The sequence below is a fragment of the Corythoichthys intestinalis genome, chromosome 4 (genome assembly GCF_030265065.1).
Source record: "Corythoichthys intestinalis isolate RoL2023-P3 chromosome 4, ASM3026506v1, whole genome shotgun sequence".
Lineage (NCBI taxonomy): Eukaryota > Metazoa > Chordata > Actinopteri > Syngnathiformes > Syngnathidae > Corythoichthys > Corythoichthys intestinalis.
Window position 1 is genome coordinate 52,494,893 of NC_080398.1, and position 288,358 is coordinate 52,783,250.

Here is a 288,358-nt window from a genome sequence, read left to right on the forward strand (position 1 = left end):
ACTTCCTGAATAAATGTCTGGTTTTTATTAGCAAACATAAACATAGTGAAAATAATTCACTTAATAATGGTAGGGTCAATTCTATCCTTACAACATATGGAACTATTGAAAGATCTAAATTCTCTATATAACTGAACATTATATCATGCAAAAAAGGTAAGGTTGCTTAAATGTTGGTGGGGACAATTTTAGCATGCTGAAAAGTTGGTAGTGTTATGTCCCTACCGTCCCTATGCAAACCTACGCCCTTTTAGTAAAAGTCCTCCTTATTTTCCTTTACTTTAAAAAAAAAAATCTCTCCGCCTCAATGGAGAGGACTGCTTCAATTAGATCGTTCTGTGTTCTATTTGACAAGCCAGAAAACACAGTGGATGTGTCCAAATGTCTAGCTAAACTTTCATCTTTCTCAGCAAAACCATGTAATCGTTCTACATATATGCCACTTTTAGAAGAGCTACACGCTCATCGTTACCACGAAATGTTAATTCCTGTTTAGCTAGGATGCAGGTTGCATTAATGAGGTCTTTCAAACTCTTTTCTTTACCTTAGCTTTTGAGGATGCTACCGTTGAGCTTCCGCTGTTCGTCATAGCCAAATCGATCCTTGAGCTTCCAAAAGTTTTTAAAGCAAACAGGCTTTGAATGTGAGTGGTCGAGCTCTCATGTTTGCTGAGGCTTCGTGGTTGTTTTTTAATGTCACAATATCTCGTGTTAGTCCAGACATTGGCACAAGTTGAGAAGAAAAGGCAGGGAAAGCAGCAAAGGCGATTTTTCGAAGGACAGCCACATAGACAGTCTTTTCGGGTGTACCAGTCCGTTTGAAAAGCGCGAGTTATCCTCTGTTCGGTAGTTTGAAGCAAACCTTTTAGCTCCGGACAACACCAGCGTTGTGTTAACCGCGTCCACTTTTAACGGAAAGTCCAGTTTCACGTACGCCCCCTTGCAGTGCGGCAGAGTACTATCTGCCGCAGCCTGTGTCTTTTCACTGCGGTTTTATTTCCCATCAGCAAAACTAAATATGTCGCTAACAAACATTAAACTTTAAGGGTTAAAGACATTAGCCAGATTGTGGAAAATCAGGTCAAATAAACGTATCTGGAAACATTATAATGGCGACATGCAGATGTACGGCAACCAGCACGCTCCAATTCCATGTATCAACCCAGTTTGTTAAGGATTGCGCAATCAGAGGTGAGGCTTTACTCGTTGCTGCCGCACCTCTCGTTTCATTTCTTTATTTGAACAGGAAATAGGCAAATTCAGCGATTTTGACTATAAAAAATGTTTGAAATGAGTCATAAATAAAGAGCAATGGACAAATATTAATATAAATTTGATGCTATAATTATTTTTTTGTCATGATGACAGGTGAGGCTCTGCCTCACCTGCCTCCCCTGACCGCACGTCACTGCTAGTTAAAGTCCCTTGTGTTCAGTGTGAATCTATTGGAAATAAGTTAAATTAACTGCCAGCACTTCAAGTATATTTCACTCAGATTTCTTGAAGAAAAATGGCCAGCTGAAAATAAGATTAACAGCCTTATTTTAAGCAATAAATTATTATACATAATACTAAAAAAAAAAAAAAAAAAAAAACTTGGTTGAAAACATTATTTGAAAGCAATTTTTTCTTGATTTAGGTGAAAATGACCTTATTTTTTTTTTTTTAGATGTTTGGGCTTAATAAGAACAAATTGCAATATTTAGTTCAAGTAAGTGGAATAATCTGGCGCATTCAACTAGTCTTCAACACTCAAACAAGATGGAGAAAATTATTTGACTAGATTTAAGAAGAATGATCTGATTAAGACGTCATAAATTTAAAGCGTACTGAATGCATTACTGACTGGATGACTTCTTTGTGTCGTTTGGTGCATGTTACAATTATCAACTAACCACTGTGCCGTCATGATAAACATGGTTTGTTGGCATCACCTGTGTAAATGTCCGTGGTAAAACTGATGTGATCGGCATGTCTTTCACGAAGAATCGTGGTCGTATAAACTGCATTATTTTTTCATCCAGGGATTTGGTTATCGGGTCATTTCGGGAATTTCCTCCCGCCTGTGCCCTTCAGTCCGCCCGGCTGCCAAATTAGCACCCGCGCCAGGCCTCTGTCTTGAACCGGAGTGGCGGCGGCAGCTAAGTTCGTACCGGATATCCGCCCGCCCCGGCCGGCTCGCTGTGGCGCATTCGGTGCATGGCTCTGCTCTCATCCTCTACCCGCCTAGGGCGAGGCGGCGGCGGCCTGCCAGACCGGCGGGCTCCGTCGGAAGACAGCTACTTGTCAACTATCGATCTCGTGAGGTGTTTAGCCATAGATGGGAGTTTACCACTCGCTTTGGGCTGCATTCCCAAACCCCCCGACTCCGGGAGGACCGCAGCGTCTCTGTATCGTCACAAGCCCCGTAGCTTCCTTTATAGTTTATTTGTTAACAATAGCTTTAGCATTCATGCTAGCAGCAGCCTCATATTCGTTCCAAAAATCATTGTGATGCAGTTTTAAATGGCTGCTGGGTTAGTGCTAGTGGTGTTCAATGAGGACGCTTTCTTTAGGCCTTGAGGAACTGTTTTGTAGATGGCGAGAGCATCGTTTATTTCATTTCACACACGGGAAAAGCAACGCACGCTAGTGAGAGCGCCTCAACAGTGTCAACACTGATGTGTAACACCGCCTCCTCTATGACGCCGTACTCCTAAACCCCTCCTCCCACAGGGGCTTCAGAGAGGGGAGGGGTTGAGCAGGCGGCAGTGAAGAAGTGGAGAAAACTGCTTGGCTGCGCACATTTGGAGGCTAAATCAAGTATATAATTATCGGATTGCATTATCGGTTGATTTTTTTATTATCTGTATTATCTGTGTGACGTCATAATTGCCATTATCGGCCGATAATTATCGGTAGCCGATATTATCGTGTATCTTTAGTTGTGAGGAGTATGCTTGGGTTCGATGTTAACTTTTTTGTTTTCTCACTAAATACTAAAAAGTGTCCTCCTATTTGGTCTTGTGGAAATAACCACCCAATAATGTCTCCTTTAAGTCATTTTAAATATATTACTTGATGTATTGTTTTTTTTTTTTCTTTTTAATGTATGTATTGTGTGTGCTATTTTGACCAATAGAATTACGGTAGATGATTTTCTTAACTTGTAGAAATGTCTTCCCCTGCACCTGTCGTCTCTATGGGACAATAGGAGCCTTTGTTCTAAAAATCCAAATGCTGAACAAAGCCCCTGTCTCCCACAATGAGCTGCCTATGAGACCTTGGTGCACAGAGAGCTATAATTTAGGAGCAGTTCTGGAAAATGAGACTCTCCTACCTTAAAGCATTAATGCCTCAGGGACTCATAATGTGCAGAGTCCTGGAACCATTCGGGGAGCTGTTCCCTCCCACCTGATTATGACAAATCCCTTGGAAGATAGAAAATTTTGGAAATAACAAAAGACCTTCCTTTGGCAAGAAATAACGTGTAACTCACCTAATGGCACAAATGCAGACAGGAGTTTTGCTTGGCCTGTAGAGAGCACGTCTTTGCCTGTTCCATATTACATTTTTGGTGCACACTTTTTCCGCTTTTGCAAGAAATCTGTTGCCATAGGGTCAGGTAGACACAGAACAAAAAGGTTGAGTGAACACTCCAAAATCTCCAAAGATGTGAGTGTGAAAGAATACTTGTCTCTATGTTCCATGCAATTGACTCGTAACCAATTCAGGGCGTACCCCACCTCCTGTCCCTAGTCTGTTGGGATAGGCTCTTGAACCCTGATAAGTCTCATGAGGATAATCAGTACAATGATTTAAATAATTTTAGCTAAAGAAGTGGTACAAACTATTCACGCAGTATTATATTCAGTATAGTGTGGTAGCTGTGCAGGTTACAAAACCATTGGCCGGCAGCGGCCCCCGGCGCACCGGGGCGTGGCCTTCAAGGAGTCCGGTTGTTTGGGAATGCAGCCCAAAGCTGGTGGTAAACACCATCTAAAGCTAAATACCGGCACGAGACCGATAGTCGACAGTAGCGTAAGGGAAAGTTGATACTGTGCTATTACAGTAACTTAATTAAAACATACGGAATCGGACTAGTTGAAATCTGACTTCTTGAAATGTGAACTGGCGTTCACAACCGCTTCCCAAAGTGAAAGCAACGCTTGCAACTAACAGAAAATAGCATCAACAAGTGTTGAGTGCTCCAAGCGAGTGCAACAAAGAAAAACAGACCTTTCGAAATCACGTAAATAGGGTACGTCGTAACCCAGGGTCTACCTCTATCAAGGGAAGAGGCTACTTTTTCAGCTACATTTTCCATGTAGAAGTTTTTTCTTAAATGTTCACCAATCGATTTATGTTCAGTCATGGCTTAACTTAAGTGCAGTGAAAATCATCAAGGTGGATGCAGTAGAGACATGAATCTGTGTAGATTGGACCATTTGTCTTCGCTGTTGAATGGTGACAGATTGGCTTGCCTTTGCCACCCTCTTTCCATCACTTCCTGAGTGTTCCTGATTGTATCTATCGCTTATTCAGATATTTCCTCAAGTTCAGCAGTCTGCATAGCTCCCATTTCAGTTGTCTGATATAAGTATATGGCAAATACAGTAACTGAAAAGCTTGTTACAGCCTTGCTAAACCTCAGTTTATATTTTCCCTAATACATGAGAAGTGTAATCGCTTCGCCCTCGTAACACTGATGGAAATTCTTCAGGTTCCGAGGCAGCAGCCGATTCATCTCAGCAAACTGGAAAGCAGCTATCCAGTAGCATTTGTAGAAACATCAGCTTTCCTTCATATTTCCAACAGCTCTTCATTCTTGTCTTTCAACTGTCAGCTCAAAATGCCTTCAGTCTGTCAGTCGAAAGCTTTCCACTCAGCCTATTTCTTACCGAGACATAACCATCACATTTTCTTTCTACAGTTGTGTTGTAACTCCAAAAAGTCCAAAAATTTGAACGTTTATCACTTGAGCAGTATACCACTGAATAAAGAATTTGTGCTCATCCTGATCTCACTTTGGTTACAACAGATTGAAAATTGGTGTTCACTTTTTTCAAGCTAAAAAGACTACATTTGTATACACCGGCATAAACTGTGCTGGGTTTTGATGATATTCTTCTGTGATCTGTTACAGCTCACTGACTGTACGTACACATGTGTTTGCAGGGTGTAAGCAGCTAGGATAAGCTCTAGTCGGGAATTGAACATATATGACAATACAACTTCAAAAAAGATACTGTACACGATATATTGTATGCATTTATGTCGCTCATGGACAACTTCACCGAGCAATTAATTCCGTACCATTTCTGAGAGGGGATCTCTGTTAGCCAACTCTCTGTGCATCCACCAAAAGTCAGCACAGGTCTGCTTATCTTTTGGCTCTGATGTAATAGCAATGGAGTCAGTTAGAGAAGTTTGGAGTTTGAAGTTTGGAGCTTTAGACAAGTTTCCGAGGTACTTCCACATTATTGCTTGCGACTTCGGTTTTACACTTTCTCCATCCAAAACAACAGTGGAGCTGGAGTAGCATTACACATCAAAATCCCCCAAAAAAGACAATTTGGAAATATTGCATCCATCTGCCATTATCACGACATGGGAGGACAACATGTTCATGAAAGCAGATGTGGAACAAGGCCGTGCCACCACAAAAACCGGGTGTTTATGTAGCCATGTTGCCACTGGTGTTATGGAAGGTATGTTCTTCCTATCCCTGCATTTTCATGTGTCCGGTGCTCCAAAAATACTAAAGCTAAAATTTAGTGCATGAAATGACTTGTTGTCTTTGATAGTTATTACGATGATGATTGTAATTATGTTTAATGTTTAATATTATTTACTAGGGCTGTCAAAATTATCGCGTTAAAGGCGGTAATTTATTTTTTAAATTAATCACGTTAAAATATTTAACGCAATTAACGCATGCACGGGACGACTTACTCATGCATTGCCGCAAACAGACTAAAATGACGCCGTATTATTTATATTGAGAGCTAAGAGGCAGAGACAAGTGCGTGGAGTGAACACCGGTACAAAGAGCCGGCTCTTTGAAGTGAACGATGAGTGCCGGCTCTGCCATTTTCCCTCTCTCTCGCGCTCTCTCTTTTTCATGTGTCTGAAGCGAGGTTTGGCAGTGGCTCAGAGAAAGGGGAGGGGCAAGGGGCTTGGTACTAGGTACTGCACGCTGAGCACTTGCTCCGTTGCGTCTGCGCAGCCACAGACAGACACAGGAGGAGGAAAGGACGACACACGAACGAGGTTTGTATGCCTTCAAGACGAGGTACTCATTGGGGCCGCGCTACTTATTGGCATATGCTTTGGCATCTCTTCCACAACAATTATAACTATTGTGGTGAGCGACGTGGGGAACAATGACAGGAGATAAACATTTTTCCTAACACCCTGTATTGAACATAACGCAGAGAAGATATACCATTTGCAGCCACCACTGAGTCATGTTGCCCAAAATTTTACAAATTTTATTAAAACGAAAACATACAGAGGGGTTTTACTTTTAATATAAAATTACTATAACTTGTACTCACATGTATCTTTTAAGAATTACAAGTCTTTCTATCTGTGGATCCCTTTCACAGAAAGAACGTTAATGTTAATGCCGTCTTGTGGATTTATTGTTATAATAAACAAATACAGTACTTATTTACAGTATGTTGAATGTATATATCCGTCTTATCTTTCCATTCCAACAATAATTTACAGAAAAATATGGCATATTTTAGAGATAGTTGGAATTGCGATTAACTGCGATTAATTACGATTAATTAATTTTTAAGCTGTGATTAACTCGATTAAACATTTTAATCGTTTGACAGCCCTATTATTTACTACAACTACTGTACTGCTGTGGCTGCAACACATGCTATCTGCTGCTAGCATGTTGCTAATCAGTACGTGTGGGATCGCACAATTATGTAAACACATAAATGTGAGTGTTTCAAGTTTTTTGTTTATTTGTTTACAGGTGGAAAACGCTGTTAGGCAAGGGAAGACAAATTGATGCACCTCACGAAAACATTTTTAAAATAATTTTATAACTGTGATTTATTGACCTGTTTTGTACATGTACCAAACATTTTAAATAAAACAAGAAATGGAATCATGTTGTCCAAATGTTTTATTGCGATCAATATTTGCAATAAAAAAGAATGGCGTACTATTTTTGTTTAGATGTACATACCTTGTAGTATTTCCTCGTAACGACAAAATCTGTTTCAGCCCTTCTGCATTTGTCAAATGTAATATTATTTGTAATTTCACCTCATTTTGGTCACTCAAATGGCTGGCATATCAATCTACACCTCACGTCAACACAGGTTGACAGGTTGTTAAAATTTTGTCCACGGATGATCAACGAAAGTGATAAGAACAAACATACCATCTTTTAGGTAAATCTTTAGGTTTAAAGCACATTCTTAACTTATTGTCTGCAGCTGGTTTCAGTTTAAGGCGTATGGCGAGGTAGATCCACACTAGCGCTTTGAAGCTGGATGCTGTTCAAAACATTCCACAAATATATAGGTGCTTCCACACACAGGACAGAAAGTCTAGGAGTCTCATCTACCGTACGTCGTGCTGAATCCATTTTTGGAGATTCCGTGGGTTCCTCTGGTTTTATTTTCAGTTTTAACTTTGCCAACACACTACTTACCTCAACAGCACTTCATGTTGGTCTGTCTAAACCAGAAGTTTGGAGCAGAAATTGCGTCGCCCATGTTTCACTCAGGAAACTTGTCTGTTAGAGAAGTTACAACTGATACCTTATTTATTACAAATTTATTAATAAATTACATTTACATTAAATTACATTTATTACAATGCAATACAGTTTGTGAGGCAATTGGAGGAAGTAAAGTGGCATATTATCGAACAAAGAACTAATGATAATAGTGTACAGCAAAATACAGAAGGAGTGGCGTGACAGCCGTAGAGTAACAAACATGGGCAAGCACAGATTAAAGGTGCCAATACACAGCGTCAAACAGAACATTTGGGCAAGACAGAGCATAAATGTAACATATGTTGACGAGTGCACCTAAAAGAGGACAAACTCAACACAGACTTTATGAAATGTCACAAATGTAGAAAGGGAGAGCATTTTGCTGTAGTGTGATGGTTTTGTGTTTTCCGTCAATGACGTTAATACAACATGAAGGAAAAGATGTTTACCAAGCATAGTTTTGTTCTCTGTGAAATTATAGTTGTTAGTGGTTCAAACAACACAACGACAACTATACCAGAGGAAAATATAGACTTTAAAATTTACACTGACATATACTGTATTACATTAACAGCAACTTTTAAATGATGGCAAATCCATCAGAATAAAGTAACAGAAAATGCTTTAAAATGAAAGCAGAGCCTCTCAAGTCTTCACAATTGTTCCTTTGTCAGCTAACTTTGCCACAGCCTTTAAAAAGATCTCAAAATCGGAGTTGATGTCACAACCAGAATGAGCTGCAGATATGCCACGCACAGGTTTTCTGTGAAGTGGTTGCCATGTAAACGCTCCGTCATTTGTCAAGTAGTATAAACCACAAATAAACATCGACAGCCCCGGGGGGGGGGTGTAAGTGAATTGTATGGGGAACTTAACGGCTACCACTACATGAAAAGGAAAATAATTCCAATTCAAGGTGAATGTGATAAAATCGTCATATGCAAGTTCACTTGAAAATGCCTCATCACTTTAATATATTTAAAGTGTGGCTCCTCCGTCTGGATAGAAAATTCAGTTTGATTACAAAATAATAGCTATTTAACCAGACACAAATTCAAATTATCAGAGGTTACCCTACAGGCTTTATTATACCTAAAGTAATAGAATGAAAATAACGTTTTGAAAAAAAAAAAGTAATGAAATAAATATATAAACAAAAAATATATGTCTTTTCGATTCTTACTGTACTAATAAATAACCAATCTGGAAATAATGTTCTAAATAAATTTAAATTTAATTTAAATTTAAATTCTAAATTTCCACTTTCCAGTGAAATAATGTAAATCAAAACGCAGCCATTCAACATTACAAATTTAACAAAATAAAAAAAAACATCACTTTTGTATTTTTTGTGTTTTAGCACTTTGGGGGATGATGGAACACTGCTCCAACGTCTGTTTTCTCTGTTACTTAGCACAGCAGAACCAACCACTGGCCAGGCTCTCCGCGAAGACGTCACAGGCAACACAGTAGCATAGTATTCTGTGCAAAGCGTCAGTCAATTTCATTCATTCATTCATTCATTTTCCATGCCGCTTTTCCTCACGAGGGTCGCGGAGGTGCTGGAGCCTATCCCAGCTAACTACGGGCAGTAGGCAGGGGACACCCTGAACTGGTTGTGCCAATCGCAGGGCACAAGGAGACATACAACCATTCACGCACACACTCATACCTACGGACAATACGGTGAATAGTGAAACTGATTCTAAGGGCCCGTGCCCTGAAGGGGGCCCACAAAGAAAATTAGAACATTAGGTAATCGTTTGCAAATTTAAATATTAATCACTATAATTTTAATAGGAATAAAACGAAGGGTTTCGTTTTCTTGTTTTGTTTTTGGCAAAAAGTAAACACCCAGAGAGCATATGTGCAGTGGGGCAAATAAGTATTTAGTCAACCACTAATTGTGCAAGTTCTCCCACTTGAAAATATTAGAGAGGCCTGTAATTGTCAAAATGGGTAGACCTCAACCATGAGAGACAGAATGTGGAAAAACCCCCAGAAAATCCCATTGTTTGATTTTTAAAGAATTTATTTGCTAATCATGGGGGAAAATAAGTATTTGGTCAATACCAAAAGTTCATCTCAATACTTTGTTATGTACCCTTTGTTGGCAATAACGGAGGCCAAATGTTTTCTGTAAGTCTTCACAAGCTTTTCACACACTGTTGCTGGTATTTTGGCCCATTCTTCCATGCAGATATTCTCTAGAGCAGTGATGTTTTGGGGCTGTCGTTGGGCAACACGGACTTTCAACCCCCTCCACAGATTTTCTATGGGGTTGAGATCTGGAGATTGGTCTAGGCGACTCCAGGACCTTGAAATGCTTCTTACGAAGCCACTCCTTTGTTGCCCTGGCTGTGTGTTTGGGACCATTGTCATGCTGAAAGACCCAGCCATGTCTCACCTTCAATGCCCTTGCTGATGGAAGGAGATTTTCACTCAAAATCATTCATCCTGGTCCCTTTGCAGAAAAACAGCCCTAAAGCATGATGTTTCCACCCCCATGCTTCACATTGGGTATGGTGTTCTTCAGAAGCAATTGAGTATTCTTTCTCCTCCAAATACGAGAACCTGTGTTTCTGCCAAAAAGTTCTATTTTGGTTTCATCTGACAATAAGACATTCTCCCAGTCCTCTTGTGGATCATCCAAATGTTCTCTAGCGAACCGCAGACGGGCCTGGACGTGTACTTTCTTCAGCAGGGGGACACGTCTGGCAGTGCAGGATTTGAGTCCCTGGCTGCGCATTGTGTTACTGATAGTAGCCTTTTTTACTGTGGTCCCAGCTCTCTGTAGGTCATTCACTAGGTCCCTCCGTGTGGTTCTGCGATTTTTGCTGACCGTTCTTGTTATCATTTTGGCGCCACGGAGCGAGATCTTGCATGGTGCCCCAGATCAAGGGAGATTATCAGTGGTCTTGTACGTCTTCCATTTTCTAATAATTGCTCCCACAGTTGATTTCTTTACACCAAGCGTTTTACCTATTGCAGATTCAGTCTTCCCAGCCTGGTGCAGGTCTACAATTTTGTCTCTGGTGTCCTTCGACAGCTCCTTGGTCTTGGCCATAGTGGAGTTTGGAGTGTGACTGACTGAGATTGTGCACAGGTGTCTTTTATACCGATAATGAGTTAAAACAGGTGCCATTAATACAGGTAACGAGTGGAGCCTCGTTAGACCTCATTAGAAGAAGTTAGACCTGTTTGAACGCCAGATATCTTGCTTGTTGGTAGGTGATCAAATACTTATTTTCCACTCTAATTTGGAAATAAATTCTTTAAAAATCAAACAATGTGATTTTCTGTGTTTTCCCCACATTCTGTCTCTCATGGTTGAGGTTTACCCATGTTGATAATTATAGGCCTCTCTAATCTTTTCAAGTAGGAGAACTTGCACAATTGGTGGTTGACAAAATACTTATTTGCCCCACTGTATTGGCTGCCACCCTCCCCAAAGCCCTGTATTTTCATTAAATCCTTTGGTCAGCCCTTCCTTCGTTCAGAACGGGAGGAGCAGTGCACACTTACACCAGTCAATTACTCGAAGCGTGCAGAGCGCGGTAGTGCAGAAATGTTTTCAAAACAAGAATCGGGTTTTCAAAAGAGGAAACAAAAGAAAGCAAAACTGGAGATGGGTAGAAAAGGCCAACAGGATGTGACAAAGTACTTCACAAAGGAAGGTTGGTGTCTTGTGTCAGTGTAGTGCTTATCTTAGCTCCGAGGCGAGATCCCTGCTTATTCCGTTAGAAATACGGGATTTTCCCGGCCTCAATGGGCGACATGCACCTATTCAAAAATATGAATTCCAAATAATGACGGCATTTTTTGCTATCCGATAGATGTTGAACGTTTGTGTGGAAATTTTCTTTTTTTAAAATCGGCTTGAATCCAATTTGTCAAGAATTTATTGAATTTAGTTTGTCATCAATTGAATTTAGTTTGTTAACAAGGGACCTCGCTTTGGAGCTGTAGTCTATAGTGGAGATCGCAAGTTTCCAGATGAGGCTAAGACTACTCCATAATGAAATACTGTAATTGTTTGCTAGCTAGTGTTTGCTCCACTTTTAGCTTACTTTTAATCAGTACTGAGGCAAATCCTTAGCAATCTCTTCATACTAAAACAGTTGTATACTGTATACCACAGGTGTCAAACCGATTCCAGAAAGGGCCAAGTGGGTGCTGGATTTTGTTCCAACCAATACAACGCAGAGAGTTTAACCAATGAACTTCCTGCTGAAACAAGCAGCACCTGACAAAGTTTAACTGATTTCACATGTAAAAGATCTAATTGGTGAAAAGATGTCCTCTTCATTGGTTGGAAAGCAAACCTCCACCCACTTGGCCCTTTCTGGAATAGGTTTGACACCTGTGCTGTATACTGTAGTGTAATGTATTCTGTAATCAAGGGCGTAGGTTTGGTTTCAACATTGGTAGGGATGATATTACTGCATAACCTGCATGTACACTTTTTGCTTAGGATGGGACATTAATAATACCGAACAGATTGGGTGAACGGGGTCAGGGCTACATTTCTCACGAATATTCTTGATATACTAAATCAGGGGTGCTCATGACGTTGATCACGATCGACCAGTCAATCACAAAGCTAGTGCGGGTAGCTCGCGGCACCCCCCCCCCCCCAAAATACTTAAAAGAATGTACATTATTAATAATATTGTTGTGTGTCTGTTGTGTTGTGTGAGATAGGTACGAGGGAATGCAGCACCCCTCTGTCTCTAAGCAGCTTCTTGCTAACGTTTTTCTAGTTCCATAGTTGCCAGCAGAGGTTACTACACTTCTCACAGTTTATTTAATATTAACAGTAGAAAACACAAACAGAAGGACACTCCTTTTGCAAGTTAGCAAGTTCACATAGTTTAATGTTATGCTAACACTGATGCAGGTTGGACCTACAGTAGCAAAATTAATGGTGTGTTCCCCACTTCCAAAACAATGATGTCTTTTTACATTTCTAACAGTGGCTGCTGCTGGCTAAAAAAAAAAACTTCTCATATCTCTAATATCTAATGTGGGCGTGTGTGAGGGTTAAATCATCAGCCAATCAAATGTGCGTTTAGGAGGAAAAAATGGACTGGCACATTCAGCAAGTGAAAAGACGTACATGTAAATCTAAACATAATAAAAAGAATTCACATAATAATGGTGGGGTCAATTACAACAATTAAAACATGGGAAGACAATATAAATAACCTATATAACCGAAGTCATTACATAACGCAAATAAGGTTGCTTAAAAGTTGGTGGGGACAATTTAAGCATCCTGAAAAGTTGGTAGTATTTTGCCCAACCATCCCTATGCAAACCTACGCCCCTGACTGTAGTATAGTTAAGTTCAAACAAAACATTTATTCTAAGTCATTCATTATGGTATTTGCTTTAAGAATATTTCTAATAAAAATATATTTAGATTGTAATAGATGGACTTTAGTACATTTCTTATAGATGATATCAGTCTATTCATTATTGCTCTATACGCTGTATGTTTACAGAAATATATTTTCATCTTAAATGAATGCAGAAAATGCACAAATTAGTGTGTAAAGATTCACCAGAATGCAGGAAATTACGTAGTTGATACTCTAAATGTGTGTGTGTGTCCCGGCACTGGTGGTGGGGCCCAAAGTGATATCTTTTCATGGGGCCCAAAATCCCTGGCAGCGCCGTCCCTGGCCTACCATGCCAAAATGAACTCAAGTACCTAAAATACCGCATCAATGAACGTGGCTTCTGCTCGGATGAAGCCGAAGTCATGGCTGTCACTGAGCTAGGACCACCGAACGATATCACTCCGGCACCGCTCTACTGTATATCTAGGCTCACTCTTTATGGGTACTTGGCTATATTGACACTGCAGGGCACGATTCCAGATTTATTTGTTAAATCTGATTTTTTGTGTGATGCCGTTCATATCACATAAACATAAGTGACAAAGTCTGAACAGAATGCAGCCAACTAGTCACATGCATGTGCACTGCAAACTGTGTGAAATGTCGTGTTAACGAAAGGAAATATGGTCCCTTCAAGAGGTCTCTGCTGTTATTTTTTTCTGGGCAACTTTGAGGATTTTGAGCTACCAGAGCCAAAACGTTTTTGAACTTGATGACAACATACAGTACCAAGAAGAAAAAGGTATTTTGTGCGCATTCATCAGCCATCGCTCATTCGTGTCTGTTCTTCATGTTATCGACCAGGGGAGATGTCTTTTACTTGATGATGTATGGTTCGCATTGATACGGATATGTGCTCATATTGTCCATATGGTCCAATTCTAATATTTATATTAAAAAAATAATCAAAAAACAAAGCCTTTACCTGTGTGAGCATATCCTTAGTGTCGTAGTGTCTTTAAGAATGACCAATATGACATCACTGGGAGAATTTTCCATGGAAATGGTAAGATTTCTGTGTTTTACTTGATCAGGCAACTGCTCTCGTATTTGCTGCGTACTGCACTGAGCTGAATGTGTTGCGAGTCGTGCAAAAATGAGATTTGATTTGGCTGTCATGTCTGTCATTCAAACTTTAGAAGCCAGGGAGGTTGAGTCAGGCTATAGAAGCTCCGAGGTTAGTTCCGCCAATAAAGCTTGACTGGGTCCCTGGTATGTCAATTAAAAAAAAAATCCATCAAATCTTTTTTTTTCTTCTTTTTTGCAGGTAAACTGCTATCAGTTGGTCTCTTTATTCTACAGCTTACAAATAGTATTTAGTTATTATGTACTACAATTTCCCAACTATAAGTCAACTTTTTCCCCAAATAGTATGAATTGGCCTGCCATTTTTCTAGATGTGCTTTTTTTGTCACATTGACGGCTGCAAGAAGGGAACTCGAAACATGCCTTCTACTTTCAAAGTCAAACGTGATACTGAAGATTAAGATGGAGAGTTTGGTAAACAAGTTGTTATGCTGTATTGTTTAAGCTATAGTTGAATTGAATTGAATTGAATTTATTGTCATTGTCATCATCATCATCATCATCAACATTAAAATCAAAAATCACAAGAAAGAAAGAAAAGAAAAGAGGGAAATCATCGCGTATGTTTGTTTATCCAAAGAAGATGAGAACAGACATGACAAGGGAGACGGAAAAAGCAGAAGCTTATCGGGACCCGTCCCCCTGCCACCAAGGTCGCACAGGCAGCATGTTCTGGATCAGTCCTGTAATAGTCTAACACATTTCGTTCGAAAGTCATTGATTGCCATGGAGATTTCACATATAGTAATTTAAGTTTATTGGATCAGTTCATGTCCAAGTAGGTGAAGGGTGGGAAGGCCTGGGGTGCTTCGGAGGCTCGCATGTGTTGTATCCTCCGTAGAAGATTTCTAGTCAGCATCCCTTGCCCGGTTTAGGAGATTAGTCATCATCATCTCTGGCCCGGTTGGCCCGAGCGAGTCTCTCATGATCACGCAGCTCCGCGTCAATTTTTGTGGCCAGTCGTGCGGCGGCGTCACTTAGCATTGCCTGCTCCTTCATTAACAGTGCCAATTCGTCGCCGTTGCGACGAACAACCTCCAGTATGTCATGGAGTTGGTTCTTCATCCTGATCGAGAAGCGACGAACCCAGAGGGCACCAAGTAGCAGTAGGAAGGCAAGAGCCAGCAGCGTGCCGAAGATGTACAGGTCCTCAGCGTCCTCTATCTGGAGGGACGTTAGGCATAGCGGCCTCCATTTACCCCAGGCGTCCTCCACATAACCAGACGTAAAGGTGGTAGCTGGGCAAGGACGTTGTGCCGATGTAGGTTATCTGAATAACTGTTCAGATGTTACAATAGTAGTATGGCCTGGCGTTGCTCGGGTTTGTGTAACGTGAACGCAATATAACCGAATCGCAGATTAAACATACTTAACTTAGAGATGCAGCTATAATGTAGTAATAGGACACCATAAAGGGGTTAATGCACAATCGCTGTTCCATCACTGTATACAGTATGAATATCCAACCGAAATGAATCCCGTAGTAATAGTCCGGAAAACTGAACTTTTTTATTTTTTTTTTGGTAATTCAGCTTCATGTAAGCAATACTGACATATTATGCTCTGCTCATTTGGCGCTTGGAAAGAAAATTGAGGACTCTTAGGCGCGTTGTCCTTTTATTGTTTTTTTTTTTATTTTTTATTAATGACTGTGGTCAAGCCCGCCTCCAGCCTAAAAGCTGAGTTCATGCTAGGCCCTAACCGTAATGCACAGTTCTGACTGCCGTTCTTCCTCCCTCTCTCTCACTGTTTGTTGACGTAACTGCTGAATTCTGATTTGGGACACTTCAACATTCTCCGCTCACGCTAATTATTTGATGCTTTAACAACATCACGTCTGCCCGTCGCTGATTGGGCCACTCCGCTGTCTGTTTGCTGTGGCTTGCTCCGCCCTCGGAATTTGATCCGCCGGACGGTCGCCAGGCTCAATCGCTGGAACAGCGGTGAGTCTGGTATACCAGGCAATGAAAAATGGGCCTAAATTGGATTTAAAACCACAATGAAAGTGACCTAGATCGGATCTGAAATATGCTGCTTCCATGCGGATTGGCCTGCTCCGACCGTCGTGAAAAGTGTTTCACTCAGGTCAGATAAACGCGAAAAAATCAGAATTGGGTCACTTCAGCCTATGCTGTGAACCTAGCCTAATTGTTCCTCCTCTTTACTATAAGGTGCATTTACCTACTTAGGCCCAGTGGGTCCAAACTGAATGTATACCAGTATTAAATACTGCATCAAAGCAAGTATATTGTTGAAATGTCTGTAGTAGCATTCAGAGTACAGCTAAGATATTTTATGGATGTTTCTCAGGCTTAATTACAATATCTCATGCTTTATTCTTTGCAATAGCCTTAAAGTGAACAGCTATTCCTAGCCCAACGCTCTTAAGTTCCTCTCAGCCCCCCCCCCCCCCCAACCCCCAACACACACACAAACACTTCATCTGTGGTTTTGAAAACAAAACCACAGAGCACATCATTGGAACATTGTGGAGCTCATTAATTTGTGCAAAAAACAAAACAAAAAAAAAACTCCAGTCAAACGCGTCAAGCCTTCAGTAGGCCCTGGCCGACGAGTCAACTTGCTCTTGGGGAAGACTCTAATGTAGAGGCTTCAGCAAAATGATGCAATGACAACTGAGAACAGATCTAGAAAGCACTTCTGCAATATATAACGATGTTGACAGCGTAATGACACAGAGAAAATGGGTTCCAGTTGTTAGTAGCTGGTCAAGTAGACTGTAGAGTGTCAAATACATTTTTATACACTATGTTTAGATCGCAGGTAGCAATGTAATTACGGGTCTGTTATGTACAGTAAAATGACAGATGACATTTAATGGAATATTTTTTTTCCATATACCGTACCTCTAGCTACCCCAGTGCAGAGGCTACATTTGAAGGTAAATTGTATCGTAATGTGAAGGCTCTGCCATCAGGTGTGAAAATAAACAACCATGTAAATCTGACTATTTCTCAACTTCAGTGCATAGGTGTGTGCGTACTTGTACGGTAGAGCCGTGTGCGAGCGTGTGTGTGTGTGTTCGTCCCCTATGAACTCGGAAACGTCTGATTTGACAAAATTTTACACAGTTGTACTTTATCTTTCTGGTACCCCTTTCCCACTGGCCAAAAAAAACATGTCAGCCCACTAACAATCGGCTTTTGGTGGCAGTGGGAAAGGTGCAGCGACCCGCCTCGACCCGTGTCAATCAACCCGCCAAGCGATCCGCGTTAAAACCACCTCGGCTCTGATCGTCATGCAGTGTGAAAGCAAAACCCCGGGTCAACAGTCAACACCCTAATCTACGTGGTGACGTAGGCTCTTACGTGATGCGTCATAACAACGTGCCAGTCGCCTCCCATTTAACACGCCCCACAACCGTAGTTACGTTGATGCTCACAACAAAGCTAGTAGAAGAAGAAGGAGCCAGTAGCGCACCACATTGAACAATGGTCAAGCTGAGCGCCTTATAAGCAGAAACATGTCCCAGCATTGGAAAGATGATGAGACTTGCCTTTCCATCCGTGGAGAAGAGGAGATTCATGTTGCTCTGCATTGTTTACTTCCTTGAACTGAATGAATTCGGTCGCACTTGTCGACGCGCATCTTAGCGTGGTGACGTCACGTAACCTTACGCACGGCTGAGGAGGGGTGGGGGTTAGACGGGTGAAAAAAAAAAAAAGACACGGCTTTTTTTGTCAATGGGAAATGTGCCAAATGCCAATTGCTAGTGGGTTGCATCGGCTGGGAAAAAATGCGAGTTGACCCACTAGTTTCAGTGGGAAAGGGGCATGGGAGTGTTCTTAGATGTGTTTGATCTCTGTTGGCCTCCATTTAGTGCGGAAAATTATTTCAAAACTCCAAAAATTAGCATAGCATAGCATAGCATAGCATAGTGGAGGCAACAGCACCGTTTTTTGGGCAAAAGACTCATCTCTTGCAATGCCTGCAGTTGGCTGACATTGCAGCTGGCTTTCAAACTTTCATGTAAAAATTTAAATGTGCTGTTATGATATGTTGTGGCTTTGAGTACTTTTAAATCAAATTTGGTCCCATTTTTCAAAATGTTGCGGCAGTCTGAACTCTCAAGTACAGTTACGTCAGCAAAGAGTGAGAGAGGGAGGAAAAAACTGCAAAATTGGAACTGTGCGTTACTGTTAGCACCTAGCATGAACTCGGCTTTTAGGCTAGAGGCGGCCTTGACAAGTCATTAAAAAAAATAAATAAAATAAAATAAAGAAAATAAAGAAAGAAAAAACAAGCCTGACAATGCTCAGTCTTCTTTCCATGTGCCAAATGAGCATAGCATAATATATCAATCTTGCTTACATGGGTCAGAGTCTGGTCAAATTCACCATATGGGCGTGCGCGCTAGCCATACATATGAACTCTGAATGCAAGAGTAAACTGGGATTATTTATGTCTGTTATCTGTGTCTTTTTTGGAAATCAAAACATAGTCACCCCAGAATAATGTAGAGCCAGCATGTTTGGTTATTTGTTCTGATGCTTCTGCGCATGCGGGTCAGTTTGATCGGCGCCTGTTGGACTGCGGGCAAATGCGTATGAGTGATACTTGAACGGGCTTCATGAAAAAAAGCAGTCTGAACAGGCACACAAGAACGAACCTAGCCTTGTTGACTGATAAAAGAAATTCCAATTCCAAAATATATATAAATAATGATGATTAATTATTTGTATGATTCAGCCGATAAAGACCACTGGGACCAGAATGCCATCATCAAACAACAAAGATGTTGTTTCTCCTCGTTAAGAGCTGCAAGCTTCCCTATGTTGCAGTAAAATGGATTCTCTGCTTCTGTTATGGCATAACTGGGTATCTGGGGGGTCTTAAAGAAGTCTTAAATTCAATCATTTCAATTCTAGGCCTTAAAATGTCTAAAATTCTCCTTAAACATCACAAAGGGTATTGAATACGATTTTGAAAGTTCTTAAAAAAAGTTAATAAAAGAATAAAAAATTGAATTTCGTTACTTTTATTCAGAACATGCATAAACTTCAGTCTCGCTTGTAAATGTTTCAATTTTTGAGGACGCTACAATGTAACTACAAAGCAGAATTACTCGTGCTGCTCTGATATTTTCCTTCAAGTCGTTTGTATTTTTTTGCTCAGTATCGATATGAAATGGGTCTTAAATTGTATTCATTATGATCTTAAAAAAGGCTTTAAATAAAAAGTCTTAAATGTATCTTGTTGAAAACTGCAGAGACCCTGTATGAAGTTGCTCGTATGTCGTAGACTCACTTTTCCCTGAAAAAGGCATGCCGGATGAACTCTGTGCGTCTAGTTTCTCCGCGGAATGTTCAATGCATCAGGTATGAACCAGCCTTAAGTGCGAAGAAGACAAAAGAAACAAAAATGTATCTGTGTGACTTACATGTTGAAAACCAGATGTAGAGCAAGACTTTGAGTCTCCCCCATAGCCTTCAGAACGCCTTTAATCCTTTGTGCTGTAGATTCAACAAGGTACTGGAAACATTCCTCAGAGGGTTTAGTCCATATTTACATAATAGCATCACAGTTGCTGCAGATTTGTCGGCTGCACATCCATGATGTAAATCTCCCGTTACACCACATCACAGAGGTGCTGTATTGTATTGCGATCTGGTGACTGTATAGGCAATGACATAGTGCGTTATCCTCCTGAAAGTTGCAGTCAGGAGATTGGTACATTGTGGTCATAGAGGGATGGACATGGTCAACAACAATACTTAAGTAGGATATGGCATTGCAACAGTGTTCAATTGGTACTAAGGGGATCAAAGTGTGCCAATAGAATATCCTACACACAAGGACACTAGAGCCCCTTTCACATATACCTGAACACAGTTAAAATCCCAGGATTTAAATGGGTAGCCCTTGTGTGTGAAAGCAATTTCCCGGGTTGACTGACCCGGAGATTACGCGGACATTTAACGGGTCACATCTTAATATTATGTCTGGGACTTTCCCGGGACGAGGCGTGTGTTTGATCACAGCACGTGGCTGATGGCTGATGACATAAATATCATGGCTGGCCCACCGTCATTTCCTCTTTCTTCGCAGTAAGACGAAAAGCGGTAAACAAACATCACAATTATCAACATGGCAAACTGGAAATGGCAAAATTAAACTGAAAATATAACTAAATTAAATTGCTACTGGATCGTAGAGCCGAGGAAGAGGGTCCATTGTCCATCTTTGGAAATGTTTGGTTTATTTTGTTGCCAATGTTAGGGTCCGCAACTGCGGAAAAAAGGTTGTGCCTCAAAGCAGAAACCAATGGAGGGATGCGTTCAAGGGTTATTAAATACAAACAAAAATACACACGATCGCAGAAAAGGCAGAATAACACAATGGGCCCGTTACAGTAGGTCGATGAGGATCAATAATACTAACCTATGCAGTAGGCAGAGAGCCGATAAGACAACAAAACAAATACACTCAAATACCAGCACAACGTAGGGGATTTCAAAACAAGGGCGGCAGACGAACAAGCTAGCAAATGCATGAAATTGTCGAATGGCGCCCAGCAAGTTAATATCCCACCACCCTTCTCTTGGATCGCCTGGGCTTAAATACAGTCTTGATGAGCTTGAATTGGCTGCAGGTACGACGTCGGGAGCACTCCCACAACCAGCTCTGTAACAAAACACGATCTGACCAACAGAATGTGACAGCCGATACTGACCAAAAAAGACGTAATGTCTGGTTATAAAATCCAACAGCAGCCCTCCCCGTACAGAGAGCGCGAGTCAGCAACACGGGTCAAGTCTGTGAAAGTGTCCAACCCGCGTCATTCCCGGGATATCTCTCCATGTGTTAAATTAATGACGCAAGTAAATCCTGCGTCACCTTACACGGGAATTAACTGGGATATGTGTGTGAAAGTGGCTTAGCAGTCAAACAGTTGTGGTCCTTGCCCACACTCCCCTCTACTTTGGCTTGTATTGTTGTATTGCTGTTTTGACTTGTGGCGTTAGTTCCAACTTGGCAGACTGGGTGTGGCAGACCTGGGAGTACTGCAGTTTATCCTCAATCACCACTGCTTTTAAGGAGCGGCCTGGGCATCAAGCAGGTGCCAGATGATAGCCTGTCAACATTGGTATAACGGTCAACTAAGCCTGTAGTTTTGACTCCTGTTGTTGAATTCTTGACTAATTCTGTCTTTGCCTTCAGGACACCCACCTAGACAGGAATCCTGTCTGAACAAAGCTACCTGCAACAGCCATTCACTGCCTCATTACCCCCGCCAGCCACCCAATACCTTGCCTGTGTTCAATGAATATCACTTCACACTTATCTGCTTCCGGGTCGCATTTTTGTCCGCACTGGCTTCGCCTATCCTGCCTTAACACAGAACTGTTGATACAAAGAAGGATGGATCCTTGCATTCATGTTCTCAATGCCAAATTCTGACCCGACTATCTGAATGTTGCAGCAAAAATCAAGACTCATTAGACCAGCCAGACTTTTTCCGATCTTCTATTGTCCAAAGCCTGTGCGGACTCTAGCTCAATTTCCTACTCTTATCTTACAGGAGCGGCTCCCGATGTGGTCTCCTTCTGCTGTGGAACATCTGCCTCAATTTTTTGATGTGTTGTGGGTTCAGAGATGCTCTTTGGCATACCTCGGTTGGTTATATGGTGGTTATATGAGTCACTGTTGCCTTTCTATCAACTCAAGCCAGTCTGGTCATTCTTCTGTCATAACTGGCATTAACAAGTCATTTTCTCCCCAGAACTGCCACTGACTAGATGTTTTTTCCTATTCGGACAATTCTCTGTAAACCCTAGAGATTGAAGTTGTGTGTACCTCAGCAGTTTCTGAAATACCCAGATCAGCTTTTCTCCATGTCGATAGTCACTTAAATTAACTGCCCTATTCTGAGTTTGACCAGCCGCAGATTGTGGACTCTTGACCATTTCTACACGCATAATGCATTGAGCTGCTGCCACTTGATTGGCTTACAAATTTGTTTCAACGAGCAATTTGACAAGTGTACCCGATAAAGTGGTCGGCGTGTGTATACCTGCGATTGGCTGAAAAGCAAATGAGAGTACGCCTCCTGCTGATAGTCACCTATACCCCCACAACCCTTGTGTGGATAAGGATCATAAATAGAAATACTTACCTATGCAAGCAGCAGTATATGATAATGTAAAATGAATAAATCAAAACGGAACACAGCTGAGCTAGTGCAGGCCTGGATGACCGTTTCATTTCTCATGTGGCTCTTTTGGAACATTAATATGATCCCACACCTGCCCTTAGACCTTTTGGATATTGGAAGTAAATAATAAAAGCTGATGAGACAGGAAGAGTAATAATAGATTTCGATTTTCTTTGGATCCTTACTGCAGTACAACCGCCTAAATCTGTCATTTTCAATGTTCAAAATGGATACTCAACAATGCAGTCAAAGTTCAATGATAGAAGATGCAATAACCTGTGCAAACTCAGGTAGTGACATAAATAACTTAATGAGAGTGTCATCATTCAACGCCAGAGTGGCTCTGGGGAAGTACAACAATTCTGTGATCCTTCTTTCATTGAATGACCAAGGACACTTTGGAGAGATGACCCATTAGGATTGGGTGACTAAAAGAGGAACTCAATCTAATGCCTCATTTCCTCTCAGAGATGAAACAAGCTTTATGGCTTGACCTCTCTCAAACAGATCCTATTGTACAGTGGACAAATCTCACAGATCATTGTCTCTAAAAAGGTAATGAATAAATAAAAACAACCAAACTACATTAGCAGATGCAAAGGCCCAGAAAATCCAATTTTAAATTCATACTTTGGCTGTGATTGACTTCATCACTCCACATTTTTGGTGTCACGTGTGGTTTAAATGGACATTTTTGTACTTATGCACAGTAGATAAAGTCATAGAGGCTGCAGAGGGTTATGAGTAAAAATCTGCATCAAGCTGTACTGAACTGGTAATATAGAAAAGATCAATACCATATTCAGGGTCCCCCCAGGATTGATAAATCTAAATTCAAGACTTTTAAGACCTTTTTTTAATGCAATTTCAACTGAAAATTAATACTTTTTCAGTTACTACTGATCACATTGAATCATATTAAATAAATAAAGCACTGAACATCAAATTTAACCTCAATTACTAAGTGTGTTTGACAAAAGAATGCATATATATTGAAGATACAATTAAAACACATTTAAAGTAACATTATAAAGTCTGTCAGAATTTTTTTTAAACACACACACGCACACAATAATGATGGACAAAACGAGGAGGAGGACAGGACTCAGACCAGCCATCTTCTGTAACAGGCTAGCCGCTAGTGCACCTGCCAAGACCCCAGTGAACATGGCTTTAACTCTTGAGTTAAAACGACGAAATTCACATTCATTCGAAAGGCAAACCGAAATGTTTAAGCAGGTCCACTGCCTTCGCATGACCCATAAACTGCAACCTAAAGTATCTGGATGTAACTTGAGCCCCTATCACATACTCCAAAACAACGGGAATATCGCGGGACTTAACCGTGCAGCAGTTGTGTGTGAAAACAATTTCCCGTGTCGACTGACATGGGACGCAGTGTGCGTGAAACCAGGCGTTAAATTCCCGGGTCACGGCAGATGGCTGACGACTTAAATATCATAGCGTCGGCCGATGTAACTTCCTCCCTCTTCGCAGTAAGAGGAAAAGCGGTAAACAAACATCGTTAATATAAACATAGCAAGCTGGAAACAGCTAAATTAAACTGAAAACATGACCAAAATTGAAAAGTCAATTATTACGTCGGGCCGGGCCAGGGTTCTTTCTCGCTAACTTTTTGAAATAACTATATATTAACGATGTATGAATGGTAAACTAAGGAATACTTGTTATAAAATAATTTGGATGAAAAAAAAGAAGGCACTGTATGGTCATTGCAGAGCCAGAGCGTGCCTATACGCCCTTTTTAATCTTCCCCTCTGCGAGTCCGCAAAACCGAATCTGTTTATTTATATTTAACAAACTTTTCCAGCATTATTTCGCTGTGTAAATAAATTTATAATGATCATAAAAATATGTAGTCTATTTAAACATTATGAAAATGTGCGTTTTTTTTCTGCCTACTGAGAATTCGTTATAAAAGACAGGCTTTTATGCAGACATCGTCACAAATGTTATCACACAAAACGCGGGTCGGGCATTAATACCGCGGACCAGTTCGGGTCGGGCTGGACTTTTTAGACCCTATTTTACCTCTATCTTAAAGTCTTGATGAGCTTAAATTGGCTGCAGTTACGAAGTCGGGAATGCTCCCTCTGGAAAAAAAAAACACGATTTGAGCAACATTATGTTTAACAAACTTTTCCAGCGTTATTTAATTGTCTAAATGCATTTACAATGGTCATAAAAATATGTAAACTATTTAAACATTAAGAAAATGTGCGTTTTTTTTCTGCCGACTGAAAATTCGTTACAAAAGACAGTTAAGACATCGGGAACGCTCCCTCTGAAACAAAACGCAATATGACCCAAATTGTGACAGCCGATGCCGACCAAAAATGACGTAATATCCAAAACAGATCACCAATGGACTCATTTGATATGAATGGTGGTCTGTTTTGGTGTTCAGAATCCACAATACTTCTGCCTGCAGGGTTTTTGTTCCACCGACAAACGGACGCATTCCCGATGCAGAGGTGGATGGATTCTCCGTTTTGCCGGTTGTGGTGGTTTGGCACTGTTACGGATGGGGAGTAATTTTTCCTTTTTGTTCAGGTATGTATGTTTTTCCTTTCACTTTGTACTGGTTTATGTTGGTTTTCACCTGTATTTTTCATTTGCAGTAGTTTCCACCTGTGTGATCTCAGAAGGCCTCCACAGCTGGAACCACTTCCTCATTAGTCAATCATCCAATCATCTGTTCGTCCTGCCACTATATAAGTTGAATTGTTTGCTCTGTTCAAGAGAGGCGGTGGCAGCTCTCACTTTGGTTGTATTGGTTTGTTGAAGCCTGTTATGTTTTGACTTTGGTTCCGTTTGTGAAGTTTGCTTTCTGCCACTTGTTTATTAATGATCTCTTTTGTCTTTTTTTTTTAGGTTGGCGCAGAGCACAGAGGTAGGGACTTTAGTTAGACACCTGCAGGTCTACATCGTGTCTCCCACCTCACGTAGGTACCAACTCTCTGTATTAGTCCATTAGATAGAGCGGCAACACCACCCATGTATTTTGGGGCACAATAGGTGCCTGTCACTGTAGTGTTTTAGTTTGGGGGTTGTTTTGGGTTCTAGGTTTAGTTGGGGTTTTTGAACTGTTTATTTGGTGTTTGCTGCATAGTGCAGGGGGTTGGGTAAATGTTTGTGTGCTCTGTGTCCATTGTTTCTTTTCTGTTAAATAAACTTTTTATTTGCAATTTTGACTTGTCACTGCCTCCTCCTTGCACACCTGCCGTTTTATGTTACGCCGCGGCCCCTGACCACCAGGGGTACTCGTAACAGGCACGCACGAGTTGCATTTCGATTTGCAGTGCAGTGCATCGTAAAAATTCTATGCGTCATCTTCGTTATGGATTAAAAAAAAAAAAAAAACTTCGTCATGGATATAATTTAGGTTGCACTGAGATGTTCTTGAAAATTAAGACCACGGTGAAAAAATTCCAGACTTACAACAGCTAATTTAATACTTTTAATACCTTTAATAATGGAAAACTAAATTCAATGCTTTTTTAATACTTTTCATAACCCGCGGGTACCCTGCATATTGTAATTAGGTTTGTGCTTGTATTGTTTGTCACTTTACACCAGGGGTCCCCAACCTGTTTTGCCCCACGGACCGGTGTGATTTGGGTCTTTTTTTTAACGGACCGGTGTTCTGTCAAATTTTGCACCCTTATAAAATTTTGCTCCCACAGCTTTTGTAGTGGTGAAAAAAGCCCTCTTTTATATTCAGTTGGACTTTCAATGTTATCCAACGGTGCTAAAAAACTATTTACATCATAAACATACATGTGCAACACGAAAATGGTGTAAATTAATGCTAAACGACACAGCGAAGTCATTAAGCGAGCTACGAGCAGTTGTTGTGTGCAGCTAACATGGCAAACGTAAGTTAATATTCCTTTCTTTAAAGAAAGTTTGTAGTGTGTACTTAGGAATCGCTGCATTCGCAGTCATTTTTAACGTTACGCGCATGCCAAATTTGTCAGAACACTGCAATGTGCGGCAGAAAAATACAGCAAACATAAAATAACATTTGTTTTTAGCCCCGTCGTGTTAAGTGCATGGAAAATACAACTCACCCGCTGAATCAGTCGGAAGCCTGAACTTGTTTCGTTGAGACGAGATGGTCCCGAGATGGGAGAGGGAGAGAAGCCCGCTTCACAAAGTTACGATGTTGGAAATTGTAGCACAGTATTTAGTGCTCTCCTAGCGATGTCAGGATATTCCGAAATGACTTTCATCCAGAACCTCGGTAGAGTTGTTGTCTCAAATGTACGTTTAAGGTGCCGTGATTTGCGATCTCTACGAGCTGATATTCCAGTTGCACAGACATGCTCAAACCACTCGGTTTATTCACATACAGGTCACGAATCCACTCCTACGCAGTTCGTGGGTCTTTAGTGATTGGGAAGTGGCATAGATTTTGTTTTCTTCGAGGTTGTAGGCTCATCTTCTGGCTCGTCAGGTTCCCTTTTCCCCGTAAAAAATCTGTCCAAAGACGTTTGTTTTTCAGTCATTCTAGTGTGGGGGCTAATTATTTCTGGTAACAAATGTGATGGGCGACGACTTACATCATACGTTATTATCGAGGCCAAGCGCACATAGATATACAAAACAAGATGTACTGCTAACAGTCCACTCTATGTATCCTGTAGTTGTATATCTAGAGTAGACAGGGATATTGGTGTGTTAAGCGGCACAGGCCAAAGTCAATCGGCCAGAATGCAGTCGTTAATAAATTATTTATCATTTCTGCGCGGCCCGGTAACAAGTGCGGTACCGGTCCGCGGCCCAGTCGTTGGAGACCCCTGCTTTTCACAAACCAATAAATATACCCTTGACAACACAACCATATCATTGTGCTTAGTGCAAATATCGTGCACGTTTACATATTAAATATTTGTACATTAAACTGCAGACAGTTTAAAGTCCTGTCATGTTAGAGCTGCAGCCTCATATTATGTTTATTCCATTAATTTTATTTTTATTGAACTACTGTATTAACTTGGGTTTTTGAATGACTTATTTTCCATCAGTCACAGTTAATAGGTTAGATAACTAAAAAAACAACAAAGAAAACGCAGAATCTAGAAATACGGTAATATATTCAATATCTTTAACCTTTTCTTATAAATAATTAGGGAAATTGCTATAGTTCCATTCATCTGTTCATGTTCAAAGCTTTGTGAACCGTTTCCTAAATCTGGTTATTTCAGCCACTAATCTTACACTTCAACATTCAAATGCTTTCCAGTAAGTAATAGAATCACTGTTCATAAGGACTGACAGTCAGTGCTATCTTTGGTACAGTAGTACAGTCATTCTGTGGAATGTCCAAGCTGTCACTTTCACTTTACACAGTACTGACCTATAAATGCGCAGCAGATAATGGCTCAGCAGTCTATTGTGTATGACAGACTTTCACTTGTCAGATCAGGGTTGTTTCTTTGTTTGTCAGGCTCTTTTACAAAGTAATCCAGTGTGAATCTTGGTTATGGCGACTTGCAATGATATCGTAGCTACCTGAGTGGAGAGCTCCACTCGATCAGGAATAGACTGTTGCGAAAGCAACCTGGGGACATTTCCAAAAGTCCTAAATATGGCATACTATCAAACAAAATCAGGTAGACAATGACACAATATAATTTAGTATTATTTAAGTAGTACACAAAATTGGCCAGCCTGTAACCAGTGTAAATGTGATATAAACAATAAAACGAAAGTATACTATAGTAGTGTACAAAAAATGAGTTAAAGAATATAAAAAATATTTTGTAATACACTGAACTTATATCAATATTGTTATTTATCCTTTATTGTGTGTGTGTCGATAGGTAAATTCCAGCTCATTTTCCAGACACATGCACATTTGAATGCGATCACAGCATGTTGCTACAGGCAGATATAATGGAAATTACTCGCTTTTGCTAAATTTACACCGCTTATCATTTGTACCACACACTTAGTTTTATCATGATGATTGTAGTTCACAAAAATGTAGTACTGTAATGCATCACTTTGAGAACTGTAATATATATTTTTCATTCAACTACAAAATGACAGCATTTGAGACATTGATACGTCCATTGACATTGTCAATCAAAACTGAAGCGCATAATACTGTGATTAGTTTTTACATGAGCTCTTTAGGCTGTAGCCAGTTGTCAAATTTTCAGATTCAATGCGCTCATCAGGTAGGCCCCAAGGTGTAGCCCTTGAGTCTGATTCAAAATTACATTATTATCAGCAGAGCTGTAAATCATGACAATACAATATCGATTCTTTGGACAACAATACAATATTTTTCAATACTATACTATATATTATATTATGATAATATACATCAGTGAAACAAGATTGGCACAAGCAAACAGTAATGGAATGTAGTAGTCGGTACACTTCTCTTGCTACTAGAAGCACTATGTCTGTTGAATGGGGTGTGTTGGCTCGGCGTAGCTATTTGCACTTACTGTGGAACGGCATGTATTAGATGCTCTCGCAAGAGAGTCTTGGCTGCATTTGGTACTATGGAGATGACCAGCTCCCTGTGACATTCACTTCCTATCAGTAAATATCATCTCATCTCATCTCATCTCATCTCGGAGCAGCTAACTAAAGAGATAAGAACTCGTTACTCATCTTCCAGTCAAATACGTTAAGAGAACATGAAGTGAAAACTACAAAAATGAAAATATTGGAGTTTGTCAGCATATTCAAGGGCGTAGGTTTGGTCTCAATATTGGTAGAGACGATATAACAGCATAAAATGCATGTACACTTTTTGCTGGGGATGGGACATTAATAAGACCAAAAAGATTGGGTGAATGGGGGTTAGGGCTACATTTCTCCCCAATAAATACCTAATTAATTGATAGGCTAAATGATTAATGCGAAATAAATCTTTACTGACTCATAATAACTTTCACACTGCAAACTTATAACATCTTAATCTGATATATATTTTTTTAAACGTAGTCGAATAATTTTCTCCATTTTGTTTTGAGTGTTAAAGGCTAGTTAACAGATTAATAGAAATCGCACAGGTTAATGTTTGCTAACTGATGCAGGTCTGACTTTCAGTGGCAAAATTAGTGGTGTGTTCCCCACCTACACAACATTGACGTTTTTACATTAACCTACAGTGGCTGCTATTGGCGTAAAAAAAAAAAAAAAAAAACTTTTAATATCCTTCGTCTTCGAATGGGGCGGCATGTTGTATTTCTGTCGGGGGGGCAGGCGGATGACTGCTTTTGTGTGAGGGGGTCAAGTCATCAGCCAATCAAACGTGAGTTTGAGAGAAAAAAATGGTCTGGCACATTCAGCGAGTGAAAAGGGGTCAATGTAATGTAAACCTGTCCAACTGCTCGTTAACACTTAATTTCTTATCAGCCAATCACATGGTGGCAATTCAGTGCATTTAGGCATGTAGACATGGTTTAAGACAATCTCCTGCAGTTCAAACCGAGCATCAGTATGGGGAAGAAAGCTGATTTGAGTGACTTTGAATGTGGCATGGTTGTTGGTGCCAGAAGGGCCGGTCTGAGTATTTCAGAAACTGCTGATCTACTGGGATTTTCACACACAACCATCTCTAGGGTTTACAGAGAATGGTCCGAAAAAGAAAAAATATCCAGTGAGTGGCAGTTCTTTGGGCGGAAATGCCTTGTTGATGCCAGAGGTCAAAGGGGAATGGCCAGACTGGTTCGAGCTGATAGAAAGGCAAAAGTGACTCAAATAACCACCTGTTATAACCAAGGTAGGCAGAAGAGCATCTCTGAACGCACAGTACGTCGAACTTTGAGGCAGATGGGCTACAGCAGCAGAAGACCACGCCGGGTGCCACTCCTTTCAGCTAAGAACAGGAAACTGAGGCTACAATTTGCACAAGCTCATCGAAATTGGACAATAGAAGATTGGAAAAACGTTGCCTGGTCTGATGAGTCTCGATTTCTGCTGCGACATTCCGATGGTAGGGTCAGAATTTGGCGTCAACAACATGAAAGCATGGATCCATCCTGCCTTGTGTCAACGGTTCAGGCTGGTGGTGTAATGGTGTGGGGAATATTTTCTTGGCACTCTTTGGGCCCCTTGGTACCCTTGAGCATCGTTGGAACGCCACAGCCTACCTGAGTATTGTTGCTGACCATGTTCACCCCTTTATGACCACAATGTACCCAACTTCTGATGGCTACTTTTAGCAGGATAATGCGCCATGTCATAAAGCTGGAATCATCTCAGACTGGTTTCTTGAACATGACAATGAGTTCACTGTACTCAAATGGCCTCCACAGTCACCAGATCTCAATCCAATAGAGCATCTTTGGGATGTGGTGGAACGGGAGATTCGCATCATGTATGTGCACCTGACAAATCTGCACCAACTGTGTGATGCCATCATGTCAATATGGACCAAACTCTCTGAGGAATGCTTCCAGCCCCTTGTTGAATCTATGCCACGAAGAATTGAGGCAGTTCTGAAGGCAAAAGGGGGTCCAACCCGTTACTAGCATGGTGTACCTAATAAAGTGGCCGGTGAGTGTAAGTACTGTAATTCAATTAATAATGGTAGAGTCAATTCTATCCTTACAACATATGGGAAGACGATCTAAATTGCCAACATAACTGAAGTCATTGTATAATGCAAGTAAGGTTGCTTAAAAGTTGGTGGGGACAGTTTGAGCATCCTGAAAAGTTGGTAGTGTTAGTGTTATGTCCCTACCGTCCCTATGCAAACCTTGGTTTCACTGAGGTCTCATAAGGAGACACTCGGATGTGGGGGGACACCTTACTAGTTTGAGACTGTTCAGTTCTGCAGCTCATGTTCTCAATGAGTGGAGGAACAGATGGAGATTTATATGAAAACAAACAAACAAACACAAAAACTGCCACTTTAGAAGAGGTACAATTGGCTTTTAAGCAAGCCAAATACATGTACAGTAAAGCATTATTTAATGTATAGTTGATCAAACATTTGTATTTATTTTTATATTATGTTGTGCATTACTGAAATGTCATACGACAATATAAACTGTATGAAACCGAAACTCGGGACAGATCGACCTGGGGGCACCTAAGTGGGGCTCCCGGGGACGCTTGTTCTGGCTGGCCAGCTTTTTGTTACTCTTTCCTTACTAAATGTATTTATCTTAGGTGACTTTGCTTTCTTTTTGTTACTGAATTGTGTGTCATGTCCTGTTCATTAAGAGAATAAAAGAACCTGTAAAAAGAAGAAATCGACTTTTTTTCTTCTTCAATAGATATAGATTTTATTAACAGACTCAAGGTCCAAATCAAAGCACAGCACAAGCAAAAGATTAAAAACTAATAATAATAAAAAGAGAACTACAGTGAACCACACAGGGTCTCCCAGCGACCCACTTTTAAAATTACTAATACCAGTGCTTCCAGAACCGCGACAAGCAGCATGTAAAACAGTGCAAAATGTTAATCAGGCCCAACAAAATCACATTTTTAGCAACATTCAGACGACTATTAAAATTAAACATCAGCATCCTTAAAACAGACTGGAGCGTATTCACCTGAGCTGCTACAAACACTTCTGAAGCACTGCTCCATCTGGGCCTTTTTAACAAGATGATCACAGAGCCATTATATGCCACTTCTGGTCTCTGAAAGCTTGCTTTATTATAATTTGACCACACGTGCGCAGTGTAGAGGGGTGTACAATAGGCCTTAAACAAGGCCGCTTTGACCTCATCAGAGCACTGACCAAATTTACGAGGAAAAACATTGGCATGGACATACAGTGAACTGTCGAAATATGTTTTCATAGTCTGTCAGCATGTCTGTGATCATATGACAGATATTTCACCTGACTACAGGACTTTAAAACTTGACCTGACAATTTAATGTCAGGGAAAACTAACTGTTTGTTCTCATTTGTTCTCACAATCATAACAACACTCTTAGCATCATTCTGTTTTATATCGTATAACTAACTCCCCTTACCTGGAACACACTGTGAGCAACTGCTGCAGACCAGCTGACCATGGGCTAAGTAACACACAATCGTCTGGATACATTAGTTCTCAACACCCAACCCAACCCTAACCCTATCCCTCAAACTTTTTTTCTATGCTGTATTTTTTTTCCTGATTGAAGTGATTTTTTTTCAGATATTTTTGTTTGCTTGAATCAACTAATTTTTTGATTTAATTATAGACACAAATGTCCTACTCAAAATGTGGCCCAAACACAAAACATCACGTCAATCAAAAAGTATTTAAATAAATACAGAGATAAAAAAAAATAACCAAAAAAAAAACAAAACAAAAAAAACAACAACCTAAAACTTAAACTTGCATTCACTTTTTTTCTTTATTTTTATTCAAGTGACTTTTTTTTAATTGAAATATACAACTTTTTTGGATTGAATAATAGACATAAATGTACCTCAATATACACCTACTTAACTGTTATGACAGATCATTTATATAAAAATTGAATGAAATTGGAGATGGGATGCTCACCTGTACTCACCTTTTGCTGACTTAGAAGGGGGCAGATAAACAATCATCCCACTTCACCTGCATAGTTTGATGTGCATAGCAGGATGAAATAATTTTTAAAATTTTATTGGTAACACCTGCTTGGCTTAATTTCTTAACTTCCCATGGTTCACGCAGTCAAAACCCTTGGAAGCGTCTAGAAAACACATAAGCACAGAGGAGATTTTACTTATATAGGTATTCACCATTTTTTTTTTCAAACATTAATAAACATGTCCGTGCTATGCTTGGGTTTAAAACCGGACTATCTGTTGAGCATATTAATGTATTAACTCTTTCTTGTAGGATGAGTTCAAAAACCTTAGAACAGTAGCAAGGACGATGGGTCTATAAGACTAGGTTCATACCGCAGGTCATAATGGACACATCCGATTTTTCGTGTTTTTCCAACTCGAATGAGGCATTAATTTGATGGTCTCAACGGGAAAAGTTGCATAAAAGTGGACCATTTCAAATCCGTTCTAGGTCACTTTCATATGTGGTTAAAATTTGATCTGGGTCGCATTTTTCCACAATGTGGCAGTGGTACGAACTGTCAAGTACCCCAAATTGGAATTCATGCAGCAATTATGTCAGCAAAGAGCGAGTGAGACAGGGTGCTACGGTAGTGATGCAGGTGTTAGGGCCTAGCTTGAACGCGCCTTTTAGGGAAGAAGCAGGCTTGACAACAGGCATAAAAAATAAAATGGGAGGATATGCCTGAGAATGCTTGGTTTTCATATAACAAGATTGCTTACACGGCCGAGAGTCAGGGCAAACTGTCTGTATGTGAATAGGTCATATCCATATAAACTCTGAATATAAGACTAAACGGTGATTATCTTTGTTATTTGTGTCCTCTTGTTGGAAATCCAAATATGATCACCCGAGGATGACGTTGAGCCAGCATTTGTTTTGATGCTCGTGAGCATTCGGGTCAGTTTGCGCAGCATATCTCGGACTGCGAATTAGTGCGCATGTGTGATACTTGACCGCGCTCAATGGACAAAGGCAGTCTGAACTGGCATGCAAAAAAAAAAAAAAAAAAAAAACCATATGACAACAAATCAGAATTGTGCATTAAGACCTGCAGTATAACCCTAGCCTAATTGTCAGAGCTGCTCACTTTCCCTGCTTTGTCCTTAATGACAGGGACCGGCAACACTGACATCATAGAGTCAGGAAGACAGCCATGAACCATAAAAGAAGAACAGGTAAAGAGAGTGTCGCAAGCTTCGGACTAACACGCATTAGATGTTAGGTAATTTTATTTATTAGAAACATATGTATTATTAACAATGATTTGAGCAACTGTTTAATTTCATTAACGTGTTTCATACTGGTACTGAACACTACTCAATAAGTAGCACTCAGTAAAAAAAAAAAAAAGTTGGTAAACCCTGCAGAATGTACCGTTTGTTTCGGACTATTAGACACACCTTCACTGAGCTTGTTAATTTTCATATATAAGATGCACCTCATTATAAAGTGCATTAGTGTTTCAATGTACTGCATTTGTCAGTTGTTCTCTATATTTGAAAATTGTAATAATTGTAGTATTTATTATTTACGTTTTAGCAATGCGTTTAATGAATGTGTCTTGAGCACTTCACCTAGAACAGTATGATTCTCCAACAAAATAGGTTTGAGGTCATTAATCACAACCAGAATTAATTCACAAGGTGAACTGGATTAGAAGGTGCACTGTCAATTTTTGAGGAAAAATGAAGGATTTTGAGTGCACTTAATAGTCCGAAAAATACATTAATTCCAACCCTCTTATCACAACAACTTTTCCCTAACCATTGTGGCTCAAATACTGGAAACAAAAAAATGCATGCACCAGTTATTAGTGTTAAGTATTTTCACAAAATAACAGTCTGAAACGTCTAATGAGATACATGTCAGCAGTCAGTGTGCCGCCCCACTTGACACTTGCCTTTCGATCATCGAATGGACAAACACAAGGCAATACCTGGAACCTCGGCAAAGCATCTGATTGCGTTTAATAGTTTCCTCTGCTTATCATGTTGAAACAACTGTTATTCAAAACCTACTTCATTTGCACTCATGGGGAAAGCACAGAAAGGAAATAGGAAGCCCTTGACAGTTTGGAAAATGTATTTAATTAGCCTATTCATGCTCTGCTTTGCTATCTCAGCAGGCCCAATACTGTAGTTCTTTGTGCTTTTAAGAGTAATTGTCACCTGCCGCATCAGCATTCAGCTAATCTCTGCATGCAAGCGGAGGCAGGAAAATACCCCCTTCTCCCTACTAAGGGGAGTTAAAAATAGATATGCAAGAAAATGTGCTTTCTGGTCAGAGGTAACGTATGTCGAGGAAATGTTATTTTCACACATTGAGTAGAATCGTGGGCCAATAAGCTCCAGTACTTACTTTTAATACGTCTACTGTACTCAAATATTTTGTTTTTCACCAAGTCCCTGACAAAAATCCATGTGCTCAGAATGTGCCTGACAAGTCCTTCCTCAACAAAGAACAACCTGTCTAAATAACCATGTCCAAATATCTTTGGCTGCAATAAAATTTTAAATACCCCACGAATAACAGAGTGGCAATTTAAGTTATTGTGCTCCCCAAGAAGAAGAAAAAGGACAAAGTGAGTAAAACTTGAGACCTCCCTCCAGACGGTCTGAAAAACAGAACTGAATATGTTGAGGCCAAAATAAGATGCGAGTAAAATCAGATAAGCACTCGGTCTGCAATGTAACTGGCAACTGAATCATAAACAGATTGGGAATTGCCACATTTATGTGCTTCAACTCCAATCATAGAACAGACCACTAAATATTAGGGCAGTCAAAATTATCGCGTTAATGCGCGGTAATTAATTTTTTTAATGAATCACGTTAAAATATTTGACTTAATTAACGCACATGTCCTGCTCAGACAGTATTCTGCCTTTTGATAAGTTTTAAAGCAAGGTTTTTTGTGCTGTCTAACAGCGAACTCTTGTGGTCGCTTTGCGACATGGTTTATTGCTTTCTTGCCAGTTCAATATGGCTGCACGACGTCTCGGGCTGACGCCTACGTTGTAATGTTGTGCTCATATGATCCTTGGACAAGATTTGTCCGTAAGTATGGTCGTTGTAAAGAATGTACATATTATGTTAGTAAGCGAAATGTTATATTTTTTGTATGAGACGCTTTTTGTTTATGTTTAGTGAACCTGTATAGCTTGCTAAGCTAACGTTGTCGCTAATGCAATGCTTGTGTACTTATTTTTTTGTAGTTTCACTACGGTCTAAAGAGGACAGTGGTTTGAGGCCGTTTTATTAATAAATCCGATGAAAAAGGAAGAAGTCTGATTATTAAGGCGTCGTTCACTAGCTGTCTAGCCTTGGAAAAAGTAGACGCTTCGGAGTGAGGACAGCATAGACAGATTTAATTGACAGTAGAGTGAAATGCCCACTACAGTCCTTATGTACCGTATGTTGAATGTATATATCCATCTTGTGTCTTATCTTTCCATTCCAACAAATTATTTTACAGAATATATATATAATTTACAGAAAAATATGGCATATTTTATAGATGGTTTGAATTGCGATTAATTGCGATTAATTAATTTTTAAGCTGTAATTAACTCGATTAAAAATTTTAGTCATTTGACAGCCCTACTAAATATAATCCACATGTACAGTGGGGCAAATAAGTAGTTAGTCAACTACCAATTGTGAAAGTTCTCCTACTTGAAAAGATTAGAGAGGCCTGTAATTGTCAACATGGGCAAACCTCAGCCATGAGAGACAAAATGTGGAAAAAAAAACAGAAAATCACATTGTTTCATTTTTAAATAATTTATTTCAGAATAAGAGTGGAAAATAAGTATTTGGTCACCTATAAACAAGTAAGATTTCTGGCTGTCAAAGAGGTCTAACATCTTCTAACGAGGCTCCCCTCGTTACCTGTATTAAGGGCACCTGTTTTAACTCATTATCGGTATAAAAGACACCTGTCCACAAGCTCAGTCACTCACACTCCAAACTCCACTATGGCCAAGACCAAAGAGCTGTCGAAGGACACCAGAGACAAAATTGTAGACCTGCACCAGGCTGGGAAGACTGAATCTGCAATAGGTAAAACGCTTGGTGTAAAGAAATCAAAAGTGGGAGCAATTATTAGAAAATGGAAGACATACAAGACCACTGATAATCTCCCTCGATCTGGGGCTCCATGCAAGATCTCACCCCGTGGCGTCAAAATGATAACAAGAACGGTGAGCAAAAATCCCAGAACCACACGGGGGGACCCAGTGAATGACCTACAGAGAGCTGGGACCACAGTAACAAAGGCTACTATCAGTAGCACAATGCGCCGCCAGGGACTCAAATCCTGCACTGCCAGACGTGTCCCCCTGCTGAAGAAAGTTCACGTCCAGGCGGTTCGCTAGAAGAGGACTGGGAGAATGTGTTATGGTCAGATGAAACCAAAATAGAACTTTTTGGTAGAAACACAGGTTCTCGTGTTTGGAGGAGAAAGAATACTGAATTGCATCCGAAGAACACCATACCCACTGTGAAGTATGGAGGTGGAAACATCATGCTTTGTGGCTGTTTTTCAGCAAAGGGACCAGGACCACTGATCTTTGTAAAGGAAAGAATGAATGGGGCCATGTATCGAGAGATTTTGAGTGAAAATTTCCTTCCATCAGCAAGGGCATTGAAGGTGAGACGTCGCTGGGTCTTTCAGCATGACAATGATCCCAAACACACAGCCAGGGCAACAAAGGAGTGGCTTTGTTAGAAGCATTTCAAGGTCCTGGGGTGGCCTAGCCAGTCTCCAGATCTCATCTCCATAGAAAATCTGTGGAGGGAGTTGAAAGTCCGTGTTGCCCAACGACAGCCCCAAAACATCACTGCTCTAGAGGAGATCTGCATGGAGGAATAGGCCAAAATACCAGCAACAGTGTGTGAAGAGTTACAGAAAACGTTTGGCCACCGTTATTGCCAACAAAGGGTACATAAAGTATTGAGATGAACTTTTGGTATTGACCAAATACTTCTTTTCCAGCCATGATTTGCAAATAAATTCTTTAAAAATCAAACAATGTGATTTTCTGTTTTCCCCCCCCACATTCTGTCTCTCATGGTTGAGGTTTACCCATGTTGACAATTACAGGCCTCGCTAATACAGTATTTTCAAGTGGGAGAACTTGCACAATTAGTGGTTGACTAAATACTTATTTGCCCCACTGTATTATAGGTGCATAGACTGTTAAATGGGGAACGCTTACGTTTAGACTTTAGAGTGACAATGAAATTATGGTCCCAATATTTCGTACCCACCTTAACCCCAAGTCAGCCCAGGTCAACAACTTGGTATGCAACATTTCTTAATTTCTGTTACATACTGTAGTTTACATCGTTACTTTGTATTTTTTTTTGCTAATTTAGTCAGCATTTTGCCAGTTTGAACACTTCACGCAAAGTTTCGAAGTTAAATTTAATTTAGGTCTACTCATCAAGACCCAAGATTTGCAAAAGATTTGGCGGAATTAAAAATTGTGTTATGGGATTGAGGGATCATTAAGCTATTCTCCAAACCAAACCCATCCTACCATGTCTTTATGTACCTTGCTTTGCATATTGATAGAAGAAAAACAGAATTTGTATGATTATAATATCAAGACAATATGAAAAAATCTAAAAGCACATTCATTGCGCATTATAAACACTTTATTTTCCTCCCTTAAATACAAGCTTAATTTTTATAAAAGGGCTAAATATCGACAGAACTCAACATTTATCCTACAAGATGCAATTACTCTCAAGCAGAGGATTGGTTGCCGAGCACTGTAGATAAAGTGTCTCTAAAATAAGCTTCATCAAGCTAGCATAGGAACATTCTATTTGATGAGCAGAAAGAAAGAATTGACTTTTTGAATGAAAAACTCAAAACATTTTATTTTGGTGAAAAAATTCAAAAAACAAAGACAGATTCCCAACAACAGAAATACACAAAGACTTGAAATATGATTCAAACACAAATCATTGCACATCATCATCTATCTGAAATGTTACTATTACACTGTAAACTGTCTCACCACATTAGGCAAAAATATACACCAAAAATCATCAAATTCTGACTAGAAATACAGTGGTACCTCGACATACGATCGCTGTGACACACGATCTTTTTGACATCCGATGCAAAATTTGAACCGCCATTTTTCTCTACATTCAACGACATGCTTGAAATACGATTTATGACAGCGTCGCAATTTGTTTTCCCGCAAGACGGACGCACAGTGGGTTTTTTTGTGAGAGAAATCAAAATGGGTTCCAAGAATGTTAGTGCACGTGGTGAAAAAAGGAAAAAGGTGAGGCTTACCATTGAACTGAAGATGGAAATGACAGAAAAATATAAACCCGTAGAATATCTACGGTCTCGATGGTCCTCCTCTGACCTCCATTCACGAGCCTTTATAAGTTAAGGTAACAATTATTTTTGTGGTAACATCACCAGCTTCGTCAGGTTTTTAATATTTTTTTTTTCCCCAGAACTTGTGCAACACAACATTCTTACTGTCCGCCGCAGCGGAACATGAAAAGTGAAAGTAAAAAGTTCTGTCAAGTCAGCCACGTGGTGCGTTCAGGTACACCACGCAAAACACATCCGTCACATTAGAACCTGATTCGTTACATTATTACAGGTAATATTACTATTATTATTACGATTTTTCTTCATAATTTATTTGTCTTGCTCTGTGTAATTGTTATTTGCAATAATACTTGCAGCATTTATTAAGGATTTAGTGTAGGTTTTCAGGCTGTGGAACGAATTATGGAATTATAATGTATTCTGATGGGAAAATCCTGCTAGACATATGACCATTTCTACTTACAAACAAGGTCCTAGAACGAATTTACTTCGTATGTTGAGGTACCACTGTATACTGAAATGAAGTATCAGCTGTCCCATCCGAAGAGCATGAGTGCCCTCGAGGATAAACATATTTTCTATCATCAAACTAAAACGATCATATGTCTAGTTTTCTGTGGTCTCTTGGTGCCAAATAAAAACTGGGAGAAAGTTTGAAATCTTTAAACCAACACTAGGGAACTTTTCAACCTTTATAAAATATTTTCATAACATTTGTGATATGTTGACTGACAACTAGTTGAATGACACCTCTGTTATGGCATGAGAGGGTCTGTATTGCTTTCACCGGCACTAATTAACTTTGAGGAGGGTGGCAGGAACCCTGCCACACATAAAACTACAAATGTGCTGACTGCTTTAAAGCATGTGTCATTCCACCTTTCCCCATTCGTTATGCATGACCATCCTCCTCACCCAGATTCATCAGCGACAGAGGGCCGGTGGGGGGAATACGGTACAAAATTGTTTCTTATTTTCAATATCGTCATATGTTATTGTTTAGCCACAACTGGATTCATTACCTAATCACTATTCATCCTTCACACAGCTGCTGGAAACAGAAATGCCATTCAATCCAACTGCAGGCGACCAGGAGATCAGAATTTTACAAAACAGTGCGCTAGCCACAAGGGAAATGTTTTCTTTCTTAAGGCAAAACAGTAACACTTTTGTCCATCTGCCCCGCTAAAATGACCAAAACTGAAAGTTCCCCAGTGTTACTTTAAAGACGCCGCATGATTGATCACGCAGGTGTGATCTTAGGACTCAGAGGTTAAAGTAGTTTTCTAGGAAAAAAGGTTAAGATGGGGACATGCCTCCCAAATACACAGAAATCTCTTCTTGAAAGAAGAGAGTGACAGTAATCTGCTTCATTTGCCATTTCATGACCTTTGAGGAACAAAATATGGCCTCAAACCTCCGGCAGCTCTTCTGGGCATTCACAGTCGTAGGTAAGCCACCTGAGGACAAAAAAAAAAAAAAAAAAAACGAAACAAAAAATGAGCAGGTAGTTATAAACAAACATTGTTTATTTTTAGCATTTCAGAGAACTCTTTGAAATTGTTTTCCCAAAAGCACAGATGCACAGCTATGCTGAAGACTGCTAATCAGCATAGCAATACTTTATCAGCAATTATTGTCTTCAAATAAAACCCCCACAGGTGGCAGGGATTTCACAAGTTAAAAAACAAATTTAGCCAAACAAAGCACTTAAAGCAAATCAACTAAACCTGATCCTGCCTCACTTCCCCCATCTGCTATTCCTGGGTGTTTGCCTGCTGCAGACAATCATCGTGTTTTACCAAGGGCTCCACACTGCGATGATGGATGAGGGCATTTGCCTCACTCAAGGCCGTGTCTTCTCTGTCCCCATGCCAATGCTTGCTCGCCACTCAGGCGCATCAATGGTAATTCATACAAATGATAAACAGTAAATGGAGGTGAGTTGCTTCTAATGCAATGAGGAGGTTCAGAGGATAGAACAAACTGAAAAAGGAAACTGTAGTGAGTAAACAGGGAGAAGCAGACTTATAATAGCACTTTGTTAAGCTGAGGCAGGAAAGAGATGCTGACAAGCCGCTATGGACCATGACATAAAACCCACAGAGCCCGAGGGACTCCTCCAGTGTAATTGCACTGTACTCGACAGCCACCCATTTAGGAAAGGTTGAAACATAAAAAACCATATGAAACAAACCTGATTAAGGAATGGCATTCCCTTTTATTACATGTATGCACACATGTACACACATTATGGAAACAAATACAAACCAGATTTTAAAAAAAGTTGAAATGAAAACTAGTGCTATCAAGCAATTAAAAATTTTAATCGCAGTTTGTATAGTTAACTTGTTGTTAACGCACACTTAAAAAGAATGCCTTCATTTTTTTCTGTTCAATAATTCTATGAAATTTTAATACATACTACAGCAGTGCTGTCAAGCGATTAAAAGATTAATCCCATGTAGTCCATAGTTATCTTGTGATTAATCGCATTTTGTTTATATTTTTTTAAAATGCAAAAATGATTACAGTGATCCTTTGTTTTTCCAGTTAATAGGGACGCCCCCCGCGAAAATTGAAAATCCGCGAAGTAGAGGCAGAGTTTATTTACATTAAAAAAAAAAAAAAAAATATATATATATATATATATATATATATACAGTCCCAGAAAAAAGTCTTGTCGCTTATCCATTTTGTAGAAACAATTGCTAATAACCTGACTTTTAATGATTCAATGGGTTTCAGAAATGGCTCATATGAAAGCTAAGACCCTCCCAAATGATGTTGAATGTACAAAAATATATTTGTTTCAATGAAAAAAAGATTGATCATTTAACGAAGACATAAAGGTCAAATTTTGGCAAGACAAAAGTTTTGTCGCCTTCAGAAAGTAGTGTGAAAATTGAACAAAAAAATGTACTTCAAATACAAAAATATGTTACATAACATATGCGAATTAAGTAGTGGTGCTGTGAGATCCACATTTAAATATTTTGTATGACTTCCATGGGCTTGAAGGACTGCATCCATGCGGTTCGGCAAGGATTCATACAATTTATTGATGAAGTCATCAGGAACATCAAAGAAAGCAGTCTTGCATGCCTCCCAGAGTTCATCAACATTCTTGGGTTTTGTCTTCCATGCTTCCTCTTTAATCCTACCCCAGACATGCTCAATGATGTTCATGTCTGGTGAATGGGCTGGCAAGTCCTGGAGGATCTTGATCTTCTTGCCTTGAGGAACTTTGAGGTAGAGATTGACGTATGCGATGGAGCCCCATCCTGCTGCAGAATTTGTCCCTTTTTATGGTTAGGAATGTAAGAGGAAGCTAAGATTTGTTCATATTTCAGACTACTTATGTTGCCTTCCACCCTGCAGATCTCTCGGGGTGCAGACAATTAAAAAAAAACTTGTGGCATTTGCCAAGGCCCACAGCCTGTCAAAAGGATGGACGCTGGAAAAGTGGCAAAAGGTGGATTTTTCAGATGAATCTTCCATTGAATTACACCACAGTCACCTACTGGACCTACTGGTGCCCACTTGGATCAGAGATTCACTCAGAAAACAGTGAGGTTCGGTGGGGGCAAAACCATGGTCTGGGGTTACATCCAGTATGGGGGTGTGCGAGAGATCTGCAAATGCTTTGGTAGTAATATCTTGATTTATTTTGCTTGCAATGAAAAAACACAAAAGAGAATGAAAAAAAAAAAAAATCATTATCATTTTACACAAAACTCCAAAAATGGTCTGGACAAATGTATTGGCACCCTCAGCCTAATACTTGGTAGCGCAACCTAAAGAGAAAATAACTGCGAACAACCGCTTCCGGTATCCATCAAGGAGTTTCTTACAATGCTCTCCCGTGCATCCAGTCTAGTGGCAAGCAACCAGTTCAGAGTTGACCCCACCTATAGTTATCTAGGATAGGCTCCAGAACCCAGGCTACCCTCATGAGGATGAGAGGCAAAAAATGAATGAAGAATAAATAGTAAATTATAATATTAACATTTTACATACTGGGAAAATTAACTAATAAATGCAAAAATTCTTAAATTACAATTTCCCATTAATGGGGAACTATTTTGAAAACAGACATGGGTTTCTTTTGTGGTCGCTGGGAGCTACCTAATGCCTGTGGCAACCATGACAGGCAGTAAATGATCATGTGTTAATAGCAGTCAATTAGTTAAAATGTGTAAAATGATAATAATAAATGTGACTAAGCTTTTTTTTTTTTTTTTTTGAATCTCTGCTTTGACTTCGGTTTGGCAACATCAAATGGTCTAATTTAGTATTACCAATGTTGCTGAAAATAATGTCTTGTTTTATCCTTCAATTTTTTTTTTTATCTCCACTACCCAAGTGGCTATTATGACACAATACATGACAAAAACCATATACTTTCAACATATGAGTCTATTCTATCGGTCTAAAATGGAAGAATGACAAAAGTGTCATTGTTAAAATACTTGTAGACCAAACTACGCATCTGCTTAACAATTTATTGTGCAATGTATCCATTTTTCATGCCAATTCTGAATAACGTAGACGCCAATGCTGTGGGTGTGTGAAGTAGAAGATTTATGAGCCAGGGGCAAAGTGACACCAAGCCAAAGTACTTTACACCCCATTACACTGGAGGGTCCAGGAATGGAGGGTGCGGAGCACAGAAAACAATAGACGTTCATGGAATGCAGTCTCATAAGGCAGGTTATAGTACCATCTTTGATCTTTTCACAGAAAGTAATTGGGTCAAACATGTGTCAAACTTTGACACTTTAGTTCCGGGGTCCTAAATTAGCGGACCGCGGTCCACGACCGGACCACGGCACACCTCTCTGCGGACACAGAGCAAACTGCACTTTAAAAAAAATATATACTTTTTTAAACATTTATTATTTGTATGAATCGCAGATCTATCGCTATGCGCTAATATTCTATCGGTAAATTCTGTTTCATTTTTAGTCAAATATCTTCCATGTTCCCACTTCTGTTGTCATCTCTAAGACAACGATGCGCTTATTGGCTGAGAGAGCCTGCATGGATGCGCTGAATGGCTGAGAGAGCGTGCATGAATGCGGTGACTGGCTGAGAGAGCCTGCATGCTGCTAGCTAGCTAGCTAGCTAGAGTGGACGGACCGCAGCAGTGTGAAACACGAGTCTGCACTCTATGTGTTTACATGCCACCAGTAGAAGACCGAATCTAACAAAATGGCATGCTCAAAGTTGACCAAAAGAGAAGTGGACAACGAAAATCGCCCTTTCAATGAAGAATGGACTGACAAATATGCGTCCATTTTACCAACTGCAAGTACCAAACCTATGTGCTTAATATGCTTCAAGACAGTTGCTCTGATAAAAAGTGAAAATGTGAAACGCCATTATGTTCCCTAAATCAGAATTGAGAAGGCAAGAAATTAACAGGATGAAGCTGTCATATCAAGAGTCAAGGAAGGTTATTGTTAAATCTATGTCACAACAACAAATTGCAACAGAATGCTCACTCAGTGTCATGGGTGTTGGCCAAATATAAGAAGCCATTCTCGGATGGAGAAATAATAAAAGAGTGTACTAGTATGACTGAAGTGATGGCAGCAATGTTCGAAGGAAAAGAAAAGGAGGAAATGACAATAAAAATCAAACAAATCTCACTCTCAGATTCATCAACCACAAGACGCACTGAAGTACTGGCTGATGATGTGAGTAAACAGCTTTGTGACCCCCAAATGCCATTCCTCTCATTGAGAGGTTTTATAGTTACTGTCAATAATTATTAAGTTTACACCTTAATGACAGCGCTTGTCATTTATGTTCTGTACATGTGAACATGTACTGTACTACTTGCATGTTTTCTTTTTTGTCCGGCAGTGTTTTACAGTTACAAAATGTACTGTCAATAGTTATTGTTTGCACCTTAATGACAGATCTAGTCAATTATTTAGTGTACATGCGCAAACATTGTACTTCCATTTTTGTTGTTGTTTTTTTTTTAAATGTATTTTAAGTCAAGAAAATGTTTTATTTTCATTTAATCAGAATGTGCACTGTATTTTTTGTTTGGTCAAAAGAAAACCACCTTTATCACCGTCGACCTGCCTTGTACTTGACTGACATTAATAAATGGACCCATGCTTGTATGAAAAAAATAATTGTGGACCTTCAAGATGTGTATTTGAGGAGCCGGTAGTAGTAGTACCGGTACTATTATTTTATGGTATCTACAGTTTCTTACTTTTCACTTATAGATGCAGAAAAATAATAACAGCATAAAGCCCTGTATCTTAATTTGTTGTATCATAATATATTTAAGAATTTCTATGCCTCCCAAAAAAGCTTCCGGTTGCATCCTTACTGTTTCAAACAAGATCTCAGGTAGTTTTAAACCAATTCTAGTCTTAAACCAATTCTAGTAACTGTAGATGGCTGTGTGATCACATTACCTTCCTGTCCTCAGCCAACAACTTCCCAACAGACCACCACAATCAGGAAGTATTCGAGTGTATCATTTCATCACACTTCTGAGTACCACTGTAACCATTTCCAGGAACCAGACAGATACTATGTCCCGTGTCTGCCTTGTGTTTGCAGCCTTCTCAGTTTCACTGCAGTCTCACCTATCTCTGTTAACATGCAACCGCAGACATCATTAATGTAGCTGAGAAGCATTAAGGATATCATACCACAATATGTGACAGGAAAATGTACCTGTGCTAAACAATCTTCTGTTATCTTCATCATTTTTGCTTTTAGAGAGAAACATGACCATTTTGTTGCTGGGGAACAGCTCCCTCAATAAGTAGGCGATCATATTTTTTTGCAGATTGAAAAGCAAAGTGACAGCTTCAATTTTCTGAGCAGGAGCTAGAATATAATGATAATTAACACTGTCATTATGCTAAAAATGAGCAAAGGGTATGGTTGTCAACGAAGTTAAAACCCATTCATTTTCTCCTCCCCAAGACAACAGACGCTAAATATAGGTATTTTCATGGTTACTCATGAAAAGTAGCTTGACATAAAGCTAACAGAAAAATGGGAAATGGTCAAGTATTGTGTTAGCAGGGAAATACTGTAATTTTCGGAACATAAGCCATAACTTTTTCCTCCATTTGAACCATGCGCCTTTTATAACAAAGCATCTTATTTATGGATTTCTTTGGACAAACAAGCTTCACGTTTTCGTTAAAAATTTAACTTGGCTTCGCAACCTTGTGTCCTGATGATTTAGCCATTTGGGGTGCGTTTATAGCCTCTAATTTAAATTGTTCAGTTATTGAGCTTTTTCAATGTAAAGATACCTTTTGTGTCACCACAGAGGAACCATTAAAGTTGAACAATGGCTTGTTAGACATCTCGGCTGATACTAGCGCCGACAAACCCTTTCAGGCGTTTCATTACACTTCATCAGAAACTCTGGGGATTTTCTAGATGAATAGGGCCCCATCCGATGCTACGCGCTGGTCAAGGAACAATTTTAAAACGATGGATATCCACTATTTGCTACGAGAGGATGCTATGTAAGTACCGATTTGCCATTGTCAACCAGCACTAGGAGGACTTGATTGCCGACGAAGGCTTTGCCCGATGCTAGCCTTGATAGCCTGTATTCCTGAGTTAATCACAGAGCTTACCATGGGGATTTTTGAGAGGACTTTCTCCGCTGCAACTTTTAAAGTTTAATGTTACACGCATGTTCAGACCGCCTGAGGGAATATAAATGGGATTGTGGTGTATGACTCCCTCTACAACTGCATGCGTAGGATGCACTTAGCGTGTTGATGTTATTTTGGTTAATAAATATTAGGGCTGTCCCAAACGACTAATTTTCTCCCGATTAGTCAGCAGACTATTTTTACGATTAGTCAACTAATCAAAAACATAAAAAAAAAAAAAATTTTTAAACTAATTTAACGGTAAAATTTTGGTTGACACTTATTAATTCCCAAAGACATTTTTGGAACACTTACATTCTTTATTAAAGTACAAATAAACACGTAAATAACAATAATAAATCACAAATAAACAATGAGGTAAAAATGCTGATAACATTAACTAGTGCAAAAGAATGGAATGTAAACCGATTCAGAACACAGACTTCGCCTCTCTAACATGATTCAAAACAATTCTTAAAAAAATATCTAGCATTAATATTATTGTATGGCGCTACCGTATTTTTCGGCCAATATGTCGCAGTTTTTTTTCATAGTTTGGCTGGGAGTGCGACATACTCTGGAGTGACTTATGTGTGAAATTATTAATACATTATTATATCATTTCACATGTTATTTTGGTGTTTTGAAATGACACTGATGGTTTGGTAAACTCGTTAGTAAGTTCTTTATGCTATAGTTATCTGAACAGTGTTGGGCACGTTACTTTAAAAAAGTAATTAGTTACATTACTCACTACTTCTTCCAAAAAGTAACTGCGTTAGTAACTGAATTACTCTATAGTAAAAGTAACTAGTTACCAGGGAAAGTAACTATTTACGTTACTTTAAAAGAACTTGTTGTATGTCAAAGAATTTGAAATTTTCTAAGCAGTATTCGAGTCAGTGGAATAGAGAAGAACAGACAGGTAGTTAACTTGTTAGGTGCTTCAGCAGATTTTAATTGCTTACCACAGATGTCGACAAAAGCTTTGCCCTGGGACATAAATTACACATTACATGCAGGTTCTTTCCTTTAATTTCGACAAACTTGAAATAATGTCTATATCTCCACCTCTTAAAGGACAATTTTTCTTCTGAATGCTCTGCCATCCCGACCCTAGGTATCTGTTTTGCGTGTGTGTGTTTGCCGCACGAGCTGTTCTGGTTTGCTTGTGAAATCACCATCTCTGATTGGCTTACCATGACACATGACTCTAACCCTCAGCCAATCACAATCACTTCCATCGCATCTCTCGAGGGGCTGCATTCAGGTAGGCTCGTTTCCCGACAATTCACGCCACCTTCAAAGCGTCTGCCGTCCTCAAGATGGAAGCAGAATTATTGCTGGCTGACAGTGGGAGATGGGAACGAGGCTAGCATCAGGTGTAGCAAACACAGAAACGTTACCAAAGATTGGAAAGCATTGTCTAATTGAATGAGCAGGGACAAACAGCTTGGAGTCAGAAGTACGTGCGCTATTCTCGAATCTGAACGCACCCCAAGTCTTGGATGTCATAACAAATCAACAGAGCAGAGAGTCGACTCGACACGGCTGGTAGTTTCTTCAATTTATTCAGAGTAAGTAACGCACCGCTTTTGACCGTCAGTAACGGTAACGGCGTTGTAACGGTGGAAAAAGTAATTAGATTACCCCGTTACCTAAAAAAAATAACGCCGTTACGTAACGGCGTTACTCCCAACACTGTATCTGAATAACTCTTAACTCATTCACTCCCAGCCATTTTCACCAGAGCAAGGCCCTTCGCTCCCGGCCGTTTTTCTGGATTTTGACTGATTTTGCAAGGCCCACAGAAAATTCTGCTCTATTGCTATATAAACATGGAACCCACCAAAAGAAAGATTAGATTCTCTTCTTTCAGCAGAAAAAAGTAAGTTAATATCTTTTTCCATTCTTTAGAAATCAGCATTAGAAAATAGCTTAGTTTGAGCAATTTTCCAATTTCTGATGAAAAAACGGAGAAAATCAGCTTTTTGTAAACGCAAACATTTCAAACATAACTTTGACTTTATCCAAGCTATTTTTTGCATTAGTTACATCCCAAACATCTGAATAATGTTTTCGTTTTACAAAATACACTGAAGAACCAGACAAATAGAGCTTTGATAGCAAAGTAACAATTTATTCACACATGACTACTGAGAGATGACGGTTTGTCGACGAGATGACGCCGTTGTCGCCACGTCAGCCGTGTAAACTTTTCCCACATCGTTGTCTGTCTCACAAAGATGGATTATTTTTGCGTTTCTGCGGGGTCTGCTCGGCGAGCCGCAGCACTGGGGGTCTCACTCGTTTTGCTCGGTCGTCCAGCGCCTGGCCTCCCAAGCGTCCTCTCGGTTGTTTTGTTCGGTCGGAGCGCCGCCTGGCATCATGCCGCCAGCGCTCCGACCATGCGGCCCGGCCGTTCACTGCTGTTGAATCGGGTTGCCTTGTCTTAGAAAATGCGCTACTGCCCTCCAGTGGCCAGTTTTATTGCTTTAAAATGGGTTTGGAGCGTTGTTCTTTGTTTCTCAGCTAGAGCGGAAGCTATATATGCTTCTTATTAAAAAAAAAAAAAAAATTGCAAAAGATGTATAAATACGTTTTTGGGACAGTGAAGCATTTAAAAATAGAAAGTATTTATAAGTTTCTGGGAGCAAATGAGTTAATAGCTATGTTAATGTAACATACCGGCCACGTTCGCAATTCGTTGTTCATGCATCATGTAACATTATCATACTGTACACTTATTCAGCATGTTGTTCTCTATTGTATTTTTATTTTAAATTGCCTCTCAAGATGACATATCTGTTCTATGTGTTGGACTTTATCAAGTAAATTTCCCACCAAAGTGCGACTTCTACTACTCTAGTGCAACTTAGGTTTTTTTCCCTATTCATTGCGCATTTTTGGGCTGGTGCGACTTATACTCAGGTGTGACTTATAGTCCAAAAAATACGGTATAAATAATATTATTATAATAATTATAACAATTATTCATTGCCAATCAGATTTTTCATTAAGGTGTCTTTTTAAAACTATTTTTAGTGTAGAATCTGAATTCTGATGTCTGTGGTATGAACATGATGTGCTTTTATTTTGAAATGTTCACCGAAAGTACGTTCGCTAAACTGCTAACCGTAAGCTCGACACTCTGCAAAAAAGCATTTTTTCCCCTTTCTTTTTTTCGTTTGCAAATGCTGTTAACCAGTGATTTTTCATGTTTGAAGTGTCATCTTTTAATTGCGAGTTCGCGTTTTGGAGAAGACTGCCAATGTGTTTTAGCAGGCTAAGGTAGGTTGTCTTTTTTTCCCACAATAGCCTCAATGTGGCAATGCAAACGTTTACAGTGTTTAATATAGATGTGCTTCCTTATTTTGTATGTCTGAACTTTCTACGGTGTGTTGATGACCAATAAACATCTGTGAAAGGAACTGGAGTCTGATATGCAATCAACACGCACGTGTACACACATGCACAAATGTATGCACACACGTGGCGATAAAACACAGCCGTGAAAATTACCGCCCTCATTTTTATTTACCGTGCAATAAATGGACTTACTGCATATCGCGACATGTTTAGCAACTGCAATAAAAAATGTTGTTAGTTAGTTCAACTGGGTGATGGCGCTTTAGGTGTTCATTCACGGCTGACGTGCAGCCGAGACAAAACACAACAGTGTACCTTCCTTTGTTTCGTTGAAATAAGTCAATGTTTTGGCCACTCTGGTGCGCTTTATTTATTTATTTTTTTGGGCTCTGTGCCGCTTTCCCCTCCTTGCATCGTCCGACATTTTCAACTTTCCACGCATAGATTTTTTTAACCCTTCATTAGCAGTCGACAGAATGTTGTGCTCGTCGACGCATTTACGTCATCGATGATGTCGACTAGTCGGGACAGCTCTAATAAATATATTTTTGATCAATGAAGTGTTTCTGTGTAATCTCTCTATGCATATGCTCCATATTAAGACATGGACACATGCGGCCCACAGTGGTGCAGCCGTATAAATGGATTAATTTTTTTCTAATTTGGGCTGTGAGACTTAGTCAGGTGCGCGCTATAGGGCAGACGTTACGGTAGTTGGTTTCACTTAAAAGTTATTGCTGTAAGAGGGGAAGATACTCTCCACATCTGCTACTTACCCAGTCTCAGTGATATGACCATTTTTGATATACGAAGAATATATTGTTGTGATGAAGAGGAGCAGCAAGTCTTAACTGTAATGTCTCACCTTATAGGCTTTCATGTGACGCATTGAATAAGGAAGTGTAGCACTGCTGTCTTCTATGACTTGTAACAGCTCCTCACACACCTTCAGTGGAAACACCACAGCGTGTCCTGTGGCATTGACCTCCCAGCTGGTGGCGACTCTGAAAATGTAGAAAGAGAAAGTGATTTATTGTGACTGCCAGAGCCATCTTCAGCACAAGCAGAGATCCAAAATAGCTGCAATAAAGCTCATGAAGAATGATTTTCACTGCTGTTTTCATAGTCAATTTTAATTATCAACTGTGCAGTATTACAAGGAAAAGATGAAAATAGATAGATGATCAGCTTGCATGTCGTATCGGTCGAACACTGTGCCTGATGTATGAAGTGACTGAACCAGGAAAGACTGATGTTCTGTCAATACGCTTCTGCAGATCCACTTTGGAATTCTATGTTAGCCATCTGTGCTTTTTGTACAAGATATGTCTTATCTAAATGTACTTTCACTTAACAGTGGTTCTACACAAAGGCGAAAATGGCATTTACTAAGAGAATGACTTACATTTTACAACAACAAAAAAATCTATTAACACGAAGTCATTTTAGTTGTTCCACATACACAATGTTTAGTTCTCTTTGCTCTGTTTATTCATTCCATTCATACTGTATGTGGATATAAATTGGATATCTATCTAAAACTTCTGCAGTTGGAAAACAATTCGTATGTATCTGTCCTATACATCAACAAGTGAAAAATATCCCTTTACGACAAAATAACATGAACAAACGATGTGAACGAAGGTACAGAAAATAGCTTTCCTTTCTTGATACTAAATGAGAAGTTACCAGCTTAAGAAAATATTGGATCTGTTATCATGAAACCTTCGAAATTACCACAAAAGCATGACGGCGGAGACCTCCCAAAGGGACACTTATTCACATCAATAAATACTGCAACATGTGACGATGCGTTATAGTGTCCATGGGTGTTTATACCTTCCAGTTGTATTTGTTTTTGCAATGTGAATGACTACACATAAAAATCATAATTAACAAATAATCCAAATGGGGCATCACGCCCTGCGGTATGAATATCGCTTATGATAAAAAGTAGTGTTTCCTGATCCGTGACTCCGTATTGGTATCAGCACCCGATATGGCTATTGTTGGAGTACTGGACAGTATTGGGCGAGAGAGCTTATGCTGTTGAGAACCCCGGTTTTTTGTTAGCAGATCTTCAAGGTGAGTTATTGCGTGATCAAACTTATTCCAATATAATTATGTAGATTGTTAGCATCCAGAGCTGTCCTGTGCTTTACATACAGTACAGGCCAAGAGTTTTGAACACAACTTGTCATTCATTTCTATTTTCATGACGATTGACATTATAAACTCTCACTTAAGGTAATAAAACTATGAATGCACACATGTGATAGTCAGGATCGGAGTCGTGTCGTGGCTGACTGTCCTCATTAAATTCGTCATCTGGATCGAGTGTCCTCTATGTCTTGTACATCCAACTCACGTTTAGCTATGTAAGGGTGGTCTATATTAGGTGCTTGGCGTGCATCAAGGCCACCGTATCGCACCATCGGACGTGTCTGGATCAGTTTGAGTGGCAGCATCCCTCATATTAGGTGAATACTGAACAGACACATTTACTGCCTGATGAACTGACAGTAGAGGTGAATTATTAGCTTCCTCTGTGACTACCGGTACGCCCGAAGGTCCGCTTACACCTGTAGCGACAGGAGCAGCTGTTCTGCTTAAGAGAGCGGCCAGCATTTTCTTGTCTTTGGCGCTTTATTGTGCGCATTTCACTCGCTATCCGAGCGCGTTAAGGGTTCTTGTGAGGGAAAATAGTTGGAACAGTATTTGATTTTAGTCTCTGCTTATATCCAGCCACTCCGGTGAGCTCTTTCATATTTTGTCGTCGACTAAAAGCCTCGAACAAGGTAGGAGGAAAATGGCGACAACAAAGCCTTGGGTCTTTGGGAAGTTTTGTCAGTCGACAGGCATTTTCCCAAACCTTTCTCCTCTTTTTGTCAATAGGAAATTTGTGGAGACTCACATAACTCCCCTTGTTTCCATTTGACTGGAAATTGCATCCAAAAGCAGCACATCGTGGCATTTTACTTAGCGAGTTTAGGCAGCAATACACAATTGTTGTACACAATTGACAATGTCCCAATTACGTCATCACTCCGAGCCAGCAAAACATGGCGCCAACTATCGGTCAAAATGTGTACTATATATTATAAAATATTGCCATTGATTTAACATTTTATGCGTTTCTAACAACATATTTTAGTACAAGAGAACAATTGTAGTTTATTAGAGCCTATATAAGTATAACACCATTTACCATTTACATGTCTTTAAGATCGAGGATCCCTTTAAAGCCCTCAAAGCGCTTCACACAATATCCTCATCCACCTAGTGGTGACGCAGTACCAGGAGCAACGTGGGGTTTAGTATTTGCTCAAGGATACTTAGATGAGGTCAACAGGGCGAAGAATTGAACCCATAACTTCTGGGTTGGGGAAAGACTACTCTACCACTGAACCACGCCACCCCCTATTATTAGCTATTGTTTTCTATTTGTGTGATTCGATAAACATGCTTTGGCATTTAAATGAAGTTCAGTGTTTGCATTATTACGTTTTTTACGTCAATTTCTACACTTTTACTGCAAATGAATATAAAAAATCGGTTATCGCCCCTCTAACTACTAATAATCGGTATCGGTCCTGAAAAACCCATATCGGTCGATCTCTAATTTTATCACAGACTTCACCAACAGTTGACTAGACAGTTCCTATTGACATTGCGCCACCCCTTCCCGTATGGGGCCGGGTCAGGTAGAGCGTCGTGAAGTTTTCACTGCTATGAACTCAAAACACATGCTCTGTTCAAACGCCGGATTTATGTGGAAAAGGACATAAGTTTTACTGCATACAAGCAGGCAGGAGTGTCTCAAGAGTGATTTGGTCGTGGATTCAAGGTAATTATTATATATAATAGAATAATAGAATAAATGCATGCACTTTGAAACGTTACGAAAAAAATTTGAGAAAAAATTATCGTAACTTTAGCTTGAAATATTACGTAATAGACGTAATATTTCAAGCTAAAGTTACGTAATTATACGTAAAATGAATGATAATTGCCAGTTTTTTTGCTTTTAACCAAGAATCTAGACTGTTTTACATTCATATCTATAAAAATGCTGGGATTTACGCATTTATTTACAAGAACTTTCAATTTAAAAAGCTCTTTATTTTGTGACGGCCGCCACATTGGATTACATAATAGCATAACTTTAGCTTGAAATATTTACGTAAAATGAATGATAACTGCCCTTTTTTTGCTTTTAACCAAGAATCTAAACTGTTTTATGTTCATATCTATAGAAATTCTGGGATGTATACAATTATTTGTAAGAATTTTCAACTTAAAAAGCTCTTTGTTTCGTGATGTCTGCCATGTTGTAACCATATGTAACCATACAGGATAGCATAATTTCACATTCAAATAATCAGGTAATTTTTGGCCAACTGCCCGATGTTTTTTTTTTTTTTTTTTGTAATTTAGACATTTCTGCATTCATACAAAAAAAATTCGCATTTCACGTGTTTTATTTTATGTAACATCTTATTCTAAAAACGACGAGGGCCAGATAGCCTGCAAGACGAGCTGAGGCAAGAGTAACATCAGAAATAAACCCAAATAAATTATGATTGTATATAGAAAAATGCTAATTCTGCTTTTGTTGAGTAAAATTAAGATGATTCTGCATTCTTTCCTCAAGTATTAACTACGTTTCTGATGGGAAAATTGAGTGATTTATTACCTGCAAAAGTACCAAGCAAAAACCTATATATGGTAAATATTGCTATTCGTCCTGAAAATATAGGTGACTATCTCAGCATTTGATGAATTTTGTGCATCTAGCAAAAAAATCTGAAAATTTTATAGCCATTTTAAGTTTTGTTATTTATATTAAAATATAATTATTCAGGATTTTATTAGGGCGACTGAATATTTTTATGTCGCTGCTCATGGAGACTCATATATACCTAAGGGTGGCGCCTGTTTTGGTTTTATGTCGCCAGTAGCTTTGGTTTTGAAAATATTTGACTTTTAAGTTTTTGAAAATAGGCCTCCTACAGATCAAAGTCTATGTTTATACCAGTATATAAAATAAATACATTTAAAATATTTTAAGATGCATTTATATAAATATATTCTGCCCCCGCTAGATGAGACACTGTACACGAGTGCACACACACGTGCATGCACACACATACACCCTGATTTAGCAGATTTTGCATGTCACAATTTTGGTGTTTGAACTAGCACCCAAAAAACAGAAATAGGTCAGTGATTTTTCTTGTTTTTTAACTTTTGAACTTGAAGTTTTCTCATGTTTGTCTGGTATTGATATACAGTACTTCCTCAGGGAAAAAAAGAAAGAAAAAAAAAGTGCTCTGCATAAAAACAATAATAATTGTCTTTAAAATCTCTTAAGTATTAGAAGAAAAAAAAAATGTCATAGCTTTTCTGCAGAGACAGCCTTGAGTTAGAATACTTTTTGACAGCTTAGACCTGACTGCATTCAGCTGCCGGGAGAGCAGAGTAGATAAAAAAATGCCAAATGCTGAGTCAGTTGAAAATAATAAGGGTTGAAGACTTCTCCATTGGGGTGCTGATATACAGAACACGAAAAACCACATGCAGAGAATCCACCTACACTCTTGTAATGCATCACGGCAAGGTACACAAATCCAGCATGTGCAGCCTTAGGGACAAGTCAAGATAAGACATTTGATGGCAATCTCATTTAGAAAATAATGGAACATTATGTCTGGGCATGCAACCACAGCACAAAGTAACATATTAACTCATTTATGCACTCTTTAAAGAAAGATGTGCCACTCTGTGTGAGGCAAATAATGACAGACACGGGCCACTTTTCTGCCACGCATAATTTAAGTTGTGTGTTTTGTGTTAGTTTCCTCCTAAATTCTAAAATAATACTTAGCACATGTTGATGACTGAATTGAAAACAATGTAGGTGTCAATGGTTTTCTCTTTCCTGTCTAAATATGCACCATCTTGTATCATCGGATATTCTAGTACCCCAGAGTTCCTCAAGAATGGTCATAGAGGTAGAACATTGCAAGATACTGTACTGTACACTGTCACCATGCCATCGCACATCTGAACAATAATTATGTATAATGACAGACTAGACCGATACAGTCTGTAATAAAGTAATATAGGACAAATGAATACTAAAGTGCTTCTGATACATTTAAGAATTGGAATTTAAAACAAATCTGTCATTTGTTCGCACATAGGCTGCATCAAGCATATTTTTACCTTTATGTAGCAAAAACCTATTTTTATTTTGCTGAGCATCAACTCTGTAAACAAAATCCATCAAAGAAGCCTTTCATCCTTTACTTTGGAGTTATGGAAGTGTTGATTAAGCGGATGCATAAAAAAGATGAAAGATTTAGGCAAAAAGGGGCGAAAACTGATGGAAAAATGAGCCAGTTTTTACTTACGCTTGCTGCTGGACCCCCATATGAGAACAGTCTATGTAGAGAAGTTTGATGGCTTTTGCCGCCCTCACTGATGGACTGTGATGAGTGACGGTGCAATCAGACCATCCTGGGACTGAAGCCATGATGGAATCGCTGTTTAGCAGCCAGAGCTTCAAAAGAAGAAGACCTGACAGGTGAGTTAACATTTTGGAAATGTAACTCAAGTACAAATGATGAATCACATTTTACCTAGTCTTTGTCAAAAAGTAAGATGGAGAGATTTTAAGTTAAAAAAAAAAAAAAAATTAGTTGAAATGTTAAACAAAATACAGCGGTACCTCGACACACGATTGCATCGACATACGATCCTTTCGACAGCTGACGTAAAATTTGACTCATCATTTGTCTCCACATATAACAACATGCTCGAAATACAACGATTTATGACAGCGTCGCAATTTCATAGTTTTCCCGAAAGACGGTCGCACGGCGGATTTTCTTGTGAGAGAAATCAGCATGGGTCCCAAGAAGGTTAGTGGAGAAAAAGAAAGGAAATGAGAGAAAAATATTAGCGTGGTGCATGCGTCAGTGAACTGGCTCGACATTAAGGCCAAAATATGTCTACGATCTTGACGGTCCTCCTCCGACCTCCATTCGCCAGTCTTTATAAGTTAAGGTGACAATAATTATTATTGTGACATCGGCAACGAAGTCACCAGCTTCGTCAGGTTTTTATTTTTTTTTCCAGAACTTGTGCAACACAACACGGCTACTGTCCGCCATAGCCAACGCAAACAAAAACATGATAAAAAGTAAAAACTTCCCACTCTACCACATCTCTCTATACACTTTACGTTCAGGAACAGCATGCAAAACACAACCGCCATATTAGAAACCAATTTGTTACATTATTATTATTCTGATTTGTATTTAGAATTTATTTGTTTTGCTATGTGTAATTGCTATTTGTTATTGTACCAGCAGTATTTACTAAGGATTTAGCGTAGGTTTTTGGGCTGTGGAATGAATTAATCAAATTATAATGTATTCCTATGGGAAAATCCCGCTCGACATACGATCATTTTGATTTACAAAGCAGGTCCTGGAATGAATTCAATTCATACGAAGAGGCACCACTTTGATTACCAGCTTGCCCCAAGAGGATAAAGCACACAATTACCGTACATACCTACAGTATGCACACTCAAGAACTTGTTATGTAAACTTCATGCCAGATACACACTGTAGGCGGAGCAACATTAAATTATGGGTGGTCTGGCCCCTTCTTTGGTCAGTCAACTCCTTACCCGGTTCATTAAAGAATTAGAAACATATGAATATAAAAAATAAAAAAAAGAGTTGAGTGCAGAAATGAAAAAGTTTGGGGTTCCATTACAGTATGTTTTCACACAGAAGCGGCTTCCAGAAATCAAACAGAACTGGATGGCCTGAAAAAAAAACCCTCATTCAGGGCTCACTTGGCGAGCGTATGAACCCCGTTTTTTTAAAATGATGGGCTTTCAAACGTGCATTGTTTTGAGCGAAGTATTCTGATGAAATTATTATACTTTCATTGTATTAATTTCATACAATATTGAAAACAAATGCTTTCCTTCAAAATGTTACTGTAGCTCAGTACTTCCCTTATAGTGGTGCGGCCCACCCAGCGTGGCGCAAAGCGATGTTGGGGGGGCTGCATGTAACATCGGGGAACATAGTTTTTTGCCGTACTAGAGTAAAGTGTAATTTCACATCCACTCAGTGGGTGACAGTGGCGCTCTCATTTTTAGAGTGTGTGCAGTATTTTTGAACCAAACAAGAGCACACAGCAACGAGCACGGAGATATGAAGAGCTAAGACGAGGAAATACGACGGAGAGTATGTAGCATTTGGCTTGACTTTTAATACAGTGGGGATGACGAAAGACGTGTATGTTTACTGTGTCTAAAAATGTTGGCAGCGGACAGAATGAAGCCAAATCAATTAGGATGTCACCTTAAGATATTAGACCCTAAACACATTAATAAGCCGCTTGTTTTTTTTCAATGAAAACGTGCCGAATATTGCCAACAATCGTCCCGCCTTGTGAGTGCTACATGAGTAAACCAGCAAGCACTGTTAGCATCATATTAATTGGAATACCAAGTTGCTCAGTACAAAATAACCCCACAATGTAGCAAAGCAGCAAAAATAAAAACTGTCCCTCTGTCCAACGACACTGTCATTTATGTTCCATTTTTTTTTTCCCGGTCAAATTGTTTAGCATATTGTACTCTGAGTTAATGTAGCTAATGAACTTGAATTATTTATTATTTATTGAGTTTATTCAATTTTATTTTTCAGTGTCCAATGGTCAAAAATGTACCTTGGGTGTGTGTCTACAGTTTGGTTGTGACTTTTTTTTAATTTTTAATTTTAATTAAGTCAAATTGATGCGCATGGCCTTTCTCTTATAAACAAAAACAATGGTTTTTCTTTAATGTTATCAAAGACACAATGTTATGCAAAGGTGTAGATCTAATAATTTAATAGACAAGTGATACTATTTAAAGTGGTAGCGGAGAGTTGGGGGGCGCGAAACATTTCGTAATAGAAAATAATTGAGAAGCACTGCAAAGGGTACGCAAGTCCCGAATGTCTGATAACACATTTGCTAGACAAGAGCTTTTTATATTTAAACTGCTAAACCTTGCTGATGGATTCGAAAAATATTTGCAATTCTTTAGAAAAAGTTGAGACAGTGTCAAAATTCAATTATTCATATTTGGTGTTTGCTCACTCATGTGAAGTTTACGTGCCATGGATGTGTCAGAAATTTGGATCAGAGGACACATGTAGATAAAACGTGCACAAACCATGGTTTATTAAACAATGTACACAAACAGGAGACGTAAGCAGCATACAGTATAGCCCTTAATCATTAACTCTTGTTTGTATGATAGTCTTTTAGAATATGTTAACATGAGTTAGCGACAACAAAAACAGTGTGTCTATACTGGAAAAACATTGGGGATGACTGATTTTAGCAGTCCTGTTTATATTTGTTGATGAACCTACTAACATGAATTAGGTAATTAGCACAGAACTGTGAGTAAATTCCTTCCATGTGCTTTATTTCATACTGAATTATAATAATAATAAAAATCATCACCGCTAAACTAAAAGTGTAGATACTGCATGTAAGGCATGTCAGTGTGCCTTATCTTGTTATGGATTTCAGTGACACTCACAAGTCTCAGGGAAAATCCATGCTTTCATGATTTGAAGCCAGCCTCAGCTGTCAGCGAATCACACCTCTTTGGTGTTTCTGCATTCATTCCTGTCTTATGCGTTGTGGGTGTGTTAGAAGTCTTGACAGGAAAATGTGCAGATGAAAACTGCCCAAGTCCAGGCATGTAAAAAAAGTCATTAATGTGAATAGCAGAAATTAGCCACTAATGTGCAAATCCAGTGTGGTTTTAACGGAAGATTGAGGGGAACAAAAAATGACTGTAAACCAAATGAAGTTAGGAAACAAAGTCTCCTCAGATAAAATAGGCAACAGTCGGGATTTGCCATCACCTTATCTCCTCTTATGTAATCCAGATTCTTGTATTGTACGATATAAGGGTGAATTTACAAAAACAATTTGAGTACGATATTATAAAGCATGCTGAAATTGTTACACTGAATTCAGGATTGGCTAATTTTTGGTTGGGATATTGAGAACTTAGTAACATAACCTGCTCTGCTATGTTGACGTGAGTGTGTCGCTAAAAGTGGTAACCAAATTAGATGTCTCAGTATGAGGCAGGCTAGACTCAGCAAAACCTTGCAATAGGCCTGCCCCCAAGATGAACACTGCCATCTACAGTTTAAATAAATAATTTGCAATTACATAAAACCAGTGAGATAAAAAAAACAAAACAAAAAAAACAAACAAAAAACACTTCAAGTCATATTTTTAAAGTATGTTGTAGTCAAGCAACAGTATTTTACTTGGGTACATTATTTCAGTTCCCTGCCCTGCCTCTTCTTACCAGTAAAAAAGGCTTTCCACTTGGTGTTTGGACAGAAAAGTGGAAGGAACTCATGGAGTTGGAAAGAGCTGCAAGCCTTGCAGCTATAGTACTCTCCAAGAAGAAGGATCTGTCCAAAAGAAACATATGATATTGCAATGACCATAATTTTGGGACTAAAAGCTGTTACTTTTGACCCCCCCCCCCCCCCCTTGTATCCTGTGGCTCATAGTCCAGTGTGGTTTATATATGAACAAATGCTATTAAATGCTATTAAATTTGATGGGTGCAGGTTATAGTCAGGTGCGTCTTATAGTCCAGAAACTACAGAAATACACATTTCTAGATTTATTATCACAGCCTCTGAAACTTAATGGTCACTTCACTGAGTAAAGTATATTGGTCACATTGTTCAATCATTTTTATTTTTAGATGCAACAAAATTCAGGGATGTGAGAAACATTTTAAAGCTCAATAACCAAAACTGACCTTGACTTATTTGTGGACGTGAATTAAGATTTAATGGGGGGAGGGGGGGGGGGCTCATTGAAATCTCATTTTGACCGGTTGTATCTGGGATCTTGTTCTTTCGGTTATGATCCAAAGCTTATGACCATTGGTGAGGCTAGGAACGTAGATCAATATGCAAATAGAGAGCTTCGCCTTTCGGCTCAGTTCCTTCTTTACCATGATAAACTGACACAGAGATCGCATCAATGCAGACGCTGCACCAGTTCCCTTTTCGATCTCACACTATATCATCCCCCTCATTCATATACATTGCCCAAAACTACTTGAATTTTAGATAAATTAAAAAAAAAAAAAACATTCCAATTTACCATGGACTAAGTGAATGAATGTTATTTATTTCTAGGTCGTCTGTCTGTCCGTGAAGCATATTGGGATCTTTTGGTGATTTATTGCTACACTGCTGGCCAAAAGTATTTATTGGCTCCCCTGCAATTCTGTCAAAGAATGCTCAATTTCTCCCAGGAAATGATTGCGATTACAAATGCTTTGGTAGTAATATTTTCATTTATTTTGCTTGCAATGAAAAAAAACACACACACACAAAAAATCATTATCATTTTGCACAAAACTCCAAAAATGGGCCAGACAAAAGTATTGGCACCCTCAGCCTCATACTTGGTAGCACAACCTTTAGACAAAATACAGTGCCTTGCAAAAGTATTCGGCCCCCTTGAATCTTGCAACCTTTCGCCACATTTCAGGCTTCAAACATAAAGATATGAAATTTTTTTTTTTTTGTCAAGAATCAACAAGTGGGACACAATCGTGAAGTGGAACAACATTTATTGGATAATTTAAACTTTTTTTAACAAATAAAAAACTGAAAAGTGGGGCGTGCAATATTATTCGGCCCCTTTACTTTCAGTGCAGCAAACTCACTACAGAAGTTCAGTGAAGATCTCTGAATGATCCAATGTTGTCCTAAATGACCGATGATGATAAATAGAATCCACCTGTGTGTAATCAAGTCTCCGTATAAATGCACCTGCTCTGTGATAGTCTCAGGGTTCTGTTTAAAGTGCAGAGAGCATTATGAAAACCAAGGAACACACCAGGCAGGTCCGAGATACTGTTGTGGAGAAGTTTAAAGCCGGATTTGGATACAAAAAGATTTCCCAAGCTTTAAACATCTGAAGGAGCACTGTGCAAGCCATCATATTGAAATGGAAGGAGCATCAGACCACTGCAAATCTACCAAGACCCGGCCGTCCTTCCAAACTTTCTTCTCAAACAAGGAGAAAACTGATCAGAGATGCAGCCAAGAGGCCCATGATCACTCTGGATGAACTGCAGACATCTACAGCTGAGGTGGGAGAGTCTGTCCATAGGACAACAATCAGTCGTACACTGCACAAATCTGGCCTTTATGGAAGAGTGGCAAGAAGAAAGCCATTTCTCAAAGATATCCATAAAAAGTCTCGTTTAAAGTTTGCCACAAGCCACCTGGGAGACACACCAAACATGTGGAAGAAGGTGCTCTGGTCAGATGAAACCAAAATTGAACTTTTTGGCCACAATGCAAAACGATATGTTTGGCGTAAAAGCAACACAGCTCATCACGCTGAACACACCATCCCCACTGTCAAACATGGTGGTGGCAGCATCATGGTTTGGGCCTGCTTTTCTTCAGCAGGGACAGGGAAGATGGTTAAAATTGACGGGAAGATGGATGCAGCCAAATACAGGAACATTCTGGAAGAAAACCTGTTGGTATCTGCACAAGACCTGAGACTGGGACGGAGATTTATCTTCCAACAGGGCAATGCTCCAAAACATAAAGGCAAATCTACAAAGGAATGGTTCAAAAATAAACGTATCCAGGTGTTAGAATGGCCAAGTCAAAGTCCAGACCTGAATCCAATTGAGAATCTGTGGAAAGAGCTGAAGACTGCTGTTCACAAACACTCTCCATCCAACCTCACTGAGTTCGAGCTGTTTTGCAAGGAAGAATGGGAAAGAATGTCAGTCTCTCGATGTGCAAAACTGATAGAAACATACCCCAAGCGACTTGCAGCTGTAATTGGAGCAAAAGGTGGCGCTACAAAGTATTAACGCAAGGGGGCCGAATAATATTGCACGCCCCACTTTTCAGTTTTTTATTTGTTAAAAAAGTTTAAATTATCCAATAAATTTTGTTCCACTTCACGATTGTGTCTCACTTGTTGTTGATTCTTGACAAAAAATTAAAATTTTATATCTTTATGTTTGAAGCCTGAAATGTGGCGAAAGGTTGCAAGGTTCAAGGGGGCCGAATACTTTTGCAAGGCACTGTAACTGCGAATAACCGCATCCGGTATTCATCAATGAGTTTCTTAAAATGCTCTGCTGGAATTTTAGACCATTCTTCTTTGGCCAACTGCTCCAGGTCTCTGAGATTTGAAGGGTGCCTTCTCCAAACTGCCATTTTCAGATCCCTCCACAGGTGTTCTATGAAATTCAGGTCTGGACTCATTGCTGGCCACTTTAGAAGTCTCCAGTGTTTTCTCTCAAACCATTTTCTAGTGGTTTTGAAGTGTGTTTTGGATCATTGTCCTGCTGGAAGACCCATGACCTCTGAGGGAGACCCAGCTTTCTCACATTGGGCCCTACATTATGCTGCAAAATTTGTTGGTAATCTTCAGACTTCATGATGTCATGCACACGGTCAAGCAGTCCAGTGCCAGAGGCAACAAAGCAACCCCAAAACATCAGGGAACCTCTGCCATTTTTGTGGAGGGTCTGTTCTTTCTTTGAATGCCTCGTTTTTTTGCCCTGTAAACTCTATGTTGATGCCTTTTCCCAAAAAGCTGTACTTTTGTCTCATCTGACCAGAGATCATTCTTCCATAATGTTTTTGGATTTCTCAAGTATGTTTTGGCAAACTCCAGCTTGGCTTTTTTATGTCTCTGGGTCAGAAGTGGGGTCTTCCTGGGTATCTTACCATCGAGTCCCTTTTCATTCAGATGCCAATGGATAGTACGGGTTGACACTGTTGTACCCTCGGACTGCAGGACAGCTTAAACTTGTTAGTCTCGTCAATCTTTCTTTTCTGTCCACATCTAGGGAGGTTAGCCACAGTGCCATGGACTTTACACTTATTGATGACACTTCGCATGGTAGACACACGAACATTCAGGTCTTCTACAGACAGTTCTTTGGTCTTCTTTCTTTTCTCCATGCTCAATGTGGTACGCACAAGGACACAGGACAGAGGTTGAGTCAGCTTTAATCCATTTTAACTGGCTGCAAGTGTGATTTAGTTATTGCCACTACCTGTTATGTGCCACAGGTAAGTAACAAGTGCTGTGTAATTACACAAATTAGACAAGCATCACATGATTTTTCAAAGGGTGCCAAATATTTTTGTCTGGCCCATTCTTGAAGTTTTGTGTAAAATGAAGATGATCCCCCCAATTCCCTTTTATGTTTTTTCATTGCAAGCAAAATAAATGAAGATATTACTATCAAAGCATTTGTAATTGCCATCATTTTCTGGGAGAAATTGAGTATTATCTGGCATAATTGCAGGGGTGCCAATACTTTTGGCCAGCAGTGTATGTACAGCAGTGTTGTTAATCTTACTGAAAAAAAGTAATTAATTATAGTTACAAATTACTTCTCCCAAAAAGTAATTGCGTTAGTAACTCAATTACCTGAATGTAAGAGTAATTAGTTACTTGGCAAAGTAATTGGTGATAATTATTTTTTTTTTTCCCTCAAAAAAAAAAAAAAAAAAAAAACCATTGGCCACATTATGTGAAGTTTTTTGTGAAGGTATTTGGTAAAATTGGCCCGAGCCCAGTTCTTTACCCTAATTTACCCTTTACCCTGAATCAACTGTTAAAAGTTGTTAAAATTGCTCCCATTATTGCATTAGTTCCCTTCTCTCTACTTTCGACATATGACAGTTTTAAAACTGTTTCATTATTTAAAGATAGATTCAAGTCAAGATTTTGCCGATTTAGAAGTATTTTAGATAAAAAGTTACTTGGGTTCGCTAGGAAGGTTCTCTACAACAGAGCGGTCCTAAAAAGTACTGCTTTAAGATGGCGCTGTCTACTAACGCATTTAGTGCCATGTCTGTCATTTTGCATCTAGTTATATCTATATACAGTACATGTGATATCTACCATGTCTACCATTATCTACCATAACATGCGGGCGTAGTTTGTAGGCTATCGGTTACAACATGTATTATTGGAGCTACCTAGCATCGCGTTTGCTCGGCGTCACAACTTTCTAGCCTCCTCCCCACTCCTGCTCCGCTCTGTCGTCTCGGTGAGTCCGTCTCCCTCAGATTTTTCGACCAATATAGTAACGCATAGTAACGCATGCCTTTCCGTCCTCAGTAACGGTAACGGCGTTGCCAAGATGAGAAAAGTAATTAATTAGATTACCCACTACTGAAAAAAATAACGCCGTTAGTAACGCCGTTATATTGTAACGCCGTTATTAACAACACTGATGTACAGCAATTTTTGCTGTACATTTTTTCTCTCTCTCATTCAGCAGTAGGTGCTCGCTTGTCATTGCAGTTTAGTAACAACTTAACCCCGCGCTCACCACCTGCTGGGTGGCTAAACATTGGTAGAAAATGTGCTTGATTGAGTGTGCAACATAGCCAACATTGAAAGTGCAAAAATTGCAAACGATCTGGTTCATTTAATTGTGGTAGTCCAACATTGTGACCATGATTAAAATTTGATTTATTGTACGGACCATTAACTGAGCATTTCTTGGTCAAAATAAATAAAACTCTTACCTGCTCACTGAAGACTCTGGCATTCTGTCCCCCACACTAGGCTCCACCACCACCTGTGTGACATATAGTCTCAGGGTCTCTGCAAAGACACAGCAAAGACAGCTCATAAAAACCAGGGGCTTGTGGTTTATCAATGACAAATTAGTTAGAGGAAGCATACCCGGTGTCAATGCCTCCCCGAGAACAGACGAACAGCTCATGCAAGACACTAGTTCCAGTCGGCGGCAAGTTTTCTGGACATGGAAGCATATATAATAAACATAAACCGCTGCATTCTTGTCAGTATAAATCACACTTTTTACATAGATTGGCTAAGCCTGTGACTTATACTGTCAAAATATAAAATTTTACATCGCCTGAAATGTTCATTTAACACTGGCCAACCATGTAAAAAACACTACCCGCGATCAGCCACGACAGGGCTCACTTGGTTTGTGACTAAGAAACGCCAAGAAATAGCGAGCCTTAGAACACATACTTATGTATATATAAACATTATGTATTTAAGATATTAATCTAACCAATAAAATAAATGAGAAGGGATTGTCGATATGGAGTTGTTGTTTTATTTATTAAGTTGTACGTGCATTTTCATAAACATTTAGTCTTCTTGAAGGCCTGGGCTTGTTTTTTTGACCCTTCAGATGTAGTTTTCTAAGCTACACAAGCAGCTATAGTCTTAAAGGGAATCATGGTTAGAAAGACTTGTAGTTCTTAAAAGATATAATTTATTATGAGTTAAAATAATTTGATATCAAAACCCCTAATTTGTAAAATTAGTTTAACTAGTAGGTCGCCATTGTTGTTAATGTCGCAGGGCGGTGACGTCACTGGGTTACACTGCCCGACTTCCAGAGTATGACTCTTGAAACATAAACATGTCATCTGTTCAGCCCTTTCAATTTGAACCCTTAAAGGAATATTAATGAGCTGTCGATATTTCACAAAAAGAGCAGCAAAGGAAAAATGAACAGGAAAGACCGGATGAGACGAGAATATGACAAAACCGGTGTTCTGCCTAAATGTGCTGCACCGGCGAAACGTCCTACAAGAGGTGAATTTGACACCCAGAGTAAACTACTACTGTGCGCTTTCAGCTTGTTTTGTTTAGATGGATGTAGACAAAACATGCTAAAGAAGCCTTAGGAAAATATTTAAGCCTAGTAATATCAAACAAGGGTGGTTTAAAGACGCTACGTGACTAATGTGGTCAACAGATCATCAATCTGCTTTAAAGCTACCACAAGAAAACACAATGCTTAAAGGTATGAGAGGGAAACACATGCAAAAAGTATTTTGAGGCAATGAAAAGGTAATATAAGACTCAATAAAAACACATAGTAAGTACTTGCCGCTTTTAACAGATGCGGGCATGTGTTGGACATCTCGTCGCGTACGAATTGCAGAACACCGGTAGCGTTCGTCTAGTGACACTGCCAAACTACGCCATTACCCCGAGCGACCGTTGCGCGCATAAAACATGGCACCCTCTGTAGGTCAAAACATGTACCGAATATTATAGAATTTTAAATCGATGGGAATATTTTATGTGTTTCGTTTTACATATTTCAGTAAAAGAGAACAATTGTGGAGAAGAAGGGAGCTAATAGGAGAATGTGAAGCTAGTTCAAGCTACTTCATCCAAGTTGAACTGAATTAACTAAAATGTGTATGACAAGGAGAAATATCCCCGCGAGCTTGTGAAGATCCCCTTGAGGGCCTCAGAAGGCCATACGTTTGACTGTTGGCTGTTCATGGTTGATGGAAGTGAAAAACCACGAATGCGTTACATTATCATTCCGTACACCTATTCAACCCGTTTTTTATTCTGTTCATATTGTTATTACAATTTATATTTCAAGATGAAATGTCCATTTTTATTCTTGGTTTTTGATTGTACGTAACCCCCATTAACGCAACAATCAGTGCAGTTTCAGCTCATCTTTTTGTCCTTTCATCTCACTTTTACAGTGCAGGAAAGAGATGCACTAATAAATAGTGTTTTTGAAAGTATGTGCTATGTCAATTTCATTATCACTGCTACTTTAAAAAAAAAAAATTCCTGTGCTTTTTTCTTAAAAATCTACTCACACAGACACACATGCACCCACACACACACAGACAGAATGGAGGTAAACATTGTGCAATTCATACTCAATGATACGGCTCTTGAGAAGAAATTAAATCCAAAGTCAATGCTGACAGAATTTCACATTTATTTTCTAATCAGACCTTAAATTTGTTAGTGGTGATTGAGAGAGGTTCTATTTTTTTCCCAATCAGGCCTTACACTTTAACATTGTTTTAATTATTTTTGTTTTTTATGTTTTTTGCTTATTTATAGAATTTACATCTAAGAAAAGGATACTTTATTCACTCATGGCAAAGTAAACCAAGTTGAGTGATGGTAGTTCATATTTACAGCCAGCCAGATGCCACTAATACCGTTTTAGAATCTAGCGACACAAAAAATGTTTTCAATTAACTTGAACAACATTACCACCTCTAACCATCTAAATTCAGGTATTTTGTTACAAAAACTGAGCGGAGCATTATGTTTCACATACGGTTAAATTCTGATACTGCAGCCAATAATTCTGGTGATATAACACTTTGCATCCTTGCTACATTAGCAATCTTTTTAGGCTGCCCATCACTTACCTTTGGATCTTTACTATCTTGTGAGTCAGTCGTGCTCACTTCCTGAAGAAGAGTCTGCTTACAGCTATCATCCCTAGTAAGGAGAAAGAACGTGTCGCCCAGTAAACAATCAGCAGCTCGGGGCAACATCTTCTTGTTGGCGAAAGGATCTGGATGGCAGCACCAATCATCCACAATGGTATTCCAGTTGCCATTTGGGAGGGGAAGCACTCGTGTGAACAATCTGAGCATGAAGAACAGTAAATTATAATTCATCCCAAGGTAAATTCTGGAAGACTTGAGAGTTTATCAAGCATGCTGGTTCATGCTTTAGATCAAGGGGTGTCAAACTCATTTTTGTCCGTACGCCACATTCACTCGAATGTAACCTTAAGCAGTCTGGGACCAGTACACAATATTTGTGGCATGATTAGTTACGAATAATGACAATTCAAAATGTTCCCTTTTTTGGCAGGCTAAATAATTACAAGACAAATGGCACCCCTGCTACTTTGGAAATAGTATACTAACTGTTTGCAAAGAACAACTCTTCAGTGATTACATTATTATAAATTTTACTTTCACTAACAAAGGGTACAAATATTTTTCTGCATACATCCCTGTCGGATACATTCATGGTTCTGAGTAATGGCCTGAACACCTGGTCATCTTGAAGGACATTATTGAGGACATTTCAAGAATTATGTCATCCGTTTTGTAGGTAGTGGACCTCACTTCCTAGGTGGCCCTTGCCTTGCTTTTGGTGCCTTATTTTAACTATCCTGACATGGATGAGGGTAGCGTGTTCCAAGAAGGCAGAGCCTTAGAATCTACTTGCAGTAGCATAGCAGCTGAGACTCAAACCCTTAAATACTGCTATTTTCACAAAGTAGAACACAAAATCATCATAATTATACAGTGCAAAGTTGAGGTGCAGTGCCTTAATGTTAATTAATCAATGTAGACTCAGTGCATTAAGTTATGTACCTCTTACATACAGTATGTTGTTATAACTTACTAGGATTTCTACACAATCAATGTACTCAAAATCTACTGGCTCTTGTTGAGAGTGAAAAATATGAGTGTTAGACAACTTTTAGTAGGTCACTGCTAAGAAACATACCCAGAGGCTGAAGGTCTCCATAATGCAGGCACTGCAATTCTGAGTAAATCAAACTGCTGACCAAAGAACGCTACAGGCTGAAGGCAATAATAGCAATACCACTGAACCACCTCAGGACTGGAAGCACAAATGTAGTGGAGACCTTTATACCACTGTGGCTTTACAACAACTGACAACTTATGCTCCATTCTCCACCCATCTCCTTTTTCTATAGCCAGCAATCACAGCCTCAGCTGGGTCACACCATCAATAAAACCTAACCCTCCTTCCTCAGGAGAAGCAGTAGATAAAAAAAAGAATTTCTCGTCCATCTTCTTTTCATCTGTCTTCCCCTTACCTGTCCTCCAGCAGCCTGGTCATACAGCTCTGACAGTAGAAGCAATAAGTCTCTTGAGCCCGTAGTGCCCTTACTATGTCTGAGGACTCTAGGGGGAAATAAATAAATATAATAGAATGGTAGCCTTCTGAAAAGAGAACAGTAAAATACTGTATAACACAGGAACAACAGCACAAAATCAATCTAATTTTGACAAGTCATTGACTAAAGTCAGCTGTGAGCACGTATTGAGACAAATAGAAGATCCAAAGAGGTCCTGAGAGGAGCCTTGTGGATGACAATTTGGCAAGATATATGGAGGTGTAGACTGAGTAATGACTGTGCAGTAGACCATTTTCTCGTAAGATTAAACTAAACTTTAATACCTTCATAGTGGGTTAGTTTTCTTAGTAATAGAAAATTCAGTTTTCTTACTCAAATAAACTAATAAACATTGGTATGCAATAAAATGTAGCTCGGTGGTCCCCAAACTATGACCAGCGATTGACACGGGCCCACCATGCCCCTTTGACCGTCCATACCAGCCCCCTCTGCCTTTCAGCCCTTGAACTGGCCCAATGAAGCAATCGACATAGGTTTTTACTAGGGGTGTAACGGTACACAAAAATCTCGGTTTGGTATGTACCACGGTTTTGAGGTCACGGTTCGGTTCATTTTCGGTACAGTAAGAAAACAAAATGCAAAATATAAATGTGCTAGTTGTTTATTACACACTTTTGTGCTTTCAACAATAGGAACATTAGCCTATACAAAGCTAGAATTCTGCTCAAAAAGTAGCTGGTATTTAAAGATAATAATCAAACAACAATTTGCCATTCAGAACCCGCGTATCGGTCAGCTTTCTTTCTGAAAGAAAGAAGAAAAAAGAAGTCCTGTGCTAAAGAGAAAAGCAATCACAATGACAAAGATTTTAACATATATTTTACAAATGAAATTCCTCAATGAATCATTTTTTCTTCTTATGAACGGTTTTCAAAAGCTTTATTATTGGATTTTCTCAAGTTAAAGCGCCACACAGAAATTAATAAATAAGGATCTGTGTATTATTCTTATTATTTAATTACAGGTGTTTTAGCTCATTTCAATTTATTTTATTTAAAAGTGCTATTATTTATTTTATTATGTGTTTATATTTTACAAATGTGATGTAGTATTCATTTAAATAGTATATTTTATGTTGTATAACCAGGGGTGCACATATTTTTTTTTTGCCCAGGTTCTCAGAAGAGGACCTGGAGATGTGACTTGGTCCTCATTGAGCTTGAGAGCTGACCCACCTGATGCGATAAAATTATGACAAGCTTTACTTAGAGCCAATTACCTTTAATTAATTATATTAACAATTAACGCTTGATTAACATCAACTGGCACAACAATATTGCCATTACTTTGAAGTGAAATGTAAAGAAATAAACAGAAAAGCACTAATTCAAAATGAAGGGCATTCATATGCGGCTCCCACATTAACTCCAAGCCTTTGTAAAAGTGGGATGTCCTCCTCATAAGAGCTCATTGTACGTGCATGTTTAGCTTTGTAAAATGCGAGCAAAAACATGTTTGTCAGTGCATGGCGCTGTTCTTCATTAACTTTATTCCGCCACTTGTCCGTAGGGCGAGTGGGGTCCTGTCTGACATCGATAGTTTGCTTCATTACCACATGCTGTTTTTTTCGTGCTTTTCAAAGTTTGGATGGCTGAAATTCTTTGACCCTACATAAAATGCGCTGCTCTTATCAGCGACATTGGGATTCTCACGGCAAATTTTGCACCACATTTCCGTGCGAGCATCATTCGCTTCTAGCCATGGTACCTCCTGCAGCCACTTTTCAGCAAAAGTCCTTTTTTTCGGTAGCGCCGGTGACGTCTCTGTCGTCTGTCTGTCTTTTGACGGTGGTGGGGGAACACGGAAATAATTACTCAGTGGAGCCTGACTCTTTGACATTTTGAGAAGTGATTTTCTCATGTCCGCCGCAAATACAGTGGTCAGCCATCGGTACGCAAAAGCGTATGGAAGCCATTGAGGGCCAGCGCGTTTGTCTACGTCCAGTACGCATGCGCACACGCGGACCACTTATGCGCACCCCTATGTATAACTTTAGTTCCTATGTGAATATTAGTTCATATTTATTTTGATGTGGTAGGAGGGTTTTGTATTGAACACGGGGCAGTGTTGGTTATTATTATAGCAGAGAAGACAGCAATAAATCAACAAAGACAAGTCAACTGTGCCCCGATCTACCACTCAAGAGATCTGATGGACTCAAAAAGTGGGTTACGATTGAATATTAGTTTGAAAATCGACCGGATCCACCGTATTTTTACACGAATGTCTTTCGGTCTGCCCGATCCTAGCTAGTAGTATTGACGCAGGAGGGCCGCATGTATAACTTTAGTTCCTATGTGAATATTAGTTCCTACTTATTTTGATGTGGCAGGAGGGTTTTGTATTGAACACGGGGCCGTGTTGGTTATTATTATAGCAGAGAAGACAGCAGTAAATCAACAAAGACAAGTCAACTGTGCCCCGATCTACCACTCAAGAGATCTGATGGACACAAAAAGTGGGTTACGATTGCATATTAGTTTGAAAACCGACCGGATCCACCGTATTTTTACACGAGTGACTTCCGGTCTGCCCGATCCTAGCTACTAGTATTGACACAGGAGGGCCGCGTCTCGCGTCAAATAATAAACTCTGCCGTTCTTTTCGCGTGCGTCGCGTTGAGCCACTTCTGGGACGCGTCTAACACGCGGCCGCACTGCGACTGGTGTGCATTGGCTGATTGACTTTTAACGCCTGCGTTTCACTGCGTTCTCGCGGCGGCCACGTTGTCGCGCCGTTGACGTTTCTGGGTTATACTGTCCTACCGTGTTGGTCCTCATTATAGTAGAGAAGACAGAGTAAATATAATCTACACAAAGAAACTGTAACCCGATCGACTCACAGCCTCGAAAGGTAAGGCTTACATTACGTCAGAAACTCGTTCGGTACGCTCCGTTCCGAACCGAGCACCCCGTACCGAAACAGTTCAATACAAATACATGTACCGTTACACCCTTACTTTTTACGGTGTCACAAACACTACAATTGTTCTTGTAATTGTTAATATCAACAGGCCTACCTATGATTTGTAATTTCTCACTTCCTTTGCCATGTCAATCAGTAGATGTTTCTTAGCTTGGATGTTACTGTGATTAGAAATAGAATAATTATGCGCTATTTCTAATTAAAACGAAGTGTGAAGTGTTTACTATTTTTGAAAACCACTGGTAACGGTTAACAAATATATGCCAGGATATGCGTATGTGCAGAACTGTGGATGCCTGTGACAGGTTAGTAATTTCTACTGAACAATGAGGCCTAATGGTGGTCATTTTTGTCTGGATCATTGAATTGTGTTATACGGCCTACCCGAACCCTGCCACCCATCACAGTCAGGAGCAATAAAGTAGTCCCCAGAGAATGAGCATTGGTGACCCCTGCTTTATATTGTGTTAAAAATAGTAAAGTGTACCTTCAGTTTTGATATGTGAAGCAGTTATTCGCAACCTAAAATGGAGCTCTTCTTCACATGATTCTCTTCCAGATACCAAAACGTAGGATTCCTTCACATAGGAGACTCCAGGAGGCAAAAGGAATGTCACCTCGCCCGTGGTGGTCCGGATGTGAAGAGAAGAATCTTGACCAGTCACAACAATCCCAGTCGGATTTGCAGCAACATCTTTTCTAGATAACGGACAGGAAAGACTGTTAAATTTGCTAAAGCAAGTCATGTCAAGTCACATTTATTTATAAATGAGACTTCAAACTACCAGGTTGGCCGCATCTTTTTTCTTAAAGCTCCACATCAACCTGGTATGATTTGATACATGCACTTGACACAAAATTTTAAATTAAGTTTAAAGGTGACCTTGCATTCATTGTTTTACCTTTTTTTCCCATAATGTCATTTTGTTCAAGTTTGTGTTGAAAATGCCAAGAATTCCCTTTGAAGCTAGTTTATTTGGTTATTTGTGCATACCTCTACAAATAGCCGGATTCTCATCAATATGTGGCTGACTAGATAAAATGTGAACATTTGCTTCTTATATGTAGTCTTAGCTCTGAGTAGCTTCTGGTGTGCAACTGTGTTGGTGGGCAAGTGTTTATATCTTCATGTGGCCATTGCCCAGAGTGAATGTTAGGAGCACAAAATGGGCAGGTAATATACGTAGTGTGATGACACACTGTCATTGATTTCAAATTAGCTCATTTGCAGAGTGGCTGAACTTTTAAAAAAAGTTATTAATATCAAATCACCACAAATATGACAATCTTCAACCAGGCCTCACAAATTTCGATCTTATGCATGAAATAATTGAGTGGGGGCTGGGGTGGAACTCCACGCAAGGTCATTTCACAGATTCAGATTCCTGTTAAAATGTATTTATAAAACAGTATTACAAATGTATTTTTATCCCCTTAGATTTTCAACCACTAAAATATAACGTTCTGATTATTTTTTTAAGGAGGGGATTCAAGGGTCCTTTTTGTGCTATTTATTATGACTGCATATATATTAAATCATAGGAACCTATCATTTTAATGAAGAGATGGATATGATGAATTGTATAAAAGGTGAATATCTCGTATAGTACAGATGATCAGATGCCCTATTTGCACAGTATTCAAAAGCATTGTGACTGTATAAAATAAAATTTGTCCCACTTATATTAATATTAAAAAGAAATGATCAATGACCATCAGCATCACGTCTCAAGAAAACAATCTAAACAATTAATTTTAATAAACAAATTAAATAAATATACTGTGGGGCAAATAAGTATTGCGTCAATCACTAATTGTGCAAGCTCCCCCACTAGAAAATATTAGAGAATTGTCAACATGGGTAAACCTCAACCATGAGAGACAGAATGTGGGGGGAAATAAACAGAAAATCACATTGTTTGATTTTTAAAGAATTTATTTGCAAATCATGGTGGAAAATAAGTATTTGGTCAATACCAAAAGTCCATCTCAATACTCGGTTATGTACCCTTTGTTGGCAATAACGGAGGCCAAACGTTTTCTGTAACTCTTCACAAGCTTTTCACACACTGTTGCTGGTATTTTGGCCCATTCCTCCATGCAGATCTCCTCTAGCGCAGTGATGTTTTGGGGCTATCGTTGGGCAACACGGACTTTCAACTCCCTCCACAGGTTTTCTATGGGGTTGAGATCTGGAGACTGGCTAGGCCACTCCAGGACTTTGAAATGCTTCTTACGAAGCCACTCCTTTGTTGCCCCGGCTGTGTGTTTGGGATCATTGTCATGCTAAAAGACCCAGCCACGTCTCATCTTCAATGCCCTTGCTGATGGAAGGAGATTTCCACTCAAAATCTCTCAATACATGGTCCCATTCATTCTTTCCTTTACACAGATCAGTCGTCCTGGACCCTTTGCAGAAAAACAGCCCCAAAGCATGATGTTTCCACCCCCATGCTTCACAGTGGGTATGGTGTTCTTCCGGTGCAATTCAGTATTCTTTCTCCTCCAAACACAAGAACCTGTGTTTCTACCAAAAAGTTCTATTTTGGTTTCATCTGACCATAACACATTCTCCCAGTCCTCTTCTGGATCATCCAAATGCTCTCTAGCGAATCGCAGACGGGCCTGGACGTGTACTGGCTTAAGCAGGGGGACACGTCTGGCATTGCAGGATTTGAGTCCCTGGCGGCGCATTGTGTTACTGATAGTAGCCTTTGTTACTGTGGTCCCAGCTCTCTGTAGGTCATTCACTAGGTCGCCCCGTGTGGTTCTGGGATTTTTGCTCACCGTTCTTGTTATCATTTTGACACCACAGGGTGAGATCTTGCATGGAGCCCCAGATCGAGGGAGATTATCGGTGGTCTTGTATGTCTTCCATTTTCTAATAATTGCTCCCACGATTGATTTCTTTACACCAAGCGTTTTACCTATTGCAGATTCAGTCTTCCCAGCCTGGTGCAGGTGGACAATTTTGTCTCTGGTGTCCTTCGACAGCTCTTTGGTCTTGGCCATAGTGGAGTTTAGAGTGTGACTGACTGAGATCGTGGACAGGTGTCTTTTATACCGATAATGAGTTAAAACTGGTGCCATTAATACAGGTAACGAGTGGAGCCTCATTAGACCTCGTTAGAAGAAGTTAGACCTCTTTGAAAGCCAGAAATCTTGCTTGTTTGTAGGTGACCAAATACTTATTTTCCACTCTAATTTGGAAATGAATTCTTTAAAAATCAAACAATTGCCACGTTTACATGGAGCCAAATATTCCAATTACAATCGGAATATTTGTTCAAACCGAATAAATGTGTTCCATATAAACACCTCATTTGGAATGAACAGGCCCAAACCAAATGGAATTTCATTCCGATTCACAGGGGTGGAATATTTCTTTTCCCAAACAGATTAGAAGTAAAATTATTAGGGCTGTCCCAAACGACTAATTTTCTCCCGATTAGTCAGCCAACTATTTTTACGATTAGTCGACTAATCTAATAATTAAAACATTTTTTTTTTTTTTTTTTTTACTAATTTAGTAATGAAATTTTTGTTGATGCTTATCAATTCACAAAAAACATATTGGAACACCCAAAATATTTATTAAAGTACAAATAAACACGTAAATAACAATAATAAATCACAAATAAACAATGAGTTCAAATGCTGATAGAATTAACTAGTGTAGCATCCCGATTGAAAAGATGGTCTCTTAAACTGATGGTTTACAACTTTTATTCCATCCTTGATGTAAACACACTGTAAGAGCTACGGTGCACACAAATAAAGCAACACAATTAGAAATTAACAAAAACTTTTCACCTTTTTCCTTTTAAACCTTATTTATATATCAATGAATTGCCTATATGAATTGCCTTTACCTTAATTTATTACCTTATCATTGACAATCTCTCCCTTGAGTGCAGTCACTGTATATACTGTATATATTTATGACCTTTTTACCTTATATAATTTTCTATACCATAAAATAAACCATAACATGAAATAAACCTTTCAATTAGCATTAAGAACAACACTAATAGCACTCATAGGCCCATTGTCAATGAAACATTATTATTTAGTAAGGCGACAGCACCCTCTGCTGTACAAAAAATGAAAAAAAAAAATTACAAACTGCGTGAAGGCGCTTGAGGTGTTTATTCGCGGCCGACGTGCACCCAAGCTTGGCACTGAAGAGACAGGACAGAAGAGTGTACTCTCCTTTGTTTCTTTGAAATAAGGCAATGTTTTGGACACTCTGGTCTGCTTTTTTTGGCTTTGTGCCGCTTTCCCCGCTTGCAAACAGAGCATCCGACATTCTAACTTTCCACGCATATATTTTTTTAACCCTTCATTAACCGTCGACGGGATGTTGTGCTCGTCGACGGATTTACATCATCGATGACGTCGACTATGTCGACTAGTCGGGACAGCTCTAAAAATTATATCATGTAAACAGGGAAGCGGAATGGTGTCTGGTTGTGTTCTTTCTGCGCATGCTCCGTACTGACGTGGTGACGTCACTCGGTGACGTAAGTAACGTCACTTGCAACATGGCTTCCAAGCACACGCACAGCGCACCCACACAACTTTTTAAATGAACGGCGTATCATTCTGAAGTTTTGTTTCCACTCGAAAAGTTAAAACAGCAGCTGATCTGACGATCGATCTCCATGTTTTGCAACGTGACGCTTTGTTTTGATTAATCTGCGCATGTCAGACGGCAGTTGTCAAACGTCCTTTCGGAATAAAGGCAGTCACATGTAAACGCTGGATCGGAATAGATGAAGTGACATGTAAACAGCTGATGTGAAATTTACATTCGGAATGATTTGAATCGGTATGAATAAAAGTCAGCATGTAAACGTGGCTAATGTGATTATCTGTTTTTTTCCACATTCTGTCTCTCATGGTTGAGGTTTATCCATGTTGACAATTACAGGCCGCTCTAATCTTTTCAAATAGGAGAACTTGTACAATTGGTGGTTGACTAAATACTTATTTGCCCCACTGTAACACTTCAAGTTGGCACTAAGTATAAGTGTGTGAGGGAATGGTTGTTCGTCTGCTTGTGCCTTGTGATTGGCTGGCAACTGATTCAGGGTGCCCCCTGCCTACTGCCCATAGTTAGCTGGGATTGGCTCCAGCACCCCCGTGACGTTAGTGAGAATAATCGGCTCGAAAAATGAATGAATAAATGAAATTAAATAAATAATACATTTTTGAATGACATCATAAACTCTAATTCTGCAGCAGTAAAACATTTTCTAAGAAACAAGATTATTCATCTAAATATCATCACTGTTTTTGGTCACTATTAAATGTTAACCCCCATCTAGCGTATTTATAATTGTACTGTGTTTCACCTCTTTATCAAGCAGTAACCAAACGATTAAAGATCTATTTTAAATTAGAAATCACACGTGCAATGTTATGAGGGCTGTGATTTTTTTTAAGAGCTGGGAAAATTATGTACGTATCTGAAACATTACTGCATGCACAAAAGGTATGCGGTCAAACATTCATTATACAGCTTACAGCTTATTGTCACGAGGATAGCAGGGGTGCTGGAGCCTATCCCAGCTAACTACGGGCACTAACTACGTGTACTACTCCCTGAATTGTTTGCCAGTATATTGCAAGGCACAATGATATAAACTGCCATTCATTCAAACACGAACAATTTGGAGTGTTCAATCAGTATGTCATGCAAAGCATATTGGCATACAGTGTTGGCAAAAATAGTACCACCCTTGCAATTTTGTCAGATAATTCTCAATTTCTCCCAGAAAATGATTGCAATTGCAAATACTTTGGTAGTAATATCTTCAATTATTTTGCTTGCAATAAAAAAACACAAAAGAGACTGAATTAAAAAAAAAAAAATCATTATCATTTTGCAAAAAACTCCAAAAATGGGCCGGACAAAAAGTATTGGCACCCTCAGACTAATACTTGGTAGCACAAGCTTTAGACAAAATAACTTCAAACAACCGCTTCCGGTATACATCAATGAGTTTCTTACAATGCTCTGCTGGAATTTTTGACCATTGTTCTTTGGCCAACTTCTCCAAGTCTCTGAGATTTGAAGGGTGCCTTCTTCAAACTGCCATTTTCAGATCTCTCCACAGGTGTTCTATGGGATTCAGGTCTGGACAGGAAGTGTGTTTTGGATCATTGTCCTGCTGCCATGACCTCTGAGGCAGACCCAGCTTTCTCACACAGGTGCCCTAAATCATGCTGCAAAATTTTTTGGTCAAGCAGTCCAGTGCCAGAGACAGCAGACAACCCCAAAAAATCAGGGAACATCGCTATGTTTGGCTGTGGGGACCGTGTTCTTTTCTTTGAAGGCCTCGTTTTTTTTCCCTGTAAACTCTATGTTGATGCCTTTTCCCAAAAAGCTTTACCATTCTTCCAAAACGTTTTTGGCTTTCTCAGGTAAGTTTTGGCAAACTGGCTTCATTATGTCTCTGGGTCAGAAATGGGGCCTTAATGGGTATCCTACAATCGAGTTCCTTTTCATTCAGACACCGACGGATAGTACGGGTTTACACCATGGTACCCTCGGACTGCAGGACAGCTTGAACTTGTTTTGGATGTTAGCCGAGGTTCTTTATCCATCATCTGCACAATCTTTGGTTGAAATCTCTCATCAATTTTTCTTTTTCGTCCACATCTAGGGAGGTTAGCCACAGTGCCATGGGCTTTACACTTATCGATAACACTGCGTACGGTAGACGCAGCAACATTCAGGTCCTTGGAGATGGACTTGTAGCCTTGAGATTGCCCATGCTTCCTCACAATTTTGCTTCTCAAGTCCTCAGACAGTTCTTTGGTCTTCTTTTCTCCATGCTCAATGTGGTACACACAAGGACACAGGACAGAGGTTGAGTCATTGTTAATCCATTTTAACTGGCTGCAAGTGTGATTTAGTTATTGCCACCACCTGTTATGTGCCACAGGTAAGTAACCGGTGCTGTTAATTACACAAATTAGAGAAGCATCTCATGATTTTTCAAAGGCTGTCAGTACTTTTGTCTGGCCCATTTTTAGAGTTTTGCGTAAAATGATGATTTTTTTTTTTTTAATTCTCTTTTGTGTTTTTTTCATTGCAAGCAAAATAAATGAAGAAATTACTCCCAAAATGTTTGTAATTGCAATCATTTTCTGGGAGAAATTGAGCATTATCTGACAGAATTGCAGGGGTGCCAATACTCTTGGCCAGCACTGTATATGTAAGTGCAAGCCGAAGTCCACGGAGAAAAGCCACGCAGGGACGTAGAGAACCCTAGATCTCAGAACCGTGAAGCGGACGTTCTAACCACTCATCCACCGTGCCTGTAGTGTACGTATTTACGGCAATGAATTGTCCAACTGCATTGACAGGAGGCAAAGGTTTAACATGAGTAGATCAACAAATATCAATTGATTTTCAACACTTACCATACTAACTTTATTTAGCATAGTTTGTGTGTAATTTAACGGTATAACACGTAATAGAACGGGAATTAATACTTACAAAATTAACAAGTATTTACCCGATAATTAGAAGCCCACTTTGAAGCCTTTTCCTTAATTCGAGAAATACTCCAGCACCGCGTGTATTGGCCGACATCTCCATGTCGCCCTTACAGACTGTAGACAACATACAAATATTAGCTACGGCTTGCTAAAAGCTTTGCACTTTGTCCTTTTTAAATTTTGAAACAAACCACTTACAGACAAATATTGAGTAAAGTATATGCCGCGGTAGCATTTAAGTGTACACTGACTGCAGCGTGACCGGACATAGTACTGTTACATTTTTCCCGTAATGAACAACAGCATCCTCTAATGAATTTCAAAGTAATACAATGACAGATGTGGCGCCAATTGAAATATAAACGTAGAAGTACAAAGATTGTAAATTCAAATAGAATTCAAACAACTGTGAATCTAAAAATAAAGAACAGTTAATGAAAAAAAAACTAAAAATCTACCTTGGCTGTTGCTTTTATTTTGTTAACTTTGTTTTTAGTTTCCGTATTGTTTTACCGTAACGATGATGCACTTCACAGCACAAGGAGACGGAAGAAGTGTATGCGGAAAAGCGGCTGGAATGTGAACACTACGGTTGGATGCTTTGCTAACCTGCAGTGTCGCATGGGATATGTCATTCTACCGCCTTTGGGTATCAGCTGATGATCTCATTCTTAAGGATTTGCATACAGCACTGCGGAAATATGTAGAATTTCAGCCATTGTCTGCTTGCCAAGAGAGCTCAATGTTGTGAAATAGGTGTCGGGCCCTTCCGCTCCATCCTTTTAGCAACCTGTTAGCAAATGTTGCTTGTTGTTAGCCCATTTTACCCATCGAACTGGGTTCATGTTTGAATGACACTTCCCTTCCACAAAACTATGACGGTAAGCCATATGTAAATATTTTAACGTGTGAAATTTTTGTGTATATTCACCTTCTAAAACGGAGTTAGTTTAAACGGACAGCTCTAATATCCTCAACTGCAACAAGCAATACAGACACATACTGGTATGTTTCTTTTAAAACCTTTTTACATTACAAACTGGGTGACTTCTGGACAGTTGCCCCATGACGCAACCTTATTGGGTTGTTGTTGGCACTTGTGAACGGACTGTTAATGTAAACAAGGCTCGCCCCTCGTATACTACCTCATATAATCTTTCTCCCTTTTAATTAATTAGTGTATAAATCTAATTTTGTTTCTGAAAATACCAACAAATAACTTTCGGTTCATCTCATTGGTTGCCACTGACGGCCATAGACGTCCAGTTCATTTTGACTCGAACTGTCGTCACCTTCCCAGGTAAAATGGATTAGACGTCTATCGCCATTAAACCTATATCTACCTAACAACAATACAAATCAGCCGCTGGTGATGTTATATTTACTGTGTGCTGTACATATATGTTAATGTTATACAGTACTCGTGATTATTCAAGGTGTGCCGTGTACTCTGTAAACGAATGGTGGAACAGTGGTATTTCTCATTTTCTCCAGCAGAGTACGCCCTTGGCATAATTTTCAATTAACTATGTCAGCCAACAAGTACATACTCCAGTAGTGGAGGACAGAACAGTATATGGTGAGCACACATTCAAAGCATTGCTTTTTCTTGTGTTTACTAGTTGTTTCAATGGTGTATGTTTGCATAGGGACGGTAGGGACATAACTCACCAACTTTTCAGGATGCTCAAATTGTCCACACCAACGTATAAGCAACCTTATTTGAAGTATTATATAATGATTACAATAATTGATGATAATTATTAATGATAATAAATTATAAAGTCCTCCCATGTGTTGTAAGAATATAATTGACCCTTCCATTATGAAGTGATTTACTGTATTTTCTTTATATTCAGACTTACATTTATCCCTTTTCACTTGCTGAATGTGCCGGTCCATTTTCCCCCTCAAACGCACGTTTGATTGGCTGATGACTAGAACAAACAAACTAGGGGTGCACGACATCCATTTTCTGAAACCGATATCGATAACTTCCTGCTTCTCAAGGCCGATACCGATACGATAACCGATAATAAATATATATAATTTTTAAATGTATTCACCTGAGTTTTTGAACACCTGTAAAATACTAGTGGTGGGTTCAGCATAGATTTGCCTTTGACCTAACCAGAATTTTCATGATGACATGAACATTATTACAATGAACAAAATAAAGACAAGAACAGTTTTGACTTCAAATGAAGTACTTATTTTTTCAAAATAAATATAATTTGAACAATCAATCAGTCAATATCATTGACGATGTGTTCCCCTGAACAATGAACACTGAACTAAAACAAACATAAACCTAACAGGTATTGTTCTTTGTCAGCAGGATTTGGTGTAACAGGAGAGGAGACTTTTGTGGTCTTGGGACATGAAACAACTTACTCAATCTGGCAGTAATAAGACAGCAAGCCTATCAACAACCAAAAGTCCTCTCAAGAACTTGTAAACATAACACTGTAAAATACAAACATTTGCTAATTGCCATAGTAAGGTTTATTACTCAGTGATTGAAAAATACGGTCTCTAGAACAGTAACAAAACTTTGCATACTGGCAAAACAGGAGTGGAAACAAACATACACATACTGATCCACCGACACCGTGCCCAAAATATATATTATTGGGCCTATTAATAATGTCATCGGATTTATTGGGATGACGTCATTATTCCTAATTATCGTGCACCTCTAAAACAACGCACACAACCCCGACAGAAATACATGTCAACATGCCACCTCCTCCACCCCATTCAAAGACGAGGGAAATTAGAATTTTTTTTTTTCGGCCAGCCGTAGCAGCAGCCACTGTAAGCGGACGTCAATGTTGTGGAGTTGGGGAACATGCCACTAATTTTGCTGCTGAAAGTCCGACCTGCATCACAGTTAGCATAACCTCAAACTGTGTGAACTTGCTGATCTGCAAAACTCGATTAGGAAGCAACTTAGAGATAAGTGTCCTCCTGTATTGTATGTGTTTTCCACCGTTAACGTTAATTCAACTGTGCATTTATAAATTAAAATATGTTTATTGATTTTCTCAATCATTCATTTAAAAATAATTTTATTTCCAGCCTATGCAGACATTTCTTTAACCCCCCCTCCCAAAAGATAAAAAAAAACCACACCCAAAAACACAACCACTGTAAATTTACATTATATGAAGAAAGAGGCATTTCCCCTATTTTTTCCCTTGAAAATAACAATTTTAACTTTTTTCATTTCTACATCGGCAACACATCAGCATAATCGTGAGAAATGTAGCCCTGACCCCTGTTCACCCAATCTGTTTGGTCTTATTAATGTCCCGTCCCCAGCAAAAAGTGTAGATGCAGATTATGCTGTTATAGTGTCCCTACCGATGTGGAGACCAAACCTATGCCCTTGGTTTCATCTCTTAATTTTTTCAAGTTTCCAGTCAAATAGGCTTTCCTATGATATGTTTTTTTCAGAGCTGCCTACGGCTCCATAATAAAAGTAAAAATACAGCTTGGCCTTTTCTATCCTCTATAAAATGAACAAAACTGCTGGAGTCAGGCTTTGCTCAACCAATTTCAATTACTTAATTTTATAATAGGCTGTGCTGTAGTCGATAATGTACCTTTCAATATAATTTTATGTATAATTGTTCCTCATGTGGCTTTGGGACAGGTGTGATGGACACGGCTGCCAGGTGTTTGGCACTAGCACTATAGCCACCCAGGAGAATGAATACAGAGGAAGTGGAGCTACTGAGTGACTCCAAGTACAGGAACTATGTGGCAGCGGTGGATAAAGCCCTTAAGAACTTTGAGTACTCAAGTGAGTGGGCAGACCTCATCTCTGCTCTGGGAAAGCTCAACAAGGTAATGATCTATAGTTTTCAATTTTTCCCTGCACTAGCTCATAAGCCGGTGGACTAAAAGATGTTTAAAACTCGAACATGTACATTGACTTTCATACCCAACCAAAAAGAATCAGTAATATTGCCACAAATTGGCTGTAATTACTTTTAATCTGACTGATACTATAACAATAAAAGTTGCATCTCTGGTTGTGTTTTCTTGACTGACGTTTAAGTTTCCTCTCAGGTATTGCAAAACAATGCGAAATATCAGGTGGTTCCCAAGAAGTTGACAATAGGCAAGCGGCTGGCCCAATGCCTCCATCCTGCCCTGCCCAGTGGAGTCCACCGAAAGGCCTTGGAGACCTATGAGATTATCTTTAAAATCATTGGACCCAAGAGACTGGCCAAAGACCTATTTCTTTATAGGTAATTGCTGCTTTTATAGATGTCTGTGAAGTTACACTGGACACTCTGAACTTAACTAACATAACATCATCTTCTACACTACAGCTCTGGGCTCTTCCCTTTACTCTCCAATGCTGCCATGTCTGTAAAGCCTGTTTTGCTGGGCCTTTATGAGACGTACTACCTGCCTCTGGGCAAGACGCTGAAGCCTGGTTTACAGGGACTCCTCACTGGAGTTCTTCCTGGCCTTGAGGAAGGATCGGAGTTCTATGACAGGTGTGAAAACAACGGGTGGATGGTTGAATGTGGCAATAAACTCTGAAATTGGATTTTGGTTTTCTTTTAAATTTAATGCTAATATTCTTAATCTATAGAGTACTGCAAGAATGAATACCTTTTAATGTGTGTTAATTTCACCTACTCACTCACTCACTGTGACACCTAGGCCTGTTTAGTGGAATAGGTATCATTGCATGACCGGTAAAAAATTATCCTGCTATGTCCAGTTCTTTGGTAAATCCCAATGAAATGGTTTTGCTATGTTGACCTCGTGCCAGGGCTCTTTACTTTCTTTTGACTGCCACTCATACTTGAACCTTCTTCTGGGTCAGAATTTTGTCCAGTTCTGAGTTAGCATTGTCCCTTTTCGAAAACCTTTCCATCGCTGCCATCATTATAGTTTTGCTAGCAGCTAATGCTACTGTCGTCTGACACATCACAAAGCAAAGTAATTCGCTACGTATTGCCACCTGGTTATAAGGAAGACCATTACATGATTACTGATCATTGGACTGCGCAGGTACTTGGCATCAGCACATTTGTGGATTCATTTTCAGAAAACAGAGCAGTTAGGTGAAAATGGATGATTTTTCACGGGACACTAGACACTATGCCACGGCGCAGTAGTGTGTCGCAGCACAGTGGTTGAAAACACTGCTTTATATGACAGTTCATTATACTAAGCACTGCATGTTTTTTTCAGAACCAACAACCTTTTGGAGAAAGTGGCAGCAGCAGTGGAGCAGTCGGCATTCTACAGTGCCTTATGGGGCAGCATCTTGACCAGCCCGGCTGTGCGTCTCCCGGGGGTTTCCTTTGTTCTGCTGCACCTCAACCGCAAGCTCTCCATGGAGGACCAGCTCTATGTCATGGGCAGTGACATCGAGCTTATGGTGTGGACTCATTTGATGAGAGCAAGCTTTTATTTGTAACAACTTTGATTGCATTTAAAAAAAAGTCTGATGGACAGGTATTTTGAAACATTTAAGAGTGCGTTGTAGTATTCACTCTGTTCATCCTCATGTAGCCAGTATGTGATCAGTTGAAACTGAATATAGACATGAATGTCTTCCTCTACTATTAACATTTTCAAATACTGTAACAATACAGTACTGTGCCACACTGCCAAATAACCTTTTGCGAAAAAAAAAAGTTTAATCAAATCAGCGTTAGTGAGAAAATTTGTGGCAATCAATCAATTAGCAGATGATAAATCGTGCCTCTAATAATGTGCCAATGGGTCTGGTTTTTCTCATCAGGTGGAGGCTGTCAGTACATCAGTTCAGGATTCAAGTGTGTTAGTGCAGAGAAGCACTTTGGATTTGATCCTTTTCTGCTTCCCCTTCCACATGAGCCAGGTAAGTGGAACAGTTAGACATTAACAGTTAGTTAGTTAGTTATCTGGATGAAAACTCAGGAGCCATATTTATTAAGCGTACGACAGAAGTGTTTGCAAAACTTGTGTATAAACAACATGGATTTGTGCGTACATTTTTGCAGCGCTCTAAATGCTAACACAAAAAAAATGGTAGATGAGTGAAAGGACAGTGCTTTTAAATGGACATGACAAAGAGAACACAAGTTCACAGTTACGCTTAAGATGGCATACATTACCTGTTGCGCTTATTAAAATTATTTTTAAAAAATTGTGTTTAATAATTGATTAGACAATTTGAATGATTGTTGTAACATGTAATAAAAGGCGGCAGTAAAAGGACAACGTGAAAACTTTAACTACACACGCCATGGCTAATATAGCATTATTGAAGAATTCAGAGACCTGCGTGCAATTTATGACAGTACATTTTCAAAGAGTGTGCTCATCTGTTTAGTCCATAGCGATGCCCCCCTTCCGTCTTTCAACTCTCGGAAGTGTTTGAAAATGCCTGCAGTACCCAACATTGGCTACAGGGTTTCACGAGGACGCAGTTTACATTGACACTCCATTCTAAACTGCCTGACATCACCATCGAAATAAACCTTTTTAAAGCTTGGTTCAAACTTTGAATTTGGACCGTATGACAAAATAAATGCTATATGGCGGGTGATTTTTTTTTTTTTGCACCACAATTGTTAAGACATATTCTATATCGACAAAAATTAATGAGGGGGCCGGGGTCACTTACGTTTGCGGGATCTCTCTGAATCTTTACTAGTTGGGCTACACGAACGTAGAGGAAAACACGATGGTTGTCATGGCGGCGGCCTGACCAGTAAAAAGCGAGATTAAAACGGGAACATGCAAATGCTGTGGGTGCTGTTACCTCCACTTTGTCCAGTTGTTCTTTAGTCTATGGTCAAGAATAAAGAGTGCCTTCTTACCAGTTACCACAACCTGGTAGGGCTGTAACGATACAAAAATTGACAATACGATTCATATCACGTTTATTGACCCATGATTCGATACATAAAACATTTTTTTGTTTTTTTATTGCAAAGAATATTTTACTTGAATTACTTTAATACTCACATTTTATGGAACAAATCACCTTAAAATGTAACATTAATATGTAAAATGAATGAAAGAATAAAATTAAAAAATAAAATAAGACAAATATAACAATTCTCTATCCCCCTCCTCAAAAATAATTATAATAATGCTTAGAACCCCTGGCTGGATGGACGTTCTTGTTGCTACCCCTGTCTCATCTGGCTAGATGGACCTCTTCTTGTTCCTTTTTTACTCCACTGTATCTTTACGGACTGTAACGTCGCCTGCTAATTCCCATTAGCAGTCCTGGGGTTTTCTGTCTATCCGTCCTGGGAGTGGATCTCTCCTGACTGTGGTACTCCCCAAGGTTTCTCATTTTCTCCCAAAGACTCTGGAGTTTTTCCTTACCGACATGGAGGGTCTAAGGAAGGGGGATACCCAGGACTTGAATTTATTTAGTCATCTTTGTTGCTTCATTTGCTGTTTGTGATTGTGTATCATATTGCCTCTGCAAAGCCCTTTGAGACAACGTTGTTGTGATCCAGGGCTATACAATTGAATTGAATTGAATATGTGTGTGGGGGTGCTTTTAGCTAAAATTGAAGTGAAAAAAACAAAGCAAGTACTTACTACATCAAAACAGTGCAACTTTTCGTGAAATTATACCGGTAAGTAATATAAATTGACCATAGCATCCTGTCTATTAGCCTTCCTCTTTGTGCACCAACAACAACATAACTCCATTTATAGCAGCACACAAATGCAAACAGCGCACATACACACACACACACACACACACCACCACACAGCTTAGCCGCTTAGCTTACTTTGCTTAATTCTACAGCACTTTTGAAACAGGTCTCAAATTAAAGCGGCATTTCTTTCAGTAAAAGACAAGAAAAATAAAGTACCCTTGACTTCGGGATGCTCCAGTTGAGCAGCAAAAGCTTCGCCGGTGTGTGTGATCCCTTGAATTCATTCGCATGAAGTAATGCGCTTTCCAGTCGGCCGTCAAGCTAAGCAGGGAAAGTCTGGAGACTTGGCTGCTCCAGACGTTGGTTGAAAAGATTATGGCCCCTGCCTTCTCCAGCTTTTCTAAAACATGTTTCGTTACTATAATTTTTAGTGCAGGATAGTCGTCTCCTTAATGTATTTGCGACTTGGGACCTTATACTTAGGTACTGCGTGAGCCATAAAAAGCAGGATTCCCACACTTCCAATGAAGGCACGGGGCAGGTTACAGACAAGTCATTTCGGTGATTTTTTCGGACATTTGTCTTGCTGCTTCACTCTTCTCGTCCCACTGCCCAGGGTTGGTTGCTTCAGTCCGTTTTCAGCCATTGTACTCGACGCTGAAATATTACGAAACGCCGACATTTTCTTCTCCTACTTAGTTTGTTCTTCCTCCATATGAAAAAGCTTCCCCGGCATTGGTTAAGAGCAACTATCGGCTCGCTCTCATTGGTCTGGAGCAGGTCAATAGCGATAGCTGATTGGCATGCAAAGTAATCACGTGTGATCACACAACACAGAGTGTGTAGTGAGTGTCAGAAAAAAAAAGGATGCGTTCAGTGTTACCGGACCGGTAAATGGTATCGACGCCCTGTTTGTTGATACTCGCCGGTACCGATACCACAATTTCGGGCTGGATCGCCCCCCCCCCCCCCCCCGGCGATATTGGGATCTGTTTCGGTGCATCAGTAGTTGTGATAGTCCTCGATGACGTTACATCTGAATACCAAATCAGAGCAAATTCAGAGGCAATGTGACCAGAGATGTTAACTTTTTTTGTCTTCGAAACGCAGCTATGATAAAGTGATTTCTTGCTTATATGATATAATGTATATGACAAATTTGCTTTGTTCTGCTCTGCTCAGGCTACCCGCCCTGACATGATACGGATCCTGTCAGCTGCTTTGCATGTGGTTTTGAGAAGAGACATGTCCCTGAACCGCAGACTCTACGCATGGCTGCTGGGTACGAATTGCACAAAAAATTACTATCCAATATAACAGGTTAACACTCCTTGTGCTTGAATATCAAGCGTAGACACACTGTTTAATGTAAACCCAAGACAATATGTTCAAAGAATATTTATTACCAAACAGTTTACATTGTTAATGTAAGCCAAAAGCTTTTGACGTGAAAAAATGCTGACTCTGTGTTTGAATAGGCACATTTCAGGAAAGCCAATTTCTTATATTCACACATACAGTATGCACATTCACTTCTTTCCAATTTTAAGAAACATAAATGTCGTTGTGAAGCTGTAATAATAACATTGTTTTCTTTCGTTTGCAACTCACTTTGGATAAAAATTCTGGTAAGTGTCTGTATCACTGTGGATATTTATTTTTTTAAAAATATATGCATTGTTTTATTTATTTTCAAATTCTACCCAAAGAACTTGTACCTTTAACACAGTCCAACAGGACAGCCAGGTCTATAAAACTGGGCTTATTGACGCAGTTCTCATGCTTTTGGCACAAATCAAAAGAGTGATGGCCAAATAAATCTTCTTGAAGCAATTAAGCTTTGTAGCCTATCGATTTGCACATGGCTCAAAGCTTCATGGTGGTTCATTGGCTGTATGGCGCCATAAAATAGTTTTCAAGCTAAAGAGATCAACAGTGTTATGAATTTTATGGCCATTGGTTTAAGAAATGATATGAATGTGCTTGTGTTACTATATGAACAAAATGCAACAAGTGCTATAAGAATAATTTGTTACTCATTCCCATTTAGAAATACTAGCTTCCCCAAAGTGTCCGGCTTTAAATAATATTTTAATAGTATCGTGTACATGCATACATTTCTTTCATCTAAGTGGCAAGTGTGTGGGGGGGGGGGCTGCCGTAGTATATACTAGTACAATGTATGTATGTATTTCATCCAATGATTAAAATGACAGATGTTCGGGACTCTGGCAAGATCAAACGCATTCATCTGTCAATCATCTTTAACTTTAATAAACAACTCCATTGCATGTGCACTGAGCCTGAACGATATATCGTTTAAACATCGCCATCGCGATGTGCGTGTGCGCAATAGTCCCATCGCAAGCACGTGCGATAGTTTTTCTTTTTTTTTTGATCCACATACGCCTCACTTTCTGGTCTGTGCACAGCCTCCTACCCTCCCTCTCCCCGCCTTTTGATCCTCTCAGTCACTGCGGCACAAGGATGGCTTTGATCTGGCCAAAGAAGCAGACTTCACACGGGCATCTGTCAATCATCGTTTAACTTGTTAAACAGTTGCAAGGAAGCCGCGCTGGAATGAATGTGTGTACTGTGGGTACGTTGGAGACATTTAAATGCCAGAAGTGATCATGAGGAGTTTGAAATTTCTACATGTCACTTCAACGGTCACAGCTAAAGTAGATAAACGGAAGCATTTAATAAAGCCAAGCATTTATCTGCTACAGTACTTTATTCTTGTTCAAAAATGATTTGGTTGGACAGATATGTTTAAAACTTATCATAATTATGACATTTGAAGTGCTTAAAAACCATTTATTTATATACATTTTTTAAATCACTTTGGGGGGAAAAGTGAGAAAAAAACATGTCTTATATGTATCTCTTTCCAATGCTAAATCTGAATAAATACATTCGGCACAAATTTTGTAATTACAGAGGTCAGACGCTTTCTGTAGTTCTTCACCAGGTTTTCACATATGGAGACAGGGATTTTGGCCCATTCCTCCACACAAATCTTCTCTAAATCTATCATGTTTCGGGGCTGTCGTTGAGAAAAACAGTTTCAGCTCCATCCAAAGATTTTCTATTGAATTGAGGTCTGGAGACTGGCCAGGCCACTCCAGAACCTTGATCTGCTTTTTACGCAGCCACTCCTTGGTCAGCTTGGCTGTGTGCTTCAGATCATTGTCATGTTGGAAGATTAAGACTCATCTTCAAGTCTCTGACCGAGGAAAGGAGGTTGTGGCTCAAAATCTGACGATACATTTCAACATTCATACTCTGCTTTATACAGTACAGTCGTCCAGTCCCCTTTGACGAAAAGCAGCGCCAAAGGATGAGGTTTCCTCCCCCATACTTCACAGTGGGGATAGTGTTCTCGGGATTGTACTCATGCTTCTTTTTCCTCCACACACGACGAGTAACGTTTGTGCCAAAAAGTTCTACTTTGGTCTCTTCTGACCACATGACTTTCTCCCATGACCCCTCTGCATCATTCACATGGTCCCTGGCAAACTTCAGACGGGCCTTCACGTGTACTGGCTTCAACATGGGAACCTTCTGAGCGAAACAAGATTTTAAACCATTGCACCGTAGTGTTCTACTGACAGTACCCTTTGAAACTGTGCATCCTGCTGTCTTCGGGTCATTGACCAGCTCCTGCCGTGTAGTTCTAGGCTGAGCCCTCACTTTTCTCATCATGAGCGATGCCCCATGAGGAGAGGTTTTACATGGATGTTTAGCCTTTTTCATTTTCCAACAATGTTGCAACTGTTGATTTATTCTCAGCAAGCTGTTTTCCAATTATCCCATAGCCTTTTCCAGCTTGGTGGAGCGCAACATTTTTTTTCCTCTGGTGTCTTTCGAAAGCTCTCTGGTCTTGCCCATGGTAACAGTTGGATTATGACTGACTGTGGGGTGCATAGGTGACAATATTGAGCTCAAACAGGTGGTGGGTGGGTGGTTGGTTACTCAGGGGTAAAGATGGACTTTTTTAAGGTAGACTGACAACTCTTTGAGTGTCATAATTATTGCTGATTCTCAAGAATAGAAATACTTATGAACCCCAGTAAATTACAAATAAATTATTTAGAAAGTCATATAATGTGATTTCTGGATTTTTATTAGATTATGTCTCTATGAGTAGAAATGCATCTATGATTGAAATTTCAGACCCCTACCTATTTTCTAAGTGGGTGAAGCTGCAAAACCACAAGGGGTGCAAATACTTCTGCTCATTATAACACTGCATATTTTTACTTTTTATCCACATTATTTTGCATTTGACAGGTTTTATCTTATTGTTTGCTAGGCAAAAAACAAAACAATAATGTAGTTGTTTTTGTCAAATCAATGCAGAGAAAACAAAATTACTCATCTTCGTGTGACAAATGCATAAAAATCCATTGTATACATTGTTAGCAAATGCTTTGGTGTTTGAGAAAAATAATAAATCGAATTTCAAATCCATTGAGAAATAGTTGAGATGAGTTACAATTTACTTTTTAATACTGATGTATTACCTGCCTCCAATGTGAATGTCAATGTCAAACTTCCCAACATGGATCCCATGCAGGCACGTCTGTTAGCTACTTCAGCACACTGATGTATTCATAAAGTTGAGGCCAAAATTATTAGCCCCGCTCCTGAAATTAGACGACACTTTTGATGTCACCATGAAAAGGACCATAATGATGATTGTCAGAAATGCGCTTCCATTTCTTTTTAACTTCTTGTGGTTTTTTGTAGGTTTTGACAACAATGGGATGAAAACAGGCCCCCGCAGTGCTACACAGAGCAACCCTGAAGAGCACGCAAGCCACTATTTCAACACCTTCTCAAAAGACATGCTTGTTCAGGTGGGGCTTTTGCATTTGGATGCGGTATAGATCAAAGTAAATCTAACTGCAGAGAATTTGGGCATGTGTAAGTGTTGGGTGTGTAATAAGGGACGCCACTAATTTAGCCAGATATGTGTTTATGATCAGTTTTTTTTTTTTTTTTTAATGTATTATTTTTGCTATATTTTTTCCATCTCTTCAAAGGGCTCTACTCCAGCACTACACATCCTCATTGGGGATTTTGTATGTCATGCTTCATCCTGCTTCTTTACTGCCAGCCAATTCTTTGAAGTCCAATCCCTGTCTTTAAACCCCGTACTGCCATGTGCTTTGCTTTGTCACTCTTGGGGTTATGACACATAGAGGACAGATAAACTTAAAATTATTTTTGTTTTTGTCATTTGCTCATGTGCCATCTGTTCAGGGGTAGCTATTGGAACTTCATCCATTGGGACTAGGGTGGCACTAAAGGGACTTTTTTCCCCCCCAGGCAGTTTGCTATGTGGCAGACGGAGCGTGAAATACATGAGAAAAACAAAATGAGAGAAGGGGGTGGAGTATGTAAAAGTGGAATGTGTTATGCCAAATTTGAAGACAAAGCAGAGGGGTTTTCGGATTTGACAAATATATTTTTCTGTTACATTGCGTGTGTTTTCAGGCAATGGTGGGGATATTGCAAGGCAAAGCACGAGGTGGAGAAGAGGAAAGCATTCTAATGCACGACCTCAAGCCATTTCGCATCCTTATCAGTCTGCTTGATAAACCAGAGCTTGGTAATAATATGTTAATAACCCATTTAAGACAGTAGTCTAAATATTCTGCTTTTTTAGTGTCTTGTATACTTCTCTCCAAAGGGCCAGCAATCTTAGAGGACGTTCTAATCGAAGTGTTTCGTACACTGCACACACAGTGCAAAACAGAGTTGGACCTTCAAAACCAATGTTCTTTCCGCAAGGACCAAACACACCTTAGCAGGTTAGTCCAGGCAAGCGCTTCCCGTTTTGTCGTACTTTATCATATTTAAATTAATTGTATGACGCACATATGGGCCTTTTTAATTCCTGTCAAGCAAACTTCGAGAGAACAAGAAGACAGCAGAACTGATTAAAACAGCCAATCTCCTGTTCAACTCTTTCGAGCCATTCTACATGTGGGACTATATTGCTCGCTGGTTTGAAGAGTGCTGCAGGTTTCATTCATGTTTTTATTTTTGTGATGTTATCAAAGGTTACTCGAAATGATTTACTAGATCTTGTATCAATGACTCCTCCCAGACTTGCAATAATATGCAATCACCAGTAATTTTTTAATGTTAAAGGAAGTCCGGGTGTATTCTTTTGCATTAATTTAATAGATGCATGCTTAAATTTCTTTAAATATTAAATTGACCTATTGAACTAATCATTTTAATTTTAAAACTCTTCTTGTATGTTGACGGGCCTTTGAAAAAGAAAAGTTGTTTCTGCAATTTTGAGATATTTATATCAAAATTTACATCAAAATTACAATTTTGCAATAACTGCAATCCATCTAAGAGATATCAACATGGCTTCTACTTTTGCAGGAGAACACTGAATGTGCCAACAAATATTCTAAAGTATGCTGGGGGTTTATATACTCCAGAGCTCTCCTTAGTGGAGTTCTGTCAGCTAGTTGATTTCCTGTTGGATGTCGTTTCCTTGGTAAGTTTATTTGTGTTTTTTGTGGTTTCCTTTTGTCTTCATCATTATCCATCTTCCTCATCGTCATTTTATTCTTGCTGTAGTTGCAAATTAGAATCTGTTCTAAATTATTGTTTCATATGTTTATGCCCGGTATTACAGCACATGTATTACTTACTTACCGTACATTTGAATCTTGTTTTCTTGTTTTTGTACAGTTGTTAAGTTTTGTTTAATCACAGTCTGTATTTTTAACTGGTTTCATTTCCCTAAAAGAAGGTATTTTGTTTATTGGCTCTCTCCATGGTATTGCTTGTTTCCATGCATTGACATTCCCTTCTTTCTTTGCTCTGCCTGAGCTCTTAATCTATTTCTCACCCTCTCTCACATCCATTTGAGCTCATTCACGTCATTTATTGTGTTTACCAAGCTCCTCATTCTGAACAGACAATTTTTGGTCCGAGAATGTTACTGCCATTTTTAATGTCTATGCCTCCACTCCTGTTTCGCAGGTGTGCATCACCACACACAAGTGCAAAGATCCTTGTGTGACCACTTTCTAACCAACAAATATACATAGCAGATTTGTAAACTGATGCACAGTTTACAAATCTCCTTTAATGTACCAAATTTCCAATCCCAACAGTTTGGAAATCCTTGTTTATTTTACCCTGTCTTAAGAGTGTGTACATATGTTTTGGACTGGAAAAGAGAGGTGTGATTAGTGTGCTGTGGCCTGTGCTCCGCTTGCTCCTGTCTGTTCAAACTTTTTGCTCTTTCTCCCTGAAGCCTACTAGAAGCATGAGGGTAATCTGCCAGGTAAAGTACTGCCCTTTCCTGCTTTTTCACCTCATCTTGCTTCACTGAGGCTAACGATAGCATTCTTGCAAGATCCCACCAAAACATCCATTACTCCTCTATTCTTATCACACTTCAAGGGATAATTTATCAGTAATGGACTGATTATGCTAACTCCCAAATTAATGTAAAAAAAGAATCATCGAAAATAACAATGGCTTTAAAAATTCATTCCTTAAGTTTGGTGCGGATCTTGTTAAAATGTGTGTCAGGGCTTTCATAATTGCATGCAATTGCACGCTGTTGTCTTGCTCACATATTTTTTTAACGAAATATGGATAGAAACAGTATTGTCATTCATTACAATATTTACTTTTTTTTGCCCATTTTTTTCCAATGTAATGGCTGAGAAAAAATATTACAGTCCTGTATATTTAGGCTGCATCATCATTTTAATAATAGATCTATCTGTTCTCTTTTTGATTAATGGATGAATTGGGTTGATGATAACATTAGTCAATTAGGATCCTTTATTTGAAATAGGACATTATTTGAAATAGTGCGAAAAGGTTAAAATAAAAACTGATTTTACTGCTTTGGTACGTAACATGTCAGAAAGCAAGTACAAATGTTAATCCTTGTTTTCTCAAATTTAAAGCAATTTTTGTCAAAAAAAAAACAAAAAACAAACAAACAAAAAAAACAACGAATAATCTTTTTGTTTTCATGAAGAGTGGCAGAAACTGAAGAATATTTCATGTTGTTGAGGGGTTTAAATTCCGAGAGGATTTTGAACAATTCAGCGTGATTGATCAATCATTCGTTGCACCTTATCCCAAAACATTTAAACTCCCTGCACAAATAACAATCAGATATGAATAAAGAAGTAAATGCACATTGCATGTGAGAAAGTTGTAGTTTTTTAACGCATTGCAGACACATTATAAAATAACTCAGTTGATTTCATCCAAGTGAATCTGGAAAAACTAAAGCTGAAATATGTACATACAAAACAGTAGTTTTCCAATGCTGTCTTGACTATCAGCATGACACTGATGTTTTCATTCAACTTAAGCTACAATATGTTAAGACCAAGGACTGAGTTGTATGGTTAATTTTTGGGGGTCCTAGAAATGATTAGTTGTGAAGTATCGGTGTTCAGCATTACATACATTACATAACAAGGGGACTGTATATAACCATCTTCAAGAACTAATGAGTCCAATTGTGGGAGTACACTGCAAAAACACCACAGGCTTGCCAAGAAGCATTTCTATCTATCTAGTAAAAAATGATAGCACACTTTATGATACAATCCCTTTAAAAGTATCATTTCAGTAAGATATACAAGCATATTTTGAGACAATTTTTATGCGTGCTATTGGCAGATTTTGTTTAGTTGTTATGAGCAAAAGGTAACTTGTTTAAAAAAAAAAAAAAGCTCGTTTTTAAAATTGCGTTTTTTTTTCCAGTAAGGCACGACTACAAATAGTATTATGTCATGTATGTGTAAAGTTTTCTTTGTAGGATGCCTTCGCGAATAACACGAGGAGGTAGGGTGGCTTGCGACGACACAGGTTTATTGTGCATTAGCACCATTCGCGATAAGAAAGGGCAACATGTCACGTGGGAAACGAAAAATCTTTGCCATGAATCCACAAGTCAAGTACTGGACAGTGTGTTCAAAAAGTGGTTATTTTTTTTTTAACAAAACAAAGCATCATTCCTACAAGAACACAACAAAGAAAATTCTTCATATATTGTACTAACCATGAACTGCCAAGTGAATTAAATTTTCTTCCAATACCTTGCAACCTACCTGTGCATTTGCACGATTAGGGATAAGTGAGGGCAACATGTCACGTTGGCAACGAATAATCTAGAACAGGGGTGCCTAAGTCCAGTCCTCGAGAGCCCCTATCCAGCTTGTTTTCCATGTCTCCCTCCTTGAACACACCTGAATCAAATGATCAGCTCATCAGCAAGCTTTGCAGGAGCCTGAGAATGATCGTGATAATTTGAGTCAGGTGTGTTGGAGTAGGGAAAAATGGAAAACAAGCTGGATAGGGGCTCTCGAGGACTGGACTTGAGCACCCCTGATCTAGAATTATTGCATTGTGTTAGCACTTAGCAATACAGCACTGCAGAAATACTGCTCAGAGTGAAAACAAAGTAAGATATCCTACAACAAAACAACGGTGATATCAATCAGTGACACCATAGCTCTAACTACACGGAGCCAGTAAGCTTAAATTAATTTATTTCTCAATTGAATGAAAAAGGTTTTGCCCTCAGACATCTGCGACATGTTACCTTTGCAATGAATCTACGATTACTATTAGTGCATACTTTCCCATTACCATATGCAGCAAACACATTTGTAGTTACAGGACTCTGCCAAGAGATGGCACACTTTTTTTCCTTCACCCTTTGTAGTAACCCGATCGTGAAGGGCTACCAGATCGCGACGGATTGCTACTGCGCATGCACCAACTGACGCCATTTTCTCTCGAGTGATGACTGCAGATATAGATATGTACGTGATAGATTAAACATTATACTGTATATACTTTTTTCTTTCTTTTTTGGGGGGGGTGATAATGGTCTCTTAATGGTTTACTTGGGATTTGGGGAGAGGAAGACTGTTTAAATTGCACTGTTTAAATCCTTGAAAGACATTATGTTTATGTATAGATCACTATTAATCAAGATTTTCTACGTGCTGCGATGTTCCTAAGGTGATTTAGATTTCAAATTTAGACATATAAAAACATTATTATTCAACCCACATGCCAGGCCATTCGAAGAATAGTAAATTTATAGTCCGAATCTATCTTGTTTGTAAGCATAAAGACAACGAAGGTAGTGACATAGCGCAGTCACGTGAACAGCCGGTCGCAATTGGTTAGCCATACTGCGCAGGCGCTTCTTGTGTTTAAGGGCGGATTGTAAATGTTCTATATGTAAATATGTAAATGTTGTTAATGTTGTAACCTAATGTACAAAATGTGCAGCACTCATTCCTCCACCCTGACAATGTCAATTTGCCTTAATTTTCTGACTATAAGGCACACCTGACTATAAGCCACCATCCACCAAATTTGACACGAAAACTGCATTTGTTCATAGATAAGCCACACTGGACTATAAGCCGCAGCTATCCTCACTGTATTATGGGATATTTACACCCAAAGGTATTAACCATAAGTCATAAGATCAAATGAACCTCCATGAAGCGTTGAACCAATTAGCTGCAGAGCTTCAATCCTTCAAGAAGCTTCATTTGGCCGTCACTGCTCCCTTGGGGGAGACAATCAACTTCTGCTGCCAACTGCTGTCAACACTGTTGCGTCTAACATGCCTCCTAGCATGCATTGCAGCACTACAAATGTAATATCAATCAAAATTAATGTTCTTTGCTAATTATTTCCTTAGTTATTGTTCCAGTTGTTTCGTTAATTGCTAGTTATGGTATTCGGTATCACTTTATTTGACAGTGGTGCCATAAGACTGACATAAGATCATCATAATTATGACCTGACACTGCCATAAGCATTGATGAATGCTTATGACAGATCATAATTGTCATCCGGCAAATTATCTCACTTTTGAATGAATGTAAAAGATCCGAGCTGGACGTACATGGAGTTAGTGATATAATTTGCCGGATGACCTTTAATGACAACTGTCATAAACATTCATTAATGCCAATGATAGTGCCATGTCATAATTATGACGGTCTTATGGCAGTCTTATGAGCCGCTGTCAAATAAAGTATTACCTAATAACCCAAATAAATCCACAAATAAGCCGCACTGAAGTATAAGCCGCAGGATTCAAAATAAGGGGAAAAAAGTAGCAGCTTCTAGTCAGAAAATTACGGCCATACATACATACCTAACTGTCCTCCTCTCCTCTCACTTCAATTAAACCCTTCAGATAACATTCACGCTGTTAAAATTTAAACCCAAAATTTTATTGAAACATATACAGTATATAAACAAACTAGGTTTTCAGATATCAATAGCTTAACTAGCCGTTTTAGTTAGTCTTTGATAAGCTGTATGTAAGAAATAGTGTTTTTGTAAAAATGTACTAAGGCTTCAGAGTCCTATATTTGCATATGTGAGTATAGTTTGTTTGAGTTTATGTTCTACACGTGTACATTAAAACGGTTTCAACATTTGAAGGAATTCTATCTATGGGGTTATAATTGGATGGTTTAAAAAAATATATATCAACCCCCCCCCCCAAAAAAAAAGTGTTTTTTATTGTTTAATTTAAGACGTACATATCCATATCTGCCGTCATCGCTCACGAGAAAATGGCGTCAGTTTGCGCATGCCCAGTAGGAGTCCGTCGTAATCCGGTAGCCCATCACAATCGGGTAATGACACATATGATTGTTCAGTAAAGGCAAAATTGTTACATCTGTTGTCGCTTGTTGTAGGAGACGTACATCGAAATCCAAACAGAGCATCTTCCTCAACTCCTGCTGCGCATGGTGGCGGCATTGACCTCTCACCTGCAGACACTGGGGCTCGGAGAGCTCACACACTGCCTGCGTCTCTGCTCCAAGATCCTTAGCAAAGTACAGCCACCTTTAGTGTCCCCTCTTGCTCTGTCTTCAAGTCCCCAAGTCCAAATTCTTTCTAGCTCCTACGGAAATTCTTCAGAGTCCACACAAGATCAAATCAGTGATGATAGAGTGAGTACAATAACAGCATTCATTTATTTCACATGAATTGCAGATCATAAACATAAATGAGCTCATTCCAATCTTGTTCAACTCAAGTTTATTTTAACAGCCATAAATCATTATAAGATCCAAAAAGGCTTCACACACTCACAATTAACATTAAAATATTTAATTATACTGTATCAATAATTAATACAGTATTGATATATTAAAGACATTAATAATACTTAACTAGAAATAATATAACATTAAAATATTTGGCCATCTCTGATCATTTTCACTTTATAAATCAGTGGTTGTATGGATCAGCAATTTCAGTTAAATATATAGGCAGACAAACAGTAATTGTTGAGAATTAAAAAAAAAAAAGTAATATCTGTTGCAGAAGGTGTGCTATAAATAAACAAAAGAAGCCAGGTGCATCGATTTGTGCGCACAAACAGTAGAATTGCATCATTATTTATAGGCTCTTCTTTTTGCAAAACTAACAGCCTCTAAATGCTTTCTATAGCTTCCAATGAGTGTCTGGATTCTGATTGAATTTATTTTGAACCATTCTTCCTTACAAAACATCTTCAGTTCTGTCAGGTTTGATGTTTCCAAGCATGAACATCCCGCTTTAATAAATATTATAAAACAAATAGTACAGTACTGACAGAAAACATGGGTCTTCTGAGTATATATATACTCAACACCATGCTACATTTAATGTAAAAATGTGCATACACTGTTTCAGAAATATAAGTGTATATACATACAGGCATCTCCAAAAGTATTGGAACAGCAAGTCCAATTCGTTTGTTTTTGTTGTATACGGAGGACATTTGGATTTCAGATAAAAAGATGAATATGAAACAAAAGTTAACAATTCATGCTTTAGTTTCGTGGTTTTTACATCAAGATGTGTTAAACAGCCCATTAAGATGACCTTTTCCTTTAACCCGCCCACATTTCAAGTGAGCAAACGTATGGAACATCTAACTGATGGGTGAATCTAGTTGCCCAGGTGTTGCCTTGAAGATCAATTACAGAGACATTAAATTGTTCCTGTTTTTGGCTTTGGGTTCCACTTGTGAAAACTGCATTTTCTTTTAAGCAAACATGATGACCAGAGAGCTGTCTATGGGAGAAAAGTAATACATTTTTGAAGCTCAGAGGAGAGGGAAAATCGATCAAAGTTTTTGCACAACCATCTATATCGGTAGTTATACTTATATTTGTGTGTGGGTGTCTGCATATGTGTGTGTTTGTTCCCAATGGACCCCAAAACTGCTGGGCGGATATTGATGAAATTTTACACAGTTGTACTTTGTTTCTGGGAGTGTTCTTAGATGGGTTTATCTCTGTAGGCCTCCATTTAGTGTGGAAAATTAATTAAAAAATCCTCAAATTAGCATAGAAAATCCCAGATTGCAGAGGCGACAGTGCAGTCTTTTGGGCAAAAGACGTGTCTCTTGCGATTGCAATGTCGCAGTTGGCTTTCAAACTTTACGGTTTCATGTACAAATTTAAATGTGCTGTGATGATACGTTGTGGCTTTGAGTATTCCACAACAAGACGCTGGATCCAATCCCATCCCAATCCAATTCAATCCGGGGTCGGGTCGCGGGGGCAGCAGCTTTAGCAGGGAAACCCGCAGTTCTCCCCTCCGCAGCCACTTCAACCATCTGCCCCTCCGGCGGGATCCCAAGCATTCCGAGGCCAGCCAAGAGACAGTCTCTAGAGCGTGTTCTGGGTCGTCCCCCAGGGCCTTCCGCCGGTGGGACATCCTCGGAACACCTCTCCAGGAAGGCGTCCAGGAGGCATCCGAACCAGATGCCCAAGACACCTCAACTGGCTCCTTTCAATGCGGAGGAGTAGCGGCTTGACACCGAGTCCCTCTTGGATGACCGAGCTTCTCACCCTCTCTCTAAGGGAGAGCCCGGACACCCTGCAGAGGAAAATCATTTCGGCCGCTTTTATCCGTGATTTCGACCCACAGCTCGTGACCAAAGGTGACAGTAGGAACGTAGATCGACTGGGAAATCGAGAGCTTTGCCTTTCGGCTCAGCTCCTTCTTCACCACTACGGACTGCAGTGATGCAGACTCTGCACCGATCTGTCTCTCGATCTCCCGATCCCACCTACCCCCACTCGTGAACAAGACCCCAAGATACTTGAACTCCTCCACATGGTCTCGGATTTGGCTTGATGACGCAAACAGCACTACATCATCTGCAAAAAGCAGAGATGCAATGCAAAGGCCACCAAAATAGATCCCCTCAGTTCTTCGGCTTAGCCTAGAAAGACGCTGGATTTCAAAGAAATGTACAATTTCCCGCAGTATTTCTAAGGGATTCATTTCGACTGGATATTCATACTGTACACAGTGATGGAAAAGCAACTGCTCATTCACCCATTTATGGTGTACTTTTACTATTACTACATAACAGTTCCATCTCTAAGGAAAGTATGTTTTATCTGCCATTAGGTTGTATTGCGTTCACGTTAGACAAACCTGAGCAACGCCGGGCCATACTGCTAGTTAACATTCAACATTAACAACAGTACGACAATTTGGAATGTGTTGAAGACGAAACTACTGCTGTACTGAGCAACAAACGTCGAACGGGTCCGCACAGGGTAAAACTATCATTTGATGACAAAAACATTTATTTATTTATTTTTATTTATTTATGTATTTATTTTTCCCTTCAGGCATGACAAATCCAAACAAACATACAGCATTTATATGTTTTTACAATTAATTCAACCCGAAAAGAAAAGGCTGACGGGAGAAGCCGAAGCTTATTGAAACCATTATGAGAGCAGTGAAAGAAAACACATATTCCAGTAATAAAACATGTATTAAGAATCCAACCACAGGGGAACATGAAAATAAGAATTCATACGTATTTCTTTTCTACTAGCTTTTTTTCTGGCACCTTAGTGGCTTTGTACTGTATTTAAATCACAATTGACACACTTAGTTGTTACACCAATCACAACCCCTTATATAAATGAATATGGAATTAGTCCCATCTGCACTTTTCAGCTTCAAATTTTCTAGGTGCACTTTTTGCAGTGTTTTCTGGCAAAAAGCATTAAAATTCAAATCATTGAAACATACCTTAGTTGACTTTGCTTTTCACATTTGGGCATGGTCACTCTGGAGAAGTAAACAACATGAAGGGGCTTCATCTAACTCATGAAAGATTATAATTGATTAAAAATTATCCTCTAAATTGTTTAGATTCTTTTACACTATCTCGAAGCTCAACACGTTAGCACTGTTTAGTCACCAATTACTGTACAGTATTTGTTAGGTATATGTCTGCATGGTTTTGCGCAAGCTAAAGGCCTTGAAAAAAAGTGTTTTTTTTGTTGTTGTTTTTTTTTGTGGGCATAAAGAATTGTTAGTGCCAATGCCAGCCAATACTCATTAAAAAAAATGCCCCCCCCCCTTAGGTCCTCCCAAAATATGATAGAATTTCCATCACTGTGTTTTATTTCTGCTAGTCCAGTTTGAGATTGCTGACCCATTTCTCTTAATTTAGTTCCCTGCCAAAACGAACAAAAAACAACTAAATTAAGATAGTTGAAGCTGCATGTTTTGGGCTTTGATGATCATCCCTCCCATCCATATGACCGTGAGACAAAAGATATGAGTACATGTTGGCTTTCCCGGTCTTCCTGGTCCGTGCCAAGCAATTCTTGTTCTAAGTGAGAGCGAGTGCATTGTGGCATGATTTAAGGATTCCGTCAAGCTGTTCCATGTTCAGAGATGTTTGGGTTACATGAACTGATTCTAGACCGTAGGAGTTAAAAGAAAGATGACTTTTAACAAACAGCTGAGCCCAGCTCTCCTCTACTCTCTTTGGAAGTAGAAAAGAAAAAATACCCTGTACTTATCTCCAACAGAGTGGAAAACATGCCTCATACATCCAACAAATATTTTTTACTATTCCCTCCCCCACCCTGAGGAGCATATGGATGATATGCTACTGTACCTTGCCATCTGAGTCCAGGTTCCAAATATTCCCGGCTGACTCGATTGGGAAAAGTCCCAGGGCAGTTTTATCCACCAATCCATCCAGCCATTCTCTGTACGGCACTTACTCACTAGTGCCGCGGGTGTGCCTATCCCAGATGACTTTGGGTCAGAGGCGCGGTACATCCTTAACTGGTAACCAGCCATTTACAGTTTTAAGTCATTTAACAAAAAATAAAAATAGAAACAAAAATACTGTAATTGTTCCAACATGTTTCACTGTTCCTGGTGTACAGTGAGGAAAATAATTATTTGAACACCCTGCGAAGTTCTCCCACTTAGAAATGATGAGTGGGTTTGAAATTTTCATGGTAGGTACATGTCCACTATAAGAGACAATCAAAGAAAAAAAAATCCAGAAATCGCAGTGTATGATTTTTTAACAATTCATTTGTATTATACTACTGCAAATGAGTATTTGAACACCTGTCTTTTAGCTAGAATTGTGAGGCTCAAAGACCTGCTTATAACATTTAAAAAGTCCAACGAATAAGTGAAATGCAGATACACCTTTTGAGTCTGACTTTTGGACCTGTTTGAGGCGGTTAGCTGCATATAAACACCTGTCCACCCGATACAATCAGTAAGACTCCAATTACTAACATGGTCAAGACCAAAGAGCTGTCCAAAGACACTAGAGACAGAATTATAGACCTCTACAAGGCTGGAAAGGATTACAAGGCAAATGCCAAGCAGCTTAGTAATATAAGAGCCACAGTTGGAGCAATTATTAGAAAATGGAAGAAGCTAAATATGACTGTCAATCTCCCTCGGGACTCGGAGTTTCATGTAATTTTTACTTCGTAGGGTCTCAATGATCCTAAGAATGGTGAGGAATCAGCCAAGAACTATACTGGAGGAGCTGGTCAATGACCTGAAAGGAGCTCAGACCACCAGTTCCAAGGTTACTGTTGGTAATACACTAAAGCCCTTTTCACACACCTATCCAGGGAAATTCTCATGTAAGGTGACGCGGGATTTACTCGTGTCAGTGCTTTCACGCACAAAAACATGTCCCGAGAATGAAGCGGGTTGGCGCTTTCACAGACTTGACCCGTGGTGCCCACTGGCGCTCTCTGTGCGGGGAGGGCTGCAGACACGATTTTATAACCCAGATATTACATCATTTTTGGTCGGCATCGGCTTTCACAATGTTGGTCAAATCGTGTTTTGTTCCAGAGGGAGCGTTCCCAATGTCACTGCAGCCAGTTTAAGCTCAAGACTGTATGAAAGCTAGAGGTAAGATCGGGTATAAAAAATCCAGCCTGACCCGACCCGGGTCCGCAGGTATTAAAGCCCGACCCGGCCCGAGCCCGATTAATTAACCTGATTTGCAGGCCGATGTTTTATTTATAGGCCTGAGCCCGAAAACCCCCCGAAATTATTTTAGTTGTGAGGACTCAAGAGGAAAGGGAAGGGATGCGCCAGTCAGACATGGACAGAGCACTTCTTGCTGCTTGGGGAAAACGGACTGGTTGCGTTTTGTGTGATCACATTTGTGACGAAGCCTATGCATAAAAGCCTGTCTTTTGTCTTAATGTTTAATTAGTCCACATATTTTTATGATCATTATAAATGTATTTACACAATGAAAAAATGCTGGAAAAGTTTATTGAGTATAAATAAACAGATGCAGTTTTGCGGACTCGCAGAGGGGTAAGATTAAAAAGAGAGCGCATGGCAGGCTCTGGCTCAGCAATGACCATACAGCACCTTCTCTTTTTTATCCAAATAATTTATTTTATAACAAGTTTTCCTTACTTTTACATTCAAACATCATTTTAGTATACACATATAAATATATATTTATTTTAAAAAGCAAGAGAGAGAGAACCCCGACCTGAACGTAATAAATGACATTTTAATTTTGTTATGTTTTCAGTTTAATTTAGCTATTTCCAGCTTGCTATATTTATATTTGCAATGTTTGTTTGCCGCTTTTAGTCTTACTGCGAAGAGGGAGGAAGTGACCATTGGCCCGACGTGATAATTAAGTCATCAGCCATCGTTCTGTGACCCAGGAGTTTAACCCCTGCTTTCACGCACACTGCTTCCCGGGAAAGTCCTGGACATGATACTAGGACGCGACCCGTGAAATGTCTGCGTAATCGCCATGTCAGTCGACACACAACTGCTGCATGATTAAGTCCTGCGATATTCCCGGTGTTTTGGAGTATGTGAAAGGGGTTTAGGATGTCATGGTTTAAAATCCTGCGTGGAATGGATGGTTCCCATGCTTAAACCAGCACGTCCTTGCCCGTTTTAAGTTTGCCAATGACCATTTGAATGATCCAGGGGAGTCATAGTAGAAAGTCATGTGGTCATACGAGATGAAAAATGAACTTTTTGGTCTTAACTCCACTCATGTTGTTTGGAGGAAGAAGAACGATGAGTCCCATCCCAAGAACACCATCCCTTATTGTGAAGCATGAGGGTGGTAGCATCATGCTTTGGGGGTGTTATTCTGCACATGGGACTGGACGACTGCACGATATTAAGGAGAGGATGACCTGGGCCATGTATTGTGGGATTTTGGGCAATAACTTCCTTCCCTCAGTTAGAGCATTGAAAATGGGTCGTGACTGGGTCTTCCAACATGACAATGGCCTGAAGCAGACAGCCAGAAATACCAAGGAGTGGCTTCGTAAAAAGCATAATAAGGTTCTGGAGGGGCCTAGCCAGTCTCCAGACCTAAACGCAATAGAAAATCTTTGGAAGAAGCTCAAACTCTGTGTTTCTCAGTGACAGCCCGGAAACCTTGATTGATCTAGAGAAGATTTCTGTGGACCAGTGGTGCAAAATCCCTGCTGCAGTCAGTGCAAACCTGGCGAAAAGTTAAAGGAAACGTTTGACCTCGGTAATTGTAACTAAAGGCTACTGTACCAAAGATTAACATTGATTTTCTCAGGTGTTCAAATACTTGTTTGTAGCAGTGTATATATAATACAAATAAATTGTTTAAAAAAATCATGCACTGTGATTTCGGGATTTTTTTATTTATTTATTTTTTTTTAGATCGTCTCTCACAGTGGACAAGCACCTGCCATGAAAATTTCAAACCCTGGAGTTGCTCTTGAAACGGGTTTTTCAGTGACTGAAGAGTCAGTGATTCAATGATTCACTCCCTCTGACTGCCCACTGTCAAACTGTCCTTGGAGCAAGACGCTGAACCTTAAATCGCAGAATGGCAGCGCTTTGCCAACAGCACTCCCTGATGGTGTATGAATGTGTGCGTGAATTGGTGAATGTGGGCCAAGAAAATGGTGTGGGCACTGTAATGGTGTAGGTGCAAACATTCTACACCCATTAACCACCAATAGGAAAAAGATTTGTTGAATACATGTGAAAAAAAAAACAGGGCTTCAATATATTGTGCGTTTGTCATATTGTGAATTTCTGTTCCATGTACAGGTATCTATACTGCAACAGCGTAAATAATGAAAGATGGAACTGTAACAGTTTTCTTTTATGTTTTTGTCTTTCCTCAGATACTTCCTGTAGCTCTGGAAACACATGCAAGTGGGGAGGTGTTTAAAGATGTAGAAAATCAACCCAATCGCTCACCCAAAAGTGGCTTCGCAGACTTTATACAATACAATGAGAACGGTTCCGATACAGAACTACAGAATCACACTCACCCTCAGAAAACAGGCATTCGTTCCTCTGGCCCCTCTCAGCCTAAACCTGTGGACAAACCAGTCATGCAGTGCTGCTTGGAACACTTTCAACAATTTCTTTCTCGGTTGATTACCTTGTATATTACCTCAACTCAAGTAGACAAGGACAAGATGGACAGAGGCATGGGGGTACAATCATCCAGCCTTGTATTAGAGAGCCCCCAACATGGGCATGAAGACCAGACTGATTCATGCCCAGATCCTGTGATGGTGCAGAAAGAGTGTGTTTCTGCTTTTACTGCTGCCTGCCAACTGTTCTTAGAGTGTTCCAGTTTTCCAGTATACATTGCAGAGGGGAACCTGAAGGCCTCACCCACTCAAGAGCAAAAGTATGGTAAGCGTCATTACGTGTCTAATGAAACCTGGTGCACGGCTCTACTCAATAGTTGCAACCAGGGCTTTATTATTGACGCATTTCACTAGTTAAGTCAGGCGTGTTTTGTAAAAGTGAATGAGTGCTACCATGTCATATACGAGGGGCGTGGGACAGAAAATCCTGGGAGTTCTAGTTTTAAACTCACTTTATAGTTTTTAGTTTGTACATTATGGTAATAACTGATAAAATGGAGAATAACAGACTTGCTTTATAGTTTTTAGTTTGTACATTATGGTAATAACTGATAAAATGGAGAATAACAGACTTGGGCATCTCATAACATTTTAACAGTTATTCCAATAACTATAGCCTAAACAACACACCATAACTTGTTTACCAAACTCTCAATCTCACTACAAATCACTACCAAATCGGTTAAACTCCTAATCTTTATCAGATTTGAACAACTTCACCAACTCTAGTCTTGGTAAGGACACCAAAGCGCCCTTTTTGCGCCTGTCAGTCTGGGGGGGAAAAACACGTTTCACCTGAGTATGTCGTATGTCCATGAAAAAAAAAAAAGTTCATGAATGGTATCGTGTGTCTGATGTGTGTGTTAGCCAAAAAACATACAGTTGATTCGGGAAGACATGTCAACTTATGTAAAGAATGAAAGTAATTTTTTTTTTTTTTTTTTTTTTACTGTATATTGGCAGACGGCGAGCAGGGATGTCTGCCAGTGTGGCTGCAGACACTAATGGATGCCTCCTGTTTGGCAAGCAGCTTTTGTCTGCAAGGTGTAGCCATTTCTCTGCTAATGGACCTTGTAGGACTCACCCAGTCAGTGGCCATGGTGACTGCTGAGACGGTGGCATCCAGTGGAAGTTCCGAGTTTGCCCCGCCCATGAGTCCAAGCCAAGGTCGAGTGGCTGTTGTTATCCGGCCCCCACTCACTCAGGGAATTCTTAAGTACATTGCAAACAAGACCGATTTCTTCAAGGTAGTAATCACATTTGAGCTATCATTTGTCTGTCCCCACAATGTTCCCATGTCGCTTTAATTTGCATGTGCGTAGAATGTGGCTCTGATCTTGTGGGATCAATTGAGTGAAGGAACGCCACAGCACCATCAACGAAGTGTGGAGCTCTTCTATCAGCTCCACAACCTTGTACCTTCTTCCAGCATCTGTGAGGATGTGATCAGTCAGCAGCTCATGCACCGCGACAAGGTCAGTGTCCTGCAAGTCAGTTTCACGTAATTAAACACTGTGTCACTATGAAGACCATGCCTGAAGTAAATTTTCTTTCAGAGAATTCGGCTTGAAGCTCATGTGAAATTTTCTGTGCTGTGGCATTTGACACGGGATTTAAACATGACCAAATCATCTCCTTTTAATCGCACATTTGACAGGTTCGTTACCATGCAGTTTATCATTGCAGAATGTTTAGCTATTCCTCTAAAGCTTTTCTTTTGGCTTCTTTTTTTTAACCCGACAGATCTCTTTTTATCATGTTAGACAGCCTAAGTTATTGGGATCCGTGTACAAGTTCAGTTGGCCGGGCATGGCTTAATCAGGTCCTTCAGCGCCATGACATTGCCCGGGTACTAGAGCCTCTCCTTCTTCTTCTACTGCACCCAAAGACACATAGAGTTTCCATTCAAAAAGTACAAGCCCAGCGGCACTGGACCCATGTCTTTCCTGGCCTGGCAGAGCAAGAACCTATAGACACCAGAGACCCTGGCTTCCCTGACAGTAAGTAAACTTGTTTTAGCAAATTATATGTTCTACAGCAATGGTCCCCAAACTTTTTTGCATCACGGTGTGATGGGGGCCTTTATTTCACATACCGGCAATGTGTGGCAGAAAATTACATTAAATATAAAATAACACAACGTGCTAAAAATGAGCATTAAGTACAGGGAAAATGTAACTCACCATACGCTGAATCAACCTTTTCTTGCGGCCTCTACTAAAACTTGATGGCAAATATCCTTGATCGCAAGCATAATGAGTTCCTCTCCAATCGTTAAAGGTTTCTTGGCTTTAGTAATACGGTTCGCCACGAGGTATGATACTTGCAGTGCATTCGCTTTTGTTGCCCTGTTTGCTAGTTTTTAGCCACTTATTAATTCATTCAATTTTATTTGTATAGCCCTATATCACAACAAGGTTATCTCAGAGGGCTTTGCAGAGTCAATATGATACACAGTCAGATACAGTAGATGAATTAGATGAGTTCATGTCCTGGCCATCCCCCATCCTTAGACCCTCCATGGCGGCAAGGAAAAACTCCAAAAACCCAGTGGGAAAAGAGAAACCTTTTGGGAGAACCACAGTCTAGGGAGATCCACTCCCAGGACGGACAGGCTATAGATGCACCAGAACTGATGATTGGTATTAGCAGCAGGAGTTCCGGTTTGTAGAGATGCAAAGGGGTGAGGGAACATGAGGGGGTCCATCTAGCCAGATGAGACGGGGGGCTGGGGGCAACGAGGATGTCCATCCAGCCAGGGGTCAGGATAGTCAGACGGCTGCAGCTGAAAGATAGCCCCTCCCCTCTGCTGACCATAAACTTTGTCAAATAGGAACTTTTTTAGACTAATCTTAAATGTACAGACTGTTTCGGCCTCTTTAATATTAGCTGGAAGCTGATTCCATAAGACAGGAGCTTGGTAACTAAAGGCTCTAGCTCCTACTGTACTTTTTGAGACCCTGGGAACTACCAGTAGACCTGCATTTTGAGAACGAAGTGTTCTGTTTGGGCGGTTTGGAACCAGAGCATCTGTGAGATAAGATGGCCCCAAACCAATAATGGTCTTAAATGTAAGAAGGAGGATTTTAAATTTAATTCTAAACTCGACTGGAAGCCAGTGAAGGGCTCGGAGTACAGGGGTGCTGTGTTGCGCATGTGAAAAAAGGCTGTTCTGCAGGTTTGTTTAATATGAGCTCTAAATGATAGGTCTGGGTCAAATAGAACTCCGAGGTTTTTAACTGTTGTGCTGGAGGCTACCCTCACATTGTCCAGAGTGACTATCTGGGCAAATAGAGAGTAAGATATTATGGTAAGATATAGATAGATATGGTCGATTGTGTCGAAAGCTGCACTCAGGTCCAACAGAACCAGGATCGATACTAATCCATCGTCAGCAGCTAGTAAGAAGTAATTAGTTACTTTGACAAATGCAGTTTCAGTGCTATGATGAGCTCGAAATCCAGACTGGAAATGTTCAATAAACTATTGTCCTGTAGGTGCTGACATACTTGTTTAACTGCCACTCTTTCAAGGACTTTGGAGAGGAAGGGTAGATTTGACATAGGTCTGTAATCGGCTAAAATATCAGGATCTGGAGTAGGTTTTTTTCAAGAGAGGTTTAATAACTGCATATTTAAAGGACTGTGGCACGTGGCCAGTTACTAATGAGGTATTTATTATATTTAGGATAATATCAATAGTCAGAGGCAGAGTCTCTTTAAAAAGTTTGGTTGGGATTGGCTCTAGAAGGTATGTTGATGTTTTAGAGGACATAATGATTGAGGTTACGTCGATTTGGTCTACAGTGGTGAAGTTATTTAATATTATAGAGGGGTTTATATGAGATTCTGAATTTTCAGTCTGTGCTTTGACAGACCTAATAGTTGTAAGTAATTCATCTATTTTGTTTCTAATAGTTGAGATTTTATTGTTAAAGAATTTTAGGAAGTCATCACAGCTGAGAGTAGGTGGAAAGAGGGTTCTACTGAGCTGTGACTGTTTGTCAGCCTGGCTACAGTGCTGAACAGAAACCTAGGATTATTCTTGTTTTCATCTAATATGGATGAGTAATATCTGGTTATTATGCAGAATGGACTTGGTTGTAGGCTCCGCTTCTGGCTAAGCAGTTGGCCTTTTCCCTGTAAAAAAGCTGTCCAAAGATGGCTGTTTTTCAGTTATTTTGCGAACGTATGGGCTTATTATTTCCGGGACCAAATCTGACGCCCCTACATTATTATCAAGGACAAGCGCACATAGATATAAAACATATACAGTATACGCTAGATGCTGGCTCCAATGGATTTCAATGACAACTTCCTATCCACTTTTATTATTATGTCTATTGACTGATCTGACCAAATCGACCAGAAGTACCCGGTCCGCCATTGTTGAGGTGCCGCCCGCAGCACTTAACCAACAGCAGCTAATGTTACTGTTTACATTGACTGATCCTGAGCTGCTATAGGTGTGCTAACACACCAGTAATGGCAGCCAACCAATAGAGGGCGACGTACAGAAATCCCCCCTCTGATGAGTCATATGTCAAGAGGCACAGGCCAGATTGCGGTCATTAACAAATTATTTATTATTTTACTGCTGTCCGGTAGCAAATGAGCCATGGACCGGTACCGGCCCCTGGCCCGGTGCTTGGGGAACCCTGTTCTACAGTATCTTTAATATTAGATATTATGTAGAGACGACGAATTAGCAATCATTTCTTTGCTTACGTCATTGTGTAATGTTGTACTCTCTTTTTGGTTTCTGTCATTAGACCTCGGTCATTTGCAAGGGGACCGCATGACGGAGGGAGACTTCCCAGTCCTTGACATCGGTGACATGGAGCCATTTTGCCTTACTGTGAACCCTCTTAGTGACAGTCTTTCAATACTGAGTCTGAGCAGTGAGAATTTACAACTAACTGGCAGATTTCAGTCTGCTGAGCAGCAGGAGGAGCCTCATTCTTCTGAATCAACTGGTTCCCAATCATCACCAGTGGGAAATGAAAGTTTTGATGACCCTGAGGTTGTAAACAGCACATGCAACAGTTCAGAACAGCAGCACATTTCATCAGATAATTTGTCTGAAGATTCAGTAGAAGAGACTGTTTTCTCTATTGTAAATGAGCTTATTGAAAATGTTCTTAGTTTAGTAGCTGAAGAGTCTGTTGATGTGCCAACTCAGTCCGAAGACTGGCCTCAATCAGACTCGGAGAGCACTTCCTCAGAAATGTCCACTGGCCCCCATCTTGACTCCAGACCTTGTCATAACTCTAACCAACCGACTCTGCCAGAGATGCTGGCCGAAGGAACTCTGGAATTCCTTGGTGTCCCTTCAACTGATGTAGTGTCCGAGGAGAAGCACAGAGAGGGCATCACTCGTCATAGTTCCTCACCTTCCATTGTCACATTACCTGAAAACTCAGACTTGGCTATTTCAGACCAGAACTTGCAGGTGGACAACACTCAAGCACGTAAACGTAGCCATAGCAGCACTCAACTCAGCCTCAAAGGAAAAATCATGGTGAAGCTGACGGACAAATCCACGGGGGCTAAGCCCAAGACCAAAAAGTCCAAAAGGAAGGAAGAGGAAAGGCAGAGAAAGGCAGCAAGCCAGGCTGAAAAAATGCCAACACCGAGTATATTTTTTGGGGATAGCCTCGATCTAGAGAACTGGTACAGCTGTGGGGAAGGTGAGGTTTCAGAAATTGAAAGTGACATTGGCTCACCCAGTGGATGTTCAGGTGTGAATGTTGGAGGTGTTAGTGTTGAAGGACGTAGATCCTCTTCTGTTCCACCTCGTTTTAATATACATCCTCTGTACCAGCATGTTCTTCTTTATCTCCAGTTATATGACTCCTCCAGGACCCTGCATGCACTTTCAGCAATTGCTGCCATGCTAAGGTCTGCTCCCTCAGGGTTCGTAAGTGCCATCTCTACTACTAGCATCAATAATACCTACACCCCACAACTATCTTTACTCCAAAACCTCCTAGCTCGTCACAGGGTCTCTGTCATGGGCAAAGACTTTTACTGCCCCATCCCACAGGACTCCCACTCCCACTCTTTCCGCAGTGCCATGTATCTGGAAATTATCATATCACTATGTCTGTACTTCCTAAGGAGCTTCTACTCTGCCCATGTGAAGGCAGGTCCTCAAGACTTAGCCGGGAACCGGGCCATGCAGCTGACCAGTATAGAGGTCTTAACTCTTCTTTTCAGTGAGCTGGCCAAAGTCACAGGGGGGTCAGCAAAAGGATTTGCTAGTTTCATCTATGACGTCCTATCCAAGTGTAAAGTTCAGAAGGTAGTTCTCCATTGCCTGCTCTCCTCTATATTCAGTGCCCAGAAATGGCATGACCAACAGTCAGCCGGTGTTAACATATCTACAGTGGAGGAAGGTTTGTCAGAGGACAGTGTTATCAACTTTTCAGAGGACCAAATGGACAGTTGTAGTGCAGTCCAGTCCCAATTATTAAGACTGCTTCAAAGCCTAGTTGTATTAGAGCACAGAGTTCTTGTACCACCTGAAGAAGGAGGAGAACCAACTGCAGGAGCTGCAGGAGGTATAGGAACAGGTAGCAGCACAGGAACTGGGTTTGAAGTCTTAGGTGGTGAAGTGGAGCATGTCAACCCTCAGCAGCCAATGACATCACTACAGTACCTTCATGGACAGCCGATCACTGCACAGGGCATGTTTTTGTGTGCTGTGATCAGGGCACTGCATCAGCACCATGTATGTAAAATGCATCCTCAGTGGATCGGACTCATCACAGCCACCTTGCCATATATGAGGAGGATTCTCAGAAGGGTGGTTGCATCAGTCACCCTGCAGCTGTGCAGAAACTTGGACAATCTTCTACACCAGTACCGCTATGAGACTGGGATTACTGACATCAGGTAATAACAAATATTCCATGCATATTGCAGATTTCCAAGTCATGCATTATATTTTTAGTTATGAATGCATCTTAAAGTGCCTGTGAAAGGATAAAACAAATTCTTAAATAGCATTATTATGTGAGTTAAAATCATATTTTGAGACCATTCGACTCTATACAGCAATTTGGCAAAGCGCAGATGACGAGAAATTAGTCTTTTAATCTGCCGTTTAGCCCTGCCTGTCACTCTATCGTCCCCAGCTGGATGATGACGTCGGCAAGGTAACAATTTCAGCAGATTTAGAATTCAGCCCATTGAGGGGGAAGATTCAGAACGGGGAAAATGCAACAGAGCAGCAAAATATCATCATCGTTTCAATCTCTCTACCTCAATATTTATACAGGATATTTTTATCTAAGTATTTGTCCTTAATTGCTAAATAAATTGTATGGTCATGACAAAGACAGTCTTGTGCTAAATGGAATATGAAATATTCAAAATGCATTTATTCAGTCCGACAGGGCAAAAGTACCGCATAATGGCCAAAACTGCCGATTTCTTCCTCTCCTGAATGGTATTATATGCCACCGGAGTTAGTCCTGCTTTGTCATTTCCCTGCCCCGGCTTCGGAGACGGGGAAAAGAGTGGAAACGAAAAAGGAGGCGTGACAGCTAGCCGACATGCTAACCCGAACCAAGCGGCTTTTCCAAGTCTTTTTCTTGCCTTTCGAAAACAAAAATCACACAAAACTACCCCGACTCATGTCACTCACGGCTGTGGGGTTGATTTTCTTCATTGAAAGGCCAGCCCCAGCAGCGAGCAAGTTACGGCTCGACGTTCTGCTGCGGCACCAGCGTGCAGGCAGTGTTCGTCGCAAAGAGAGGGGAATGAACGCCGAAAATAGCGTATTCTTGGTGGACAAACCGGCCGATGTCGGAGCGGCGGGCTGCTCGGGGCCATTACGAGCAAAGCGCTATGTGGGCGGGCACGCAAAGAGGACCAAGGGGGGTGTGCGACAAGCCGATGCTACCTTGTCTGACCAGCAGTTTCTCGGTATTTAGACTTGTTTTGGCCATCGCGGTGAACAAGGATCTTTTGGAAATCCAAAAAGCCTCACATCACTCTCCCTGGTGTAGCAAAAAAAGCCTGCAGCACATTGGGCCGGATTGATGCAAAAAATTCATGAATTAATCCGCAAAATCAGCTGAATCCGCAGTCCTACATGCTATATAGTAATAGTTGGATTGTGAGATGGTTACCCGGCTGACATCACATTCGCCTTCTTCTTCAACCCGAGACTCGAGCCGGAAGTCACTCATTTTAATGGTGTGGGATTCAAAAAATAGAATAAATATATTGATCGCTTCCACACACATACAAGCAGGCCATTTAATTCAGGAGCAAAAAATACCGCGTGTAATATGAAATAAACATGCTTTTTTTGTGTCACGGGCACATTAAAGCTCTTTAGATCAAATAGAAAATGGGGGGGGGGGGGGGCTCTGTTTATAAATTTTATGTTTATAAATGGAAAAATATTAATTTTACAATCAAGACTATTAGACTCTTACACGTGAAACATGTTTTCAGCGTCAGATGGCAGCCTGCACCACTTATGAATAAAACCTGATATACTTTGTGTTTGTGTAATTAGCACCTCATGGTTGAAGTCACTTTTTTCCCCCCTTTTCTTAAATAGCTTCAATTTAACATGTCATTTTTCTCCTTTGTAGACCCCAGTGGATGGCTCTCTGTATTCCTCCCGACTTGTTCCTGACAGTACTAGAGGGGATTACTGCAATCATCCACTACTGCCTACTTGATCCCACTTCTCAGTATCACCAGGTGAGGGTGCTGTAGACCATATAATAGAAGGACCGCAACCCCCAACGTTTTTGCCAAATCAATGCTGAAAATACTATTACTGTATTTTCTTTCTAGTTACACTGTTTTAGGAATATCAACATACTGCATTTTAGACAATAAAATTTTGGTTAAATATGAACAATATTGTTGAGTGTCTTAATTACTAATCACTTTTCAGTTACAAGTGAGTGTTGACCAGAAGCACCTGGCTGAGGCTCGATCAGGCATCCTGTCCATCCTTCACACCATCATGTCCTCTGTCACACTGTTGTGGAGTGTCCTCCATCATGCTGACAGCTCTGAAAAGCCAGCTGCTGCTTCTGCTGCTTTCACTTCCAACATCAATTTGGGCTCTACGAAGGTACATAAAAGCACAATGTATCCTGTCATAGCCATACTGTATTTGTAACATAGCAACATCCGATTTAGGGTCCTAGAGTATTCCATCAATGAGATTAGAGGTGTTCAACAGTACATAAGTTTTCAAATTTTCCAATGGTATCTGGACATAATTAGTTGATTTGTGTTTCACAGAGCCACTGTTAGATTTAATGTTTTTTTTTTCTTTTGGGTTTGTTATTGTCTTTATTTTCTGCTCTGAGTAGAACGCAGTCGCCCTCCAGTACAAAAGCATTGTACCTTACATCTCATTTACCACCCAATTAAAAATTGTCACCTAACAACATTTAATTATAAACTAGTGCTAATATTGTGATATGATTTTAGTAAATCTCTCACTTCTATATCACTTCCAGAAAATTCGTCAGCAAATCCTTGAGCTGCTTGGCCCAATCTCCATGAACCATGGTGCTCATTTCATGGCAGCCATTGCATATGTCTGGAATCAAAGAAAACAGATCAAGACTCCAATCAGAAATAAGGTGGGCGATGAATGTCTTTCCCCTTGCACAAATTTTCAGAGGTATAGGTGGGAGTCATTGTTTTACGAGTCACGAGTCTAGAGATGTGTCCCGAGTCGAGTCCCAAGTCAAGCTTAAAAAGTCATGAAGATTCAAGACCTACACTTTGAGTTTCGAGGCCGTTCGAGTCATCTAAACAACAAAATGCATTAAAATGTCTCTTTTTACTTTGTATATTTGTGACAGTTACATGAGCTCTGCTTTTGTTTTGAATTATTCAGGTGATTCCTGTAGCTAGTGATGAACAACTGCTGCTGGTTGAACTGGTTCGGTCAGTGAGTGCCATGCGCACTGAAACGGTCATGCACACAGTCAAAGAGGTTCTGAAGCAGCCGCCAGCCATTGCAAAGGATAAGGTTTATGTAGTTCAAGTTTTTTGTAAACTTTTGAATATCAGGTATACACTTGGATACACACACATAGCCAGTAGTCAAATGATTTCAATCCCAACTATGTAATGTAATGTGCAGGGTGATTGAAAAGTAACTCCCTATTTTTAAGTACTGTACTTGTAATTTACTTCTGAACTATAATTATTCCAGCAAAGAAATATGAGAAGAAAGTGTGTTTCATCGAGTTGTACAACAAATTTTATATGGGCGGCAGCATTAGCCACCAGTTCAGCAATCTGAGAAACCGCATTACTAATTGATGAAAGACAAAACTTCTCAAATTAAACAAAATAATCGATCTGACAAGAAAAAAACGAGCATAATTTAGATACATCAAGGAAGAAAAAAAAAAAAAAAAAACTGAGAAAAATATTACAACATACATGAATGAATTATATATATATATATATATGAATAAATTATAAAGTACCGGTTACTTTGTTACTTTTCATTCCCCTGTGCTTTTGAGCATTCAATAAATTTTGGGCAACATTTAGATCTGAGGTGCTCATTATGTCGATCGCAATCTACCAGTCGATCGCAACGCTAATGTGGGTAGATCGTAGCATTTAAAAAAAAAAAAAAAATGGTTATGCAACTCCCCATCCTCCTCCCCCAGCTGTTAAGGTAGATCGCGGGAGGTTGTCTCCCTGAAAAGTAGATCTTGGAGCAAAAAACGATGAGCACCCCTGATTTAGATTAAATATTTGATGTTATTTTTCACAAAAGTTACTCTTTCATTATATTTCTGGTGACCTTGTAGAAACATCTCTCTTTGGAGGTTTGCATGCTGCAGTTCTTCTATGCATATGTGCAGAGGTGAGTTCATTACATGTCAACATTTTCTGCCTCTAAAAACTGCATAACCAAACTACATGCTTTTATCTTGTCACAGGATCCCTGTATCCACTTTAGTTGACAGCTGGCCTTCTCTGTTAGCTCTGTTGAAGGACTCTGTGCAGTTAGGCTTGCCTGCCCCAGGACAATTTTTAATACTTGGGTTGGTTTCTTTTTCTTCACTGCCATTATTATTGTCAAACCTTCTGGTTATGAAAAAAATAGTTCATTTTATAATACTAAATGTGTATGTCAGTGTTTTTCGGGATTAATTAGGCTGTTAAAATGTTACTTTGTTTATCTGTTGTATGATGTACATTGTCCTGATAATTCTCTCCATTGGCTAGTGTTCTGAATGAATTCATTTTGAAGAATCCCAATCTGGAAAACAAAAAGGACCAGCGAGAGCTCCAGGTAACAACTTTGGTTCCCTAATTTTTGCTTTATGCATTTTAATTTGACTCGAACATGTTTTCAATGGTGTTTAGGATGTAACGCATAAAGTGGTGGAGGCCATTGGGACAATTGCAGGTTCCTCTCTGGAGCAAACAACATGGCTGAGGAGAAACCTGGAGGTTAAGGCCTCTCCTCAGATAGTTGTAGATGGAGCTAACCCTGACGCAGATGTTGAAGGTGAGTTTCTAATAATTATAATAATAATTAATAATAATCACGTTTGCCTTATGTACGTATGAAAATACACTTGTTCATTAATGGTGTGTTTTATAATTTAATTGTCTTTATAGGCTGAAAAATACGGTACCAGATGCAACAATTAATCGACAATCTAATGAGAAATAATATCCAAATAATTTGATCAACTTCAAATTGTCCAAATCCTCAGAACGTCAATGTTTCAATTCTCCGATTACTATTGTCCTCCATTAAGGCAAATGGATTCTTTGATCAAAATCAGACATTTAGAAAAAATCTGTTTTTACTTAAATTCTTAATACTGAAAATGATCATTTTTGATCAAACCAGGAAGTACTGTAAATCATAATCAATTTACTGAATGTTTAAAGCATTTGCTGTATCGTCAATGTATAATGTCCTATTTTGAATAAATCAATTGAAATTAAAACATATTTTGTTTTTACCATTTAGTTGATAATAATCAAAAACACTGACGCACCGGTACTTAAAGTGTATCACAAAAGTGAGTACACCCCTCGCATTTCTGCAGATATTTAAGTATATCTTTTCATGGGACAACCCTGACAAAATGACACTTTGACACAATGAAAAGTAGTCTGTGTGCAGCTTATATAATAGAGTTAATTTATTTTCCTCTCAAAATAACTCAAAATATAGCCCTTAATATCTAAACCCGTGGCAACAAAAGTGAGTACACCCCTTAGTTGTGATTATTAAAATACAACATGTCAACTGCCGATATTTTGTGTGTCCGGCCACCCCTTTTATCCAGAACTGCCTTTACTCTCCTGGGCATGGAGTTGACCAGAGCTTCACAGGTTGCCACTGGAATGCTCTTCCACTCCTCCATGAAGACGTTGCGGAGCTGCCGGATATTTGAGACTTTGCGCACCTCCGCCTTACGCTTAAGGATCCCCCAAAGATGTTGTATTGGTTTCAAGTCTGGAGACATGCTTGGCCAGTCTATCACCTTTACCCTCAGCCCCTTAGTAAAGCAGTGGTCGTCTTGGAGGTGTGTTTGGGGTCATTATCATTATGGAACACTGCCCTGCGACCCAGTTTCTGGAGGGAGGGGATCATGCTCTGCTGTAGTATTTCACAGTACATGTTGGAGTTCATGTTTCCCTCAACAGAATGTAACTCTCCAACACCTGCAGCACTCATGCAGCCCCAGACCATGACATTCCCACCACCATGCTTGACTGTAGGCAGGACACACGCCGCCACACATGCTTGAGACCATCAGAACCAAACAAATTAATCTTCGTCTCATCAAACCATAGGACATGGTTCCAGTAATCCATGTGCGTTGTTGACATGTCTTTAGCAAATTGTTTGTGGGCTTTCTTCTGTACCGTCTTCAGAAGAGGCTTCCTCCTGGGGTGACAGCCATGCACACTAATTTGATGTAGAGTGCGGCATATGGTCTGAACACTAACAGGCTGACCCCCCACCTTTTCAATCTCTGCAGCAATGCTGACAGCAATCCTGCGACGATCTTTCAAAGAAAGCATTTGGATGTGAAGCTCAACACGTGCGCTCAGCTTCTTTGGACGAGCAACCCGAGGCCTGTTCTGAGTGGACCATGCTCTTTTAAAACGCTGGATGCTCTTAGCCACTGTGCTGCAGCTCAGTTTCAGGGTATTGGCAATCTTCTTGTAGCCTTGGCCATCTTCATGTAGCGCAACAATATATCTTTTAAAATCCTCAGAGTTCTTTGCCATGTGGTGCCATGTTGGAACTTTCAGAGTATGAGAGAGTTTGAGAGCTGCACTACAAATTTGAGCACACCTGCTCCCTATGCACACCTGGACCTGGTAACATGTCACATGACATTTTGGAGGGAAAATGAAAATGACAAACAGTACTCAATTTGGACATTTAGGGATGTAGTTTACTACTTTCTAAGGGGTGTCCTCACTTTTGTTGCCAGGGGTTTAGATATTAATGGCTATATTTTGAGTTATTTTTAGGGGAAAATAAATTAACTCTATTATCTAAGCTGTACACAGACTACTTTTCATTGTGTCAAAGTGTCATTTTGTCAGTGTTGTCCCATGAAAAGATATACTTCAATATCTGCAGAAATGCGAGGGGTGTACTCACTTTTGTGATACACTGTATATGAAGCTTGAAATTAATTGCATTTTTAACCAACTGTGCCTATTAGTACTTTTTTACTATAGGCTATGTGCTTTCTTTGTAGATTTAATGCTAACAGTGATGGAGGCCTCCAGCTTTACCCCATCAGTTTACAGCGTTCATGCCCTCACACTGCTGGCAGAGGTAAAACATCTGTGTGTCCACTATTCAGCTCCTCCACCCCTTCCCCAACAACCCTACAAAACTGTTGTTTTTAAGGCTCTTAGTTCTTAGCTAATCCCTATCTTTTTAGTTTTATCATCATATTTGTTCTGTGCCAAACTGTTTACTTGCAATATTTTGTGTTGTTCCTCTCTTCCTATAATTTGATCTGGTATGTACAGTGCAGTGCAGTGGTCTTACCGCAATTCCCCCTCATAAAGCCGCCTTGTAGACCAGGGGTCCTGAAATACAAATCTTGAAGGTCAACAGTTATTTTTTCATACAAGCATGGGTCCATTTATTAATGTCGGTCAAGTACAAGGCAGGTTGAAGATGGTAAAGGTGATTTTCTTTTGACCAAACAAAAATACAGTGTACATTCTGATTAAATAAAAATAAATTAGCAAGACATTTTCTTGCCTTAAAATAAAAATACAAAAAAAAAGAAAAAACATGCAAGTACAATGTTTACACATGTACACTAAATAATTGGCAAGATCTGTCATTAAGGTGTAAACAATAACTATTGAAAGTACATGTTGTAAATGTAAAACACTGCTGCACAAAAAACAAAATGTGCAAGTAGGACAGTACATGTTCACATGTACAGAACATAAATGACAAGCTCTGTCATTAAGGTGCAAACATAATATTTATTGACAGTAACTTTAACTGTAAAATGCTGCTCAATGAGAGAAATGGCATTTCGGGGTCACAAAGCTGTTTACACACATCATCAGTCAGTACTTCAGTGCGTCTTGTGGTTGATGAATCTGAGAGTGAGATTTGATTTTTGCTGTCATTTCCTCCTTTTCTCCTTTCTCACAGTTTGAACACATTAACACGGTGCTAAAATAAAGGGATATAATTTATACTTGCACACCAAATCTCAAAATGTTCACTAGCAAAGTGATATTTTAAATCAATTTAAGATACACGTTAACGTCTCAGGTACATTGACTTCTGAGATGACAATTTGGCTCCTATGTTTTGGAACACCGTGATTTGACATTATCAGATAACTTGTTAAGACAGAATACAAGGGATTTTTTAAAAACAAAAGTTCCAAACATTTTACAGTTCCTCCTCTGTTTTTTCCGGAAGGGTTGTTGAGTGTAATATATATGTATTTTTTGTTTTGTTTTGTTTTGTTTTTGTTTCTTATTGCAATGCCATTGTATTTCTGGATTTTGTGTTACTTTTTAGCCCTTAAAAATTAAGATAAAATGTATATATATATATTTTTTTCATTTAAAAACCCCATCCTTTTTACCCGATTCCGATGATTTCCAATCTTGAGATCAAAGTCATTCTTTGTTCCTGAGCACTATTTCTTTCTTAACTGGATCACAAAGAAAAACCCAGGTTTGGGTTCACCTACTGAAGTGGAAATTCAGGAACATTAAGGTTGAATAAAAATGTTATCTAAATATACAGTACAGGCCAAAGGTTTGCACAGACCTCATTTAATGCAACACCAATGGAGGTCCTAACCCCATTGATGAAGCAACAAATTTCACTAATGAACCCTCAGAAGGCATACCTGTGAAGTCAAACATTTTAGAGAATGGCAAAATTGTGCAAAAAAAGTAATCATAGCAAAGGGTGGCTACTTTGAAGATACTTAAATATTGTATACATGGTTTTTGTTATTTCACCTGTTTTTGCCAAGTACATAATTCCACACGGGTTCATTCATAGTTTTATTACCGTCAGTGAGAGTATACAATGTAAATAGCCATGAAAATAAAGAAAACACATGAAAGAGAATGTGTGTCCACACCTTTGGCCTGTACTGTATGTTTTAAAACAGTTCATATGGTTTAAGTACAAGTACAGGTATACAGTATATCCTAAATTAAATCCAACTGAACTATACCAATAGGAATTTCCATACCAAGCTTAGACAATCACAGTCCTAGTTAATATGGTATTCATCCTTTCTATTGTGCAACTTTTTGCAATAAGTGCGTTCAGCTGCATACTGGAATGGTATCATATCTGTCGAAAGAAGTCATTTTCTGCTTGTATGCTGCTTCATAAAGTTGCTTACAACCTTAATAAGTCCATCAATAATATAATATAAAAATACTTTTTTTATTACCACGTTTGCACAAATAAAAACAAGAGTTCAATTTAGCTGAACTAAACAACCGAGATCCTCAGAGCTGATAAATAGCCTCCACCTCATTTTCATTCAGCACCATTTATTATAAGAAGCCAGAGTCCTCCCTTGCTGACATTGGAGACGCGGGACACATCAATAATTGCTAAGAGAACTATAAATCTAACCTCTTCGGTGCTCTGAAGCGAGTCTGACAAATCAAACCTCATCCATCTGGCTATAATAGAGAGCCAATGCGGCAAGTTCAGCTTCTTATCACTGGTTTTTTTTTTCTGCTGCTGTTTATACATAAATTAACTCACTCTCCGAATTCCACTGTGTCAAGATAATACTGCAGTGCAATTTGTAACACTGGTGGCTGCCACTGCGATGTTGCCTATCTAGACAGTGATTTAAATCAGCTGAATGTGTAGATCAAATGATTTTTAGGATGATTGTCTCCATTCTGCAGAGTTCAGAATACAGGTAGGCTACTGTATTTGTGCAGTCTGATAGAAATGCATTCTGGTTTTTGCAGGTGCTGGCTCACTTGCTTGACATGGTATTCTACAGTGATGAGAAGGAGCGAGTCATACCACTGCTGGTTAATATAATGCACTATGTTGTTCCCTACTTACGCAACCACAGGTGAGTAGAAGTCTGTTAGTGTGTGTTAATATTTTGTATAACTTATAATTGTAGGATGTTTTTGCGTACTACATTGAATCACTATTTTCATTTAATCAGAGGTAGGTAGAATAGCCAAAAATTAAGTGAGAGTAGCATTACTTCAAAATAATATCACAAAAGTAAAAGTAGTCACCCAAAAATGTACTCAAGTCCAAGTAAAAAAGTATTTGGTGAAAAGAATATTCAAGTAATGAGTAACATTGTTAGTAACTGGTTGAGATGTTTGATTTGTTTGTTTTTTTTTAAACTATGGTATTCTTTTCTCAGCGCAAAGTTATCTATTATTATTGTGTACTATACCGTATTACATAACAACCTTCAGCCAAAGAAATACAAAAAAAAAAAAAAAAAACATTAAATTCCGGCAAGAGAAAAAAAATCTACAGAAATTAAGCATTATTCATCCAAAGGGCATGAGTGTCCTCTAGTGGAGAAAACATATTTCTTATTTAGAAACTAAAAGGATCATATCTCCAGTTTTCTGTGGTCAAAGGGTGTCAAATAAAAATTGGAAGAGAGATTAAAATCCGCGTTTTCGAGACATGTTGACGGCGGCACTTTATGCTGCGGCGCTTTGAAGACGCCACTTGATTGAACAGTTCGGCGTGATCATAGAACGGCAAGTCTGATTGTTATAATGGAGTCATATGAATATTGTTGTGACGTCTCATTGGTGAAATTGGTTGAGCCACTGTTGGCATCTTTGGCCCCAAAAAAAGTACAATCTAAAATGTAGAATAAAGAGGAAAAATGTAAGTAGTGTAGCCCAAAGTAGCGGAGTAAGAGTAGCGTTTGTTGTTCACAATTCTACTCAAGTAAAAGTAAAAAGTATGGCTTAGTTAAACTACTCTTAGACGTACATTTTTCTCAAAATGTTACTCAAGTAAATGTAATGGAGTACGCTTTACTACCTACCTCTGCATTTAATGTATGGACATAACTTGAATTATTATATAATACAGTTTATTCAAAATATATGAGAGTGTTGTACATAATGACTAGTCAGTCATGTTTAACTGGATAAAACATCGTCCAGATGAAATGTCAAAACTGTTCATAATATGACCAATGAAAGTAAAAGTTTTTTTTAATCTTTTTTATCGGGATCACCTTGTTAGTGCTCACAATGCCCCGAGTTACCGGGCGTGTATCCAGCTGTTGAGCAGTCTAAGCGGCTACCAGTACACACGCCGGGCCTGGAAGAAGGAGGCCTTTGACCTCTTCATGGACCATACCTTCTTCCAGATGGATTCATCCTGTGTCAGCCAGTGAGTAAGAGAGTCAGTCAGTCTAGACTAGTATAGTTTGGTTAACATTCCTGTTTTTGATTGGGACCATTTGACATTGTTTGTGTACTGTAATGATTCAAATGTACATGTTTTTGTTTTGTTTTGTCTTGCTCTGAATTTATCACTGGAAACAATGTTGAATTAATGATAATGGCTACTTCAAGTTTTTGTGTTACAAACGCACATATGAAGTATTAAAAAAAACAGTATCAGAAAAGAGATACAAGTGAAGTGACATGTGATTCTGAATTTTCTATTTTCTATTTCTGAAAGTTTCTATTATTTGTGTATTTTTCAGTTGGAGGGCAATCATTGACCATTTGATGACACACGACAAGACCACATTCAGAGACCTTATGAGTATGCTTTCTTTTATTATGTGCCAGTATACACATATAAAATACATCTTAAACTTAACAACTCAACTTGTACCTAACTGGCATTCACAAGGTTATGATTGTTTTACATTAGTTTAAATCTGAGTAAAAACCTGCATCTAATAAATATATTCAGGTTTTTTTTCTTTGCAAATCTTTACAATATTTGTAAATGTCAGGTTTTATGTAGGCACTTTGTCTTTTAGGATTGCTTTATTTACAAAAATGAATGTGCTCGTTGTTTCATATGAAATCTTAACACAGTAAAAGCAAAAGCTATCAGCAAACATTTTTGTGTTGGTTAAATGAATGAACTTTGTTTCAAAATTGATGGTATAATGAAAATTGTATACATTGACATGTGTCTGTCTACGTCCCTCCCAGCCCGTGTGGCTGTCGCCCAGAGCAGCTCCCTCAGTCTGTTCACAAACAGAGATGCTGAGCTGGAGCAGAGAGCCATGTTGCTCAAACGCCTGGCCTTTACGATCTACAGCAGTGAAGTGGACCAGTACCAAAAATACCTCCCTGACATACAAGGTAAAGAAGACTTGTAGTTCAGCAATTCTTGATTGTGTTTTCTTGTTACATTTGTATTTTGTTAATTTGCATATCTCATTGTGTTCTCGTAGAACGTCTAGTGGAGAGCCTGCGTCTGCCTCAGGTACCCATCCTCCATGCTCAGGTGTTCCTGTTCTTCAGGGTGCTGTTGCTGCGCATGTCGCCTCAACACCTTACTTCATTATGGCCCACAATGATCACTGAACTGGTGAGCTCTCGAAACTGTCCCGAAGGATTATATTTCTCACAAACATTATTGTTCATAAGCTTTGTCTGTTGTCCTTTTCATGACCCAAACACTTATTCTGTTTTAGGTTCAGGTGTTTTTGTTGATGGAGCAAGAGCTGACAGCAGATGAAGACATATCAAGGTACATTAGTTGCTACTTGTCAGGCTGAATATAGTGGAACCCGAATTAATTATTTGTGAGAGACTTCACAAAGCATTTTTTCTTAAAATGGCACTAAAGTCTAGTTTTTTGTTTTTTTTAATAGACTCGGATGCCATTTTACCAGCTTTTCACGACAGTTTGCGTTGAAAGTGCCCAGAATATCTTTTTTTTTTTTTTAACTATGTAGTTGGTTCTTGGCTTTGGTTTCTGCAAAAGTTGAATCGCGTCACCTTTTCTCATTAATATTCATGACGTTAGCAACTGTTGCTAGGGTGGGTCAAGCTAGCGTTTGTCCATGTAAATAGTGTACGAACAAGATGGTTACTTAGCTAAACCTACCAAATATGTCTGAAAATGATGTCCCAGGTGCCAAATTCACTGGTAAAGATGTGGAACAACATACAAATGTTCAGTTAAAGAGATGGCTTGAGTGTTGAGGGCTGAAAAAGACGGGAAAAAGAGCCAAACTGATCCAGAGGTAGTTTTTTTATCGATACCTTTTTCTTGCGTGCATTGCCTTACACCACTGACAATGACATTCTCCTGTTTCAACAAGCTATCCTTTACCATCATATGCCCTGTTTTTCTTACATATTATATCCTCTGGTTTTCTTACGTCTCTGACCGTTCTTGGGGTATTTTATAGAGATGCACGATAATATCGGTCACCGATAATTATCGGCCGATAATGGCAATTATGACGTCACACAGATAATCCAGATAACGCGAAATTCAACCGATAATGCAATCCGATAATTATATACTTGATTTAGCCTCCAAATATGCGCAATCAACAGTTTTGTCCAATTCTGCTAGTTTTAAGGAGGTGTTTTTGCAGTGTAGTAATGTGATATATGTTAAGAATGGCTTACTTTTATAGGCATTTTTGTGCAACTTGGGTGTTTACTCTCTAAGTAATTGTTGCCAAAAGCTTACCATTACACAACGTCATTGCCATTGTTTAGTTGTTGGAATTTACTACTTGTTCACATTTGTTGTGTAAAAAAATAGCACTAAATTACATTTTTGCACAGTAACATTTGATCTTTGTATACTTAAAAATTTTACATATTTGAATAGAATTATTGGCGTGACATTATCGGTTATCGGGTGGAAGTGGCAGGAAATTATCGGTTATCGATATCGGTTGAAAAATGTATTATCGTGCATCACTAGTATTTTATATTGTTATTTTTATGTAGCAATTGCAAATGCTCCCCAGTGACAGCCAACAAACACTTTTAATTTTTTCATTAATAAAAAATCTTGATTTAACAATTTATTAACACTTTGTCCTTGCTAAAGTTGTTTTTTTTTACAACAAAAAAGGTAACAAAAGTGGCAGTGGAATTTTTTTCAGGTCATTCATTGTCAGACAGAAGGGGCACGGCAAAACGCCACACTAAAAAATAAGTAAAAATGTCAAAATGGCTTACCTCTTTGGGGCAGGCTGTGGCAGGCAATGGATCAGCATTGTCATCTGTAGGACCAAGGCCCCCAACAAAATGTTTACTGCATATGAAGGTGAATGGCTTCACCTTGCTGGCATTAAACTGGTCTTTTGGACGTCCGCACATGTTGATCCCTTGTTCACTTTTTTTTTTTTTTTTTTTTTTTACAACTCCTAAAATAGATTCTGAAACGCATTAGATGTTTCTATATCGATTACTCGATTATTTGAACTATCTAGTTGATAGATTAATCGATTACTAAAATAATCGATAGCTGCAGCCCTACTTTGACTTCAGTGGGAAACTCGTGGCTGTTGACAATGTGAGTGGTGACTTTGACGCATCATGGACAGGCAGATTACAATTGTTCTTCATTCTTCAATTACCGCAAGCTTTGCTATTTCACAATTACACACACAAAAAAAAAATCACTCATCTGACACTCCTGCTTTAGCTTGTGCGTGCAGAGTGGCATATTGTAGTACGGACTATGGAGGCAAGATTTCGCTAGCAATTCCTCGTTCCAAAATGCTTTGATATTTCTAGTCAAGGTCATGAATTAAATAATGCTTTATTTTTATACTGAATGCTTAATGCAGCACATATAAGAACCAGGAAATGACAACCTCTTTTCAGCTTTTCTCAGCGCTAGTGTAGTGCTCCCAAGATAAATGGACATGGAGGAATAACAAAGAGGGTGGGCACTTGCTTACTAAAGTGTGATGTCACAACGCGATCAATTTCAAAACCTCCCGTTTGCCACTCTCATTTATTTGGAAAATCACTTTATTGCCTCTTTAATAAATCTGTTTCATCCACAAAATAAAGTTGCATTTCCACTTAGCCGGTGCCAGATCATCAACGCAAATGCAGTGGGTTTTTTTTTCTCCCTAAAACGATATATTTGTGAACTGAGGTTTGACTGTAATACAATAATACCTGATGACTAACCCTTTCTGACCATCTTCAGGACATCTGGGCCATCTGTGGCTGGATTGGAAACCACTTATTCCGGAGGAAATGGATTTTCAACATCCTACAACAGCCAACGCTGGCTCAACCTGTATCTGTCAGCCTGCAAACTTCTGGACTTGGCCCTGGCCCTGCCGCCTGAAAGCTTGCCTCAGTTCCAAATGTCAGTACTTTGGTAGCCTCTTAGTATAATAAGTTTTACAGACTTTTAAGAGTTGGGAAAACAATCACAAATGGCCTCCACATTCGAGATTATTCAGCGGTGACTCTCACCTTGTGGGTTGGGATCATAAAGTGAGTCGTGCTGCCATTCTGGATTGCTTATAGCAGTAGTAGCAGTAGTTAAGGCCTCTGCCCAGATTTACAATTGTGTACATGTAGTTGTCATCCTCATACATGATATTGTTGCAATAAAAAAGTTGAGGTCCCAGACTGACAAAGGTTGAGAGCCAATGCTTTAAAATATTAAATGAAAGAAGTGAATAAGAATACAATGTGAAATGAAATTACCAACATCTTCTTTGGGTAAATGTGACCTATTGAAAGTTCAGAATTTACTTAAACAAATTCAACACCAACAGTATTTTTTGTCACTTAAGAACCCAACCTTCTTCCACTATTATATTTTCATTGTGTTGCTGACTTTATTTGACCCAGGTACCGTTGGGCCTTTATCCCTGAAGCTTCAGATGATTCTGGAATGGAGGTCAGACGCCAAGGGACTCATCAGCGGGAGTTTAAACCCTATGTGGTTCGACTAGCTAAACTGCTGAGGAAACGAGCTAAGGTACAACATCCTCACCTTTTTACATGAACTTGTTGAATGAGTGTTTTGCAAACCAGTAAATGGAGTTTGCTATTGTCTGAGTAAATGTCCGAAGTGAAGCAGGAATGTGTTTTTATTGTATCACTAGCAGTATGTGCACTATGTGTGTTGGATTTTTTGGGGCCAAGGTTTGTTAAATTGACACATAGAAACCTTGAAATGTGGGCTTCCCCATGATTTTGTATGTATGCTGGATTGATTTATTGAGCAGTTTGGCCTGTTGTAGCTTGGGTGAAAAAGTGAAAATTGGCATTTTTTCTGGTATATTTTTTTTTGAGTTAACTAAATTGAGGCCTACAGAGATCAAACCTATCTAAGAACACTCCCAGACACATAAGTACAACTGTGTAAAACAGGGGTCAGGAACCTATGGCTCGCGAGCCAGGTATGGCTCTTTTGACGGCTGCATCTGGCTCGCAGACAAATCTTCAATTGTTAAAAAAAAAGAAAGAAAAAATTTGTTATGTAATGGGAAGGGCACTAGGACCTCGGGGTAAACGTGGTGTGCGTAAGGGCCACAGGGGGAGCCATAAAAAGAGCAACCAGTAAGGGGCGCTCACATTTTTTCCTTTGGCAAGCCAATGATCAGGCGACATTCAAATTTCAGGACACGTGCGACAGTGGGGAACGCAAAAGTCTGATGATGCGTGTGGCAGTCGGTTGAAATAATAGCTATGCATCTTTAGCGTGGTGCAGAGATTAAATGCTTCAGTCTGTTGCTGCACATTTAATTTTATTTTCATTTTTCTTGTACAGCTGAAACAAGAAAAAAATAACAACGTCCGTCTCGCATTGCTGCACACAGACAGCTCATTTCATATTCGCTCTAAAATGTGAATTATTATACATTTATAATAATAAATGCAAGTTTTTGTGACAAAACATTTAACTTCTGCATTTTAGACACTAGCATTCACTCGTCGTCCGCTCGCCATTACGAACACATCTGCAGTCATACATAAACATTCATTACGATAAAAAATTTTCTGACCAATATTAACACACAGTACACATCACAATCATCCTAAAATAAAGCAAACCACTAATATATACAGTCAAATTATACTTTTTCTCACAAGAAAACAAGAAAAAAATACTTTTAAGAACGTCCGTCTTGCATTACAGCACAGACGGGTCATTTCTTATTCGCTCTAAAATGCGAACACTCACCTCCTGGTTTAAAACCGTAAGTACAACAGTCTTTTCCGGCTGAAACTTGTGTGTATATTTTCCACAAAAAAACGAAATAAGAGGAAACATTTTAAACATGGAGTGAATCTATCAGTGGACACAACAAAATATTAAAATAACTATTTTAATATGATTTGATATTTATTATTTAATTTAAATTATATAAGTTATTAAAAAAAGTTTTTAGAGACTCATTGTACTTTAAAAGTGTTGAAATTACGTAAAAATGCACATATTACTTAAAGCCCGCCCGTCTAATCAGACCATAGGACAGGTTCCAGTAATCCATGTGCTTTGTTGACATGTCTTCAGCAAACTGTTTGCAAACTTTCTTGTGTACCGTCTTCAAAAGAGGCTTCCTCCTGGGGTGACAGCCATGCACACCAATTTGATGTAGAGTGCGGCGTATGGTCTGAGCACTAACAGGCTGACCCCCCACCTCTTCAATCTCTGCAGCAATGCTGACAGCACTCCTGTTACGAGTCACATGACATTTTGTAGGGAAAATGACAAGCAGTACTCAATATGGACATTTAGGGATGTTCGTTTTTTCATAGGGGTGTACTCACTTTTGTTGCCAGGGGTTTAGATATCAATGGCTATATTTTGAGTTATTTTGAGGGGAAAATAAATTAACTATTATATAAGCTTCACACAGACTACGTTTCATTGCGTCAAAGTGTCATTTTGCCAGTGTTTTCCCATGAAGTGATACTGTATACTTAAATATCTGCAGAAATGCGAGGGGTGTGCATTTGTGATACACTGTATATGTTACCTTAGCTTAAAAAAAATCAATGCCATATACACTTTTTGTTACCAAAACCTACGTCATTGAATCTAGGCTTTTTTTGTGAAGTAATGGCATGGACGAATTTGTGTGTGTGTGTGTGTGTGTGCACTAAGGGTTTGTAAAGTATAATAGTTGAAGAGTAAGACTATTCCGCCACAGTCGGGGACATTTATTTGACCTCTACCGAGTTCTACTCTGTAATCAGTGTTCTTGACAACATTTTCTCCACAGAAAAATCAAGAAGATGATTGCATCACTCGGACCCTTTCCTGGGAGCCAGGACACCTGACGCTAACCCTTTATGTAATCCGCAGCATGGAGCAGCTACTTCCTTTCTTCAACCTCCTCAGTCAGGTGTTTAACAGTAAAGCCAGCAGCCGCTCATGCCCTGCTTTCGCTCACAACCATGCAGTTGGCTCCCTTCCTGCCCAAAAGGATGGCCACAAACTGGAAAGCCAGAAAGTGTTTTGGAGTCGAGCTCGACAGAACATTGAGGAACTGGTAGAGAAAGATTTTCTGGAAGGTCTTATCAAGACGTGAGGACACAGAGGGTTCACACATTCTGATCAGCACTAGTGAAAAACCTCAACTTGTATAGCAGCAATGAGGGAATACAATTAAGGGAAAATAATTTGTACATTTTTTTTTTGTATTTATAGTTATTTTACATTTCAAAAGCTGTTTCATTTTAATTATTTGTACAAGGAGAAGCCTTGATGGCTACATTTTAATATTCCATGTTAGTCCTAGAACTAGGACAAGGAAAGGTGTTGTGTCATTCCATATCGGTGAGACTTAATAAAGATTTCTAACAGAAAGAGTCTCACAGCGGATGTTGCTGTTCTTTGACTTCTATGGACGTTCCCTCAGTTGTTTAATTGTGTAGAGGGAAAAACTGATCATTGACATGACCCAGAAATAATTTCAACATTTCGAATTGCAACTTTACACTAGGCAAGGGAAGCCAAAATTATTTGTATTTCACAATTTAACACAATTCAATTAAAATTGCTTTACATCACATGGAAATCAGCAAAACGATAAAAATAACAAAATTAGACATAAATGTCACATGAAATTAGTACAACAGAAGCAAAAACAAAACAGGACACAGAAATGAAACCAATGAATAGATGAAAACTACAAGTCATACAAGTAGGTATTTGAACAATGGGGCCAGTTATGAATTCGCAGTAGGAAACGATAACGTGTTTAGCCATGGTTTAAATCAGCTAACTGAGCACACTTCAGGTATTTTTTCAGGAAGTGAGGGGGAAAATAACTTGATGCCACTTCACCCTGCGTGGTTTTTGTTCTTAGAACACCCTGCAGACCAGTTCCTGATGACCTAAAGGGTCTAAGTGCTTTTTAGGGGTCAAACAAAACGAGTACTGGCCCAAAGCCATTAAGTTACGAATAGACCAACAAATTTTATCAGTATATCACAAACTGTAAATGTAAACTCACCAGCATAGTACAGTATAGTGTTAACTTTATTGCCTGGTACACCAGACTCATCGCTGTTCCAGCTATAGAGTTTGGCGACCTTTCGGCGGATCAAATTCCCAATGCGGAGCAAGACAGAGCAAACAGACAGTGGAGTGGACCAATCAGCGACGGGCAGACGTGCTGTTGATAAAGCGACAAACTCCAGCGCGAGGGAATAAACATACGAGGAGAGCGGAGAACCGAGAAGTTTATTCAACGTGGCTAGTGCGAGACAGACTGTAGGTTTTAGCGACTCGATGTGTTTTTGGTCATTTAAAACTAAATTTACCGTTGATTGGAACATACCGTATTGGCCCGAATATAAGATGGTGTATTTTGCATTGAAATAAGACTGAAAAAGTGGGAGTCGTCTTATATTCGGGTTCTAGACATTATAACCATTCACGACACCAGATATCAATTAAGCGAATGCTGAACTTGAGGAATAATGTTCTGTCATGACAGATCTCAGCTACTCTCAAGTTTAACCAGTTTGCATTATTTTATTGCAGTGTTTTTCCTTATTCAGATTTGTTTCAAGACTACAGTTACAGTTAGACCTCACTTTGATGGTTAATGCAGTTATTGCAATTTTGCTGTTTTATCACAATAGATTGGTTTATTTACATTTCAAAAACCAGAAGCCATTCATTTATGAATATAATTGCACTTTAGTTTACAACTTTACATTTTTTACATTACATACAACATTTAAATGTTCAGATATTAAGATTTGAATTAGGCAAAATAATATGCTTTTTCTATCAAATATATTGTAATCATTTGTTTCAGATGTAATTATTTTCTGTATAAAAATTAATTTGGTGTTCAAAAAGTCTTTTTTTCAAACTTGAGTCTTGAAAAAGAGGGGGACGTCTTATAATCAGGGCCGTCTTATATTCGGGCCAATACGGTATTCTCGGCTCTCCTGTTCGCCATCTGTGTTGTCTGCAAATAAACGAATCTGATTGTACAGATGATTTCGTTCTGGCTCGAGAGGCCAATAAGGAGATGGGTCCCAGACTCTTCTCACAGTGTTTGAAAAATACTGGGAGAATAGTCTGGTGGTGCCAGGCAATTAACTTCATCCATCACACTATTAAAAAAATTGTATGTTAGCGGTGTGTCTCTGCTTCCTTACGATAGGCAATGAGGAGCAGAAGTATTTGCACCCATTGTGATTTTGCAAGTTCATCCACTTAGAAAATAGGTAGGGGTCTGAAATTTCAGTCATAGATGGATTTCCACTCATAGAGACAATCTAAAAAAAAATCACATGTATGTTTTTTTTTTTTTTTTTTAATTATTTGTAATTTACTGGGGTTCATAAGTTTTTGTATCCCTGAGAATCGGCAATAATTATTACACTCAAAGAGTTGGCAGTCAACCTTATAAAAAAGTCCACCTTTACCCCATGATTAACTATCCACCCACCACACGTTTGAGCTCTTTATTGTTACCTGTGCACCCCACAGTTAGTCATAATCCAACTGCTACCATGGGAAAGACCAGAGAGCTTTTAAAAGACACCAAAGAAAAAATTGTTGAGCTCCACAAAGCTGGAAAAGGCTATGGGACAATTGTAATGCAGCTTGGTGAGAATAAATCAACAGTTGCAGCATTTGTCAGAAAATGGAAAAGGCGAAACATGACTGATAATCTACCTCGGACTGGGGCTCCATGTAAAATCTCTCCTTGTGGGGCATCACTGATGATGAGAAAAGTGAGGGCTCAGCCTGGAACTACATGACAGGAGCTGGTCAATGACCAGTGCAATGGTTTAAAATCATGCATTGTTCTGAAGGTTGCCCTGTTTTAAGCCAGTACATGTGAAGGCCCATCTGAAGTTTGCCAGGGACCATCTGAATGATGCTGAGGGGTCATAGAGGGAAGTCATGTGATCAGATGAGATCAAAGTACAACTTTTTGGTGCAAACTTTACTTGTTTTTTTTGTTGTTGTTTTTTTGTGCAAACTTTACTTGTTATGTGTGGAGGAAAAAGAAGGATGAGTACAATCTCAAGAATACCATCCCCACTCTGAAGTATGGGGGTGGAAACCTCATGCTTTGGGTCTGCTTTTCTGCTAAGGGGACAGGACGACTGTACTGTATAAAGCAGAGGAAGAATGGTGAAATGTATCACCACACAGGAGCCACAACCTCCTTCCCTCAGTCAGACACTTGAAGATGAGTCGTGACTGGATCTTCCAACATGACAACGATCCGAAGCACACAGCCAAGTTGACCAAGGAGTGGCTGCGTAAAAAGCATATCAAGGTTCTGGAGTATCCTAGCCAGTCTCCAGACCTCAATCTAATAGAAAATCTCTGGTTGGAGCAGAAACCTGACAGATCTAGAGAAGATTCGTGTGGAGGAATGGGCCCAAATCCCTGTAATTGCAAACAAAGGCTTCTGCACTAAATACTTGCACTGATTTTCTCAGGAGTACAAATACTTAAGTACCCAGGTAAATTACAAATAAATGATTGAAAAATCATTCAACGTGAGTGAGTGATTTTTTTAAGATTATGTTAAATGGAAATGCATTAATGATCGAAATTTCCGACCTCTACCTTTTTTGTAAGTGGGTGAACTTGCAAGATCACAAGGGGTGCAAAGACTTCTGCTCCTCACTGTATGTAGCTATGTGGTTTTTTTGTTTTGTTTTGGGTTTTTTTAACCTGTCCTGTTCAGCTGTTTGACACAGAGAATGGAAGTCTAAGTGCCCGGGTTGTCTGAACAGTTTTAATGTTTCACATTGAGAGTCTGATATACTCCCATTGTGATCATTCAAAATACCTTTTTATTATGACAAATCAGCGAACAGGAAGGGATTATGGGGGGACAGAAGAATAGCAACACAAGAGAAGAAAGAAAAGAAACACATACACAAACAACAACAAGAAATACATAGAACATCTAGACTAATTATTAATATGCTGGTGCCATCGTCAGCGAGATGTATTTCCGGTTTACACCATGTGGGGGCCTATTGGCCAGTGAAAGAGAGGGGTGGGGGTGTCTGTAAACTAAGTGATTGAAAGAGGTAGAGTGTACACAAATCAGTTCTGTGATCTAGAACCCAGTAATCATGTGAAACTGTTATGAATGTAAGCCCGTTGGCGACCAACCCTACGCCGCCCCATCGCCAATCCCGGCACCAGGACCCCCAACCCGAGCATACCCTACCGCATCCAGCAGCACGCGAGCCCCACTGGACTCGCGACAGCCACGTAGACGGGCGGAGAAGCCGCGCGGGAGCCAACCCAGGGCCACGGCCCCCAGCCAGCCAGCCCAGCCCAGCCCATGGGCAGGGGTTTCGGGGGGTCAAGCGCAGCCCATCCCTCCTCCCGCAGCCCAGCAAAGGAACCCCCCCCGGGATACCCGCGCACCCATCAACCAGCCTTCAGGGATGGCAGGAGGGGACACACCACCAACCCCATGTCTACCCCCAACCCCGCCCGCCCACCCGGGCCACGAGCCGCAGCCGGAGCCCCCCAGCCGGCACGGCACGCCACGGGAACCCCAGCGGCCCACTAAGCCCAAGGCAGGGCAGGGCCCCCCGCCGGTGCAGGCAACACCCCGCCGATACACCGGCGCCCAGCCAGCGACCCGCGACAGAGCGCAGGGCGGATGTCCAGTCAGAGAAGAGGGGAAGGCGGAGGCAGGAGAACGCCCTGGAACTGCCACGGGGCGATGCAAGATTGGAACCCCAACCCCCCACCCCGTCTACCCCACCGGCAAGGGACAACAAGCCCCACCCAAAACCCCGCGGGCCCCAAGAGGCCCCGTCGATGGCCCCGCCGGCAGGGGGGCAGCGGCAGCCACCGCGGCCCAGAGAGGGGGACGGAGCCGGGGACAGACAAAGGGGACGGAAGCGCACCCCCCACCAGAGGGCAACTCCCCGGCACCCGGTACAGGGAGACGCAGCTCCGGCCGGGCGGACCCGGGAGGGAACCGTGGCCGCCGCATACAAGCCCCGCCCCAACTCCACCCCACCCCAGCCGACCGGGGAAAGGCCGCGGCCCCGGACCGGCACCCGCGCGGCACCCCCACCTGCCCACGACACCAGCGCGCGCCCGACGGGACCCCCGCACAGCCAGACGCAACCAGACAAGCCCCGGCCGAAAATCCCGGGGGCCAAGACTGGCGACGGGACGGCCCAGGGCAGGACGCCAACAAACTCCACTTGTAAAGCTGACAGAAGAAGAGGTTTATCAAGCACCATTAGATGTGTGCCAAGGACCAGTGAAGTGTATTATTTAAACATAGTTCCTTAATTGTTCCAAGTCTGATAAGTAATATATAGGGTGTTCCAAAAAAGTTGCATACGTTCCCCAGCAGCTGGAAGCCAAATTGTCTATGGGTTTCTTTTTACATTAAACCCATTGAACGACTAAACTGTGAAGGAAGAAAAATTATTTATTACATGCTGCTGGGAGTGTATAAAACAGTTCGAATTTAAACATGTCCAGTTTCCAGCTGCAAAAGGATGCATACAACTTCCCTGGACACCCCGCATACATCAATTTATGTATACATTTTTATTATTTTTGTGACATTCCTTCGCAGGCGAGAGAGAATCCTTATTCTATGTTCATCATTCTTGCGATCGTTTCCCACTGTTGTTCGTATATGTCCATTTTATTTGTCTGTTTGGCAGATATTTTCTCTAATGTTATATATTCAATGATTAGATTTAGCCATTGGTTAATGCTAATGTTTTGTTTGTTTTTCCAATTCAACAATATTGTTTTTTTGGCTATCGTTAAACTTGCTAGTAGTGGACGGGTTTGATGGTTAGAGATATTCACTGTATTTAGATCGCCAAGCAGACAGAGTTGGAGACAATGAACAAAAAAATCTTTCGCCTTTTACTGTATGTATCTATGTGTGTGTATACAGTATATACAGTATATAAATATATATATATATATATATATATATATATATATATATATATGGCGGAAAACACTCAGGTGACTTCCGTTGCAAGACCCCCACTTTGGCCAAATTTCAAAATTGTCCTATATGCACGTGTGATTTTAATCCTTCCAATGATTAAAATTTCCATTTTCTGGGGGGAGAAAAATTGTAAACAGGAGGGAATTTTTAATTTTTAAATTTTATTGTAAATTTTTATTATTTTTGTTTTTTATATATGGACATATATATATATATATTTTTTTTCTTTCCTTTTTTTAAGCAGCAAAACCCTAACTGGAGGCGAGAGCATTAGAGAGCAGAATTAAAGACGCCATGATTTTAACGAGATATTATCGCGTACTTACTTCTTTTCGATCCAAAAACTCCATGTAGCATGTATCACTGAGTGTCAAGACACAGCTGTGAATGGCCACAGCCGGATTTTTGGGGGATTTTATGGGTGAAACATGGTAATATAACAAGGGTCGTGATGCAGAAATCGCAGACATCGAGGAGTGGTTGAAATTTTTATTTTCATAAATTTACCCCTTTAAACGTTTTTCTTTTCAATTTTTCTTTGTTTGGATCGATTATTATCTAAAATGTTGGGTAAAATGCAACAGTAACGGAAAAAAACAACAATTAAGCGATACAGTATGAGGTAGATATCGATGATTTATTTACAGAAAATAATTTATAATTACATTACTAAACTACACAGCTTTCATGTAAATTCCTGCAAAACCACCAGCCACAGTGGACAAGCACAGTAGCATGTACAACATCAGCACCACGGACAGGGGTAAATGCTATTTAGTAATGGAGGAGGTTGCCAGGGGTCATGGAATGTCTCCTGTGACCTTCATATGACCAGTATCAAGCCTGCTTGTCATGTAGCTTCATTAACCCTTAACGCCCTTGCAGTCCTCCTCGTTAATAGCAGTTCTCGCGATGAGAGAAAGAGGCATCAGCAGTGTTGGCATTGGCACGGCACTATCACGTGACTCGACGAAAGGGCGGGGCGTGGCAACAAATGATAAAATAAATATATAAGAAAACCGAAGCGGAAATCAATACAAAAAAAAGACGCCGTCACATTCCTACTTTTTGAAGCGTGCTTCCCCCTTGTTAGCGGGGAGGGGTCGCAACACACAGGAAGCGTTCAGGGGAAGAGGAGGAACAGAAAAAGCGATGCTCTGGATGGGGGGGTGCTGCCAGCCTGGACCTGATGTTCCTCCGCTCAAATAAGAACTGCTGCGAGGATTAAGCAGGAGGCCGGGGCTGGAAGATTGAAAGGAGGCGGGGGGGCTTCAAGAGCATCATTCCGAGAGGAGCATTTTGTCGCACGAGCTGAAAATTAACGCGGCGATTGAAGGTGATCTTTTCGTTTGGATATCCACACTCTTGAAATAGTCCTTTACATCGTACTGAGAAAAATTATTGTTTTTATTATAATATTTACAAAGACGCATATGAACTGATCTCTCACTTCCACCATTGTTATGTAATAGAATTGTGTGTGGCTTGGAGGGCAACAGCTGGGATTACTGAAGCTCCTCTTCATTTTTTAGTGGAGGTGGGGGGGTAGGACCACTCTAACGCTGAGGGTGGACTCCACTCCACTGAGAGAAGATGTCGGGTCAGACGCTAACGGACCGCATCGCCGCGGCCCAGTATAGCTTGACTGGATCGGAGGTGTCCCGAGCTGTGTGTAAATCCACCACACATGAACAAACGCCCCCAAAGAAAAAACACCTGGAATGTGAGTATGCTATTGTCTGTCAGTCCATCACCTACAGTGTGCATTTTTGCTATGCACCAAGGCCACAGTAGTTGTCTCCCCCATGCAGAATGCGTGTGTCATAATCACGTGGCTCTATCAAGTTCTAAATGTCTTTCATTTGAAGGTTAGGCCAGAAAGTCTCTCTAGTGGTACTCTATTGTGGCCAGCATCTTGTTAGTGCAGCTCATGGCATGGTGCCCAAAGCTGGTTTAGTTGCAGGTGACTACATGATTGAAATTGTGATGTTACTACTATATGAACCAAGGGCATAGTTTTGGTCTCAACATTGGTAGGGACGCTATAACAGCATAACCTGCATGTACACGTTCTTCTGGGGATGGGACATTAATAAGACCAAACAGATTGGGTACATTTCTCAAAAATAGCTGCTTCCTATGTAAAAATGAAAAAAAAAAAAAAAAAAAAACAGTAAAATTATTTGCATGGGAGAAAGTCATTTTTCAAAATGCTTGCTTCATATAACGGAAATTTACAGTGGTTGCGTTTTTGTTTTTTTGGGGAGGGGGTTTTTAAAAAAATGTGCATCGGCTGCAAATATATATATATTTTTTTTTTAATGATGAAGAAAATACATACATTTTAATTAGGGAATAAATGCACATATTGCACAGTTGAATTAATGTTAAAAGTATAAAAAGTACAGGAAAACATGTCTCTAAGCATCTTTCTACTCGAGTTTTACAGGTTAGCAAGTTAACAGTTTAATGGTATGCTAACTCTGATGCAGGTCGTACTTTCAGTTGCAAAATTAGTAGTGTGTGCCCCACCTTCACAACATTGACATCTTTTTACATTACTCAAAGTGGCTGCTGCTAGCCAAAAAAAACCTTCTAATATCCCACCTCTTCAAAGGGGGCGGAGGAAGCGGCATGTCGACATGTACAGTATTTCTGTCGGGATTGTGTGAATGTGGTGGTTCTCGTCATCAGCCAATTAAACGTGCGTTTGAAGGGGAGAAAAATGGACCAGCACATCAGCAAATGAAAAGGGGTAAATTTAAGTCTGAACATAATGTAGGGTCAATTCCATCCTTACAACTTAAGGGAAGACAATCTAAATTACCTATATAACTGAACTCATTATATAATGCAAATAAGGTTGCTTAAAAGTTGGTGGGGACAATCTGAGCATTCTTAAAAGTTAGTGGTGTTATGTCCCTACCGTTTCTATGCAAATCTATGGTATGAACAGATGTCTTTTTGTGAATTGTTGTCAAAGTTGCGTAGCTTGTAACGCGTGGCAGGGCAGGATGGGTGCATAAAAGGTAAAAAGGAGCAGACTTCCACTTATTTTGCCATAATACTTATACGTCTACTGTACAAGTCAAATCATAAAGTCCACTACAACACACAGCTCATTAAAATTCAGATTTATGGAACATTTATGTCAACATATTAAATCTCGCATATACTTAACACAATAACAGTCATCAAATGGTTATTTGGAGAAAAAAAAAAAAAAAAAACGACATTACTGTAATGTATCTGCATTTACATTCAGAAAAAAGTTCCTGTGGTTCCTTAAAAACTCTTAAAATGTCTTAAATTTCAAATCTGGATAATCAAGGTCTTAAATTGTCTTACGTGTAATGGAAAATTGCAGTTTGTATTAAATGGTCTTGCCGTAAAACTTGTAATGGTGTGTATTTGTTTTATTAATGGCCGTGCACTAAATACGAGAGTAAATATAAATTATACGGTACGTTTTCTGCAACCTTGGCGTACGTCATTGAGTTGAGTTGTCGCCATGATGCCATTTCCTTGTTATTCGCGGTTGTAGAGGTGAGGGGAATATGCACAGATGGGGAAGTGTAAATTTAATCAAAAATGGATGCAAGATGGTATAATTAAGAGGTGGTTGGCCCCTGGTGAAAATAACAGAAGTGCCCGGTGCCAAGTAGGGATGTGACAATATATTGAAAAGGTGATATATCGCGGTACTTTGCAGCCCAAAAGGTTATCGATATGCTAGATATGCAGGTTACTTCCTTTTGATTTTGAGTCACTTCCTATTTATTTGTAGACATTCTTGGGTCACTTCCTTTCCAGTAACCCAAAATCAACAGAAGGTGACCTGTAAATGCCCCGAAATCTACAGGAAGTTAACTGTAAATACCTCACCAGGAAGAGTAATTGACCAAAAATCAACAACAAATGATGTGAAATGACCCAAAATGAATTTGTTGCCTGGCAATAGCTGCCACTGACAGCCCCTTGGATTGGACGTCTACTAGTGATAATGTCATTCCGATTCACAGCAGAAAGATGGAAAGAGCCTGTTTTTCTGTTTTTAGTTGTTTTGTAGAACATCCTAGAATGACATTCTGAACAATGTATCGATCGTCGTTATATCGCCATATCGAGAGATCACACTGAGATCAGGAACACAATAACACAGACGCACTCCCTCTTTTGCAATCGAAACTCAAAACTCACCTGTTCAGACTCGCATATCCATAATAATCCCTGATTTCTTTGTGTTTTACTGTTATGCTAATTATTTTCATAGATTAGTATTTTATTGTTTTGAACATTCTATACTTAATTATTTTTACTGTTTTTAGTCTTTAATTTGTGTAATTCTTTTAAAATTATTGTACGGTGACCTTGAGTGCCAGAAAGTGACCTTCAAATAAAATTTATTATTATTATTGTTATTGTTATTATTATTATTGTTATCGTTAGCGTTGTATTGCAAATCGTATCGTATCCCGAGGTACCCAGAGATCCCTATTACTATTATTATTACAGATAGGAATCTTGGGGCACCTAACAATTCGATTACGATTACGATTCATAGGCTACGATTCTATTATAAATTAATTTATGATTTTCGATAAAATACTTAAGTCCCCATTCTGTATCAGCAGCTTTAAACTACATTCAATTAATTTAATGTTGTGAATCAACCGTTAAAGTCGGTTGAAAGTTTTCAAACAGTTTTATCATTTAAAGATACAGTAGGTTCAAGTCAAGATTTTGCCAATTGAGGAGTATTTTCGATAAAAAGTTAATTAGGTTCGCTACAACAAAGCCTTCCAGAGACGTCTACTGCTTTAAGATGACGGCTGTTTACTAATGCCGGCAAGTCTGTCATTTCACATCTAGTTCTCTATACATGTTCTAACGTCGCCGCCGTCTGTCATTTGGCATCTAGTTCAATATATATATGATATCTACAGTAGCATTATGTGGCCGTATGTTTGTAGCAACTAGCAACTGGGCGTTGCTTGTAGCGGATGTCGGCCGCAGTCAGGTATTATTATTTTTTTATCTAGCGGCATGAGTTGAACATGATATTTACTCTCAGTCTGTTCCTCATTGCGTCCCGAAGACTGCGTTTACTGCGTTTTAGTTCCGCTTTACCTGGCATAATTAAATAATCGGAATTTGAATGTTTGTGAATCGTTCTCAAATCTTCCTCGGCCAAATTGCGAATAATCTAAGAATCGGAAATTTCACACACCTCTAATTATTATTATTATTATTATTATTATTAATAATAATAATATCCCGAGTACATAGTCTGCTAAAAGACTTTTTCGTTAAGGACAATGAGGCTCAAAGCCGTCGAGTCGCACATGATGAGAGAAAAAACAGCGGTTTGTGGCAGCAGATCTGTGTTTCCAATGAATTTTTTTTTTTTCTTCATCAGAAATTGTTTCTGCATGTTTTGGTCTTAAATGATATTTTTAAGGTCTTAAAAATGTCTTAAAAAGCATTAAATTAGACTTTTAAAAAGGTGCAAGAACCCTGAGATGACAGCCGCACAACTTTAGGAAATGCAGTTTGGTGTAAGCCAAATCTGGTTAGTCCACAGTTACAGCTATCAATTTACAATTACAAGTATTAAAAAGAGCTTTGAGCAATTTAATGTTTGGAGTGCTACTAGTACAGTATAATCATTCAGGTATGCTAATCTGACAGAGAGACAAAACTTGGTTTAATTTCCTGATCGCCCACCGCTATTTTGTTTTTCTGTATTCTTTTTGGTGGGAATCCGAAACATTTTCTATCAGACTGCCGTCCCTTAGGCTACACAGCAAGAGTGAAACATCTGCCTCGCTTAATCATCCTCCAAACACGCAAAATAATCGAACTACAGGTAAAATATGCCATTTCTCGCCACACATTTCCATGATGCAATGCAAGAAATGTAAATAGTGACGTCACAAAAAATAGATTGTCTACACCTCTTCATCAATTTGTACAAAAATGTAGCCACTCGAGGCAATTAAGAAATGTACTAAAGTGAGCTGTTTCCTCATGTATCGAAAAGATGAATCTGGGAAATGTCATCAAACTCAACCTTTGAGATTTTTACCACCTGAGAGAAATCACTTTCTTAATCAAGGTGTCAAACTTTTAAAACAAAATGATGAATGGCAGTGAGCACAGCAAATTTGACTTGCCAAAACATTCCCCTTTGTTATTGTGACTATCACCCAGAAAGTGCTTAATTTACACAGACTCTGTTGTTGCAACACATATCTTTTTATGAAGATGAGAGATAAACACTCAACTAAGAAAAGGTGTGAGGCAGATCATTCTCGTTTTTCTTGTGGACAGAAAACTTTGGGGTTTCATGTCAAACAAAAATATTATACTAGAGAAGTCAAACAGTGATAATATAGCGCAACATAACGTAGCAAGCCTCCCAGAAACACATATCCCCTCAATGGGCTGTGGGAAATATACAGGATATGTGACTACAGTGCTGCTGACAGTACCTCCTTTGACAATCGGATGACGTGCATAGAGTAGGTGTTTATCGATTCAGGATTTCACTTCCTTTATAAAAGATCCAATATTTTAAAGTCAGGTTTTTTGGAACCAGCATTTTTTCTTAGAGTCTTAATTTCGACAGCAATGATGCTTCTTGTTTTGATTAATTCACAGATGCATATGTCTCATCATTACCAAAAAACTGAAATACAGTATTAGGGGTTTAAATCAGCCATGATTTTTTGATGACATGATGCACTGTAAACCCTGATGTTCAAAAATCCATACTGTATATTGAGTAGTGTAAACTATTCAAGTTATAAGTTATATTAGTTTCACTAACTTAAATACATTGAGTTTGTGTAACTCGTTCTTACTTTTTGAGTTATTTTAACTTAGACTTTTTGATTAACTTAAAAAATTTGTGTTAACTGTATTACGTAAGCCAATTTTTAAAACATAATTCAAGCACAATTTGATAGAATTAAGTAATAAAAACAAATATATACAATATGTATGTTTCTATTGCTTCAACATTACTAGCGTTTTATTTCTTGTTTTTGTTTTTGTTTTTTTACACCGAATATCCTCCCTCGTCCGTCAAGACAAATTGAAATCTACCTATACACCACCTCATTTGTGGGAAAAGTATCATCCACACCCAACTGTAAGAAAGCAATAAAATAATACAAAGCAGTTTTGATATTTTGACAATTTTGTTGCTAAAACATTTCAGATATTTGAATGAAAACTGGTGGCATGGCGACTGATGAGGTGGCATATCCACCTAACAGCTCTGAGATCAATGGTTCAATTCTGGGCTCCGGCCTTTCTGTGTGGAGTTTGCATGTTCTCCCCGTGCTTCCGTCCCAAAAACATATATGGTTGGCTCATTGACCACTTCAAATTGTCCTTAGGTTCAATTCAGGGTCTGCTCATAGTTAGCTGGGATAGGCTCCCTCCAGCGGGGGACGAGCGGAACGGAAAATGAATGAATGAAAACCACTCCATTTAAAAAAGCATATTTAAAAGATGACATTGTTGGTCAATGTGTAATCATTTTGATCGATTTCGGTTTGATTATGCTTAACCAATCGATGTATCCCATAGCAAAAATTTGCTGCTCATCTGTTGCTTGATCTTGTCTCGTGAGACCAATTTGATCACCTCAAATTTATCTCATTCTCTGCTTGTTTCTGAGTTTGTGATGAGTCAAAATGAGCAGAGACATCATTGAGACAACGGAGATTGATATGAGAAAACCAGATTTGAGCAATATTTGAAAAGAGAAATTCGTATAATTGAAAATGGAGATATACTTGTATAGTACCTTTTGACCTTTAAGGAACTCAAAGCACTTTGACACTATATCCTCATCTACCTACTGGTGTTGCAGCAACAGGAGCAAGGATGCCTAGATAAGTTAATCAGGGATGAGATTCAAGCTCACGACCTCTGGGTTTGTCGAACGACTAATCTACCACTGACCAACGCACAGGCTCCGATGCGCTGTACTCGATGTGGCGCTCGACATAGCATGTAGCAGTGATGAAGCAAATTCATTTTTTCCCCCTACATTTATTAATTTATGTGGTATGTTTGGTACTTCAAAATACTTCCAAATCGCAGACATGTTGGCTGTGAGCCAGTAGTTTTAGTGAGACAGCGTCAGCCAGCGTGTTGCTTCTTGCCATGTTTTGATTACGTCATCACAAGAGGACTAAGGTTCTTCACACTATTTGGTGGTAAACTTACAGTCTTCAAAACCGAAAAACGATAATGCATTTGGTATTTTCGGCCGATAGTTTTTGGCGCAGAATTTTCGATCACATCTCTAAATTTGACATTAAACCAGATGAACTGAATAAACCAGATATGTTATTGAAGTATTGGCCCAATTAAATTATTTTCTCAGATTTTGGAACGAGATAAATTAAGATGTGATTGGAGATGTCAGAGCAGACACTACTCTTTCTTACAATGAAAGAATCTTGAGAAACCTAAATAATAAATGATAAAAATTACAGCCTGAAAGGAGATCAAATTGAGAAATATTTGTAACTGGCACAATATTAGGTTGCTTGCCGAGATCAGGAAAAGAAGCAGCTTTGAGACAAGTTCAAGAAATAAAATTCTGCGCTGATTCACGTTTTATGAGACATTACTGATTTCAAGTAAGGAGAAAATACTGAGACACATTTGAGATCAACACAAGATCTCATAGTTTCTCATGGTGTGATCTTGAAAGGAGACAGCTGTGAGACTATTGAGAAATCGTGCCAGTAAAACTGTTTCTCAAGACCTTTTCATGTAATGCTCACTGTGAAACTAATTTCTAACAAGACAAATTTGAGAAAACTGAGAAAACCACCCTGGTCTCGGTTGTTGCTGACAACATGAACAAGATATCATCTTCAACTTTGCTGTGCTATGGGATCGATCCAGATTGATCAATCGCTACCCCCTTTCGATGTATTGATCCAGATTGATTAATTGCTACGCGCTTTACGTGCTTGTTAGTGGGAGCAATTAGTATTATAATTAGGGGAGTTTATGTTTCGGTGTGATGAATGTGCAAAACAAAAAAAGACAAATCAGGATGTGGAGCATGCACTTTTTCACAGCACTGTATATTTATCCTGGATTCATACGTCAGCACAGGGTAAGGTGGTCATTACATCTGCCTCCAAGCTCTGTGATTGTGGGTGCGTATCCTGGCTTCGGCCTTTCCTTATAGGCTGCATGTTCTCTCGATGCTCATGTCATTATATATGAATATATTATGCCAAGAACGGATACAGTACTTGTTTTTGCAATATGAATAAACTGTAAGAGCCTCAGAAATGTACTTTATGTCATGCTTTTTACAGTATCTAACATCCGCATTTAGCTTGGAAGAATTGCACTTCCATTTATTCATTAAATGGCCCTAATATGGCCCTAATATTTCAATAAACTTTAATAGAAACATGTTTTTGGGTAATACTTTTAACATTTGTCTTAATGGTTAACCCTAAATTTTCACATTTTAAAAGTCGATAGTCAACCCGTTTTAGTTGTTATTGTTTTAATACTTTGTTTACAAACGATGTCCCGCCCTCCACCAATCAGCTGATTACAATACCAGTTATGTGTCTGCAGCCAGGTTGCCATAGCTCTGTAAGGTTGCTTTTTCAAAACCCCGAATTAACAAAGTCACTAGCACAAAAAAATGATAGCCTCATTACGAATCTGAAATGAGTCATAACAAAATCAGAACTAAGACAAGGATATTTATTGGGTTGCCTTCAATCAATGGAGACAACTGAAAACGAAGAAAAAAATTGATTACAGACACCAAAGTGAATTTCCCTTCGATAGGTGATGTACTTTAGAGTTTTTTCTATATTACTTTAATATATTTTAATTGGCATTTGTTATATGAACAAAGGTGGCATGCTTGTGCTGCGTAGTTTAGTACTGGACTGTCTCAGAAAATTAGAATACACAATATTCTAATTTTCTGAGACAGTCCTGTATATTGTTCTATGTAAAGGACGTCAGCCAAGGTCGGCCCCCCACATTTTTACCACGCCAAATCTGGTCCCCTTTGCAAAAAGTTTGGACACCCCTGCTTTAAATGGTGGATTAATGTACAGGACTGTCTCAGAAAATTAGAATATTGTGTATTCTAATTTTCTGAGACAGTCCAGTATGTGGGTTTACTAACGAGGGCAAAGATAGCGTTTTTACTGGGGTGCATATGAAAGCAGCAGTGTACCATCATTGACTGTTGACTAGTGTAAGGTGGGCCCCTCTTCTTGCCTAAAGATAGCTGAGTACTGAAATGACCAATGAAAAATGATGAAAATAGATGGATGGAATTATTATGGCCATTTAAAAAATACAGTACTTCTGGGTTTGTCAAAGACACTTGAAAGTCCATTGGCTTTGTATTGTAGGGCCGCCATTGCAATTTTACTAAATTCTATTAGATTATATCATGACATTTACCCAATGTGCAATTTGTGACTCAGAAACATTTCATCAGTATCAATGTAATCTGCTCGCAACCACCGTAGTTCACCTATCATTTAACGCTATGTCCTCTATTATTCAGGTCCCTCCTCCACAAAACACATACCAGTACTGTATATCAGTTCAGTATAATTTGATTGCATCTCTCTCTTTTTCCATGAGGTTCATTATAACTGTGGTTAGGTATTTGCTCCAATGAGACACTTCATCATCTGGAGACATAGAAATAAAGTTGTCTTGAATGCACAATTAGATTCAGACATAAAAACTGCCTGAAAATTAGAGCAATTTAACACCAGTTTATTTTGGAGCATTTTGTGGAATAGGCCTAAAGCCATTCTTTTCTGATGTTAGCTTTCTTCACTGTAAAGTAATGTATCAACAGGAACAGTGTGGTGGGAGAAAGGGAGTGAATATTGTGATCATGATCATAACTTATGACATATGAAAAAAATATCTATAAATAATAGCAATAATAATACAGGAGTAACTCGACATATGACCGCCTTGACACACGATCTTTTCAACATCCGACGTAAAATTTGACTCGCCATTTGTTTCTACATCCGACGACATGCTCGAAATACGACGATTTTTTTTCCCGCACGACGGACACACAGTGGATTTCTTGTGAGAGAACTCAACATGGGTTCCAAGAATGTTAGTGCAGGTGGTGGAAAAAAGAAAAGGTGACGTTTACCATTGTAATGAAGACGGAAATGATTGAAAAATATGAGCGTGGTGTGCACGTCCGTGAACCGGCTCGACAATACCGCCGTAGAATGTCTACGATCTCGACGGTCCTCCTTAGACTTCCGTTCGCCAGTGCAGTAGTACCTCTACATACGAAGTTAATTCGTTCCAAGACCTTGTTTGTAAGTCGAAATGGCTGTATGTCAAGCAGGATTTTCCCCTAAGAATACATTATAATTCCATTAATTTGTTCCACAGCCCAAAAACCTACACTAAATCTGGTAAAAATGCCAGGTTGTTTGCATGTTATGTGTTTTGGATCCCCCTGGTGGCGAGTTGCAATGTGTTGTTTTTCTGATCACGGATATTTTGGCCACCTAAAGAAAGCTAAGATCTACGTTCTCACAGAAAGAAAATAAAAACGCAACGCGTTGATGAAGAGAAACTTTGGTCTGATAAATTCAGGACGGACATCATTATTGTTCTAACCGGACTATCTGCAAAGCTTTTACACAAAATCCTTAATAAAAACTGCTGTTAGTATTGCAAAAAGCAATTACAAGAGCAAACCAAATACATGATGTATTTTACGTAGTGTACCTGAAGACACCACGGGGCTGACAGCAGAGTGAGCGAGTGTAGTTGACATTTTCTTTTCACGTCCTGTTGTTGCTATCAGTTGGCGGCGCGTGTTCTGTTCCACAAGTTCTGAAATAAATAATTAAAAACCTAACAAAGCTGGTGATCTCTTTGGCAATGGTACCAGAATAATAATTGTCACCTTAACGTATAAAGACTGGCTAACAGAGGTCGGAGGAGTTTTCTCGAGCAGTTCATGGAGATGCACCCCACGCTCATATTTTTCTATCATTCCATCTTCATTTCAATGGTAAGCCTCAGCTTTTTTTTCTTTTTTCATCACCTGCTTTAACATTCTTGGAACCCATGTTGATTTCTCTCACAAGAAAATCCGCTGTGCGTCAGTCATGCCGGGAAACAATGAAATTGCGACGCTGTCATGAATCGTCGTATTCCAAGCATTTCGTCGGATGTAGGAAGAAATGGCGTGTCAAATTTTACGTCGGATGTCGAAAAGATCGTGTGTCGAAGCGATCGTATGTCGAGGTACCACTGTATTTATAAGTTTAGGTCACAATTATCATTATTGTAACATCGCCAAAGAAATCGCCGGCTTCGTCAGGTTTTCAATAATTTATTTCAGAACTTGTGCAACACAATATGCCTAGAACACACGAGAACAGAACATGAAAAGTGAAAGTAAAAACTGTAATGCACCTCTCTGACTCTGTCACTTCAGCCACGCGGTGCGTTCAGGTACACCACGCAAAACACATCCGCCGCATTAGAATGCTACTAATTACATTATCGGGGATGGCGTGGCTCAGTGGTAGAGTAGTTGTCCCCCAACCCAGAGGTTGTGGGGTCGAGTCTCTGCCCTGATGAACTCACCTAAGTATCCTTGAGCAAGATACTGAACCCCACATTGCTCCTGGTGCTGCGTCATCAGTAGGTAGATGGCAATATAGTGTAAAGCGCTTTGAGCACGTTGAAAGGTGGAAAAGCACTATACAAGTATATCACCATTATTACAGGTGTTGTTGTTATTACTATTGTTATATTATTATTCCGATTTACATTTATAAAGGAGGAGTGGAGAGACTGAATTTTGAGGAAGCACTGGCTTCTTTCAAATCTGCGGTGTGGCAACATTTCGGTTTCCCCGTGGACTACAATGCGGTGGGAGAGAAAAAAAAGAGAAAATATCTTTAAATGATGAAACAGTTTTAAAATGTTCACATGTCAAAAGTAGACAGAAGGGAACTAATGCAAAAACGGGAGCAATTTTATCAACTTTAACAGTTGATTCAGAACATTAAATGACCTCCAAACATAGCAAAGGTTACTATGTTTTTTGTTTTTGTTTGTTTTTTTTTAAATGAAGAAAAAAAAACATGAAAGGTAACACCAGTTACTTTGCCAAGTAACTTTTTTAATACTGTGTGTGTATTTCAGTAGTCAGTCACTAAACTAGCCAAAGAGCTAAGAGGCATTTTAACAGTCGAACATGTTTACATTTTAAGTGCTTATTTCATTTTCTTAAAAGCAAAATAAAGGCAGTTTAAAAAAAAAAAAAAAAAAGCAAAAAAGCAAACCGAAACCGTGATCCCAAAACCGAGGTTCAAACCGAACCGTGGGCTAACTAAACCGCTGCACCCCTAGTCTTAATGCATGAATCCAATTTTTTTCGTGTTTTTCTCGACTCGAGTGAGGCATTAACTTGACGGTCTGAACGTGACAAGTCGCATAGAACTGGACCTTTTCAAATCCGATCTGGGTCACTTTCGTATGTGGTCTAAATCCGATCTGGGCCACATTTTTCCAGAATGTGGCTGGCGGTCTCAACTTTCAAGTCTCCCGAATCGGAATTCATGCAGCATATGACATCAGCAAAGCAAAAGCGGCAGGCAGGACGGGAGGGATGTACAGGGTGACCCAAAAAAAAGTTTACACTGCCATAATACAACTTAAATGCCATGTTTATTCATTTTAGAATTAGAATTTAATCACAAATTATACATTATTTTAAAGAACATGTACAGTACACTCTATTTTTCAATGTGTCCTCCCTTAAGTGTCACAACAGCCTCCAGGCGCCTGCGGAACGCTTGACAGGTCTTCTTTATGTAGGATGCGGTCATCTTTTCCGAAGATCTAACAATGGACCTCTCCAAGGCTGCCACAGAAGTTTGTGGCTTCTTACAGGCACTGTCCTCCACAGTTGCCCATATGCTATAATCCAGGGGATTGAGATCTGGACTCTGGGGTGGCCACATATCACCTTGTCAATCAACTTTTTGGTCCGCACAGATCGGGTTTTCCAGACCCAGGTTTTCGTGAGGCTGTTCCAGTATCTTTCAGCTTCTTTTTAACTTTGTAGACTGCACATCTGGATATTCTCAGATTTGCTGCAATCTCAGTAGGTGTCAGACCGGCACGCAGCAATTCAGGTACAGCTAAAGTTTTCTTCATTTTCAGCAGAAGCACAGGAATTGTAGAGACGAGAGATTACCAGCTGCACTGAATGACCTTAATGAATCACTTAAGCATGACAACCTATTTAGATGTTTCAGTGGCTTTTAAACAAGCAGTCAACTGAGTGTAAACTATTTTTTTGGGTCACCCTGTAGCTGTGCATTAGCTTCTAGTTTGAACACAGTCATAAAAAAATAAATGAAGAAAAGGATAAGCCTGACAATTCTCGATTTTAATTCCATGTGCCGAATGAGCAGTATTTCAGTATTGCTTACATGGCCGAGACGGGGAAAATTGACACACCCACGTCATGTCACGCACACAAGTCAAGGCTTATGATCGTGCGTGTATGCGTTCTATCAGTCCATATAAACTTTGAATAAAGGACTAAACGGGGATTATTAATGTCTGTTATTTGTGTCCTCTTTTTGGAAATCAAAATATGATCACCCTGGAATGACATACAGCTAGCATGTTTAATTTGTTTTGATGCTTCTGCGCATGCGGTCACTTTGCTGAGCGCATCTCGTACTGCGAATTAGTGCGTATGCGTGATACTTGAACGGGCTCCATGGACAAAGGCAGTCTGAACGGGCACGCCAAAAAACCAGACATGACAAAAAAATCGGATTTGTGCATTAAGACCTGCAGTATGAACCTAGCCTTAGTGAAGCCAAATTTTTGTTACTACTACTTAATTAAGCTCTATTGTTGATGAAGTGCAATTGTTTGTGTTACAACTTTATACCTCTGTGCCTAAATGCTTAAATTATTGAAGTGCAATTTTATCTTTCCTTGAAAAAGACATTTTATTTATTCTGTGTTTCTGTGCGGTATTGATATTGTTTTTCTTTTACTTAAAAGAGGGATGGTCTATTATTTTTAGTTGGGATTTATTTTTTAATTTAAGAGTAAACGTTTATTGCATTTGAATGGGTGTACTTAATATTACTTATTATTATTAATATACAGTATACTGTATTCTTACTGTGTTATTGTAAATTGGTTAAAAAAAATTGGGGGGACCCAATAATATCGCATATTGCAATAATTTATGAGAGAATTTATCGCCCACTAATATGTGTTATCGCGACAGGCCTAAGTACTAGTATGTTAGATCTTTCCTTGCTCTGGCAATGGCAATGGCAGTCACATGTCACTGTCATCTCTAAGCATTTCGGAATCTGCATTTTATCATATTCTGGCCCATTTCATTAAGCTTGACCATCAATAGTACATGATGTGCACATTTCCTGCTTGTGAAAGCTGGGAATGATGCCTCAGCTATCGCAATAGAAATATTGTATATAAATTTAGACTCTTGCCCACCGATACATGCACACAAAGCATGTGTAATATAAATACTTGTCACCATAGCGCCCACGGGTCCAACAGCCAATCAAAGAGAAGGGGTTGAATTTAAATAGTAAATATTAACATTCACTCCAGTTAGAATCTCTCTAGTTGCATAGGGTCACTTGCAAACCTGATAGTCACATCAAGGTTATGAAAAACCGTGTAAAAGAGAGAGAGAGAAAAAGAAAAAAAAAACATGTAAATAAGCAAGGTCAACTTTAAGCACAGTAACAATGTTCTGAAAAACTTAATTTGAATGTTTCTTATGAGAGTGTCATAAAATTGTTATAATCCTAACATGACACCTGATAATCATGGCATAATACCTGTCATAAACATGAGTCAATGCTTAGATTTCATTGAACGCCCTAATCCTAAACCCTAACTCAGACATTTGAACCAATGTCAACATTGCATCAAAAGTGACATAAATTACTGAATGAAACAATGACATCTGTCATAAGTGTAACCCAATGCTAAAATTGTGCATAATGTTACCATAGCTTAAAATAGTATTGAATATCTAAACTTTTTTTTTTTTTTTTTTTTTTTTTTTTTTTTAGTGATTCTTGGTGTGAAAATTTTGAGAACTGTAAACTAGAAAAATCTTGTAGCATATAATGACTAACTTGAAATATTTTTTTCTAACAGTAAACTTGATTTTTTTTCTCCCTAATTTAGCCTGCATATAATCTGGTGTGCGTGTATGAATAAATAATGCGATCTGAGATGTTCAGGCAATAGTCTTTTCCATTAGAAGTTATTACTTCATACCAATAATCCTTTGTTATTTCACATGCAATATGCATGAATGTGTGCCGACGAAATGTGTTTAGCCAAAAATAAAATGTATTAGAAAGGCAGTGACTGTAGGGACCTTGGCAAATGTGAAAAGTGTAAAACTGTGTTATAGCTAAATACCAATAGGTCTTCTTAAGTAATTCCCAAGTCAATATTCAATTTAACAACAGTGATATCACTAGAGAGTCAATTCAGGAACAACAACAACATATCCAAAGGACCTGTAGAAAATATATTGACTTGTTTCAATAATCAGAGCTGTTTAAGTGGGTACAAAAATGACTGGAACTAAAAAACAGTTCTAGACCTTTTGTCCCAAATAGACCTACACTTTATGTCGTCTTTTTTGTTGTTTTTTTGTTGTTTTTTGCAATGGATGGTGTTGTTGGACAGACATTCAGCCTCTAAATTTTAATTTTAAAAAGTCTGCTTTTTAAATCTAATTTATGTTTGAAATAAATGTTTTAGGCTCAGGAAATTTGACTCTTAAACCTTTATCTTCATCCTTGGCACAAGTCCTCCTTGTTATACTGTCTTAATATGCGTTGCCAATCAAAGCGGTTCCTCTCATGCTGATTTGTTTAAGTCCGAGACATTGAAGCGTGTACCGTATTTTTCGGACTATAGGTCGCACCTGAGCGTAAGTCGCACCAGCCATAAAGTGTCCAACGAAGAGGGAAAAAACATATATAAGTCGCACCCGAGTAAAATTTTTGGGGGGAAATTTACTTGATAAAATCCAACACATAGAACAGATATGTCATCTTGAAAGGCAATTTAAAATAAAAATATAATAGAGAATAACATGCTGAATAAGTGTACAGTATGATAATGTTATATGATGCATGAACAACGAAATGCAAATGTGGCCAGTATGTTAACGTAACATAGCTATTAGCATGAACAACGAAATACAAATGTGGCCTGTATGTTAAAGTAACATAGCTATTAAGAGTTATTCAGATGGCTGTAGCATAAAGAACATGCTAACAAGTTTACCAAACCATTAGTGTCATTCCAAAACACCAAAATAACATGTGCAATCATATAATAATGTGTTAATAATTTCACACATAAGTCGCTCCAGAGTATAAGTCGCACCCCCAGCCAAACTATGAAAAAAAAATGCGACTTATAGTCCGAAAAATACGGTACATAAAGTGCAAACATGCATGCAGTTTTACAGCCAGATGATGTAAAGTGTGCAAGGGAGCTCACAGATCTGCGCTTTAAATTGGGCATTTTGAGTTCCACCCAAGTAATTTGTGTGTGTGTTTGACCCCTCCTCCCTAGCTGTTTACATATTTATGAATGAAATATACACACATGTTCACAGAGCTCGTGTATCTGTCTGCCTGTGCCCTGATCAAATTCACATACCGGTAAATCGGGATTGACTAACAATGCCACTATTTTGACGTGATCCAAGCAGGCAAATCCTTTATACTGACATTTACCCACCAATTTTTAAAAATCATGGACACACCTTAGATATTTCCAGAATACCCCCAGCAAATTCCCAAAGAAGTACAGCAAGAACTTCAATCGTCTGGTGCATGGTCTGGTTGTATTTATGACGGTCATATCGACCATATAGGCTCGAATAAGTGGAAGCCGCAGGCCACTCTTGGTCCTCTCGCCTCCCACTAGCGATCGAGATGCCCGTATGGCCAGCTTCATTTTGGATGTAATGTTATGCATATTACTGATAACTGTAAATCTGGAAGGAAAATAGCTTGATTGGAGGGGTCTTTTAAAAATTGTATTCCTTTGTTTTTGTAGAAAAGCCTAACTGCTGTGGTAGATAACGCCTGGATGCTCATCACAAGATGTAACAACTTTGTGCATTGTATACACTTCGGAAATCCAGAGTGTTGTTCTAGAATAGTGTTGCGGTAGAGGGATGTAGGGGTGATGGGGGTACACATCGCCAAGGTCATATCGCCGCTATGGCTTTGTTATCACAATGCAAATTTCCAGGCTAAGGTGTTAGTAGCTGTGCAATGAAGTTATGTATAGCCCAGAAGAAAAAAAAAAATGAAAAAAAAAAAAATGAAAAATTTGATTTGATTTGCAATTTAAGGTGGCACGATGGAAGTCTGGGTAGCACTATGCCTCATAGTTATGGGATCAAGAGTTCAATCCCGGGCTCCGGCCTTCCTCTAAGGAATTTGCATGTTGTCCCTGTACCTGTGTGGAATTTCTCTGGGAAATCCGCCCCCCATAGCGTGCACAGTAGGTTGAAAACTCCAAATTGTTTGTAGGTTTGACGGTGAGGGTCAAAGGTTGTTATCTCTAGGGCTGCAGCTATTGATTATTTTAGTAGTCGATTAATCGATGAACTACTTAGTTCGAATAATCGAGTAATCGTATAAGGAATATAAAAAATTGAAATACCGTATTTGTCGGACTATAAGTCGCACCAGAGTACAAGTCACACCAGCCCAAAAATGCGTAATGAAGAAAGAAAAAAAACATAAGTCACCGGAGTATTAAGTCACATTTTGGGGGGACATTTACTTGACAAAATCCAACAGATAAAACATATATGTCATCTTGAAAGGCAATTTAAAATAAAAGTACATTAGAGAACAACATGCTAAATAAGTGTACAGTATGATAAAGTTACATGATGCATGACCAACGAAATGCGAACGTGGCCGGTATGTTAAAGTAACATAGAGTTATTCAGATGGCTGTAGCATAAAGAACATTCTAACAAGTTTACCAAACCATTAGTGTCACTCCAAAACACCAAAATAACACGTGCAATGATATAATAATGTGTTAATAATTTCGCACATAAGTCGCTCCAGAGTATGAGTCGCACCCCCAGCCAAACTATGAAAAAACTGCGACTTATAGTCCGAAAAATACGGTACCTAAAGTGAGCCTCCAACGGTATAAAAAATGAATAACTGAGGATCTAGGTACAACAAAAAATAATTGGCTAACTTGCATAGCAAAAGTCTGCTATCTTAAATGCTATTAAATGCCAACATATATATATATATATATATAAATATATATATATATATATTAGGGCTGTCAAAATTATCACGTTAACGCGCGGTAATTAACTTTTTTAATTAATCACGTTAAAATATTTGACGCAATTAACGCACATGTCCCGCTCAGACAGTATTCTGCCTTTTGGTAAGTTTTACAGCAAGGCTTTTTGTGCTGTCTAACAGCGAACTCTTGTGGTCGTTTTGCGACATGGTTTATTGCTTTCTTGCCAGTTCAATATGGCTGCACGACGTCTCGGGCTGACGCCTACGTTGTAATGTTGTGCTTCTATGATCCTTGGACAAGATTTGTCCGTAAGTATGGTTGTATGTATGGTATGTTGTAAAGAATGTACATATTATGTTAGTAAGCGAAATGTTATATTTTTTGTATGAGACGCTTTTTGTTTATGTTTAGTGAACCTGTATAGTGTGCTAAGCTAACGTTGTTGCTAATGCAATGCTTGTGTACTTTTATTTAGTAGTTTTACAACGGTCTAAAGAGGACAATGGTTTGAGGCCATTTTATGAATAAATCAGATGAAAAAGGAAGAAGTCTGATTATTAAGGCGTCGTTCACTAGCTGTCTATCTTTGGAAAAAGTAGACGCTTCGGAGTGAGCACAGCATAGACAGATTTAAATGACAGTAAAGTGAAATGCCCACTACCGTCCTTATGTACCGTACACTGTAAAAAATTTCAGCGTAAAATAACGGTAAAGAGCTGGCAGCAGGGTTGCCATTTATATACTGTTCTTCTACAGTCTTGGTAATGTAAAAATGTTTCACAGTAATAGTCCGTAATCCAGAAAAACTGTTGATTCCTGTATTTATAGAAAAAACAAAAGTCCGTCAGCAGGATTGCCATTACCAGACTGTTATTTTACAGTCTTGGTATTATAGAAATGTTTCACAGTAAAAGTCCGTAATCTAGAAAAACTGTTGATTCCTGTATTTATAGAAAACACAGTAAAAGTCCGTCAGCAGGATTGCTATTAACAGACTGTTATTTTACAGTCTTGGTAATGTAAAAATATTTAGTCTGTAATCCAGGAAAAACTGTATATTCCTGTATCACCAGAATTCACAGTAAAGAACAGGCAACTGAGGAGCTGCAGTATGCTGCATTTTTAACGATATACTGTGTTTTAACAGTATTATTTGGGAAAATGACTTTACAGTCCATGAATGCATATATTTCCGTCTAGTACAGAAAGAAATGCGGATGTCAGGGTCGAAACAGAACAGGTTTTATTTCATTGTGTTGGCAGGCAGTGAAAACTGACAGGAACTAGAGAGATGGTGCAGTCGGGTCGTGTAGGTCAGGCTGGAGATCTGGCGTAATCGGGTCAAGCAGGACAGGCTGGGTCAGAAGTGGTGATCGGTCATGGACAAACGACGAGCAGGAGTGTGCTGAATCGTTGAACTGATATCGATTTTGGGAGGCCGTGCCTTTCTTTTTTCTTTTATTTGAGCAATGTGGAAACCTTTCTCCATTAGGTGAAAACCTTCAATAAACAATACAAAATGTCAACAGTTGCATTTGACTAAACAATTCAACATTAACATTGAATCTCTAGCACTTAAACTACAACTATTTTAGAACAGTCAATTAACTCTTTAAATTGCACACAATAACTAATTTCAAATTAGTGTTTAAATCTCTCATTTTTAAATATTTAAACTTTTATACCATAAAAGACCAAATTCATTAATTACATTGTTTTAATTAACACAACAACAAAAAGTGAAAGCTAGAATACATTAAATGTCAATTTCAATATTAAACCAGTGTCTCAATTCTCAAATCCCAAATTACCTCTAAAATATATACTACAATTGTCCAAAAATTTCCACCGGTGAGTCAAGCCATGTGGTAATGGCCGCTGCTGGCACATTTCATCTTTTAATTCTGCTGCTTACCGGCTGCCTCTCTGGTTATCTTTTGCCAACGTCTCCAGCTGCACAGGACTGCAAGTTTCAATAGCCAAACCAGGGTGCCATCTTCCTTTCCTGCTTTTATAGCTCTGGGTTGCTTATGGGTTGATTGGCCAATCTCTTCCAGCTGTGCATCGTTTCCATAGTGCTTGCATGCCGGTGATTTTCCAGTTCACGCCCTGGTTGTCTGCTCAATGCTTTTTTGTCGATGTTTATCAGGGTTTGACTTTACAATGGTTGAAAAATAATTGACCATGTTGTTCTTCAATATGAAGAAGTAAGAGTTTGTAAAAAAAAAAATTGAAGCAAAAAAGCACCTGTCTAATTTACTCCAAATGTAAACATTGGTCACATGTGTGACGTGGGGACAAACTTTGTCACAGCCAGTGACGTTTCCACAGTAATTCACCGCCATACCATTAGATTGGTGTGGCTTTGTCTTTGTATGGTTTTGGGGGACTCTTGTCAAATTCCTTTAATTTTCCACCGGTCAGTAGCCACGTTTACATGCTGACTTTTATTCATACCGATTCAAATCATTCCGAATGGAAATTTCAGATCAGCTGTTTACATGTCTGTTAGGTCTAAACTTAATACTTGAACTAAGAAAACAACAAAAGACCTAGGAAGGGACGGAGGAAGAATCAGACTTGAGACGAAGATAAAGTTTTTAACGCTGGCGGCCGTCAGGAGAAAGGTTGATGCGGCGCGAGTGGCTCACAACAAGCTTATCTGCCCTCCCCTGAGGAGCGCAGCCTTTTATTAAGAAGTGGGAGAGCATTCATTGCACATGCGTAAGTTTTGTTTTATCGAGATTGTATCATTTACTGAGAACAGAAACCGGAATGAAACATTATGGTGACGTTTACTGAAAACAGAAACTTTACTCTTTTCATTGTGTAAACATTAAAGCACAGGCGGATAAACTGTTACATGAGAAAACATAATCATAACACCTAGTTTTAAACACACATAATTGCTTTAATTATTGTAAATACTGTTATTGTGCAAAAGCATAAAAGCACATCTTACATTTCCCTCCTGTTGTGGGTTTAAAACTTTTCAGCTTTCATCAGAGTTAGACATTTCCGAGAGCGGGGTTGGTGTCAGACCTGTCAATTATCCATTAGCAGGAGTTATGAAATGCCACGATAGGGGCGAAAAACCTAAGCACATAGGAAAAAATTCCCCTATTCCCTCCCCAATGCGCTAGGGACGAGAGCAGCTTCATTGCCATGGCTTCATGGAAAACAAAACATTGAAAATGACATGGTGAGTAAGTGTATGTACAGGTTGGAACTCTTTTGAATGACATTTTGGTGGCAACTTAAGGTTGCCGCGTCGATGGAACTTATCGAGAGTCCATAGGGTTGCAGAGTCGGGATGGCCGACATGGGGAATCTGCTTTAGACGACACTGTCCGTATCGTCACTGTCCAAATCAGTATCTGGTTCTTCTAGGGGGACCTGTGACACCAGGTCATATTTGGCTGAGTAGACGACAAACATGGTGCTGACCCTTTGGTCCACAATAGAGAACAGGCGGGAGATTATGAGTCTGCAGAGTGGAATGCAGCAGCAGGAGAGGACGATGACTATGGCAACGATGACCGTGATGGCGGTGATGGCGGACAGGATGACGTTCTTCCAACTTCCGAATGTGTCCTGAAACCACTGGAGGAATGTGTTTTCTTGGACACCTTCGCTCTGGTGAAGATTGTCTTTAAACTCGTCGAACCAGTCCATTAACTGGGTGATTGAGCCATTTCTTGCTATGTGCAGAGGAACCATAGTACAGCACTCTCCGGTTTTCTTGATGTAGCTGCAAAGGCCTCCTTTTTCTGCAAGGATCATGTCGAGGGCCTCTCTGATCTGGATTGCTGTAAGGGAGACGGCGTGGAGTTGCTCCGCGTACTTAGAGTGGACCAGGCTCGCGTAGTTGTAGAGAACTTGGATTTTGTAATTTAAGTAGTTGATCAAATTGGTGTGTTTGTAGGTGGTCACAGGGAAGAAAGCGCCGATGATGGGTAGCTGGGATGCTGCTGCCGCGTTACCCTCGTCGATGAGCTTGGTCTTGTCAGGAATGTTCCTCGGCTGCCGGATGGCATCAAAATAGACTCCGTTTGCGTCGGAGAGCAGCTCAGCCAAGATGGATCTTTTTCTTCGGCGAGTGGACTTTGGTTCTTCATCAGCTGTCGTGTTGCTGTGCCTTTGATCGAGCACAATCGTTGTGGACTTTTGGACGGGGGTGACGAGGGCACATCGTCCGATCCATTCCATCGGGAGCTTGTAGTATAGGGTTACTCCTCCACAGTACCACCAGAGGCCGGTCCTGATGACATGCCGGTTTTCTGGACTGCAAGGTTTCCCAAGGTCTTGCAGGGTGGTCAGGAGAACTGTGTAGGGGCCGTCCCAGCGTGGGCTTGACCAGTTTTTTCTCTTGATGACTTTAGGTGAGGTCGGGACGTTAGGAATCAGGGTCTGGTGGACTGGCGTCGCTAGGTCCTTCTGGCAACCGGAAAAGCTTGCACTGGGATTGACGAATTCATGTAGTGCATCTGTAGACTTTCACTGCAGTCGGGCTGACGCCAACCATCTCTTAAGGACCGTCCCAGCGTTCAATGTTCCACCTAGCACGCTGCAACACTTTCAGGAACACCAAGTCTCCGACCCGCACCTTGAGAGTCTGTGGATCGGAACATTCTGGCAGATCATTGTTGTCTCAAACTTGTCAAAGTCATCAGTCTTTTACTAATTTGTCCAATTTGTATTTTCCAATAGTCTGGCAGACTGGGGTCAGTAAATGCAATGGGTTTTCTCTTCTTTTTTCCATTTCAATGTTTAACAGTCTGCCCACTTCCATTAGGCCCTCAACTCTGAAGTGGGGTCCATTGTTACTTCAGACAATGGCAGGTATGCCAAATGTTGGAATAATTCTATCACACATCGCATTAATTACTGGTTTTTCATCCTCATGTGCGCTAGGAAAAATCTTAACTCATCTAGAAAATACATCTATTTTTCCCCAGGCAATATCTTTTCCCCAACACTCTATTTTTGGTTCTAGAAACCTCCCTCTTTTTGGTCTCTCTTAACATTGTTTATACAAAGTAAACTCTGAAAAAACAATTTTTTTTTTTCAAGTATGAATTGAAGACATTGGGCCACAATTGTCATAGTGTCTATTAACCAATTATTAACCAACTCAGTCCTCCCCCCTGTAGACACTTGACAATCGTGTGGCTCAATTCAGCTGCCCATATGATCAATAATTTTGGTAGAAACCTTTCATCGCCCATTTTTGCTTTTCTGTTGGCGATGCTATGTTTTTACAGCCTTTAAGTTTCTGCAATTAGTGCCTCAACTGTTTTATCTAGCCCCCCGAATGGGAGCATCAAGTGACCAATGGTATCTGACGTCATCATAAGCCTCCACAACGAACTGGGAAGTCTGATCAGTTGCTATTTTGTATCTTCCCACTAGATTGTGTGGCCAGTTAGGTGCCATGACAACTATACACATTGTTTCTGGATCTTCTTTGGGTTCACTTATCGCATTTAAAGTTGTTTTCCCTTTAGCTGACATGACGCGGATTGTTTTATTACTTGGTCTTAAACGTGCAATGTCTTTAACGTACGAATGTTCCGCTCCTGAATCTACAAGAAAAATGTTGGCGTGTTTCCCATCAGTATTGTCAATTCCGGTCTTTGCCTATAGTTTATTTCACCAACTAAGAGGTACGGACCAACCTCCTCCGCGAGAAGGGCCTTCTCCAAAGCTGCGCCCTCGGAGGTGCGATCCTCCTCCAGTCACGCCCTGCGTCTCGAATTTACTTTTTCTTCTACCCGGAACATTCTCCTCCTCCCCTTCGTTTATGTCTCCCACTCACATTCCTTTGCTAAATGTCCTCTTTGATGGCACAAAAGGCCCCATATCTAAGTTTCTCTGTTTACTTAGTTAGCTTCTATAAACTCCACGTTAAACATATCCACAAAATCAACCAAAGGCTAGGTCAATAAATCAAGCTTATCTTGGGAGAATTGTAATCATATATCGCAAATCTGAAAACAACAAACCCATCTCTTAAACCCCATACTATTAGTGTTACCGTTACTATTACCGTATCAAAACAGTTTACGTTCCGCAATCTACCCAAAGTTACAGAGTTACAATTCTCCCAGTATAATAATTTCCACTTGGCAAATGCCAATATTTGCTTATGATCAATTTTGTCAGCTCCCATTTTAATCAGTAAATTGAATTTTGCAGCGGCATTAATATATCGCGCAATGTTCCACTCAAACTTACAAAATTGGAATTTGTCTTTGTTTTGGAATATCTTTAGAGCTGACAAAATGTCTTTTCACCTTCTTTGGGTCACTGTTGAAGATTCATCAACATGTAATCCAAAAATTACGATTCCACGACGCAATTATAATTTATTCAATTGATTGTTTTTAATCAAATATAATGGAGGATAATTTAGCAGTCCAGAGAAGAACAAAGAATGTCTTTTCGTGCACTAAAAAACATCCATTTGTATGTCACTCCAGGTTGGTAGAATTATCTGCTTTAATTCAGAAGAATTTACTTTAACAATATCTATTCTTGAAGGAAGAACATTTCTAACAATCTGATTTTCTTTTTATCAAACATACTAGCTCTTTGCTCAAAATAAATCTGTTAAGTTTATTTTCAAACAGCTATTTATCAACAGTAAATCTTTTCCTTTTTCAAAACATTAACTATTTTCTTTCTCTTTTAGCCATTCTCTTATTTTCTTTTAAGAGCGTTCTATAAGTTTCAATTTAGCTCAATAGTCTATTTTTTATCTCTAATGAGATTCCATTTTAAAAATTCATATCCTAAATAGTACAAGAAAAAGGCTGGAATATTCCCAGCTGCAATTACAACCTTCCCTTATAATTAATTTGGGCAAAAACCCAGCGGATGCCGTCGAGGACCCTATGTTGCAAATAGGGGCCACCGAAGGGCCGCACTCCTCATGTTGAAAAACATCTCTTTTTTCCCGATTTTGCGCAATAAACGGTCATCTAATTACGCAACGAACGGTCAGGTATTTACAAACAATTCCCTCGTTTATCGACGCTCGTCTCACACGCCCAAAAATTTCCAAGCCCTACTGTCACAGCTCCTCTTTTCCACTTCAGACGTCCACCAAACAACCAAACACATTCGCAAATCATCTTTTGCTAGGCTTATGGTTACCTCTGTCCTCAATACAACTTACTTAACCTTAACCTTCAACATCACAATTCACCAATTATCACTATGAACATGAAAAATCATGAAAGAAAGACACAACGCAGCCTCATAATCAGTCACATGACAACAACCATAGTTATCCACAATGACTTATCATACAAGACATACAAACAATTTGAGCTCAATGACAAACTGTCAACACAGATACACAGAAATTCCTATTCACAACCGAATTCACCTTTCGTTTTTCCCATTCTTTTCCATTTCATCATTTTCCGGTCTATCTTCTATTGTTTTAGCGACGTTTTAACCCATTTTCGCAAGTTTCGTTGTTTCAATGACCTCTATTTCAGGTAATTTCGATTTTATTTGCCGTGCACGGTCTTTGTAAGTTCGATTTTGTTAATTTTTCGTTTACTCGAGTTTTTATCTCCGGCTCTAGGCTGAATTTTTGTCACTTTTGATCTTTTAACGGTTCCACGACCCGCTTTCCGACGATATTTTGTCACACAAAATACCGTGCGTGTGTTAACCCTTTGTACGTCAAGAGTTAATATTATGCAACGCTTTTTAGACCTTTAAAACGTACGTAATTTATCACACAATAGTTCCCGGAACTATCAGTGGGTTGATTTCAACGGTTTACTTTGCGCCGTTCTTCCCTTGAACTAATCTTATAAGTCCCCGACTTATAACTAAATGCACACCGTATCAACACCGAAAGCGTCAACTCTGGACAAAAATATGGTCCTACCTTGATCCGTCCCTCCCTGGTTCGTGTGGGACCTGTCACTGGTAATCCGGGTCGTCGCAGGAACAAAGGCGCAGCAGCCCGGTCATGAGAAGAAGGTCGTAAATATCCCGGCGGCGTCCGTTGGCCCCGCGGCGGTCCGGAAGGACGCGGATTTTTAGGTCCCGGGTTTCGGCACCAGAGAAAAATGTTAGGTCTAAATTTAATACTTGAACTAAGAAAACAACAAAAGACCTAGGAAGGGACGAAGGAAGAATCAGACTTGAGACGAAGATAAAGTTTTTAACGCTGGCGGCCGTCAGGAGAAAGGTTGATGCGGCGCGAGTGGCTCACAACAAGCTTATCTGCCCTCCCCTGAGGAGCGCAGCCTTTTATTAAGAAGTGGGAGAGCATTCATTGCACATGCGTAAGTTTTGTTTTATCGAGATTGTATCATTTACTGAGAACAGAAACCGGAATGAAACATTTTGGTGACGTTTACTGAAAACAGAAACTTTACTCTTTTCATTGTGTAAACATTAAAGCACAGGCGAATAAACTGTTACATGAGAAAACATAATCATAACACCTAGTTTTAAACACACATAATTGCTTTAATTATTGTAAATACTGTTATTGTGCAAAAGGATTAAAGCACATCTTACAATATCACTTCATCTATTCCGATCCAGCGTTTACATGTGTCTGCCTTTATTCCGAAAGGACGTTTGACAACTGCCGTCTGACATGCGCAGATTAATCAAAACAAAGCGTCACGTTGCAAAACATGGAGATCGATTGTCAGAGTGCTGCTGTTTTAACTTTAACCCACTTGTTGTGTTTGTGGGGTCGTATCCGCTTCTGCTGTTTTGCTCTTTTGCCGTGTAGTAGCCGGTTTTCAGCGTTTTCCACCGGTTTCTAATCTGGTCAATGCTCCGGTCTATTCCGGCTTCGTGTAACCTCTCGTGAACTTTTTTTAATAGTTCACTGTTCCTCGTTTTACGCCCGTCTAAGCGAGCAATTACCGTATTGGCCCGAATATAAGACGATGTTTTTTGCACTGAAATAAGATTGAAAAAGAGGAGGTCGTCTTATAACTGCGGCCTAAAAAAAAAAAAAAAAAAAAAAAAAAAATAAAAACTGCGGCCTAGACATATACCCATTCACGACGCTGGATGGCGCCAGTCATCAATGAATCGAATGCTGAACGCGACTCGGGCGGCCAAAGCGAACCCCTGACACGAAGAAGAAAGTGGTAAGAAGGAAAAGAGAAGAAAATACCGGTAATAGAAGAGATAACCAAAAATGGAGAAACTTCGCGACAATTTGGAGAAAAGTGGGTCGAAGATTGGCCAGATTAACAGGTGTTCGGCCATTCCTTACTACGCGGCGAAACGTCTACACAATGCTCAGGGCGCTTGCGTATGCATTCACACGCATGCGCACATCGGTTGGAAGCGGTGAGTACTCACTATTTTTGTTTTTATTTAGTTATTTAGAACCTTTTCACAGCCTCAAAGATACTTTTTGCATGTATTACCCTCTCATACTTTTAACCATTGTGTTTTTTTGTGTTAGCTTTGAAGCAGTTGACCACATTAGTCACGTAGCGTATTTAAACCGTCCTTATTTGATATAACTACATTTAAGTATTTTCTGCAGGCATTTCTTTAGTACGTTATTCCTGTATGCATCTAAACAAAACAAGTTTAGAGCGCACGGTAGTAATTTAGGTGTCAAATTCGACTAATGTAGGACGTTTCGCCGATGTAGCATATTTTGGCAGAACACCGGCAGCTGAGGAGAAGTTATGACGCAAACTTCAAGTTGATGGTGATAAATGAGGCGGTGTCTTCAAACAACTGCAAAGCGGCTGTGAAATATGGTGTCACAGAGTGTAATGTACGGAGATGGAGAGCTCAAAAAGATCGCCTAAAAAATGCTCACAGTCAGAGAAAAGCTTTCCGTGGTCGTTTCTGTATAAAAATTAATTTGGTGTTCAAAAAGTCTTTTTTCAAACTTGAGTCTTGAAAAAGAGGGGGTCGTCTTATAATCGGGGTCGTCTTATATTCGGGCCAATACGGTATATTAAATTCTTTTAAAGTTTGAATTAAATACAATCTTTCCGCCGGACTCCAATTAGATGCGCTGTGCTTGGAAGCCATGTTGCAAGTGACGTTACTTACGTCACCAAGTGACGTCACCCCGTCAGTACAGAGCATGTGCAGAAAGAACGCAACCAGACACCATTCCGCTTCCCTGTTTACATGATATAATTTTACTTCTAATCGGTTTGGGAAAAGGAATATTCCACCCCTCTGAATCGGATTGAAATTCCATTCGGTTTGGGCCTGTTCATTCCGAATGAGGTGTTTATATGGAACACATTTATTCGGTTTGAACATCTAAACCGATTGTAATTGGAATATTTGGCTCCATGTAAACGTGGCAACTGACAGCAATGGCAATGGAGATGGAATGTGTGCATTTGCAGCTGCAGCTAATTAATATGAAACAACAAACGTTGTCAATACAAATGTTGAAGCGTAGGCGACACAGAAGTCGTTTGCGAATGTTTGAAAATGGTGTTGTTGTTGTGCTGAACCGGAAACAATGTTCTGAGCAGACCAATCACAGTCCTTCGACGTTCACGTCACGCGCGTTGATGTGATGTGTAGTTAGGACTTTTTAGAGGTGCACATCAGGCTATGGCGTAGGGTCGTAATCGGGTCTGCGTTAATGGCGTAGATCTGCCGTCACCACTACGCAGAAGCATATATCAGCCTAAAGGGTGATGGAATGCTACAATTTTTGGAGAAGGGCCAGTTTAGATCAGAGTAGGGATACAACAAGAAACATAACATATGAGTAGAATAGAATGGAGTTGACGTCAAATAATATAATAATATAGCGTATAGGCCAACCAAACAGCCAGTCTGGTGTTTGCGTCGATGTGATTGTGTTGTAGTTTGAGGTTCAACACCCATACATCATCCGGTACAGCTAACGCGAATGCATTTAGCTAACATTTGCAACATCAAAATTTAAAACTACTAACAATCAAAACATAAACATAATGAGTGTATTAATATAAATAGAGAAATAATTAAAAAATAATTTTATCGTATTGTAACTCCACTGTTGGATACATGAGACACTTTTATTTATTTCCCCCCAAAATTCTCTCAGCTGCATCTTTTGCAAAACAATCGAAAACTGCCCTCTACTGGCACTCCAGAAGAATTAACATCAATATTACATATCGCTATCCAGCATTCTCAGAACTTTAATTTAATATAAAACATTTTAGGTAATATGAGTAAGACTTAATTAACTTACTGTTTATAAATTGGTACACATAAATCCCAATATGAGTTGAACAACAAGCAATGAGGAGCAGCAAATTTCATCTAAAGTCATCCTCTGAAGAGTCTCCAACATCCAAATTATGGGTAATTAGGTCCTCCAGGATTTGATGGCAAATTATTTGCGGTGTCTAGTTATTTTAATTTAAATTGGCAAAAAACATAGTCTATATTGCCACAATGCTCCAAATTTCCAGTCAAAACTCAGTTTCCAAAAAATACGGTAGTGTCATGTAATTGAAACATTAACATACCATTTACAGCATTTGTCATGTTGCTTTAATGTTGGTAACCCACAATGCATTGCTAACTACAGTAATAAACTGTTTAACATAAAAACGGTATTTTAGTGTTCAAAATTGGCCGTAAATTTACAGCAATTTTTTACAGTGTATGTTGAATGTATATATCCATCTTGTGTCTTATCTTTCCATTTCGACAATTTATTTTACAGAATATATATATAATTTACTGAAAAATATGGCATATTTTATAGATGGTTTGAATTGCGATTAATTGCGATTAATTACAATTAATTAATTTTTAAGCTGTAATTAACTCAATTAAAAATTTTAATCGTTTGACAGCCCTAATATATATATATATATATATTTACAATGATCTTAGCAAATATTTCAAACACGTATTGCCACAAAAAGCGACTAAAGATACCTATAAACTAAATTATGACTGCCTTAAAAAAATATTAGCTCAAACAAAAACTTAGCTGATGTTGGTCTTAACAGGGAGCAGCTGGATTTAGCCAACTGAAATGAGTTATGTCATATTCACTGTTGCCAGTGTATCCACCCATATCAGTACAGCTAAATGCAAACACTTTAAAAATAAAACCATACAACGCCACTTAAATCAAAGGGAACCTCGGACTTAAAGACTTGTAGGCTGTAATAAGCCACAATTGTTTTCTTTTCTAAAATATGTTATTAGAAACACATAAAATGTTGCCATTGATTTAAAAATCTATAATATTTAGTACATATTTTCACTTACGGAGGGAACCATGTTTTATGGACGCTCGGAGTGATGACGTAGTTTGTCACTGTCACCTGACGAATACTACTGGGTTACTGCAATTCCTTCTACGCAGCAAGATGTCCAACACATGCGATCATCGGTTTAAAACGGCGAGTATTTACTGTTTGTGTTTTTATTGAGTCTTTTATTATCTTTTCATTGCCTAGAAATACTTTTTGCATGTGTTTCCCTCTCATATTTTTAGGCATAGTGTTTCCTTGTGGTAGCTTTAAAGCAGACTGCCACACTAGTCATGTAGCTTATTTAAACAACCCTTATATGATATTACTACGTTTCAGTATTAAGGCTTGTATGTTCTGTACGTATGCATCTTAACAAAATAAGGTGAAAGCGCATGGCAGTAGTTTGGGTTTCAAATTGGCCTCTTGTAGGACGTTTCGCCGGTGTAGCACATTTTGGCTGAACACCGTTTTTTACCTACTCTTGTCACGTCTCATCCCGTCTTTCCTTTTCATTTAGCTTTTGCTGCTTGTTTTGTGAAATATCGACAATGCTGTCATGCTCATTAATGTTCCACTCGGGTTCAAATTGAAAGGGTTGAACAGATATGTTTATGTTGCTAGAGTCATACTCTGGAAGCCCGGCAACGTAACCATGTGAGGTCACCGCCCTGCGGGTTAACAACAGTGGCGACCTACTTGTTAAACTAATATTACAAATTGTATAAAAACGAAGACCTCAAGAGGGTTTTCAATATCAAATTATTTTAGCTCATAGTAACATTTATCTTTCAATCCGTGGATCCCTTTTAATGAATACTCGATGCAGCAAAATTGAATTTGAATCTTTTTTTCTAATCGAATTCCTCGAGTTAATCAATTAATCACAGCACTATTTGTCTCTTTGTGCCCAGCGATTGGCTGGTAACAAGTCCAAAATGTACTCCACAGTAAACTGGGAAAGGCTCCCCACCCCAGTTACCCTCCTGAGGATAAGCGGTACGGATAATGAATGAATGATATGGATAATGTCATTTAAATTTGCTTCATCTGCAAGGGAAGAAGAACAAATGATTTTTTGAAATCTGATAATATCATTTGAGGGAAACACTGTTGTACCCATCCATGTTTCATTGGACTATTATTCATTATTTTTATATCTTGTTGTAGCAAGATGTACTAACAGAGCACATGAAATTCCTGTTTTAATGTCTTTGTCTTCTTCTCTGACATTAATTTGAGCAGACTGGTGGCACAGTCCTTTGAGGATTCTGATGTACAACCCTTGTAAGATCAACAATAGTTTTCATGGTAGAAATAGTTCTGTGTTTTGCCTAATCTTCACCTAAATACTGACACAAAGCAACAGTTGCTGACAGAGCCGTAAAAGTTAATCCTGTCATATGATGAAAACTCTAAGCTCATGTTTACCACTCTGAATCTGGAATTGATAATGAGAGAAAAATGAACTGAGTCATAGGTTTCTATTTTTGTGACTGGCACATTTTCGGCACAGCGTGATGTCTAAGTCTGTGCGTAAGCCAATGTGCGCATGCAGTATTGTTTTCGTCAATGATGACGATAACAAAAATATTTCGTCAACAAATATTTTTTCGTTACGATGACGAGATGATAGCGAGCTAAAAACGCATTTTAGGAGACTAAAACATAACAAGACGAGATGAGAACAAGACGAAAATGCGCCATCGATTCCATCACATCTTCACAATGTGTAACATTATATGTGTAGTTAGCCTGCATTGTAGCAGTGTCTGGTTGTGTCAATCATGTTACATGATGCACCCACACAGCAGAATGACGAGCTGTAACCTGCTTGCCGCCGGGGTCGGGCCGGTGAAGACAATCAACCCCGCCGCCATTTGTAAGTCGGGGTAGTTTTGTGTCATTTTTCGTTTTCGAAAGGCGAAAAAGATTGGAACAGCTGCTTGGCGGTCATTCTCCAGCTGCTTCCCCGGCTACGAGCACTCCTGCCCACAGCAGGGGAAGGATGAGCCGAAACTTGCTCACCGCCGGGGGCTGCCTGATCGGTGAAGGCTGTCACCCTCGGCGGTGTCTGTGACATGAGTCGGGGTAGTTTTTTGTGATTTTTCGTTTTCGAAAGACGAAAAAGATTGACCGCCGAGTGGCGGTTCCATTCTCCAGCTGCTTCCCCGGCAATGAGAGCTCCTGCTTGCAGCAGGGGAATGAAGAGCCGAAACTTGGCCGATCGGTAAAGACGGTAAAGACAATCAACCCCGCCGCCGTGTGTGACATGAGTCAGGGTAGTTTTGTGTGATTTTTCGTTTTCGAAAGGCATGAAAAAGACTTGGAAAAGCCGCTCGGTTCGGGTAGCATGTCAGCTAGCTGTCACGCCTCCTGTTTTGTACTTTTGCTCTTTCCTCCGTCTCCGAAGCCGGGGCAGGGAAATGACAAAAGCCGGACTAACTCCAGTGGCATAAAATACCTTTCGGGAGGTGCAAGAAGTCGGCAGTTTTGACTATCATGCAGTAATTTTGCCTTGTTGTAGTGAATAAATGCATTTTTAATATTTCATATTCCGTTAAGCACAAGACTGTTATTTGTCATGACCATACCATTAATTTAGCAATTGGGGAAAAATACTTAGATAAAAATAAATATCCTGTAAAAATATTGGAGCAGACAGATTGAAAAAAAATTACATTTTACTGCTTTTTGTCAGATTTTCCTCGTTCTGAATCTTCCCCCTCAATGGGCTGAATTCTAAATCAGTTGAAATTGTGACCCTGCCGACGTCATCATCCAGATAGGGACGCTAGAGCGCTATAATGACAGGCGGGGCTCAACGGCAGATTAAAAAATAAAATTCTCGTCATCTACGCTTTGCCAAATTGTTGTAAATAGTCGAATCGTCTCAAAATATGATTACAATTCACATAAAAATGCTATTTAAGACATTTTTATCCTGTCACAGGCACTTTAAAAGATAGTGGTTTGTGTTACTTCAGGCCAGAAAATAGTCAACTCCATTCACTGACAATCAAAGTGGCTCCTCTAATTCCCTTTAAATTTGTAACACAATCATAATGATGATAACCTGTTCAACCTCTTCAATGAATTCATTTTCACAGTGGTGGTGGTTTGCATGGTGTTGCCATTTTTACAAATGAAATGCAGTGATTAAAGCCTAAATAATGTCAAAGTCAACGCTGGGCATCGCCTTACTTACAAACAATCACGATTTTGTGTAAAGTTTGTGTCTTTTCATGGTTCAATTCGTGTGGACATTTCTCGTGCGATTTTTTTATTTTTGTTAGTTTTTGTATTTCTTCTCTGTCACTCCATCATTACATTGACCAAAGGAATCTGAGTGGAGGTTGGTACAGTGCTCATCCAACTGTTTCTCTGTACTGTTGAGTAGTGTGTGGGTGTTCACTAGCCGCTCAACAGTGTGTCTCCGGATTAATGAGCTGAGAGCACCGTCTCGCAGCTGATATACAGTACAACCATTATCTCCTCTTGTTACTCCTTCCACTTGCTGTGTCTTCTTCAGGCTATTTCACAAGCCTTAAACCCATTTGTCTGATTGAAAAAGTGTTGCAGTGACTTTGCCCTCAATGAGATGACGGTGAGCAAAATTGAATGCTAATGGACACCTTATGAGTTACTACATTTCCTTATTGAATTTTGGGGAAATTTCACCTTTTAATCAATAAATGTATTGCTTTTAAATGATTTTGTATTGAGAAATGTATGTTTTTTTCCACATGCATATTTAATATAAGAATAATACCTTTACTTGAATGGTTTAAATGGTCAGTTGTCACTTATGGTGAGGTGATTCGCTCAGGTGACTTGCAGTTTGGCATCAATTCCCACTCAGTGAAGGTGTGAAGGAATGTCTGTCTCTATGTGTGCCCTGAAATTGATTAGTAACCTGTCCAGTGGCCGGGAAAGGCCTCAGCTCCACGAAGAGCTGAATAGCCAATAAAGAAAATGGATGGTGAAAGTATATAGCTTATTCAGACTGACTCAACAGTGTAGCAGGTAGTTGCAGACTTACAGTGAAGAAATACACTCCATTTTGTCACATATGCTTCAAAAATTAAATTACAAAGAGTCAGTTCACCCTGCTGACAAAGATCTTAAGACTAGGTCGACTAATGGACTCTTTCCACAAAACTGTGTGATGTCCCTTCCCCTCAAGGTTTAGCAGCTAGGACGTTTCTGGTTTACTCGATGAAGAAAGAGATTGCAAAACTGAAAATGAAAGTTTTATTTGGATGGCAAAGATTTGCTGGATTACGCCAATTAGGGGTGTGCTAAAAAAAAATCCATACACAAATATATCATCTTCTTGTCTGTCTATTTTCAATTCAGTATGAATTTATTGATTACTCTTTTTCCTATCACACTGTTGTTATCACTCATCCCCTCCAGAACTGTGCTTATTCATATGATATAATTACCAACCTCCACTGTTATTTAACTGCCACGCCACATTGGCACGGGGGCACATTGCATTCTGGGTTTTTTTTTTTTTTCATCTTGTGTGGTGCTTGGGGGTTAGAGGAGCTATAAATAAACAGTGTGCTTTCATGGTCCATTCATGTGTAACTCACCAAAGCATCTCTCATGCAGCAAGACTTTTTGCCCTTTCACATATACTGAATCCTTACCACATATTGCAATGATGTGTTCTGATCTGTATGCATCTAAGTAAACATTCTACTGTAGTGCAATTTGCAAAATGAATGTTGTTGTCTAAATAACTATCCCTATACAGTGGTATGAAAAAGTATCTGAACCTTTTGGAATTTCTCACATTTCTGCATAAAATCACCATCAAACACGATCTGATCTTTGTCAAAATCACACAGATAAAAAAACAGTGTCTGCTTTAACTAAAACCACCCAAACATTTATAGGTTTTCATATTTTAATGAGGATAGCATGCAAACAATGGCAGAAGCGGGAAAAATAAGTTAGTGAACCCTCTGCCTAAGAAGACTTAAAGAGCAATTGAAACCAATTTTTACCAAACAATTTAAGTCAGGTGTGTGCAAAATCACTGATGAGTAGTTTAAAGCTGCTCTGCCCACTATAAAACACACTCCTGGAAATAATTGTCTTAATGAGAGGCATTGTCTGATGTGCATCATGGCCCGGTCAAAAGAGCTTTCTGAAGACCTGCGATCAATGACTGCTGATTTGTATAAAGCTGGGAAAGGATACAAAATCATCTCTATAAGTCAGAGCAGTTGTCTACAAATGGAGGGAGTTTGGCACTGTTGCTTCTCTCCCAAGGAGTGGCCGTCCACCAAAGATGACGCCAAGAGTTTGGCACAGAGTACTCAGAGAGGTAAAAAATAACCCTAGAGTGTCTGCTAACGACTTACAGAAATCACTGGCACAGTCCAATATCTCTCTGCACACATCAACTATATGTAAAACTATGGCCAATAATGGTGTTCATTGGAGGACTCCACGGAGGAAGCCACTGCTGTCTAAAAAAGCATTGTTGCTCGTTTAATGTTCGCAAAAAGGCACTTGGACACTCCACCGAAGTTTTGGCAAAAAAATTTGTGGACTGATGAAATCAAAGTTGAATTGTTTGGGAGTAACACACAATGCTATGTGTGGAGGAAAAATGGAACAGCTCACCAACATCAACACCTCATCCCCACTGTTTAGCATGGTGGAGGGAGCATCATGATTTTGGCTGTTTTTACTGCCTCAGGGCCTGGACAACTTGCAATCATTAATGGAAGAATGAAATCAAAAGTTTTGCAGGAAAACCTGAGGCCGTCTGTCAGACAGTTGAAGCTAAAAAGAGGATGGATGCTGCAACAAGACAATGATCCAAAACACAGGTTTAAATCAACTTCAGAATGGTTTCAGAAGAACAAATACACATTCCGGAGTGGCCAAGTCCCTGGCTTGAACCCCATTGAGATGCTGTGGCATTCAAGGATTCAAGGATTTTCATTGTCTCATCAGTTCACATTTAAATGTTAATGGTGAGAAAATAGAACTCAGGTCCCATTTTAAATGCCAATATAAATACAAGGTGAAGGTCAAAGTATAAAATGTGATTCTCCACTTACTTATTTTTCCCCCTTATGTCATTGTTTCAATACTATCCTCATTAAAAAATGAAATCCTACAAATGTTTGGGTGGTTTTAGTTAAAGCAGACACTGTTTTTTCATCTGTGTGATTTTGACAAAGATCAGATCACATTTGATGGGGATTTTATGCAGAAATGTGAGAAATTCCAAAAGGTTATGATACTTTTTCATACCACTTTATGTGCGTATATGAATAATTTCCCCTTTGTCCATGCTACCCTAATCAGTTTTCTGTGGTCAGTTTGATGAAAGGAATTCCATATCTGTTGTCACTGTAATTATAGGTGCAGTATGTACACACCCCCAGGATAATTTAAATGTTTCAACACTAAGTAAAAGAGTGTAGAACCCAAAGGTAGAAAAGGGGTGTTAGTACCATTTTGCAAATAGAAATCTTACAAAGTAGATTGTAAAACGTATCCAGAATTTATCTGAATATATGATGGACATGACAGATGGATTACTGTGTTTATTTTAAATGAGCCAAAATGGTTTTGCCAGCTTTCTTAATTCAATAAAGTCATGAGTGTTTGCCAAACTAGGTAACAGATGTCTATGAAATAGCGCTTACATTAAGAACTGTTTTCAGGTCTTTTGGATGATTTCCAGTTCCAGTACTGCAGCATCCACAATCATTCATTTTCAAGCTTACTGTTTCGCGCTTTCACATCCAATCTAAAGCCCTGTTAGTGACAAACAGAAACAGCACATCTCCAAAACCAGCACTTTTTAGGCAACGTAAAAAATACATCATAATTGTTGAGCCATTACTATTCTTTGCGAAAGAACTGCGAAACATTTTCAGCATTTTAGATTGGTCAATGGTTTTTGGAAATAATAGACAAATAGCATGGGTCATGAATCAGGATGGTCAAGACATGTGATGCTGCCTTTTGATCTCAATCATTAATAATACAGAGACGTTTGTTTGACACTGGTATGATATTCACTGTTTAATGTAAAATGTCTATCCTTATTTATTTCTGGAGTCTTTTTAATTATTCCTTTTTAGGTTTATAATGTCTAAGCGTTTTAGTACCAATAAATCAGCCTGATGTGCATAGGTGGTGTCAATGTTTCATTGTCTTTCTCACTTGCACACACACTATCACATGAATAATTAAGAAACGGATAGGGAGTCACACATTTCTGCTTAGATCCATAAGAGTCCTTCTTTTTCGCGGTAAAATGTTCCACATCCGCCCATAGTGGGTGAAAATTCAAAATATAGAGACTGTTAAAATAATATTTGTATCTTGTGTGGAGTTTGCATCCAATGCAAAAATGTAATCAGGAAGCCATAGAGTACATATTACCATAAAAAAGTACAACTGCAAAGTACAAAATGCAAAACGAATTCCAATGAAGTTGAAGATGTGTGTAGAACTTAAATAAAAATGGAACACTAGACATTCAGTTGTGATTTTTTTTTTTATATTAAATGTTCAAACTGATCAACCCCATATATTATATACATATACACATATATAACCCCCAAATATTCACCCATTTTGAACGCATTCAAGGCTGCAACATGTTCCAAAAAACTGGGACAGGATCATGTTTACCATTGTTGCATCACCTTTCCTTTTAACATCATTCAACAAGAGTGAGTCTCTGTTGTAGTATTTTGCACCACTCATTTTCAATGGGACACAGGTCTGAACTGCAGGGAGGCCAGTCTAATTCTCTCATTATTTTTCTACAAAGCAACAGAATGTGGCATGGTATTTCCTCCCTCAAAAAATATTTTACGTGGATGGCTGTATACATTTTAAAAAAACCTGTATATACAGTGCCTTGCAAAAGTATTCGGCCCCCTTGAATCTTGCAACCTTTCGCCACATTTCAGGCTTCAAACATACAGATATGAAATTTAATTTTTTTGTCAAGAATCAACAACAAGTGGGACACAATCGTGAAGTGGAACAACATTTATTGGATAATTTAAACTTTTTTAACAAATAAAAAACTGAAAAGTGCGGCGTGCAATATTATTCGGCCCCTTTACTTTCAGTGCAGCAAACTCACTCCAGAAGTTCAGTGAGGATCTCTGAATGATCCAATGTTGTCCTAAATGACCGATGATGATAAATAGAATCCACCTGTGTGTAATCAAGTCTCCGTATAAATGCACCTGCTCTGTGATAGTCTCAGGGTTCTGTTTAAAGTGCAGAGAGCATTATGAAAACCAAGGAACACACCAGGCAGGTCCGAGATACTGTTGTGGAGAAGTTTAAAGCTGGATTTGGATACAAAAAGATTTCCCAAGCTTTAAACATCTCAAGGAGCACTGTGCGGGCCATCATATTGAAATGGAAGGAGCATCAGAACACTGCAAATCTACCAAGACCCGGCCGTCCTTCCAAACTTTCTTCTCAAACAAGGAGAAAACTGTTTAGAGATGCAGCCAAGAGGCCCATGATCACTCTGGATGAACTGCAGAGATCTACAGCTGAGGTGGGGGAGTCTGTCCATAGGACAACAATCAGTCGTACACTGCACAAATCTGGCCTTTATGGAAGAGTGGCAAGAAGAAAGCCATTTCTCAAAGATATCCATAAAAAGTCTCGTTTAAAGTTTGCCACAAGCCACCTGGGAGACACAGCAAACATGTGGAAGAAGGTGCTCTGGTCAGATGAAACCAAAATTGAACTTTTTGGCCACAATGCAAAACGATATGTTTGGCGTAAAAGCAACACAGCTCATCACCCTGAACACACCATCCCCACTGTCAAACATGGTGGTGGCAGCATATTGGTTTGGGCCTGCTTTTCTTCAGCAGGGACAGGGAAGATGGTTAAAATTGACGGGAAGATGGATGCAGCCAAATACAGGAACATTCTGGAAGAAAACCTGTTGGTATCTGCACAAGACCTGAGACTGGGACGGAGATTTATCTTCCAACAGGACAATGATCCAAAACATAAAGCCAAATCTACAATGGAATGGTTCAAAAATAAACGTATCCAGGTGTTAGAATGGCCAAGTCAAAGTCCAGACCTGAATCCAATCGAGAATCTGTGGAAAGAGCTGAAGACTGCTGTTCACAAACACTCTCCATCCAACCTCTCTGAGCTCGAGCTGTTTTGCAAGGAAGAATGGGGTAGAATGTCAGTCTCTCGATGTGCAAAACTGATAGAAACATACCCCAAGCGACTTGCAGCTGTAATTGGAGCAAAAGGTGGCGCTACAAAGTATTAACCCAAGGGGGCCGAATAATATTGCACGCCCCACTTTTCAGTTTTTTATGTGTTAAAAAAGTTTAAACTATCCAATAAATGTTGTTCCACTTCACGATTGTGTCCCACTTGTTGTTGATTCTTGACAAAAAATTAAAATTTCATATCTTTATGTTTGAAGCCTGAAATGTGGTGAAAGGTTGCAAGGTTCAAGGGGGCCGAATACTTTTGCAAGGCACTGTACCTTTTAGCAATAACAGTGTTTTCAGAGATGTATAAGTTACACAATACCACCACCCTTTTCCATCACGCATTTATGCAGGCTTTTAAACATTGCACTGATAACAATCTGGATGGTTGTTTTCTACTATGGCGTTATATATGTGCCACTATTCTGAGCTAGCAATGATAGATTTTGAGCACAGAAAAATATGTTGAACGAGCAACAATAGATTTTGAGCACATAAAATCATATTGAGCAAAAAAAAAAAAAAAAAAAAAAAAAAATCAAGAATAGTGGCACTATTAACAATGCACTATGCTACTAATAGTGGCACTATGAACTAACATTTGTAAAGGAAGCAATGAACACTGTGTGCAACCTGCCGGATTGAAGTTCGTAGCCAATTAATGTTGATATCTTATGTACAGAGATTTCTCCTGATTCTTTCAATATTTTGATATTATGGACTGTAGATCAGTGGTGTCCAAACTATTCCACATAGGGCCGCAGTGGGTCCGCAGTGGGTGCAGGTTTTTGTTCAAACCCATCATGAGGACAACCTTTCACAAATCTGGTGTCTCGAAAGTGTAATCAGTTGATTGCAGTCGGGTGCTGCTTGTTTTAGCACAAACTTCACTGGTTAAACTGTCTGTGCTCGATTGGTAGGAACAAAAACCTTGCAAAAATTCCTTGCAAGTCCTTATTGAATTTTATTGTTTGTAAACCGTTGTTTTTTTGTTTCGTTATTTTGAGGGGGGGTATTCACACAGTTGTTCACAAAGTGGCGAACCTTCATTTATTGTCATTATATTCCCACTCATGACACTCATTTTAGGATTTGCAGAATGGTGAGGATCCCTGAGCAGACTCAACACAAAGTAGTGATGAAAAAAGATATTTATTGGTATCAAGACCAGGAAAACAAGATAGTGGAGCTTTCCGCTCGGCTTAGTCAAGCCGGCGTGAGGCGATGAAGCCCAGGAAGGCGGCAGGCGTAGAATCTGACGAGAGGCGTGCAAAAGCAGGATCTGGGGCGAGAGCATATACAGTAAGTCGTGAGCCGGTGATTAGAGAAATCAATAAGAACACGAGATGCAGCTGACGTAGGAAACAGACAAGTTGATTGGGCAACGAGGTGGCGGCGTCCACTGGCTTGTAAAGATGGCTGATTGTTATTGCCAGCACCTGTGGCCGCTCCACTAGTCTTACGTCCAATTTGCAATCAGATAAAAGCAGGCACACCTGCCCAAGGTGGGCCAGGTCTCAGGGTGAGGCGGCAGAGGCCCTAACAACTCAGATGTTTTCAGTTGACTAATTCACCTGTGGAATGTTACAAAAAGTTTTTTTCAGTCGTTTTTTTTTTTATTTTTTCGTATTCCTCAATTTTCCCAGTCTTTTAAAGTAGTTCCAACTATCTTTACTTTTGTGTTGACGGCCATGTTTTTCACTGCCTAAAACAGACAGCGCAATGTTGCTGCCGCCGCACATCTGTTTTAAACGAGGATTTTTTTTCTTTTCTGTGCTGCTTGCTTTGGTTTTGACAGCCTGTAAGGATAATTTGGAGCTAACCGTTGTTCACTTTCTAATGCTGGAACTCTGAAACAAATTTTACACTGGTACTCCGCGCTATGCCAGCCAGTGTTGTCACAAATTACAAAAAGTAATCTAGTTACTTTATTAAACCACTAACTAAAAGATTAAGCCTAATGTAAAAAATTTTGATCTTCAGGTTAGAGTTAACAGCATATCAGTGCCAATGTTAAACAATGCATATTGACTGCACAATAATCGACAACACACTAAAAATGAATCGCACAGTGCAATAAACACAAAGGTGGGGGCGGGCGCGAATGCGCGCGCACAAACCGGAAGTACACTTTACACACACGTGGTAATTTGGCCAAAAAAACGTGGCGGCAACTAAGCACTTTACACTCAGTCAGACTTGCAATACATCCCAAAGATGCTAAACAAACATGTCACCTCACGGCTAAATGTGCAACATGAATGTGATGTAAACAATGTTCACCGACTTGGCGAGGAAGAGCGGGAGCGATGACTACCTGGCGTTGCAACAGCAAAGCTACAAAACGGGTGAGAATGTAGCGGCTCCAACCTATCGCTGGAACCTTCCAGAATGAAGGAAAAACACTCACGTACATTCATGAACGCACACAGAGCAACATTTCCTCGCACATCATATCAACAGGTAGCTGCACCAGGATCGAATGTGCACCCGCGATCCTCACGCCTTTCTCAGTCCCAAAACATTTAGCGTGTGTGACTCGAGACCAAAACAGGAAGCAACTATGAGCTGTTAACATGGAAACGAATGCGTAGTAAGGACCTTTCTAACATTTTCTATTCAAAATGCCGTTTGTACATGACTACAATATTCTTCATTCTATCTACATTATGACGCAATAACAAAATAGTAATGCTCAGACACCAAGGAAACTAACTTTATTCAGATTGCTGGTTTGGAAAAAGGAACGCGTTAGATTGCTCATTACTGAAAGAAAGTAATCAGATTAATAACAACACTGATGCCAGCAGGCAAATCGACGTAAAGGCAAAGTGGACAGTTATCACTTGACAGCAACAAAACTAGTTCATGAGAATATGTTTTAACGAATGGGCAAATTTACATGTGAGTGGAGGAGAAATATAATGGCACAGACTCAAATTTAGGAAAAGGTGCAAGGATGCAGGGTAGCGTGGGGAAGGGACGCAATGTCTGTATCGCTTGCTCTCGCTCTTCCTTCTTCACGCTCTCCCCGCCAGCTGTTTTATCCCTTCACTGAGGTATAACACTTAACATTTTTGCAATCTCACAGGTCATTGTTGATGCCTCAGTTCGTCTCATTGCAAATTACCAGCCTATGTGAACATTTGTCATCGGTTTGAAGGAGTGCCGTGATTTTGTCGGCTCACACCACGAGACAGGATCGTGACTGCGTATTGCGATTTTTTTTTTGGTATGTGTCTCGTCACGGCCTTAATAAGCATCTTGTCTTTTCTTGTCTTTGTAGTTTAATCAATTCATTATTTCTTGCAAAGAATTGCAAATTATTGTGTTCTATCATTATTCTATCATTATTTACCTTTCACACAACTTCCAACTACGTACATTTGTATTTTGCATTTGAGCACTCAATATTATGCCTGGACCCATTACAGTACACATCCCTGCAACAAATTAGAATGCCATGTTAGAGCTACTCCCTATATACTAACGCATGCTTGTCAATAGGGTATTATGACACCTGTTTATGTAGTCATTGGTCGTGATGGAATAATCAGTGCCAATGTGCCCGCCTCAATAGGAAGTAGAGTGAGCCACACACTGGGAAAGTGTGGGACGATGCAGGCTGCTGACTCATCAGGCTTGGCAGGATTTTTATGTGTGTAGTATGGGTGTGTATTTGTGGGTTTACAACAGAAGACAGTATGCACAGCATTCGTCGCTGCATGTTAAAAGCTACATTGTCGATTTGTAGACTACACTCAAAATGCAGCCTTGTACATATTTTGCTTACAACAACCACAAGGTGTATTCTACCAGACCCAGGATGAGCAGAAGGAAGAAAATGAATGACTGGATAATCAATGTAACATTTTTTAAATTTATACGCCAATATTCCACATTTAATATTGTTCGCCGGAGGGCTTTTTCACAAGGCAAGGTGCAAGAAAGAAAAACGCTGGACACATAGTACTGAGTCCTTTACTGCATATTGGATATTTTTCATGACAAAATGTTGCAGCTTGCCAAATCTGTGACTTGCACCTTAATGCAGCTTTATACAACAGCTATGCTAAATGCTCATTTCTCCTAATTTAGTAATATAGACTTTGTTAATACAGTTCCTTGTGTTTTCTGCAGTGGAATCTCCCATTATCCCTCTGTGGGTGGTAATGGCATGTTTTATGAACGAACAGAGCTACAGACATATTAATTCACATCAGAGAGTGGTTATAGAGCAGTCATCTGAATACATAATGATTTTGTTTATGGTGCAGCTCTCTGGCTTGAGCCGATAACACACAATAGATACGTAGTGACAGACAGGTTTTTTTGATATAGAGGGATGCACATTAACTGTTTCAGGTTGTTACTACCGTGGACATCTATAAAAAAGTTATCATTATCTTAACTCATTTACTACCAGCCCAGTTCAAAGATGATGTGTTGTGTTAGTGAGTAAAAGAGGGAAATTAATATTGATACAACTGGTGCTGCAACCATTAATCGATTACCTCGAGTATTTCGATTAGAGAAAAGATTTGAATAAAATTTTGCTGCTTCGAGTATTCGTTTAATTAAAGTGACATTGTAATGGTTTGTTTTGAAAGTGTTTGAATTTAGTTTTATTGATTTGGGTGGATACACTGCCCTCTAGTGGCAACAGTGAATATGACACAACTCATTTCACATGGCTGAATCCAGCTGCTCCTTGTTAAGACAGACATAAGCTAGGTTTTGTTTGAGCTAATATGTTTGTTTATGCGTTCGTTATTTAGTTTTGAAGTGTAGGATAATAGACTATATATATAGTCTATATATAGTCTATATATATACAGTGCCTTGCAAAAGGTATTCGGCCCCCTTGAATCTTGCAACCTTTCACCACATTTCAGGCTTCAAACATAAAGATATGAAATTTAATTTTTTTGTCAAGAATCAACAACAAGTGGGACACAACCATGAAGTGGAACAACATTTATTGGATAATTTAAACTTTTTTAACAAATAAAAAACTGAAAAGTGGGGCGTGCAATATTATTCGGCCCCTTTACTTTCGGTGCAGCAAACTCACTCCAGAAGTTCAGTGAGGATCTCTGAATGATCCAATGTTGTCCTAAATGACCGATGATGATAAATAGAATCCACCTGTGTGTAATCAAGTCTCCGTATAAATGCACCTGCTCTTTGATAGTCTCAGGGTTCTGTTTAAAGTGCAGAGAGCATTATTAAAACCAAGGAACACACCAGGCAGGTCCGAGATACTGTTGTGGAGAAGTTTAAAGCCGGATTTGGATACAAAAAGATTTCCCAAGCTTTAAACATCTCAAGGAGCACTGTGCAAGCCATCATATTGAAATGGAAGGAGCATCAGGCCACTGCAAATGTACCAAGACCTTCCGTCCTTCCAAACTTTCTTCTCAAACAAGGAGAAAAACTGATCAGAGATGCAGCCAAGAGGCCCATGATCACTCTGGATGAACTGCAGAGATCTACAGCTGAGGTGGGAGAGTCTGTCCATAGGACAACAATCAGTTGTACACTGCACAAATCTGGCCTTTATGGAAGAGTGGCAAGAAGAAAGCCATTTCTCAAAGATATCCATAAAAAGTCTCGTTTAAAGTTTGCCACAAGCCACCTGGGAGACACACCAAACATGTGGAAGAAGGTGCTCTGGTCAGATGAAACCAAAATTGAACTTTTTGGCCACATTTCAAAACGATATGTTTGGCGTAAAAGAAACACTGCTCATCACCCTGAACACACCATCCCCACTGTCAAACATGGTGGTGGCAGCATCATGGTTTGGGCCTGCTTTTCTTCAGCAGGGACAGGGAAGATGGTTAAAATTGACGGGAAGATGGATGCAGCCAAATACAGGAACATTCTGGAAGAAAACCTGTTGGTATCTGCACAAGACCTGAGACTGGGACGGAGATTTATCTTCCAACAGGACAATGATCCAAAACATAAAGCCAAATCTACAATGGAATGGTTCAAAAATAAACTTATCCAGGTGTTAGAATGGCCAAGTCAAAGTCCAGACCTGAATCCAATCGAGAATCTGTGGAAAGAGCTGAAGACTGCTGTTCACAAACACTCTCCATCCAACCTCACTGAGCTCGAGCTGTTTTGCAAGGAAGAATGGGCAAGAATGTCAGTCTCTCGATGTGCAAAACTGATAGAAACATACCCCAAGCGACTTGCAGCTGTAATTGGAGCAAAAGGTGGCGCTACAAAGTATTAACGCAAGGGGGCCGAATAATATTGCACGCCCCACTTTTCAGTTTTTTATTTGTTAAAAAAGTTTAAATTATCCAATAAATTTTGTTCCACTTCACGATTGTGTCCTACTTGTTGTTGATTCTTGACAAAAAATTAAAATTTTACATCTTTATGTTTGAAGCCTGAATTGTGGCGAAAGGTTGCAAGGTTCAAGGGGGCCGAATACTTTTGCAAGGCACTGTATTTTTTTTTTTTTTTTTTTTTTAATTGTACATTGCGAAATATATGTGGGCAACACTAATACTACAATTGTTTGCAAGTTTGAGACCACTGTCATTTATGAATGTAAAACATTTAAGAAAAAAAAAAAAGTTCAATAAAACGATTAACTAGGCTTTGCACTGATAATGATCTTGTACTGGTATTTGTTCTATTTATAAAAAGTCATTCATAGATCCATATAGGGAAAAGTCATGGGTTACTATAATACATATACTGTATAGAAGCAACACACAGCAAAAAAAAAAAAAAAAATATGAAGAGATTCAAACCCCAGATCTTCTATGTCAGAGGAATTTTTGGCAGTCGAATAAAGTGGTGTTTTAATGTTGCATAAAAGAGTGAATATCCCATTTACACAGCTGTTAACTAATTCTGGCACCTTCCTATTTGTCAAGTCTTGGCATCTCCCATCTAATCCTCTTCAAAATCACCGCATTTGTTCCTGTTGACTTGACTTGACTTGACTTGACTAAAAGGGATCCAATAGATTAAGTTCCTGTTCCACCTGTACTTTCCATCATCGAAACACATCTACTCTGTATTTGCAGACTTGATCCAGGCCTCCCAGGACTCCAGTGTGAATGTCCCTCAGATGGCCGATACACTGATAGAGAGGGCAGGCAATGCCAGTTGGGTGGTGGTTTTCAAGGCGCTGATAACAACACACCACCTTATGGTGCATGGCAATGAGGTGACAATGCACACACACCATCTAGGCAAGCCACAAAGGGTCTGATTTTGGAAGATCCTAAAAAGCGGGTGCAAAACTGCATGTACATTTAATCAAACTGATTGTGTGTGCTGTTGGCAACAGGTATAGGGATGACTGTTTGTAAACGAGACTTAAGTGAATCATATTATATGTGCTAAATCATTAATTGCATATACAGTACTCCTTCCACAACCCATTAAACTGACTGTGTGTAATCTTTTTTTGTGTATGATTAGTAGAGATCAGTAAAACAACAATCACAATGAGCCCAATCATGCACGAACTGCTGCCATGAATACCCAGACACTCGCTTACCTCACCAGAGCCTGCCTCTTGAAGGCAGATGCAGATAAACAACCACAACAATACAATTTAAAAATGTCTGTACATTTCATTCGTGTATTATTATTATATATATTTTTTTAGTTTAGATTAAGTTTAAAGTGTCTTCAAAGAACTTTAAGCATCATTTGTTAAGTCCAAATGTTTTCAAAACTTGTGGCAGGGATAAAAACAATACTCTGGGGAAAAAAAACATCACAAATTTGCGCTAATTTCAATTTGTTTTTGATGGTATCCCTTGCAATAAGCTCAGTTATATTCAAATGTGTCAAATTGTCATACATTTCACCACACTGCCATGTACATTGTGATGATGATGATTGTGTGCTCTTTTAAAGAAATTTCTACAATTCCTTTCATCGAGGAACACTTTGTTCAACCTTGCCAACTTCCTGGACAAAACAGGCTCACATGGTGGGTTTTAATTCATGTCCCGTTTTTAAACCTCTTCACCCCTAATTGCAAAAATTTGTGCATGAAGACTGAAAAGGTGCAAGTTCTTACCAATACCAATTTTGCGATTTATTGGATTTGAAGTTAAATTTTTTAAATCCCTACTCCTTCAGTTTGAGCATCCATTTATGAGTGTGCATTTTCCCTAGGCTATGACATGTCCACCTTTATCAGACGCTACAGCCGCTATCTCAACGAGAAGTCTTTCGCCTACAGACAGATGTCTTTTGATTTTGTCCGTGTCAAGAAAGGGTACAGTTTCTCATTTTTTGTCATTTCTTCACACCGATATGGCTTATTTAAGAATGTCAGTGATTCATAGACTTATCTTGACTTTGTCTACTGCACTGAATAAATTCCAAGTCTTACCAGTCTTACCAAGAAGTATTTGTACCCACTTAGAAAATAGGTAGAGGTCTGAAATTTCAATCATAGATGCATTTCCACTCATAGAGACATAATCAAAAAAAAAAAAAAATCCAGAAATCACATTGTATGATTTTTTAAAATAATTTATTTGTAATTATTTGTAATTTAATGGGATTCATAAGTATTTGTAACCCTGAGAATCAGCAATAATTATGACACTCAAAAAGTTGTCAGTCTACCTTAAAAAAAAGTCTACCTTTACCTCATGAGTAACCACCCACCCACCACCTGTTTGTGCTCAATATTGTCACCTGTGCACCCCACAGTCAGTCATAATCCAACTGCTACCATGGGCAAGACCAGAGAGCTTACAAAAGACTACAGAGAAAAAAATTGTTGAGCTCCACAATGCTAGAAAGGCTATGGGGCAATTGGAAAGCATCTTGGTTAGAATAAATCAACAACTACAGCAATTGTTAGAAAATGGAAATGGTTAAACATGACTAATAATTTACCTAGGACTGGGGCTCCATGTAAAATCTCTCCTTGTGGGGTATCACTAATGATGAAAAAGTGTGGGCTCAGCCTAGAACTGCACAGCAGGAGCTGGTCAATGACATGAAGACAGCTGGATGCACAGTTTTAAAGGCTACTGTCAGTAAAATACTGCGGTGTAATGGTTCAAAATCATGCATCGCTCAAAAGGTTCCCCTGTTGAAGCCGGTACACGTGAAGGCCCGTCTGAAGTTTGCCAGGGACCATCTGAATGATGCAGAGGGGTCATGGGACAAAGTAATGTAGTCAGATGAGACCAAAGTAGAACTGTTTGGTGCAAACTTTACCCGTCGTGTGTGGAGGAAAAAGAAGGATGAGTACAATCCCAAGAACACCATCCCCACTGTGAAGTATGGGTGTGGAAACCTCATGCTTTGGGGGAAGAGACTGACTGTACTGTATAAAGCAGAGGATGAATGGTGAAATGTATCGTCAGATTTTGAGCCACAACCTCCTTCCCTCAGTCAGAGACTTGAAGATGAGTCGTGGCTGGATCTTCCAACATGACAATGATCCGAAGCACACAGCCAAGCTGACCAAGGAGTGGCTGCGTAAAAAGCATATCAAGGTTCTGGAGTGGCCTAGCCAGTCTCCAGACCTCAATCCAATAGAAAATCTTTGAAATGAGCTGAAACTTTGTATTTCTCAACGACAGCCCTCCTGAAATCTGAGATATCTCTAGAAGATTTATGTGGAAGAATGGGCCAAAATCCCTGTTTCCATGTGTGAAAACCGGCTGACAGAACGCGTCTAACCTCTGGTATTGCAAGCAAAGGTTTCTGCGCTAAATATTAGCACTGATTTTCTCAGGGGTACAAATACTTATGAACCGCCAATAAATTACAATTAAATTATTGAAAAATCATACAATTTGAGTTCCAGATTTTTTTTTAAGATTATGTCTCTATAAGTGGAAATACAGCTATGACTGAAATTTCAGACTTTTACCTATTTTCTAAGTGGGTGAACTTGCAAAATCACAACCAAAAGTGTGATGCCCCAACACGCAATTTCCCCTAAACCAAATCCATTGCAAATTATGCAAGTGAGATACGACATGTTGATGAATTACTTGACAGTCTCGATATTACTCTTAAAGGATTTTTAAAATAATAATACATGTTTTTCACTCAATTTTCAGGGATGTTTCTTATATAGATAAGCTTCTAAATGGCATCCAACGAAAAAGCAAGCTTCAAGTTCAGATCCTTGGTTTAAAATGATTCAGAACATTTTGAAATATATTCTATTTTCTTTCCTTTCCATCACAGCGCTGACGGAGCAATGAGGACCATGACAGTAGAGAAGTTGCTGAAAGGAATGCCAATCCTGCAGGGTCAGATTGATGCACTGCTGGATTTTGATGTGAGTCAATTTTACAAGCTTCGGTGCACTTATTTATTCCTTTTTCAACTGCCACACCATTACATTGCATGTTTGATCTCATGATTTGTATTTTTTTTTTCTCCAAAGGTACACCAACCAGAATTAAACCATGGAGTGATAAATGCCTGCTTTCTCCTACTGTTCAAAGACTTGATAAAGTTATATGCTTGCTACAATGATGGCATCATCAATCTATTAGGTACAGTATTTTTGCTGATAACCATGTGAATCATCTGCAAATGCATTTCAACCAGGGGCTGAAATTAGTGAGCTGCTGGGGGTGCGACTGCACCCGGGCCTGAGCGTCTAAGGGGGCCTGTTTGTGGGCCTAAAGTTGCAGGCCAGTTGTCTGGAGGGGCCTCCAAAAAAATTTCCACTTGACCCAACATGCACACACACACCGAACGATCGTCTTGAGAGGCCCGCAAAAGTGTGGAAGGGCCCGTGAATAATTAAATACCTATTTATTTCTTTTGTGTAATATCTAACAGATTGTTTTTAAAATATGTTCATTGTTGACAAAAAGGGGGAGGGGGGACCAAGCTATTAGGGGTGTTAAAAAAATCAATTCTGAGATATATTGCAACAAGACAGAACACAATTCTCCTATCATTTGAAAATCCACCTGTATCGATCCTTGTATTTTTGTTTTTGGTGGAAAAAACAATTCAGTGGCTGCACTTCTAGTCGTGTCCACTAGTTGGCAACGCGCAGCAACATTGCCTAGCAGTCTGCTGAAGTAACAACAACATTAGACTAATTCAAGTACAGATTTGTGTATGTCGCCCTCTAGTGGTTGGCCGCCATTACTGGGTTGTTTGCACACCTATTGCAGCTCAGCGTTAGTCAATGTAAACAGTAACTGTTGCACATTGTGTGCTGTGAGTGGTTTTTCGGGTCGTTTTGCTTGGAAAACGGAGGCATGGAGTATTTACAATAGGGCTGCAGCTATCGATTATTTTAGTAATCCATTAATCCATCAACTAGTTAGTTCGAATAACCGAGTAATCGGATTTGGAACATTTAATGTGTTACAGAATGAATTTTAGGAGATGTAAAACAATGGCTTGATAAAATTAGACACTTTACACTTTAGAAAGAGCATTAAATGCGAACACAAAATAAAATTGTTTCTACAAATTATGCAGAATTGCACTTGAATTGTATTAAAATACCCGAGAATACCCGAATTTAGTCTCAAACTGTATAAAAATAATTAAATGAGGATGTAAATACAGCAAAAGAACATTTGGCTAACTTGCATAGCAAAAGTCGGCCACCTTAAATGTTATAAAATGCTAACTTTTGTTTTTTTTAACAATCCTCTTAACAAACTGTTCAAACACATATTACCACAAACAACTACTAAATATACCTATAGAATATAAAATAAATTGCGAATACATAAAAAATACATTAACTCAAACAAAAACTTTGCTTTTGTTAGTCTAAACAGGGAGCAGCTGGATTCAACCATGTTAAATGATTGGTATCCACCCAAATCAATAAAACTAAATATAAACACTTTCGAAACAAACCATTACAATGCCAATCTAATTAAACGAATCCTCGAAGTATCAAAATTTGATTTGAAGCTTTTTTCCTAATCAAATTATTCGAGTTAATCGAGTAGTTGTTGCAGCACTAGTTTAGAATCTTGCGTTTGAGTTTGGACTAAAGCAGGTTTGCAGTAAAAAAGAAAAACAGAAAATGTTATTATGAAAGCCAAACGTTGTTCAAACGTAAAACAAAAACATTTTTACATGAGTGGTGCATGAGAATTCTTTCTGGTATAAATTGATTTAAATGTACTTTTATGCCCATTTAGATTTTGTTTTTTTCTTAAGTGTGATACAAATATTGCAATAATCATCTTCAAGTGCAGTATCAGGATTAATCAGGATCGAATCGAATTGTGACCTGTGAATTGTGATACGAATCGTATCGCCAGATACAGTGCTGCTCAAAAGTTTGTGAACCCCCTCAACATTTTGGAATTTTCTATTATTTCAACCTGATTTCCTAATCAATCAATTCAGTAGTTTTTTTTTGTTTTTTTAACAGTTGTGTTGTCGAGACTAAATTAAAAAGAGTTTTCATCAACTGATGTAGGTGCAAAATTGAACTGTTTGGTCACAACCAAAACCGCCATGTCTGGCGAAAAGTCAACACTGCATACCACCAAAAGAACCTTCTCCCAACAGTGAAGCATGGAGGTGGGAATGTCAAGATCTGGGCTTGCTTTTCATCCTCAGGACCTGGACAACTCCACATAGTCCAGGGAATCATGAATTCTGAGGAATATTGTCAAATCCTAGAACATAACCTGACGCCATCTGTTTTGAAGTTAAAGCTTGGCAGAAGGTGGATCATGCAACATGATAATGATCCAAAGCATTCCAGCAATACAACCAAGGAATGGCTGAAAAAGAAGAAGATTCGTGTTCTGGACTGGCCCAGTCAAAGTCCTGACCTACATCCCATTGAAATGCTGTGGCGGGACCTGAAGCGAGCAGTTCATGCCAGACGCCCATCAAACCTCTCTCAACTGACTGCGTTCTGCAAGGAAGAATGGGCAAAAATCCCCCAAAGTAGATGTGAGAGGCTGATTAGTCACTACAGAAACCGTTTGGTTGAGGTAATCTCTGCAAAAGGAGGCGCAATATCCTATTAACTGAAGGGGTTCACATACTTTTGCACACATGATATCTGAGTTTTTCTTAAATCAACCACTTTTGTTAAATAAAGAATGACAATATAACTATTTCTTTTGTTTCAGTCCATTATTTGGAATGTCAGTATTGTGGATTTGGGTATAACTTAACATTTAATAAGGTTATTTTAGTTTTTTTTACAAAAAATCTGACCATCGCTGTGGGGTTCACAAACTTTCGAGCAGCACTGTATGTAGCAATGCACACCCCTAGAAGTTATACTCTATGTTATATCTATTCTAAAAATCACCACCATTTTGTCTTTTAGAGAAATTTTTCCAGATGAAGAGGAGCCAGTGTAAAGATGGACTGGAGATCTACAAAAGATTTCTGACTCGCATGACTCGGGTATCTGAATTTTTCAAACTTGCAGAGGTAAGATGCAGATTTCCACCGAGTTGTTTGGCAACCAACATTTAATACTGAAATGGCATTGTTTTGCTTTTCCAGCAAGTGGGAATAGACAAAAATGACATACCTGAACTTACTCAGGTAAGTTCTTGACATATTTTTCTCGAAGCAATGTGTTGTAAAACAGTATTGACGTGGGCAATTCCTTCAAAAAGATTTCTGGAGAAACTGCTTGGGAATGCTTTGCTCTTTTCATTGGTTTACAAGCAAAATGCTTCCTGCATAAAAGTACTGAGACTTTATTAAATTTGGGTCACTAAAAATGAAAAATGAGATCAAAAGTGTCAATTAACTATAGATTTTGAGCTACAATATTTGGCTTTTTTTTTTTTTTTTTTTTTTTTTAATCCAATCAATTTAGGTGAAAATATGTATTTATTGAAATTAAAATGGTTATTTCTGGGTAAACATATCTGCCTTAAAAAATGTCTACCATTTCAGAATATAATCGTGTAGGCAAGCGCTTAGACGTAATACTGTATGCTGTTTTCAATGTATTGCATAAATCTTGGTGTCTTGGAAGTGGACAAAATGCCTTAATGTAGACGCATTTCATAAGAGGTGGCACACACTGATACATCCATCTCATATCAAAAGTAGCAACTTGGAAAACTGGGGTGCTGTAGCCTATCCCTGATATTATATACCGTATTTTTCGGACTACACGTCGCACCTGAGTATAAGTCGCACCAGCCCAAAAATGCACAGTGAAGAGGAAAAAAAAATATATAAGTTGCACCGGAGTATAAGTCACATTTTTGGGGGAAATTTACTTGATAAAATCCAACACATAGAAACATTGAGATATGTCATCTTGAAAGGCAATTTGAAATAAAAAATACAATAGAGGACAACATGCATAATAAGTGTACAGTATGATAATGTTACCCGATGCATGAACAATGAAATGCGAACTTGGCCGGTATGTTAACGTAACATACCTATAAATAGTTATTCAGATAACTATAGCATAAAGAACATGCTAACAAGTTTACCAAACCATCAGTGGCACTCCAAAACACCAAAATATCATGTGAAATGATATAATAATGTGTTAATAATTTCACACATAAGTCGCTCCAGAGTATAAGTCGTACCCCCAGCCAAACTATGAAAAAAAACTGCGACTTATAGTCAGGGTTGAAAGTGGCTACAATTTCTTGCCGGAACTCCTCGACGTGAAGGTCGCCACAGAGCCAGATTTTTTTTTCCATTTATTTCTTTTCTTTTTTTTTTTTTTTCTCCATCTTGAACTACTGAAATGCAAAGAAAACTGTTGTAGCACAGTTATTTCTATAACACATACAAAAACGGATTTTCATTCAAATTTGTATTTTTTCAATGATTTGCAAAATAAAAGTTAACAAAAACAGCAATAACCCCAACCATCTCCTAACTTTTATTTTCCCTCATTTCCTCACATACTAAATGCCAAATCTCAATTTTAACTACTTAAGAACATAGGTAGAAAAATAAGTACAAATGACTTATATTATGCAGAGAGAAATGGAATATATTTTGAAGATCATGCAAACATTGACTTTTTTAAATAATAAGGAAATGAATCAGTAGCCTAACATAAATGAACAAATATAAGTCCAATGTGCACATTGACAGCCAAGATGTTCTGAACCTCCTCATCAGAGCAAATGAAACTAAATATGATAAATAAGCCTCCTCAACTTTTCCGTTGCTCTTAAAGATTTGATCCATTTTATGTTGCATTGCCCTTTTTTGTCACATCAATTCAACAACCTTTTTTTTTTTTTTTTTTTTGCTATTGCAGAAAACATGCACAGCATCTCTGCTGATCACATGTCAGTATGTCAGCCAATTGGACGGATAAATGAGTCCAGGCGTTTTGCTTTGCTGCGTGCCTTCGCACATTGACGTGATTCATCATTGTCAGACTCAGATAACTGCAGCAGCTGGGGAAACCTCCATGCCGTCCGTGGAATTAAAAAAAAAATAAATAAATATTGGTGAAAACGGTTTACGCTACATAAGCGCTTTATTATGCTAGTTGTTAACACTTGTGTATGTAAATCTGATGTCGGTAGATTGTTTTCTTTTTGGAGATGAAATGCATATGTGGCTGCTTAGCATTTTTTTTTACATAGCGTTTTAACAGTTGCCGTCATATTTTCGGAAACAAAGCACTGTGTACCGGAACAGCATTTTGGCCCTGAATCTTATACCGGAACTGCGTTCCTGACCGTTCTGGCCCACTTTCACCCCTGCTTATAGTTCGAAAAATACGGTAATTAAACCAATGTATCTTTTTAATCAAACTTTAACATTAAATTAAATTACTTGAATACTTTAGCCAACCAACACTAAAATATTTCAAATTTTCAAATCCATGTCACCACAGCAAGTACGACTTAGCCATTTTTATCTCTGAAGCAGATACAGTATCACAAAATTTTGGAGACCAGTGTTTTTGGATGCTTCCTTTTAATTTGGAGGCATGTTTAGGTCATTTTCTTTTAAGTTATTAGCAGCCATTGACAGCTCTAGCGCCAGACATCTAATCCATTTTGACTGGGAGGGGCGAATGAACACTGAATGCACGGAAATATAACGTTCACAACCGGTCCTCCTAGTTTAAATGAACTGGATGTCTATCTTTGCAAGTGGCGTGAAATGAATTAATTTTGGGTAACTTCCTTGTCAGTTTTAGGCTACTTACATGTCACTTCCTGCGGATTTGGGTATTTTCCTGTTGATTCCAGTGCATTCCTGGGTTACTTCCTGTAGACATTAGCATTTCTCGTGACTTTTTTCATTTCAAACAGTATGCGGCTTTGCTAGGTTTTATTATGGAGGATATGTAAGTAGTAGCAGTTAAAGTTCAAAGAATTACACACAATTAATGAAATTAATGTGGGTATTTGTCAGTTGTTTTCTTTTTACACCTTCTGCATTGCTAATATATTCTACTATTTCCCCCTTTTAAACACTTTGCATCATTAGTAGAGCACAGAAGTGATGTAAATGAGATTGATCCAAGCAACCTTACAAACACACTCTACATTTATAAATGATGTCTGATGGATTTAATTTCGGCATTTATATGTGGCAGTCCTCCAGATCCTTAACCAGTGATTGTGAGCTCTTTGCACAAAACCCCCAATTTGTCCAGCTGATTCCTGCTCTTTTCCCAAAGAAAAATAATGGTGTCATTCCCATTGCTATGTATAAAGGACTTGTCCAAGCAAACCATCAAAGATGTACACTGCCTTCGTAAAATTCCATCCCACATACAAAGCATCAATTATGAAAAGGTTTTAAGATGTATGCGTCCTCTTACATACTGGCATTAAAGTATTGATAGTATATTCTAGTATGTTCTTTCAAATGTTGTTCTTGCACTCGATATAGGTTTCAATATGCTTATAAACAATAAGTGCTGCAACGATTAATCGATTAACTCAAGTAATTTGATCAGTAAAAAAAAAAGCTTCTAATCAAATTTTGCTGCGTCGAGTGATCGTTTAATTAGAGTGGCGTTGTAATGATTTGTTTTGAACATTTGCATTTGGTTTTATCGATTTGGATCGATACATTGCCCTCTAATGCAAACAGTCCAAATAACTTAAGTCAGCTAACATAGCTGAATCCAGCTGCTCCCTGTTAAGACCAACATAATGTAAGTTTTTGTTCGCGCTAACGTGATTGTTTGTGAATTCGTAATTCACTTTAGGGGTATATTCAGCATTGCTTTTGTGGGAATATGTGTTTGAACGATTCGTTAAGAGCATTGTTTAAAAAATATTACCATTTTATAGCATTTAAACTAGCGGACTTTTGCTATGCAAGTTAGCCAGTTGTTCCTTTGTTATACCTCATTTATTAAAATTTTTTAAACAATCTGAGGCCAAACAAAGGTATTTTAACCGTTAAATTTCTGCAATATGAAGCAATTGTCAGAGAATCTCAAAATTTGAAAAATAAGGTCTTAATGAAACCATTTTTTCAAATTTGTAAAAAAGAAAAAACAAAATTAATATGTGTAATAAGCGCTCTAATATCTATAACCCTTGCTAAATCCTCTTTTTTCTCTCATTGAACCTGCAGATGCATGAGTTGACTTGCATACATTTTTTTTTTTTTTTTTGAGGAAAGATTCTGAATTAGTCTCAAAATCATGAAATTCTAAGTATCAAATATGATACATTTGGCAATACAGGGTTAATTTATTTTTAAATGCATTTATTGCTTTTCTGAAATGAAATGAAATTCTGGATAGTTTGAAAAAAACACTTGGGAATTTTATTTTGTCTTTGCATGTAATGTTCTTTTGAAGGTGCATTCTTAGCAAGTCGTTCTTCTACATTTTCTAAAATGTACGTTGTACTTTTTTGTCTCCCCGTCAAATTGTTTTACGTCACAGGCCCCAGAAAGTCTTTTGGAATCTCTAGAGACCCATCTCAACACTTTGGAAGGAAAGAAGCCGTAAGTTAGTGTTTGATGTTGTTGTTGTTTTTTTTAGGATCACATTGAATATAATTCGCAATAAAATAGTAGTCATCAAGCATAGCTGGCTTGAGATTGTTTTGCAATTCAAAATGCATTCATGTATTTAACAATTGATACACAATGACAACATTTAATCAATATACAGTGGTACCTCAACATATGATCCTTTTGACATCCAATGTAACATTTTACTCGTCATTTGTCTCGACATATGACAACATGCTTGAAATACTCGCAAGATGGACGCATGGCGGATTTACTTGTAAGAGAAATCAACATGGGTCCCAAGAAGGTTAGAGCAGGTGGTGAAAAAAGGAAAAAGGTGACAATTACCATTGAAATTAAGATGGAAATGATAGAAAAATATGAGCTTGGTGTGCGCATCAGTGAACTGGCTCGACTATACGGCTGGAATATGTCTACGATCTCGATGGTACTCCTCTGACCTTCGTTCGCCAGTCATTGTAGTTAAGATGACAATAATGATTGTCGCAACATCGGCAAGGAAGTCACCAACTCCGGTTTTAATCATTTTTTTCAGAACTTGTGCAACACAACACGGCTACTGTCTGAACATGAAAAGTGAAAGTAAAACCTCCCTAATGCACCTGTCTCTCACTCTCGTTAGTCTGTTCAGGAACAGCATGCAAAACACAACAACCACATTAGAACCTGATTTGTTGCATTATTATTATTATATCATGATTATTCCGATTTGTATGTATAATTTATTTGTTTTGCTATGTTTAATTGCTATTTGTAATTGTACCAGCGGTAGTTATTAAGGATTTGGTGTAGATATTTGGGCTGTGGAACGAATTAATCGAATTATAATGTATTTTTTTTTAAAAGTCCCGCTTGACCTACGATCATTTTGACTTAGAAAACAGGTCCTGGAACTTAAAATTAAATTCATATGTAGAGGTGCCACTGCAAAAGCAAATACATCTTATTGGGTTCTTCAGTGATATCTTTATATTTTGCCACATTTATCAGTTGTTTGTGAAATGATTAAATTAATACTGTATTTCTTCTATTTTTTATCTTTGGCCGAACACAGAGAGGATAAGTAAGTATTTTATTGTACACATTACCTGTTGTTTTTATGTGTTTATTTCTGTTTTTTTTTTTTTTTTACTTTAAAGTTATTTAATGCAGTGTAGAAATAACCAAAAGAAATCCACATTTTGTGTTTTTTATATTAATTATACACTCACACAGAACTGCAAATGGACAATATATACTCTAATGACATCCAAGACACTGTTAACATTCATAAGACACACATACAAAAAACTAGTTCTTCATAGATTCTTCTCTAATTAAGTTGCAAACAGACTATTTGTACAGCTACGCTTTTGGATTGTGCGGGACTACCAATGAGATGAAAGTGAGTGCATAATTGTCAATAACACTGTCTCAGTTGTCACTTTTGCAACCCCTTCAAAAAAAACTGTGTGTAAGTGGAAGTGACATTGAATTGCAGTGTGATAAAATAAATTAATGAAAATGGAATGTTTTTAACCACACTGTCACACTGTCTGTGAACTCTACTAACTGGTGCAATATTATTGTTTTTACAGGTCACCTAGTAAGGTAAGACACTATTTATAACAATTAGTAGAGGACTCAAGTTATGTGCTATTTACAGTGATTTTTCTATTTATTGTAATTCATTCATTATTTTTATTGTCATCTTGCTTCTCCTTGAACAAATTAATTGTCCTTCTGCTTCACATTATGGTGTGCAGGGTTCAAATACTTACGTATTTTACAAAATATAGTTATTTGGCTTAAATGAGGGAAGAGTAAGAGAGACAATGAAAGTACAACCTCATTCATTCATTAATGTGCAAACTCCCATACGTATATTCTACCTTACTCTGTACTTTATTGTTTGTAAACAGGATGCAATGGCCAACAACAGCTCAGCAACTACTGCCCCATCTACTGCACCACCCAAGCCTGCACCTCCCGCTGCCACTGGAGGGCCTCCTGCTCGTCCCGGACCACCTGCCAAACCTCCACCACCCTCTGTCACACCCACAGCTGTAGCCCCCACCAAAACCGCCACCAGGTAAGTGCCATTGAACAAAATAAACTAATGTTGTGTTCATTTAATATGAAATGTGGACGGGAATTGACACTTTAAAAATAATATTATTTTTTTATGGACATTATGAGAAAGCAGAATTTGATTATTATTTTATTCTTTTTCTGTTTTCTTAAATATACATTTGATGTAAATCTATCAACACCACACGATCATTATATATCATATACTGTATATTAGGGGTGTAGTGCTCCACTAAAATTTAATTTTGTTTTTTTCAATGCTCATTTGGGTTTATTTTAATAAAATACTTTAAATGCTTTTACTTTAAAAAATGTAAACAATAGAACCTGTGTCAATAATAAAAGTGACCCTTTTAGGTGCTTTTTCAAATGTTTTACACTCTGACTTCATAAAATTAAAAACACAACTGTAACAATTATAAAATCTTAAAATTATGAATAAAGCAAAACAAAAAGCTTTTGAATATTTTGAATGACTCATTTTAGTATTAAATGTTTAAAAGTTTTTTGCTGGAGATATTAACATATACACATTTTCTCCGGAAAGATATCTGGTTGCAGTGACAATATCTAGGTTATCTTCTTGTATGTAGATTCAACATCCATTGCCTGATTGTGCTGTTTTAAGTGAATTAACATATGTGTGCAGCAATTGTCAACATAACTATGGATTTATCGACCTCCCTTTGTCCGTTGGTAAGTTTACCGAGGAAGCCAAAAAGTGTTTTACAGCACTGGCACCGGCGGTAGTGTCTCAGGCCGGCTCAACAGTAGAGAAGTAAGACGGTCTTTTAGCTCAAGCTTCTCGCTTGTATTTTGTCATGCCTGTAATTTACAGGACTTTTCAGGCTGTAAGTACCTGTCCACTATGAGAGAGATAATCTAAAGGAAAAATCCAGAAATCACAATGTATTTAATTTTAGAAGCGTGCGAAATTTCCGATTCATAGATTATTCGCGATTCGGCCGTGGAATTCGAGAACGATTCACAAACATCCAAATTTCAATTATTTGATTATACCAGCTAAAGCGGAACTAAAACACAGTCAGCGCGGTCTTCGGGATGCAATGAGGAACGGACTGAGAGTAAATATAATGTTCAACTCATGCCGCTAGATAAAAAAAACAAACAAAAAAAAAAAAAAACAACAATACTTGATTGCGGCCGTCAGCCGCTACAAACAGTGCCCAGTTGCTAGTTGCTACAAACATACGGCAACATACGGCTATGGTAGATATCACATATATCCAGAACTAGATGTGAAATGACAGACGACGGCCGTGTTAGATCATATACCAAGAAATAGATGTGAAATGACAGACTTTCCCACGCTAGTAAACAGGCGCCATCTTAAAGCAGTAGACTTCTCTAGAAGCCTCTGTTGTAGCGAACCTAATTAATATTTATATTAAAAAAAATGTAAAGAAACAAATCGGCAAAATCTTGACTTGAATCTGTCTTTAAATGATGAAACAGTTTTAAAACGTTCATGTCGAAAGTAGACAGAAGGGAAATCATGGAATAACGGCAGCAATTTTAAGAACTTTAACGGTTGATTCACAACATTGTATTAATTGAATGTAGTTTAAAGCTGCCGATACAGAATAGGGACTTGAGTATTTTATATACTGTTTTTAACGGTTAACTTGATACTGAAATAGTAGTTTGTCTAGCCTGAGAGGATTTTTAAACAATTTTTGAACTAGTGTACAAAAAATTAAAAGCAGAGGGTGGGGGGGGGGGGGGCTGGCTGCGCATGGCCCCCCCATCCCCCCGCCCGCCCTCCCTCCCCGGGCTGGCTGGGTGGGGGCCGTGGCCCTGGGTTGGCGCCAGCGCGGTTTCTCCGCCCGTCTGCGTGGCTGTCGCGTGCCCGTTGGGGCTTGCGTGCTGCTGGATGTGGTAGGGCATGCTCGGGTTGGGGGTTCCGGTGCCGGGATTGGCGATGTGGCGGCGTAGGGTTGGTCGCCAACGGGCTTACACTCATAAGAGATTCACACGATTACTGGGTTCTAGATCACAGAACTGATTTGTGTACACTCTACCCCTTTCAATCACTTAGCTTATAGTCTTATAGACACCCCCACCCCCATTCTCCTCTTTCACTGGCCAATAGGCCCCCACATGGTGTAAACCGGAAATACATCTCGCTGACGATAGCACCAGCATATTAGTAACTAGTTTAGATGTTCAATGTATTTCCTGTTGTTGTTTGTGTATGTGTTTCTTTTCTTTCTTCTCTTGTATTTCTTTTCTTCTGTCCCCCCATAATCCCTTCCTGTTCGCTGCTTTGTCATAATAAAAAGGTATTTTGAATGATCACAATGGGAGTATGTCAGACTCTCAATGTGAAACATTAAAACTGTTCAGAATCCGGGCACTTAGACTTCCATTCTCTGTGTCAAACAGCTGAATAGGACAGGTTTAAAAAAAAAAAAAAAAAAAAAAAAGTGTTTTACAGCACTGGCACCGGCAGTAGTGTCTCAGGCCGGCTCAACAGTAGAGAAGGAAGACGGTCTTTTAGCTCAAGCTTCTCGCTTGTATTTTGTCATGCCTGTAATTTACAGGACTTTTCAGGCTATAAGTACCTGTCCACTATGAGAGAGATAATCTAAAGGAAAAATCCAGAAATCACAATGTATTTAATTTTAGAAGCGTGCGAAATTTCCGATTCTTAGATTATTCGCGATTCGGCCGTGGAATTCGGGAACGATTCACAAACATCCAAATTTCAATTATTTGATTATACCAGCTAAAGCGGAACTAAAACACAGTCAGCGCGGTCTTCGGGATGCAATGAGGAACGGACTGAGAGTAAATATTATGTTCAACTCATGCCGCTAGATAAAAAAAAAAAAAAAAAAAAAACAAAAACAACAATACTTGATTGCGGCCGTCAGCCGCTACAAACAGTGCCCAGTTGCTAGTTGCTACAAACATACGGCAACATACGGCTATGGTAGATATCACATATATCCAGAACTAGATGTGAAATGACAGACGACGGCCGTGTTAGATCATATACCAAGAAATAGATGCGAAATGACAGACTTTCCCACGCTAGTAAACAGGCGCCATCTTAAAGCAGTAGACTTCTCTAGAAGCCTCTGTTGTAGCGAACCTAATTAATATTTATATTAAAAAAAATTTAAAGAAACAAATCGGCAAAATCTTGACTTGAATCTGTCTTTAAATGATGAAACAGTTTTAAAACGTTCATGTCGAAAGTAGACAGAAGGGAAATCATGGAATAACGACAGCAATTTTAACAACTTTAACGGTTGATTCACAACATTGTATTAATTGAATGTAGTTTAAAGCTGCTGATACAGAATAGGGACTTGAGTATTTTATATACTGTTTTTAACGGTTAACTTGATACTGAAATAGTAGTTTGTCTAGCCTGAGAGGATTTTAAAACAATTTTTGAACTAGTGTACAAAAAATTAAAAGCAGGGGGTGGGGGGGGTTGTGGTGCATCAATAATCGATTTATAATCGAATCGGAGCCTCTGAATCGTAATCGAATTGGTAGGTGCCCAAAGATTCCCACCTCTAATGATTTTTTTAAAGATTTATTTGTATGATCAGCTGCAAATAAGTATTTCAACGGCTGGGAAAATGTTAATATTTGCTACAGTAGCCTTTGTTTGCAATTACAGAGGTCAAACGTTTCCTGTAGTTTTTCTTCAGGTTTGCACACACTGCAGGAGGGATCTTGGCCCACCCATCAGTCAGGTTTTTGGGCTATTGCTGGACGGAGTTTGAGCTCCCTCCAAAGGTTTTCTATTAGGTTTAGGTCTGGAGACTGGCTAGGCCACCCTAGAACCTTGTTATGCTTCTGACAGAGCCATTCCTTGGTTTTCCTGGCTGTGCGCTTCAGGTCATTGTCATGTTGGATGACCCAGGCACGACCCATCTTCAATGCTCTGACTGAAGGAAGGAGGTTGTTCCCCAAAATCTCGGAATAGAAGGCCCCAGTCATCCTTTCTTAAATACAGTGTACTCGTCCTGTCCCATGCGCAGAAAAACACCCTCATGCTTCACAGTAGGTACGCTGTTCCAGAGATAGTACTCATCATTCTTCTTCCTTCAAATGCGGTTAGTGGAATTATGACCAAAAAGTTCTATTTTACTCTCATCTGACCGCAAAACATGCTCCCATGACTCCTCTGCAACATCCAAATGATCATAGGCAAATTTAAAATGGGCCTTGGCGTGTGCTGGTTTAAGCAGGGAAACCTTCTGTGCCATGGATGATTTCAAAGCATGACGTCCCAGCTCTTTTCAGGTCACTGACCAACTCCTGTCGTATAGTTCTGATTCCTAAACTTTCTTTGGATCATTGAGACCCCACAAGGTCATATCTTACATGGGGCTCCACTCCGATTGAGATTGACCGTTATGTTTAGCTTCTTCCATTTTCTAATGATTACTCCAACTTTTTTCAGCAAGCTGCTTGGCAATTGCTCCGTAGCCCTTTACAGCCTTGTGGAGGTGAACAGTTTTGTTTCTGGTGTCTTTGGACAGTTCTTTGGTCTTGACCATTTTAGAAGTTTGTGTCTTACTGGTTATATGGGGTGGACAGGTCTCTTTATGCTGCCATCAACCTCAAACAAGTGCATCTGATTCTGGATAATACATGGAGTGGAGGTGGACTTTTAATAGGCGGACTAACAGGTCTTTCAGGGTCAGAATTCTAGCTGATAGACAGGTGTCCAAATACTTGTTTCAGCTGTATCACACAAATAAATTGTTAAAAAATCATGCATTGTGATTTCTGGATTTTCCTTTTTTGATTATCTCTCTCACAGTGGACATGCACCTACGTTGAAAATTTCAGACATCCCCATTATTTCTAAGCGGGAGAACTTGCAAAATAGCAGGGTGTTCAAATACTAACATTATTTTCTTCCTTGTATGCTTGCTTCTCTTTTTTTTCTGGATCCAGTGCCCTTGATGATGGCTTCTTGTTGGACCTCGATCCCATGTCATCATCGTCAGCTGATGGGACAGCAGCACCTTCTGCTACAACAGGATGGGGCGGTGAGCAAATTGTTTTGTTTTAGCAAATTCCCAAGCTTGATTTAAAAACCATACACAGTGTTCCTCTGCTGTAACGTGGTTCATTGTTGCCTGCTCCTACTAGGGATTGTCTTTCCCTTTAAATACAAAGAGCAAAAAAATTACATGATGCAAGCGAGACTCACGCTTTTATAGATGCGGTCTGTTTCTCGTTAATCAGGACATCCTCACTGATTAGTTTAGCAGTGCTTCGTCCAATGGAAAACAGCCCACCCAGAGTGCTCACTTGCTTGCTATAAATTCAGATTTAAGAAAAAAATGAGTGAGGTGGTTATCACATTCTGTTTCTTTCTTCTTTCTCTCTTTTATTTGATTAGAAAACAATCTTTTGGACCAAAATCACAATTTTAGACAGAAATTTTGGTGCATCACTAATGGAAATGAGCACAACAAAATCTAAAATGCACTTTTTTTTCTTCACTGTTATTGATTACATCATATAAAACAGACCAAAAACTTTCATTGCATATTACACAGAATGAAGATTTTGCTTTAATTTATTCAATTTGCCTAATTTTGGCTTTACATTGTTTAATAATTGCCAGATAATAATAACAATAATTTTTATCCTTTAATGCCATTATCGATTCATGATCAATTTTCTCTATCTCTTGTTGTGCAGACCTTTTGGCCGATGGTGAGTAATCACATTTCTTTATAGGAGCACATTTTGCACATTATTTGTTGCAGCTCAGACTTCTGAGTTTTTTGTGACCATTTCTGAAGGGGAAAAACTTTTTCTTCTCTCCCCTCTTCTCATGCCTGTTGACTTTTCCTTCGGGGGTTGTGATTGTGTGCTATCCTTTGTTTTGGTGGAATTATTCATGTAGCCACTCCTGCTGCCAGTAACAGTGCTTCTGAGGCTAAACAAGAAAAGAAAGAGCTTGCTACTGATGCTGCCGCTGCCTCTGCAGCCACTGCTGTTACTGCCGCTTCCATGCCAGCACCAACCTCCCTGCCTGTCGCAGCTCCCACCTCCTCATCAGTTAGGGACATCGACCTTTTTGGAGGTTAGTCACTCCAAATGGTAGTCAGTGGGGTGGCTCATCTGCACGACACTGAATCCCTGGTTTTAAAAATAATCCATGTAATTCTTAAAAGGTGTAACAATTTTTTCCTCGTTATTATTAACAATAATAATAGTAATAATGCTATTATTATCATTATTATTATCAATCATCCCGTATGGATATGTTGATAGGTCTGTGATTAAATAATACTAAGCATTAAAAAAATTGTCATACATAGACTTTATTCAATGTTTTCCATCTCGTGGTTTGTTGATTCTGTGCACATAATCTCTGACATGATTCTCCCGATCATACAAGTTTTTGAGCAGATCAACATATCCAACTGTTAAATCATGTACAGTATATGCATATGCCAAAAATGTGAGTCACTAAATTATTTAATCCTCCAAGAGTGCATTACTATTCATTTATCACGCACAGGACATTTTGTCTCAGTTATGATATTACAATTACACATTGTGCTGTTATGACTCACTTTTTTTAAATATGCTGCCTTCCCCCATTTGCTAGTCCCTTCAATGATTTCTTCAACAAATACTGACTTTTATTTTGTCGTTTTAAATTGTTAATCCTGAAATCCGTATGACCTTATTTGAATAAAAAACATTTTTTTAAAAATCGACAAAAAGATTGTATTTGGAATTCAAAGTTGTTTCGTCAACACAATTTGGAATAGCAGGGGGTCAGTTAAACTGTCTTACAGCTGTACCAAGGATACGCGTAAAGCATGGTGTCAAACCATTGAAAACCATTCAAAGGCTATAAAACAGATTAAACTGTAACAGATGAAACACAGGATATGAGAGTTGAGACACAGAGTAAAGACAGAATAGAAAAGCAACATTGACATTTTTATTTTACTGAGCCTGGCTGTCTAATCTGGCAGTCCTGTTTACATTCAACATTATGGTTGTATGTAGAATGACATTTGCCATCAATGCATATGCTTCTATTGACCAAGATAGATGTCAGATCTATTTTGTGTAACGAATCAAAGATCTGCCAAAACCCGATCATGCATTGCTAGCCTTCCTGGTTAAAGTGAATTGGACATTGGTGGCCATAAATGGCACCAAATTTGTTAATAAAGGGGACCCTACTGACAGATTCTTTCCTGTATACTCAAAATAGCCAATTTAATGTTGTTGTTGTTGAAGACAGAATTAAGCAGTCCATCCTTTATCATGTTCCCTCTTGTCACAGAGTCCAAGCAACTTGTGGCAACTTGGCTCATCTCTCTGAATGCAGCATTATGCAGCCTTTAAAACTCTCCTCCTAGAACTGATGGTGCAGTCAAAGAAATGACTGTTTGGGCTGCATACTTCTTGTATTCTTGCCTTTCCCTGATATTGATCTCTCATTTTTTTCCACTCATTTCATTTGTGTTCCCATGTCTTGTTTGTTGTGTGTCGGTGTAACATCCTAGATGCGTTTGCACCTTCCCCAGGAGATGGTCCTGCTGCAGTGGCTGCGGGTCCTGCTACTGATGCATTTGGTGAATCTGGTGGGTGAAACAAATTGCCTATTGCACAAGAACTTGTACAAGACATACAGTGCCTTGCAAAAGTATTCGGCCCCCTTGAACCTTGCAACCTTTCGCCACATTTCAGGCTTCAAACATAAAGATATAAAATTTTAATTTTTTGTCAAGAATCAACAACAAGTGGGACACAATCGTGAAGTGGAACAAAATTTATTGGATAATTTAAACTTTTTTAACAAATAAAAAACTGAAAAGTGGGGCGTGCAATATTATTCGGCCCCCTTGCGTTAATACTTTGTAGCGCCACCTTTTGCTCCATATTACAGCTGCAAGTCGCTTGGGGTATGTTTCTATCAGTTTTGCACATTGAGAGACTGACATTCTTGCCCATTCTTCCTTGCAAAACAGCTCGAGCTCAGTGAGGTTGGATGGAATGTTTGTCAACAGCAGTCTTCAGCTCTTTCCACAGATTCTCGATTGGATTCAGGTTTGGACTTTGACTTGGCCATTCTAACACCTGGATACGTTTATTTTTGAACCATTCCATTGTAGATTTGGCTTTATGTTTTGGATCATTGTCCTGTTGGAAGATAAATCTCCGTCCCAGTCTCAGGTCTTGTGCAGATACCAACAGGTTTTCTTCCAGAATGTTCCTGTATTTGGTTGCATCCATCTTCCCGTCAATTTTAACCATCTTCCCTGTCCCTGCTAAGAAAAGCAGGCCCAAACCATGATGCTGCCACCACCATGTTTGACAGTGGGGATGGTGTGTTCAGGGTGATGAGCTGTGTTGCTTTTACGCCAAACATATCGTTTTGCATTGTGGCCAAAAAGTTCAATTTTGGTTTCATCTGACCAGAGCACCTTCTTCCCCATGTTTGGTGTGTCTCCCAGGTGGCTTGTGGCAAACTTTAAACGAGACTTTTTATGGATATCTTTGAGAAATGGCTTTCTTCTTGCCACTCTTCCATAAAGGCCAGATTTGTGCAGTGTACGACTGATTGTTGTCCTATGGACAGACTCTCCCACCTCAGCTGTAGATCTCTGCAGTTCATCCAGAGTGATCATGGGCCTCTTGGCTGCATCTCTGATCAGTTTTCTCCTTGTTTGAGAAGAAAGTTTGGAAGGACGGCCGGGTCTTGGTAGATTTGCAGTGGTCTGATGCTCCTTCCATTTCAATATGATGGCTTGCACAGTGCTCCTTGAGATGTTTAAAGCTTGGGAAATCTTTTTGTATCCAAATCCGGCTTTAAACTTCTCCACAACAGTATCTCGGACCTGCCTGGTGTGTTCCTTGGTTTTCATAATGCTCTCTGCACTTTAAACAGAACCCTGAGACTATCACAGAGCAGGTGCATTTATACGGAGACTTGATTACACACAGGTGGATTCTATTTATCATCATCGGTCATTTAGGACAACATTGGATCATTCAGAGATCCTCACTGAACTTCTGGAGTGAGTTTGCTGCACTGAAACTAAAGGGGCCGAATAATACTGCACGCCCCACTTTTCAGTTTTTTATTTGTTAAAAAAGTTTAAATTATCCAATAAATGTTGTTCCACTTCACGATTGTGTCCCACTTGTTGTTGATTCTTGACAAAAAAATTAAATTTCATATCTTTACGTTTAAATCCTGAAATGTGGCGAAAGGTTGCAAGATTCAAGGGGGCCGACTACTTTTGCAAGGCACTGTATATACAACACAGTAAATACAGGACTGTAAAATGCATATAATACTTGAGGGCTGCCATAATTTTATTTATTATAAAATTAATCGACAGCTAGTTTGATAATCAATTAATCGTAACCTTAAAAATGTCCAAAACCCATTCTTTGAGCCACATAACAGTACTACTGGACATTCTTTCTGTATTCCTCAATTTAAACAGACTGATTTGCAAACATCTGTTTGGTTTTGAAAACATTTACAGTGGTACCTGGACATAGGATACTTTCAACATCCGACATAAAATTTGACTCGTCATCTGTCTCGACATATGTCGACATGCTCGAAATACGACAATTTAAAATTGCGTCCCAATTTCATTGTTCTCCCGCAAGACGGCAGCACGGGGGATTTTCTTGTGAGAGTAATCAACAAGGCTCCCGAGAAGATTAGTGCAGGTGGTAAAAAAAGGAAAAAGGTGATGCTTACCATTGAAATTAAGATGAAAATGATGGAACATGTCTATGATCTCAACAGTCCTCCTCCGACATCCGTTCGCCAGTCTTTATAAGTTGACAATTATTATTATTGTAACATCAGCAAGGAAGTTGCCAGGTTTTGAACAATTTATTTCAGCACTTGTGCAACACAACACGACTTCTGCCCGCCGTAGCCGACGCCAACATCAACAGAACATGAGAAGTGAAAGTAAAAAGTCTTCTGCACCCCTCTTACTCGCTCTGTTCAGGAACAGCATGCAAAACACAACCCCCACATTAGAACCTGATTCATTAGATTATTATTATTATAATTATGTTACTCCATGTAACACATATTTTGTTCCGAGGGTATACAGTAAGTGGTATTTCCATTTTTTCGACACATTGACTTATAGAAACACCTTTGTTTCCCAAAAAAGTGGTACCACTACATAGGAAGTTAATTCGTTCTAGGACCTTGTTTGTAAGTCGACTTTCCCATAAGAATACATTATAATTCCATTAATTCGTTCCACAGCCCAAAAACCTACACTAAATCCTTAATAAATACTGCTGGTACTATTAAAAATCAAAAAGTAAAAGTCATGAAACAAAGCGCACTACGAAAAACACGTACTTGGCAGGAGACTCGAGAAGTACACAGCGGTAAGCAAACAACGATGCCATAGTCCGACACTCGTGTAAGGTGACAGAAGTCTTTAAATAATTAGCGCTCCTGATACGCCACAGGTGTGTTGTTCAGCCCCGCCCATCCAGCTCACTTACGTGCTGGAATGAAAGGAAAATAACTGAGAATGCACACAAACATGGCAGGTACCACTGTATATGTACTAGTATATTTGTAGACTTAGTTTGTCCTGAAACCCGAAGACATGGCATGTCGGAAATTTTAAATATAGCCTCTAATTTCAGCAAAACCAATCTTTAAACTTTTTAGTGGCACTTTTTCATATAGTTTGGACCCAAGCAAACCAAATAACATTATTACAAGCCAGGAACAATTTCTTTTTTCCTGTAACATGGTGTTACTAATATTCCGATTTGTATTTATAATCTATTTGTTTTGCTATTTGTAATTGTCCCTGCTGTATTTATGAAGAATTTATCGTAGGTTTTTGGGCTGTGGAACGAATTAATTGAATTTTAATGTAATGAGAAAATCCCTCTTGACATACAACCATTTCGACTTACAACCCAGTCCCTGAAAGGAATTAAATTCGTAGTGTAGAGGTACCACTGCAGTATACAGTATATTGTTACAAAGTATTCACAATGAAACTTTTCTCAGTGCAGTTTTTGGTTCCAATGCCCATTTACAGCTAAAATATTTATCCCAGCAATAAAACAATAAATAACATGATCTGTAAAGGAGCCAATTAGTCAACTAATTGCGAAAATAAATGGTGATTACTAGTATATACTGTGTTAATATTAGAACTACAGACAAGTTTTGAATACAGCCTGACTTTATCGATCCAAACCCCTCCATTTCACCAGTCATTTTCCTCACCAACACGCATAAACGCAATTTACAAAAACGGCCATTCATCATGTCATGCAATTATCGAATTGTGTAGTTGGGAATGGATACAGTAAATAGTCACACAAAACACTGCTAGTGCTAGCAATACTACAGTAAACAAGCTAGTGATTGCGACGGCCACTACTGTATATTGGTAGCTTGGGCTCATTTTGTAATATATTGTTTGAAGCTCTTATTCCTGAGTACAGTCAAAAAAACTCAAAATGGGTGCTTAGCGTACCTGTAGTCTTAATGCTGCCCTATTTTCATAGGCCATCTAAACTTAGACCAGTATGAGTTTGCACCAAACAAAGGGCCTTTTTAGATCAGGCTTTGTTAATTTTGTTCTTTGAAAAAAGGGTGGGATGCATCAGTTTTAGGCGTGAAAACCTTGGATTCTTTTGGACCAATCAGCAGGCTTCTTTTAATTTCTTTTAAACAGTGGCACATTTTTTGGTGCAGGTCATCCCCAACTAGACGGAAAAAGAAACTACTTTGCTCAGTGGAATGTTGACACTACTTGATGTTGGTATGAGGAAGTACAAGCATACCTAATGAGCAGATTGCATGAATTTTTCAGGGAGATCTGTACAGTGAAATGAGTGCATCCATCCCTATCACTTGTGTCGATGTGACACCAAACCGATTTTATGTGTGAACACCGATTCTTTTGAATCAATAAGCTGGCTTTTTTCTTTCCCTTAAAAAAGTGGCACAATTGTTGCTGCAGGTCATCTTCAACTAGACGGAAGGAGAAATTGGTTTGCTCAGCTGAAGGTTGACTTGACTTGTTCTTTGTATGAGGAGGTACAGACATATTTAATGACCAGATGGCTTGAATTTGGTAGGGAAATCTGTACAGAGAAATTGGTGCTTCCACCCCAATGGCTTGTGTCCATGTGACACCAAAATACTAACCCTATCACAGTGGGATTATTTAACCCCTTCAGACCTGCATTTTTTCTGCTTGGGATAAAAAGGAAAAGCTGCCCTGATTTTTACAAACACCAAAACAAAGTGCATTTTTTGTAGGGGATATTTCATGCTTTTATTGGTTATTTTTCATGTTAATTTCAATGGATTTTTAATGAGAAATGAGCACTTGACATTATCCTTTTTGTATTTGTGTTTGGTCAGCCATTTTCCAAGAGGCAAAAATAGCAAAAAGAGGGCATGACAAACCTCATGATATGATTTCGATGGGTAAAGTTTCATCCAAGAAACCTTGACACTCGTCTTTGGCACCACAGTGCCTTTCGTCCCCTAAATTTTTATTTGGTTTGTCCACAGGTACAGAAACCTTTTCATTGTACTAACTGAAAAAACTAAATAATCTGGGAAAAGCAACATCGCTAATTTTGTTTTTTTTTCTGTTTCGATAAGTTTTCACATAGTTTAGTTCAGAGCTTGTGTGGCACAGTAACTACAGGAAGGTTTAAATTTTATTACTTTTCTTTGAAAGCACTGGCATTAAAAATATATTTTATATTGTAATCTGGTAATTGTCCTTATCAACATAAAAGTTTACTACTAGTTACTAGAGGCGTGCGAAATTTCAGATTCTTAGATTATTCGCGATTCGGCCGTGGAAGATTCGAGAATGATTCACAAACATCCAAATTTCGATTATTTGATTATGCCAGGTAAAGCGGAACTAAAACACAGTCAGCGCTGTCTTCGGGACGCAATGAGGAACGGACCAAGAGTAAATATCATGTTCAACTCATGCCGCTAGATAAAAAAACAATAATACCTGACTGCGGCCAACAGCCGCTACAAACAACGCCCAGTTGCTAGTTGCTACAAACTTATGGCCACATAATGCTTTATTAGATAGCACATATATACATAGAACTAAATGCAAAATGACAGATGACGGCGTTAGTAAACAGCCGCCATCTTAAAGCAGTAGACTTCTCTGGAAGGCTCTGTTGTAGCGAACCTAATTAACTTTTCATCTAAAATACTCCTAAATTGGCAAAATCTTGACTTGAATCTGTCTTTAAATGATGAAACAGTTTTAAATTTTTCACATGTCAAAAGTAGACAGAAGGGAAATTATTGAATAACGGGAGCAATTTTAACAACTTTAACAGTTGATTAACAACATTAATTGAATTGACTGTAGTTCAAAGCTGCTGATATAGAATGTGGACTTGAGTATTTTACTTACTGTTTTGAACTGTTAACTTGATACCTAATTAGTAGTTTGGTTTAGCCTGAGAGGATCTTTGAATAATTTTGGAACTACTATACGAAACATTAAAAGTGTGGGAGGGGTACATCAATAATCGATTTATAATCGAATTGTAGCCTCTGAATTGTAATCGAATTGTTAGGTGCCCCAAGATTCCCACTTCTACTAGTTACCATATTAAAAAGTAGTGTTGATTACTCTTATCATTATTGGGTGAAAAAAATGTTTGTGCAGTACTAGCTTGCCTCACTTTCATTGTTTCCAACTCTCATTAAGATATCCACAAGCACCTTGCCCTACTGATATATTCATGTTTTACACCCCCTTCCCTTCTTCTTTCATCAAAACCCTACCTAACTCTTCACTTCCACCCCTTACTGCTTCTCCTGCTGAAGACCCTTTTGCTACGACTGAGGGGAGTGCGGACATTGCTCCAGGGCTGGACCTGTTCGCTATGAAACCCACTGACACGGGTGCTACCGCCATCACCCCGCCTACCTCTAGTGAGGCGCCGCCCATCGCTGCCCCTGTCACCGCCCCCGCTGCTGCCCCCACCCCTTCTATCACCGCCACCACTAGCACCACAGACACCACCACCACAGAGTCTGCAGCTGCTCCGACTCTAGATTTCTTTGGTGGTAATGTCCTCTTGCTTTCATCAAGCTCTTCCCATCACTCTGCATTATGATGATGATGATGATGATGTTTTGATCGTGTATGCGCTTGCTCTAGACGTCACTAATAGTGATGTTGGTGAAACTGGATCATCAGTCCTTTTCACTCAAATTTCTACACAGTGAACCCCCGCGTATACAAGGTGACCCAACAAAACTTTGTAACAATCCAATAAAACCAAGAGTTTTGCAAGAAAAACAATGTATTCATAGTAATTGAAACCTTACAACAAAAAACAATTATGGAATTTTTGTTATTTAAAAAGAAATGTCCTTTAATTGGCGTCTTCCTGTACGAATGCAGTATTGAAATCTACGTTTGAGATTTCACATTGACCGCTAAAACATCTCAGCTTGGATCCTGTGAATTTCATTCTGGATTCACTATGGTTCCTAAAATTCACTGGGTCACTGTCTTCCAGTGCTGTTACTTGCTCATGTCTGCCCTTCAAAAATTCCCATTTTTTTCAACAGTGGTCCACAGCAGTTTTCAAGAATGCATTCATACAGGAGGACACCTTTTTCAGGACGTAATTTAGAAAAAAAAAAAAAAAGAAAAGAAAATTCCGTAATTGTTTTTTATATGGGATGTTTTAAGGTTTTCAATTACTGTGACTCAGTAGTTTTCTTCCATCACTCTTGGTTTTTTTATTGAAGTGCTAAAAGCTCCCATTTTTGGGAGTCACCCTGTATTTGCATCCATATTTTATTATTATTATTGTACTGTACTGTACAGTATTTCTTAATTGCCATTTTATTGCTCTGAGCCTGATCTTGTTGAAGTGAGTTAAAGGGGAATTTCAGGATTTTTGACATCAGGCTTAATCTTCGAGTTAGTGAGGGTTTAATTAGTCGTCGGTGGAGTTGATTTAAACAAATTCCATGTCGTTTGTTAGTTATTTGATAGTTTCAGGGCTACAGAGTGGCTAAGCTAGCGTGAGTCAATTGGGTCATCTTAGCATGCCAATAAAAAGCAACATATGCAAACATGTAAATCATCGATGACCCATGCGATTAATAGTGTTGGCTATGTTTTCAGGATAAAGTTACTAAAACTTACCATTGCATCTCAGTAATTGCAATATGAGCAGCAATTAGGCATCTAAAAATATAGTCCTGCAGAATTAAATTAATCACGGCAGTTTGGTGTGACATTGTTTTGGCTGCATGGGTGTTTTGGAACAATTATCTGTGTTTTGAATTTATTTGACTGTGTTGGATCTGTTCGTAGATCTGTATCGTTTTTTATTGGCATGCTAGGAAGGTTCCATTGACTCGCGCTAGCTTAGCCACTCAGGAGACCTGAAACTAACAAATAACTTGGAAAAAGCACAGAATTTGTTGAAATCAACTACAGCGACTAATTAAACCCCCGCTAACTTGAAGATTAAGCCTAATGTCAAAAATTCCTGAATGACCGTTTTAAGGAGCTTCATTTATACAAAATGACTGCTTTTCTGCCATTTGTGGCACCATGTACTCATGGATTTTTGCATTGCTATTTACTACTTCGAGCCACGGATGGGGGGGCACTGTGTATATATTTTCCATCATGCCTTTCCTCTAGCCATTAAATAAATCACCTTGACCGCGCATGAAAAGCTAGAGCACAAAAAATAGTTATAATACAGTATTTGCTTGTTTGTTTTGTTTTTTTTCATTGCGTTCCCATCTCTGGAGTTTGATTTCCGTTCCTATCTGTTGATCAGCCCAGATAACTCCTTGCTGTAATTACCAACTTAACACAGAAACAGACACCATTTAGCCTTGCCTTCTGCATGTGAACATTTTCTGATAACGATAGCTTACAAGTAATGTATAGTTTGTTCGCTTGGTATATATTAGAGTTGTGACCCAAAATTCACACAGATAACTATCAGCCAAAAATAGCTGAAAATGCATTACCGGTTTTTGGTTTTGAAGACCAAAGGTTTTACCACTGCATAGTGTGAAGAACCTTAGTCCTTTTGTAATGATGTCATCAAAACACGGCGACAAGTAACACGCTGGCTGACGCTATCTCACTAACTGGACCAGAGCCAACATATTGGCTGTCTACAAATTCCAAACTGCGGACATTGCTTCTTACTGTGTTTGAATGATCATGTTCATCTCGAGAGGACTAAGGTTCTTCACACCATTTGGTGGTAAACTTTCAGTCTTCAAAACCGAAAACCGATAATGCATTTTTACCTATTTTCGGCCAAATCTTCGGTCACTTCTGTAATATATACAGTATATTTATATGTATATTATACACACAATATTTAAATATACATTGACTAGTATGTGAGCTCAGACTTGGGAATTCCGAATCAAGTACAATCACAAAATTTATAAACAAATCTGAAGCTTGCAATTTTTCTTTTGAATTGTAATCTGACATGTACAGTGTATCACAAAAGTGAGTGCACCCCTCGCATTTCTGCAAATTTTTAAGTATATCTTTTCATGGGACGACACTGACAAAATGACACTTTGACACAATGAAAAGTAGTCAGTGTGCAGCTTATATAATAATTTATTTTCCCTTCAAAATAACTCAAAATATAGCCATTAATATCTAAACCCCTGGCAACAAAAGTGAGTATACCGCATAGAAACTACGTACATCCCTAAATGTCCAAATTGAGTACTACTTGTCATTTTCCCTCCAAAATGTCATATGACTCATTACAGGAGGGCTGTCAGTATTGCTGCAGAGATTTAAGAGGTGGGGGGGTCAGCCTGTTAGTGCTCAGACCATACGCTGCACTCTACATCAAATTGGTGTGCATGGCTGTCACCCCAGGAGGAAGCCTCTTCTAAGGACGGTACACAAGAAAGCCCGCAAACATTTTGTTGAAGACATGTGAACAAAGCACATCGATTACTGGAACCATGTCCTATGGTCTGATAAGACAGGCAGGCTTACCGTCTTCAGTCTTCAATAGGCGTCCACTCACATGACGTCATAACCATGCCTCCGCGCCATATTGTCCGTCAGCTCATCGTGTTTACGCATTACCGCTACGTAAATTCCTCCTAGTATGGCGTGTTTTTCTGCTCGTTAACATTAATAATCAAAATGGTGAAGGCGTGTGTGGCGGTTGGTTGCAGTAACAGAGAATATAGACGGAGAGACTTGAAGTTCTACCGTATTCCGAGAGACCCAGAGAGGAGAGCGAGATGGACTGCTGCAATTCGACGAGAAAGCTGGGCACCAAACGATCACCACAGATTATGTAGTAGTCATTTTATATCTGGTAAGATGCATTTAATATATATTTAGAGGGTTTTGGGCTGACAACCACAATTAAGATCATTGCGAGGCTAATCGCCGACAACATACAGTTTCAAATTCAAGATGCTTATTTCTTCCACCATCATTATTTTTTGAATAATATTTAGCTGGTAACAAGTGAAAGAAGCTGGCTTCATCTACGGATCATCAGTTAAACAGGGGTGTCCAAACTTATTGCAAAGGGGGCCAGATTTGGTGTGGTAAAAATGTGGGGGGCTACCTTGGCTGATTTACGTAGAACAATACATTTAAACAAATTTAAGCAAGCCCTTCTGTGTGTCACATTTGCTTTATTATTATTATTTTTAATTCATAATTTCAACAATCTCGCCTTTGTGGCGTTCTGTTTCGATTCTCGGGCTCTTGCGAAATACTACTGCTGTGAAATTAAACTAGCTTCAAGTTGCTTTCTTTTCTCGCTGCGTATCTTCCCTGTAATGTTGTCGTACATGTCAGCGTGTCTTGTTTGGTAACATCGCGTCACATCGAACTCTTTGAAAACAGCGACTGTCTCTTTGCAAATGAGGCAGACACAGTTGTTGCGTATTTTATTGAAGAAATAGTCCAATATCCACCTACCCTTGAAGCTTCGACCATCGCAGTCAACTTTTTTTTTTTTTTATTGATTGTCGCCATTTTAGAAAATTGGAAGTAAAGGGTCACACGGGGTAATGTTGCTTAGAGTGCTGCTCTTAAAGTTTTTCAAAGTTTCGTGAGAATATGCTGAGCTTCTGTGGACAAGATAGTTGTAGATATTAGGGTAGCAGATGTCAGGCAGAGACGGCGAAGACAGTGGGTCGAAAAATATCGATTTAGGCATCAAATATGCATCTGGCGAATGGATCGACCGAAGCTTTTCCACATAACGCCTTTTATGCAACACATCCAATGAGTTTACAGCGTCTGAAAGCACCAGGGCTTCCATGAATTGCACTATTAATTGCACGATAAATTGAGACCATTGAGAATAAGGACACACAATGACGGACAATATGGCTGCACAATACAGCAACACGTCATTGTGTGACGTTGGTGAGTGGGGTCTATAGGCGTCCTCCTGGGGTGGTGGGCGGCCATGCACGCCAATTTGTACATAGTTTCTATGCGGTGTACTCACTTTTGTTGCCTGGGGTTTAGATATTAATGGCTATATTTTGAGTTATTTTGAGCGGAAAATAAATGAACTCTATTATCTAAGCTGCACACAGACTACTTTTCATTGTGTCAAAGTGTCATTTTGTCAGTGCTGTCCCATGAAAAGATATACTTCAATATCTGTAGAAATGCAAGGGGTGTACTCACTTTTGTGATACACTGTACGCAGTATATTTCTTCGACTGTACATTTCATTGAATATCCTCTGACCTCTTTCTGCTTTCCCTCATCTCTCTAGTTAAGTCCCCATTGTTTTTGCACTGGATTTAAAATCTGAATGTACATATTATTATTGTGTGTCCTAGATGTGCTTGATGCTATGCCTGAGCAAAGTCCCACTACAGAGTCTAAAGCCGCAACCACTCCTAGCGTAGACCTTTTTGGTGCAGGTACAGGAGCTAAACCCCATGTATCTGTGTTTGGAACCTGTTCGTCTCTCCTGGTTACCATATCTCCACTCCTATATTTAATAATCCATTCGTACTACATAATTTGGTTTGTCCACCATAGTGATATGAGAGCTGTGCATGAAATCCACAAGCATTGTGTTATCCCCGAGGCTGCTCTCTTACCTGAGCTGTTTCTACCTGCTATGCTAATACTTTTCTTTGCTCCCCGACCTCCACCATTTTCTTCTTTCTCACAATCTGCCTCTTGCTTGCGTTGGTCAATTAGACCTTCCTGCTGTTTCACGCGGGCCTTCTCCTTTGCCTGAGCCGGCTCCGTCTGGAGACATTGTCACTGGTGAGTTAAGGTGCATTACCTTTACGGCCTCGCTTCTGTCTTCCTATTTTTCATGAAGGGTGCAACAAGCCTCCATTCTTCGTGACCAGCCCTATTTAAAAGAAGTGGTAAAAATGCATGAAGGTCTCCTTTCTTGCTTTGCTTCCTTTGCTATAGTACGTTAGCCCCAATAATGTCACATTAGCAGAAAAAACATTTCTCTGTATTAATGAGTCTTAATCTCTGTCTGCTTCCTTCTCTGTTTTCCTGTTTCAACCCGTTATCATTATCAGAACCTGTTTCAGCTTCAGATCCAGCTCCGGTTGTTGCGCCAACACCAGCTCCTGCTCCTATTGATGATCCTGCTTCTGAAGCCTCCTCTCCACCCAAAGAGGAGCCAACCCCAGTCATTGACCTGCTAGGTATATTTCACTCTGCTCTGACACATGCTTCAGAATCATTTGTCATATTTTGTCTGTTATTCATAAACAGTTTTATCATTCTTTGGGGACATTTTCAGGCTGATAACCTTTGAAACTATAATAAATTTATGAGATTCTTAGCATTATTCGATGATTCTGGTACGAACAGGCTCTTTCTAGTAGCATCTGAATGACTCACTAACCGAGTCATGTTTTTTTAACTTTTAAATTAAATATACAGTAGGACACATAAGTATTTAGTCAACCACCAACTGTGCAAGTTCTCCTACTTGAAAAGATTAGAGAGGCCTGTAATTGTCAACATGGGTAAACCTCAACCATGAGAGACAGAATGTTGGGAAGAAAAAAAAGACAGAAAACCATATTGTTTGATTTTTAAAGAATTTATTTCCAAATTAGAGTGGAAAATAAGTATTTGGTCACCTACAAACAAGCAAGATTTCTGGCTGTCAAAGAGTTCTAACTTCTTCTAACGAGGCTCCACTCGTTAACCTGTATTAATTGCACCTGTTTAAACTCATTATCTGTATAAAAGACACCTGTCCACAATGTCAGTCAGTCACACTCCAAACTCCACTATAGGCAAGACCAAAGAGCTGTCAAAGGACACCAGAGACAAAATTGTAGACCTGCACCAGGCTGGAAAGACTGAATCTGCAATAGATAAAACGCTTGGTGTAAAGAAGTCAACTGTGGGAGTAGTTATTAGAAAATGGAAGACATACAAGACCATTGATAATGTCCCTCGATCTGGGGCTCCATGCAAGATCTCACACCGTGGCGTCAACATGATGACAAGAACTGTGAGCAAAAATCCCAGAACCACACGGGGGGACTTAGTGAATGACCTACAGAGATCTGGGACCATAGTAACAAAGGCTACCATCAGTAACACAATGCACCGCCAGGGACTCAAATTCTGCACTGCCAGACGTGTCTCCCTGCTGAAGCCAGTACACGTCCAGGCCTGTCTGCGGTTCGCTAGAGAGCATTTGGATGATCCAGAAGAGGACTGAGAGAATGTGTTATGGTCAGATGAAACTAAAATAGAACTTTTGGTAGAAACACAGGTTGTTGTGTTTGGAGGAGAAAGAATACTGAATTGCATCCGAAGAACGCCATACCCACTGTGAAGCATGGGGGTGGAAACGTCATGCGTTGGGGCTGTTTTCCTGCAAAGAGACCAGGACGACTGATCTGTGTAAAGGAAAGAATGAATGGGGCCATGTATCGAGAGATTTTGAGTGAAAATCTCCTTCCATCAGCAAGGGCATTGAAGATGAGACGTGGCTGGGTCTTTCAGCATGACAATGATCCCAAACACACAACCAGGGCAACAAAGGAGTGGCTTCGTAAGAAGCATTTCAAGGTCCTGGAGTGGCCTAGCCAGTCTCCAGATCTCAAGCCCATAGAAAATCTGTGGAGGGAGTTGAAAGTCCGTGTTGCCCAACGACAACCCCAAAACATTACTGCTCTAGAGGAGATTTGCATGGAGGAATGGGCCAAAATACCAGCAACAGTGTGTGAAAAGCTTGTGAAGAGTTACAGAAAACGTTTGGCCTCCGTTATTGCCAACAAAGGCTACATAACAAAGTATTGAGATGAACTTTTGGTATTGACCAAATACTTATTTTCCACTATGATTTGCAAATAAATTCTTTAAAAACAAAACAATGTGATTTTCTGAGGTTTTTTTTTCCACATTCTGTCTCTCATGGATGAGGTTTACCCATGTTGACAATTACAGGCCTCTCTAATATTTTCAAGTGGGAGAACTTGCACAATTAGTGGTTGACTAAATACTTATTTGCCCCACTGTATATGCATTTAAGATTGATGAACATTTTGTTCTTCACCTTTCATAGAGGTATAACGTCTATTTTCCTTTTATGTACAATAACGGAATCATTCCCTGGGTAATGTTTTTGCAGAGAATTTTTAGATTGTCATTTGCATTTAGACTTTATTCAATATTAACATGTCTTTTCCCCTTATTTCCTGACTTCTTTTTCATGTAATACAATTACTTTATTGTTTGTAAATTTCAAGTTAGTCATAAAAAAAAAAATCTCAAAGTATTATTAAGATGTACTACTTATTATGACCTTTGCAAGTTTTTCCTTTAAAAATAAGTGGCTACTTTAATTATTTAAGCAACTTTTATTTCTAGAGCCAGAGCACTTAAAAATATAAATATAAAGCTGAATTGTTAGGGCATGGATTATGATAGCATTTTACCCTGATAGCACATATTGGGAATTGTCAATATTGTAAAATTGTCTAATTTCATTGTGCCATTGTTTTACCGTCATCTGTTGTGTTCTCTCTTTCTTTGTGGATAACTGGACGACTCTGCAGACTCTTTCAGCGGCTCTGTGAAGGACACGCAGAGCTCTGCTCCTGGGGAACCTGGTGGTGACCTGTTGGGAGGTAGAATTCTTTAGGGTTACAGTATATACACAGTGAGGAGCAGAAGTATTTGCACCTCTTGTGATTTTGTAGGTTCATCCACTTAGCAAATAGGTAGAGGTCTGAAATTTAAATTATAGATGGCTTTACACTTATATAGACATAATCTAAAAACAAAATCCAGAACTTACATTGTATGATTTTTTTTTTTAAATAATGTACCGGTAAATGTAATTTACTTGAGTTCATAAATATTGTACCCCTGAGAAAATCAGAGCTAATATTTAGTGCAGAAGCCTTTCCTTGCAGATACAGAGGTCAGACGCTTTCGGTAGTTCTTCACCAGGTTTTCACATATGGAAACAGGGAGTTTGGCCCATTCCTCCAAACAAATCTTTTCTAGAGGTTGAGGAAGACGAAGTTTCAGCTCTATCCAAAGATTTTCGATTGGATTGAGGTCTGTAGACTGGCTCGGCCACTCCATCAACTTGATATGCTTTTTACACAGCCACTACTTGGTCAGCTTGGCTGTGTGCTTTGGATCATTGTCATGTTGGAAGATCCAGCCACGACTCATCTTCAAGTCTCTGAGTGAGGGAAGGAGGTTGTGGCTCAAAATCTGACGATACATTTCACCATTGATCCTCTGCTTTATACAGTACAGTACTCCTGTCCCCTTTGCCAAAAAGCAGCCCCAAAGCATGAGGTTTCCACCCCCATACTTCACAGTGTGGAGTTCTTGGGATTGTACTCATCCCTCTTTGTCCTCCACACACGACGAGTAAAGTTTGCACTAAAAAAGTTCTACTTTGGTCTCATCTGACCACATGACTTTTTCCCAGGACCCCACTGCATCAATCAGATGGTCCCTGGCAAAATTCAGACGGACCTTCACATATACTGGCGTCAACAGGGGAACCTTCTGAGCAATGCATGATTTTAAACCATTGCACCGGTAGTGTTCTACTGACAGTAGCTTTTGAAACTGTGCATCCAGCTCTCTTCAGGCCATTGAGCAGCTCCTGCCGTTTGGTTCTAGGCTGAGCCCTCACATTTTTCATCATGAGTGATTAACTACGAGGAGACATTTTACATGGAGCCCCAGTCCGAGGTAGATAATCAGTCATTTTTAGCCTTTTCCATTTTCTAACAAATGCTGCAACTGTTGAGTTATTCTTGCCAAGTTGCTTTCCAATTGTCCCATAACCTTTTCCAGCTTTGTGAAGCTTAACAATTTTTTTCTCTGATGTCTTTCAAAAGCTCTCTGGTCTTGCCCTTGGTAGAAGTTGGATTATGACTGACTGTGGTTGCACAGGACACAATAACAAGCTGCAACAGGTGGTGGGTGGGTGGTTACTCTTGGGGTAAAGGTGGACTTTTTTTAAGGTAGACTAAAAACTCCTTGAGTGTCATAATTATTGCTGATTCTCAGGGGTACAAATACTTAAGAGCCCCAGTAAATTACAAATAATTTATTTAAAAAATCATACAATGTGAGTTTCGGATTTTTTTTAGATTATGTCTCTATAGGTGGAAATGCATCTATGATTGAAATGTTAGACCTCTACCTATTTTCTAAGTGGGTAAACTTGCAAAATCACAAGGGGTGCAAATACTTTTGCTCCTCACTCTATATATATACAGAATGCATGATATGTGCATCAAGTTAGTGAGCTAATTTGAATAATATGCTTATGCTAGATATAAATGTTTATTTTGTTCCACGGCCATTCTCGTAATTCAAAATTCTCTGATGTCAAATTCTATTTCCCCACTGAAATGAGAGAAAATTTCCTTCTCCAAAATGTGAGGCGACATGCTAACCATAAAAGCTCAGTGCTGTATTTATTGTTTATGTTAGCTGTTGACTCTGTCCCTATTTAGTTTTGTAATAATGTGCTTAGTTCTCCCACATCGTAATTTATTAATGTTCATTCACTGTTTTTTTCAAACAACATAGGTTTGTGTTGTGTGGTGATTTATGACCTTCCTGAATTATAGTTTTGGGAGACATCAAATAGCAGCTCCATACTTCTGCTGTTAGAAGCACCAGTCCCTCATTATGCTGTCAAAATGTATGAATAAATGACAAGGTAAATGATAGAAGGAAAACGTTATACCTGTTTATCTTTCGTCTTTCTGACATACATACGTTATATCTCCCAGCACTACTACAATAAAAATCATTATCATTTTACACAAAACTCCAAAAATGGGCCAGACAAAAGTATTGGCACCCTCAGCCTAATACTTGGTAGCACAGCCTTTAGAGAAAATAACTGTGAACAACTGCTTCTGTTATCCATCAATGTGATTCTTACAATGCTCTGCTGGAATTTTAGACCATTCTTTGGCCAACTGCTCCAGGTCTCTAAAACTTGAAGGGTGTTTTATCTAAACTGCCATTTTTTAGATCGCATCACAGGTGTTCTTTGGGATTCAGGTCTGGACTCATTGCTGGCCACTTTAGAAGGCTCCAGTGCTTTTTCTCAAACCATTTTCTCATGCTTTTTGAAGTGTGTTTTGGGTGATTGTCCTGCTGGAAGACCCATGACCTCTGAGGGAGACACCGCTTTCTCACTCTGGGCCCTACACTTTGTTGGTCGTCTTCAGACTTCATGATGCCATGCATAGGGTCAAGCGTCCAGTTCCAGAGTTAGCAAAGCAACCCCAAAACATCAGGGAACGTCTGCCATGTTTGACTGTGGGGACTGTGTTCTTTTCTTTGAAGGCCTGATTTTTTTACCCGTAAACTCTATGTTGATGCTTTTTCCCCAAAAGCTCTACCATTGTCTCATCTGACCAGAGAACATTCTTCCAAAACGTTTTTGGCTTTCTCAGGTAAGTTTTGACAAACTCCTGCCTGGCTTTTTTATGTTTCTGTGTCAGAAGTGGGGTCCTCTTGGGTATTCTACCATAGAGTCCCTTTTCTTTCAGACACCGACGGCTAGTACGGGTTGACACTGTTGTACCCTCGGACTGCGGGACAGCTTGAACTTGTTTGGATGTTCGCCGAGGTTCTTTATCCACCATCCGCTCAATCTTTCGTTGAAATCTCTTCTCAATTTTTCTTTTCCGTCCACATCTAGGGAGGTTAGCCACAGTGCCATGGGCTTTACACTTATTGATGACACCGCGCACGGTAGACACAGGAACATTCAGGTCTTTGGAGATGGACTTGTAGCCTAGAGATTGCCCATGCTTCCTCGCAATTTTGCTTCTCAAGTCCTCAGACAGTTGTTCGGTCTTCTTTCTTATCGCCATGCTCAATGTGGGAGGGACACACAAGGACACAGGACAGAAGTTGAGTCAACTTTAATCCATTTTAACTGGCTGCAAGTGTGATTTAGTTATTGCCACCACCTGTAATGTGCCACAGTTGACTAACAAGTCCTGGTAATTACACAAATTAGAAAAGGTTCACATGATTTTTCAAAGAGTGACAATAATTCTGTCTGGCCCATTTTTGGAGTTTTGTGTAAAATAATAATGATTTCATTTTTTCTCATTATTTTTTGTGTTTTTTTATTGCAAGCAAAATAAATGAAGATATTACTACCAAAGCATTTGTAATTCCAATCATTTTCTTGGAGAAATTTAGCATTATCTGACAGAATTCCAGTGGTGCCAATACTTTTGGCCAGCACTGTATATATTTTAATGAATGGTTTTACTTAATCACGTCAAATATAAAATTATAAGTTTTAAACATGTTTCTGTCCCACCAAATTATTTTTAAACAAGAATAAAGTATCAAAATATGTCTTGTCTTTATTAAATGCTTCACTGAGTGAGTCCACTCAAATCCGCTCAAGCTGCTCACTAACACACAATGAGACTGTTTAACAAGTTGAAATTTGATTGATTTATGCGGCGCTTTGAAGCTTCAGGTTCTAGGCATCTGTGGCAAGATCAAACGTTAAATGTACTGTATGTCAATAATTGTTAACTTTAATAAGCAACTCCATTGCACTGCCTGAGCAACAAGCAAGGAGATGGAAGGAGGGAGGTAAAGTGAGACTACGCGATTGGCTCGGGGCAGCTCATCTGTATTCATTATTATTTTTTTTTTTTTTTTAATGGAAAAACAAATCTGCGATGGACTGAATGCGCGACATTTGAAGTGTGAAGTAGCGAGGGATCACTGTATACACCTAATGGTATTATATATATACAGTGGGGCAAATAAATATTTAGTCAACCACTAATTGTGCAAGTTCTCCCACTTGAAAATATTAGAGAGGCCTGTAATTGTCAACATGGGTAAACCTCAACCATGAGAGATAGAATGTGGAAAAAAAAAACTCAGAAAATCACATTGTTTTATTTTTAAAGAATTTATTTGCAAATCATAGTGGAAAATAAGTATTTGGTCAATACCAAAAGTTCATCTCAATACTTTGTTATGTAGCCTTTGTTGGCAATAACGGAGGCCAAACGTTTTCTGTAACTCTTCACAAGCTTTTCACACACTGTTGCTGGTATTTTGGCCCATTCCTCCATGCAGATCTCCTCTAGAGCAGTGATGTTTTGGGGCTGTCATTGGGCAACACAGACTTTCAACTCCCTCCACAGATTTTCTATGGGCTTGAGATCTGGAGACTGGCTAGGCCACTCCAGGACCTTGAAATGCTTCTTACGAAGCCACTCCTTTGTTACACTGGCTGTTTGTTTGGGATCATTGTCATGCTGAAAGACCCAGCCACGTCTCATCTTCAATGCCCTTGCTGATGGAAGGAGATTTTCACTCAAAATCTCTCGATACATGGCCCCATTCATTCTTTCCTTTACACAGATCAGTCGTCCTGGTCTCTTTGCAGGAAAACAGCCCCAACGCATGACGTTTCCACCCCCATGCTTCACAGTGGGTATGGCGTTCTTCGGATGCAATTCAGTATTCTTTCTCCTCCAAGCACGAGAACCTGTGTTTCTACCAAAAGTTGTATTTTAGTTTCATCTGTCCATAACACATTCTCCCAGTCCTCTTCTGCATCATCCAAATGCTCTCTAGCGAACCGCAGACGGGCCTGGACGTGTACTGGCTTTAGCAGGGGGACACGTCTGGCAGTGCAGGATTTGAGTCCCTGGCGGCGCATTGTGTTACTGATAGTACCCTTTGTTACTGTGGTCCCAGCTCTCTGTAGGTCATTCACTAGGTCCCCTGTGTGGTTCTGGGATTTTTGCTTACCATTCTTGTTATCATTTTGACGCCATGGGATGAGATCTTGCATGGAGCCCCAGATTTAGGGAGATTATCAGTGGTATTGTATGTCTTCCATTTTCTAATAATTGCTTCCACAGTTGATTTCTTTACACCAAGCATTTTACCTATTGCAGATTCAGTCTTCCCAGCCTGGTGCAGGTCTACAATTTTGTCTCTGGTGTTCTTCGACAGCTCTTTGGTCTTGGCTGTAGTGGAGTTTGGAGTGTGATTGACGGAGGTTGTGGACAGGGGTCTTATATACTGATAATGAGTTAAAACAGGTGCCATTAATACAGGTAAAGAGTGGAGCCTCGTTAGAATAAGTTAGACCTCTTTGACAGCCAGAAATCTTGCTTGTTTGTAAGTGACCAAATACTTATTTTCCACTCTAATTTGGAAATAAATTCTTTACAAATCAAACAATGTGATTTTCTGTTTTTTTTTTCCACTATCTGTCTCTCCTGGTTGAGGTTTACCCATGTTTACAGGCTTTTCTAATCTTTTCAAGTAGGAGAACTTGCACAATTGGTGGTTGACTAAATATTTATTTGCCCCACTGTATATAGCAAAAAATGTATATTGATAATGGAGTGGGCCACTACTTCGCGTTTTTTCACTTTACGTGGTCGGTTCTGGTCCCCATTAACCATGATAATTGAGGGATCATTGTACGGTAAAATGCAAAGTAATGTCATTATTTACAATGCACAGTTATATATTTGCTTTAGGTTTAGAAATACAAGTACAATATTTATTATAGAGTAGCTGAAATACCAGTAGGTAATGACGACTAATAGAGAAGTCAAAAACAGAAATTATTAAATGCTATAAGCACAATCGATGTGTCTGATGCGGCCTCTCTGCCTGTCAGCTGGGAAGTGGTGCGGCTCACATACGTATAACACCAGCATGAAAAAGTAGTGTCGAAAATGGACAGAAGGATGGATATTATTGCAAATGGTAGTTAAAGTCCTATTCTTTTCATCAGACATCATGGCTCCCACCGTGGCCCCAATCCTGGCCCCAGCTACAGTGCAGAATGATCTTCTTGAGTCGGGCTTTGAAGCGATAGGTTCACTTCCTTCTCCGACTCCACCTGTGCCAGCTGTGCCAATGGTACCCGCTACATCTGAATCGGCAAAGACCACAACGGTGCCATCTGGTAGCTTTGATGCTTCAAGTGAGTTGCATATTGTTAGGTCTAAACTTAATACTTGAACTAAGAAAACAACAAAGACCTAGGAGAGGGACCGGAGTAGGATCAGACTAGGAACGAGATACGTTTTTACGCTGACGGCCGTCAGGAGAAAGGTTGATGCGGAGCGCGTGGCTCACAACAAGCTTATCTGACTTTCCCCCTGAGGAGCGCAGCCTTTTATTGACAAAGTGAGAAAGTTTCAACATACATGTGTGAGTTTCACATCTTGAGAAATAGCTGTTATCTTGAGAAAAGAATGCGGGCAGTTATTTGTCTTGTCTCATTGTGTTGAAACTTTATGGTCAGCAATAGAAACCTTAAACAGGAAATCTGCCCCTCTGGGTCATGCTGGCATCTGTCCTTCAGTTGAATGTGACCTTCTGCGGCACATTCTTTCTTTTGTAAGGCCTTAAGATGTTAAATAAGACGGTAGTTATAACTATTAGTTTTAAACACACATTATTAACCTTAGCACGCAAAAGCATTAAAGCACATCTTACACATATAATTTACTGTATGTCAGGAAAGTATTTACTTGAACAAAAAGGTTATGTAAACCTTTCATATTACCTAAACATTCTCAATTGTAAAATGTATCGTACACTGAAAGGTAGCAATTCAGGCATTAGCACCAAGAAGGCTTCTGTTATTATTGCTCAGATTTTGTCTTGTGCATGGATGACAACACTCTATGACACGCTTCTACGACTCTTGCTGAGTGCTTAACTTCTCACCATGGCTCTGTCTTAATGATTGATCTGATTTCTGTCCTTTCTTGTTGCACATTCACGATTGCTGTACTTTTTTCTGCTTCACACATGCTCTCTTTTGTTTCATCACCCTCCCCCACTTTCTTCATCTTTCTCGCTCTCCTCTCTGCTGGCTTCCTTTTGCTTGCTTCTTCTAATGTGTAATTGGTGAGTTGAACTCCACAGTGCATTGCAGCATGCGCACTTTTTGAAGTCCGCCTCACGTTTAAGGATTTTTTGCATGTTTTACATGCAATCACAATCCCTGGGTGTCTTCCTGCGTGAGGCAAAATATTCTATTGTGTAGAATCGCCTTATGTGTTTTTTTGTGTTTTTTTTTGTCCACACGCCATCATACTGTAGATGTAGTTTATAGTGACATTGCATGGTAACATTTTTGCTATAATGCAATGAATTGGGAACCATATTATATTGAGTAATTCACAATCTATATTCATCATGCAGATCAGAATCCCTATACTGATGTACTAGAAAGATCTGTGGAGCAGATGACTCTATGCTACTGTATTTGTTTTAAGTTTACAATATGCTCTTTTTTGTATTACAATATTCCACATGAAAGGAACATGAATAGGTGACACCTAGTTTTAAATTAGCGCTCTTTTTAAAAATACATTTTTAAAAATTAAGGCTTGGCGCAGTGCAAGAGTGTTTAACACATCCGCCTCCCACTTCTGGGATTATTTGTCCAATCCCGGCTCTGTCCTCCATGTGTGGAGTTTGCATGTTCTCCATGTGCCTGCATAGGTTCTCTCCGGGCACTCCGGCTGTCTCCCACATCCCAAAAACATGCATGCTAGGCTCATTGAACACTTCAAATTGTCCATAGAGGTATGAGTGTAAGCGTGAACGGTTGTTTCTCTCTATGTGCCCTGTAACTGGTTGGCAACCAGCTCAGGGTGTACCCTGCCTCCTGCCCTTTTTTTGCTGGGCTAGGCTCCGGCACCCCTGCAACATTCGTGGGTAAACCTGTCGCGATATGCAATAAGTCAATTAATCGCACTATAGATAAAAATGAGGGCGGTACTTTACCCGGCTGCGATTTATCGCTGTTTGCATGCCTTGCGTGCATACATTTGTGTGTGCGTGTGCTTGGGTATGTTGATAGCCTATGAGACAAAAGATCCTTTCACAGATGTTTATTGGTCATCAACACGCCGTAGAATTAAAGTTCAGATATACAAAATAAGGAAACAGATCTACTGTATATTGAACATTGTAAAACGTTAAACGGCTAATGGGAAAAAGACAATATAATAACTAGGGCTGTCAAACGATTAAAATTTTTAATCGAGTTAATTACAGCTTAAAAATTAATTAATCGTAATTAATCGCAATTCAAACCATCTATAAAATATGCCATATTTTTCTGTAAATTATTCTTGGAATGGAAAAATAAGACACACGATGGATATATACATTCAACATACGGTACGTTAGTTCTGTATTTGTTTATTATAACAATAAATCAACAAGATGGCATTAACATTATTAACATTCTGTTAAAGCGATCCATGGATAGTAAGACTTGTAGTTCTTAAAAGATAAATGTTAGTACAAGTTATAGAAATGTTATATTAAAACCCCTCTTAATGTTTTCGTTTTAATAAAAGTTTTAAAAAATTTTAGTCAAAAATAAACTGGTAGCTCGCCATTGTTGATGTCAATAATTACACAATGCTCATGGTGCTGAAACCCATAAAATCAGTCGCACCCAAGCGCCAGCAGAGGGTGACAAAACACCAAAAAACACAAGTAACAAGTGGACATGTGTGCTGTCATTTTAATCTGTTTGAGCGGGGCATGTGTGTTAAATGCGTCAAATATTTTAACATGATTAATTTTAAAAATTAATTGCCGCCCGTTAACGCGATAATTTTGACAGCCCTAATAATAACCAATTTAGCCTGCTATAAAACATTGGCAGTCTTCTCCAAAACACCAACTTGCGGTTAAAAGGTGACACTTCAAACATGAAAACTCACTGGTTTACAGCATTTGCAAATAGTGCGAAAAAAAAGACAAATCTATTACTGACTTGCAAAACAAAAAAAGAGCACTTTTTTTTCGCTCTCTCTGACTGTAAAGCTCACCGTTAGCAGCTTAGTGATTGTACTTCCAGTGAACTTTTCAACAAAAAAAAAAGCACGTTATGTTCAACATTTGAAATGTAGATACACATACTTCAGATTCTACACCAAGAATAGCTTTAAAATGCCACCCATTATAAAAAATCTGATTGGCAATGAATAATTTTCAAATTTACCAAAATCTGCACTGTGCAGAACAAGATGACAGTCATTTTGGATCAAATAAACACTTTTGATGGGCGTTAATTGGCAGAGAACAATAATGGCATTGGGTTTCTAACCTATTTCATGTTCTGCACTTAGCTAGCTTTCAAATGACTCATTATGCATTGTGTGTGTGTGTTTTTAATGTTTATTATTTAACATTTTGTGCTTTATTTCAGAATAACAATTTATTGGATTTGAATTGGTGATTTATTACGATGTATTGTCACTATATTAGTGGTTGAATTGGTTAAAAAAAAATTTGAAAATGAAATCGCATATCGGCAATAATTTATGAGGCAATATACTGTATATCGCCTACTACAATTTGTTATCGCGGCAGGCCTACTCATGGGTGTAAGCCCTTCGGAGGATGAATGAATGAATGAATGAATGAATGGATGGATGAATGGCTTGGTGCCACAATTGTACGTTACCAATTTAGTGCTGTTTCTGTCTGTTTCTATCTCTAATAATAATCAAATATGGAGCCAATCCTTGTGCCTTTATATTTGACTAACATTGGTGTTTGAGCTGGATCGTTTCCCTGGTTTTATACTGCCTGGATTCACATTAACCCACTGCCTGCATTCTAGCTAGATTGAGGATTGTCAACCTTGTAATCTGAGTTGTCTTTCTAACGTAATGCCTTTCCCACCCTCTCTTTAAGTGTTTGATGGATTAGGTGATCTGCTGATGCCCGCTGTAACACCACAGAGCTCCGGGGGTAGTACGACAGGAAGTGCAGCAGGGAGCATGGGAACACCTGTCACAGTTGAAAACATTGCAGCTGCTCCGCCTGCAACCCCACCACCTACCAAAACTATTGCAGGGGATCTTGACTCTTCATTGGCCAACCTGGTTGGAGGTACCTGTACTGTTGGGTTTCACAATCAGTGATATTTATGAAAACTTAAATTGTTACTTCTCTTTCTTATCTCCCTCTAGACCTAGGCGTGAAGAAAAAGTAAGTATTCTGTTTATGATTCATCCGTGATGGTTAGGTGTCTTGTGTGCTTTGCATTAATTTTATGGTCGATACTACCATTGATGACATTCTGCAATAGTATATTACAATATCAGGTTTCATACTTTTATTGAATTTTACAAATTTGATGAATGTTAGATGGTGGCGTGTATAAATAATGCATTTAAATAATAATGTTCCGCTAGGGACCCACAAAGTGAGAAGAAGTTGACTGGAGGTGCAAACTGGACCCCTCATGTGGCTCCCACAAGCTGGAGCACACCAGGAGTCCCCATGGTAAGTAAGAGCAACCAGTGACTGTGCCATATAGTAAAACTTTATATTTCACCTATTCATGTAGGGAACAAACAAATATGTCAGTTTATTTCTTCATTTATTTTACAAAATAACATGAGTAATTTGGTGAACTCCTTCCAGGCTGGTGTGGCTCCTGGAGGACCTGGAGCAGCACCTCCTGGTGGAGCAATGGTGCCACCTATGAGTGCACAGCCTGGCTTTGGTATGGTAAGTGCACATACTTGTGATTGACAGAAATTAAAAAAACAAAAAAGTCCTGCAACTGAGTAAAAGTTAAAAGGTATAGATCTTTATTACACAGCTAACAATGAAATTGTACTCTTAATTATATACAAGAGCCATGTTCTTTTTTAATTTATTAAATTACAAATTTTTGATGTAAGAATAAGAATTACATTATGTCACACATTATACCAATTAGCTGGAATTGAAAATGAAAATCTGTTCTTTATTTTTAAAAGTATGAAGCAAAAATAAAATGTATTAAAAAAAAAAAAATACAGTGAGGAGAACAAGTATTTGATACACTAATTTTTAAATAATAAATTTGTATTTAACTGCATGAAATAAGTATTTGATACATTACCAACTAGTAAATATTTCGGCTCTTAGTTCTTTTTAAAGAACCCCTCCTGTTCTCCACTCATTACCGGAAGTAACTGCACCTGTTTGAACTTGTTACCTGTATAAAAGACACCTGTTCACATGCTCAAACAAACAAACTCCAACCTCTCCACAATGGCCAAGACCAAAGAGCTGTGTAAGGACATCAGGGATAAAATAATAGACCTGCACAAGGCTGGGATGGGCTACAGGAAAATAAGCAAGCAGTTTGGTGAGAAGGTTACAACTGTTGGAGCGATTATTAGAAAGTGGAAGAAGTTCAAGTTGACGGTCAATCTGCCTCGTTCTGGGGCTCCATGCAAGATCTCACCTCGTGGGGTATCACTGATCATGAGGAAGATGAGGGATCAGCCCAGAACTACACGGCAGGACCTGGTCAATGACCTGAAGAGAGCTGGAACCACAGTCTCGAAGAAAACCATCGGAAATACATTACGCCGTCATGGATTAAAATCCTACAGCGCATGCAAGGTCCAGCTTCTGAAGCCAGTGCATGTCCAGACACGTCTGAAGTTTGCCACTGACCATCTGGATGATCCAGAGGAGCAATGGGAGAAGGTCATGTGGTCGGATGAGACCAAAATTCAACTTTTTGGTCTAAACTCGGCTCGTCGTGTTTGGAGAAAAAAGAAGGATAAGTACAACCCCAAGAACGCCATCCCAACCGTGAAACATGGAGGAGGAAACATCATTTTTTGGGTTGCTTCTCTCCCAAGGGTACAGGTCGACTGCACCGTATTGAGGGGAGGATAGATGGCGCTCCTTCAGTGAGAGCCCTGAAGAGTGGCTCCGTAAGAAGCATCTTAAGGTCCTGGAGTGGCCTAGCCAGTCACCAGATCTGAACCCGTTAGAAAATATGGAGGGAGCTGAAAGTCCGTGTTGCCCGGCAGCAGCCCGAAACCTGAAGGCTCTAGAGAAGATCTGCATGGAGGAGTGGGCCAAAATCCCTGCTGCAGTGTGTGCAAACCTTGTGAAGGACTACAGGAAACGTTTGGTATCTGTAATAGCAAACAAAGGTTTATTTACCAAATATTAACTTCGATTTATGTGATGTATCAAATACTTATTTCATGCAATTAGATGCAAATGTATTATTTAAAAATCATACAATGTGATTTTCTGTTTTTTTGTATTAGATTCCATCCCTCACAGAGAACTTATGATACAAATTACAGACCTCTATATGGCTTGCAAGTGGGAAAACCAGCAAAATCGGCAGTGTATCAAATACTTGTTCTCCCCACTGTAAATAAACACCTAAAAATTACTTAAATATTGTAAGTACTGTACTGTACAGGTTGTCCCTGGGTTACGAACGAGTTCCGTTCTTATGCTGGCAACGTCACTCAAATTTCTGCTTAAATTGGAATTAACCCGTTAAGTACCCCCAAATACCCCCTAAATCCCAAAAGAACTATCCAAAAACATGTGTTAGATGTCTTTGTACTGTCGTCGCCAGCACGCAGGTGCTAAACCTTAGTTAGACATAGAGCTAAGCAGTAATTTTTCCCCTCTCTCTTTTACTCGGCTGATCGGCTACTTTGTGGAAGCAAATGCGCTCTTCCTCGTGTGTGTGCTTGCGCTCTTCTTCGTGTGCGCAAGTACGTTCTTCTTCGTGTGTACATGCGCTCTTAAAGCTGATTTATGCTTCTGCATTGCGGTGACGACGGACCTACGCCATTAACGCAGACCCAATTTCCGACCCTACACTGTAGCCTGACGTGCGCCTTCAAAAAAGCCTGGGTATGTGTCAAGTCAACGCATCGTGATGTGAACGTCAAAGGACTGTGATTGGTCCGCTCAGAACATTGTGTCTGGTTCAGCACTACATTCGCGAACGTCTTCTGTGTTGCTTATGCTTCAACATTTGTATTAACAACATTTATTGTTCAATATTGATTAGCTGCAGCTGCAAATACACACGTTCCATCTCTGTGTATGACCGGAGGAAAACTCAATGAATATAGAAAATCACGAAAGTCAGGTACGTCGTAACCCTGAGACAACCTGTATTGTTGTTGTTGTATTACAGTAAATAAATAGAGCCTCCATTCAACAATGTCTGCAAATAATGTAATGGGCTCCCCAAAACTTCTATTCTGTCTAGTTTACTTCATCTTTAGCCCATTGGTTTTCATCATTGTACAAAACACATAAATTGTGTTCAGGCTGCTACAGGAGGGCCAGGAGCACCTATGATGCAGCCTATGATGAGTCAGCCAATAATGGGTCAATCCATGATGAGACCTCCTTTCGCTGGTGTGGTCGGAGCTGCACCTATTGGAGCAGCGGCGCCCGGAGCACCGGTAACAACACACATTGAAACCGAACCCCCAAATTCCATATGGTTGGTGTGTGTTCAGCGTCGCTCTGTTCCAAATGAAGCAACAAATAGGTGTATATTTGAATCGATTTGATGTGGTCCACATCATCAGCTCAGCTCCGATCAGGATCCGTTGAGTCCGTCCTCTCCAGTCCAGCAAACTGAAAATACGAGGTCTATTTTCTGGTCCATCAGCCTGCGCCCGGATCAAATCCAGCCATTTAGCACTCGCCAAACAGGAAAAAGAATGTGCATTCCTCCGTGTTATGCATGCATCCGCGGGTGTACGGACTGGATGAGAGACATATGCAGTGGGCATTGGGAAACGCAGACCGCACGCAGGTGGTCCGGAGCAAAGTGGAGCGGTGACGGACTCTGGGATTTCGGGCTTAAAAGTCAAATGTGCTAATGATGTTAAGTGTGGAGCACAGTATTATGGCCGATTACTTGTGAGAATTAGGGTGCCTTCACTGACCTCCGTAAAGTTGGCCCCCCATCAGATGCCAATTTATATAATAAATGATGTCAGTCGTTTGTGCTATAAAAAAAATTTCATTTGGGCTGGTATAATTTTTGAGATATTCACAATTCTTTTATACAGTGTATCACAAGAGTACACCCCTCACATTTCTGCATATATTTAAGTATATCTTTTCATGGGACAACACTGGCAAAATGACACTTTGACACAATGAAAAGTAGTCTGTGTGCAGCTTATATAATAGAGTTCATTTATTTTCCCCTCAAAATAACTCAAAATATAGCCATTAATATCTAAACCCCTGGCAACAAAAGTGAGTACCCTGCATGGGAACTACGTAAATCCCTAAATGTCCAAACTGAGTGCTGCTTGTCATATTCCCTCCAAAATGTCATGTGACTCGTTACAGGAGTGATGTCAGTATTGCTGCAGAGATTTAAGAGGTGGTGGGGGGGGGGGGGGGGGTCATTCCCACCACCATGCTTGACTGTAGGCATGGCACACATATCTTTGTACTCCTCACCTGGTCGCCGCTACACATGCTTGAGACCATCGGAACCGAACAAATTAATCTTGGTCTCATCTGACCATAAGACATGGTTTCAGTAATCCATGTGCTTTGTTGACACGTCTTCAGCAAACTGTTTGTGGGCTTTCTTGTGTACTGTCTTCAGAAGAGGCTTCCTCCTGGGGTGACAGCCATGCACACCAATTTGATGTAGAGTACGGCGTATGGTCTGAGCACTAACAGGCTGACCCCCCACCTCTTCAATCTCTGCAGCAATGCTGACAGCCCTCCTGTAACGAGTCACATGGCATTTTGGAGGGAAAATGACAAGCAGTACTCAATTTGGACATTTAGGGATGTACTTAGTTCCCATGCGGTGTACTCACTTTTGTTGCCAGTTATTTAGATATTAATGGGTATATTTTGAATTATTTTGAGGGGAAAATAAATGAACTCTATTATATAAGCTGCACACAGACTACTTCTCATTATATCAAAGTGTCATTTTGTCAGTGTTGTCCCATGAAAAGATATACTTAAATATCTGCAGAAATGCAAGGGGAGTACTCACTTTTGTGATAAACTGTAGGTCAAGAAAAGGTCAACCAGCCCCCTATTTTGATTAAAAATGGCTAAAAATTGTGTCAGTCATTTGTGCTTCGTTTGTGCGGTAAAATTTTTCGTTTATGTTGCTATTGTTTTTGAGATATTGAGATAATTTTGAGTGATGAGTCACACAGCCCTCGATTTATTGCAAAATGGACCCAAAATGGTGCCATTCGTTTATGCTACATTTGTGCTGTAAAGTTTTTTGTTTGTGCTGCTATCGTTTTATAGGTATTGAGATACAGTGGTACTGCGACATACGATCGCTTCAACACACGATCTTTTCGACATCTGACGTAAAATTTGACTAGCCGTTTGTTGCTACATCCGACCACATGCTCGAAATACGACGTTTTTATGACAGTGCCACAGTTGCGAGAGAAACACGGGTTCCAAGGTTAGTGCAGGTGGTGAAAAAAGGAAAAAGGGGACGCTTACCATTGAAATGAAGATGGCTAACTGGCTCAATAATACGGCCGTAGAATGTCTACTTGATTTCAATGGTCCTCCTCTGACTTCCGTTCGCCAGTCTTTTTATAAGTTAAGATGACAATTATTATTGTTGTAACATCGCCAAAGAAATCACCAGCTTCGTCATATTTTTAATCATTTACTTCGAAACTTATGCAACCCAACACGCCTACTGTCCACCGCAGCTGACACCGACAACAGAACATTAAAAGAGAACATAAAATCTGTCTCTGTGACGCCAGCCACGCGGTGCGTTCAGGTACATCATGCAAAACACAGCCGCCACATTAGAACCCGATTCATTACATTATTCCAGGAATTATTATTATTGTTATTATTATTTATAATTTATTTGTTTTGCTATGTGTAATTGTCATTTGTAATAGTGCCAACAGTTTTTATTAAGGCTTTAATGTATGTTTTCAGGCAGTGGAACAAATTAATGGAATTATAATGTATTCTTATGGGAAAACACTGTTTGACATACGACCATTTCAAATTACAAACAAGGTCCTGGGATGAATTAACTTCGTAAGTAGAGGTACCATTGTATTAATTTCGACTCACACTTCAATTACAGCCCCTCAGTTGCGGCTGACGGAGCATACTAACTCTCTCAATAACAGAGGGGTGTTCCAACAACTAGCGCAAAAATAGCACAAACGAATAGCACCGCTTCGGGTCAATTTTGCAGTAAATGGGGGGCTGCGAGCCACGTCATTACTCCAAATTAATATCTCAAGCACCAGTAACCTATCATGGCTTTAAATTCATGTTGTGCTGAGTCCAGAAAGCCTAAAAAAAATTGAGCCATTCACCCATAATGATTGATCAATTTATAAATACTATGTGTTTCTTTTCTGTTTTGACAGCTTTCTCCTGCACCTGCGAGTCAGAGTCCCAAAAAGCCCAAGGATCCTCTGGCAGACCTTGACCTCAAGGACTTCTTATAACACACAAAAAGCAGGGTATGGTGCAGTCTTTATTTTTGCAGTCGTACATTAACACACTAATATTTTAAAGTAAAGAGTTTATCGGAATTTAACATCTCAGACTGGCCATACAGTTGTAACACTATGCGCTCAAGAAATAGCAGCAGTCAACTTGGTTCAGACACAAGAAAAAATCATTAACAATTTGGGTACAATTATTACATACAGTGAGGAAAATAAGTTTTTGAACACCCTGCGATTTTGCAAGTTCCCCCACTTAAAAATGATGGGCGGGTTTGAAATTTTAATGGTAGGTGCTTTTCCACTGCGAGAGACAATCTAAAAAAAATCAAGAAATCAGAGTGTATAATTTTTTAACAATTTATTTGTATTATACTGCTACAAATAGGTATTTGAACACCTGAGAAAATCAAAGTTAATATATGGTACGGTAGCCGTTGATTACAATTACATAGGTCAAAGATTTCCTGTAAATTTTCACCGGGTTTGCACAGACTGGAGCAGGGATTTTGTACCTGTGCTCCACACAAATCTTCTCTAGATCAATCAAATTTCTGGGCTTTCACTGAGAAACACAGAGTTTGAGCTTCCTCCAAACATTTTCTATTGGGTTTGGGTCTGAAGACTGTCTAGGCCCCTCCAGAACCTTGATATTCTGTTTATGAAGCCACTCCTTGTTAATTCTGGCTGTCTGCTTCGGGCCATTGTCATGTTAGAAGACCCACTCACGACCCATTTTCAATGTTGTAACTGAAGGAAGGAGGTTATTCCCCAAAATCTCACAATATATGGCCCTGGTCATCCTCTCCTTAAAACAGTGCAGTCAACTAGTCCCCTATGCAGAACAACACCACCAAAGCATGATGCTACCACCTCCATGCTTCACAGTAGGGATGGTGTTCATGGGATGGTACTCATCATTCTTCTTTCTTTTTCTCCATTCTTTGAGTGGAATTAAGACCAAAAAGTTTCATTTTCCCATTGGACCACATGACCTACTCCCTCTGGATCATCCAAATGATCATTGGCAAATTTAAAATGCGCCTGGACATGTGCTGGTTTAAGCGGGGGAACCTTCCGTGCCATGCATGGTTTTAAACCATGATGTATTATTGTAATATCAACTGTAACCTTCAAAATGGTGGTCCCAGCTCCTTTCAGGGCATTGACCAGCTCCTCCTGTGTAGTTCTTGGTTGATTCCTCACCATCCTTTGGATCATCGAGACCTTACGAAGTAGATCTTGCATGGAGCCCCAGTCAGAGGGAGATTGACAGTCATGTTTAGCTTCTTCCATTTTCTAATAATTGCTCCAATGGTGCATCTTATATCGCCAAGCTGCTTGGCAATTGCCCCGTAACCCTGTCCAGCCTTGTAGAGGTCTACAGTTCTCTCTCTGGTATAATTAGACAGCTCTTTGCTCTTGATCATGTTAGGAAGTGGAGTCTTCCTGATTATACAGTATGGGCTAACCACCTCAAACAGGTCAAAAGGCCAGACTCAAAAAGTCCACCTCCGCTCCATTCTTTGGGCTTTTTAAAGGCGACTACCAGGTCTTTGAGACTCACAATTCTAGGCAATAGACAGGTGTTCAAATACTTATTTGCAGCAGTATAGTACAAATAAATTGTTTTAAAAAATCATGCACTCCGATTTCTGGATTCATTTTTAGATTGTCTCTCACAGTGGACAAGCACCTACCATGACAATTTCAAACCCGCCCATCATTTCTAAGAGGTAGAACTTGTAAAATCACAGGGTGTTTAAATACTCATTTTCCTAACTGTGATATCAAGACGTGAAACGTTTGTACAAGTCTGCCTATGCATTTAAATAAAATAATAAGCTAACCTGCTTAGACTCACCATTTGAATGCCATATCACTCTCCTTGCACGCTTCCATGAGCATTGAGAGAAAAATCAAAAATACTCTGGTTTAATATGTATTGATTAATGCATTTAGGAATACGAGTCTCTACATTAAAATTGTACCGCAGTACTTGTTCGGCTAATATAATGAGACCAGACATGTCGCGTCTTGTCGATGTAGATCTTTTCCTCGACAGAGTCGGATGCTCCCATCGTTTACCCGGCGTCTGTCAAGATTTCAGGATGCCAACAGCCCTGTCGTTCTCTCTTTTGTCTGCTACTTGACGTGATAAGAGCCTGGCTCCCCCATCCACTTCCTGTTTCCTTCTCCTGTGTGATGTTGTAGCACAAACTGTGAAAGTGAATCATAGCGGATTATAAACAGTATATGACTATATATGAGAAAAGAATTCCAAGTGCGTGCTCATGTAGATGTTTTAATCTTTTTCGTCCTCAAGCAAAATCTCACATGAAACCCTGAAAATGTTCTCGAGTGCAAGTGAAGGTATATGTGCATTGGTTTTAATTCTTGTGTTGAATGATGGTTGTACTTTGGTGTCTTGAGCTCTTGCCTCTTCGTAAAGCGGGAGGAGCCCCACTTTGTTCTACTCCGATTGGACAAGAGCGCTAATGAAGTCTCTGTAGTATTTTTGAGAACTTTGTTGTGTCTTGTTTACAGAAAGGGAAGATCTTAATTGATGTACATAGACTCCTCTGGTGATTAAAACAATGACATCTTTATTCTGTACTGTATTGTATGTCTGTTGAAGAGAAGTGTCAATGTGATCTGACATGAAATTGTAAGGAGCCATGTGAGTGTCATTCTTTCATCATTTAAAGAAAACAAAAAGACAATGATCTAATATTGTATATTATGAAACAAGTTGTGTGGACCTCTGAGATATTAGAACATAAACCGAGGCTTTGTGTTTCTTTTTATTTGTGGCTTATTTTTCTTTTACTATTTTGCGTCAGTAGTCATATTTATTTCTTAAATGATGTACTGTTGATGTTTAACTGTTTTGCTATGGAAGGACAAATCTTATTAGAACTTCTCTTGAAAACGTTTTGCCGGTAGTGATTTTTCATGACAACACATTTAAAGTTCCCCTTCGATAAAACAATTCCACATTTTCACGTATGTATGAAATCGATAACTAATCATTGAGAGGAGCAAAAACTTTCATGACAGATTTTAAAAATGGAGATGGTTTGCAAATGGAATGGCATTTATTAAATCTCATCAAGATATCATAGTTCCATTGAAAGCAAATCATGACAACGTGTAACTAATGTATCGACCCACAATCTTTTCCTTCATTTTCCACGGAATTTCGTGGGCGCTTTGATTGTTTGTGTGTTGACATGGATTTGAACTACATTCTTTTCGCATAAGTACAGCGATGCATCTCCTCTGTCATTTTAGTGGACTGTGTAAAGCGTAAGGTTGTACAAAAGAAATCGGTTTCAGATTTAACATTTTCATGCACTGAGTTTCAAGAGTTTTATTTTTGTTTATTTTGTGTATGATGTCCCTTTCCAGTGCATGTAAGCCCTTTGAGATGCAATAAACTAAATGACGGATTTAACTCTTCTTATCCTCGTCATTATTGCCATCTGCCACATTAATATACTTATGTCCAGGGTGTTCCAAAATGGTTGACCCCATTCTAAATGCCCATATCTCGGAAACTACTTGATCGATCTTAATTAAACTAAATAAACTTTATGTTGACGGTCATAAGTTTTATTGGTTAAATTTACAAAGAAAAGTACAAATATTTGTGGGTTCTATGGCAGATTTTTATAAATGTTCAATTTAAGAGCCACCTGTGACTCCGCACACGTCGAGTCGGTATTCGAGCTCGTGCCAAACTCGCTGTAGGATGTGTTTGGTAACAGTTTCCAGTGCAGCTGTAATTCTGTTTTGTTATTAAGTTGGTGCCTTCCTTGCAAAATTTGTGAAAAAGGCACGCTGCACTGTCATCGGTGACTGAGTCCAAGCATACTCTAACACGCAAAATGCCTTTTCTTTTGAAGTGAACGGCATTTCTTAACCTGAAAAGATAGAAATGCCAGACGTTACACACAAAAACTTGAAACGTTTCTACACAAGCTGTGAAAATTGGAGGTCATTCCAACGTTCAATTGGCTGACAAACTGACGTGATCAGCTCCATGCTGATAGTGAGCTCAGATTGGTTCAAATGCAAAGGCTTAGTGGACCAGCAAAAAAGAGAAAAGAAACGAACAAGCTTGTTGAATTCATGCGATTAAAAAAAATAAAAGTTGCATTAGACAACTGACAGTGTTGTCACAGATTGCTTGAAAAATAATTTAATAACTGATTACGCCTCAAAAAAGTAATCTAGTTACTTTACTGATTACTTCATTATCAAAGTAACGAAGTTACTTCAAAAGTAATTTATCAATTACTTTTTACCAATTTTTCTCCCTTTGCCGCCTCAACATAAGACTGGCAACAGAAAAATGTAATTACATGTAATTGACTTTCAGAATTTCAGATCAGAATTTTTCACATAAGGCTTAATCTTCGAGTTAGTGGAGGTTTAATTAGTCGATGGAGTTGATATCAACCACCATTGGCTCACGCTATCTTAGCCACTCCCTAAAACTAACAAATAACTGACAAATTGCATGAAATTTGTTGAAATCAACTCCACCGACTAATTAAACCCCGCTAACTCGAAGATTAAGCCTAATGGCAATAATTTCGGTTTAAAGTGCCTGTGACACGAAAAAGCATGTTTATTTCATAATACACGCGGTATTTTATGCCCCTGAATGATATGGGCCGCTTGGATGTGTGTGGAAGCGATCGCTATTTTTATTTAGTTTTTTGAATCCCGCGCCATGAAAATGAGTGACTTCCGGCTTCGGTCTTGCATTGAGGAGGAGGGCGCTGTGACGTGTACGGTAGAAGACGTCCTCTTCACGCTACAGTGTACTGTTGTGTATGAGGACGAAGGATTCAGCTGATTTTGCGGCTTAATACGTTTATTTTTTGCATCACGCCAGCCAAACGGCTTCAGAAAAATCATTATGTATGAGGGAGAGGCGTATGCACCTTTTTGGAGTTTCAAAAGGTTCCCATTCACCGTGGATATTAACTGTGGGACCATTGGACTTATGAGGAAGTGAGTAAACATCTTGTTTTGTATTATGTCAAATACGAATACAGCGATTACAAAGTAAACACTACAAACTTCCTTTAAATGAAGGACTACTTACGTTTGATCATTGATAGGCATGTAAAAAGCTCTCCTAATGCTAATTAGCAGCAGCACGTTAGCTGCACAACAAATCCAGCCACCCTCGTCCGGGGAACGAACTGTAAATTGCTCTCCGCCGGGCGGTTTGCCGATCCACTAAGACAATCGACAACCGGGTCGTCATGTCAAATAATCCAGGATAGTTATGTGTGATTTTCCACTTCGAAGACTTTGAAACATCACTCGGTTTGGGTTAGCATGTCGGCTAGCTGTCACGGCTTCTGGTTTGTTTACATTCTCCGAAGCCGGGGAAGGGAAATGACATATGTCCGATTTAGGTGTCATAAAATATCGTTCGGGAGGTGCGACAGTAAAGGTGAAGTCGACATTTTTGACCATTATGGAGTAATTTTGCCATGTCGTCCTGAATAAATGCATTTTTACTATTTCATATTCCATTCAGCACAAGACTGTTATTTGTCATGAACATGCCAGTTATTTAGCAATTGGGGAAAATACTTGGATAAAAAGAATATCCTGTAAAAATATTGAAGTAAAGAGACAGAAACAATGCCATTTTGCCGCTCTCTTCGTTCCGTTTTCCTCGTTGTGAATAGTTCCCCCTCGACGGGCTGACTGGTCCTTCTCAAGCCATTTATATAGCTATTGGGGAAAATACTTGGATAAAAAGAATATCCTGTAAAAATATTGAAGTAAAGAGACAGAAACAATGACATTTTGCCGCTCTCTTCGTCGCGTTTTCCTCGTTGTGAATAGTTCCCCCTCGATGGGTTGACTGGTCCTTCTCAAGCCATTTATATAGCTATTGGGGAAAATACTTGCATAAAAAGAATATCCTGTAAAAATATTGAAGTAAAGAGACAGAAACAATGACATTTTGCGGCTCTCTTCGTCGCGTTTTCCTCGTTCTGAATAATTCCCCCTCAATTGGCTGAATAGTAAAACCGATGAGCCCAGTCTACCGCTGACGTCATCCACCTGTTGGGGACGCTAAAGCCCTATAATGGTAGGCGTGGCTAACCGGCAGATTAAAAAACTAATTTCTCGTCATCTGTGCTTTTGTAAGTTGTTGTATATAGTCGAATCGTCTCAAAATATGATTGTAATTCACATAATAATGCCATTTAAGACTTTTTTTCTCGTGTCATATGCTCTTTAAGGGTTAGGGTTAACAGCATCTCAGTGCCAATGCAAAACAATGCAAATTGACTGCACAATAATCAACAACACACAAATGAGTTGTACAATAAACACAATGTTGGGGGCGGGCGCGGATGCGCGTGCACAACCCGAAAGCAGGCCGTACACACACGCGGTCAATTTGGCCACAAAATGTGGTAGCAACCAAGCACTTGCACTCAATCTGACTAACAATACATCCCAAAGATGCTAAACAAACACGTCACGTCACAGCATAAATGTGCAACACGATGATGATGTTAACAATGCTCGCGATGACTGCTCGCCGATGCAATGGCAAAGCTACGAAATGGCCGCGCATGTAGGGGGTCCAACCTACCGCTGGAACTATCCAGAATGACGGAAAAATAAGTTCATTCATAGACGTACACAGATCAATATTCCCTCGAATATCTCAACAGGTGGCTGCACTCGGCTCGAATGTGCAACCGCGCTGGCACACAGTCCCAAAACACTTGGCGCATGTGACTCGAGACCAAAACAGGAAGTAACTGTGAGCGATTACCATGGAAACGAACACGTAGTGGGAACCTTTCTAGCATTTTCTATTCAAAATGCTCTTTGTACATGACTACAATATTCTTCACTCTACATACATTATGAGGCAGTAACAAAATAATACTGAAAGAAAGTAATCAGATTACATTAACGCGTTACTTAGTTACGTATTAGTGACAAAACTGAAATTTGATCAGAGCTTTAAGAGAAAAGAAAAAATTTAGGCTTATTTATTTTATTTTATGTGCTCTGTTGGGTAGGTTCAGAACATCTCTCATGTTTAATGTGCACTTTGGACTTATTTTTGTTCATTTATGTTAGGCTTTCCTTATAATTAAAAAGTCAATGTTTGCATGATCTTCCAAATGTATTTCATTTGGTTGATTTTTGTTTAGGTATGGTAAGGTATCTTTTATTTAACAAAAAATAAGTACGGTAAATGTTTATATTATCTTCCATTTTAATACACTATGCATCCTATGTTATCAAGTAGGTAAATTGAGGTTTTGAATTTAGATGCAAGGAAATGAGGGAAAATAAATCAAGAGATGGAGGTTGGGGTTACTTGCTGTTTTTTAACTTTTATTTTGCAAATCATTGTATGCCTTTTCACCGCATGTGTAATGCAGTAGCCGGATGCATGTGTAAAACCAGTTTTGTGTGTGGGTGTTAATTGTATAACTATGTAAAAAAAAATGTTTTCTTTGCATTTCAGTGGCTTTAGGAGGTTTGACCCCCCCCCACCCCCCCAAAAAAAACAAAAATTTATTTAAAAAAAAAAGATTCTGGCTCCGTGGCAACCTTTATGTCAGGGAGTTCCGGCAAGAAATTCTAGCCACTTTCACCCCTGTGTATTGCTGACAGTTAAGAAATAAGTAAAGCATTATACATTGAACAGTACCTACAATATAATGTTGCATGCATATTTTTTTTCTAATATTACTTACAGTATATAGCTTTGCTTTCAATAAGGAGTTAATCAGACCACAAAGTGAAATTTAACAATGTTACTTCTGCCATGTTGAGTGTCGAATCTCAGCTTAATTCAATTGTAATTGTAATCCTGCATGTATTCATACACAATTATGTAAACCTGCTTAATATAGCAGGGTAAATTTCCCTATAGCCAGGGGTGCACATAATTTTTTTGCCCAGGTTCTCAGAGGAGGACCTGGAGATGTGACTTGGTCCTCATTGAGCTTGAGAGCCGACCCGCCTGATGCGATAAATTTATGACAAGCTTTACTTAGAGCCAATTAACTTTAATTAATTATATTAACAATTAATGCTTGATTAACATCAACTGGCACAACAAAATTGCCATTACTTTGAAGTGAAATGTAAAGAAATAAAAAGCACCAATTCAAAATAAAGGGCATTATGCGCCTCCCACATTAACTCCAAGCCTTTTTGAAAGTGGGAGGTCCTCCTCATAAGACCTCATTGAACGTGCATGTTTAGCTTTGTAAAATGCGAGCAAAAACACGTTTGTCAGTGCATGTCGCTGTTCATTACCTTTATTCCGCCCTATTCCGCCACCTGTCCATAGGGCGAGTGGGGTCCTGTTTGACATCGATAGTTTGCTTAATTGCCACATGCTCTCTGTTTTTTCCGTGCTTTTCAAAGTTTGGATGGCTGAAATTCTTTGACCCTCCATAAAATGCGCTGCTCTTATCGGCGACATTGGGATTCTCACGGCACATTTTGTACCGCATTTCCGTGCGAGCATCATTTGCTCCTAGCCATGGTACCTCCTGTAGCCACTTTTCAGCAAAAGTCCTTTTTTTTCGGTAGCTCCGGTGACTTCTCTGTCGTCTGTCTGTCTTTTGAAGGGGGTGGGGGAACACGGAAGTAATTACTCGGTGTGGCCTGCCTCTTCGACATTTTGAGAAGTTATTTTCTCGTGTCCGCCCCAAATACAGTGGTCAGCCATCGGTACGCAAAAGCGTATGGAAGCCGTTGAGAGCCAGTGCGTTTGTCTACGTCCAGTACGCATGCGCGCATGCGGACCACCTATGTGCACCCCTGTTCATAAGAAAAAAAAATGATTGAGGCATTTAATTTGTAAAATACATGTTAAAATCTTTGTCATTGGGATTGCTTTTTGCTTTAGCACATGACTTTTTTCTTCTTTCTTTCAAAAAGAAAGCTGGCCAATACGCGGGGTCTGAAAGGCAAAGTGTTGTTTTATTACCTTTAAATACCCGCTATTCTCGCGCGATCTTACAAATCCTCGCGTGAACTGATCGAGCCGCTCCACAGACGCGCTGCTCGTGAAACGCGTCCCATGGAAATTGTCGCCGAGCGTCACTGGTGCGTTATCGCGGCGGGATCGTTGACGCGACGTTAACGTTGCTGGTGTTACCGGCTTCACACGGCAAATTTTGGACCATATTTCCGCGCGAGCATCATTTGCTTCTAGCCATGGTACCTACTGCAGCCACTTTTCAGCAAAAGTCCTTTTTTTTCGGTAGCTCTGGTGACGTCTCTGCCGTCTGTCTGTCTTTTGACGGGGGTGGGGGAACACGGAAGTAATTACTCAGTGGGGCCTGCCTCTTTGACATTTTGAGAAGTTATTTTCTCGTGTCCGCCGCAAATACAGTGGTCAGCCATCGGTACGCAAAAGCGTATGGAAGCCGTTGAGGGCCAGCGCGTTTGTCTACGTCCGGTACGCATGGGCGCATGCGGACCACTTATGTGCACCCCTGCCTATAGCCAAGAACACCCATGCATTCATTTACTCTGATCAGTCTGCATCATTAATATCACATGACTGGTATTTATTATGTTTTACACAATGTGTTTAAGGAACATCATTTAAAAAGAAAACAAAATATTTCTCTTACAAATTGTTCTTATACAACAATATTCTGACATCTTTGGTCAAATTAAACCTTATGCATGATAGAAAAAAATTAAATTATCAAGTATATTATTGAAATCCATTAAATCCAATCTTAGCACAAAACCCTCAAATTTATAGTTACAGTAGTAAGCTCCCCTTTCCCTGGGAATAAAAAGCTTAGTTTGATAAATTAACACCATGTATTCTATAGCACCAATATAATTATGTGCACATCAATGAAATCATGTTTCAACACATTGAAAAAAAATAGAAAAGATGACGGGATTACTTCAATGCAAGGTTCATTAGAAACGGAAAGTGATAGAATGCTACATACATACAAAAACTTAAACATCGCAAAACACCAACGTGTTAAAAGTTCATCATTCATGTATTGATTATTTCCATACAGTCTTCTTTTTTTAATCTAGTATAGGTAACATAAATTTCTTTACTGGGTCTTGTCAATGCCAATCACAATCCCTAGCATGAAAGCTTGCAGTACAGCCAGTATCGCTAAGCTTTGTTAGATTAAAAACAAAACAAAACAAACAAACAAAAAAACCCCCACACATTTAGACAATTTGACACACATCTTGAAAATTTGACAAGAATCTAAAACAAAACTGCAGATCGGAATCATCTGTCAACAATTCAAATACAAATTTTTCTCAGTTTTTTGCAAATAAATTAAAAAAGCCACAGTTCTCTTAATGTGCTATCGAGTTCCTGTTGTTGTCAACACTGAGTCTGTATGGCTGTTCGTAGATGAATGTCGTGAGAGGCACAGGCAGGAAGCGAAGCGGGCAACAGGTTGCTGACAGGAAGCGAAGGGTCCAGGATACTGGCTTTCCTTTGGTATCAAAGGGGATGTAGGTAGTGTCCACTTGTGTGGTCTTAGGACACTTGACACTCACTTGAGTCCCCGTGGACCCAATAGCAGATTTGGGCATACTTGAGAGGCGTTATCCTCACTGCAACGTTGTAATCCTGCTGCAGCCCGTCACCATTAACATCCACCCACTGATGGCCAGAGAACACTCCGATGATCTTTCTCTTCCACTTTTTCTTGCCAGGCTCCTTAAGACGGATGTATACGCCAGAGCCGCTGGAACCAGGTTTGGCATCGCAGTACTGATATAACAAATCTTTGGACTCCTCAGACACAGAGCAGAACCTGTAAACGAGATTCCCCGGTCGGTCATCATCAAAACCAGAAAAGTGGATTCTTCCTGCTGGGAGTTTCTTGACTGAGGGAATCACACCCAAGTCCATGTGCTTGACTTTGGGGGCTCGTTTCAGCTCCAGAACCGCATAATCATAATCTGCTGTCAGTCCATCAGACACACCTTTGAACCAACCTTTAGGAACTTGTGTTTTCTTGACCCTGGTCCACCGAAAGGAAGGTTTCTCCACCTCCGCGCTGCGACGACTTCGGCTCTTTCTGCCTTTTCCTTTTCGGGTCGATCCTTTCTCCTCCACTTGCTTGACTTCTTCTTTAGCACTGTCCCCCTTTCTCTTTTTGCCTTTCCCTCGTCCTCCTCTTCCTTTGCCTCCTTTCCCTCTTCTAGATTTCTCCTTGAGAATGCCAACGCGAAGCTTCTGGACACCATCCAAATAATCCTTTCCGTCGTGGATGCAGTGGGCAGCAGTCAACACGTGTTTGGGTGACACCAGAACTCCTGAACATCCCGTGGAGATTTTGACAGTGGTGGAAAAGGGATATTTAGTGGAGAACTGCTTATCAGCAATAGTGAAGCGAGTGTCCGTGCCGTACACCTCTCTTTTGTGACGGGTCCTGGAGGAGTCGTTTCTAGACCAATCTGTCACCTCGCCGAGACCTTGCACTGACACAGAGGTGTACGTGCGTGTGCCATTCTCATAAACCGTCTCGTAGGACAGGAACTGTTCCAGTTCCTCCAGGGAGGGCAATGGCAGGCCGCGCTGGCACTCGATCCCGCAAGTTCCGCTCACTTCCGCTTTGGGATGAGCTGAAAAGTTGGGACTGCTCAGCGGCAGAGTGCGCCTTTTCCTTACCAGAGGCAAATTCCATTGAGGCCAAGTGTACTCGTCATCAACCGTTGTTGTCAGCTCAGCAGCGACAACGGACAGAAGCAACGTTGCCACTGGTAGGAGGACACACAGGTGTATAGGGCCCATTGTTAGTTTGGCCTGGCTCTGAAAAAGAAATAATGGGAAAAATGGTTAGTCTTGAAACATTCATTGATATTCGATTTCAGATTTGATTTATACATTGATCACAAAAATAACAGCAGACATCAGGTATGCTATGGCTCAAATGAATTAAGTAAATTGACAGTCATCAAAGAACCTGCAGCGATTAATACAGTTAACTCTTTCATGCACCATTTTTTTTAACCCTAATAGAGCATATACAGTGAAAAAAATAAGTATTTGAACACCCTACTATTTAGCAAGTACTCCCACTTAGAAATCATGGAGGAGTATCAGCATAAAGACAACTCTCCACCCCATACAATCAGTAAGTCTCAAATTTGTAACATGGTCAAGACCAATGAGACATCAGAGACAAAATTCTTCAACAATCACCCCAGAGCTACACGACAGGATTTGGAAAATGACCTGAAGAGCTGGGACCACCGTTTCCAATGTTACTGTTGGTAATGCACTAAGACGTCATGGTTTGAAATCATGCATGGCACCAAAGGTTCCCCTGCTTAAATCTGCACATGTCAAGGCCCGTCTTGAGTTTGCTTATGACCATTTGGATGATGCAGAGGAGCCACGGGAGCAAGTTTTGTGGTCGGATGAGAGTAAAATAGAATTTTTTTTGGTCATAACTCCACTGACCGTGTTTGGAGGAAGAATAATGATGTGTACTATCTCGCACCCTACTATGAAGCATGGGGGTGGTAGCATTATGCTTTGGGGGTGTTTTTCTGTGCATGGGACAGGACAAGTGCACTGCATTAAAGAGAGGATGACTGGGGCCCTGTGTCATGAGATTTGGGGGAACAACCTCTTTCCTTTAGTTAGATCATTGAAGATGGGCCGTGCTACCCTAAGCACACAGGCAGGAAAACCAAGGAGTGTCTCCATCAGAAGCATTACAAGGTTCTAGTGTGGCCTAGCCAGTTTCCAGACCTAAACCCAATAGAAAACCTTTGGAGGGAGCTCAAACTCCGTGATTCCCAGCGACAGCCAAGAAACCTGACTGATGGGTGGGCCAACATCCCCCCTTTAGTGTGTGCAAACCTAGTGAAAATCTACAAGAAACGTTTCCAGGTGTACAAATAATTATATGCATCTGTATCACACAAATAAATTGTTAAAAATCATACATTGTGATTTCTGGATTTTTCTTTTTATATTACCTCTCTCACAGTGGACATCCACCTACAATGAAAGTTTCAGATCCCTCCATGATTTCTAAGTGGGAGAACTTGCAAAATAGCAGGGTGTTCAAATATTTATTTTCTTCACTGTATTTATTTTGTCTAGCACCACCAATGGCACTGAAAGATGAGCATTCACTACCAGTCCTCCCAGTTTACGTAATTGAATTGGACGTATATGACCTTCAGTTGTTCGCAATGAGTTAAATACAGTGGTACCTCAACATGCGATCCTTTTGATATCCGACGTGATATCTCGACATGTGGCGACATGATCGAAATATGATGATTTATGACATCGCCGTAATTTCATGTTTTTTCCCACAAGACGAACGCACACATTGGAAAAATCAATGTGGGTCCCAAGAAGGTTAGTGCAGGTGGTGAAAAAAGAAAAAATGTACCACTGAAATTAAGATGGAAATGATAGAAAAATATGAGCGTGGTGTAAACTGGCTTGACAATATGGCCGGAATATTTCTACAATCTCGACGGTGTTACAGTCCGCGAATGCTGAGACCAAGATTGGACCCAAAAACAGACAACAGAAGGGAAGCGTTCGGGGATTTATTAATCACAATCAAAACAAACTCGCGAACGCGGAAAAAGTGGACTAACAAAAGGGGACCGTGACATACAGGTTGACGGGGATCAAAAAACGCGAAAACAGAGCAAAGGGCAGATAGCCAAAAAGACAAACAAAAATACACTCGATACCTGCACAAGGTAGAGGATCACAAAGCTAAGACGTCTGACGAACTAGATGACAAATACAGAGCGTCCCGAAAGCAGTATGTGCGAATGGCGACCAGCAAACTAATCTCTCGGCACCGTTGTGTTGGTTCGCCACCGTTTATATATTAGTGTTGATTAGCTGGAACTCGCTGCCGGTGTGACGTCATGAATGCTCCCACAGCTGGCTCTGAAACAAACAAAATCTAACCAGCAGCGCATCATGACAGACGGCCCTCGTCCTATCATTGTAACATCAGCAAGAAAGTCGCCACCTTCGTCAGGTTTTTTATCAGGTTTTTAATCATTTCTTTCGGAAGTTATAAAACACAACACGGCTACTGTTTGCCGTAGCCGACGCCAACAACAACATGGGGGGAAAAAAATTCCACTCTACCACACCTCTCTCTCGTCAGTCCATGTTGTTTTCAGGAACAGCACGCAAAACACAACAGGTACATTAGAACCCGATTCTGATAATAATAATCCTACTATTACTCCGATTTCTATTAACAATTTATTTGTTTTGCTATGTGTAGTTGCTATTTGTCATTGTACCAGCAGTATTTATTAAAGATTTAGCATAGGTTTTTGATCTGTGGAACGAATTAATCAAATTATAATGTATTCTTATGGGAAACTCCCAGTCGACATACGACCATTTCGACTTACAAACCAGGTCCTGGAACACATTAAATTCGTACGTAGAGGTACCACTGTACTATATAAAAAACTACTTTACATTTTAATTTAATTTACTTTCGTATTATTATCATTGTATTAATTTATAAATGTACTGTATAATAAATTAAATAATTCATATATAATAATAATAATAATTACTAATATTTCAGTTTCCCTATAAAGGGATCAAGGTTTTAAGTGTCAACTTTTAAATAGCTGTCCACTGCAGTGACCACTGTCCCTGAAAGGGTTACAAATACATACAAATTGAGAGCGCTTGCAAGCAGCTTCAGTTCTCCAGAACTCTCTTACACAATGACTAACTGGCTATGTTCCTGACGTCACCCATGAGGCAACACCCTTTAAAGGTACACACTTGTTACAGTTTTTCCCAATGTTTATATGTATACCGGTATGTACAGTATATATTCATACAGCCATTGAGGAAATTATTGGCGCACCTCTGGATTTTTTCCAGATAATACAGCATTTCCCACAGAAATTAATGCAATTACAAATGTTTTCAGTGTGAATCTGATTATTTCTTGGATGTGCATTGGAAAAACACAAAAAAACTGAAGACAAAAGCCAAAATGTACACAATTTTACAAAGAAAAGTCTGGGAAAAATTTTTGGCACCCTCAACTCAATATTTGGTTGCGCATCCTTTAGAAGAAATAACAGAAAGCTCTTGCTTCTTATAACCATCAACAAGTTACATGCACCTCTCAGATGGAATTTTGGACCACTCTTCTTTTGCAAACTGCTCCAGGTCTCTCAGATTTGAAGCGTGCCTATTTGCAACAGTAATTTTGAGATCTCTCCATAGTGTTCAATATGATTTAGATCCGGACTCATCAATGGCCACCTCAGAATTCTCCAGCGCTTTGTCTCCAACCATTTCTTGGTGCTATTTGAGGTAGGTTTTGGGTCATTGCCCTGTTGGAACACCTATGACCGCTGATGCAGGCCCAGTTTTCTGACACTACACTCAACATTCAGGGCAGAAACATTTTGATAAGCTCCATATTTCATGACTCTTTGCACATTGATAAGGCACCCAGTGCCAGAGGCAGCAAGACAACCCCAAAACATCATTGGACCTCCACCATGTTTGACTATAGGCACTGTGTTCTTTTCTTTGTAGGCCTTATTCTTTTTTCTAGCAAAATGATAAAAACTATGCTTCCTGCCTTTCAGATAGCTTTCTCTCACATATATTATACAAACATTATTCACTCCACACATCACATGTAAATGTAAAGTATTCTTGTTTTGCTTTTTCTACAAATTAGTTCGTATTGGCAGCACATGAATGTTTGAGTGTTGTGTATGTTTGGGGCACTAATTTTTACTTGGTAAAAGTAATCATCTCCCCCTGATGAACTCATCTAAGTATCCTTGAGCAAGATACTGAGCCCCACGTTGCTCCTAGTGCTGTGTCACCAGTAGGTAGATGAGGAGACAGTGTAAAGCGCTTTAAGGGCCTTAAAAGGTGGAAAGGCGCTATACAAGTGTAACACCATTTACCATATATACTCTTTTCACTGTTTCTTCATCCATATGGTTTAACATAGTAAACACATTTGCATTCATTTCAATGAGCAAAGCTGGTTAAACCAGCTCATAAGTCAAGATACAGCTGTTTAGCGTTTTAGTATTTCTTATGCGTCCACTTGATTGGAAATCCAAAGAAACAAAAAGTGCCAATTGCGTTGAAGTTGTGTATTTGCTGCTGGACAGAGCGTTGTCAAGGACAAAGATTTCTCACAGAACTTCTTCATTCACTTTTGTCTGAGTGGCACACATTTTTGTTAGATTATTATTAGTGTTGCACCAGTACATTTTTTTGGGCTCCCGATACTTTCCGACACTCAGTTGTATAGTATGGGCTGAAACCGCATTTTTTAAAAATAATATTTATTTAAGCATTCTTTTATTACTGAATTCTCAGGTGACTGTACAGTAATTACTATTGTGGCTTGTTCAAACAGTGCTTAACTTATTGTCCGCTACTGACAGAGCTAGACATCCAATTCATTTGAAGTGGCAGGGTTGCAGCGAATGAACAAAGCAGCAGAAGGATAATTGGACGCCACAAGACTGGGTGTCTATCATCTTCTTGGGTAGGGCAACCAGCGGCTGGAGGACAAAAAAACCCCCAAAAAAACATAGTACTCCCCAAAACCGATGACGTCATTTTGGTGCCATAATAATTAAGTGTTGGACCGATACTAGTATTGCTGGTTCATCTCAATCCATTTGTTATCTCTATCACGACCTTTTCAGGGATGCCGAGCAACTGGTCCCTAACCCGCTTACTTTGGATTGTTCCTAGGTATATCGATAGATAGAGACGCACAACCCTCCCACTACCAGGCAGGTTAGTTGAAAACACAGGGAACCAAACACAAAGCACGTCAAAGTAATCATATGCGCCAAGAGACCTCACTTCACACATAACACGAAACCGGAGTAAGATACAGTGAATTATTCCCATAATTTTATTTCAAAATGTCTGGACGAATGAAATTGTTTTTTTTCTGCCCTCCTTTTTCGCTCTGACCTCAATGTTCTTAATATGATTCTATAAATTTCATCATTATCATAATATGTTTGGTTTAAAATGTTGCCATCATTCTTCTGAGACTGACATTGAGTCTTCTGAACTGACAAGGAATGAATCATAATGGTAAATCTTTTTTATGTCAACTTTTATTTTCTTTAATATAATTTTCGGGATTTTTGTGCACACAGTTAAAATTATAACTTCCTTATTATAGTTAGTCACCAGATAGGATGACTTCTGTCTAGTCAACCTATCCTTTGTCCTGGCCCATGTGGCCGCCATGTAGTCTATGTATTCTATTCTGTGTTCTATGTTGTCCCTCCCATTTCTTTTATTTTCACCTGAATATAGACAAGTTTCCGAGGCACTTCCGCTTTACTTCTGCATGTCTGCAAGCAACTTCCGTTTTAGAATTTCTCCATCCAAAACATATTGTTCCAATATTATTAATCATCGAAATGACGTAAGAATTTTAACGTTGAAACAACATTATATGAGGGTGCAAAAGTGACATTGATTTTATCGATATAAGATCGACAGCAGAATGTTGATCCAACATCTTTTCAACGTCGGTCTGCTACCTGGGATCTCATCTACGTCTCATCGAGGTCGTGCTGAATCCATTTTTGTAGATTCCGTGGGTTCCTCTGGCTTGATTTTTCAGTTTTAATTTTGTCAACACACTGCTTACTTCAACCGCATTTCATGTTGTTCTTTCTCAAGCGGAAGTTCGCAGCAAACCTTTTCCAAGATGGCGCCGCCAATATTTCACTCAGGAAACTTGTCTATAGAGGGTTGCCATTACAGCAACCAGGACAACAGCTACCAACCTCCACAAAAGCTATATCAATTACATGCGTGTTCTTTTTAGCCAAGCTAGGTGTAGATAAACCTAGCTTGAATTCTAACAATAATGGTTATTTTTCTAAATTCAATACACTGATGGAATGGATAATGATGATATTGAATACTGTGGGATAGAAACACAGATGTGTATCAATATAAGGCGGAAAACACAGAAACGACTGAAAAAGCAGTTTCTGATCTTGCACTCCTCTTTAAAAGAAACTGCTGTATTTTAAGCTAAAACAACTGTTGTGTTCGATAGAACAATATGTCTATATGTTGCCATAGCAGATTCATGGCGCATTAAGCTCCCGAACTATTTTTAATTTGCCCGTTTTACCCTGAAAACCCCCGTTTACAGACGTCGCGCAACCGCTTTTGTTTCAACCCAGCCATAAAACGAAGGTAATTAATTATATTTATTATTCAAAATGTATGTCATTTTTAGCTTATAATCATTAAATGATGTCCCGTATTGGGTTAAAAAAAAAAAAAAAAAAACGACTTAAAAAAATTATTCACTCACATATTTTAAACTTTTAAGCAAATTATGTCACAATGAAAAAAATTGCGTCCATAAAAAAGTCACGGTTATCTACCTCATAACTATCACTTAATTGTATTTTTTTGTTACCATCGCATTTTCTTCGATATGTTAGATGATAAATAATCGATCCAAACAAAAAAAAAAACGTTTAAAAGGGTAAATATATGAAAAAGAAAATCTCGACCACTCCTTCACGTCTGCGATTTCTGCATCGCGACCCTTGTTATATGACCATGTTTCACCCATAATATCCCCCAAAAATCCAGCTGTGGCCATTCACAGTTGTGTCTTGACACTCAGTGATACATGCTACATGGAGTTTTTGGATCAAAACTAAGTAAGTACGCGATAATATTTCGTTAAAGTCATGGCGTCTGTAATTCTGTTCTCGCGTGCTCTCACCTCCAGATAGGGTTTTGCTGTTTAAAAACTTTTTTTTTTTTTTTCAGAAAATGCCCTCCAGTTCAAAAATGTTCTTCCCCCAGAAATTTGAGATTTTAAGCTTTCCAATGATGTATCACACATGCATATCGGACAATTTTGAAAGTTGGGGGTCTCTGGGCGGAACTTCAAATCACCTGAGTGTTTTCGGCCATAAATATGTCAGCTATAGTGTTCCAAATGTTTAATCTTCAACTTTTTTTTTTTTTAGTTTTGTTGTTGTTTTCATCAACAGTTGAATGACATTATGATGTTATGATAACGACAAAATAAATTGTAGTCTAGATCAAATTGACCTTATGACCACGTGTGGTTTCCTCAGCACCACTGTTTTCCCGTGTCAATAAGATTAATTAAGATATTTAATATCAATCAATGTTTTATGGACAGATTTTAAATTTTCTATTAATGGTAGGTTTGGGTAAGGTTTAAGATAAGTGTCCACTCAAAAATTAGTGGCTACTCTAAAATCAGCTTCATCTCTGGCCAGAGGGAGGCGGTGTGTTCCAGAGTTCTTTACAACCACTCATTTTGTCCACAGCGACTATGGTGGTTCAGCAGCACACCAGTTCTCCAGGTTTTTCTGCAAGCCTGCACTAAATGATTGGTAGCGTTATTCATAGTCTATGGAGACACGGTCGACTTGCTAAGTTGTTGCATCAGCTCTATGGTTAAGAGATTTTTATGTCGTTTGAGTCACAGCTGTGGTTAACATTGAGGTAAGGATGAACCGTGATTCTGAGAATGAGCTCAACAGTGGCCTGGAGGTTTGCCACAATGGTAAACCTTATGACCACGTCTGGTTTCCTCAGCACCACTGTTCTCCCGTGTCAATAAACGACATGACACGTGCACCATATGTTTTTATGCCTTGTGTTATGGCATCGATACAACCTTGATAACCCATGAAAGAAAAAGCAGCTTTGGATCCATGTTAGGCTTATACAGTTAACTTAATCCGTCAGAGGTTTTACTGCAAAGTCGGAAAATGTCATTTGGTGATCTCCGCTGTGGTTGTGAAGTCACGCAGACAACTTCCAAGCTCATGAAGAGAAAGTCGTTTGGATGCCGCTGCAGACAGTCTGATATCTGCACTTTCCAGCTGGAGGATAAACCTCCGGTGGTGTGCAGTGTGGTGTGGCTTGAGTTGAGTTGGACCAGGCGGCTGCCAAAAACACATTCCTTTTCAATTATATGGAAGTGCCGTATTACACCGAGCTGCAACTCAGCATCTGTGCTTTAATGTTTATTGATTAGATGAAATGAATCCACTAGCCAAACACACTCCCTGTGTCTTTGCAGGGTTGATACTAGTGTAGAAGTGCAGAAACAAATATATTTGGATTTTTAATTTTCTATATTATAAATAATGAAAATAAAATTACAGGTAATTTGGGGCTGTACCTTAACCTTCATAACAAAGGAGTAACATTTTTCCTTCCATCCAGCCATGCAGCCATCCATCCATCCACTGCTTAATATTAATGTATAGGTTTAGATCAGGTCAAAAAATGCAGAAAACGACTATACTTTCAAAAGCTGGCTAATGTGAAGCACTTAGTAAGATAGCATGCAAAAAAAACAAAAAAACAAAACAAAACAAAGGATATTAAAATAAGTCCCAAAAGTTGCACAACAGTCCTAATGATTCAGACTAAATGACCTTTGGTGTCTGTTCAACTTCACACTTTCTCTGCCAGATTCAAAAATCACAAAAATACTGGAAAGTCGGCAATAACTCAACAGGGTGGAAAATGACTGATATACTGCTTCCATGGCTCTTAGTCACACGAAGCCCTCACTTTTGAGGTCAATTTTTTTCCGCCCAAGTAAGCAGAGAAACTTTTGAGTGCCCTCTCCATCCTTCCAAACCTGAAACCATGTACACTTAGTGACCGACAGAGGGCAGAATTGCCTACAAGCGTCGCAAAAAGCGCGTCTACCTAGCGTTTAGAATGAAGTTCACCACATTCATTGCAATGGATGACTTCTTTAAATCGCTGTGACCCAACATCTCAATAAAACAAAATTAAAAAAGAAAAAAAAAAGAAAAACGTGATCTCTAGTTTCCATGGCGTTTTTACACAGTAAATACGATAAAATATATTGGATTACATTAGGTAAAGTCATCATAATATCATGCAAAAGACAAGAAAGGTGTACATGTAATAAATAGTACGCTTCGCATTGCTGAGTGGAATAAAATTTCAATAGCAAGAACTATAGCCTATGTCCAATGGCAATTGAAACAATTAGAAATATGTGAAAGTAGTTCAAATGTAAGATTTATAAACCAAAAAACAAACCAATAAAGGAGAAAAATAAAGCATTTGTCATACCTGCTTGCATCCAATTGATGGATATGACAAATCTGCAGTTTCTTGTTTGTTCTTCCTAAAAAATGCACAAGGGATGTCCTTTAGAAAAAAAAAATTAGAAGAAGTGGTTGTTACTTCATCCCAGGAGTCCTGGCATCAGCAGGACGACGGCTCCTCTCTCTTCATTACTCCTTCTAAGTGGCTGCAGAGAAACTTTCATGAAAGCACTTGATGCTGAAGAGGGAGGCAGGGAGGTGGGGGAGGCAAACACAATCTGAAAAAGATTTTTTCCCCCTCCTTTCCTCTCTCTGGTGACAAAACCTTCTGCTAACATGTGGGTGGAGCCAGAGCAAGTGGTCCAGGCATGTCACGGCGATGTGTTTAACAGCAGCCACCCAGAACAGGAGGTGTGCGGCCAGCAAAAGAAGACATACATAAGCATAATCAAGCCCTATTCTCTATCTGGGACTGTACAAGAATTGGTTCCACTGCTCTCAGAACAATAGCGTGTGGGTGCTGCATATCGGCATTCCTATATTCTCAATCATTCTCAATATCCACAACACTTTGTCGCCTGAATGAAGAGATACAACTGTTAGAGCAAAAAGCCTGCTAAACATTCTCTGTACTTACACACATCCATCTATGTGTAATTTTGCACAAATAACTCATCCATGAGCTTGATCTAATGAAATTCTGCTGACTAAATGCGAACATGTAATGTGAAATGCCTAAGAAAATTGAAAATGAAGCCCAGGAAGTGTTTTAAAACCCTGTAGTACTGGAGATTGCAAATTGAGGCTGGTTCAAAACAAAGCAATCTCCCGTTCACTTGCATTGTAAAAAGCCTGATTTCACTATCAAAACAAGCCTGTTTAAAGCCTGGAACAAACTTTTAATTTGGACTGTATGTTGTCACTACTTGTACTTGTACACTACTTGTACTTGCGGTGGAATCCCTGCTGTTCACACGTTTTTTTTTTTTATTATTCGGGAGGCGATGAGCGATGGCGAAATGCAAAAGTCAACGGCGTTAAGCTGAAAGTCAACACATGGGGCACGATGCGACTGCAGCGGCAAGCGACAGCGACACCCATTGCCCTCTGCCTGTATGTCATTGCTCATCTCTGATTGACTATGAATTTGCAGGGTGTTTCAAAGTTTCCGGTCTTTTCCAAGCGCCAACAACTTCCCATAGTGCTGCTTTTTCTATTTATGTCCCGGAATTGCTGCTAAGAGCTAAAATGATACGCTCCTCCATGTTGACAAAGTGTGGTGTGTGGATGTCCATTTCTAGGTTGGGCAGTGTCCTCACAGGTGATTTGTTAATAAATAAATCTATTGCTGATTGGTTGTAATGCCAAGCGACAGCGACAGAAATAGAACGATTTCCTATTTTCTTTCCTTTCGCGTCACTGGTCCACGTGTGCACGTGTACATGCGCAGAATTTCATGTGCACAAATGTCGCATGTCGCTTCGCCTCAAGAGGGTTGGCAATTCTCGCTTCGTCGCACTCGTTCCGTAGAAAATGTAATGAACGCGGGCAACATCGCCTCCTGTGTGTCTTGCCCCTAACTTTGCGACGAGGTGACAAATGCAGTGTATTCACCCAAATACCAATACAGACGAAAAACATGGCGGCTGTCATTGCGGTGCCCTGAACAGTGAAAAATGGGAGGCCGTGCAGCTAATGCTATGAGTGAAGTCACCAGGGGTTCGACTCATTTTTATTTATTTATTTATTTATTTATTTATTTTTTACAGTTGATTGAAATGTTATAGGCTGTCTAATTAATATATATATATTTTAACTCAGATGGTACTTCAATTCTAAAATGTCAAACCACTGCAATTTTAATTTCAGTAGACTTTAATTTTGCCTCTAATCGGACTATATTGTAAATACTAACATACGATACATGTAATCTGTAAAAACCCACTAGCGGATCTGAGACTGAAGGATGCACCTCATCTAGCCTTGGGTTACTTTGAGTATAAGAACACACTAAATTGGTCAGCAGCCAAAAACTGGCATGGAGACAACAATTTACATAAGCACATAGTTAGTTTTTAATGAAACCAGTGCTTCTCAAATATTGATTCCTCAAGGGAGACGCAGACCGATGCTGGGGGTGGTGCATGTGTCCTCGGGGAACATACTTTTTTGCCGTACCAGAACAAAGTGTACTTGCACATCCACTCAGTGGGTGGCAATGGCACTCTCATTTTCAGTATTCAGTATTTTTGAACCAAACAAGAGCACACAGCAAAGAGTACTGGAGATATCAAGAGCTAAAATGAGGGAATATGACGAAGTGAATGTAGCGTTTGGCTTTGACTTTTTGTCAGAGCAAGGAATTTGACCACTATTTGTTTTGGTGTGCAAAGGGTTAATGAGTGTGTGGGTGCGTCACTGTCACTCCGTCAACCTAATTAATACCACCTGTGACTACCTGGGAAGGTTTTAAATGAGGTAGGAAGAGAGGAGGCAGGGTGCCAATTTTCTGTTGACCGCCAGCATTTCATCTGCTACTATTCCATCCGATCGTTTTTTAGATCCCTCTCGTACGCTCATGTTTGATACGTTTATGTTTGGTTCACTCGGTTTTGTTTGTATTGAAGTTCTACATGATCACGGTGCACACTTTTGCGAAATATACTAGTAAAGCGTCACCACTTGAGCTCGAGCAGATGGGAAAGTGTCAAATCAAAGTTTGATACATGCAATCACATTAAGAAAAAAATAGACGAATGAACGCCATTGGATGACAGTCCTAGCCTCAAGCGAGTCTTCGTGGACGTGGCGCGTCTGACAGAGCCCCGCTCTCCCCTCTAAGTGAGTAATCAACACTCACACAATACTTTTAATACATCGAGAGACAAGGAAAGACCAGTCTGTTTACTGTGTCTAAAAATGTATGCAGCGGACAGCAAGAAGCCAATTCACTTGAGATGTCACTTAAAGACATTAAGCCCCAATTACATTGATAAGCTGCTTGATTATTTTTTCAGCGAAAACATGCCGAATATTGTCAACAATCGTCCGGTTTTGTCAGTGTTACATCAGTAAACCAGCGAGCGCTGTTAGCATCTTATAAGGTGGCATACCAAGTTGCTCAGTGCAAAATAACCCCACACCATAGCAAAGGAGCTGATACTGCCTACAGCAAAAATAAATACTGTCCCTCTGTCCAATGACACTGTCGTTTTTGTTCTATTAATTTTTGTTTTTTCAGTCAAATTGCTCGGCATAGCCTATTGTCCTCATGAGTTAATGTTGCTAATCAATTTAGATTTTTAAAAATTATTTATTGATTTTATTAAATTTTATTTTTCAGTATCAAAATGTCAAAAAATGTACCTTGAGTGTATTTTTACAGTTCGGATGTGACTTTTGTATTTTTATTTTTTTTAAATGCAGCAAGTATTTTCTGTTACACACAAAACAATATTCATAAAGTTATATTTTACTGTAAGTTGATCTATATTAAATTTGTTCCTTTAATATTAAAAAGGACACAATGTTATGCAGGGGTGTACTTATAATAATAATTACTTTTTTAGATAAATGATACTTTTTACAGTGGTGGCAGACAGTTTGAGGGGGGGAGCGCGAAACGTTGATTTCTTATTCCTTGTGTAACAAAAAATTTACAAACACTGAATTAAACCTACACAAACAGTGAAAACCCCACACAAGCACAATGAATACATGCAAAACAAAGATTCAGAATCCAAAATATCAGAACTCTCAAGAGGACGTGTTGTTTATTGCGACTTGCTGCCCTCCAGACCATTGTTTCATGTAGCTATCAACCATAGCACGGGTGATTATAGTTACCAACTAACTTTTTCTCATGAGAGAAAAGGCGTTGTCTGTTTAGCGTGGGGTGCCATTTTTTCTTTTCCTGTTGAATCCAGCTGCAGCCACTATATAAAGAAAGATGTGGGTATGTACCCTCAATTTATATCATAACTCTACTTATGTGATGGTTTATGTGGATACGGGGGCAGGTGCACCTAAAATGTGTGAGGTGTCTCCCAAATTTGTCTTGTTGGTACAGCTGGGTAAAGTACTTCATGGGATTTCACAAGATGAACCACATATAGCATGTACAGTATGACTGACATGTTGGACTTACTCCTGTGATTTGGTTTATTCAGCATTTACTGTTGCAGTTAGATTATTTTTATTAAGTTGCAGGCTGAAAATGTTGCGGCGCAATATGTGTGGTACATCTGGCATGAGACAAAATTAGGCTCCTATGATGTCATTTGTATTAGAAACTGACCTATATACTGTAGAAACCTTTCCTTGGCAGCGTAATTCCAACCCATCTGTTAATAATATTCCACCACTGATGATATCCGAGAGTATGTCTGTGTGTGTACAAATGCTTGAGAGAGGAATTAAGTGGTGAGGAAGACTTGGGTGGCCATGCACACCTGATGTAGTTAAAAGTCATGATGCAGATAATCACCCATGAGGTTGATGACCACACTTATGGGCGTACACAATACGCATAAACTACACAACGCAATCCTCTCCATTCTATTATTCTACCAATCTTGCTGTGCCATACATTTTAAGAAAACTACAGATTGCTCTAATGGAAAGTACTGTATGACACCACTTTTTCCACACAATTTAAATGGTTAAATCTTGTCAAAAGGTGTTCAAAATCAAATTATAAAGACTCAAACAGATCAATAAGTTTGATAACTGTGCAATAAACATAAGTTTTGCAGTGGTTTGCCTCTGGATAGTTGAAACCAATGACGAATAGGTGTCAAAAGGGAAGGGCACATGAATCAATGGAAAACAGTCTAGTCGAGACTTGTTGACTTAATCGTGCGACGAGTTGGAATACGAAATTGAAAGTGGGTCAGAGGAGGAAGTAAGTCCTGAAGAACATTAGATTCTACCATACATATTCGAACCGATGGCAGAATAACGAGGACAGGACACAAGTACCATAATTTTCGGACCATAAGGCGCACCTGGCTATAAGTCGCCACCCACCAAATTTGACACGAAAATGGTATTTGTTCATAGATAAGCCACACTGGACTATAAGCCGCAGCTGTCCTCACTGTATTATGGGATATTTACACAAAAAGATATGACACCGGTTTAAAAAAAAAAGTGTTACTGGTTAATAAGACTGTCATAATTATGACATGACGCTGTCATGAGCATTAATGAATGCTTATGACTGATGTCATTTCGTTTCATCCAGCAAAGTATCTCACTTTTGAATGGACATAAAAGATCCGAGCTGGACATAAATGGACTTAGTGACAAAATGTACTGGATGAGACTTAATGACATCTGTCATAAGCATTCATTAATGCCCATTACAGTGTCATGTCATAATTATGACGGTCTTATGATAGACTTATAACGCTGCTGTCAGAGAAGTGCTACCTATTAACCCAAATAAATAAACAAATAAACCGCACTGGACTATAAGCCGCACGATTCAAAATTAAGGAAAAAAGTAGTGGTTTATAGTCCGAAAATTACGGTAAAATGTCATGCATGACGGACGGAAATTTATAGAGACTTTTATCTGCAGTGTTCGTGTTAGAGCAATTTCCTAAACACGTATTAACAATTGTTCTGTACACAACATGTATTTACCATTGTTGATTGAATTGTTTGGAATCAACAACTAAAATGCTGGCTGCCACAACACTGAAACTACACGGATGAGGGCACTGCATGCAAAAAATCATTTGACTTTGGCGTCATGGCCAACAGCGAAAGATTTAAAATGGGATTAAAATGCGTTTTGCGTTTTTTTTTTAAATTTATGTTACAAACAAAGTGACTACGGGTTGAGGCTTTGTGAAGTCCAATCTATCAAATTTAGTAAAGTAGGTGAAGTGACAGTAGGACTTTAATCTCAATCAAGTGTCGAGGATGGTAAGCATGCAATATTATACCCAAGAAGTGTTGATCCATTGTGATAACACTGGAGTAAAATTATTTAGCTTTTTCCATATCGCCACACAATAAAGTACAATGGACTAAATGAAGATGACAAGGGGTTTAAGATTTATACTAATAGTCAGCCGTTGCTAATCCATTGCGGTTCTTAAATTGTCAACAGGGAGAGCACGTTTACATTTATTTTTCAACTAGGAAAAACAATTTAGAAAACTTTGCTGACTGTGTTAGTGATATTTTTCCAACTACCGCCTTCCACTACTGTGTGACATTTTAGCAGAGGTGAGTAGTAACGCGTTACATGTACTCCGTTACAGTTACTTGAGTAACTTTTTGAGAAAAATGTACTTCTCGGAGTAGTTTTACCAAGCCATACTTTCTACTTTTACTTGAGTAGATTTGTGAAGAAAAAACGCTATTCTTACGCCGCTACTTTGGACGACACAAATGTTCATTACATTGTTCCTCTTTATTCTACATACTGGACTGTCTCAGGAAATTAGAATACACAATATTCTAATTTTCTGAGACAGTCCTGTATATTGTTCTATGTAAAGGACGTCAGCCAAGGTCAGCCCCCCACATTTTTACCACGCCAAATCTGGTCCCCTTTGCAAAAAGTTTGGACACCCCTGCTTTAAATGGTGGATTAATGTACAGGACTGTCTCAGAAAATTAGAATATTGTGTATTCTAATTTTCTGAGACAGTCCAGTATATTTATTTATTTTTTGCTAGCGATGCTGTTGTCAAGAGTAGCACTACTAATTTCACCAATGAGACATCGCAACGATAATCACATGACTCCGTTAAACCAGTCAGATGCAAGCTTGCCGTTCTATGCTCACGCAAGCCTGTTCAATCAAAAGTCTTTAATGTAACAAATGAAGTATTTGACATAGAGCGCTGCCCTCAACTTGAATTGAAAGTTAAAACTCTCTCCCAGTTTTTATTTGGCACCGATTGACGACGGAAAACAGGAGATATGATCCTTTTAATTTCATGTCCGTCATTTTGTGTCTGTATTATCAATGGTCTCAATTGATCGAGCAATTTGTAATGCATTTCATGGAAGACCCGGTGCTTTCGGATGCCGTAAACTCACTGGATGCGTTGCATAAAAGGCGTTATGTGGAAAAGCTTCAGTTTATCCATTCGCCAGATCCATATTTGATGCCTAAATCAATGTTTTTCGACCCGCTGTCTTCGCCGTCTTTGCCTGACATCTGCTAGCTACCCTGATATTTACAACTATCTTGTCCACACAAAATCAGCCTATTCTCACGAAAGTTTGAAAAACTTTAAGAGCTTGGAGGCTTATAAATACTTCGTTGCTGGTTGGGTGAAACAGGTCCTCGTCCACGAAAATTTGGCAGGAATCTATCTTGTGCTTGGAAAGGTGAGTTACGAAATTTTCAATTCAAAATCTTTTGTTCTTGCTAACATCCACTGTCAAGTCTAATGTATTTCATGTCATTTGTCAATGGAGCTAGGGCTTTTCATGTTTATATGGTTTAGCGATAGCACTCTCACTACATACATACGTGTATGTTGTCGACAATTAGCCTAGCAATGATCTTAATTGTAGTTGTCAGCCCAAAACCCTCTAAATATATATTAAATGCATCTTACCAGATATAAAATGACTACTACATAATCTGTGGTAATCGTTTGGAGCCCAGTTTTCTCGTCGAATTACAGCAGCCCATCTCGCTCTCCTCACCGGGTCTCTCGGAATCCGGTAGAACTTCAAGTCTCTTCGTCTATCTTCTCTGTTATTGCAACCGACCGCCACACACGCCTTCACCATTTTGATTAATAATGTTAACGAGCAGAAAAACACGCCGTAAATAGGAGGAATGTACGTAGCCGTAACAGGTAAACACGATGTGTTGACGGACAATTGGGCGGCACCAGTCAGGAGGGCGGAGTTGTGACGTCACGTGGGTAGGGTCTATACACAGACTATGCAGATGCTTAGGGCCCCTGACCACTAGGGGGCCCCCAATTTGGCAACCTCATTTTATGCGTTGTTAATAGAGCATTGCAAATAATGTGGCGCGTATTGCTGTTTATCCATGCAAACATCCATTTTCTTGTCATTACATGTCATTTGGGGTGAGAGTTTGAAGTATGCAGTGCAACAAAATATGATTAATTTACAAAATATGGACGTATGTGTTGGATTGCATGTATGGGTTTCACAGTACACTGTGACGAAATGGTTGGCCAAAAATATGGGCCCCTTGGCATTATTTTGCTTCAGGCCCTCAAATGGCCTGGGCAGGCCCTGATTACGTTTACTCTTACTTTGTAATATTATTTTGAAGTAACGCTACTCTTACTTCAGTAAAATTTTTAGCTACTCTACCCAACTCTGCATTTTAGTAATTGTAGTTGACACCTGTGCAACATTAGCATTACTTGTCAATTGCTTGACCAATAGAATTTTACAGTGATCACTAGAAGAAATAGGAATGCATGATTTTGAACTAGTTACGTTTTACCACACTCGTGCATCACAGTTGCTTTCATTGTACACTGTATTTGTTTTAGCAGTGTGCCAGTTTGATTTATGTTTGATGACAGGAAAGGAGAGCATTATAGTACATGGCCAATGAAGCATACTACTAGGCTATAAATGAAACGAAAGGTAACACACTTTCTTTTCTTTTTCTTTTCAAGTTGCTGTACATCCAGCAATGTTGCCTCTGTTAAACTCTTTTCACCAAGCAGTTTGCTTCATTCAGGCATCATTTGGCATGTCCATTACAAAGGTTTTAAATAGTCATTACTGTCACAGTAATGTCTCCCAAAAGCATCCTAACATTGGCTGTATGGTTTGTTTTGTGAGAAACGAGTCTGCCAAGTTCTTCTCTAATTTGCCGTCTTAAAATGACATGGATAATTGCTGTAAGAAATACGAAAACCATATGAATGAATGAGGCTCATGTAAGGTCAAATATCTTGAAATTGACTTGAAACAGCTTTCAGTATGTTGTCTTGAAATCACATACCAGACGAAATCATGAGTAAATTTGTGATCTTAGACGCTTCAAACCAAGATAAAAGATAAGTATGTGCCATCTGACATCCTTGGCAGTGTAAAATTAATGAAGTGTAAAAATTCTCTTTTTCAGCAAGCTAAAAAAACAAGAGTGAATTCCTATAGAAGAATATTACAGATGATTTCCCCCCCTTTTTTTTAATGTTCATTTTCCAAAAGATTTTTTACTTGCTAGCGAAGTTACATGTTTATGGATTTTTATTGGGTAGCTAGAAAGCCCGCAAACAGTTTGCTGAAGACATGTCAACAAAGCACATGGATTACTGGAACCATGTCCGATGGTCTGATGAGACGGGCGAGCTGTCTTGTGTACCGTCTTCAGAAGAGGCTTCTTCCTGGGGTGACAGCCATGCACACCAATTTGATGTATGGTCTGAGCACTAACAGGCTGACCCCCCACTTCTTCAATCTCTGCGGCATTGCTGACAGCACTCCTGTAACGAGTCACATGACATTTTGGAGGGAAAATGACAAGCAGTACTCAATTTGGACATTTAGGGATGTACGTATTTACTAAGGGGTGTACTCACTTTTGTTGCCAGGAGTTTATATATTAATGGCTATATTTTGAGGTGAAAATAAATTAACTCTATTATCTAAGCTGCACACAGACTACTTTACATTGTGTCAAAGTGTCATTTTTGTCAGTGTTGTCCCATGAAAAGATATACCTAAATATCTGCAGAAATGTAAGGGGTGTACTCACTTTTTTGATACACTGTATAATGCAAATAAGTTTGCTTAAAACTTGGCAAAGAAAATTTAAGCATCCTGAAAAGTTGGTAGTGTTATGTCCCTACTGTCCCTACAGTACAGAGGGGCTTTTGTTGCAGCGATCACACCCTCATGGGAAGTACTCCCTATGTGGTGTGGTTGATACTTAATTATTGAAGGAAGAAGGGATGACATAAACTGTGCAAAGGTGTCAAAGTACCATGGTTTTTTACACACATTCATTGTTTTATGTTTTGTTTTAACACGACTTTTCAGAGGGTTGTTTTTTCCCATTAAAATCTCACAAAATCTACTGTAAGTACATTTTCTGTTAATAGCAGAACCACACCATTGCCTAGACCAGGGGTTTTCAACCCAGTCCTCAAGGCACACTGTGGGTCCTGGTTTTTGTTCCAGCCGATCCAGCAGAGACAGTTGAACCAATGAGGCTTCTGCTAAAACAAGCCACACCTGACTGCAATCAACTGATTGCACTTGTAAAACACCAGATTGGGGAAAAAGTGTTGTCATCTTGTTTGGTAAGAATGAAATCCTGCACCCACAGTGTGCCTTAGTGGAATAGGTTGGGAACCCCTGGCCTAGACTTCCCTAATAAACCCACACATAAGGTCGCAGTGGGCTACAGTTCGCTTACATTGCCTTTATTTTGACAACTGAAAGGTCTTTTAGCAAAACTGCTTTGCTCAAAACAGACCACCATTGATATGACAGGAATCCCTACTTTACAAACACACTCAAATCCAGCATGTACACGTGAACACACACATAGAGTGATATTTTAGCAATGATCATTTTCTTTTCAATGTGTAATGTTGCCGGATATTTTATGTAAAATGCCATTGTCAACATTGCACTTGTGTAAATATTGATGTGTAAGAATTCTCACGTCCATTATTTTCATGCACACATGATGGTATTTTTTCAGTATCCCATAGGTATTGTATGTTCAGCGCCAATTGACACTTCAGAGAAGAACAGCCTGATGAGATATGTTGTTTTTGTATAACCTTTAAATGGAAGATAGTCTTCATTTTTATTGTTAAAAGCCTATAGTCTATCGACCCAGAGAGGCCGCACAACAGGTTGTCCACTGTAAATGTTTATACCATATACCGCATACCATTGCCAACAATTTGATGTCCAGCGGCTTTTTTCTTTAGCTGTTGCCATGGTCTTGTTTAAACCAAGCTCGTGTTTCATGAAGTGGTTCACAGTGTGCCTGTGAATAATCAAAATACTGATGCTGATAAGGAAAATAAAGACAGAAGTTCAACAAATATCTATTACAAGTTAAACATTTATATACATTTTAAAAATATATATATATATCCAGATGTTTTAAACTGGATATTATTGAGGTATTACAGCTATGTACCATAATTGTATAACCATGAGACATGAATAATGAATAGCTCTTCCTACTTCAAAAAAACATGTAATTTGCTTGTTTTTTACTTGTAGTGCCACCAGAGATATTGCCACCTACTGTATAAATGGGTGAATAACTTTACATTTGAATGTTTTAAAGACTCATAGACAATAACTTCTGTGTCCTGTGCAAAGACATATGTAAATAAAAGACTCTGACAATTTAACCCCTTTAGACCTGCATTTTGTCAGCTTGGCAACAAAAAAAAAAAAAAAAAAAAAAAAAAAAAAAAAATCTGTGCTGATTTTTACTCTACTCAACCACCAGAACAAAGTGCAATTTTTTAGTCGGGGATGAGAAATGAACACTTTATAGTGTATCGCAAAAATGAGTACACCCTTCGCATTTCTGCAGATATTTAAGTATATCTTTTCATGGGGCAACACTGACAAAATGACACTTTGACACAATGAAACATAGTCTGTGTGCAGCTTATATAATAGAGTTAATTTATTTTCCCCTCAAAATAACTCAAAATATAGCCGTTAATATCTAAACCCCTGGCAACAAAAGTGAGTACACTGCATGGGAACTATGTACATCCCTAAATGTCCAAATTGAGTACTGCTTGTCATTTTCCCTCCAAAATGTCATGTGACTTGTTACAGGAGTTCTGTCAGCATTGATGCAGAGATTGAAGAGGTGAGGGGGGTCGTTCCCACCACCATGCTTGACTGTAGGCATGACACACTTATCTTTGTACTCCTCACCTGGTCGCCGCCACACATGCTTGAGACCATCGGAACCAAACAAATTAATCTTTGTCTCATCAGACCATAGGACGTTTCCAGTAATTCATGTGCTTAGTTGACATTTCTTTAGCAAACTGTTTGCGGACTTTCTTTTGGAAGAGGCTTCCTCCTGTGGTGACAGCCATGCACACCAATTTGATGTAGAGTGCGACATATGGTCAGAGTACTAACAGGCTGACCCCCCCCCCCACCTCTTCAAGATTCAAGGTTTTTGGGACAATTGGCCCGAGCCCAATTCTTTACCCTCATTTACCCTTTACCCTGAATCAGCCGTTAAAAGTTAAGTTAAAAGTTAAAATTGCTCCCATTATTGCATTAGTTCCCTTCTGTCTACTTTTGACATGTGGAAGTTTTAAAACTGTTTCATCATTTAAAGATAGATTCAAGTCAAGATTTTGCTGATTTAGGAGTATTTTAGATTAAAAGTTACTTAGGTTCGCTAGGAAGGTTCTCTACAACAGAGCCTTCCTAAGAAGTCTACTGCTTTAAGATGGCGGCTGTTTCCTAACACATCTAGTTCCTATACTCTACATGTTGGTAACGCCCCCGTGTCTGTCATTTCGCATCTAGTTCTATATGTATGTGATATCTACCATGTCTACCATATTTACATTTTCATGTGGGCGTAGTTTGTAGGCTATCGACTACAGTCAGGTATTATTGGAGCCACCTAGCATCGCGTTTGCTCGGCGTCACAACTTTTTTGCCGCCTCCCCACTCCTGCTCTGCTCTGTCGTCTCGGTGAGTCCGTTTCCCTCAGACTTTTATTGCGTCATTCATCCACTACAGCAACGCATAGTAACGCACGCCTTTCCATTCTCAGTAACGGTTACGGCGATGCCAAGATGAGAAAAGTAATTAATTAGATTACTCACTACTAAAAAAAATAACGGCGTTAGTAATGCCGTTATAATCTAGCTGTTATTAACAACACTGGTAATCAGTTGATTGCAGTCAGGTGCTGCTGGTTTTAGTAGAAACCACATTGGTCAAAAGGTCTGTGCTTGATCGGTATGAACAAAAACCCGGACCCACAGCGGCCCTTGAGGACCGGTTTGGAGACCCCTGCTGTACGGCATTCTTTTTGAAGCTGCGTTTTTGTCAGCCATTTTCAAAGAGCCAAAAACAGCAAAGAGGGTGTGCCAAACCTCATGATTTGATTTCGATGGGTAAATTTCAATCATCAAATAAATCAAATAAATTTCCCCCCAAAAATGCAACTTATACTCCGGTGCGACTTATATATGTTTTTTTCCTTTTCATTGCGCATTTTTTAGCTGGTGCGACTTATACTCAGGTGTGACGTATAGTCCGAAAAATACGGTACACAAATGCTACAGCAACAACAACTTCACTGCTTTTTTGAAGCTCAAGGAACTAACTGAGAGAATCTAACAAAGATGTAAAAGTTAAAAATACTGTCTTGGGCTGTCGTACTCAGTGTGCTTTGACACATGCAGGTATATTAGACTTTAACACAGCGCAGCAGGCCACGTGCGTTGAGTCTAGGTTTATGTGTTTACATTGACTGACCATATTTTTTTCTGCAGCAATAAAAACATAAAAATACCATTCCACATCACACGCTTGTTTGCATCCGAAATATTCCCCACGGATCCCTTCTACATTTAGAACAAGCCTCTATCTGGCAACTCAGCAAACTACTTATTTGCTTTTTTTCATGCTCCAGATACTATCTGTGGATGTGGGGTTTCTCCTCATGACTGATGATATTGTTGTTTGCTTCTGAAACCCCCAAAGTGTATTAGGGCTTAGATGAACCCTCTTTGAAATTGCACATACGGCAGCATATGGAGCTTGTTAGCTGACTACTCTCTGACATGCAGAGGGCATTACATACAGTATAGCTCTGTGTGTGACCGGTAGGCCATCAAACTATTATCAAAACATTTACTGAGAACTGTGGGCTGGGAAAAAGAAGGAGTGAATTGAACATCATAAGGCATATAGATGAGCCTCGAATGCAGGGCTGTGTATAAGATTGTGCTTAAGGTGCCACGTATGGGTTTAAAATGGACAGATGGATGGACAAAGTCATTTGTAAATAGGGAAAATAGTTTAAACGTGCATAAAATATAAAACAATTATTCTGTTAGTAAAAGAATAATGTATTGCATTATATTTATTTCTTTAAATGTTATTTAAGTATTTGTGAGCTGATGAATGAATGAATGAATGAAAATTCATTAATATAGTAATTCATTAATGTTGAAATTATGTTGTTAGTTTTATACATTGAAGTTACATTTATGTACAGCACTTTGTTGAAGCTGCAGTTATTCTTAGAGTGCTATACAGGGATCCATCGTTTTCGCGGTTATCGGGGACCAGGACCAGAAGTTTTTTTTTTGTGTGTTCAATGTATTTATTCAGATTTAGAACTGGAAAGTACAAAAAAAATATATGTATATATATTTTTTTCATTCATTCATTTTCCATGCCGCTTTTTTTTTTTTTTTTTAATAAATGCTTTTTCAGCACTTCAAATGCAGTAATTATGATAGGTTTCAACCCTCTGATCCACAACATATTCGCACCCCTGTTAATGCACAACATGGGTCAAAAATGACCCCCATCTAGTTCTTGTTATGTTATTTCCTGTCGCCGGAGTTTTTCTTTGCTGCATTTTTTTTTAGATCTATGTATTTCATAATTTATTAATCCACGTGTTTTTTTTTTTAAATCTCATTTTTTATTGCCACAAATCATTATTTATATTTTTTTCTGCCATATTTTATGAACAAAAGTTATTTTTGTGGCACTACATCAAGTTTACACACATGGGTCAAAAATGACCCATTTGTCCAAGTGCAATTTGAAAACGAACGAAGGCATATTTTATAATATTTTTCTTCAAATAGTTATTTTAGATGTCATCCAGGCCAAAAAATCTATATATTTGTTATAAGAAACTTGTTTATTTGTCATTTTGCCAAACATCTGACAGATAACTAACAATGAAGGTGAATTTGATCAGCGTAAAATAGAACAGAACTGATCACATCATCAAAGCACAAACTGTAAATTCAGTTCTTACAATTCCTCACAAGTATCACAAATGACCACTGTACGTTTGTGCTCCTTGCACACAGGCTTCTTGCACCGGGAACAGCAGCTGCTGGCTTTTCGGTCTTGGCAGATGGGCAGATTGCACACCTCTTCCTCTTTGCTTTGCCCTTGTCCTCTTGTGGTCCAGTGCTGCTTTGTTTTTCTATCCCGCATCTTCCCATTGCTTCTATAATATGCTTTTGGAGTGTGGGTGTGCCCTCCAAGTGGCTCTTCATATGTGGCATGACCATCTCTTTGCCTAGCTCCTTGATGAACAGTCGGCGTGCATTAGTGACACAAGCCATGTAACCAGGGTGTTCTGCAGTGAAGCTGGTGTAAGCATTGAGAGTGGCAGTATCCAGCATTTTGTACCACAGAACCATGGGCCATCTTCGTATTCTCCGCTTGCATGTGTAGGTGCCAACCATCTGATCTGTTGTGTCCACTCCTCCTTTTGTTCTATTGTAGTAGTGAATCACGTCACGTTTCTTCTTTGCAGTGTCATCCACTGCTTTGTCATCGTGCATTGTGCTCCGAAGGAAAACAGCCTTTCATTTCTTCTGCACATAGCTCACCATGGTCATGTTACCATTGAACCCGAGTTCTGAGCTATGAATCAGCTGTGATTTGGATTGCTTCATGATTGGAGGTATGTCTGGCTTGTTCTGGCGAAGTCCCTACAATAATCAAGTTCTTCTCAAGGAGCTTCTCAGCCAGAGAGACACTGGTGAAGAAGTTGTCAATTGTGGTGTTGCGACCTATGAAAGGAAATGAGCAACAAAATGTTCAACAATGAATTCAAAATTGAATATCAATTCTTACAGTATTGTAGAACTTATATATTTTTCTATATTCTATAGTCTCCTGTCTGTATGATTCCACTGCCCAATTTTAGGACGATGTTCTCCCCAAGGTTCCTCTGTACCTCCTCTCCTGGCTGTCTACCCGTGTATACAATTCCATCTATTGCATAGGAGAACCTTGCATTACACATCCAGAAGATTTTTATTCCATACTTTGCAGGCTTGCTAGGCATATACTGCAAGAACCTGCACATTGCTACGGAATGGCACCAGCTGTTCATCTATGGTGACACAGTCACTGGGCATGAATTGTCTTCTGCAATTGTCAAGGAAACAGTTCCACACATATCTAAAAGCTGCCATGTGGTCTGTTTCTAAGCGCAACGCCCTGGTCCTCTTGTCGTCAAACCGTATGAAGCGTAGGATATCCTCATATCTCCTGAGCCCCATGGTGGCCTTGTACATTGGATTTTGCAGCTGATCTAGAAACAGCTCTCGCAAGGCCAATCCCAGTTCTTCTCCCTCCCTGAAAGGAGGGTCAAACCAATAAAACTAATGAATTCCTCTTTCTCTATATTTCTCCACATTTTCCCTTTAGCTGCAGCTGCTCTGTGTCCCTCTAAGTTAGTGCATTTTAGAACCTCCTCAATAATTTTTTCAGTGATGAACATATCGCATGCATCTTATGATGAAACAGTTCTTGATCCAGGTGTAGGTCCTGAGCAACAAAATGTTACAACTTCTTGTTCTGCTGGAAGTGGGAGGATTCAAAAGGGCGGCCGCTGCGCAGTTGGTAGCTTGAGTTGTCCTGGGACTGAAGGGTCAGCGGTTCGATTCCCGGCTACGACTGCCCACTGTCGAAGTGCCCTTGGGCTAGGCACTGAACCCTAATTTACCCCGAATGGGTTGGCAGCGCCTTCTAGGGCAGCAGCACCATTGGTGTGGGAATGTGTGCGTGAAAGGGTAAATGTGTGCTAATGTGAAGCGCTTTGGGCATGGTAACAATAGATAAATGCACTATATAAGTACTGTCTATTTACCATTTACCAAATACATTCCTAATTACAAACATGCTAAAATTCAAAAGGTTCCTACCAAGTACCACAGTGAAGGCAGGTGGGTCATTTCTGACCCATGTGTGTGAAGTGGATGTGCGAATATAAAAGTTGTGTTTGTTCATAGAGTAAGAAAGGAAACATAAAAATGATGATTAGTGCTGAGCAAAACCATGATATTTACTGAATATATGTGATACTAAACAATAAAATACATTTATTTCAAATGTATAGCCAAGCAACACTCGGGCTTACATGAGATAACATAGAAAATAGATGTGGGTCACTTTTGACCCATGTTGTGCATTGGAAGGGTAGCAATAGAAAAAAATGTTTTTTATTCAAAAAGTAAGAAGATAAATATTTGAATAACAATATTTATTGACCAAAACAAGTTGATTGAGGAATACCTGGAATGCTGAAAGATAAAATTAAGTTAGTACAAAGATACAGATCATTAAACCTTGGTTGGGTCAATTTTGACCCATGTTGTGCATCAAAGGGTTAAAGGGCAACTGAAGAGCTTTTCGGATTTCGCTCTTGAGTGTTTTACTCAGTTGAATTGTATTAAATGCATCATTCGCTGTCTCAAAAAGTCACATTTAAAAAAAAAAAAAAATTAACCTAGTAGTTTTTGAGTTATGGCCATAGCAACACCGTAGCAACGAGGGACGCGCCGCCCTGCTGACCGCTACCTGATGAGGTAACTTCCAGGGAGCCTCGCCACCACTCTGAACACGGAAATATAGCACCACGCTATCCTCGCCTTATATTGCATACATTTTCTGGGTTTTACTCGCAAGATTCGTCATGCCATCTCGATGTGTGGCGATGAATTGCTCACAGGAAGACTCGAGACTCTATGAGTGGTCCCAAAAAACTTCTCCTGCAAAGGTTTCTACCGTTTTTGTGAGCATGCATACAGGTCCCCAATCGGCTCATTGTTTTCATCATTTCAGCGACGACGGCTTTGAAAACCTACAACAATGCACCATTGGTTTTCTGTGCAACCGGTGCTTTAGTTACATCCCAAACATCTTAATAATGTTTTCCTTTTGCAAAATAACATAAACGACAAGACAAATAGAGCTTTTTATAGCAAAGTAACAATTTATTTACACATAACTAATTGAGAGATGACGCTGTTGTGGCCGCGACAGCCAGGGGAATCTTTTCCCTCATCGCCGCCTGTCTCTGCTCGGCGAGCAGCACCAACTCAACGGCATCGTCCGCTGCACTGGTGGTCCCGGTCGTTCTGCTCGGTCGTCCAGCGCCTGGGATCCCGGGCGTCCTCCCGGTTGTTCTGCTCGGTCGTCCGCCGACCGGCATCCTGGATGTCCATTCGGTCGTCTTCCGCCGGCGCCCCGGCAGTTCATTCCGTTTAATCGGGTTGTGGGTCTTACCAAATGCGCTACTGCCCTCCAGTGGCCAGTTTTATTGCTTTAAAATGGATTATCAGCATTGTGCTTTGGAGCTAAGTTGAATCAGAACCCAGAGATGTCTCTTGTGAAAAACACGTGAAAGACGTATAAATACGTCTTTGGGACACTGTCAATCATCAATAACTTTAATAAGCAACTCCAGTGAACATGCACTGGCTGACAAACAAAGCGCAGGGAGAGGGAGTGAGAGAGAGTGAGACTACGCAATCGGCTCGGGAAAGCTCATCTGTGTTATTTTTTATTGAAAAAAAAAATTCCGTGATGGACTGAGAGCGCAAAGTCCAACAAATACAATTTCCTGTGAAATAATCAAATAAAATAATTCATTTGATAAATATTGCAAAATTATGCAATTTATAACAACAGCAATGCAACACTCAACCTTATTATTAATAGCATACCATATTATGCATGCTACCATGGGTGTCGCTAGACATATTTCACTGGTGCAAATGCCCCAGTATTGATCTGCAGTGCCCCAGTATAAGTTTCACCGATAATATAAATTAATAAAATAAAAAATAAAAGTTTTAACTCTACATAGCATAATCTTGACAATGTACCTATGTAATATTCTCATATTACTCCATTCACTCCATATACACAATCTGCACATGGCTCCTTAATATGGTAATTCGTGCACATAACTTTGGCTGTGATAGGCATATGAATTGACACTTCCGCGAAGCACCTTCGGGAGGTATACTGCGTTCATGTGTGTCGGGAGATCTGACTTCCCAAGTTGGAAAATCGTTCTCATATGTGTTGTAAAGTCGTAATGTGGGAAAACCATGGTTGCTACAAATAGAGTTGCCTATTTTAATGCTCCAATGATACATCACAAGGTGAGTGGCTGTCGCTTTTTATAGACACAATGTAATAGAGAATCATTTTTTCAATTACTCCAACAACGTGTGAATGCAGCATCAATATTAGCACGTGGTAATCATTCAGTTGACGGTGCAAATGACATCTTCCCACCTACTTTACAGGTTAGTGACAGATAAACTGCCCATCCTTGCTCGTTTTTACCTCTGTGTTGATGTTTGTTTGGTTGCCTATTCCCATGAATTGTGAATTTAAATGGTTCAACTTTACTCCATGTATCAGGCAGTTAACTGTGGTAAACTACTCCGGTTGCAAATTGAAATTGCAGATTAGATGCCATCTTTTAGCTAACTGGCTATGAATACAATGAGAATTAAATGCGATTTGAGTGAGAGGCTCGCACTCAGGAGCTTTGTCTAATATTGTATTAATATGGTATGCGGTGTTTGAACTGTAGCAATCCTGATGCTTTAATTGCAATTTGTTTATATGATCAAAATAAATTAATCTGTATGAATTAATTGCCCATCTCTGGAATATGACCTCTAACAATTTTGTATGTGTGCTCATCATAATTTCCAGCTGTTTTACGAGCATTTTATTTTTTACTGCAGTCCCTGTAATCTGTGACAAGATGTATTATTTTTATTTCTATTTGGCTCAAACAGCATTACTCTTGCAAATGGATATTAGAAAGTTATTTGCTCGCAGCAAGGATAAATCAGCCAGGAGAATGGAGAGAGGTAAGCTAGGTAACCCACAAAGGCCACATAAACCACTTATAGGTTACAACCTATCAGTTGACAAACATTATTTAATTGCATAGCAGTTACGGTCATATATCCCCATTTCTGGCCAGACAAAGAAGAGCAGGAGGGAGAGGGGAAGGAGAGATGGAAGTTGATGGGCATAAGCAGAGATGAATTCACTATCAACAAGGGATGTCCCAATTTTGATTTTTAATGCTGATGCTGAAAAACAACAACAAGAAATTCACTTTTATTTATTTATTTCTTTATTTATTTTACAGAAACTTGTATTTTGAATTGATTTCAAATAGTTTAAAGGGCTGTTTCTGACATTTTATGATGGATAAGATAGAAAAGTGCTCGCTCCCCAGTGCCCTGCTGTCTCTGAGTATTGTATTCGGTCAAGTGACGCTCCTTGATGCTACTGAGAGTGAAGGTGCATTTTTTTTTTTACCAAAAATATATGCTTATACTATATATGCTTATGCTCTGGTTAATAGTTCTGCATTTTGTCGGCACTGAGATATAAGAGCTATTTAGACAAGTAAAAAATAACATGTATATCTGACTAATTACAGTGAGGATTTGGAAAGAGGAGGTGTTTTCATTTTAAACTACCCTGCATGCTCTTGAGACTTGGAAGAGGAGGGAGGTGCAGATAGATAAGTGGAATTTTTTCAGATGGTAAAGTGATGTCATCAAAAACATAATACTCTCCTCTGATATGTTCACCTGGAAATGTTATTGTTAACTCCTTGGGAGGTTATCAAGAAAAGAAAAATAAGTATGACGTACCCGAGTTATGTGATTACGACTTAATGACGTCAGAGTCTCGCCGCCATTTTGTCTCAAGTCGTTTTTGTTTATTTATTAATATTTTAATAGGGCTGTCAAAATTATCGCGTTAACGGGCGGTAATTAATTTTTTAAATTAATCACGTTAAAATATTTGACATAATTAACGCACATGCCCCGCTCAAACAGATTAATATGACAGAACAGTGTAATGTCCGCTTGTTACTTGTTTTTTGGTGTTTGGCGCCCTCTGCTGGCGCTTGGGTCCAACTGATTTTATGGGTTATTACCATGAGTGAGCATGGTGAAATTACTGACATCAACAATGGCGAGCTACTAGTTTATTTTTTGATTGAACATTTTACAAATTTTAATAAAACGAAAACATTAAGAGGGGTTTTAATATAACATTTCTATAACTTGTACTAACATTTATCTTTTAAGAACTACAAGTCTTTCTCTCCATGGATCACTTTAAGAGAGTGTTAATAATGTTAATGCCATCTTGTTGATTTATTGTTATAATAAACAAATACAGTACTAATGTACCGTATGTTGAATGTATATATCCGTCTTGTGTCTTTATCTTTCCATTTCAACAATAATTTACAGAAAAATATGGCATATTTTATAGATGGCTTGAACTGTGATTAATTACGATTAATTAATTTTTAAGCTGTAATTAACTCGATTAAAAATTTTAATCGTTTTACAGCCTTATTTTTTAATAATGTTGACTTTGTTTTGTGATCATTGCTTTTATTTTGGCGCAGGATTCATAGACCGAGTAAGAGGGAAGAGACCGCATGTACACAGGAAGAAGTCATTTGCGCACCCGAAGAAGAGCGCATTTGCTCCCACGAAGAAGTCGCACGGCCGAGTGAAGACAGTTGGGATAGATTGCAGCTGCAAGCTTGCATGCACATTTGTTGATTGTGAAGCATCCACAGAGGCAACACCTGTATATACTGGACTGTCTCAGAAAATTAGAATACACAATATTCTAATTTTCTGAGACAGTCCTGTATATTGTTCTATGTAAAGGACGTCAGCCAAGGTCGGCCCCCCACATTTTGACCCCGCCAAATCTGGTCCCCTTTGCAAAAAGTTTGGACACCCCTGCTTTAAATGGTGGATTAATGTACAGGACTGTCTCAGAAAATTAGAATTTTGTGTATTCTAATTTTCTGAGACAGTCCAGTATATAACACCTTTTGTACTGTTTATTGTGCGTTTTCAATTGTGGTCAAATATTTGGCCAGAGTTTATGTGATTATTTATGATGATGTGCGGACGCTAACCGATACATGCTAATCGTTTGTGTGGATTGTTATTGCTGTGACGGCAGCTAGTTATAAACTCAAATTTTAATTGCTGTTATTGAAGATGAAACTTATTTTATTTCTTTTTTTTTTTTTAGTTTCATTCTGCAAGTGTTGTTGTCATGAGCAGCTGAATACAGTCAGCAAAACACACGGATGTCTGACATCGTCATTTCGGAGCTTAGCTCTACTTATGTCTAGCTAGGACTTAGCTACGACGTCTTTGCAAGGACAGTACAATGACGTATAATACATGTTTTTGGATGGTTCTTTTGAGATTTGGGGGATATTTAGTGGTACTTAAAGGTTTCATTTCGACTTACGCAAAAATTCAGATTACGTCACCAACGTGGGAACGGAACTCGTGCGTAACCCAGGAACTGTACCGTACAAATAAATTGTATGACAGCAAATGTAGAGAAGCTAGTATACAATAGAATGTCAACGTATTCCAATTTTTCTCTATGCAGCCCTCAGCAGAAAGTCTGGACACCCCTGCTCTTAAGGTCGAAAACATTACATAAACATACTTCACAACAAATTTAACACCTTAATCTCCTCTGTTTCCTGAAGAAAACAGAAAATTTGCTGAGGCAATGTGACACCTTTTTGATGCTGCGGTTCCTTTAAATGCAACTGTTTTCAGAAGCGTCTCTGTTACTATGGACAAACTGGCTCACTGCGCTTCAAACAGTCTGTCAGTTTTGTTTTGCAAAAAATTTACCCAGCCCAAGACTGTGATTTCATCCTGCTGTCATTCTGTGAGGCACACCTTGATTTGTGAGCACAATTATTATTTTAAGTTAACAAATTAAACTCACATTTTCCAGGATTCACAGTTTATATAACGACAACAACAATAAAAAGAAAAATATTCAATGGTAATAATATCATAATCTAAAGTGTTTTATTTTAGGGGTTTAGTATATTTGTCAAATGATGCTTCTAATTGTCTTAGTAGAGCGTTGGCATCACTAGACAACCAATCTTACTTGCTATGGTAACCCCTACCGAACATTGATTTTGACTGAACGAAGCAACATCACCTCAAATTTCAGGCCAAGGTTTTACTTGTGTTTTTTGGGCAACACAGGCCACAAATCCCCAACCCTCTGACTGATTGATGGAACAAGGGCAATGCCAAAAAAATACGCAATAAAATGGTTTCTGCCATTAAAGGTATTTCTCACTACATTCAAAATTTTTCATTCCCTGGGCAAGTTTCCATTTTAGCCAAACGGCTTGTGTCACTGAGAAATCAACACCAACAAAAGTGACAGGAAATCACCGTATTTGTGCAAGGTGTGTCAAAAGATTCACTTCAGAATGAATAAGTGAACTGAATCAAGTGGTACACTATTAATCTGGTACAAAGGTTTACGTTTCTAACCTTGTTCTTTTGGACATGTTCAGGTTTTCCTTTTGTAAGCCCTAACCATTCTGATCAAGCTCCTTCGCACACCATACATCAACTCAGCTTTCCCTAATAATGCAAGACAGGAAAGCTGCAGCTTAAACCTCTCTCTTTTCCACCTTCCACCCAAATATCCCTGGGCTCAAACAGTGGGACATTATGACCAGACATCAATGAAAGAGCTCATTGATTTGGGTTGTTGGGGGAAGGTCAATATGGACTCAAAGGAAAGAGAGAAAGAAAACAGCAGACTTGGAAACGCTGTGTCCTAACATAACATCAACTCACTATTTCCTCTTCTGGTATTGTTGCTGACACGAGTGTTGTAGGACCCAAACTTAACACAGTGATGTCTGAACTAATGAGGTAGTTGAAAATGTGTTTAATGACTTTTATATCAACTGTGACAGTTCTTCAAAGCCAGGATCCGGAGCAGATAGGTTGAGCATAGAGTTGTCCGATGTTATCGGGGCCTGATAATATCAGCTGATAAAAGCATTTTAAAATGATATCGGATGATTTCGACATTAGTTTTTCATTATCGGTTTTGGGCCAATCTGCTTGTTCCCTTCAAAAGTCAAATAAATCAAATCAAATCAAATCAAATCAAATCAAATCAAATCAAATCAAATGTATTTCTATAGCCGTTCACAAAAACCCGAAAGGTCATCAAAGTGCTTTACAAACACGATAAACATAGTTCATGATAACTAAAAGGCCGGAAAGTACTGTACAATGACATTAAGGGGAAAAAAAAACTCATCATGGCGATAAAAGTCAAAAGAGCAAATGAAACAATAAAACAGATAAAATCAGAAAACATTAAAACCAATAAAAAATAAAACCAGGCTATGGTAGTCTGGAGAAATAGCCAGTCTAAAAAAGTGGGTCTTTAACCGTGATTTAAAAAGGCCTAGATTCGTGATGATGCAGATTTCAGGGGGCAGGCTATTCCACAACCTGGGGGCAGCAACTGCAATAGATCGGTCAACCCAATGTTTAAATCTCGACCTTGGAACTTGCAAAAGAAGCTGGCCGGTAGAACGATGAGCCCTGCCAGTGTTACGGAGGGTGAAAATCTCGAATAAATAAGAAGGAGCCTGGGCGTCAATAGAGTTAAAAACAACAAAATTTTAAATCAATTCTAAAATGAACTGAAAGTCAGTGGAGCGATGATAGCAGGTGGGTTATGTGTTCACGTCGGGGTGTACCGGTTAAAAATCGAGCAGCAGCATTTTAAACAAGTTGCAGATGTGAAATAGAAGACTTGGGAAGACCAACATGAAGTGCATTACAGTAGTCCAGCCTTGAGCTTATTGCTTTCTCAAGGTCATGGCGGTTAAGAAAAGGCTTCCCTTTGGTCAAGAGACGGAGCTGGAAAAAACTTGCTCTTGCAACAGAACTAAACTTCAACGCAAATGTAGAAACCTTCTGCCTTTGTACAAGGACTGGTCACAGCTTAGCACTACAGTCATGCTGATTGACCATTAGTTGTCTCCAAAGTAAGATGCTTGGGATTTGTTATGTGTTGCAGATCATGGTGCAAAAATTAAATGAACAATAAATGGTTGAAAAATAATGAAAAATAAACTAAATATAGTCGTGCAATACCGACACTTTTTCCATAACTTCAGTTGAAGTTGTTATGTCATTTTCACAGAATGTTTATTTGGAAAACCTTGAAGTTGCTACATTTATCATTATTTAAGCATCCAGCGGGGAATCAGGATACAAATAGCCATAATATGTTAAGTCAACGACCGCATATATTGGCATCGGTCTGATATCGGTATCAGATTTTTGGAGTTGGACAATATAGGGATATCGGTTAAAAAGTAATTATCAGACAACTCTAGTTGAGAGTTTAAGAATTGAGGAATTTGGGGAAAGGCATGTACAGGTAACAGGTCAAGGGATGCTCCTACTCGTCTTCACAATTCACACAGAATAAGAAAGAAAAGTTCTTTGCCTTAAAAGCAAAATTCCAAAAGACACAGGAAATTGGTAATCCATGTGCTGAAGTAGAACTTGTGGTCTCTGCGGAAGGCTGTGGCAACCTACCACAACAGGCAAAGGTGATCCAGGTAACTTTGTGGTCACAGACGGAAAATGGAGGGAATTCATGGGATAGATCATTTGTAGCGTTTTTATATGAAAGGGATTCTGACAATCTGGCACTCATTGCATCATTGACAAAGCCTAATAAGGAGGTGTAGCTAACAGTGGCTGGCAGACTGTAATATGTCGTCATGGTGGATTGTGCCAGTGGATCCCCAGGAGGCGCAATACTTTTTTTTGAACATGCTCTGTTCAAGGTCCAAATGACAATTTTATGACACAATAAAAGAAATACTGTGACTCAAGCCAGTGTTTAGATCCATCATTCATTCCTTTCTTTGAATCAAGAAATGGTGGGGAGGTTGTTCTGGGGCATCCATATACAGCAAAAATAAAAGAATGTTTATTGGCACTTTCTGATCATTTCAAAGTTTAAAGTTCAAAGAGTTTCTCTGGGGTTACTACATGCAAGTAGTTTTCATTTTAAACGATATATATTATCTTGTACTTTCACCTTTATCCCCTCTCACCTTTTGACTCACTTCTGCTCAGTCATCATTGTCACCGACAGAGGTTTTAATTCAGCAATCATCTCTATCTTGGATCTAAAGTACACCTGTATACTGTAAACTTTGTATAAACTGACCTTATTTGTGAATATGTATGAAAGGTTGTCAAGAACAACCATTACATGTGCCCATCATGAAAGTGTTTTACGGGCCGTTTATTTGTACATTGTTAAACAATTATTATTACGCAGTCATTCATGTTACCTTGTAATGTCATTTGTAGTGGTTAATAAAGGACGTCAATGTCTGTGACTATTATTTTTTTTCTCCCTAGTTTTTATATATAAAAAACAAAAACAAAAAACGAAGCAGTAAAGATCAGCAAACTAGCTGGTTAAAAACAAAAAAAAAATGGGTCCACCCTGCCTCTTGCACTTCATGTCAATAGGCTCCAGCTCAACTGCGACCCAGGTTAGCGCACCCCCCTAAATAGAGAACTTATTGAATGCTTTTCTATACTACTAATTAATTGATAACTTCAAAATATCAACAAAGGTAATAAAAAATGTTTAACACATGTTATTAATATTTTTTTTTTTCAAAGAAAACTATATTTTGAATAGATATGAGATTTAAAAAAAAAAAAAAAAAAAAAAACTATCATCAAGTGGTAAGTCTTCATTGTTTTTGCTGACATTCACGTGATTCTTCCCTCTTGTCAGAAAGTCATAAAACTACACTTGTCCTTGAGATTACCAGGTATAATTTTGTTTTCAGTAATAATGTAATAAAACCTCTTCTATGGACTTGCCTACTGCTATGACTTCTGTTCACTACACACCTCCTTTTGACCTAGAGCCTTGACCTTTAATCAGTCCAGAGGTGGGTAGAGTAGCCAAATATTTTACTTAAGTAAGAGTAGCGTTACTTAAAAATAATAACACATTCAAAAAATGTACTCAAGTACAAGTAAAAAGGTATTTAGTGAACAGAATACTCAAGTAATGTAATTGTGAATAACTACTTATGATGTTTGATTTCTTTTTTTAAACTGGTATTTTTTTCCCAGCACAGTTATCTGTATGAACTCTTATTATTATTATATTGCACTATTACACATTACATATTAAATCAAAGAAATACAACAACAACAAAATAAACATTGAATTCCAGCGAGAGAAAAAATCTACAAAAAATAAGCATCATTTGTCCAAAGAGGATGAGTGCCCTCTAGTGGAGAAAAACAATTCTATTGTGAAACTAAATGGATCATATCTCTGGTTTTCCGTAGTCAATCGGTGCCAAATAACAACTGGGAGAGACATTAAAATCCGCGCTTTCGAGTCATGTTTATGTCAAATACTTGATTTTTTTGCGGTGCTTTAAAGACACTACGTGATGGAACAGGCCAGCGTGATCATAGAACAGCAAGCTTGAGTCTGATTGGTATAATGGAGTCATGTGATTATTATTGCAACGTCTCATTGGTGAAACTGGTTGAGCCACTGTTGGCGTCTCTGGCAAGAATCTAATATGTAGAATAAAATGGAAAATGTAACAATAAGTGTAGCCCAAAGTAGGGGATTAAGAGCAGCATTTCTTCTTCACAAACCTACTCAAGTAAAAGTAAAAAGTATGGCTTAGTAAAACTACTCTGAGAAGTACATTTTTCTAAAAAAGTTACTCAAGTAAATGTAACGGAGTAAATGTAACGCGTTACTACCCACCGCTAAATCAGTCATCAAAAGAAGATATTGAAACTTTTCCTGATCGAACCTGGCTGTAATTATATCTAATAACATTTTAACGCATCCTCTTAACATAACTCAAGTTTACAGTTTGCTCAGGTTTGCTTTTTCACTTGAAGCAGCTGGAAAAACCATATGTTTGAGTCTTATACGGTTCTAATTTTTTTGTGCGTTAGTTGGACTGTGAACACCCACTCCTTTTGCTGTTTCCATAATCCCAAAAAGTAAAACAACTTGAGTGCTCTTAAGCAGGGATATTTGTGACAGTGTATTAGATCATCTTGGCACTTGGTCCTAATCAACTTCATAATGTGTCCGTTACTTCAACTAAATATGGGAAAATAAATTGATTGCCCTGCTCTGTCGTAGTAGTAACACACTTGTCTTTGGGATTAAACAATAGTCAACAGTTACTATAAAAGAACCTTAATGAACACAATTGAGCTACAGGTCGAGAAATCTGGTCAGTAAAAGCAGGAAAACCTTTTTGAGAACACACTCATTTTTATCATCTCCCCTTAAGCCTCTTGACATAGACATTTGAAAGTTGTCTCGCAGTATGACATGTCTGGCAAAACATGTTGATAAACATGTCCTACAAAGC

At 39.2% G+C, this 288,358-nt stretch overlaps 5 protein-coding genes across 11 annotated transcripts; 3 read left to right on the forward strand and 2 right to left on the reverse strand.

The window, feature by feature from the left end:
* Positions 1 to 33,011: 33,011 nt before the first annotated feature.
* ube3d (ubiquitin protein ligase E3D) lies at positions 33,012 to 80,942 on the reverse strand. Of its 4 annotated transcripts, none has more exons than XM_057835178.1 (11): positions 80,853 to 80,942; positions 80,672 to 80,768; positions 73,630 to 73,841; positions 70,116 to 70,203; positions 68,677 to 68,899; positions 66,176 to 66,248; positions 66,016 to 66,094; positions 60,765 to 60,873; positions 56,767 to 56,915; positions 51,216 to 51,354; positions 33,012 to 33,078 (listed from the first exon to the last, which is right to left on the reverse strand). In XM_057835178.1, exons 1-11 carry the CDS (start codon positions 80,887 to 80,889, stop codon positions 33,052 to 33,054), a joined length of 1,233 nt encoding a protein of 410 aa, XP_057691161.1. In that variant the 5' UTR covers positions 80,890 to 80,942; the 3' UTR covers positions 33,012 to 33,051. The 4 variants fall into 4 exon arrangements, with proteins under 4 accessions (XP_057691161.1, XP_057691162.1, XP_057691160.1 ...); XM_057835179.1 differs by lacking the exon at positions 33,012 to 33,078 and adding an exon at positions 38,786 to 40,786; XM_057835177.1 differs by lacking the exon at positions 33,012 to 33,078 and adding an exon at positions 42,000 to 46,190.
* A 258-nt stretch (positions 80,943 to 81,200) lies between these two features.
* On the forward strand, positions 81,201 to 133,389 carry dop1a (DOP1 leucine zipper like protein A). Of its 4 annotated transcripts, XM_057834211.1 has the most exons (39): positions 81,201 to 81,535; positions 82,152 to 82,233; positions 84,313 to 84,506; positions 84,732 to 84,913; positions 84,998 to 85,168; positions 85,875 to 86,064; positions 86,431 to 86,529; positions 89,480 to 89,579; positions 93,050 to 93,159; positions 93,800 to 93,914; positions 93,996 to 94,116; positions 94,211 to 94,330; positions 94,706 to 94,823; positions 95,592 to 95,621; positions 100,051 to 100,308; positions 107,818 to 108,340; positions 109,039 to 109,322; positions 109,398 to 109,550; positions 109,632 to 109,732; positions 109,819 to 110,075; positions 112,847 to 114,971; positions 116,687 to 116,798; positions 116,998 to 117,180; positions 117,575 to 117,700; positions 117,961 to 118,095; positions 118,895 to 118,950; positions 119,027 to 119,131; positions 119,316 to 119,382; positions 119,457 to 119,601; positions 121,832 to 121,911; positions 124,572 to 124,681; positions 125,842 to 125,991; positions 126,311 to 126,372; positions 126,774 to 126,926; positions 127,019 to 127,155; positions 127,262 to 127,317; positions 129,760 to 129,924; positions 130,419 to 130,548; positions 132,803 to 133,389. In XM_057834211.1, the coding sequence occupies exons 3-39, from the start codon at positions 84,369 to 84,371 to the stop codon at positions 133,109 to 133,111; spliced, it is 7,476 nt and encodes a 2,491-aa protein (XP_057690194.1). In that variant the 5' UTR covers positions 81,201 to 81,535; positions 82,152 to 82,233; positions 84,313 to 84,368; the 3' UTR covers positions 133,112 to 133,389. The 4 variants fall into 4 exon arrangements, with proteins under 4 accessions (XP_057690194.1, XP_057690192.1, XP_057690195.1 ...); XM_057834209.1 differs by lacking the exon at positions 82,152 to 82,233; XM_057834212.1 differs by lacking the exon at positions 82,152 to 82,233 and having other exon boundaries at positions 93,077 to 93,159.
* A 6,664-nt stretch (positions 133,390 to 140,053) lies between these two features.
* On the forward strand, positions 140,054 to 197,865 carry LOC130914509 (clathrin coat assembly protein AP180-like). The gene is made up of 10 exons (XM_057833762.1): positions 140,054 to 140,360; positions 140,557 to 140,747; positions 187,010 to 187,152; positions 187,854 to 187,929; positions 188,118 to 188,220; positions 190,164 to 190,257; positions 190,366 to 190,477; positions 193,261 to 193,367; positions 193,443 to 193,484; positions 197,800 to 197,865. The coding sequence occupies exons 2-10, from the start codon at positions 140,618 to 140,620 to the stop codon at positions 197,863 to 197,865; spliced, it is 873 nt and encodes a 290-aa protein (XP_057689745.1). The 5' UTR covers positions 140,054 to 140,360; positions 140,557 to 140,617.
* Positions 197,866 to 199,474: 1,609 nt separating this feature from the next.
* LOC130914508 (clathrin coat assembly protein AP180-like) lies at positions 199,475 to 242,317 on the forward strand. The gene is made up of 19 exons (XM_057833761.1): positions 199,475 to 199,481; positions 199,793 to 199,962; positions 204,909 to 205,003; positions 205,665 to 205,679; positions 205,873 to 206,052; positions 207,521 to 207,577; positions 213,841 to 214,083; positions 218,863 to 218,946; positions 219,233 to 219,301; positions 219,574 to 219,702; positions 222,082 to 222,153; positions 228,324 to 228,515; positions 232,268 to 232,465; positions 232,546 to 232,564; positions 232,771 to 232,861; positions 233,003 to 233,089; positions 235,675 to 235,812; positions 238,768 to 238,863; positions 240,898 to 242,317. The coding sequence occupies exons 2-18, from the start codon at positions 199,799 to 199,801 to the stop codon at positions 238,846 to 238,848; spliced, it is 1,914 nt and encodes a 637-aa protein (XP_057689744.1). The 5' UTR covers positions 199,475 to 199,481; positions 199,793 to 199,798; the 3' UTR covers positions 238,849 to 238,863; positions 240,898 to 242,317.
* A 5,118-nt stretch (positions 242,318 to 247,435) lies between these two features.
* Positions 247,436 to 260,236, reverse strand: prss35 (serine protease 35). The gene is made up of 2 exons (XM_057834478.1): positions 260,048 to 260,236; positions 247,436 to 250,690 (listed from the first exon to the last, which is right to left on the reverse strand). The coding sequence occupies exon 2, from the start codon at positions 250,670 to 250,672 to the stop codon at positions 249,410 to 249,412; it is 1,263 nt and encodes a 420-aa protein (XP_057690461.1). The 5' UTR covers positions 250,673 to 250,690; positions 260,048 to 260,236; the 3' UTR covers positions 247,436 to 249,409.
* Positions 260,237 to 288,358: the final 28,122 nt, after the last annotated feature.

Excerpts from the sequence above, each read along its gene's own strand:
- prss35 (XM_057834478.1), bottom strand. The coding sequence starts at position 250,672 with ATGGGCCCTATACACCTGTGTGTCCTCCTACCAGTGGCAACGTTGCTT.
- LOC130914509 (XM_057833762.1), top strand. The coding sequence starts at position 140,618 with ATGTCGGGTCAGACGCTAACGGACCGCATCGCCGCGGCCCAGTATAGC. Across the intron at positions 187,153-187,853 it reads TTATGGTGCATGGCAATGAG|AAATTTCTACAATTCCTTTC; the intron begins GTGACAATGCAC and ends GCTCTTTTAAAG. Across the intron at positions 193,485-197,799 it reads ACATACCTGAACTTACTCAG|GCCCCAGAAAGTCTTTTGGA; the intron begins GTAAGTTCTTGA and ends TTTACGTCACAG.
- dop1a (XM_057834211.1), top strand. The coding sequence starts at position 84,369 with ATGAATACAGAGGAAGTGGAGCTACTGAGTGACTCCAAGTACAGGAAC. Across the intron at positions 94,824-95,591 it reads TGTTGGATGTCGTTTCCTTG|CCTACTAGAAGCATGAGGGT; the intron begins GTAAGTTTATTT and ends TTCTCCCTGAAG. Across the intron at positions 119,132-119,315 it reads GGACAATTTTTAATACTTGG|TGTTCTGAATGAATTCATTT; the intron begins GTTGGTTTCTTT and ends TCCATTGGCTAG.
- ube3d (XM_057835177.1), bottom strand. The coding sequence starts at position 80,889 with ATGCTACCGCGGCATATACTTTACTCAATATTTGTCT. Across the intron at positions 68,900-70,115 it reads ACCAGGCTGCTGGAGGACAG|ATTGTTCACACGAGTGCTTC; the intron begins GTAAGGGGAAGA and ends CTTCATGCTCAG. Across the intron at positions 51,355-56,766 it reads ATGGGGGTCCAGCAGCAAGC|AGTCGCCACCAGCTGGGAGG; the intron begins GTAAGTAAAAAC and ends CTACATTTTCAG.
- LOC130914508 (XM_057833761.1), top strand. The coding sequence starts at position 199,799 with ATGGCCAACAACAGCTCAGCAACTACTGCCCCATCTACTGCACCACCC. Across the intron at positions 199,963-204,908 it reads CCCACCAAAACCGCCACCAG|TGCCCTTGATGATGGCTTCT; the intron begins GTAAGTGCCATT and ends TTCTGGATCCAG. Across the intron at positions 218,947-219,232 it reads CGTAGACCTTTTTGGTGCAG|ACCTTCCTGCTGTTTCACGC; the intron begins GTACAGGAGCTA and ends TTGGTCAATTAG.